General features: G+C 38.1%; 7 protein-coding genes and 2 long non-coding RNA genes across 14 annotated transcripts; 3 read left to right on the top strand and 6 right to left on the bottom strand.

The window, feature by feature from the left end:
* Positions 1–37,819: 37,819 nt before the first annotated feature.
* TAB2 (TGF-beta activated kinase 1 (MAP3K7) binding protein 2) lies at positions 37,820–83,378 on the top strand. The gene is made up of 7 exons (XM_026666236.2): positions 37,820–38,231; positions 66,132–66,322; positions 69,002–70,505; positions 77,989–78,149; positions 78,672–78,765; positions 80,165–80,245; positions 81,300–83,378. Exons 2-7 carry the CDS (start codon positions 66,221–66,223, stop codon positions 81,446–81,448), a joined length of 2,091 nt encoding a protein of 696 aa, XP_026522021.1. The 5' UTR covers positions 37,820–38,231; positions 66,132–66,220; the 3' UTR covers positions 81,449–83,378.
* A 1,209-nt stretch (positions 83,379–84,587) lies between these two features.
* On the bottom strand, positions 84,588–103,415 carry ZC3H12D (zinc finger CCCH-type containing 12D). The gene is made up of 5 exons (XM_026666237.2): positions 102,976–103,415; positions 92,483–92,622; positions 90,568–90,802; positions 88,265–88,371; positions 84,588–86,943 (listed from the first exon to the last, which is right to left on the bottom strand). Exons 1-5 carry the CDS (start codon positions 103,275–103,277, stop codon positions 85,943–85,945), a joined length of 1,785 nt encoding a protein of 594 aa, XP_026522022.2. The 5' UTR covers positions 103,278–103,415; the 3' UTR covers positions 84,588–85,942.
* A 7,121-nt stretch (positions 103,416–110,536) lies between these two features.
* PPIL4 (peptidylprolyl isomerase like 4) lies at positions 110,537–129,303 on the bottom strand. Of its 2 annotated transcripts, none has more exons than XM_026666238.2 (13): positions 129,161–129,303; positions 127,388–127,455; positions 127,052–127,116; positions 125,944–126,061; positions 124,388–124,530; positions 123,203–123,299; positions 121,961–122,077; positions 120,606–120,730; positions 118,403–118,469; positions 117,608–117,719; positions 116,624–116,720; positions 115,259–115,391; positions 110,537–111,766 (listed from the first exon to the last, which is right to left on the bottom strand). In XM_026666238.2, the coding sequence occupies exons 1-13, from the start codon at positions 129,228–129,230 to the stop codon at positions 111,548–111,550; spliced, it is 1,431 nt and encodes a 476-aa protein (XP_026522023.2). In that variant the 5' UTR covers positions 129,231–129,303; the 3' UTR covers positions 110,537–111,547. The 2 variants fall into 2 exon arrangements, with proteins under 2 accessions (XP_026522023.2, XP_087826371.1); XM_087970245.1 differs by having other exon boundaries at positions 111,595–111,758; positions 115,250–115,391.
* On the top strand, positions 112,669–115,296 carry LOC148132895 (uncharacterized). The gene is made up of 3 exons (XR_015750393.1): positions 112,669–112,749; positions 113,663–113,713; positions 115,208–115,296. It is a non-coding gene; the product is annotated as an uncharacterized LOC148132895 (long non-coding RNA).
* LOC148132894 (uncharacterized) lies at positions 115,428–116,494 on the bottom strand. Its single transcript, XR_015750394.1, has 3 exons — positions 116,399–116,494; positions 116,008–116,102; positions 115,428–115,441 (listed from the first exon to the last, which is right to left on the bottom strand). It is a non-coding gene; the product is annotated as an uncharacterized LOC148132894 (long non-coding RNA).
* A 2,991-nt stretch (positions 129,304–132,294) lies between the features above and the next one.
* GINM1 (glycosylated integral membrane protein 1) lies at positions 132,295–161,743 on the top strand. The gene is made up of 8 exons (XM_026666243.2): positions 132,295–132,423; positions 141,382–141,441; positions 143,567–143,663; positions 148,960–149,093; positions 153,475–153,631; positions 155,325–155,455; positions 157,289–157,452; positions 158,623–161,743. The coding sequence occupies exons 1-8, from the start codon at positions 132,307–132,309 to the stop codon at positions 158,723–158,725; spliced, it is 963 nt and encodes a 320-aa protein (XP_026522028.1). The 5' UTR covers positions 132,295–132,306; the 3' UTR covers positions 158,726–161,743.
* A 986-nt stretch (positions 161,744–162,729) lies between these two features.
* Positions 162,730–181,508, bottom strand: KATNA1 (katanin catalytic subunit A1). Its single transcript, XM_026666239.2, has 11 exons — positions 181,310–181,508; positions 177,320–177,494; positions 176,553–176,710; positions 176,046–176,229; positions 171,567–171,688; positions 169,135–169,240; positions 168,250–168,408; positions 166,773–166,899; positions 165,628–165,762; positions 165,163–165,289; positions 162,730–163,069 (listed from the first exon to the last, which is right to left on the bottom strand). The coding sequence occupies exons 2-11, from the start codon at positions 177,488–177,490 to the stop codon at positions 162,871–162,873; spliced, it is 1,488 nt and encodes a 495-aa protein (XP_026522024.1). The 5' UTR covers positions 177,491–177,494; positions 181,310–181,508; the 3' UTR covers positions 162,730–162,870.
* Positions 181,509–190,517: 9,009 nt separating this feature from the next.
* On the bottom strand, positions 190,518–207,985 carry LATS1 (large tumor suppressor kinase 1). Of its 5 annotated transcripts, XM_026666246.2 has the most exons (9): positions 207,617–207,709; positions 206,349–206,379; positions 204,797–205,259; positions 203,081–203,231; positions 200,256–201,739; positions 197,430–198,012; positions 193,840–194,022; positions 193,256–193,362; positions 190,518–191,610 (listed from the first exon to the last, which is right to left on the bottom strand). In XM_026666246.2, exons 3-9 carry the CDS (start codon positions 205,142–205,144, stop codon positions 191,104–191,106), a joined length of 3,363 nt encoding a protein of 1,120 aa, XP_026522031.1. In that variant the 5' UTR covers positions 205,145–205,259; positions 206,349–206,379; positions 207,617–207,709; the 3' UTR covers positions 190,518–191,103. The 5 variants fall into 5 exon arrangements, with proteins under 5 accessions (XP_026522031.1, XP_026522030.1, XP_026522029.1 ...); XM_026666245.2 differs by lacking the exon at positions 206,349–206,379 and having other exon boundaries at positions 207,617–207,985; XM_026666244.2 differs by lacking the exon at positions 206,349–206,379 and having other exon boundaries at positions 204,797–205,284; positions 207,617–207,877.
* A 2,223-nt stretch (positions 207,986–210,208) lies between these two features.
* On the bottom strand, positions 210,209–219,351 carry NUP43 (nucleoporin 43). Its single transcript, XM_026666250.2, has 8 exons — positions 219,013–219,351; positions 217,822–217,935; positions 217,508–217,585; positions 216,243–216,411; positions 215,215–215,350; positions 214,417–214,568; positions 212,407–212,529; positions 210,209–210,622 (listed from the first exon to the last, which is right to left on the bottom strand). The coding sequence occupies exons 1-8, from the start codon at positions 219,130–219,132 to the stop codon at positions 210,408–210,410; spliced, it is 1,107 nt and encodes a 368-aa protein (XP_026522035.1). The 5' UTR covers positions 219,133–219,351; the 3' UTR covers positions 210,209–210,407.
* Between the last annotated feature and the right edge of the window lie 1,068 nt (positions 219,352–220,419).

Here is a 220,419-nt window from a genome sequence, read left to right as displayed (position 1 = left end):
AAAATCATAGAAAACAAATTGTACAGGACTATATTGAAACATTGTCATAATGCTTTAATAGATAACAAAAACTAATATATCTTTATAATTTTAATCTTCATAGGAAATTTACAAATAAAAATACTGAGGGAATATCTGGATGGTATTATTATTATTAATTATGGCTATTTTCATTTTAAAATATTCATTCTCAGTTTTTCATAAAGCTGTGAAGATCTGGGTTTTTCCTGTGCATTGGATCCAGATTTTAGATATTTGCTACACCTGACTTCATCTCGGTGTTGGTTGTGTTTTACTATTTTGGCTCTGTATTGCATTTTTAAAATTATCTTTTTTTTTTCATCAAGTACCCCATTCAGAGTTGCAACTTGTGAAGAGTTTTTAAAATGGTTTTTAAAAATCATTTTAATAGATCAGTAAAGTCAACTTACTACAAGTGGCCTTGTGCTGAAGATGCTTGCTTCCCACTCGGAAGGTTGAGAATTCAATCCTAGCAGGGGTTTCTCTCTCAGGGCACAAACAAAAAATATCTGCTGCGAACTCCATGTGGCGTCAGGAAGGGAATCTGGCCAGTAAATGCTCAGCTCCATTCAGTCGCCTCAACTCTACCCCAAATTAAAGATTTATTGGATCATAAAAAGGGAGTTTTAGTAAAGTTTACTTACAATGAGTTTATAATATGAACTTGAAATGATAGATATAAAAAATGCTTTCTTTCCTAAAAATGTATCTTTGATATTTCAATCTTTTGATTAAGGGTAAGGATAGATAGCTTGTTGGCAAACACAACTTTTGAATTAATCACTCGTGATCACCAGAACTGTTATACATTGTGCCACTGTCACCAAAAAGCATTTAATAACTATGTAAGCTATATTATTTATTTAATAAATTTGTAAAAGCACAACAACAAAAAAACCCAGTGCCTGGCCATTTTATTGATGTAATGTTACTAAGCCTTCTTCCCCTGTGTGAAATGTCTATTCCCTTGGTTGAGAAATTATGTCAGCCCATTTGCATTAAGTTATTGATGTTTTAATGCAGTAACATAAGCCCCAATGGGCAGCCATTTTAAGCTAGAAGCTTTTTTGAAATGTTCAGAGCATGGGCACATTCACAAAATGACTGTCTTGAGAGATTTGCCTTTTCTGAAAACAGCTGTTACAATGAGCATAGTTTAATACCACAAACCCCATTTATCAAAATGCAAGCTATTAGGATGCTCTCAACAAGCCTAAAAATATTTTGTATAGTCCAAAACATTGCTGCAACTAAATATAATTCTGTGGCTTAATTTTATTTTATTTTACATTAACATAATGTTTTGAAAAGTTTAGTGGGATAGGGATCCCAGCTGGCATTGGGAGTGTAGCCCAGGTTCACACCCTGTGACAGCAGCTAAATTAGAATAGGGTAAGTTCCAGGTTTACATCTTCACCCTGACGCAATGTCATAGATTGACTTTTGAGGAATCACTAATCTCAGGCTAATCAGGATGTTAATGGACAACCATGTGAACGAACTGAAAATCTTGGAGAAAAATTGAATAGAAGGATAATGCATGCATGAGAAAGACAGTAGTTGTTGAAATATGTCCAATTGTTAGGATTTGTATAAAATAAGTTGAATGGAGGAGTCAGAGAAATAATATAACATTCATAAGTTTGCCACTTTCTAATAAACATGGCATATTAGTTTGTTCAAGGGTCTTTTCAGCCAAATGAACTTTGAATGGCCATTATCTTGAATCAATAGCTTTCTACTGAGAGGTAAACAACACAGACTCTTTTATTTATACCCATTTTCTTCTTTCTTATATCACTGTGGTCTGGTTTACTGTATATATAACATTAAGTCACAAATTGGCAAACATTTTTATACAGTAATATTCAACAATCCTTTAAGATTTCTGTGTCCTCCCAGAAATTTCACAATTCAGATGTTTAAATTTGAAAGTTAGATATTGAGTGATTGCCAAAAAGACACACCCAGTGCCTAATTTTTTTTCTCTACTGCTCTAAATTGTAATTGTTTCCTCACTTATGTGTGAACCAACCCTCTATGGCTTATCAATAAACCAGACTTTCATCAAGGGGAAAAAATGAGAACTCTTGACTTTAAACAATGTATAACAGCAATGATGTACAACATTCATCTATGGTATTCTTGTAATTTCTGATGTGTCAACAATTATCTGCTAATACATTTTTTGCTAAAAGAAACCCATCTTTTTTAAAACTTGCACATTTCCATCTTAGTCTACAGTATTCTGAGATTTAAGAGTCTGACTTTTTCTTCTCTGAAGATGTCTTCTAAGAGGTCAAGGAGAACAGTTTATATTACAATGTGGTGTTCCAAAATCCTGTTTAGGAAAAATAATATCCATAATGTAAGTCACAGAAGCTTTATTTATTACAAGGAAGCTATCATTTTCAGCAAAATGGCTAATGGAAAAAATATCTTTGTATGTGCATGTGAAGGGTTCACGGTTTTATTTTATTTTTTAAGTAGTTGGAGCAGAAAATACTGTTTCTGCAATAGAAACTCTGATTAAACTATTTATTAGACATCTCAGAACTCTTTGTTCAAAGTCAGCAATATGGGTTCCTGCTGAAGTACGTGCCGTTTGTTATCCATGAGACAGGATGTTGTTTCCTCAAAAAGTTTACACTCTTGCCATATTGCAATTGTTGGAACTATTTTCAAGCCATTCTTTGCTTGCTGGGCCCATCCATCTGTGCCTACAAATGTAATTATGTACCACCCCAATTATAATTATACAATGTTGCTTATATTTACTTTTAATAACCTACTATGTCCCCAAATTAATCTCTGGCAGTGCTAATATAAATTATATCAAGTATTCCTATATTTTTGCCCTCACTGACCAGAAATACGTATGTCACCCAAAGCTAAAGACATATGGACAGCAGCTGAAGTTAGGGTTTTCAGAAATTGGAAAAGCTACCGTTTCTTTCCTTCAGAATCCTAGATGTAACCTGATACCTGCTGCTTCTAGCAGCACTAATTCAGGCAGCCTTCATCTTGAGCAAATACAGATATTAGCTCAATGGAAGGCTCTTAAAACCTACTTCGTTTATTTGTTTACTGGTTTACAAAGATTGAAAACAGTGTTTCCCAACCTCAGCAACTTTATGATGGATGGACTGCACCTCCTAGAATTCCCCAGCTAGCATGGGTGAGGTTAAGAAACACTGATTTGAAGAACGCCCAGCCACATAATGGACAGTTTACATAATAAAAAAAAGAGAGAACAGTCAGATGAAGAAACAAATGATACTGTGTCCATAAAGAGGCGGGGGGCACAGGACAAACTCTTTCAGGCAGTGGTGGGATTCAATTTTTTTTACCACCGGTTCTGTGTGTGTGGCTTGGTGGGCGCGCTTTGCACTCACGCAGAGGGTTTGCTACTGACCACCTGCAATCCTGCACTCTCCCTGTATGTTAAACAGCTGGTGTGCGGCAATCCGCTGTGCCGCGGGAAGCAGCTGAGCTTCAAAACCAGAAAATAAAGGTCAGAATAGAGCCCGGGTGGCAGCTGATTGTTGGAGCGAATCAGTTTGCTCACAGAAGATCCTCGGAGCTACTAGTTTGGCCGAACCGGGCCGAACCGGTAGAATACCACCACTGCTTACAGGGGTTCACTAAGACTTGATAAGGACAGTTTTCTAATGCCTTTTAGAATATCATTGGGATGGGGGCCAAACAGATCTGGGGGGGGGATATTGATCCAGAGGTCAAGCCCTGTGACTGTTGGCTTTCCTAACACCTAGGGAAGGAAAGTGCCCATGAGCTTGCCCTGTATGTCCCCATCCAGCCCCAAGATCATTTCCTTTGTCTTTTTCTGGTTCAGGTCTGAGCAGCCATCTTCAGTGGTGAAACCCTGGGTAGAAGTTCTTTTAAATTAATGTGGCATCATAGTCACTTTCTGACTCTGATATTTTTTTAAAAAATTAGACATATTACACATGTTGTCCTTCTCGCCAGGAAGCCGTTGTTTCTCTGATTAGTGCAGTAATGTCCGTAAAATTTATCCATTTGTTAATATAATTAGCACAGGAGGAGAAACCATTTGTATGAATCTTTATAGACATAACAATACCAAAAACAGCAAATGGAAAAAATCATGACACAAGAGGGAGCCCTAGTTACCAGATAATTGAAAACTTGTTGCCAAAATCTGAAATCACTGCTTACTAATTAGTATCTTGCTGAATCCTTTAGAAAGTGACTCACACTGGGTTGTCAGATTGATATTTTAATACCTCTATCCTAGCCCATTCTTTCTATAGCCTGTAAGGGGGATTGGGTGATGTTGCTATAAGAGTGAGTTGCTATTGTTGTTGTTTTTTTCTCCCAGCTATTTTTACACTTCCCAATTAATTTAAGGTACTAACTATCCAATGGCCCAACCCTGGCTTAGTTTTCAGCCAGGGCTGCCAGCTGTTAAGAACTGGTCTGAATCCCTGCAATAAAAAAATAAAAATACAAGTTTCTGTATTAAAAATTCCCAATGATGTCCAAAATTATTTCCCGACATTGACATTTAGCACAAATCAAAAGGGCAAATAAGGCTTTAGTGGAAGTGATAAACTTGACATAAATTCATTTCTACAAACGTGCACTTTGGAAATTGCATGGTGTTCAATCAAGGATTTTGTTTTGATTTCCATTGGTGGTGAGGAGAACATTTCCTTTCTAGACAAGCCCTCCTATGTACACATATAGATGAAATAAAGAGATTTCTCTTTGATGTGACAAGCCCCACTTGTGCTTCAAAATCCTTGGATTCTGAAAACACAAAGGAGGCATGTAATAATCCACTCCATATAACATGTAAAACCATTGTTTAGCTCCTATGCTATATGTAATAGCTTTACTAGTCAATTTGCTATTCTTCTTGTTCCATATCCGTCATTGGACATTGGCGATCATGTTGGCGACCCTATTTTTATCAACAGCCACACAAAAAAGTGCTGTTGAGTTTTGTCTAAACCAGTTCCTTAGATTTTGACGCCATGATGCTCTTCTTCTGCCTGGACCTCGTTTGCCTTCAATCTTTCCCTAGATGATTAAGTGAAATACGCCATATTTTTCCAGGTGTCACATCACGTGTCCAAAATATTCTAACTTTCCCTTTTTAATAGTTTTGATGATTTCCCTTGGCTTTCCCAAGCGGCTTATCGCCTCCTCATTTTTTATTTTGTCAACCCAGCTTATACGTAACAGCCGTCTCTAAATCCACATTTCAAATGCTTCTAGTCTCTTCAAGTGGCTTTCTGTCAGAGACCAAGTCTGTATTCTGTAGAGCAGGATAGAAAAGATGTAAATGCTATAATCAGTGGAATTCTGGGAAAGAATCAGCATACATTTTAAACAGGGATTTTTTAAAGTGCACTATCACATTCATAACCCAAACCATTTTTATTGGATTGGATCTGGATTTCATAAATACTTCCAATTTTACACAAATTAAATTACATAAAGTTAAAAAGGAAAAGTTGTACATTTACGAGTGAATAAAAGAAATGACAGAATATGTAAGATTAGAAATGCATTTCATCTCTTGATTGTCAATAAAGTTTATAATAACCTAAACCTAGATACTAGATAAAAGCTCGTGCTTCTGATAATTTGGAAGAACTTTTGAAATAATTATACTATTCTTTTCTCAACAACTATTCCCTTTCCCAGACAAGAGGAATTGAAGAAAGCAAGACCTTTGTCTGCAAAGGATGATGGTTGCATTTCTTCTGGATCAGCTGGCTGGTAACAAAATAAGATCAAACAGCTGGATTAGCTTCAGTGAAGATAAAAGGCAATGTACAGTTGTATTCAACATCTGTCTCATTTCTCCTCAATGATTCACAGAACAGAACATGCATTTCTCTGATCCGTTCTTCAGCTGATAAGTGATAGCAAAGTTCTTTCTCAGATTGTGAATATAATGATAGGAAAAGGAGGCAATTCATTATGACCTTAAGAGCTTTCCAGCCACTACATCAGGCATGGCTCTCTAGCCCTTTTCTGTATAGCAAGTGAGGGCAGCCTTTTATCATCCATTTTATCATATTTTAGCCTGACAGCCCCAGTCCTGCACTGGATGAGGCTGTTTCAAAAGGGAAACCAGGCCAGGATTTTTTTTTCCCCTTAAAAAGTATACTAGCAAACTAAAAATTGCATAATACATGTTTCCCAAAAGATACAAAAGCACATTGTGTATCCTAAGTGACCTTGGACAAAAAATCAAGTGGGGCTTCCTCCTCCTACCAATGCCTTTTAGCTATCGCACATAATAATTTAACCTCCTCTCCCACCTTTTTATTTTGAAATCTGAGGTACCTAATGTTACTTTGTTCTGAATCAGCTGTATGAAAGAACTACAGTGGCTCCGGAAGCCACTCATCAAAGCTGCACATCTCTCTCTTAGATGCTACAGAGGAACTGTAGATAAATGCATCTTTGCTGACATTGGAAGGATCCACCAGTGCTGTAAAACTGGGGATTACTCAATGGAAGTGTCCAACAGACACTAAAAGCAGTTTTAATGTGCCGGGGATAGTTATTTGCAGGGTCACATGAGACTGAGTCAGAAGGAGAGAAATATTCAAACCCCCTTCTATCAAAAAGGAGTGCTGGAAAGAAAGAACTGTGAATCTTGTTTTATGCAATGCAGTGCAAGAAATCTTATAAGAATGGAGAATTGGTTATACAGTATATTATTAGCTTCTTGTTCAGTGAAGGAGGTAGAGGGTGTTTGTAAGTGTGTTTTTCAAAGAAAAGAGTTTGAAGCTAGGGAAGTGCTAAGAAAGAGAAGGAGGTGAAACAAAGCAGCAGGGATTAATTGTAGCTGAAGAAATCACAGGAACAATATATTTTGCTGGAAGGGACAAGAATGGAAAAAGTGTCTTGATGAGCATGTTTGTAATGTTACACCGCAGTTTATTTTTAAAAATATATAAAGTTTGGGAAACTAGAAAAGAATGTGAAAAACCTTTTCCACCGTGGAGTTCAGACTGTTGGCTGAGTCAGTTTAATATTTTTAAAAATGTTTTAATGGCAAAGCCTCTTCACAGTGACTCTGGAAATAATAGCAATTAGTCTGCACTCCCACTGCAGAAACTGTCTTTAAAGGGAAGTTCAAAAGAAGGGTTTCTGGATGATCCATATTGAGCTACTGCCTTCCAGGGTTGTTACCTTCAACTCTCAACCAGTATGGGATTTGCCAGAGTGCAGTAGATGGAAATAATTTCATTAAGTAGAATTAAAGTCATTAGAATGCATTGTTTGTTTCTGTTTTCTTTAAAGAGCATTAGTGCAGAAAGGTGATGCAATGCATTTTTCAGGCCCTTTTTCACAGTCCCTTCCAGTATTACGCATATTTTTGCCAAACCGGATCCCCTGGGAAGCCCAGGGGCTATTTTCAATCATCAGCCTTCCCCACTTGCTGTTACTAGAGTTTGCATTGCAGCTAGGATAACAGAGCACACAATACTGCCTTTCTTCCAGTTGTAGGGGTTTCCAGTGTAGTTTGCAACACAGTTCAAGGTCTGAGTTAAGAGCTTTAAAACTCAAAACAGTCTGCAACCAGTCGACTAGAATGACCACCTTTCTCCCTTGAATCTGCTTGGTTTGCAGGAAGAGCTACAGAAGTTTCCAATAGCACAAATATTTTGAAGATAGGGACCAATCAGCTTGAGAACCTATAGGATGCACACACACATCCGGCCACCCACTTCTTCAATAAATGTGATTGCATCTGGTGGATCTACGATATCTGGGCTACAGATCTCCAGGTGAACACTAGATGGCAGCAAACAGCCACTGTCTTCTGCATCTCTTTCCTGCTCAGTGGTATTCAGCAAGGTTTTTGTAGGCCAAGCATGGGTCACCAATTGGAACCGTAGCTAAAAAGCAGCTTGGTGGCAAAGAGGCAGCCAATGAGGGAAGAATTGCCATCACCAGCTCCTCTGATGCCATTTCCAATTCAGCTGTCATGGCAACAAAAGCACCATTAAAAGATTTTTCGTGAGAGGCCTGCTTCTTCATGCAAGTAGTCCTGAATTAGCAATTGATTTGTTTCGTGGTTGTTCACAGTTATGACCGTGATTTAAAAAGTAAGTTTGCAACCAGGCCTCACATTTATGACGTTGATAAGTCTGTAAAGCTGAAGCAAGATTATAAGTACAGTCATGGTTTTGCTATGTCACCTGTAATTACTAATTATGGGCACCAATTGTGGGTGCTAAACGAAGACTGCCTGTAGAGTTAAATATCATCCCATTTTTCCCAGTTTGCTTTTAGAATACCTAAGGAATATCTGAGGGTCTCTTTCAATCTTATAACCCTTTTTACCTGTATTTTCTTCTCTGTAATGTCTTTTTCTTGTTTCATTTCCATAGATGCTGGACAGTATCTTTTCCACTACTACTACCACCCATGTTTCCCTGAAAATAAGACCCTGTCTTATATTTCTTGCCAACAAAAAAGGCACCAGGTCTTACTTTTGGGGGGGGTTGTCGCCCACTAATTCACTTCACTTGTACGCGTCGCCCTGGCCTCCTTTTCGCTGTCAGAGGCCTTCAGGAACTTCTGCAGCCGATAATAGAGCTCTGGATTGATCTAGAATTCTGTTATCGGCCTTCAGAAAATCCTTGCAGGCAGCAGAAAACAATGGGCCAGTAAGGCAGGTGTTGGGGTGGGCAAGGCCTGGCTGCAACTGTGCAAAGGTAAGTAGTAGGGCAGTTCCAACCCCCCTATCCCCATCCTAGTTTAATTTTTACCCATGCACCCTGGAGTGGGCAGGGTCTTCATTAGGGCTTATTTTGGGGGTAGGGCTTACATTGGGCACATGTGTAAAAATCAAGCTAGGACTTACTTTCAGAGTAGATCGTATTTTCAGAAAAATGCAGTATGCTGCACAATTTGATATATATTTTATTTGACTTTCCATGTTTTTATTTCCAAATTTATATTATTACTATCATAAATAAATAGGCATGTAGTTGAGAATCTTGTGAATGCTACGCATCTGGAGGAAACCAGGTTAAAGAGAACTATTTTCAAGATATCTGTGTGTAGGCACGTGCAAACCTCTGAATCAGGGTTGACTCCTGGAGATTCGTCTTGGGAAGATTTTCAGAAGTGAGAATTAGATTGGTCTATTAGTTAAAGCAGGGATCCCCAACCTTTTCGACGCCGCGACCCGGTTCCGGCGTCAGCTGGGCGCCGCGGCCCGGTTCCGGCGTCCAGCTGGCGCCGCCATCTTTTTGACGAAAATCACTTCCGGTGACGTCACGAAGTGATTTTCGTCAAAAATGGCGGCGCTCAGCGCTCGGTGAGCTTTTTCGGTAGAAATGGCTTTCTACCCGGAAAAGCTCACGAGCACGGTGCCGCCATCTTTTTGACGAAAAATTGCTTTTTTACCAAAAGATGGCGGCGCCAGCAACCAGCGGCCCGGTAAGGCTTGTTCCGCGGCCCGGTACCGGTCCACGGACCGGCGGTTGGGGACCCCTGAGTTAAAGCACCAGGTTAGAAACTAGGAGGCTGTAAGTTCTAGTCCCACCTTAGGGCACAAAAGCCAGCTCGGTGACTTTGGTCAGTGACTTTTCTCTCAGTCCAACCCATCTCACAAGGTGCTTATTCTGGAGAAAATAAGAGGAAGGTCTATTATATATTTGTAAAATTTGTACTTTATTTGTAAAACAATCATAAAGGCAGGATAATATAAATAAGTGGTTTGTCATTGCCTGCAAAGACCCAGTTGGCTTTATGCCTGAAGTTGGATTAGAACTTATGATCTCCAAGTTCCTAGCCTTTAATGACTCTACCAAAATGGCTCTCATCAGTTACTAGGTAGAGTTCTCTAGCTGCTTTCTAAACCTGACAAGACTGATACAAAAGATGTGGCATCGCTTCAGGGAAAGCATGATGATCTGAAAGAAATCCTCCTGGTTACGAGCAAGATGACCCCAATGTTGCTTCCCAAGGCACTTTTTGCATTCAGAGAGATCCAGCTTTCTCAGTCAGAAATGGAAGTTCACAGGGATGAAAATCGTATCTAACGAGAGAGAGCTACACCGACTCAAACAATCAGTTAGTCAGCAAAACAGTACTATCATTTCTAGAACAGAAATTCCAGATTCTTTTTTGAATCTTGCATTAATGTAGCTGAGACACATGGATGAATGAACAATTCCAAATTGAACAATGGGACATTTGGCCTAGATAAAGTTTCCAAACCTGGTCTGCTATATGGAATGTACTAACCATATGGAATGTGCACTATTTCCTGGAAATCAAACCAAAGAGACAAATTAATGGAGAGATTACTTGCTTAGCTCTTTGTGCCTGTTGGGGACTGAACTGGTTTTGTTTTGGAAATAATGTTTCTTAAGACATTAATCGTCTCATTTGTCTATGAGTACAAAGTGTTCTAGATACTGTAAGAAAGGCAACGCTGACAAGTAAACATTGGCATGTAAATTTTTAGCCCCTGCAAATCAGATTTTTGTAAAGGCACATGATAATTGTTTCCAAAACAGTCTTTGCTAAAGTAAACCAGGACAAGGCATCTTTCTATTTAAGTAAGGGAAGAATACATTAGTGGGACAAGGTAGAATACAAACTAATGTGCATTCTTTGTCTTTTTTAAAGTTAGGTGATTGGCATGACTCACAGTTTATTTATTCCATTGATGGGTGCTTCATTTTATTGATTTTTACATCCATAAAATAAACAAATATGAGAGAGGAATAATTCCACTGGTACTGCAACTCTAATGCAGAAATGTGTCATGATTATTTTATTTGTATCCTGCCTCTATTATTTTTACCAATAGCTCAAAGGAGCGATGATATCTAACATACCTTCCTCCACCTATTTCCCCCACAACAACAACCCTGTAAGGCAGGGGTGCAAAACTTGGAGCCCATGGGCCAGATGCATCTGGTTTAGCGAAGGGGGGGGGGCGTTGCGATACATCACGTGACAACAAAGTGTCATCACAAGTCTAACAACCCTGAGAGAAGGTTGAGAGAAAGTGACTTTCCCAGACTTGCTCAGCTGGCTTTTATGGCTAAGGTGAGACTAGAACCACAATCTCTTGCTTTCTAGCCTGTTTCTATGCACATTTGCTTCCTACGCGCCTTTTTAGTCCCAAGCCATAGAAATGGACATAGAGTACAAGCCATAATCATTAGAACAATTTTGTATCCAGTCTGTTTCCAGTTAGAAGCTAAAGATTTTGTTTCATCTAGCAGTTGACTTTTATTAAAGCCATTGGTGACTGAAGGGGAGTCAACATTGTCAAGATGAGAGATTGTTCCATTGGAACCCCTGGCTGTTGTGTACATGTGACAATGTCACATGCATGTCAAAACTTGAATCATGGTAATTCTTCCATCTACCATCTTGTAGTTTTTGACACACTGTCCTGTGGACATCCTGGATTAAAGTTGATCATGTTTTACAAATTAAATAATCACTCTAGGGAAAAGCAACTGTGTTGATCCTAATAAGTTGAATGTTATCTATTTCTGCTCTTTGTGAAAGTCAGGTGTGTGAAAGTCAGGTGTGTGAATCATTGTACCTGGAAATTTAGCTCTTTGTGAAAGTTATGTGTGTGAATCATTGCACCTGGAAATTTAGCATTGTACTTTATGAATATACTGCAGTATTTGATGGAGAATGGCAGATATGTTGAACTTTTTGCATCCTATTGTTTCCTGAACCATTGGTCGCCAACAGATTCCTCGGAGACTACAGAAATCATGGAAGCTGACTTCTGAACTATTCATTTACAGATTGGTTGTTGTTAGGATTAATAAACCTCTGATTGAAAAGCCATTCCAAGGAAATGAATAGGCTCCTTTGAGCCAGCATAACTAAATGCCCTTTCGGCCAGCTTCTCTCTCTCTCTCTCCAGCCGTTATCCCCGAAACAGAAATGCATGGAATGTGCTTAAAATGTGAAATGCAACAGAGACTATTCTTATGGTTCCACATTTCTGCCCTAGCCTGCTCCCTTCATCAGAAATGGTTTGAGGTGTTTTTAAATTAATGCCAGGAGAGAGGGCAACTGTTTCAGGTTCTTAAGTGAGTAGTTTGGGGATAATTTAAAACATCATCAGTTGCCTTACTTACCCTACTTTGCAACTCAGAAATAAACACGCTGTTTGGTGCAATCAAATGACACATTTATCAAAAAGTTACTCAATTATCTGATTCAGAAATCTGTTTCCGATTTAGTTTGCTTCTTTTAGGTTGAGCATGACTGCTATATTTAATGTCCCTATGGCAATTTAATACACTGCTGTGTGAACCATTGGAAAATGCTAAACTAGAAAAATATGGTCAGGCTTAACCATATAAAGAAATTAATTCTTAAAGAAACAAAAAAAGAAGGAATGTAGAAGTACAGCTAAATATGAACCTCCGAACAGATAATATATCATACCAGTCTCAGAAACCTTGATTAAGGTGGATAAAATATAAGAAGCCAGAGGAATAGCTTAAAGGAAGAAAACCAATTAGGCTAAAAAACATACTGTAGATACAACAGAAGAACAACAAACTGTCTATTAATTTTAAATTTAACCCGGTTATCTAATGTTTAACCATTAGAAATACAGAAATGTTGGATAGTTTTCTTCAAACACACAGTAGGTTAACAATCCTCAGCTGAAGGTAGAGTTTCATAAGTACATTCACCAAAGCATCTTTACTTCTTGACTGTTAAAGAAAGTATCTTTCAAGTTGACCTTGACTTTTGTTGAAAACCATGTATATGACCATGTACTTTACTTAGTACCAATATGGAAGAGGTTTGCCACTATTACTTTGATGTTTATTCAACTTTTTAGTCTAACTAACTTACTACAGTAAGTTGTAGCCAATTGGGACAGGAAGGGTTTCATGTCTGTCCAATATTACCAACATTGAAAGAAAACAATAGGCTGTTTCTTCCTATTATGCTGACTGAGCATCATATTTGGAGAGAGAGATTATAGCATTCATTTCTAGATATGCATAATTAATAAACAAAAATGAGTCAGGATAGCAAGAGTTTTGGCCATTTAGCAATTTTAGCCATTTTGTTATTAAACGTAACATGAGCAAGTTGTAAGAATTTTTTTGCTAAATACAATAAGCAAACTGGAGAACAAAGAAATTAATTTTCTAGCTTTTAAATGCAAAGAAGCTTTGATCGCACTCTCACTTTCTTTTAGCCTGTCCACAGATGCTCCTGCAGGCAACAGATAACGCTAAGCCTAGCAAAAAGGATATCCCTGGAATTGTGTTCTCAGCAAAAAGGGAAATTTGAATCAATTTTTTTGAATTGTGATCCCTTCTTTTTGCCTACTGGTAATTTAATCTTGCCTTTTCTGTTTCTGCAGTTTTACTTTTAAAAAGTAACATAAATAGAAGAGGCAGTTCTTCTGTCACAGCCTGGGGTATCTATAATATTTGGGAAAGTGACTCCCAAATTGTACCTTTTTTTAGTTTTCAACAGCTCAAGGAACGTTGATCATAGAGCAGAGACTGGAAGTACCTTAGCAGTGATTTTCATAGATGAAAGTACATTTCAGAGAAGTTTTTTTTATTCTCACATATTGAGGAAAGTCTAACCAGTATAGACCCACATTTATAGACATGGAAGTCAGAGTATGAAAGAATATTTGCCTTCATTTATGAAAGTGTGTATGTGTGTGTGTGTGTGTGTGTGTGTGTGTATATATATATATATATATATATATATATATATATATATATATATATATATATATATATATATATATATATATATATATAGAGAGAGAGAGAGAGAGAGAGAGAGAGAGAGAGAGAGACACAACCAGAAGCCTGATGATGGCAGATGAGATTCTGCCGAAACGTTGCTACAACTTTAAAAGCACAACTACAATGACGTGGGAAAATACCCGAACAAAGCTGAATGCCATACGTGTAAGTACCTGCGAAAACTTAAGAAAAAAATATATATACACACACACACATACACACACACATAATATTAATATACATAAAATGTATATTATTTAAACATCATAAACTACCTGAGATAGGATATTTAACTAGACAGTGGTAATCTGTAGTGTTCTGTGCTGCTGTTAATAAAACAAAGTCTCTGCCAATATATAATAGACTAGACATACATTCAGATTAGTTTTAAGGACCATTAAATAAATATGCTTTTGGTTGGTGGATATAAGCATTAGATATGGAGTGGTTTTTAATGCATTTGCTAACTGAAACATGAGGTAGCATGTTTGTGTTTTACTCTCCTCTTCAACTTTCCTGTCTAAGCAATAAAAGGTCTAGCAAATAGAGAAAAATAATGTTGTAGGCCTCATGCTGAATGAGGCAGAACATAAAACAGAGTGGATCTTGCCACTCTCATTTCACAGCATCCAAATGGCATTTTGCAAGACAGCAGCACTAGGAAAGCAGTCCTTCCTTAAACAGCCTGCATATTTGTTTAATTTCCTGCCTGAATCTAGCCTGTCATCTTTGGAAAGAAAATTTATATATTCTGCCTAGTCTTTCTTTGTCTCTAGGGATTCTCAATGTAAATGTCATTAGTTTTTTTTTAACTTAGCAGAAATGTGGTTACTTAGTTCTGGGGATATCAGTTTATGTCCAACTGCATTTTACTCCCAGCCTGGGATGTGCAGGGTTACCATTAAAATTTTTAATATTATTTTGATATTGCCACTAAGATGACATGATACACAGGTGATGCCTGTAGCTTTCTTGCTGCTGCTTTTTATATGCATTCTGACACTTGTGTGTGGATTTCAGGAATTTGCTTTATTTTGCAGCCTGAAGCAAATCCATGTTGCCCTGCTCCAGTTACAAAAGAGAAATTGGACCAGTAGTTAAATGTTGTTTTAAGCCTGCTAATAAGAGAATGTCATCCACAGCATATCAAAGATTATTTTAGGAGCAGAACAGGCCACATGGCATACAAAATGATGTTTTTCTATAGTGAGAAATGTTGGGAAAGAGCAGGGATGTCAAAAGTGTGTCCTCATGGTGGCGTCGTGTGATGTATTGTGACTTTCCCCCCCTTCATTAAACGAGGGTGGGTGTAGCCAGCACGTGATGCATCCAGCCCGTGAGTTTGACACCCCTGGGAAAGAGGGATAGAATGACTCCCCTATCATTAAAACAATTGTCTTGGACTGCCTAATGACAACACCTGACCTTATTAGTTTCTTTCTTCTGCCTACATAGACTAATACAGTACTTCTATCATCCACTCATTGTTTCTATTTCAGTTGCACCTGGCCAAGCAGCCGCAAAATAGTGTCACTTGTTTAGATATTCATGAAGGTTGCACTGCCCAGCATGCTAGCCAAGTCCTCTGGCTCCATTCCATTTGTGACTGGTAAGGCAGGCAGTGCCATCTCCATACTTGTCTCCCAGCATTGACTTCAAATCATTTTTGATGCTGAAGAGCTTAATAATTTTGCAAAACCTCTCTGCACCTTTATCCAGTCCATTTTAATGTCCCGATGACATGTCTCTTTTGTTCATACTGCAATTAATTCAGCAGCAACAGGACAATCCCTGGTTGTTTTAACCATTATATCAGTGCCTGTCCATCTGTCATCCCTGAGGTAACGGGTATTTATTTTTAAGTCTGCAAACAAAGAAACGGGCTTCAGTCTTTCACCCTGTCTTCTGGTGTACCAGCTTACCACAGAAACAAAATGGCTGCAATTGCTGTTATTTCTTCCTCATACAGTGGTATCTTGTTACTTGTCTTTAATTGTTTCGAGGAGGCACAACAAATACCTAAGAGGACGAGTACCAAAGAAGTCATGTGACTTACTATGTGACCCTTTCTTTTGGCTGGGAAGGATTTCCTATCTGTCCCCTTTCTATGTTAGTAACTGTCTCAGCAAGGCCGACTTCCTGTCCACCCTCTGCAGCTGTCCCTTACTTCCTTTTACAACATGATGAGGACCAAATAAACAATGAATACCGGGATAACATTTTCACATCAAAATGCGTCGAGTACCAAATTTGGTGAGTTTTGAGAACAGATGTCAATGAGACAAATTTGTCAGGGGTTGATGCTGAAGGTCGCAGGGCAGTGGGGACAGAGCATCTCCCGAATGTCTTGAGTTTTCCTCTCTGTTGTAGGACAGAGGAGTGTGCTAAACAAAGGCTGCTCTCAAAGTATCCTGCTGTTTTTAGGTGCTACATTGCTTTTTTTTTGCTTTTGTGATGGAATTGAGGGTTTCTCCCTTGCCCTGTTATCTAGGCCCAGAGCAAAACTCCTTTTTTTGGTAATGCATTTGGGAAATGGGGGCTTCGGCAGATATCACTGGATTGATGGCACTCACAGACCTGGTGCTAGGCTTGCTCCTGTGGGCTGGTATTTTGAGCTAAGTACAGTGCATCAGAGCTAAGTTCTGGCAGCATTTGTGGCTGCATAGTAGCAAATTACCACAAAGTGCTGTCAAAGAACATATTTGGGAAATAGTATGATGGAAAATATCTATCTTCTACCACAAAAGGAAAAAATAGACCAAACTTAGTCCTCTGAAATAGCTCCTCCTGAATTAAATCACTATTTTATTAGTAATATGAAAAAGACCAGCTGGAATGGCAATATAATTCATTTTATTCTCTTCAGCAATTTTTTTTTTCTACAAGAGTGACACTGAGCTTTATTTCCACAGTTCAGAGAGCTACAGAAATAGGTGGCAGTAATTAAAATTTACTGATAATTTAGGAAAAGCCATTTGGACTCAAATGTCTTGCACAAAAGCTTTGCCTCCATTGTTTCCACATTCTTTTTTCAATCCATTCTCCCTTTGTGGCATCAGGTTGTGATTTTTGTTCTTGTTTTGTTTTGTGTTTTGCTTTCTTTTTTTTTTAAGTTGAGAGGAGATTCAAAATAGATGGTAATTTGCAGATAGTTCTGTCAGGAGGGAAATAGAAACATAAATCCAGATTCTGTCCTGAAGCATTTAAAAAAAAAGAAGTAAAGAGATATTTCAACACAAAAAGTTTTTTGCCACCCACTCACAGGCTTTTGTGATGGTTAATCTGAGTAATAAAGAATTAGTATTGTATGTGTTTCTTTGGACAAGAGGAACTTGTGGCTCTCCAAATGTTGCTGGATTATAATGACTATAAAATCCCTGACCATGATGACTGAAGTTTATGGGATCAGATTGGGAATTATGAGAGACATTTGGAGGACATGAGCAAAGGATTTCCCTATCATGCAATGCTCTCCATGATGTTCTCCAACTTTCCACAAGTCTGGGATATCCATTGCTCAATTACCCTATTATCAAGTGATGTCATTTGACAAAAATGTACCGATCTGCATGAACAAATTGCTACTGAAAAGGAAAAAAAAAGTTTGAACTCATTCAACAGAATATTAAAGTACTGATTCAGACATATTCATGTACTGAATCTACTGTGAAAGAGAATAAACACAACAGTTTCTGATCAATGCCAAGGTATAGAGTCCTTATATGATCACTTCAGATACTAGCACCATAATTTGCTTGTTAATGTTAGTGAGAGCCATCTGTAAAAACAGTGTTATCTGACCATGGTTTTCTGGAAATCAGTGTGGGCTGCTTCACACAAGTAGCTGCAAATGAAAAAATGTAATGTAATTTAACTTTTCAGCCACAACCACAAGACTGATCTCAGAATATATTTGCCCTAATTTCTCTGTATTTCCAAACTACTCAAAGGCAGTCCTCTCCTTCAACCCTGCTTTCATTAGATTGTTTAGCAGCCACTTTACTACAAAAGATAAATACAGGCAGCACTTGATTTCAGCAGAACACTTTAGATGATGTAAACATATGTTCTCTGCAGTTTTGCATGAGAACTATGCTTTATTTCGAAGAGTAATTGAAGAGACTTACATTTAATGGGTTGCTCTATAGGACTACATAGAGAAACACTTTCCGTTTTTCTACAAAAGTATTTAAGTGCATGAACACTGGTATATTAATCAAAAATGTATGACTGAAAATAAAGTCCTGTGATTACTCATAGGTGAACTCAAAGGTGAACTAATGATAAACATGTCTGAGAGTGGTGCTTTGGATAAGTTTGCTTTCCTTCTAAGCCCGGTAACATCCAGAAGATGTTATGATCTCTGCTGGATCATAGGCCTCTGGGGTTTATCAGTGCACACCATGTGGCATGTACACCCATTGCAGAAGTCTTGGTACACACCCAAACAATTCAATTTCAGCACTAGTTCAATGCTGATTAGGTCTGAGTTGATGTGTAATTTTAGGGAAGAATTTAGCAGGTATTGTCCCTCAAGAGTCAATCTATGCATTCAATAAAGTCAGGTGCTCAAGTTTCTTTTGGATTTTAATCATCAGATTATTGGAACAATAAGTTTGAATATTATTCCAGCACAATACAATGGTTATCTGCACACAGAAAGGTAGCACTTCAAGGAAAGGTCTCTTCTGGATATTTCTGCACGATGATGTGGTTCAGTATAGGGAATATCTGCAACTGTAGCACTACAGCAATTTAGGATAGAAGATTTGGGAGGGGGGGAACCCATAGAGATTCTCCTGCTGTCCATCTGGAGGTTCAGTTTCAGGGAAAGGTTGTCCTTCTTGATGTGCTGCATGTAGATATTCTCTGACCTGCTAACAGTATGGAGGAAAGGAATCCAGTATGGAGGGACAGAATCAATGCAACTTGAAGTAAATGATGTTTGTAAATTATGTGTATGATGTAAAGCAGGGCTGCCAAACTCGTGTCCTATGGATTGGATACATCACCCATTGGCCATGCTCACACCTGGTTTAGTTAAGGGGGAAAAGGTCATGATATGTCATGTGACGATGCTGTGATGACGTGAGTTTGATACCCCTGGCATAAGGTACTGAAAAAAATATCACCTTTTCCTTTCTCATTGATGCTGCTCTTATCCATGTCTCTTTCCTGTGCTTGCTGTTTTTTGCTTAACTGAATTTCATGATTTAAGGATGTTTATATATAAAAAACAAGCAATTGATTTTTCACCTATACAATCCCTAATACATTGGTTACAAGGTGCCGAATATTACAGTAGATACACTGGAGAGCAGATTGTGGAGCTCCTAGTTTTTAGAGTCTTGAAGTAGACAGTAGAAGAAATGAACAAGAATGTGCAGAAAGTTTTATAAGATTAAATATCTTGTTTCCTTACCATAGCCACTCCAATGCTTTTTTGAAGGCCACAAAGAAAACATTTAAAGTACAATTATTTCAATCTGTTTTACACACACACACACACACACACACAACAAACTGGTATTAAAAGGTAGCTATATACCTTTATGTATACATACTTTAATGTAATCATTATGACTAACAGGCATTGATAAATCTATAATCTTCCTCAATTTATTTGATGCCTTGACAAACATCAAAGCCCCTGGCCACCAACACATTGACAGTAGAAAAGTTTGAAAAGCATTGGGTGAATCAGTGCTTTTTCTATACCGAATCTACTCCAGAACTGGATGATCTAAACTGTAGAAATTCTTTATTACAGTAGAAAGAAAAAAATCTTTTTTCAATTAGTCCTTTTCTTTGTAAACACACCACAAGTTCCTACTCCCCCACCTCCCAAACAGCTTTCCTTCCAAGCTAAAACAAGATTAGTTTGCAATAGTGGTGAATATCTGCAGCTTGGGTATAGGGTGACGGTGAAGGTTTGTTCTCTGAGCTTGTGGGTTTGTTTCTGTACCTTTCATTACCAGGCTGGGTAACATCTTCAGATATCAGATTAGTTCTGATAATGTAGCTAAATATTTTACTTTTTCCTCCAAGGAACAATACACCAACTCCCAGGAACAAAGAAAACTGTATATTTGGAATAAAAAGTATGACTACATTGATTTATCATAGATAAAATCATATTATTGACTGTTCTGTTAGTCATCCTATCCTAATAATCCTCAGTAGAGAATTTTCCTTTTTCACACCTGCAGCACACTGATACCAAATCAATGTTTTAATTTTGCTAGCTGCAGGTTAAGGATCTTTTCTCCCAAGTGGCTCACATCTAGTTGGGTGCCTTTTGTAAAGGTTCTAACAATGTAGTAAAGAACAGTATCTGTTGTGGTTCGCCGGCAGCAGGTGCAGACGGCTGAGGGCTCAGAGAGGGAACACTCAGATGAGGGGCCTGCGTATGATGCAGGGATGAGGCCAGGACCATCAGGGAATGGAATGCTGCCTTTGGAGATTGTGGAGGCTGGCAGCAGCAATGAAGAGGACCCCGAGGAGCCCATGCCCAACGCACGTGCATGCAGGGCTGCTTGAAGGAAAGAGCAGCTGCAGCAGCACGGGTGACTCAGGAGTAAGGCTGCAAGGTAATGGCCTCTCCCTGAGAAGATAAAAGCCAGCTGAGAAACCACAGTTCTTTGCAGAAGGCAAAGAAGTTTTACACTCGAGCCTGTTAGGATGTTAGGAATACCTGGAGCACCGGAGAACTACCAGAGGACTGGAAAAGAGCTGATGTGGTTCCCATCTTCAAAAAAGGGGGGGGGGGAACAGACCCAGGAAACTATAAACCAATCAGCCTAACATCAATACCTGGAAGATACTGGAAAAGATAATAAAAAAACAGATCTGCTAACGTCTAGAAACAAGTAAAGTAATAACTAGCAGTCAGCACGGGTTTGTTAAAAACAGATCATGCCAAACCAATCTTATTTCATTCTTCAACACAGTGACTAAATTAGTAGACCAGCAAAATGCTGTGGACATAATATATTTAGATTTCAGCAAGGCATTCAACAAAGTAGACCACAACCTACTTCTTAGTAAGCTAGAAAAAAAATGGAATAGATAGCACCACCACTAGATGGACTCGCAACTGGCTGACAAACCGTACTCAATGAGTAGTCCTTAATGGGTCTAAGTCTACATGGAGGGAAGGAAGCAGTGGGGTGCCACAAGGTTCCGTCTTAGGCCCAGTACTCTTCAATATCTTCATTAACAACTTAGATGAGGCAATAGAAGGGGAACTTACCAAATTTGCAGACGATACTAAGCTGGTAGGAATAGCTAATACCCAAGAAGATAGGCTCAAGATCCAGATGGATCTTAACAGACTAGAACACTGGGTCATATCTAACAAAATGAAATTCAATGTAGAGAAAAGTAAAGTCCTTCACTTAGGCCTTAAGAAAAACCAAAAGTACACATATAGACTGGGTGAAACCAGGCTTAATAGCAGTAACTGTGAGAGGGATCTTGGAGTCTTAGTGGACAACTAGCTAAATATGAGCCAGCAGTGCACAGCAGCAGCCAAAAAAAGCTAATGCAATCCTAAGTTGTATTAACAGAGGGATACAATCAAGATCAAGGGCGGTACTAATACCACTCTATAAAGCCTTAGTAAGACCACACCTAGAGTACTGCATCCAGTTTTGTTCACCACATTACAAAAAAGATGTTGAGACTCTAGAAAGAGTACAGAGAAGAGCAACCAGGATGATTAGGGGACTGGAAACTAAAACATATGAAAAATGGTTACAGGAACTGGGCTTGGCTACTCTAGTAAAGAGAAGGACCAGGGGAGACATGATAGCAGTCTTCCAATATTTGAGGGGCTGCCATAGAGAAGAAGGGGTCAATCTATTTTCTAAAGCACCTGTAGGCCAGACAAGGAATAATGGATGGAAACTGAACAAGGAGAGATTTAACCTGGAAATAAGGAGAAACTTTCTGACAGTAAGAACAATCAGCCAATGGAACAGCTTGCCCTCGGAAGTTGTGGGAGCACCATCACTTGAGACTTTCAAGAAGAGATTGGACTCCCATTTGTCAGAAATGGTGTAGGGTCTCCCGCTTGGGTGGGGTGGGGGGTTGGACTAGATGACCTACAAGGTCCCTTCCAACTCTGATTATCTGTTATCTGTTATCTGAGTTGGTGTTTGGAGACTCTTTGTGTTTGAATTATTGCTTAATAAGTTTATCTGGTATTCTTTTTTTTAAAAAAAAACAAGTTTTATTAATTTCAAAAACAAACAAATCATCATCAACCATTACATATTTGAACCTTTTTCCATTATAGATTTAACAAGTCAGATAAAACCTTATCTTATACAATACATTTCTATATTATTTCATCTATTTCTTTCTGACTTGATTATCGTCACTCTCTTTCTATGTTTCTACAAGGTTTCACCAATACTCTCAAAGACATAAACAGACACAAACATACATATAAAAAATCTTTTAGTAAAGTAACTTGGCCCCAGGTACCTCTCTTTATATGGGCTTTAATTATATTCATGCTCATCTTACAGATCATTACGAAGTTTATCTGGTATTCTTGGCAGCCTTGCAAAACCTTGTCAAGGCTCTTTCTTATCAGAGCCAATTGGTTTGAAGCAGCCTTTTACCTGTGAAGGAACAGGATTCGTAAAGAAACATTAAAAGGTTGTGCTGTTACCTTTGTCTCATGTTTGCTTCCTTGGAACTAGGTTTGGGTCAGTGAGACAGTAGCTTGGAAGAGACTCCATGATGCTAAAGCCTGATATGCACAACCAGTTAGCCCCAGCACCAAGACAGCCACTAACCATTTCTCAAGTGGTTGTCTACATGCTCTCTCAGTCTACCCAAAAGGCAATCTCTGCCTGCTTTTTGCTGCACATTTGAAAACTATGTCGCATTTTGGCTTAAGCATTTCTGCCGTTTTCCCCTTCTTTGGTGTTTTCTTTTTGTTTTCTTTCTTCCAACCCACAATTCCAGCAGGAGCAAAAAAGCAAGGAAACCACCAATCAGGGATCCGGGTAAACACAGTCCAGATAGAACTTCTGGCCTTCATTATAGTCAAAATTGAGGAAGAGGTTGAAATCTGGGAAGAGATCTTTTTAAAAACCGACATCATTTTTCAGCCACTTTATGCACAGCAGTCAAACAGCTTAACTAACACTGTAGTGTGTACAATTCTTAACTCTTATTGTTACAGACCATTTGGAGGATGTAAGCTCTTTTTTTGTAAACAACAACATATAATCTATATAAATAATATAATCTATTTCTTCTCACCTAATTGTGGGATATGCTTTTGTTCATTTATCCTCAACCTATTCTTCCCTTATACTTAGTAACAGCTTTATCATCAGAATTAAGGTGTAGTGATAAATCACTTCTCCGATTTGCCAGAAATTCTCCAATTTACTGAAACTGAATTATGAGAGTTGATAGTTTACGCCTCTGAAATCTGATCACTCTCATGATTGGGCGAGGGAGTTTGGTCAGTTACATATTTTGGAGATTTGAAGACATGGGACAAGCCTAGTTGACTGAACTGAGATTGTATAGTTTCGTTGTGAAAGCTGAAATGGACTCATTAAGCATGTCTTTGCATTAAAATTCTCCATTATATCTCCATGTAGGCATCTGGAATTAGTCGATTTTTTAAAAGTTTGCCTGTCTGTGTCCAACTGCATCCAATGGCAGATTTATGTTTCATCCACCGTTCTTGTCTTTGTTGCTTCTGCTTCTGCCCCCAGTGTTTCATGAACTGCATCCAGCCTTGCTCAATTCATTTGTGGCCTGAGTGTTCTTCTTTGCCACTAGACTTGCACGTGTTAGAAAAGTGTCCTGTTTACTTAGAGTAAATATGGGAGAGCTGCATTGTAACCTTTTGCTAGGAGTTTCCTAATCAGTTTTTGCTAGACTCATCACTACCTAGCATTGTTTCCAAATGCGAAACAAAAGTTCACATCCATCAAAACAATTAATTGTGACAAAGCATAAAAAGGATACTCTTCTCACTTTCAGTACTTCTTTTATTGTGGACATTAGCAGCAAGACAAAGGAGCTCTTTAAATATTTGCTTGACATCAGGAGAAAAACACTAGACCAGAAAAAAAAAACCATGAATATTTCCAAGAATGTAATTTCGTGAGTACACAGGTAATGTTATTTTTTCTTAATGTAGTACTCCCTCTCCTCTTTTTTTTCCTTTCTTTTAAGTTGAAGGTACATTTACAGTATCTGTAAAACACAGTCATTCCTTGTAATTGTCCTCTTTTCTTGGATATTTTAATGGCCACCATACATGGGTATGAAATCTTAAAAAGTGCAGAATTGTTAGTTTGCACTGGGTAGCCAGAGCTTGCTGGGAAAGAAAAAAAAACCCCTCAAATAAATAACATTGTATTCCCATTGGAAATATAAAATCCAGCTGTTAAAATATAATCTATTTCTCTCCTTTACAGTAGATCCCTTGAAAAGTATAAAACTGAAAATAGGTGAACCAGATACTTGTTATAATAACAGAGCTGGAGATAATTTAATTTTTTAGTAGGTAAGGAAAGTCAATCAAAAATTAATTGATCAATATAACAATGATGGGAGGAGATGCACCTTCAGGCCATTGAATTGGTATGTGTGTGTGTACACATATGTCCAGTGGCCTTTCCCTGCTGGCACAATATGCCTTGGCCATATCTTTTTCCTTCCTGTACCCTTGATTTTATTTATTTATTCAGTCAGTCAATGGCGCTGCATGGCTTACAATTTATTTTGCCTCCAATTTCTCCTCAGTCCTTGTCTGAGTCATTGTTAATTGATTTGGCTGTATCAGGCTTATACTGACATTGAGATTGGACAATGTGTTTAAGAGTTTGCCATCCATTATCTCAGAGCAAATTTCAGCGACTTGAAACAAAGATAATAGAAGTGGGCTAGATGTCAGCAATGGTGGCACCAACTTTTATGCTTATTTAGGTTTGCACCTAATCAAGAAAACTCAAGAAAGGTCCTGCCTCTGTAGGCCTTAGAACTATTTGTTGCAATAATCATTGTGTAAAGAGAGCTAAAGAGCTGGTATGAGCTGTAGCAACTGAAGTCAGAGAGATGTACAGTTTCCAGTTAAAAAGGAAGTGGAAAGAAATGATCAGGTTGCATTTGTGTCATTAATATTAATTCAGCTGCATGCTCGGTCACCAGTTCAGCGTGGGGATAATTGTTTTCAGAAGGGAGTGAAAGTGAAAAACGGCGGGGGGGGGGGGAGGCACAGTTCAGAACTAGAAACAAGCTCAAAGCCTGTTCCTCAATTTCCTGCAATAGTGATGCTGAGACATATTCGTACCACCCAGGAAACGGCAGGCGTGGCGAAGGGGTGGGTTTGAGGCTGCTTAGCTTGCAACAAGATTTCATCTGGGCAGTGCAGGGTTTAGCACATTCTTTAGCTTAGCTGCCTCTTGTCTGTCTTGAATGAAAGCCAGAAGTATCTGATCTTATCTACAGTTATTGCAAAGACTCTGCAATCTGATTGCAGCCTAAGCAGCATTTACCATTTGCTTCCCCCCACACACTCCCCCCGCAGTGAGCTAGGGCTGCTTTTCTTCTCTTGATCTTAAGATACCCAAATAAAGTTCAAATCTCTTTAGAATTCTTTAATATGCTAATTCTTTTACTCCTGGCTGCTTTGGGACTTATGTAAAGGAGTAAATGTGAAATATCTTAGACTTTAGGGCAACCTTTACCTAAGTTGGTACTGCCAGATGAACTGGGACTGAAAAACCCATAATGCTGAGCTGGAACAACCCATTGCCAAGTTGACAGGAACTTGGGGGATTTTAGCCACAATATATCTGGAGGAGAGGAAATTGTGGGAAGGCTGCTTAAGGCTTACCAAAAGAATAAGCCTTCTCTGTAGAAAGTCATGATGTGCTTATATGAGTGGTTTTTACATAAGCAATTTGGAGATGAATCCATCTGATGTTCCTCAAGATCCAGACAAGGCACATCTCTAATTGAAGTATCCATGTGTGTGTGTGTGGTTTTTTTTTTTTTTCCCCAACCAATCTTTGGATACAAAGCTAGTTAAGCTGTTGAAAATAAATCCATATGGCTTGTTCTGATGTGAACCCTGGATAGCATCTTACAAGAGATGGGATATAAAGGTAAAGACACCTTGAAATTTAGCTTGTATCCTTCATCACATGGGTACATCACATTCGTTCATTTTCTCTGATAACGTTGCCTTCTTCTAGTATGGTGTGTATTTTTTCGTACTCAGGCTAGTGAACTGTGATGTCCTGAAGGTCTCATATCCAAGAACTGATATGATCAGGACTTGTTTAGCTTGCTCAAAGTCAGCTATGGCTGGCTAAGGATATTAGAATAAGTCCACAACTCCATGTTCAAATTACTGGTTTTCTCTTCTTACACTAACTTGGTTCAAATGCATTGCATGGAAACAAGAATCAAACATGTAGCCTACTATACGTAGGTTCTGTTTTCAGTGTTTTGCTCTGAGATTCCTATCTGCCCAGAGACTCTGAGGACCCGGTCAACATAGAAGCATTGGACTGCCATCTGGTGAGAAATGGTGTAGTAGGGTCTCCTGCTTGGCTGGGGTTGGACTAGATGACCTACAAGGTCCCTTCCAACTCTGTTAATTTGTTCATCTAGATGACCACAAGGTCCCTTCCAACTCTGTTAATTTGTTCATTTCATCATGTAAAATCCTCCTGAAAGGAAAAAAAAGGCAAAGCAAAGAATATATTTGAACATTTGCCGTATTCCTTTTCAGTGACCTTGGTACAGAATTGGACAAAATCCCAAAGCAGAACTCTTCATGCAGTCCTTGTTCAGATTCATTGCCTCTCTTTCTCTCTTTTCTGATGGGTAAAAAGAAGACGCTAAGCGAAATGCTCACATAAATACAGGCAAAGATGTTGGAAGCAACAGGAATTTTAAACAACTCAGATATAAAATAATTCTTTGTGGCATCATTTGAACTTGGAGGGAAATTCTAATCACTATGCTGCCTGGGATATTCTGGGAGTTGAAATCCACACATCTTAAAGTTGACAAGTTTGAGAAATACTCTGGTTGATTGGTGATATAAACATGCTACAGAATAGGATGTGCAAAATTTTTCTGATTGGGTAATTTGATTCCAATCAATTTTGGGTTAATTCTCCATAGTTATTTCTGTTCGAGTAGTTTATATTAACTTTTGCCTAACTCACAGCCAAATGCCTATTTATATACTTGTGCAAGATTCAGGAGGGAAAATAAATATTGTACAGTAAAGTAAAACAATCCTTTAATCTGCTACAGGAAGTCTGCTTGAAAGCTGTAGCTCCTTTTTCCTCTTAACTGATAAATTAATCAAGTAAACTAAAGATAATATGCATACAGTATATGCATATCCAAATCTCCATAAAAACCTGTTTTCCATTCTCCTGGTCATTTCTATTGCCCTATTCAAAATCTATTCCGATATATCTCCTGAAGTTTAATGCAGCATCAAGGAACTAGTCACTACGCTTCAGACAATATTGAAACAGTGAAGAATAACATGGAACAATTATGTCTTGAAATTTGGAAATTTTGATTCAACAAATACAGTATAAAACACATTTTCTCACCTCACGATAGTATTGGCAGATTCTGGGATAGGAAATTAAGCACAGATGGACCTGGTTACTACTTGGATGAAAAACTATCAGGGATTTTTAAAGCTGTAGATCTGACTGTAGTTAAACAACAATCCAACCAAGAGCTCGAAAGAAAGCAATGGTAACCCACTTGTGTGCTGTTGCCAAGGAACTATTAGGTATTACTGCCTGAAGTCACCATTCTTAAATTATTTATGCAAGGCTGAGTATAATTCCTGTCTTGGGAAAAGAGAGGCAAAATAAAAAGCAGTCCATTCTTGGTTTTTTCAGCTGTTAACATTTTATCCTTCTTACTGAACCACAGGGCTTCTTCATTCAAACATAGCTGAGAGAATCTTTTTTGCCATCTTAAAATCTTCAATGAATAGTGGCATCTTCCCAAAATGATTCTGAGGTTGAATATGAAGGGCAGAAAGGAGAATGGGTTACCTTGAACATAATTTCCTTTGATCTAAGGTAATAAAACTTAAAATGTAATACAGCAAAGGTGAAACAACCAGCTACAAAGTGTGTTCTTGCATGTAATTCTATAGGTCATGGTCTCCAATCCCTTCTTGCACTTTTCTTCACAGCATCTTCAGAATACATTGATTATAAAATAGTTATAAAACTGGTGAATTGATGGCACTATCTTCAAATTTGAAATCTATGTTGAATATTAACTCCCCCTCTCCTTGCACAAGCCTCTCCAAAAGATTAATTATACAGAGGTGTCACCATATTCCCTATGATCATCATAAAGAAATAGTCCAAAATGTTGTTAGAAGAATTATCCTTTTGGGTTCAGTTCCAAGTAGGGAAAAAGACACTGGAAACATGGCTGTTTGGAAAGATGGCTTAATGGTGGACAGGACCACATGGCTTGGAGCTCCAAAGTTAAAAGGATGATCACATGCTTCAAGGCGAAGTAAGCGATGATTATGCAGAGTGTGCCTGGGTTTTATACCCTCTGTTGAGATTTGAATTTGAGCTTGTATTCTGATTGGTTGTCAGACTCCCATGGGGCCATGCAGGGGCAACTCTGTAGGCTGTCCTGAGTTCCAGGCTTGGTTGAGCCTTGCTGGGTGATGTAATGAAAAGGGCTTTGGGCAATTCCTATAGCTCTACCTTTGTTATGTAAAATATTCTGGCCCATTAACAAAGGTGGGGGTGAGCTTCTTCTTCTGAGGTGAGTTTCTGCTTCTGAGTTTCTACTCTTTAGGGCAGTGATCCCCAACCTTTTTCGCCGCGCCCGGTACCGGCATCAGCTGGGCGCCGCGCCCGGACGCATCAGCTGGGCGCGCATCTTTTGATGAAAGCGTGCTTCGGTGAGCTTTCTACCTGGAAAAGCTCACCGGAAGCGCACGCCGCCATCTTTTTGATGAAAACGTGCTTCCGGTGAGCTTTCTACCCGGAAAAGATGGCGGCGCCCAGCAAGCCAGCGGCCCGGTAGGACTTGTTCCGCGGACGGTACGTCGCTGGACCGGTGGTTGGGGACCCCTGCTTTAGGGAAATATTCTGCCTTTTTAATATTTCCTAGGATATTTCAATTTTCTAGGAGAGGGGTGGGTGCTAACTTCATATAATGTGAACTCTGATTACAACAAGTTGCTCATCCCTTTTGTATACCATGACTTGAAAGATTTGCTGAGGAATGTCAATCTTGTCACAGATGACAAAGATACTGAGGATTCTGAACAGAAAAGGGACCTCTTTTAGGTAAACACTGATAATCAGTTGGATTGAATGAGACTGGAGATTGGTTATCAATATTCAATTAGTTTCAGTTATTGTTGACTACAGCAACCCAAAATGGGGATAAATAAATCAATTTCTAAAGTGAAAAATAAGGATGCAGTACATAGGCAACCTTTGAAAAAGATATTCAAATGTACATGTTTCATGTCAATAGCTATAATTATTAACATACTCCAGCAGCAGGATCAGTGATTTAAGTCTTAAGAGGCTCCATTCATATGCAAAGGAAATTTCAGCTTGCTTGGGAGGAGCCCAAGAAGTAGAATTAATAAATTTTCCAGGAAAATTCTTAAAACGGCAAACCCAGTGGTCTATTTTTCTGATTCCCACTGTAGATGTTGCTGAAGGTCCATGAAGATATGAGATGCAGAAAACAGTTGTCCAACAAGTGAGCTTTACAAAATGGAGACTATTTGAATAAAAAGGTAGATAAAGTAATCCAGGATCCCTTCTGAGTATGTATGTATGCTTATCTTGGTTATTTATGTACGTTTGCAGTATTACCACTATTTCTTTTTTATTTCTGATATTTTTAGATTGCCCCTCTAAACAAAAAAGTTGACAAAGAACCAAGGTTTTGAGATAGAGAGCAGTTGGTCATTATTCAGCGATGGGGTGCAAAGAATCTGGCATACAAATTGTTTGTCTTAATATCCACTCCTAAGGCAGTAAAATAAAATTCTGTTTATTTTATTTGCTAAGCTCAAATGTCTCACATAATGTTAAAAAAAACAACTTTCTGAACTGCTTATGGCAACACTGGGTTTATTTGGTCAGAAATGTCATGTTGACTTCTAGGTTTATATTGGGAAGAAATAAATCTTGCTGCTGCCACCCAAAATGATAAACTTAAGATTTTTTAAAAAATACTGATGTTATCTTCTCATTTCTTGGAGCTTTATGAGCAGTAGTGGCACAGTGGTTAAAATGCAGTATTGCAGGCTAATTCTGCCCACCTCCAGGAGTTCGATGGACACCACTGTGATCCTCAATTGTCTTACTTGGTAAAACAACATGTGCACTGTATTTTATATTAATAGATAACTGGAGTGATGTGTGACTATTCCTCAGGTTGATAACTAGTCATGCCTACAAATGAGTTGGTATGCCTGTATTATGCTACATACTATACAAAACATAATTGCATGTATGTTTGTACAGATAGTCCTCATTTAGTGACTGTCTAATTTAGCCACTTTTTCCATTATAATGGTGACTAAAAAATAATTTTGCAACTAATCCTTGCATTTGCAATCTTTGCAGATTTTTAAAGCAAAGGAAAACTGAAGTAAAAATTTAAGCATAGTGTGGTTCCACTGAGTGAGTACTTGGTTTAATGATCAAGTTGCTAGTCCCGTCATAAACAAGGACTACTTTTATTTATTTCATGATGAATAAAGTCATGTCTGCCACATGCATCATTTATTTGTTAGACTGGTATTCTGTCTTTCCTTCAGGAGCTCCAAGTAGTATATATAATGCTCCCTCCTCTCTTTTTTCCCATAGCAACAATCCTATGAGGAAGTTTGGGGTGAGAGGGCATGACTGGTTCAAAATAATCGAATGAGGTTTCATGGATGTGAGCCTGGGACATGACAGTGCCAGATCCTCCAATTTTTACAAGATCCGCTTTTTCTTTAGTGTACAGGTAACCTACACTTCAACTTCAAAGGCAATTTATTGAGAATTGGATCTAAAAAAAGAACAGCAAATAATCACTAGCTCAGTTCCATATACCCTTATGCAAACATGGCAGTGATCCTTTTTACTAGTTCTTATGCTTTTGCAATTACACATTTAACCAGCCTTGCCTTCCTAGCATTCCAAAATATTTAATTATCCAGTAAATTACAAGCTGTTCATTCCACAAACAGCTCTAGGTAGTTTACAAAATGCTATCAAAAACTGTCATAATTAAAAGACATAATTAAAATATATGGCAATAAAAAGTGGTACTGTAAATATTAAAACATTGGAAAAATAAAAGGTCTGGAAAAATGAGCAGACTTGCTTCAACCTGGTAGTAGTTTGTTCTATAATATGAGCCCTGCCCTGGAGAAAAGTGTCAGCTCTTCAAGAGCATATTAACAGAATCTTGAAAGCATAAGTTTTCTCTTCCCTTCTTATACCAGTCTGAGTTTTTCCCTAATGTTTACTTTGTTTTCCAGGCGTAAAGCATGTTTTTGTATAGTTTCTTTAACCTTCCCTGCATAGATTCTCCAAGGCCATCTCTGTAGTCCTCTACAAAAGCAGAATTCATCATCACTCTCAAAGGTATTCATAGAAAGACCAATAAAAGGACTCAATTAAAATAATAGTGTGGAGTAGGTTGTGCCGAAATACTGAAAGTAGTTATGTCACTAGGTAGGATGGAGTTGGTTCATCAGCCAACTAAAAGGCCCTCCTTCCCAACAAATTTAGTTGGTTCTCCTTTGTCAGTACCTGGCCCAGAAGAATCTGATTTTTATGGAAGAGTATAATTCCATCCAGAAAAGGTATCTGCCTGAAATCAGGAAAATCCATCAATCAGACTTCCCTTGTTTTCCATGTTGTTTCCATCTATGATGCCTCAACACAAGTCATTGTAATATTGATTCTCTTCTAATAATACTCTGAAATCTTTTGCTAAATTCCTTCTTCAGATCTTTGTCTTTCCTGGCTTTTGGCTTCTCTCCTCTTTTTGGCAAATTCTACCAGTTGGTTTTCTTCTGTTACTTTGACAATGGGAGTCCTTTTCGCATTCATCCCTGAAAATTCACTCCATGGTTTCTCTACTTCCCCATCAGTAAGATCCAGGACTTCAGACTGATTCTTGATGTTGTCCTTGAAAATGGGGAATATATGCTCAAAATCATATTGTGGAAACTGATTGGCTTTGTTCTTTTGCTTCAGCTTGATGTGAAACTTACACGAGCAGTTCATGATCCATTCCATAGTCAGCTCCTGGCCATGTCTTTGGTCTTATAACTGAGCTATTACTACTATATAATAATGATTTGATTTGATTAATTTGATTTCTGTAAAATGTTCATGTGTATAATATCATTTTGGTTGTTGGAAAAATGTGTTAGCCATGAAGAAATCAATGGACTGGCAGAAAGTAAGAAGCTGCCATTTCTGTTTCTAGGGAATGCATAATACTTTTCTTCTGTGTTAGCGGTTGGAGCATAAACTTAGGCAATTATCACATTAAAGTGTTGTCCATATAACTGAATTGATATTACTCAGTCATTGTCCTTGCAATATCCTTCCTAATTACGAGAGCAATGCCATTCCTTGTTTTTCATGTCCTGAGTCAGTATTTTACTGAAAATGACAATTCCAGTCCATTTCAGTTAGGTGCTGCCTATATCAATATGTACAAGTTGATTTATTTCATTTTTCACTGTGTTGCACTTCCCACGATCACACTTCCTGTATTCCATGTTCCCACTGTAATTTTGTCTTTGCAACTTCAATCCTGGAATATTGCATCCACCCATCCTCATAAGGAAGCACAACAAGACTCCAGGGTGCAAAGAGATATTGAGGAGCTATTATATCAAGCCTCCAGGAGATTCTGTTACTCTACCAAGTCAGTGGAGAAAACTCTTTTGGACTCTCAGTCACTCTATCCTACAGGATTGTTCAATGGCAATAACTTTGGGGGAGAAATAAGATTCAAACTAAGTAATCTTGGGTGGATGTCATCACTAGTCTGATTCTCACTGAACTTGATCTTTAATTCCCACAAGATGGGTGGGATAAAAATAAAATAAATTCATTTTTAATTGAATTTAGCCTAAGCAGAAATGTAAGTTACTTGCTCTGGATAGAATGCACTGACAGTCGTGCTCTGTGAGGACAGATTAAAATGTCCTGCCATTTCTAGTGTTGTTTTGAGAGCCACCTGAACAGTAACATAGGCTACATGTTTGTTCTGCAAGTTCAGAAAACCTGTTAACCCTACTATTTTTATTATTGTTGTTGCCTGCTTTCATTTTTCACAAAGAATGAATCTTCATAACCTGTAGTTTCAAAATCTTGAGGGTTTTTTCTCTCCCCCACCCCATCCCCAATTACTCTCATGTCAATTTGACATACAATACTTGGAATCCCTGTTTTTAAATCTCCATCACATTGCTTTGTGGTGGGGTGTCTGAGATTTTGGTCTGAGTGACTGGCTGTATTTTTAGACAATGATGTTGTTTCAGCTGCTTGTGTGAAAATATGAAACTTTCTCTTCATGAATGGACATAATTTACTGACTTCAAAATGGCAGAATTCCTTCTGTTTCCCCCCCTGAACAGATCACAAATTTGGTTTCAACTTCAGTTAATGTATTCCCAACTACTGTGTTAGTTGCCACTAGGAACAATTAGTCCTTTATTTTAGATTGAGACCTCACTTAAGAGCAGATTGAATACAGATAACTCCATATATTTAAAGCTGGAGCCTGTATGGGGATTGTCATAAATAATTTAGCTTAAGTGAATGCTGAAATTAGTTAAGGCTCCACGTTGCTTGGTTCCAAGTAGTCTATTTGCAGCCAAGTATGTAGAAGGGTCCTTTGGCGGAAGCTCAGTCTTTCTCATCATCTTTCACCCTCCCTCAACATAAAAACTCAAGTGGAAAACAATATAATCTTCTTTAAGCCACAAACATCTGTGATCCCTGGGAGTTTAGTTTTTTTAATTGCTGCAAGTAGAACAGATAAAAAGGGCCAAAAGCTCCAAAGTAACCTAATGAATGAGGGTGTTTGTGTACTCCAGGCAAGAATGGTAAATGGTAAGGAGGAAATTTAGCAGTGTAACTGTATTATCTTGCAAAACTGGGGGCTCATCATTCAGCAAAGTAAGTGCTTACTATATTTAGAGAAGCTAACATGGCCTGAACCTGTTTCAAGCACCAATTCAGTCAGGACAATATACAGATGCTTTTGATTTGGGGAGCAGGATTTGATTTTTCTATCTGCAGCTGCTCTTTTAAAGAAGGCAAAGAGAACCACAACAAAGGTAATGATGATGGCACCACAAAGCCCATCATGACTCTATCTTCTCTAACTTGGTACACTCTGTATGTTTGAAAATTAAGATCCTTTATTCTTGGCAACAATTGAGGGAAGGAAGGCAGGAAATAGGTGATCCCTATGCAAGAGGTGGTGATTTCTAATTGGCCTAGTGGACAACCACCTAAGTATGAGCCTGTAGTGTGCTACAGCTGCCAAAAAAGGCCAATAGTCCTAGTCTGTTATCAACAGAGAGATAGTATCAAGATCATGTGAAGTGATAATACTGCTTTATAGTGAGGTGATCAGACCACACTTGGAAAATTGTGTCCAATTCTGGTCACCACAATACAAAAACGATGTTGAAATTCTAGAGAGAATTTCAGAGAAGAGCAACAATGAGGATTAGGGGATTAGGAGCTAAGCCAGAAGTGGTATTCAGCAGGTTCTGACCAGTTCTGGAGAACCAGTAGCGGAAATTTCGAGTAGTTCGGAGAACTGGCAAATACTACCTCTGACTGACCCACCCCCATCTATTCTCTGCCTGACTCCCAGCTGATCGGCAGGGTCTTATTTTGTTGCCCTGCACAGGAGAACGTAGCTGGAAAGCAGGTTAGTGGGGTGGGGAGGGAATGGAATTTTGCAGTAAGCTTCCCCCAGGAGTGGAGAGGGAATGGGGATTTAACAGTATCCTTCCCCTGCCATGCCCACCAAGCCACACCCACAGAACCGATAATAAATTTTTTTGAATCCCACCACTGAGCTAAACCATATGATGAAAGGTTGTGGGACCTGGGAATGTCTAGTCTAACCAAGAACTAAGGACGACATGATAGCAGTTGTCCAATATTTGAAGGTCTGACACAAGAGAGGAGGGGGACAACCTATTCTCCAAACTAGCACCTGAGGGCAAGACAAGGAATAAAAAATGGAAGCTTAACAAAGAGAGATCCAACCTAGAACTAAGGAGAAATTTTCTGTTGGTAATGAATGGATTGGCTTGTTTTCAGAAGTTGTGAGTGCTCCATCACTGGACATTTTTAAGAAGGGACTGGGATGGCCTTTGTCCAGAATGGTATAAGGTCTCCTGCTTGAGCAGGTGGTTGGACTAGAAGGCCTCTAAGGTCCCTTCCTGCTATGTTATTCTGTATTCTTTATTATAGTCTGGATAAAGTATGGAAAAGCAGAGCTGTTGCAGTTTTCTCTAGCTCTACCTTCTGTCCACTACAGATAGTCAAGCCAGCCTCATTTTTCTACATCTTTAGACCTACCGTATTTGCCGGCGTATAAGACGACCCGGCGTATAAGACGACCCCCCACCACCACCGGAAACGCCCTCCAGAAATCCCCGGGGCTGCAGCGGCAGGGCAGAGTGCCAGGGGCCGTGGGAAGAGCAGGAAGGCTGCAGCCTCGGGCGGAGCGAGGCGGCGGGATGAAGCGGAAGCGGCGCAGGGGATCCGGGAAGCCAGAGGCGCCTTCGCTCGTCCAACAAGCATCCGAAAGCCGGCAGTGGATATACCGGCGTATAAGACGACCCCCCACTTGGAGGCATGTATTTCGGGGCAAAAAAGTCGTCCTTATACGCCGGCAAATACGGTATAACCACATTACCAATTGGATAATTGGACCACAAAAGATAAAGATGGCATTTTTGGGCATTCTTATTGTCCTAGCAAAGGATAAATGCCTTTTACATTCCATCCTAAGAATTGAAGATGAATTATTTTTTGCCATCCTAAAGTCTGGCAATGACCTGGCAAACCACTCAAAAGCCTCAGGATGAGTGATCCACGCAGAGTATGAATCAAATTTAATCTGCACATCAAGTGTTTTTTTTTTAATTGCATATGTGTTCATCACAAATTCAGCCTAAATTTAAAGGGTACCCCCCCACACTTGTTTTAAAAGTCATTTAAACATTTGCAGGTTTATCTATGCCCTCAGGATCACCTGAATTCTATAGTTTGCAGGCAGGAAGGAAGGGGGCTGTTCTGTTCTGGACAATCATGACCTGGACAACTGAGAATCTCCATAGGACATGGTTGTCCCAAGCCATACATTTAACTATGCTAAATGAACACCTTCTATTGGTGCGGGACTATGGACAGATTTCCAGAACAGCTTCCAAACTATAGGATTCAGGTGACCCTGAGGGCACAGATAAACCTCCAAGTGGCCTCAATGACTGTCAGAAAGAAGGCTAATGACCACATGACTGCAAGGAATATAAATCCTTCCATTCTCCACAATTCAGTCAGAACTGAAGAAGCTTCTTGGATGAGAAGTGAAACATCTTCAAGCAAAGCAAGAAAGTCCAGCTGGCTTTTGAAAGAAAACATCTTTGGGACAACCATGGCCTGGACAACTGAGAATCTCCATAGATATTTGTTTTAAAAGGATAATATAGGTTCTCTGCCTCTCACTCCCAGATCTGCAGATGCAAAAACCACTATGTTGTTCAAAGCATTTTCCTGGTCATTCAGTAAAATCATGCTTCCATTTCTTGGGAATAATCATAAAAATGTTTTAATCACTCAAAAATGCTCAGAGTCCATTAAATAAATGGTTAGGTTGTATTTATGGGATAACTTTGGGGACCTTTTAAACTGATTTTAATACTACACACACTGCCAAGCAATTCTACTGAAAGCAAGCTTTGAAAGATCTAAGAAATGTGTATATTGTGTCAGAGGGAAAAGGCCATGATAATGATAATAACCCAAAATAATTGCAGAGCTTTGTCTATGCATCTAATGAGACTTCCTAATATTTCATAAATATTATTGCTCACTCTGCATAACTATTGTAACTTACTGGTACTCTGCCTATTCCTATTTCTGCTGAAAAGGGCCATTATTTTCTAATGACCATGGTGTCATTTGTTTTTACTAGTTCCCAAACGTGAGTCTTGACATTGCAAATATATCCTCAGGCTAAGTCTAAATACCTGTTTTAAATTCTCCAATTACTCAGCAGAATAAAGGACTTGCTGCCCGGTTAAATTGTCTTGCTGGATCATAATTATTAACATCCGATATTATCCTATATTAAATAAGTGCGTCGAATGGCATTAAAAAAAAATCCACAATCAAGTCAAAGGTTTTCTCACGGGTTGTGGTACAGAAAACCTGCCCCCCTCGCCGCCGCCGCCGCCCGGTTCCGCGGCAATTTGGCTAATCTTTCTAAAAAGGTAACACCAGGCTGGAGATTTTCCGCAGCGATCCTCTTCTCGCTGCCCGTGTCAGTTTTATGGTGCCAATGTGAAGAAACGCATGGAAGTGGAGGTGGGTCCCTCCCTTATATGGGATACATTCCAGTTCCGCGGTCTGGACAGAGCGAGCTTCATGGAGGAGGAGCGGATTTTAACTTGAGCGCGGAAGCTTGAGAGGTATGTCCCATCTCGTGCCACTTTTCGGTTCTTTGGCATGCCGGCTGACTCCCTGGGAGAACTCGCGAAGAGAACCGCTTTGCATCCCAGCAGCAGACATCCCGCTCGCGCCGGGCAAATCGGCGGCAATACCCGTTACCGAGGCAACGCGGGAGCTCCTCCTCCTCCTCCTCTTCTTCTTCCTCCTCCTCCGCTCTCCCGTTAGCCTTCGGGGCCAGTTCTCGCGAGGCTTGCCAACTGGAGGGGCCGCCATATTGTGTGACACTATTTTGATTTGGACTTGGCTGACTGAGACACGCAGCGAGCGGAGGAGGAGGAGGAGGGACGGGAGCGACTAGGAAGCCGGAGCGGTTCCAGGCGAGGTCGGGAGAGGCGGTGACGGCGGCGGCGGCGGCGCCTGAAAGACCCTCCCCCCTCCCCGCCAGCCATCCCGCCTTCCCCCGCCGCCCCTTCCGCCCTGCCCGCCACAGCAGCAGCAGCAGCAGCCCAAGCACGGACACCCCCCCTTGCTCCCTCCCCCGGTGGCGGCGGGAGGCGGTGACGGCTCCGGAGTGGCTCGGAAGGGTCGCCTGTCCGGTTGGAGGCGGCGGTGGCGGCGAGTGCCGCTGCTGCGGGGACGGAGGAGGAGCCCGCGCGGAGGAAGGGTGAGCGAAGTCGGCTGCGGCGGGCCTGGCGGGACTCTGGCGGCCGCGTCCCCGAAGGGGCTGTCCGCCAGGCGGCCAGGAGGGAGCGCGGGGACCCCGCTGCCTGTCTGGGCCCGGCTGGCCGCGGTGCCCGGGAGCAGGAGGGGCGGAGGGGGGGGGGCGTGTGCAGGCAGGGCCGGGTGGCGGTGGCCCCGCTGGGGAGAGGAGGAGCCGGGCTGAGCTTCCGCGGTCTGCCGGGGAGCTCCGCCGTTCGGTCCGAAGGCTGGGAAGCGCCTGCCCATCCGCCGACCCGACTCCTCTTCGGAGCCCCTTCGGAGGCGTCCCGGGAGGCGACGGGCCTTTTTTGGCCTCCTTGACTTGGAAAGCTTTTCTTGCGCTTCTCCTTCTCCCCGAAGAAGAAGAAGAGGTCCTGCTCTTGACCCCCAATTTGATGGATATATAGGAAGTGTGGGCTAGTTATTTATTTATTAAAAATCACCTATTGTGCATCTTCTGCAAGAGTTCCTTAAGGGAAGAAACGTTAGCATCTGGACCGTGCTTGAGAGGCCATATTTTGTGGCATCCCCCGCCAGACTTCATGCTCCAGTTCAAATTGGATTTGCAAGAGTAGAATCACCTGTTCTAATTGTTATATTTTTACGACTGTTATTCAGGCGCTGAATATTCCAGGGGCTGCTCTGCATTCAGTGCAGTGTAATAACCCATCCTGAATATGACTAACTCATGTGTGACAGTGATCTGATCAGCTTTCTCCAGGAAACTCAAGTGAACAAAACACACACACACACACACACACACGCACACACATTCCAGTCATTGGGGGGCTACATCAGAATCCAGGAGCAAGCACTCTCAGATCATAAAACTGATTTTCGGTGGAAATGCAATGATGTTAAGATTCAACCCATAAAGTGTCATGATCTTTACCTGTGTCCAATAGCCTTTGGTTTTTAACATCACATCTTTTGCTGCTACCAATCAATTTCTGTTGTTACCTATGTTCAGATTTAAAGAGATAATTTAGTGAGATATCACCAGCATATTGGTATGGTAGTCCAGTTCCCTAGACAGTCTTTTCCAAAAATGTCTTGTAGATAACATGGGTAAATATTAACTCTTGTAAATAGAAAAATGACACTATATTAGATGACCTGGTGTTCTTGAATTTAAATGTCAATACGATGGTAATAAGGAATGCTATGAATTATCCAAATTATATGGAAGTTACTTTTTCTTGTATTAGGTTTAAAGAGATTTTCCCTTAATCCCATTACTTGTAATTCTCACACAGCAGTTGAACAGTCCCTTAATAATACACCACCCCCAAACTGTTATTTTGAAATGCATGGTAAGTTGTCACAAGAACAAATATGGATGCAATCACTCTGCACAATATTTCTTTTTTTAAAAAATCTAATTGTCTTAAGTTGCACACCAATCTTTATTTTAATACAGTTTTTGTTCAAGTGTACTATGTATCAAAAGAAAGCACACTTTCTGTAAGTACATGAGAAAAAAGCTACAAAACTCTATAAAATACTTAAAAATAATTCTTGGATCAGCACTTTCAACAACTGTCCTTTTAAATATTCAATAATGTTTAATAAAACAAACATTTCCTAGAATGTTCATTAATATATTTATTATGAAATGCTGCATTGTGTAAGTGCTAATCTTAGTGAAGTTACTTCTGGATAAAAATCTATGGTGCAGATATATATTGGGGTCATATATTTTTGGATGACAGTATTATCTATGTACAGGTTAATTTTAGTTAGCTGAAAGCAGTTTTTACAAATAAGTTTTACTTATTTGAACAGCTGGTTTGCTTCTTTTATCAAGTGTACTTTTTGGAGGAGTTATAGTTATAGAAAGCCCTATAACTTCTCAGCAATTCTGATAGATCAGAATTAAAATGTCACTTCAGCTTGATACAGGAGGATGGATAAAGCTGAGGCAATATCATTGACAGAGTGTGAATACTGTGGGATTTATAAAATGTTTGATCACAAAAGGGGGAATTCTATTTGGGGCAGAAATTGCTTACTCTAGATTTTTATTTGACTCACAAAAATGAGAACTTTTAAAATTGCAATTGTAAACTAAAGTTACATTTTACTAGGAAATTATACATTTAAAAGGAATCCATGATTCTTTTTTATATAAAGTTTTAGGTGTTAAGACTTTATGAAGCAATATTTAGGGCTTGGTTAGTCTGCAGATAGTGTTGTTTATGGTATGGGAACACTAGTTACTGTAAACATGTTTTTTCTTTTTTTTTTCTTTTGTAAATGTAAACACCAAAGTGATTTTTAAAGATATGTTTGCAACGGCTGTTCTAGTTCAAAGTAGTATTAAATGTAGAAAATAACCTAAGTATTGATACTTTAATAATTCTAATAGATTACCATATATTGCTATGTGGAATGCTTCAATTTAGAATGTCACACTTATTCAGTGAGATAAATGCTTTTCTTTTTCTTTTTATGTCTTAACTCAAGATAATTTGTCCCTCAAGTGATTGGAAATAGAGAGCAATGAATTTTTTATATCTCGTTAAACTAATGCAGAAATGGAATTTCAGGCTTGGACTTATGGAATATCTTTGTAGGAATTTTACTACATTCCTTATTGAATAGATGTTTATATACCATTGAAACTGAGACTTTATAGTTTGTTATGTAGCAAATTATTGCTAGTTCACATTAAGCCTGATATATGTATTAGTAGGAAATTTAATTATGCATTTGATCTAAATTCATTTTGGCCACAACATTGTGGAAAATATCCAAAACCAGGAGATATAACTAGGTTGAAAGAAATGACTTATCCTCAATTGAAACATTTAATGTAAATGTCTCTATGTATTAAAGTTAATGGATATTAAATTTATAAGAAGTATATTTTTTCATGTTTTCAAAAGAGTTTATTAAAGAAGGTATTTAAGAAAACACACAGAAACCATTTGTAGTCTTGTACAATTGTTAATTTTGTTGTGCAGCCTAGAAATTTGGTAGTGTATAAATCTATTTTGCCTGAATAACTGCCTGTTGAAAACATTTAAAAAAAAACTATTTTAAATTTTACAAAACTAAAACATTTTAGTTATTAAATATGCTGTTAAGTTCCAGGACCTCAAAGTGTTGTGCATCCCTCTTTCCCTGTACCAGTAATAACCTTGTGATATAGGTTGTGTTTGAGAGTGATTGGCCCAGAATAATCCGATGAGATTCATTGGTTGAGGTAGATTTGAACATGGATCTTCCTGATCCTAATCCTTGTATATGGTAACCATTGTATCATACTGCATGTTCTGAAGTACCTTTGAATAATTTATTTTGAAGCATTGCTAGCCATATAAAATAATCTACCTATACTGTTTTATAGGAAACAGTTAAAATAGTTCAGTTGATTCAGAATTTAAAGTTTAAACATATAAAAGTAAGCTATATCTAAGATTTTTATTATTCCTTTAGTACTATTTCTTTTTAAATGTCTCTAATATTTATTTTTCCAATAAATGCACTATAAAAGAAGCTAGCAAAAGGGTTTCAAGATTAGGGTAATCCTTAGTTAGTATTTTTCTGTTGATGATCCGAACAATATTTTTGCCAACTTCTCTTGATTAATATTAATTTTAGGTAACAATTTCATTAAGGCAAAGGTAATTGTGGCAAAATTTCAAACAATATGAAGAAACCAATAATTGAAACAATAATTAAAATTCCAAATTTCACACTCAGGAAATATTTTTTTGATCAGAACTAGTGAAGGTAATGAGTTGAATTTATTGTTGATTTTTACTTTCTTTGCCAGAAGGATTTAGATATTCCTGTCTTTCTGCTACATGTCAGTTATTTAAGTTTTGTTTCTTTGGAAGTAATTGACCAATAGCATGCACAGAAGTCATTCCTTGCAACAGTAGCTTTCACCCATTCTGAACTGTAGTTGGAAGAATTATTAAAAACCAGCATATCTTCTCCCTTCCTCTATTGTTAACTTGAAGTTTTTTTATGGCAATCTCAAGTTAACACACATAAACAACATATGGTACTTAATTTAAGCACCCATTTATTTTCTAAAACTGAACAAAGCTCTCACATGTATTTATTTGAAAAGTTATCTCATTTGATAATAGCTCAGTGGGCTAAGATTTATGATTAAACATATTTGTGAATGTGCTTTGTATTTGGCTGCATTGTTATTTTTAACTGTATTGTCATTGCATCTGTCTAGGATATCTGTCTTACTAATAAGGATTCAGTATCAGATCAAATGACAATATTTTATATACACATGTTAGCAATTTATGTATATGATCAATAATTGATTATTTGGCTGTTTTATGAATGTCTGCTGTACTGTACTGTGAAGCTAGATTTAGTAACTCTACAAATGTTAAAGCACAGTCTTAAGGTATATTGATTGTATAAATATGTGATTTTAAAAATACTTTTATGAAGATTGCATACAGAATTTCCCCCCTCAAAAGCCATAATTCAAATGCTGTAAGGAAATTACATTGCCTTGAAAATCAAACAGCATTGTAATGCATGTATCCATGGGCAATCTTAATAGCAATATGAAAAAAATTGTATTGATTCAAATCTAAGCAAAAATGTTGGTATATATTTGCTTGTTTCAATGATACACAATTTATAAATAATAACAAAGGTATGTGTGGAACTAGATGTTTTCCTGTTTTATTAGTACTCAATATGAATAAGTACTGCTTTAAATAATTGGAAGTAGAAAAGATGAAAGAACATACTTTATTTCTAATTTTTGCTTTAATTACCAATGTAAACTTAACTTTTGATAAATAATCAGCGTTGTTGTCTAGAAGTTTATTTAAAATATATACACCCCACAAATAAATCTGTTATTTGCCTGAAACCATCTAGAGCCAATAATTATGGGCAGAATCCATAAAAAGTATTTATACTGAATGTCTGAGTACAGCTGAGTTATTGTGAAGCTGTGTAATTTAATTTTGTATAATTTGAATAAAAGTTATTGTACTTCTATTTTTTTTTCTTGTTTTTCATCAATACGACGTCCAAACTGCGATAATATGAATACTTTTTAGGAAAAATATTTTTTTCTGTGTGAGAAGCTTTAGTATATGCATATTTGGAGTTGCTCACTAAATGTGTGATAGAAATGCCCAATTTCTCTTTCCTTGAGGGCTTTATGTAGCATATGGAGGCCTAAATTTAAAAAGTAGGCAGGAATAAGTCCCAAATTTGGAATGTATTCAGAATTCCCAAGGGATGAAACAGTGGCTTCACTATGACTGATCTATTTTTCAAAAACATTATAGCCTAAAAAAGGTTATGCACTTGGTCCAGGGCATATATTTATCATCATAGAGAGCTACCGTGTTTCTCATATAATAAGGCCGGGTCTTATTTTTTTTTGAGCCCCGAAAAAATGGCTAGGCCGTCTTTTCGGGTGACTTAATTCCCCCTTTGCATCTTTGGGCAGGCGGGCGGCGACGGCTTGGATGTTGACCTCGGCGTTGGGGGCACTTCGTATCGGGTCAACGCAGGCAGCACCATATCAGGGTGTGCAACAAAAGTACTTCCTTACGGTAAGCTCCCCCCACCATTCCCCCCCATTTCGCATGTTTTAATATAGGCCTTAATTTGGGGGGGAGGGGCTTAATTTCATTTCATGCCTATAAAACATGCCGGGACTTCCTATTGGGGGAGGCTGTATTGTTGGAGAAACAGGGTAGTTTGGTGTAGTAAAAGCATAAGGATATAAACCAGGAAAACATGAGTTCTATTCCCGCCCTTGGGCACAAAGCCAACTGGGGGATCTTAACCCAGTCACTTTCTCTCAGCCCTAGGAAGGAGTCAGTGGCAAACCACTTCTGAAAAATTGGGCAAAGAAAACTGCAGGGATCTATCCTGGCAGTCTCCAAAAACCAGATAATTATTAAGATGTCACATTAATGTATGTTTATAAAACGTGTTAATGGAGTGGGCTGTGCATATATGCTTTGGTAGTTTAAAATATGGTAGTAAAGTTAATAAAATGCTTCCATAAATGCTTTATCAAACAAATCTTGCAAATTTGTACGTTTATCATAAGGTGCTTATAGGACATTTTCTGCATGGAAGGCCCAAGAGAAAGAATAAATGTTATTTTTGCATACAATTTCAGGTGGGAGAGAAAGATTGCAACCCTATGATTGACAGCAATAAGAACAATTAAAACTAACTTGACAGAGGGATCAGGTTCCATACTAGAACTATGTGCTAGAGAAAGTTGCTTGAAAGATACTGTTTTAAGCATATGCTACAATGTCATGTTTGTCTAGACATGTAAATCAGCAAATTAGATACTTGAGGAGATTAGTGCAAGCAGCACTATTTAATAAAGTGCACCGAGCAATTATTTCAGAATATGCTTTGGGCTGTTTATAATAGAAATATTAAAACAGCATTTATTTTTTGTACCAAATATTGGGCGGGTCTTTATTACACGTCTGCTTAAGAAAAATATGTTATTGGGAGAACATTTACAACATGAAGAGTTTTCAGCAAATTTGGATGGGTTTTAGAATTCCATTTGATCATGGCTGTTGACATTGTAGCTTCAGTTGGTTGTAAATGATTCAACAGTGTGCATCAATGATTTTTCTTGTCAGAAATAATTGTGACTTATGTCTGAAACAGATGTTAACTTAAGTACATAAGAAGAGCCCTTCTAGATCAAAGCTCACCTATTTCAGCATTCTGTGTCATGCCAACTAAGTGCATTCAAAATATTCAGAAACATGCACGCAGGGATAAATCCTTTCAGTTTTGCCTTAATAGCAGTTGGTATTTAAGATATATTTCCTGTTATTCAGAAGGTAGTAAACTATCATTGACAGTAATAACCTTTGGTATCCAGTTCTTCCAGGTCCCTTTTAAAATTATCTGCATTAGTCTCTCCCATTACATCTGAAAATGGCAAATTTTAGTTTAATTGGATAGAAATAAATACCTATCCTAAATTTTTCTGTATTTATTTTCAAAGAATGTTTCAGATCTACAATATGTGTGTGTGTGTGTGTGCACATAAATACTTTGACATGTTGTCAATTATGTTTTATATGGGATAGGTTTATTTATGGAATCACTCTGTTAGCAATTTTATTTTTGTTTCCCTTAATGATTTCAAAGTTTAGGTTCCATTATCTTGGAAATTATCATTTTTTTAAAAAAATGTATGGAATGTTGATATATTTGTTGAGCTATGTGTTCTTTATTATCCTGTCCTGAGTAATCTCTGTGAACTATTAATCTTCAGGTTCTTGTTCCATTGTGCATCAAAATGTGATATGATTACTGTGAACTATTTTTATATCTATAAATTCTGGTGCTTAGCTTTGCCAGGAACATTTTGCAAGATAATTTGTTAAAATATTTTTGAAAATCAATGTACTCAATTAGTTGCCACTGTCTGCATGCTTGCTAACATTCTAGCAGTTAGTCAGGCAACGTGTAATTTTGCAAATGGCAAGTTGATTTGTTTTTAACAAACATGGGTTCTTACAGTTCAGTTGTTTTGAGTCAAAAGTAACATTTAATTCACTATGAAGATAGTTGTCTTTTTAGTGGTAATAGTATTGGATAGCATCACTATTGTGGGAAAACTGTTTAATGAATTTAGTGTCTTTTGCATTATTTCCAAGTATGGATCAACGTGTAGATATAGCTGGTAATATTGTTCTCATGCAAAAACGTCTGTTTACTGTTTTCAGTCTGTATAACCCACTCCAGCATGGCATATATTTGAGACTATGCAGGTGACTATTTGTGTATTGGATTTATGCCAGTTCTGGCTGATGAAAACTAACTGAGATAAATTGAGTTTTAGAATTGATAGGTTGGTCTATGTAGCTTAAAGCATAGCAGTGCTCGGTAACCTCAAATTAGATAAAAACTTGATAATAATTGCACAATCTTCTTAAAGTTTTATTTAATGGTTTATGGGGATGTGAAGGTGTTTGAATATCTTTTCTCCATAAATCAAGAGTAATCTCCTATGTACTTTTTATTATGATTTTACTGGTTGATTGTTCTGCAACATTCATATAAACTCTGAGACGATTTAGGAGCAGGAAACTTTAAAGCAATCTGTTCTGAATCACAAGGCCACTTATGGCAACTTGGCTGTTCAGTGTGTTAAATAAAGTACATGTAGTCCTCAACTTATTTGTAAATGACTCAGGGTCAGTTAATGGGCAGCGTAGAAATTTAATAAACTCACAACCACCATTGGGACCTGAATTTCAGTCAAAAAGTGATATGGTTGTAAAATGAGGTGTCATGTGACTGCATCACTTAACATCTGCAAACTGGCAATTTTGCTATCCTTAAGCAAATTTTACTGGTAGTTAACTAGGCACCCACTCCATCCGAACTATTCCAGTATGAAATGTTTAATATGCTATGTACTTTACCTAGGCATTACATTTAACACCCAGGCATTATGCACAATGACAAGAACTATTTCGGCAAAGTGTAAAAAGAGAGTCATGAAAAGGGTCAGAGTTAGGGTTAACCCTAACCCTAATCCTTCATTGAAAAGACATCTATGAAAATGAAAGATGCAAAATAAAGTACAGGATTTCTTCCTGGAGAAAAAAAAAACCAAGATGAAGACCAGTATTGAACTACTACTTGCAACAAGGAAGGCTAGACTAGAATTTTAGCAGGAGTAAATTATACTTTGCCAGTTTGCATTTTGGCATTGCATATAATGCCTAGGAGATGTGTGAAATATTTTGATGTCCCTTTTTTGGCATTCCATAGATTTCCTAGGCGTTCTATAAAATGCCTCATTTTACTCACTGATGGTAATATATAATTTCCTTCATCACCACAGTGTAAACAAGTTTAGTAACATTTTTTCTTAAAATACAACGAATGATTTCTTCCCACATCCCATCAAATCCTATTATTAAAAATGGCAGATGGTGCTCTCCTTACTGAAGCCAATGAACCACTGAAGCCATGCAATTTTTTCACTGAAAACAGTCTGTATATTTGAAAAGCATGGGTTCAGTATGAATTGTTCAATGATCAGGCATTTTTAAGCCCAGGACTTCCTGTACTAGTCTCAACATAGATCTTGGGGATCCTAATACCTGTTTTCTTCTATGGTACAAACTGCTCACTTTATTTTCTGGCTTCAGTCAACTGGGTGATTCAAACACATGATCCTTTTATCTTATTCCATCTGTACTTGTGTGAAATCCTATGTTTTTTCCTATGCATAGGCTACATAGTCTTAGCTAAAGAAATATAAATCAAACAAAAATAGTGGAAATTAGGTTGTTAAGTGAGACTTGATTAAGACAAGTTATATAACACAATATAAAATGAAACAGATGTAGTTATTTTTCCTAGTAGAGTATCTGCAGAATACTTTAATTTCAAAAATGTGTGACATCTGTTTTTTGCAGCACATAATGAAAGATTTATTCAGTTTTCTCAGCTTATATTTCAGTCACAAATTATCACATAATTTATACTTAGTGGGAAGTTAAAATATATAATTATAATAAAAAACAATGTAGTAAAATATTGTTTAATTATGTACCATTAAGTTGGTGTTAACTCTTAGCAATCACATAGATTTATTTTTCTCCAGAGTGATTTGTCGTAGTACGGTTCTTCAGTCTCCCAATAATGCATCCATTACTACTGAAATCAGTTGGATTTTCTTCTTGAATTAAGAATTGCATAGGATTGATTTATTGATGATGTGCCATTAATTTGTTGTCAACTCTTAGTTTTCTCTGTGTGATCTATTTCCAACCTAGTCCTTTAGGTCCTCTAAGGATACACTCATCACTGTCACTGAGTCCATTTTCTTTGCTACTGGTTTTCCTGTCTTCTCTTTTCTTCCAACTTTTCCAGTATTAGAGCCTTCTTCAGAAAGCTAGGTCTTCCAATAAGTCCACATTTCTGAAGTAGGATACTCTGAGCCTGGTTATATGCCTCATGTGGCAGTTCTGAGCTGATTTGCTTGGTGATCCATTTGTTTGTTTTGTTGGCTGTCCATGATTTTGTCAGGAGTCTTCTCCAGCATCAAAGTTCAAAAATATCAATACTCTTCTGCTGCTTCCAACTTTTATTTCTATAGAGTGTCACTGGGAATACTATGGCTTGCATGATTTTGATTTTTGTAGCTATAGACACACCACTGCATTTAAATCACTTCCAGTGGCTGCTCTACCAAGTGCTAGTAACTAGTTAGTGGTGTATCTGAATGCTTATTCCTTTACTGTTGAAGGTTGATCATAAAAGATTGAAGCTATTTATCACTTTGCTATCTTCATTGTTGATTCTAAGCCTGTTTGTTGTATCATCATTAGTTTGAACTTATTTATATTTAATTTTAGAACCTTTTTTCATTTCCTGTCTTGACTTTTAATATAGACCCTACAGATCATTTGTATTCTCAACTAAAAGGGTAGCATCATCAAAATAATATAGATTATTAATATTTTCTCCTGTTTTAAAACCTTGTTCATCACCTTCCAGTCTAGCCTCCCTTAATATATACAGTATACATATATTCAGCATATATTATAGAATGAATGAATAAGGAGAGAATATTCAGCCTTGTTGCATTCTTTTGCAAAGCTGGATCCAGGCTATTTTATTATGTTCTTTCCACATTGTGGTTTTCTGACTTGTCTACAGGGGTGGGATTCAATTTTTTTAACAATCTGTTCTGGGCATGGCTAGGTGGACGTGGCCATGTGACTGGGGGGCATGGCTTCTTTTTCTTTTCTTTTTTTGGCAGAACCCCCCACACTCTGTTTTGGGGCCTTCTGGGCCTCAGGGAAGCCTCCTGGGGAGTGTTTTTGCTCCCACAAGGCTTCCCTGGAGCTCAGGAAGGAAAAAACAGAGCTTGCGGGGGTGCAGCCCCCCCCCCAGGTTCCATTTTAGGGCCTTCTGGACCTCAGGGGAGCCTCCTGGGCAGCATTTTTGCTCCCAGAAGGCTTCCCTGGGGCCCAGGAAGGCAAAAATGGAGGGGGCATGAGGAGCTGTGCCCCCCCTTCCATTTTTTTGCCTTCCTGGGCCTCAGGAAAGCCTCCAGGGTGAAGCAGTAAGACAGTAAGAGGAATCCCAAAACAGCTGATCGTTGGGAGGGGAAAAATACCTTGGTGACTGGGCGGGAAGAATGCAGTCAGCAATGTTGGGCATACACGCGATGTTGCGCATGCCCGATACGGACTGACTTGGTGGGGAGGGGGGAGGGCGGAGAGAGATGGGGCCAGCCAGGGGCACGATTTGCCTGTTCTCCGAACTGTGCAGAATCATAACAACCAGTTCTATAGAACCAGTCTGAACCGGTAGAATCCCACCCCTGCTTGTATATAAGTTTCTTATGAGGACATTGAGAAATTCTGGGATTCCCATTTTTGAGTACATTCCACAGCTTGAAGTGACTAATACAAAGACCTTTCTATAATCAATGAAAAACATAATGACTTCTTTTGGGTATTTTGAAGGACTTTTTCTGCTACCTAGCATCCCTTAACAATTATATCTCACATAATGTGGCCTTTTCTAAAGCTCACTTGAACATCTGGCATCTTTATTTCTAGGGAAGGCTCTAATCTGTATTGGATGATCCTAAGCACTATTTTACTAGCATGTGAAATTAAGGATATTTTATGATAGTTTGCATAACCTATTGAATCTCCTTGGGATGTAGATTAACTTCTTCCAATCTGCTGACCACTGTGTTGTTTTCTAGATTTGCTGGCATACCTAGATTTGAACCTTCACTAATTCATCTTCTATTTCAGTGGGTATTTCTGTAGTCTTGGTAATAACTAGACTGCTATGTTAACAGTAATCTTCTAGAATTAAAGTTCGTTGTAAATAAAGAATATTTTCTAAGGGAAGTTGACATCACTATTGAATAGTATTTCAGTAAACTCTTCCTTTTTATGCTTTCATTGCATAGAAAGTAGATGGGTATTGCATTTCCTGCTACATTTGAGAAATCCTCAATTGGTTGAAAGACTTTCCTTATCTTGTTTGAACTAAACTTGCTTGAACCAAGTGTGAGAAGATTGATATAATTTAGAGTTGGACAATGAAACTTACTCATTTTACTCACTTAGTCACCAACATTCTTTTGTGATGATTACTACACTTACATCTCTTCTTCCTTTAGATAATTTGATGGTTTGCATATGATTCCCTGGCAGTTTCCTAGTATGGCAGTCAGATGTAGAATTGCATTATGTAATATTAATGTAGTTTCTCTGCTTGCAAATCAATATAGGTCTCTAGATTTTTGTTGAGTCAACCATTTGTTGTGTTTACATTTGTTCTTCCTAACTTGGATCAGGCACTTATAGGTATATTTCTTATCTTTGATATGTGGAGGAAACAGAAGCAGTTTGATTCTACCACCTCATGAAAGTTCTCTTGACCCCAGTTTGTTATAAAGCATAGAAAATTTAGGAGCATGTATGTCTCATATCACACTGACATTTGGGTTAAGCAGAAGTAGAATAAGACAAGTAATGTTGTTTTTGCTTACAGCAAAGTTCAATGCAGCCATAAAGAAAAAACGCTCTTCTCAAAAGAAGAACCAAGTGGGAGATCTCCTGTTGTGCCAAAATCTGTTGTAGGCAAAAAGAATCGGAATCCTCTCCAAGATTTCTTAAAGGTAGTACATAAACCAATTATCTAGTTCCTTCAGTATTGTGAGATAAAGCTTATTTGATTCTTGAGGTCTAAATATTAAAAGGAAGTAGACATTTCCTGGCCATTTTCTGTTTTAGTCCTGCTCCTTTATACTCTTTGCAATTTCCAAGTTGAAAATATACTATTTAAGAAGAAAAAACTGGCTTAAAATAGCAGTTGAGAACTTCTGTATTTTCTTGAACGGTTATTTTTCAGTGAGCAGCTGGTATATTTGTTTTTTTTCCTTCCTGTTCCTTACCTTATTTCTCCTAGAATTGGTACTTTTTAATTGGCTTATAAATGAAGGTATGCATTAACAGCCAAAATAGTCAGGTTTGCTGATGAAATCACATTTTTAATATTTTAGAAAAAACAGGAACAGACTGCATGAATGGATAGCAAAATATCAGTGAGTTCCATACAGTGTAAGGATGTGTAAAGTGCTAGCAGGAAAATCATAATTTCACAAATAATTTCTGTTGTCTCAATTTTTAGTGACTAATGGAGAGGAATTCGGGGTTTGCAGTAGGTAGTTTAGTGAAAATACCTAACAGTGCTGTTAAAATATTATGATAAAAGCTTGCAGGCATCCTAAGCATTTCACAAGTGATATGTTTTCAACAGTTTGGTAAGAGAAACATAGGTGTGAACTAAGGAAGAAGAGAGTAGCGTGCCTAAGGGAAACTGAGAATGAATTCCTTATTGAAATATAGTTCAGTTTGAGGGCTCTGTGGTGCCCTCTGAGCTTGGTTGTTTTCTTGAAGACATTTAATTACACAAACTAGGTAACATTGTTAGTGCTAGAAGGCAGAGGGATTGTCAGTGTTGGTGCAAGTGATCTTGGAGGTTCTTTGGGCTGTTTACTGCTAGCTTGTTTGGCAGGTCTTTGATTGGGGCATTGTTTTCTTCTTGAAGGTTGGGATGATGTTAATCTTGGAGTTAATTTATGCTCATCTGGGTGTTTGATTGCTGGTGGGAAGGTGTTTTGGTCTTTTTGTTTCCTTTTTGGTTTGTTGATTGTCTCTAACACAGTTTGTAGATATTGTTTATGTCTGTGTGTTCATTGGTGGATAATTAATTTGTCAGGGTGCCAGGCTTCTGTAAATTATCTTGCATTTTTGGAGTTGCCTTGCTCTAGGATGGTCTAGATCAGGGGTCTCCAACCTTGGCAATAAGCATCATATAAAAAATACACATTTGGACTTTTCCACAGAAACTGGCAAAATGAAATACTATAACTTTAAGATAACATTTTGAATGGCAAAATGTTATATGGGCTAAAATAGACTTAAATATATTTTTCAGAGTAAATAAATGGGTTTCTGTAATTTTCAACATGCAGACTTACACAACTGGAAGAAAGGCCTACCTCATTCAACCAGATAGTTCCAGAAAGCTCACAAGAAAATAGAAGCAATAGCTCTCTACTGTAGTTATTGTTCCATAGGAAGTGTTACTAAGAGATATACTGCCTCTAATCTGAAGGCATTAAGGAAGCGTATCTCTTATACAGCTGTTGCTACCTGTGACTTTCTATATTTACTCTTTCCCTTTAAAAGTCATCTAGGATAGTAGCTAACAACATAAATAATGAATGACAAAACCAAAGCAGTAACAGAACATTAAAAACCACAGCAGCAGCAGCATTATTAAAAGCTTTTGTCTGGTATGAAAAGATAATAAAGATTATACCAGGTGTATGTTGTTAAAGAGGAAACTCTAAAATTGGAGGTTCTAAGTGCCGGTTCTCAGCCCCCTCACCACACCTCCCCATGGAAGGATGCCCCAAGGCAGGCCTTCTGAAAATGATCTCAAGGTAAGCCTACAGGAAGAAGGATTCCTTCAGATTCAGAAGTATCTCAAGCTGTGAGAAGCTTTATAAACCAACACCAGGACCCAGAATTGAGAGAGCCAATGAATTAGATATCATTCATTAGTTACAGTTATGTTTTTTAAACAATAGAGAACTTTACTTCATTTTCTATGTTGTCATGTAATCTTTTAAAGCTAAAAATAGGTAACTTTTAAAATGATTTATCTCAGAACTTATTTTGTGAACCCTTGCAATCCTGATTCCTCTCTTAAAATGTGACACCCAGAACTGTGCACAGTATTCTGAATGTATGCTTGCTAAAACAGTAAGGAGTGGACAGAAGAGTAGCAGAACACATCCATGAACATCAACTAGCAGTCAAAAGTCATGGAGAAACTCATTCTTAACAATCTATTTCTGAATATTGCCTGTAATGTCTCACAGAAATTAAGTAGGTTTATATATGTTTATTTCTATATAGTGGAAATAAATTTAACCTGATTATTATTGCTTTTTAGGGAATTCGAAGAAATTTGAAAACTTATAATTTAGTATAAGTGGTAAATGGTAACGTTTTCTTAACATGATAAATAAATTCTTATCGGAGTGAAAATTTTGAAGGATCATACTTTTGCTAGTCATTTGGCTACTGTGCTATATAAGAACAAAGTCTGTGCAATTTTGTGTTTTGAATGTTGTTTGTTTTATCCTGGGTATATTTAGATATTTTGCTTCTCTGTATTTAATGTGTCATAATAGCAAAGGGTGTAGAGAGGTTTATGAATTCTGACAAAATATAATAAAGGTTATGTATTCATTTAAAGGTAATATCAATAACATTTGGATGTGAAAGAATGTGAACATTTTTAGGCCATAATATTAGTTGTTGGGTGTGTGTGTGTGTGCGTGTGTGTGTTATTGAATACCAAACAATAATAAAATTTGTTTACGTAATTTCTTTAACTTAGAATTTAAACAGAAATCAAGTAATGTCGAATTGAACAATTACGGCCCACTGCAACTAATATGGTAGCCAGTTCTGTGGAACTTCGTGTTTCTGATTGCACTTGTAAATAATTACTGTGTTTAAATCCTGGCACAGAAGACTAATGCTACTCATTTTCTGGAAAGCAGAGTGGATGTCTTGCCAAGAGTGTTGAGTGGGATAGAAGTGGTAAAATATTGTTTCTGGGGAAAAAAAAAAAAACAGCCATGCTGGTATAATTCAAATACAAATATTGTTTTTCTGAATCATTAAGAATTTGGGGGAGCTGTGAAATAATTCCCATTTGTTTCAATGAAATGTAGAAGTGGCTGGAATCTCACTATTTCCAACGGTTTCCATAATACAGAAATAAAAGATCTATGGTTTTCTGTGCTTGCCAAACAATTGGGAAGGAATTAGGGCAACCACAGATACTGCCTGGCAACTTTGACCAGCCAGAATTTTGCATCCAGTTATTTTATTACATTGTGTGTGTGTCTGTGTGTGTCCGTGTGTGTAACATGTTCACATTTGTTAACCCACAGTACTTTAAAAAAAAAAGCTGAATGTGCTTGCTCCTGTCCCTTGGCTTACATCCTTCAGCTAGTGCAGGAGCAAGGTTTTTTCAGGCATTTTGAGAAATATACCCAGCTTTTCCTTCCTAAGTTGTCTTTCTTTCCTGAACTCAGCTATAACCATTAGCTTAGTGATTCAAAGTTCCAACAGCAATGAAAAAAGTGACATGACAGTTTTCCCACATTTATGACAGTTGCAACATCTCCATGGTCATGTGATCAAACTTTGGATGCTTGGCGGCTGCCATATATTAATGATTGCAGTGTCCTGGGGTCATGTGATCACCTTTTGTGATCTTCTATTTAATAAGTAAAAACAATGGGGAAGCCAGATTCACTTAACAACCATGTTACTAACTTAACTCCAGCCATTCACTTTACAACTGTGGCAAGAAAGGTAAAAAAATGGCGACATTTAGCTGTCTCACTTAGCAACAGAAATGTTGGGCTCAATTGTGCTCATAACTTGAGGATTACCTATACACCAAAAGGAAATAGGTAAAACAGGACTCTTTGTAAAAGATTCCTAGACTGAGGAACATTGACCAATTTAATTGAATCCAATTAAAGGAAGATGAATTCTGTTTTCAGGTTTAGAAATGCTTATGTTTAAGGATTTGAAATAATCTGAAATATATAATATGAATGCTGGAATATTCAGATAATTATGATTTATCAGGATAAATTCTAATCCTTTTAAAAAATTCTCTGTATCCATTAGACCTACTATTTATTCACCTATTGTTCAAGTCCTTTTTGGTAGCTTAGATAGGTGAAGGGGCTAACATCTACTATTTAACATCATCTATGATCTCCATCTCCCCTTTTGAGTATATAAATGATATTATCTGGTAAACACAAAATTTATAATTACCATGGCTGAAAACTACAATAATGTATCAATAATGTATTCTTTCTGCTGTATTAGTCACTTGTAAAATCATTCAGTAGATTGGTGGTCAGTAGCATGTAGTTTTCTGATGAGTGCAAGTTATAAACCTTGGCCCTTCTACTGTACTTGATCAATAGTTATTTTTTGGATATTTCTCTAACTATAATGTATTCTATTACCAAAAATATTTACCAAACTGTACAAGAAAAATGAAGGGAAAAAAATCCCTTTCTCCCCATGCAACTAAACATTTAAAGCTAATAAATCTGGCAGGCAGTTAGAAATAAACATTTTTTTTTAAATATTAGGGTTGGGGTTAGAATTAATTTATATGTAGATGCTCTGGATGTGGGTTATAAATATTGGGAACCTTTGCTATATATGGAGGTACATAGTTAATGAAAGAAATAAAAATAGAATTCTGTTTAGAAATTTTGTCACAGTAGAACATTATTGGAAACATAATGGCTTTAAATTTTGGCTGGCAAGCTAAATTGATTTCAGTATTGTTTCTGACACCTAGTATTATTTAGGGAAGTAATGCCAAACTCTATCCTTCATAGGAAGTTTTTGTTCTACTTCCCATGAGATTGAATTCAGAATAAATATGTGTTCACAAAAGGCTTGCTTTGTTAAAGCATAAGGTGTTGAACTGGGGGGTGGGGTGATGGAGTCCCCCAAATAATTGATTTAATTAATGCTGCCCTACTGTAAAGAAGTTGTGCTTTATGGACAAATGTAACAAATACGCATTTGTTTCAAAAGATAAACTTCACAGTGGTATTAATCCATTTGTAATTACTGCATATTTATATTATATGATTTTTTACATGCTTTTCAGATTCACACATGCTTTAATTCTATTCTAGGTTATTCTTGCTGCATAACACTGGTGAGAAATTAATCTAGTTATTATTAGTGCCTTAGTTTTTTGGGAGGATGTTTTCACTAATTTTTCCTGGATTATAAACAACAGTAGAATTGATTGCAATAAAATATATTATTTATTATTTAACAATATAATTGATTGCAATAAAATATATTATTTGAAATTATACTCATAAATTTTATATGATACTGCTTTACTCATGAATATTATCCTTGGATTTTCTTTTTCTGTTTTTGAGGTCAATGACTTTTCAAACATATAAATCAGATAAAGGTTCTCTGTAATTTTGCTTGTGTTATATTTATGTAGAAGAAATAGTCAAGCCAGTGAAAAATAAGATTATAAAAGTAATTTCCTGGATGGATTTTTTTTCAGGACCTCTCAGTTTGAAGTTAGAGGTGTTAGTAGACATTTAAATTCATTTAATTGCTTGTTTTTGTTTTCAACATGACTCACTAGAGGTTCAATGCTTTGTTGGGAAAAGAAAACCACATTATTTAAATTAATTGAATATCTAAAAATAAAAAAATATACCACCTCATTTAATATAACCCATTTTTCATTTTCAATGTAATATATACTTATTTTGTGGAATAATAGCTGTTTTCATTTAAAAAGGGGGGGGAGGGATAGGGCATAAAACTTTGAAGTATCTTCACATGCTGCTGTTAAGAACAAACTTGGAGGTTTATTGTGCCCTCAGAGTTACCTGAATAGTGCCAATGCAAACTTCTTGGAACTGCTGAAAGTTTACAACACAGTCCTTTCAGCAGTTCCAAGAAGGTTCCACACCTTTCAGAAGTAACAATTTAAAAAGAAAAAACGAGGAAAATTCTAGCCATCCTTAAGAAGATTATTTCTTTAACTTGTGATTAAAGAGCATATAACTTTCTAATTCAAAAATATTCAAAGTCTTATGGCTTCTTGTACTGTATTGAGCCATCTGCATTTTGTATTCATTGCTTCTTTGGAAGCCAAATTACAAAGGGGTAATTTGATCTTTTAGCAGTGTTTGGTAAATACTATCAATAATGGGTACAATATGTTCTACTGCTAAAAGAAAAAATATGAGGGTTGTTTTGTCTACATTTTTTTCCTCTTCAAATTGTTGGCCTAAACAATTTCCCTTTAATAGATGTGTTTTCATTGATTAAAACAAATTGATTTAATTAATTGGTAGGTGAAATTGTTGATTAGATATAGAATCTTCTGTATAATGCTGGTCTTCAGGCGCACAAAATTAAAGCTAGTTGTTTTCTGTATTACAGGGTATAAACGGGTAGGATTCTACCGGTTCGGACCGGTTCTATAGAACCAGTTATTATGATTCTGCATAGTTCAGAGAACCAGCAAATCATGCCCCTGGCTGCCCCCACTCCTCTCCACCCTCCCCTCCCAGTCAGTCCTTACTGTGCATGCGTAACATCGCACACATGCGCGACATCACTGACTGTGTTCTCCCCGCCCAATCACTCCTTAAGGTGTTTCTTTTTTCTCCATCATGCTGCTTCGAGAGTCCAGCATTGGGATATCATTGAGTTGAGTCTGCTACTATAAAAAACCAGCCTCTGCTAAGAGCCCCAGCTTTTTGACTCGGCTCTTTGATATTAGAGCTGGTGTCTCTGGACTCTTTAGGGCTAGCTAATAGCAGCAGTTTGTAGATTGTCTTTTCAAAAAGCATCAGAATATCACCAGTGTAGCTCCCGGGGCTCCAGTAGAGCTATGCCTGCAAGGAGAGTGGGGATCCGCTCCTTCGCTACTCAGCGTCCATCAGGGCGCTGACAACAAAACTGTGAGTGTGGCCTGGGAGAACGCAGTGAAGAGCCTCCCACGCCAGCCCTTTGACAGCGCAGTTCATTTAAGAGTGATTTGGCCGGGAGACCTCCCACGCGGTTCTTTCTGCGGCACGCATCTCGCAGAGTGCAAATTTGAAGCCACAGAACTGGAAAGGGAAGCAGCAGCAGTAAATCGGCTGGCTTTTTCCAAGGCCCCTCAGCGACGCTAGACCGAGATAACGATCATGCCTCCCAGCTAGTGTTCGGCGCCATGCGCCTGGTGGGACCTCCCTCTGTACCAGAGAACATTACAAGGAGGTCCAGCTCTCAGCCTTACAGCCATTAGTCTGCACAAACATCCAGGCAGACTCCCAGAACAGGATTTGAGAAAAAGAGATGCCTGGGCTATAGGCCGTCCTCAAACACAACCTACAGCCTCGTGGCAGGTGGCCATTTTGGGATTGTGTTCTTTCGGGCGCCATTTTATTGAAGCCTCAAAGCAGTGATCCCACCCATATCTAGGGGGGCATGACTAGTGAGGAGCTGACAGCACCTCCAGTGTCCTTCCTAGTGAGATGGAGAGCAGCTGGGCCCAGCCAGGACCATCGAACATGGATGCCACACAGTGCTCTGAAGTATCAAGAAGGCCTTTCAAGAGAAGGTGACAGAAGGTCCTTTCAGCCAACAGGGAGGCAGCAGCGAAGATCAGGGCCAAGGCCCTGGCCCCCAAGAAGATCTCTAAGTCAAAACTGAGACCTGAAAGGAGGAGACATGCTGCATTAGAAAAATAGTTTGCCAAGAACTTCCAACACTTAAAGGAAGAGGGCCTTTCTCAGTCAAGGGTCTCGGGCCTACCCAGTTCAGGTCCCCAGAGAAGGAGGGTCAGAAGGTGGTTTAGAAAGCCACCTTCAGGCATAGTCCCGGAGAGGCCTGATGAGGCCTCCCTTCCCCAAGACCTAAGCAGGTCTGGGCCTCACTTTAGGCCAGCAAATTGGGATACTGGAATTTACAATCCTCAGGGATTTTTGCCCCAAGGGGGACATGGGCCCAGGACGGAGGCCTCTTTTATCCCCACTTGTGGCTAGGCTTCGTCCAGTGGTCACCACCCTAGACAATAGGCCCGAAGATATCCAAACCCTGGTCTCTGTGGCAGTTAGGCAGGGCATTGCTGAGGCGTTTCAGCAGCTCCTCCACCCCAGCCAGTGGGGCCCCTAGCGTTCTATCCTCCTCCTATCAGGGGAATCCGGTGCAGAGGGAGCTCTCCAAGCCCCACAAGTTTCATTACCCCTCCACTCACCCTGGCTGGGGAGAGTATGAGGACAGAGGTTCTTTCTATCCCTCAGAGCATAGCAGATCCTCGATGTCAGAGGAGGAGGAGGGGGAGCTCAGGGATTCCAACTACTCTGAAGAAGAGGAACCTAGGCTGGAGCAGCCTACCTCTGCGGCAGTCTTCAGACCTTCGTTATTCAGGCCCCTACTCCACAAGGCTTTAGTCACTGTGCAACTAAGCCCTGATGAGGTGGCACCGGAGCCACAGGTGGACCTTATGGCCCAAGGGGACTCATTATCAATGCACTGCTCCTTTGTCAGGGCCTCGTCCCTCATCCCAGGACAAGAGATTCTTTAATGTGGGGCCATCCCTGGCCAAGCCCTAACATGCTCCAGTGGTAGCTACCTTTGCATTCTCCAGAACCCCCACGGAACTGGAGGATGTCCTTAGGCCTGATGGTAAAAGATCGGAGCAAACCCTGAAATGCACGTATCAGGTTGCAGCTTGGGCAGTAAAGGCCTCCACCGCCACCTCGTTCTTTACGAGATTGGCAATATGTTGGTTACACCAACTCCAGGACCGATTGCCAAGCAGCAATGCCAGGTCTCACAAAGACCTAAACAAAATAATAGCCACAGCAGAATTCATGGTTGACGCTACACTCAGCTCCACCAGATTCGCATCAAAGGCAGTGGCGCAACTGGCAGATTGACTCCCGGTGCAAGTGGAAGCTGGCATCTGCTCCATGCTCCGGAGATAACCTCTTTGGAACGGCATTGGAACCATTCATGGTGGAGACCAGGAATAAAAGAAAAGTTCTGTCTACCAATAAAAGATCGGAATTCCGGCAGATGCCATACTCCAGGCCTCCCACTTACTGTCCTGAAGCCAACCCTCAGTTTCCTCAGGGCCAGAGACCGTTCTCTCCGTGCCAAGAACAACACCCTGACCGCACAGCCAGGCAACAGCAGTTCTCTGGTAAACTGCCCTTTCAAGGGGGACGAGGTCGTTCATTCCGACGCTCTTAAGTAACTACATCAACTCCCCTCCCATCGGAGGTCGTCTGTCCTTTTTCACCTCAAGATGGAAGGAGTCAACAATGGACACCTGGGTTCTCAGGACTGTATCATCTGGCCTTCGTTTCGAGTTTCTCTTCCCTTCTCTGAGTTTTTTTGTTTGCTGTACTATTTATTGGGACAGATCCAAGCGGGCTGTCATAGAATCGGCCATCCAACACCTGGTGGACATCAGAGCCATAGAAACGGTTCCTGTGGATCTGCGGAGGTTGGGATTCTACTCCCGCCTCTTCATAATTCCAAAGGCCTTGGGAGGGTGAAGAGCAATCCTCAATCTCAAATGTCCAGGAGGGCGATCTCCTCTTATCCATAGACCTCACGGAGGCTTACCTCCACATTCAGTCTGGCCCCCTCATTGCCTGTGCTTCTGTTATAACAGTAAGCACTATCAGTACCGGGCCCTTCTGTTTGGCCTTTCATCGGTCCCAAGGGTCTTTATGAAGGTCTTGGCAGTATTGGCAGTGTACCTCCGAGCTTTGCCGGTGAGGGTCTAATGCTACCTGAACGACATTCTGATCCAGTCTACCTCCATCCAGGTAGCCAACCATGACCTTCAGACCATGATGCATCTCTTGCAGGAGCATGGATTCTCCATAAACCTCGTCGAGAGCCATCTTCTTCCAATGACCTGTCTTCTACACCTCAGGGTGATCATCAACATGACTCACTGCGAGGTCTTCCTTTCCTCGGAGCGACAGGAGTGTCTACCAATGCCCCTTTTCCCCTTCCGATGATCAGCTGTTCTGATGAACAGCTGTGCCGGGATCCCCCTTGTTGTCTTGCTGTTTCACCCAGGAGGCTTCCCGAGGCCCAGGAGCAAAAAAAGGGGGGGGTGCAGGGAGAGTGCTGCGCCCCCCTGCACTCTTTTTTGCTTTCCTGGGCCCCATGGAAACCTGGGAGCAAAAACGACCCCCAAGAGGCTTCCCTGAGGCCCAGAAGGCCCCAAAACAGAGCTGCCACCCACCCAGGCTCCATTTTTTGCCTTTTTGGGCCCCAGGGAAGCCTTCTGGGAGCAAAAACACCCCCCCCAGGAGGCTTGCCTGAGGCCCAGGAGGCAAAAAGTACGGGGTGTGTGTGTTGCTGTTGCAAAAAAAGAAAGCCACACCCATCCAGTCACATGGCCATGTCCACCTAGCCATGCCCACAGAACTGGTTAAAAAATCTGAATCCCACCCCTGGGTATAAATATGATATGAATATCATATGACAAGCATATGATATGAGTATGTAGTAATTTGTTACAAAAATAACATTTAATTTAACACATAGATTGTCATTAAAATTATGTAAGAGTTGTTTAATAAATTACAAAACATTTAATACCATTATCATTCTTTTAAAATTTAACAGTATTAGTGAAGTTACCCCTAATACTGAAGTTATTAGTGACGTTTCTTACAGGTTTTCTTAAGGGATTAATACAGTAAAATGTCTTAAGAATCACATCTGAAAAATGTTGTGAATAGAACTGCAGGGAACAGAAATAAAAGGCATAAAAGTTTGTATATATTTAGTTTCTATATATTAATTAAGAAATATGTAAACATTATATGCTATTACATGCAGTTTACTCATGTACTCTTATTATAGTACATAAATATGAATTGAGAAAAGGTTCACAAAATAATTTTCCATATATGGCATGTCAGGAATTAGCAGCAACATTGGCAGAACAGCATTCCTCACCAACTAGAGGTGGTTATACCCTGTTAGTACTGTGATTCCCCCCTTTCTGGAATTTGAGTTATCCTAGAAGTTGATGGCCACCATGACAACTGTGAACTCATTTCAGTTCATCCTTGGCCTGACCCACGTGGCCTATTACACTCTTAGATCTAGCTTTTCCCTCAGAGAAGATGTATCATGATCTGATCATTTCCATTAGTCCACTATCATGGAAAAATAACTACAGGTAGTCCTTGAATTACAACAGTTCATTTAGTGACTGTTCAAAGTTACAACATCACAGAAAAAGTGACATGACCATTTTTCACACTTATGACCATTGCACCATCCCCATTGTCACATGAGCAAAATTCATACATTTGGCAACTGACTCATATTTATGACAGTTGCAGAGCCTTGGGGTCATGCGATCACATTTTATGACCTGACAAAGTCAGTGGTAAAATCACTTAACAACCATGTTACTACCTTAACAACTGCCATGATACACCTATAACAACTGTGACAAGAAAGGTCATAAAATGGGGCAAAATTCACTTAACAAATATCTCGGTTAGCAACATAAATTTTGGGCCCAATTGTGGTCATAAGTTGAGGACTACCTGTATTTTTATGACAGTGGGATTAACTAGATTTACTATCTCTGCTTAGTGAGGAGGATCCCATCCTACATATTTGGTGAATTCAGCAGGTTTCCTGGTAGCACTTGGGCAGTTTTCCAGTGATTGGGAGGGCACCTCTCATGAGCATCCTGTTGACCTCTAGAAAATAAAAAAAATAAAGTGCTTGACAAAATTGCCCTGAGCAACATCTTTCCACTGATCCTGTGTAGTCATGTTGTTTCAGAGTAATCGGGTAAGAAAGTCATAGGTTACGTGTGGATTTCTATAAAAGCTAGTTAGTATACAGTAGTACTTCATTTGCATGTGTATTTTGCATATGGTTTACCTTATTGATAGTGTATTGTTGGAATATATGAGCATCATAATCACTGTTTACAGTGGAGTTGGCGAAAATGGCAAAATTGACTATTCTCCATAAGACTGCTGCGAAAGTCTAGTGTGGGTTGTCCTCATCTCCTCATCAAGTGACTGGGTCTGCCAAATCATTGATCTTGCCACCGTTGCTATGGATACCCCAGCTTTTGGTGAAGGATTCTTGACAGACATCTTCATGTTCTGAAAAATATTAAAACATCCTTCTCCCCACCCGCCAGACCTCAGTGTGGGCCTATACTCTTCTCGCAGTCAAACAAGAAAGGACATTCACCAATAATTATACCTACGTCCCTTCTCCGTTAGACTGCTGCGAGAGTCTAGTGTGGGACTTACCAAAGTTGGCATGTCCCTGGGAGGCTTAGGTCTGGTCCTCATCTGTCTGCTCTGATGCAACTCGTTAGAGCACCCGTCTGCCAAAGGCCGCATCTGCAGAGGCAACAGAGTCCAGATGGTAATGACAGATAAACGGGGAAGGAGATGACTAGGTGGCAGCCCAGCAAATCTCCTCAATAAATGCTTGAGTAGCCCAAGCTGCTGTTGTGGCTGCACTCCTTGTGGAATGAGCCATAAGTCTACTGGGCACAGGATGTCCCCGAGTCTCTTAAGCCAGTGCTATGCAGGATCGAATTCATAGAAGGGGAAATCTTGTTTCCTAACGATGCTGGTTGAAAGGAAACAAAAACAGATTCCGTCTTTTGGAACAAAGAGGTCCTTTTAACATAAATCTTCAATGTCCTGCGAACATCCAGAGCATGCCATTTCTTCTCCAGTTCATGAGTCGGGTTAGGACAAAAATCGGGTAATACCAGTTCCTGCACTCTGTGTAACAAAGAGTTAACTTTCGGAACAAAGGTGGGACCACCCTGTTATGGTGAAAAATGCAAAGATCTGCCCCAACAGAGCACTGCTAGTTCCGAAACCCTTCTAGCTGTCGTGATGGCCACCAAGAAGGCCACCTTAATAGTCATGAAACGCAGGCCAATAGTTCTAAGTGGCTGGAAGGGAGTTCCTGTAAGAGTCCGCAGGACTTTGGACAGGTCCCAAGTAGGGTACCTGTGGTCTACCAGAGGACGTAGATTTGATGCCCCTCTGAGAAATCTGCGGACTAGAAGATGGTGAGAAATAGATTCCAATGACCCCATGGATAAGACAGAAGACAAAGCTGCTAGCTGTCTGCGAAGAGTATTGGACAAAATTTTATTAAAAGATTAAAAATCACTATTTACAAACTGTATGTATCTATCTAAATTCAGCTGCACTTTTGACAGTAGAGTGTTTGCGGATTAGTTATTGTAATTATAAGCATTTTAATAGCTGCAGTGAAATATGTATTCAGCACATTAGTTCTTGATATATTGTTGATTTTTGAAAGTTTAGCTTGTATAAGAACATTTTATAAATTTTCAAATAATGGCTCAACTGAAAATCTGTTTATACTATCATTTTATTGGTATATTGGATTTCTTAATTTTGGTGACTTTAGCAGTTAACATTAGAACAAGGTTTCTCAAATATGGTATTTATGGTCAGTGGAAAAAATGTCCTTTGAAATTGCAGATTATATGTTTTAAAGATTGCTGATTTATTTGAACAGGAGTTTGTCTAATAATAACTAATAATAATTGATATCTACTTGTTTACACTCCGAGGCACCCTTTGCTCCACTTCCCACCCAACTGGGTCTCACACCCTCCTCTTCCCAACACAACCTGCTCCAGTTACCTTTTCCAAGGATTGCCTTTGGGAAAGAGAACTGCCAGATCTGCGACACAGCCTAGTGCTGTCCCAGAAGCGGATGCCATTTTGTGAGCATTTACATTTTTTGCATTGTGAATGACACCTGATTCTGGCATGGCACCATGCTGCAGATTGGCTGGTTCTCCTTAGGAAAGATAATCTTTGGGAAAGGTACCTAAAGGAAGGCATGATGGGGTTGTGGGACCCAGTGGAGCGGAAAGCAGGCCCAAGGTCTGTAGGGAACTAACTGGGTAGGAGGTAGATCCAAGGGGTCCAGTGAGTGTGTTGGGGGAGAAGATAGACAGTGGGAGCAGCTGCAGAGTCCCTGCGGTCAATTGTAAGGATGGGCAAATTGCCAAGTGCCCAAATTTTGTTCATGTGACTGCACAGCGTTGGAATGGTCATAATTTCACGTACAGGTTGTAAGTTCCTTTGTTCATGCCATTGTAATTTTGAACAGTAGTTGAATGAATAATTATAAATTGAGGACTACCTGAAAGTAATAAAATATAAATAAATAAAATAAATAAAATATATTAATTCAATTAAACATGGTGGGAGAAAATGGTACTTTTCCCTATGAGCAATAGATTTATATCCTACCACACACTAATAACTCTCAAGGGCTTACATAACATAAAAATATGAAAATAGCCATGGCAGAATGCAAGTAACACAAATATAGTCTTTTCAGATTTAATGGACATTTGGATTAACAGTCTTTCTCCTCAAGTGACTGTTAAATTAAGAATGTACTATTTATTATCATATCTTTAGCTTCAACAAGAAGCATGTTAACAAAGAAAATAATTAAAGATGCTGTGTGAAGGAACTATTAAGTTCTTTAATTTCTTTGTGTCATATTTAGGTGGACATAAAAACTCTACACATCCGTTTTTAAATGCCAGGTTTCTGAAATGTAAAATAATCAGACCAAGATAAATCACTTCAGAATTTTTCCCACTTTTAATATAACAACATATAAGCTATACAATTCAATTGAAAAACAAATAAAAATCTTTTATAGAGAAAAATAAATAAATAGGTCATATACTTTGTCCCGTGCCTGATCCATTTTCCGTCATGGGGCGTCTTTCTACTTCTCATAGGGTGGAGAGATTGTTTAAGCATTGTATGTCTTCCTAAACTGCTTTTCTAAAAAGTGATTAACCCTAATTAACAAGCTCAGTTCTATTCCTGAATTCTGATTAGAACCCTTCTGTCAGCTGCAGTATGAAACTGACCGGACTTTAATAAGTTCAAATTGAAGACTTTTGTTGTTCTATATGAAGGCATTGGGAACAAAGTTACTTTTCATCACCTTGTAATTGGGAACAGTCTCTATCTGAATCAGTCGCTAAATGAGGAGGTTGTGACTAAGCAACTTGCTTTGTTCTTTATAGATCATAAAGCTTGCATTGAGAATGTTGTAATCAAATGCATGTGATGATTTATTTATTTAATTGTTTTTTGTTTTGGTTGCAGAAAATGCTAGGACAAAAGAGATGATTTTAATTTCACACTAAGGCCTGGAACTGCACATTGAACAAACGTCCTGATCAGGCAACATACGAATGGCCCAAGGAAGCCAGCAAATTGATTTTCAGGTTTTAAATGACCTGCGCCAAAAATTTCCTGAGGTACCTGAAGTTGTTGTGTCCAGATGCATGTTACAGGTCAGTGCTATGTTGTTACTACTTGGAGGCATTATAATATTGTGATATTAAAAATTAATTTTTTTTTAAAAAGGGCTAACTTATTAAATGTATAATTTCTTTGGTATACATTTTCCTATCCCAAATTTAATAGTATAATTTGTTTTCTTTTTGTATGCTTTTAATAGTTTTAGTTCTGCTTTTCTTGGTTTGTATTTTATTTAATTTATTCTGCTTTGTATTTCATTTTAAATTGTTGGGTATCAAATTATATATATATATATATATATATATGTTTTCTTAAGTTTTTCATTAGTTTTCAAGGCCCATTGCTGTGGCACAATCGTTGGAGTGGGTTGTTGTCGAGTTCTGGCAGGTTCTGCTTGATTATTTTACTTTGCCTTCAGGTTATCAGGGTTGCGATTGTTCGAATGGATCGTTGAGGTTGGCCCAGAGGTGGGGATGTTGCTTTTCCACGGTGGTGTGGAGATTTTTTCTCCACACCACAAGCCAGGCAAACACCTGGGCACAAACAGATCCCCCTGATACCTCCAGCTCAAACACACCCCAACCAGGCACCCAGATGAAACCCAGCTTCCTAACTAATGATAGCCGCCCATTTACCCTGGGCTAAGCTGCACTAAAGGCTCTCCATTAAAGCAACACAATGCTGCCAGCCAATCAAGATACAAAAAGAGCCAAAAACAGACAGAAGATATTAGAGACACCAATCAAGCAGAACACAGCAAACTCCGAGACCAATAAACACAGACCAAGACTCCCAACCAATCAGGATGAAGAAAAACCATTCTGGCACAGCAATAGGCTGCCCCAAATTCAAATCTGAAACTACTGTAAAAGTCTGACTCACAGACGGACACAATACAGAAGCCTGATGATGGCAGATGAGATTCTGCTGAAACGTTGCTACAACTTTAAAAGAACTACAATGACGTGGGAAAATACCCGAACCAAGCCGAACACCATATATATATATATAAATAAAATATATTAATTCAGTTAAACATGGTGGGAGATATATATATATATATATATATATATATATATATATATATATATCTCATAAAGATCTCATATAGCATTTATTTTTCTCACTTGGTTATATTATAGTTGTGTATCCCTTATAGCAGGGGTCGCCAACTTCCAGTTCACGGCCCAGTACTAGTGCAAGCGAAGGTCCGTTTGTGCAAGTGGCGTGCATGGCGAAAGCATTCTCTCTTGCCCCTCCTTCACCGCAGCCACCACTGCCAGTCCACACTGCCTTGTAGTACAGCATTCAATATGCTGATAGGTATTCCACAATAAGTATTCATTTTAAGACTGCAAAACAATAGTTCGTATACTATTTGATCCAATTAACCTCTTTTCCCAGTCTCAAATAATGTGATTACTCAAGACAAAAATAAAACACAACAAAAATCCAATATTTTATATAAGCCTCTCTATCCACTGCATAGCTTAAAACAAGCAATTACAAATTACTCCATTGCTCCTAGGATAGGCCCAAATTATCTAGTTTAAAAATCACTGATGTAGAGAGTGTTGATATTTTGATTTGGTGGCATTGCTAAACTATTTTTCTTTTTTAAATTTGATTCTTGATCATTGGCACATTGGAAATGGCTAGCCTTTTGGCCAAAAATGCTGTGGTTTTCGTGAAGTTTTGGAATAATATAAATTCTACTGAATTTATTTCTTCAGTTTTATGTTTGTATTAATTATATTGTAGTTACCAATAGGACATCTTTGTATCTATATTATTAGTAGATATTTATACAGAAAACAGTTTTCTAATAAAAATACTATTTGGGAGTTTTGTGTCTTTTTTCTATTTTTATTACTAGGTCATTCTATATTTAAAAATCAACACATTTAATTTTTCCTCAAATTAACTTACATCGTTAAATCTTTGTGGACTTATACACAAATACCCTGTAAATTTAAGACCTTTCAGGTACTGGTGCTAATTTCTCATTTTTACTTACATTAAAAAAAGTAGTGTAATACTTGATAAAAATACTTTCTATGTGAGAAAATATGGAGATAACTTTTGAAATGAAATTGAGATTAAACTCAAAATAAGTATGCATTTAATCCAAACCCAAATGCCATTAAGGATCTTTCTAGCAGTAAGATTTAATGAGAAGATTGGTGAACATAATTAGCTGCAATAAAGATATACTTTGTTATATTCATCCCTTTACTATAGTCTTCTCCCTAAACTACAGTTTAGTGTAGTGGTTAAGGCATCAGGCACAAACCAGGAGGCCATGAATTCTGGTCCTGCTTAGGTATGAAGCCAACTAAGGGACTTTGAGTAGCCATTCTCAGATTTAGGAAGAAGGCAAAGGCAAATCACTACTAAATGTTGCAAGACTACTGCAGGGAGTTGACACATGCATACACCCTCACATATACAGGAAGGAAAGAAGGCTAATTGAGTTCAATATTATTAATTCCCAAGACAGTACAATATTTGAAGCTATAGTATTTCAATCTTTCTTTAGCTGTAACCCAGATGCATACTATTTTATTGTTTCTCTTCTGAGCTTTCCTTAACCCTATTTTACCTATTTTCAAATAGATTTACATGTCAAAAAGCTTGTATTTTTTTAAGTTCTTGAATGACTGACAAAATTATAGGAGTTCTACTGATGCCTGTTTTTAAATTTGTTACAGAATAATAATAACTTGGATGCCTGTTGTGCAGTTCTCTCTAAAGAGAGCACAAAATATCTCTACGGTGAAGGAGACATTGGTTTTTCAGATGATTCTGGAATTTCTAATCTGCGAAATCACATGACATCCCTTAATTTGGATTTGCAATCACAGAATGTGAATCTCCATGGAAGAGAAGGAAGTAGAATGAATGGAAGTAGGACTTTAACTCATAGTATTAGTGATGGACACCTTCAGACCAGCTTGTCCAACAGCGAATTGTGTCATCCGGAACCACAGACTGCTCCAGTCCAAGTTCCACAGGGATTCTTTGGCATATCTAATACTCCTAGTACTTCCAATTCAGGACAACATTTTGGATTTCACTTGGGCAGTAAAGGATCTTCTGGTTTGGCTCAGCAAATACCTAGATTTAACCCCATTATGGTAACTTTAGCCCCAAATATTCAGCCTGGTCGGAACACCCCAACATCTTTGCACATACATGGTGTACCTCCAATAAACAGTCCACAAGGCAATTCTATCTACATTAGACCTTATATCACAAATCCAAGTGGTACAACTCGCCATAATCAGCAAAATCCAGCCTGGATGTCTCAGTTCAATCCTATGCATTCTCAACAAAACTATCAGCCTTCACATTCAAACCCCTGGTCAACTATGCCCACAACCAGTTCCTTGACACATACCTCATCACAACAGTCAACTCAGTCAAATCAGCAAGGCCATCAGACCTCTCATGTGTATATGCCTATAAGTTCTCCTACAACTCCCCAAGCACCCATAGTTCATTCATCTGGTGGCTCACAGTCATCTTCAACCCAGAGCCAATATAATATCCAAAATATATCAACAGGACCTCGTAAAAACCAAATTGAAATAAAACTTGAACCACCGCAAAGAAACAGTTCATCAAAACTTCGTCCTACAGGTCCCCGCTCATCCACAAATTCCTCTTCCAGCAACAGCCAGACTTTAAGCAGAAGTCAACCCACTGTTTACATAGCTGCCAGTCCACCAAATACTGATGAAATAATTACACGAAGTCAGCCAAAGGTCTACATTTCTGCCAATGCTGCTTCAGGTGATGAACAACTTGTACGGAATCAGCCCACACTCTTCATATCAACAAATCCAGGAGTGACGGGCACATCTAGGAATATGTCTGGTCAAGTTAGCATGGGACCTGCCTTTATTCACCACCACCCTCCCAAAAGCAGAACAATTGGAAACAATGCTTCTGCCACTTCTCCTCGAGTAGTGGTTACTCAGCCTAATACAAAATACACTTTTAAAATTACTGTTTCTCCAAATAAACCCCCTGCAGTTTCACCAGGTGTGGTATCCCCAACCTTTGAACCTACAAACCTTCTAAACCTTCCTGAACACTTTGCAGAAACAGAAAGTATCCAACACCTTAATGACCCTGTTTTAGCACATGTCGATAGGATTAATGAAGCACGAAAATTGAGCATGGGGTCTGACGATGCAGCCTATACACAAGGTAATGCTTTAGTGTGAATTATTGCCATTTCTGCCTTGCTGCTTTAGTCCATTATGTCCAACTTACTTATTCATTTATTTTAAGTCTTTATAACAAAGAGATTTAGAAAAAAAAACACTAGTATGTTGACACAGATGTATATTATCAGTTCAAGTACAGTAATCAAGAAATATAGAAATTATAACTTTAATACTCTAGAACTAAAAATGCTTTTGTTAATATTCTCAGAGAAAAACCTATAAATAATTAAAGAGGTTGGTGGGTAGAACAGATAACAGAGGAGAGCCTGTTCATAATTTCTGGAAAAGATAAATTGCATTTTTCATTATTTCTATTCCTATTCTATATTTATAGAACATTTATTTCCAATAAAATCAAATCAGACCAGATTAAGATTATGAAATTGATTTATCCACCCTAGTATATGTGAAGATTTTGATTTACAATATTGACTATCACCCACACACAGAGAGAAAGACTCAGACACAACTATATCCTAATAAATTTTATATTTGTTTAATCTAAATTTGCCAAATTGTGGCTCTGTTTTATGAATAAAACATAATGAAAAAAAATAAGATATATGTTATTTTCAATTTAAGCATCAATTTATATTTATTTACAAGCATCACTAGATGGAAGTTTATGTCATTGATTCCTTGGCATATTTTTATTTAAGCTTTTAAAAATATTATCATAGGCCCCACATATTTCATACATTGTGCCTGTTGTACCAGATGACTGAGATTCAGATGGCCAGGATAGATGCACCACCTCTGTCTTTCTCCTGCCACAGATTATCAATAAGGGCAGTCAATGCTACCTTAGTACTATATCCCAGTCAGGTTTATTTTTATTAGACCAATACTATACATGTTTGTTTAGAGAGTCTTACTTAACGTCTTTTTAAGTCCCTGTGCTTGAGTTCATTGGCAGCATTTTCATTTGATGTTCCCTCTCCATTTTCTTTTTCCTTGCTTTATTTCTGTGTATTTTTCATCTTTTTAAATATTGACATAGTCATCAATGTGTGAAGCAGTTCTGCAGATCCCTGCATGTAAATGCTATACAGGTGATCCTCATCTAATAAACGCTTGTTCAGTAACCCATTGATGGTGCTAAATGAGTGGTACTTACAACTCTGCTCAAAGTTCTGGCTGATGCAGCATCCCTGTGGTCATGTGATAGTGATTCAGATGCTTGGTGACCAACTCGCAATGACAATGTCACAGCATCATGTCATCACCACTTGGGACCTTCACTGCTAGCTTCTGACAAAGTCAGTAAGGAAGCTAAAAAGAGGTCAAAAATGGTGACCACATCATACTATGCTTAATGATGTTGCAGGACTGCTGTCACTAAGCTGCACATTCATGTGATGGCATGCTTTACTCTACCACATTACTTAGGGGTGGAAATTGGTCCGAATTATCATTTCTAACTGAGAACTACCTGTATTATGCTTTGGCTTGGGACCATTCCAAGGCAAATGCCTGTAGCCATTGGTCAGTTTTTAGAAAGGTCCCTCCTTCAATGTTAGCATGCCCAAAATTGTAAACCAAAAGTTTAAGCATCTGAAATGGCCAGGAAATTTCAGTTTTATCAGTTATTTAATTTATCACATTAAGTCTAGTGTGGTTTATTGATTTTGAGGGTAATAAGCTGTGGTAACTGCTGAAAAGTAATTTGCAGGATAATGAGTCAAGATGATTACCTTCAAAACAGTTTTTGAGAATATCAAAGGAAAGAAAAGGTGAAAAATTAGTGTGAATTATAATCAGAAATATATCCCCTTTTACCTCAGCTTTTCTTGAGATCCTAATTCACATCAACAGAATAGAAAAGCTCATCTGTTTAACTGAGAATCAATATGATACAGTCATCAATTGTTAGACCCAGATTCCAGGCCACCATAAATCATGGAAATTCATTGGGTGATTTTGGGCTAGTCATTCTTTCTCTAACAAGGTTTGGTTGCCAGAAAAACTGGAAGAGTTAGTGTTATATAAAAGCCAGTTTGTTTCTGAAAGAAGTGTGGGATATAATAAATTAATAATCTTTTGCAGGATTGCCTTCATTCACATTTTTTACATTTATTGGTCTCAGCCTAAAAATAAACAGGCACCTAGATTAAGATGAACAAGGCAGACAGCCTGGAGGTCATTGTAGTTTCTTTCACTCTTACAAAATTCCTTGGTATATTCAATTAAGGAAAAGAGGCTAGTCTTTATGTAGGTAGGCATTTCACTTAATCTACTTAGCAAGATTGTAATTGGCTTTGTTTATTTATTCTTTTGGTAAATTGCCTGTCAGGGATCAAATTCAGCAAATGCAAATTGCTGCTTTTTGCTGCACGTAAAGGTAGTTGCTGACTATGAAAAGTAGAGGAAAGAAAGATTTGTGGGAGTTTCTTGACTGCATAACATTTTTGTTGCACTAAGTGACAAGGACATGCACAGAGTACAGTCATCCACATTCTGAGTATTTTATCCTCAGAAGTTTAACTTCAATATTACAAATGACAACTATAGAGACAGTATATATCCATGCCAATCAACATTTTACTTGTTGAGTTTATACAACTTGGATTATCAGTCCTTCTCTGTGAGGTACAGTAGTTCATGCACTTATACCAATCTTACGAATGAAGGCAAATGTACATGTCCCAGGATAATGCTGCAGGATTACCAGGACCATAGATTTTGTCTTCTGAGCTTTTGGACTCATGCTGTAACCCTTCTTCAGGGAACTTCTCTCTGCTAGACTGACCCAGTTTGGATCCTGTACCAATCTTCTATCTGATCATGTGCTTAATTGCTGCTTTCCTAGGAATACTCTGATTCCATGTTACCTTATCCAGCCTAAATGTGCTGTTAATTGCTTAAATTGGAAGAAAAATTATACATACAAGTTTAACCCAATAATAAACAGTAAGACAGCAGCCCAATCAAAGTGTTTGGAATGCTGAGAACAATACTTCCTGACATGCATTTGTACTGCTTTGAACCTTGAATAGGTTTTCAGGATGTAAACCGTACCAAGGTCAAAGCATTTTGCACATAGAATGCAGAGATGTATAATAAAATGAATATTAAAGTTCAAAAACAGTGTATCATTATCTTTGCATGCAACTTCACTGTGATTTATAAAACGTATTCTCTGTTAGACAGCACTGACTATAAACATAATAGTTTTAATGAAAATTTCTCTTTTTCTCTTTGTTACGATCCCAATGTCTGAGGGATATAAATGACAATTGACTAGGACATTGGAATGTATTCTATTTCTGATGGTCCTCAAGTACATATTCTCTCAAAATATGTCACTTGGTGGAATTATCTGTGTTTGGCCATTGACTCTTGCTCTGGTAAGGACTGTCTTATGATACTGAATGAAATCCAGTGTCACATATTTTTCTATTTAGAAGGCCATTTTATTTTTTCACCAACCATTGCAACAACCTGGTGTTTGCAAGTGATTCAAAATCAGGGCCTTAATATCCAAAACTCTTTGTCTGAATATTGTCTTGGCCTTGTCTGACTGAGGATAGATAATAAGCCGTAATGCGAGATGATTTGGAGAAATTGATTGATCCATATGGTATGTTGTAGTAAGTCCATCTGTTCTGGCATATTTTTGATAGTTGTTGGGCTCCATTGAGAGAATTGTCAGCTAATAATTAAAGGCTTTAATTGCTGTTAGACCACAAATTAACTGAGTATCTGTTTCAGCTCTTACTGCTAAAGCAGGTGTATTCTTGTTGGTCCCTACAACCGTACTTAAAAAGTGTGCTTGCTCAAATAATAGAGGCACTCAATAGGCCCACAGATCTGTACCAATACCTGTTAATGTTGGTACAAGTTTTGTCTTGTGGACCTTTAAAATGAGGAGCAGAGAGCTTTGACGGTTGTGACCAAGTAATTTATTTAGTAGCTTTGAGATTGTTGTTGCTTTTATAAAAAAATGTTTGAAGTGGTTGGCCCAAGACCCTGTATTTATAAAAAATATTCCTATGTGTGAGAAGGAGTCTATTTGCTTTATAGGTTCTTCTTCTAAATGCCAATTGTGTTTGGGCCATCTTTTTCCAAAAACCATTACTTTGGGTTTATTAATATTAAAAAAAAAAAATAGAAGTGCAGTAGGAACCAAATTTCCCCATCAATCTTTTCAGGCATGCTTGGAACTATGCTATCAGAACCATGTCATCTGCATACAAAAGGATATTGATGTGCCTTTTAAAGTTCTTTGGCATGTGAACATCTGTAGAATGGAGGAATTCTGGGATGTTGTTAATATAAAGTTTTAAAAACTTTGTTGTTTAACTTGGGGCCAAAGTAGATTCTTGTCTAATACTTTTATAAGTGGATACTCTGGGTGAGAGAGCCATTTATTCCAGCATGGACTTTCAGGTATGTATTTGTAGAGGGCCTTCACCAGGTATAGAAATCTAGGTTCCATATGTAGCTTGGCAATAAGATGTCTCTATTTATGGAATCTAATGCAGCACTGAGATGTATGAAATATGTAAACATATTTGCAATTTGTTGTGCATTTGGTAATAATATGGTACAGAATATGGGTGTCTTAACTCGCCGCATCATGATGTGATGTTTCGTGACATTTTCCCCATTCACGGAGTTGGAGTGGGCATGGCCTGCGTGTGATACATCCGGCCTGCAGGCCGCCAGTTTGACACCCCTGGTATAGAATAAATCAATGATCTATTGTCGAGTCCCAACTCTGAATGTGGCCTATACTTCTGCTAATATATTCTTCTCACTTGCCATTCTTTTGCTTTCTTCAAGAGATGTTTTGCATTTTTGCTGTTATATCAGTAAGGCATTTCAGTCTGTAATGGATGGGAGGATCTTCCTTGTTTTCTTTTTCGTTTATGGAAAGTATAATGAAAAGTTGTTTGCCAGCCTAACTCTCTTAAACATAATCTCCTTGGGGCTCGCTCCTAAATTTGCATGCTGTTGTATGCCATGATTTGAAGCCTGGTAGGTGAATATCTTCATTAAAGGTAAAGTAAAAGTATCCCCTGTCCAGTTAATTCTGACTCTAGGGAACAATGCTCATCTCCGTTTCTTAGCCAAAAGACCCAGCATTGTCCGAAGACTCTTCTGTGATCATGTGGCCAACATGACTATATGCTGAGGTGCATGGAATGCTGTTACCTTCCCATTGAAGTGGTACCTATTTATCTACTTGCATTTGCATGCTTTTGAACTGCTAGGTGGGCAGGAGTTCTAGGGCAAATAACATGAGCTCACCCGCCTTCATGGCACTCCGGTTTCAAACTTGGGCTGTCAGCTTTTCAGCTGACAAACTCAGCATCTTTAACCACTGAGCCAATCGCACCCCCCTTGAATATCTTCATTACCAGTGGTTAACCATGTCTCTTGGAATGTTATGATGTTGAACTTGAAAAGGAATTCCAACAAATCTCCATTTGACATTTTATTGCATCCGGTTATATTCCCTGTCAGTAGCTGAATAAAACTTGTTTATTGTCAGAAGGGGTAGTTGGTGATGTAATTCAAGTCTGTGGTTGAATAGTATGACTCATGCTCTATAGGTGAGATGAGATCCAAAATTTCTTCAGTATGTAGGAAAGCAGATTGGTTGTAATTTGGCCCACCTCTGCCACTCTTTTGCTGCTGTATAGAATCAGGTAGGTTTTGTAATGTTTGCACACAGAATAATGAACATTAGAAAGTTATTGTTTCATGTTTATATCATTGGCCAGAGGAGTTGTCTCAGCCCTGGATGGTTATTCTTCCTGCCTCAGGGGATACCTTTGTCATTATTTTCTGTGGTTCATGGAGTAAAGGTTTGCTTGGAAAGCTGGAGTGTATGCTAGTTTGTGTTAGACTGCAGATATCCATCTCATGTTCCTGGTGAAGCCTGCCACCTTGTTCCCAGGATTTTAGACCATCAAAACCTTCCTGTTGTCTGTCAATAGCATCCAATTTTTCATTCTTTGAAATTTGGAGTTTGCATCCATTCTGAGGCACTCTTGTGTTGATGATCAGCTTATCTAGATTCCCCTAAGAGGAAGGGGTATCTAGTTAATAATCTGTTGGATTGCTTAAAATACATTTCATTCAATTGCATTTACATCAGTGCTGTTTCAGCATTTAGGCTAATCCAGTTTTCGGTCAATTTTCAAAAGACCTCATAGTGCTTTTAATTAAGATGTGGTTCCCAAAGCTTTACTTTCTTTGTTAAAATGTTGAGCTTTAAGCTACAAGCAGATTAAACTGAAGCAATTATTTGAAAATAATTAAACATAGATGTAAGAAATTTCTTTGTTTTTATGTTTCTTATAAAGAGGACTATAAATTTTCATTAAAAATTCACAAAAGTAGGGTGTTTTTTAATGTAATGAGGTAAAACAAGCTCTGAGAGATTCATCAGCACTATCCTATTTGTAGCTCTAACCACCTTTCTTACTACTACAATAATATGAAAGAATTTGAGATACAGTTAGGGTTTAGTTTTTGTTTCATTTTGTTGACATGATAAGGTCATAATCTACTTTGAGAAAGCTTAGGAGAAATTGATCACAAATGTTTGGATAACTAGGATAAGGTTCTAGTTGGTTCCTGCTGGCAGAGAGAAACTGATTGGGAAGAATAATCAGTTAGGATTTGTAATGGGCATTGGAGAGTGAAAACTGAAATGGTGGGTAGAAGATGTGGACTGTTTAGAGAGACAAGAGATGAAGAAACTTCATAGCATATATGTGGTTATCACCAAGACCACCTTCTCACAACTATTTTCATCTACAATAAGAAAAGCAGAAGGGGGCTCCCTTCAAGCCATTTCATCAATGTCCCCTCAGGTCTTCTCAATCACCTCTTCTCTTCTTTAGAACAGCTGAGATCCCACTGAGATACTCTTACTCCAATCCTGCTGGGTTTTAGGAAGTTTTAGGAAACAATTTTTTTTTTCAGCAAGCCTTAAGGGCAGATGTCCTATTCCTTTTGTAGTGTGATATTTATTTTCAACAGAATTTTTGATTTAGAATTATGATTCAGATTGTGGTTTATCATTATTTATGTATAATTCTTAATTGAGAAAATAGGAGATGTAAACCATCTGTAGTTGATAATAATTGAAATGACATATAAATTAATAAATAAAATAGGAAAGGGAGTGGGCTATAATTTGGTGAATAAGACTATATGGAAGCTTGTTCTTTATAGATTAGAAAATTAACTAAGGAAGCCAAAGCCAGCAAAGTTTAAATTTTATATATTGATTAATTTAATAATGCACTTTGAAATTATAATAATTAGATTGTTATAAGCTTGGTTTTTATGGTTTTTGTAAGTCATTATTTATGTGTCCCTATATTTCATATTGGACAAACTGGGAAATTATCATATAATTGTTTGTCCTAGGACTGCACTGGGTTAAAACAAATGCTGTGAAGAGAACATTAAATTGGTTAAGATGGTATCTTAATGTTCTTCAGCTTTACTAGTACATCAGAAGGCTAGGATGGAACGGCTTCAACGAGAACTTGAGATTCAAAAGAAAAAGCTGGATAAACTAAAATCAGAAGTCAATGAAATGGAGAATAATCTAACACGAAGGCGGCTGAAAAGATCAAATTCTGCTTCCCAAATTCCTTCAGTAAGTCATCATTTCTGAAGATACAGAATAATCCAGTATTACCATAAAATTAATATAAAACAAATCAAAAGAGCAGTTTTTAAGCATACAATCTGCAGGATACATGGTGAGCAACTACTAATTGAGAAATATGGTAATATTCAGAAAATAGATTCAAGAAAATTAAGTCATATGGAGCAGTTTTTCAGTCATTTTTGCTTAAACTGTCTTACCTCTGTCATTATCAAGCCTGTTCTTGATATAATTATTCCTAGGTAATATGTCTTTTATCTAGCTTTATTTTTTTCTGGAGCTTTCATTTATTAAAAACTAAAATTTATTTCGGTATATAAGATTATGATTATGTGATCTAGGTAGTCATTAATTTGATTTCCAAATATTTAATTGGTTTTCAGCATACCTGAAAGGTTGTCTAAACTGCTTAAAACTATTAAAATGATTATATAATTCTAATGATACCATCATCAACCAATAACTATGTCTTGTTATTATAGCCATGAAACTAATAATTGTGTTTTTCAGCTTGAAGAAATGCAACAGTTAAGAAGTTGTAACAGACAGCTTCAAATAGACATAGATTGCCTAACCAAAGAAATTGATCTTTTTCAAGCAAGAGGTATTGTATTAGAAATATGAGCAATCTTTTTAACTTTTAGTATGCAGGGTTCGAGGACTGTGCACACTTTGAAAATTACTATGCTTTTTGCTTCAAGAGAGCAAAGCTTTATCAAAATAACCAATTTTTTTCAGACCTCTACTGAAGAAAAAGCTGCTGCTGCTTTAAGAGTTGCATTAATTAACAAGTGGCTTCCTTAGAGCAGTGCTATAGTAGACTTCCTAATTGGAAGCACCAAAGCACTTCTGTAGTGAAAGGATTCAATTTGATGTAATTAACGGTGCTTTATAATAAAATGAAAATCCTTAGCTGTGTTACCTTTTATTTCCTCTGTTTCAGGTTTTTTTTCGGGGGGGTGGTAAAAATTTAAAATCACATTTATTTGAGGAGGGAGAAAAATAAACAACTTAGCACAACTTAACAAAAAGAAATTACTAATATGTGGCCATATTCTATTGTGCACAGAGATCTAATTCAGTCCCTGCACTTAGATGCAGTGCTGAGACTTAGCTTAGCCTTCATTTTGAAGCACCCTCAGAATTTGGGATGGAGGAGAAAGAGGATATATGTTCTAAAAAAAAGTCCTACTAAAAATCAGACGTTAATTAAATTGTGTCCGAATCAAATTAAAATTGGTCTTTTTACTATTTCAGAATAATGTACAGGATACCAGTTGGATACGCTTTGTAATTTCCTTGTTTCATAATCATAGATATATCCCTGGAAAAAATGGATCAAATATTTGCATTTTTCCAGTCTCTTTATCACTAAAAGAATTCCTCTTTTGGGTATATTAAAAGTGCAATAAAGTAAATTGAAATTAATACGTTGTAGTAATTGGAATGTGGCCAAGCAAAACTTAGTGTTACTGTATTTTGATTATTTCAAAATACAGTAATACCAAATATCAGTATAATTCTTTCTTAAATTCAAATAAGATAATACACTGACTAGATACTCAGGATGGGGTTACCCACTGTTGTGTCTATATTCTTAATTCTCAGTTTTAAATTTGCTCTGTTTTTATTAGAAATTCTACCACACTACAGCAAAATCCCAGAGGGGAAAAAATTAGGGTGAGGTTAATAATTAGGCTATTTTATCTATGAACAAATTTTTATACTTTTTAGTGAAAACTCTTAAAGTCACCTTGATTATCTTTCTCTTTGAAATAAATATTTTCTCCCCCATCCCCTTTGTATTATAATGTAGATGGTAGGTATGGGCTCATATATGAATATACAAAGCTGATTGATCTTATTAAATGGCCTCAGAACTTTCTTTTAAAACAAAGGAAAGCTATGCAATGTTACCAGTAATAACCATAAATACCCCACCGCTTCAGTTTTAATTGCCTTTTTTCTCCTAGCTCTGTATGATGTATGCTTCTTTTTTTCAGGACCACATTTTAATCCCAGTGCCATCCATAATTTTTATGACAATATTGGATTTCTAGGTCCTGTGGCACCAAAACCCAAAGGTAGTGCTAGTAATTTTTTTTCTTTTCAAATTATCACTGATATCAAACTTTATCATTTAACTTATTTTAGTTCATAATATTTGTAATCTATTGTTGGTAAAAAAACTGTTGGAGGTCTGTAGCATACAAATATTAACCCATCATATTCATTTACTGTGCTTGTTCTTGTTTGTTCTTTCTTTTTCTTGCATCATCCCATTTTTTAAAGACAGGAGCTATGCATTCACACATGCTGGGACATTTGATTTCTCTTTAATTTTAAATATAAGAACTGAAAAATTATCTTGGGATGCGCATACATACTCTTTTTCCCCAAAGACTGTATTTTGTTAGTATTTATGGTGCTATGTTCTCTTTCTGATCTATCTCTGTCTTTCTTGGAAGACTGAAAATGAGAGACAGATAGATCTTAACAGAAAACTCAACCCTCTTGAAAAAGCATTGCCTTTCCCCCAATTTCTCCAAACCAGGGGTACACCAGCATTTCTTTTGCACCTCTCCCCAAAGGAAGTGGGGACCTTTCATGTTTTTTCAGAATTTGGGATATAAAATCTTAAAGCATTTGATTTGGCACTTTTAAAACAACCATTAAAAAAAACAAATCCTTTAGCATGCTGCACAGTTTCATATGACTTTGAAGCTAGAAAAACTGGGAGGCAAATACCTAAAACCAAGAAAAGAAAGAGGGAAATATGTCAAGTACTAGCAATTTGTTTTACTACAAGAATGCCCAGTACATTTCAAACAAGATCCTTTGTCAAGGGCCCTACATACTCTTTTTTTTTCCCATGGCTCTTGAACTTGCATATTTCTCACCTTGCATATATAGTAATTTATTTGCTCTTGAATTATGAGTTGGACTTTAAAATCACAGTAGTGGAAATAATATTTGAAAGTTTTAACATGTAATCACTGCTGCTTACATAGAATCTGCTTGGGTCAGATGGGTGGTTATATAAATTTGTTTATTAAATAAAAATTGGAAAGGGGGGGACATACATTTATTTTCTTCAGCTATTCATATTTGACCATTCTTTTTTCCCTCCCACCTCAGCTGATCAAAAATCCGTGGTCAAAACACCAAAGACTGTTCCAGATACTGAAGAAGATGAGGGAGCTCAGTGGAATTGTACAGCTTGTACTTTTTTAAATCACCCAGCCTTAAATCGTTGCGAACAGTGTGAGATGCCCAGGCATTTCTGAGCCAGGGAGGCTCACTTATCTTCTGTAAACTATTGCTGACTATTGTGTCATTTCCTTGGGATAAATAATCATGTATGCATAGGATTTTGCAAAATTGAACACGTGACAAGGTTTATTAGTAATGTTAAATGTCATGACACAGAGATAATACCTCAGTCTTGTGCTGCAGGCAGCTGGAACTTCACCGGCTGGAAGGTGATCTCCTGAAAGAACTTGGTTGCCAGCTGCCTGACATGTACAGTATTACTAGATGCCCGTAAGAATAACTCTCACCAGGTTCAGTGCTTTGGTGTTCCCAACAGCCTTTCTCCACAGATGTCACTACTGAATTTTGACAGGGGAAGGAATTAGATTCATAGCTTTTTTTGTTTTTGTAAAGCTTTCAGTAAAACACTACATTCACAGAAGAAATGAAAAAGGAACAAATTGAAACTATTTGCTGCCACAGAGGGCCCAGGAATTATAGAAGAATTTCAGAAATGTAGAGGTACTCTTCATCTTGTCTTCTGGAAAGCAGTTCCACATTGTGAAGACAAAAAAAAATCCATCCAATCATCTGAAGATGAAAAAAGAAAACTGCATGCTCTGTCTGTACCATAGTCTCCGTGAAATACCCCCAAGGCTTTTCCTACTGTACATAGTTCTAGAATCTTCTTTAAATGACTTTTCTTCACCTTTTATTATTTCTTGTATTTCTTAATGTATAGTGTAATAGTTGTTGTTAACTTTCTTTCCCCCTTTAAGTGATTATGCACGATTGTGATCCCTTTGTGTTAAAAAAAAAAAAAGTTTTTGATCTGAGAGAAGCCGTGCCTTAAAACAGCGTTCTTGACAATGCACAAACTAGCTCTTGTCTGCCTCTTCTGTATGTTGCTCTTGTAAATGCTGGTAATCTGTGAAGACCTGCAGATGCAGCCTGTAAAAATGCAGGAAACGTCTGTGCTTCTAGTTCACTCAGGACACTGATTTTTACGGTGGGTGACACCTGGCGTAATATTCTGCATGGCAAACAAAAGCACAAGAGAAATTGAGTCCCACCCCCCAGCATACCTGCCTCTGATAGGCGTGCTTCATTTGCTGGGCATCTTTAAAACTCTCCAGAAATAAAAAATACTGGGACTGGGTGGGAGAGAAACATATTTGAGTACACAGAAATAGCAGAAAATATGAATATGCTCATTGTTGACAGCCAGTTCTTAAAACCCGATTTGGTGGAAAATAGCAATAATTGGAATCATTTGAAAGAGAGCCTGGAAAATAGAAAACAAGCAGACTTGAAGCCATGCCAAGCATCTCTCTCTTTTTTTTTTTTTATGTCCTTGTTTATGAGGAAATCTATTCAGGTGATTAGAAAACTTTGAATTGAAACCAAGATCATGTTTTTTTTATTTTTGCTCTCCTGCATAAATGATATGTCATCTCTCTGATTGAGGTGGGAAGAAGCAATGAACAGCAAAACTGTTATTATGTATCTGCTCAGAATTAAGTGCCGTTATGTTCAGTGAGACTTACTCCAAGGTAAGTGGATATACTATTTCAGCCTAAATGTAGCGAGAGACAAAGTAGACTGTCACCCACTGTAAACATTTGCCGGTGGACATCTTTAACAGCAATTTTACAAGTGGTTTATGAAAATATACAGATGCCTTTGTTTTAAAGGCTTTGCATTTTTTTAAACATGGGAATTAAATTAGTATCCCAAGTAATCAGTAAATCCAAAGTCCTTGAATTGAATGCATTATGTTATTAAAAAAAAAAGTGTTCTTTTTCAGCTTCATCTGCAGTTGTGAAGATTGATAAATGAATTTTTACCTGTTTTATTAATAAAACATAATTTGGATATCTTGAGTTGATGGTTTTGTGATTTAGGTGGGTTAACTGTCTTTGTAACAGATAAGTTATTTATAAAAATTAAAAAAATATATTGTAACATCCGTTTTGTGTCTTTTTAACTGGAGATAACATGGTTTGCTGTAGATATTCCTTAAATAATTGGTCAGTGCATGTCAGTCAATACATGATGATTCTGATTTCAAATTCAGACCCTGAAGGCTCTTTTTTAGGTCTAAAATCCAGAGCATAATTGCAAAATTAACCCTTGTTCAAATGTTACCACAGATACTTTTTAAGAAAATAATCTGTTTGGTATCTTATATTTACAGTTACTAAGATGTAACTTTAGTAAGCATTCTGGCACAATCTTTAATGCTTATTTTTATCTTTTATATATTAATATAGGTAGTTCTCAACTTACAACCATTCATTTAACAATGATTCAAAGTTGTTGAATCATCGGAAAAAGCATTTTACAACCTGTCCTTGCACTTACGATCATCATAACACTTCTGTGGTCACATGATTACAATTCATGGTCTTGGCAATCTGCTCACTTGCGACCAGTTGCAGCATCCTGCAGTTACATAATCACAATTTGTTACTTTCTCAACCAGTTTCTCACTAGCAAACTAAATTTTCTTAAATTAAAACTGCAAGGTTTGCTTGTCAACCATGTAATTCGCTTAATGACTGCAATAAAATTGGGTTTGGTCCCATGATAACCGACTTTACAACTGCACCAACTTATTGTGGAAGTTCTGGTCCCAATTGTGATGGTAAGCCAAGGGTTACTTGTATGGAAGTTATAAATGAATCACTTCCTTTGGTTAGTAAATCCTTATAAGAATCAGCACTGCCTGGGATAATGACAAATATAGAGAATTATAGAATGAAATTTCAAAATGAGCACTTTTGTTATAGGGAATATAAGAGCTCATGGACTCAGCCAATGATACTTTGCATTTTTCTATTATTTATGCAGTTGGTGTCACTTTCCAATAGTGGGTAAGTTTCTGTTAGTAACGATCAGGCTCCATTAAGTCATAAGCCAAAAACCACCTGTAAGATACAGGATCTAGAACTTGGGTGTAGGGTAGTACACCTTTTTCTAACAGCAGGGGGAAGAAATATGGCATGAAAAGAAAGGATCTACTATAATATTTTCCTCTTTGATGTACCTTGCCCCTTGACTAGCAATCTAAACACCACCCCACCAATACATTAGCATTCCCTTATATATCATAACTTGGTTTATTTGACAAAAGAGATACACTAGATGTAATTGTGTCAATTATTTTTATTTAAAAGAGCTGTCCTTCACTTTTCCACTAATAGGTCCTCATGGTAGCTTCCATACTTATTTTGAATTCAAAAATAATATATCAATATAATTTGTGCAATTCTCCCACAAGCAGACAATAGGTAAATTGGGAAGCAGTTGCAGAATAAGCCATTAACATACATTATATTCCATCCACAGCTTCAGCAATATAAGGAAAAGTTAACTGGTGCTTTCAAAAAAAAAATGTTATCAAGTAAAAAGATGTTGTGGGAGAATATAGTATCACCGTTGTTCCTAGCTGTTTATATTTGCCTCAGCACTGTGAACTAATCTTAAAAACATCATAGAAACCTGTGAAGGTTTTTTTAAAAACATTATTGAAATATATCAAAACGGAGGTTTTTGGATAACAATCCAGGTATCTCCCTGTACTAGTTCAGCTGCAATTTCTGAAAATACCATATTCAAGGATAGTCTAGTAAATAACAAACTAAGCCAGTCTGAGGGAAGTAGTATTTGTCCAGGATGAGTTTCAATTAATACACCAGCCAAAAAGTGGAGGAGGCATAGACTTGAACATATAGGCCATCTGAAGGCTTATTTTTCTCTGTTGGCTATTAAGAAAAGGAGGTATAAATGTCTGTATTCATAAGCCTAATACTTGGGAGTCCAACTTGTCATAATGACTGAAAATATATCCTTTGGTGACTGGGAGAACACTGTTGTCATTTGTACCTTTGCCTTTCTACTACAAGACTAGCATGTCAGAGCAGCTGGCAGTCCTTACTGAACTTGGCTGCTCTCTTAAGGACTCAGCAATGACAGCCCTGGATGGGAAACCACCAGGAAATCTCAGATCTGTTAGAAAAACATCCTGGAAAAAGGCAATTGAAAATAACTCATATTTTTGTTGTATTGTTGCCAAGAAAACTACACATAGGATAGTCCAGTAAATAACAAACTAAACTTACTGTACATGGTCATATCTAAATAGCCACTAGAGTTTGACTTAAGCCTAGAATACCTTTGTTAAACAGAAACCTTACCAAACAGATTGGAGAAAAAAAACCACCTTGCTCGTGGTTTGATAAAAGAATAAATTGTTGGGGAATGTTTAAATACGGTAGAAACATATGAAGCTAAAGCCATCTAAGAGGATGTTTATGGGAAGTGCATATAGGAAGGATCCAAATAAGAATATAAATTGGCTTAACGGATTGAAACTTAGGATATTTTTGAGGATGGCAAAATAGGACATAGATGTTTGAAACCAGAAAAACATAAATTTTGTGCGTGTGTGTGTGTGTGTGTGTGTTCTTACCAGTTGATTTACTGAAGTTGAATGTACCTTGTGTAAAGAAGACATGAGAAAACCTTTACCACGGTTTCCTATTAGGGAACCTACTATGCAGATTCCCATACTTCCTAGCTAATGGTATAAAATTTCTCATTATGTCTGTGTTGGATGACATTAAGGCTTGGTTTTCCTGAAAATATGGGAACCTTAGGGGTTGCTGGACATTTGCTTGCTCTTGAGAAAATGGAGTTTGAGCCAAATTCTGCTGAGACTCCACACCAGAAGGACAACTGTGCCTTGTGAGTGAGTTGGAATTTAACAAAAATAATTGGTCATAAGGTCTGGCTTGCAAATGTCCAATGTGACCCATCTCCCCATACTGGCTATATAAAAATACCTCAGCTGAAGAATCTATAGAATCCCGTTCTTCATTGGGCTGGGCCTTTGAGTTCTGTCTTGCTAAAAAGGAAGGTGCTTGTAAGGCTTGTATTGCTGATGCCTGTTTTCTACAACATCCCTGGATGTTACACATTTCTAAACATGGACAGTCCAGGCACCGGTTATGATGAGACAAAAGTGGACCCTGGCTGTACCTGAGGTAATGGCCCCTAGGAGGCTCACCTACTAAGGCTTCATATTTTACAGATCCTCCAAGTGTATTTCCAGAATAAGTCCTGGCAGTTAGAGAAGATGCTGTGAATTGTTCAGATACCGTTGCTGCATAAGCAGTTTGACCATGTTGTAATAAAGTTAATGGGACCTGATGGCTGTCCTGATACATGTTTATCCAATTGTTAGCTGAATCCACCTGGTACTCTCCTATCTGTTGTGGGATACTAGTGTGAACTACTTCTGAGCTGAATGCTGTGCTGCTCCTGTTAATAGCACTTTTATGAGTATATAGAGATGATGGATGTCCACTCTTCGTGGGGTTTGTTCCCTTCTTCTCTTCTTCAGTCTTCTGACTGGATGAGTAGGTTTTTGCTTTGACCCGGAGTTCATCAGCTACAGAGAGATAGTCCCAGTTCAGTCTTTCTGGGTGATAAAATTTGCATTTGATGCCATAGGTGCATTTTTTGCCTGTGGAAAGTAAAATGACTAGATCATTGGCTGGTATCAGTGGGCATGGAAGCAGATTGGAGCATCTTATACTTTTTAATTTTTGTAAAAATAATCTTTCGTAGACAGGTAGTCCTTGACTTACAACCATTTGTTTAGTGATCATTTGAAGTTACAGCTGGACTGGAAAAAGCCCTCTCACAGCCATCACAACATGCCTGTGGTCACATGATCAGATTTCAGGTGCTTGAAAACTGGCTTATAGTTTAGTTACCACAGTGGCAGAATTCCTGGTTCACCTGATTACCACCCGCGACCTTTCCATCTGTCTTCCAGTAAGCAAAAGCAATGGGGGAAGCTGGATTTACATAATAAATGCAGTGATTTGCTTAACAACTGTGGCCAAAAAGGTCATAAAATTGGGTGCAACTCACTTAACAACTGCCTTGTTTAACAATGGGAAATTCTGGCCCCAATTGTGGGTCACACATCAAGGATTACAGCACTTTGATTTTATACAAATACTGAGATAATATTGAGAACATTTCATACAGTTTTGGGGAAGATAAATTTCTGAATGTCTGGAGAATATAATTTTGCCACTGAGGAAGCAAAACACGCCGTCTATTCCTGTTAGTGCTGTAATAGCAAGTTTCTCTTATATAAGATTTTAATTGATGATAGGCAGCACATATACTAAAATTGGAACAATACAGAGATGATAGATGAAAGAATGTATACAGAGTGGGGCAGGGATATATATTTTTGCACTGTTTTATTAATTTTCACTGTGCAAAAGGGAGTGCAATGCACTGAAGTCTGAAATTCTACTACCATAATATTCCTTATATCCTTGCATTTGCATGAAGCACATAAAAATGCCTTGCCTAATAATTTCTATAACCAAATTCCTACCTCCATATGGTGACGTTTACTACATAGAAGAAAAAATGAAACCGGGGATAATTTTAAGATTTTCTTGAGAGGTTCACTTGGAGACTTCCTGGGAATTTCTAGAGGTGTGCATAAAATGAAAAATGTTTTTTGTTTCCTGCAGAAAACATTGTTTAGCCAAACCGTTCTGGATGGGTTATGGTTTGGTTTGGCCAAACTGAAATCTGGAACATTTGGGTTTTTCTGTGTCTGTAATGTCAGATAAGGTGGGTACTTGCTCTTTTGAAAGATGTGTGGGTTCCAGATGTAAATATCTGAATATGCAAATAATGTACAAATTATCATTAACTATTATTGAGAAAAGCCAGTGTTTTAGTCTTATTCTTTCTGTAACCACTTTCATGGTAAATCTTGCAAACAAATGGACTGAGCATTGAACAAAACTTACCATAAGGACAGAGCTGCCATTTTGATTCAGGGAAAAGAGGCTTTTTGCTTAGAAAATTGTTCAGAGAAGGTCCGTATCTGCCCAAAGGATCATCAGGTGGCATGAATCTAAAAATAAATAATAACAGAAATTACCGAATCAACATTCTCATGATTTTCTGATACATGCTGAAGTTCACAACATATCTTTATATCTTTAAATATTCAAACCAATCTCCTCATAGAAAAAAACACCTGCAAACATACATGAGAACTCTCAAACAAGTTTTGGATAGTTATATATTCCTAAAGCCATCATAAAAGTTGCTCAGTGGCTAAGATGCTAAGCTTGTCAATCAGAAAGGTTGGCAGTTCGGCGGTTCGAATCCCTAGCAACATGTAACGGAGTGAGCTCCCATTACTTCTCCTAGCTTCACCAACCTAGCAGTTTGAAAACATGTAAAAATGCAAGTAGAAAAATAGGGTCCACTTTGGTGGGAAGGTAACAGCGTTCCCTGCGTCTTTGGTGTTTAGTCATGCCGGCCACATGACCACGGAGACGTCTTCGGACAGCGCTGGCTCTTCGGCTTTGTAACAGAGATGAGTACCACCCCCTAGAGTCAAGAACGACTAGCACATATGTGCGAGGGGAACCTCTATCTTTACTTAAAGCTATCATAAATTAAAATATTGGAAACAGCAAATCTGCATTAGGTAAGCCCTTTGAAACTATAGATATAGATTATTTATTAAACCTAGTTAATGACCACTATCAGAATAAATGTGAGCTAATATCTGCCTAGTTTGCTGGTTGCCCATTTTTGCATTTCTACCTCAGCAGGCAAGTTAGAAACACCTCTGAAAACCAATACAGTACTGATAATATAATACACTGATTAAAGTATTGTTTAGCATAGGGGAAAGTCAATTCAAGCTTCTATTTAATCTTTGTGTTCCCAGTGTGATTTTAAGTGAGAAGGCCAGTTTTCTTAACCTAACTCACTTTATAAGGCTGCTATGTGGGTAAAAATGAGTACAGAACACATGTACAGCAGAAAAATATGTCCCAGCTGGGTGAAAAAGGAAACAAAAATTTGACTAAATATTTATTATAGCCACAGTCTCTATCAATTTTGCAAATTGTATTAATATTGATTCAGGGTAGCAAATAAAAATCTAAAAGTTTCTTCTTTCCTCTTATTCATGCCCTGTGTTGAATCCAGCAAAATAATGTGTCTCCATAAGATTGCAATTAAAAATATTTAAAAATGTATTTTTATTTATACACATTGACTATATTATATATTTTATAAATGGCCCAAGACAACTCCTCTTCGCTCAATGTAGCCTGGTCAAGCCAAAAGGTTGGACATGTCTGTGCTAGCTGATCTCAAACAGTGGACCATTTATTTAAAGTTGCAAGCAGACTTTCCAGTTCTATCCAGTAATACCTTCTTGAGCTAATCTGTACATCTTCTGCAATCGGCTAGATATCTTAGCTACATAATAATCCCAAAATTCAGAAGAGCTTTCTCTTTAACTAGATTAATTGCCCTCCCAAAATTATTTAAGGAAGATCTGAAGGATGATCCCCCTTTAAACAGAAACTGTCCATGCAGTAGAAGAATAATTGAAATGATGGAATACAATATTATGCATTGCCCTCTTGACGTTAAGTCCTTGACAGGAATTATTTCCATACCTAAATATCCAAGTTGTTCTGATTTGTTTTAAGTTTTTATTTTTAGATCAATCTGATTTTATTTCCTTGACCATATCCACGTATTGTTTTAAAGTTTGTACAGTACATCGTAATATTTACTCTTAATACTTTTTGGATATTTTACAGTGATTATGTTTTTCATTTTTTGTTCTAATTAATTGTGATTTTGTTCTTCATCTGCTGCTCTATGAGTGAAAAAATATTGATTGATTGATTGACATGCTCCTGCTTGCAAATTTTAAACTTTAAATCTTGCTCCTTGAAATCTGCACTTTGTAACCTTAGATCAGGGGTGTCAAACTCGATTTCATTGAGGGCCGCATCAAGGTTGTGTTTGACCTTGGAGGGCTGGAGTGGGTGTGGCCAGGGTGGGCATGGCCACCTCGATATCACTCATGGCGGGGGTGCCTGTGGCGGCCTGAGTGTTCTGCCAGTGAAAACGGGCTCCTGAGCTCTGTTTCCAGCTGCAATGGCCTCCTGCAACCCTCCTGCAGGCCAGATCTAAGAACCCCATGGGCTGGATCTGGCCCATGAACCTTGAGTTTGATACCCATGAGCTAGATCTTGATGAAACCTTGTTTGCACATATACCAGGCTCTTACTTGTCATTGACGAAAGAATACATGAGCAGTCGCTGCTCAATGAACCATTTCCACTCAGGGTTTTCATTCTGCAGATCTCGAAAGTTGTCGTTGGAAACAATGACCCCGTCTTGCTCATAGGCCAATTTAACAATGTAGCGATCATCATAGCACATCATTCTTTTGCCCTTTATTTTGCGGGATGGTGTGTAGATGAGAATTGCTTGCTTGGCCAAGCTTTCAAGGATATGTGGATCTAAAAGTAAAAACGGGGCAGGAAATGAACAAATACTACCACACACGCACACACATACAGAGAAGAGTTGCATGCAGAAGTGGAAGATGGGTTTCAAAATATCAGCCTTGCACAAGGAAACAAAAACAGCTTGCAGTGTTTTTCATTCAGAATACAGAATAATAGAGTTGGCAGGGTACCTTGCAGGTCTTCTTGTCCAACCCCCTGCTGATTGGTCAAGCTCATGTATTTATAAAACACCATTTTGGTGCCCATTTAATTTGAAATAAATCTGAACGCTTCCCATTTAATTAGAATATGAACTGTCTGGTTCATTGTGGTCTCCCAAATGATCCTGAATAGAAATTCTAGCTAACCTGGCCAATGCTGAGAGATGCTAGAAGTTCAGCAACACTTGAAGGATCACACATTCCCTGTTTAAACATTGCTTGTTATGTTTATTTTATAAACTGACTCAATAAACTATCCGTTACATGCTCAAAATTGGCTTGGAATCTAGGATAACTGAACAACTGATTCAGGTCTCACATCTGGGACCTGAGCAGCTTATACATTAAGTTGTCTGCCACTTCTTTGTACCGAAGTGCAGATATAGCTGAGGGTCATGAATATGGAAATTAAAAGGTAACTTGTCCACAAACAAGCACTTTAATGAGGTAGTAAGTGAAATACTGCCTGGTAGAACAATCTCTTGAGAAAATTATGTAAAATTGTACTATAAACAGACAAATACTAATAGAGCTTACAATAAGGAACATTGTACTATACTTCCTCTACAATGTAATATTTATAGCATATTCTAGATACATTGTCTGATACAGGTAGTCCTCGACTGATGACTACAATTGAGTCCAAAATTTCTATTGCTAAGCAAGACAGTTGTTAAATGAAGTATGCCCCATTTTACGACCTTTCCTGCTACAGTTGTTAGGTGAATCCCTGCAGTTGTTAAGTTAGTCACATGGTTGTTACGTGAATCTGGCTTCCTCACTGACTTTGCTTGTCTGAAGGTTGCAAAATGTGATCCCATGACCCCGGGACACTGCAACTTTCATAAATACGAGTTAATTTCCAAGTGTCTGAATTTTGATCACGTGACCATGGGAAAGCTGTGATGATCATAAGTTTGAAAAACAGTCACAAGTCATTTTTTTCAGTGCCGTAACTTTGAACAGCCATTGAATGAACTGTTGTAGGTCAAGAACTGCCTATACTTTGAAGTACACTGTTATTTTGGGCTTCAAAATAAAATGTATCTTATAAATAAGAGTTGTTAAATCTGTCTCTAACTTATGAGCATAAGTTGTCAGCTAATCGACTGACGTCAGAGTCTCTGATAGTCTGAATTCTAGGTATTACTGCTACTGGTGGAAAGGAAAAAGCATACTCTTGCTAGTTTTTTGAAGCTCTGGTTATTGGTAAAATAAACAAATAACCAAGCTAGCTGTTTCTTGGACAAAAATAAAAAGAACTTAAAGGTTGTTTAAATATTTGAAAACCAGTAGTTATAGCAAAACGGATTGGGAGTGGTTCTGATTGTGTTTTCTGCCTTACGCTTTTGTACTTCCACAGAAGCAGTGTTCTGATAAATGTTTAATCTCATTGACTGCAGTATGAATCATTTAACATATAACTGGGAACTAATACTTCATATTGAAAACCTGTTGGATCTGTTCATACCTGTAACAGGGGTATCAAATCGAGACTGTCCCTTTCTCCAAGATGGAACGAAAACTTTGATGTATTGGTGACCTCTTTGTTTGAACCAGTCTACCACCAACTGAATTCCTAAGCATGAAAATACTTCTTTGTTTCCATGACTGGAAAAAAGGAAAAGCGATTATTTTTGAATGTTACCAAGTTACAGTACTTTTTAATGGCTTCTGCCGTATATCATATGCTGGATTTAAATGACTTCTTGTGTCTGGCAGCTAACATTTCTGGCAAGTGGGAATGGCTTTTTTCCATTAAAAATGGATTTGTAGAATTTCATTCTATACTGAAAACCATTTCCTAGCTCAAAATTTGTCTAGAAGTATTTAGAGAAGAGCAACCAGGATGATTAGGGGACTAGAGACTAAAACATATGAAGAACGGTTACTAAAACATATGAAGAATGGTTACAGGAACTGGGCATGGCTAGTCTAGTGAAGAGAAGGACCATTTTTTACATTTTACATTTGATTTGATTTGTCAATCGCTTACAAGATACAGGTATAAGAATAAATATAGTTTTAAATACATGAGATAGATACTTATAAGAAAAACAAACAAACAATAGGACAGGGATGGTAGGCACGATTGGTGCACTTATGCATGCCCCCTACAGGCCTCTTAGGAAATGGGTGAGGTCAATAGTAGACAGTCTAAGGTTAAAGTTTTTGGGGTTTGGGGAAGAAACCACAGAGTTTCTTCCCCAAAGAACCAGGGGAGACATGATAGCAGTCTTCCAATATTTGAGGGGCTGCCACAGAGAGGAAGGGGTCAAGCTATATTCTAAAGCACCTGTAGGCCAGACAAGGAATAATGGATGGAAACTGAACAAGGAGAGATTTAACTTGGAAATAAGGAGAAACTTTCTGACAGTGAGAACAATCAACCATTGGCATTGGAAGTTGTGGGAGCGTCATCACTTGAGACTTTCAAGAAGAGATTGGACTGCCATTTGTCAGAAATGGTGTAGGGTCTCCCACTTGAGCAGGGGGTTCGACTAGATGACTTACAAGGTTCCTTCCAACTCTGATTGTCTGTTATCTGTTAACTATTGTGTAATTTCAGTTTTGATTTTGATGGAGAGACCATCAGTTCCCGAAAAGGCAAACTATATCTGATATACTAACATATCTGAATGTTCCTGCCCATAACACCATTTTGTAGATCTATCTTTTAAAAACAAGTCAAAGGGAGAAGACTGTTATCTTTGTCTATCTCCCACATCTTTTTGTTATGAACCTTTTGGGAAGAAGGATCCAAAGTTAGATATTAGTTCACATTCTACTGATTTAGAAATCTATCTGGATGCAGGACCAGGAGAAAAATAGGAAATATATTTAGCATTTCTTTCTCTCCATGTATCTTTTAAGTTTATTTCATCTACCATTTAAAAAAAAGATTTAGGGAGAGTCTTTCTATTTTGTTTTATTGTTTTTTGTGCTGTATAGTCCAGTTTCTTGTCTACAATTCCATTAAAATCTCCCATCATAACTATATTAACATAGTCCAGTTCAATTATTTTCATATGTAATTTTTTATAGAATTCTTCTTGATTGTCATTCGGGGCATAAATTGCAATCAGGAGTGTTTTCGTATTATTGTCCATTATTTCCACCATTAATATTCTTCCGTCGTCATCAGTATAAATCAATTTTGCTGGGATGGTCTCTTTAATATATAAAACCACTCCTCTTTTCTTACATTGTGTCAAGGAAGTAAATATTTTCCCTAATTTTGGCTGTATCAACAATTGTTCATATTGTTTTTAATATGTACTTCTTGTAGGCAGATTATATCAAATTTTAATTTCTCTAATTTATGAAAGGTTTTTCCTTCTTTTAATGGCTGAGTTAAGTCCATTTATATTAATTGTAATCAATTTTTTCTTTTCCATGGTTATATTTTGTAGTTAGGTTTGACAGCTCTCGTGGATCTTGGTTCACGTTGTTCTTTGGCTTCCTCCTTTCCACCTACTGCACCTTCTTCTTTTTCAGTCGTTGTTTGGGAGTCCTCTTGGAATTCAATTAAAATGAAATTTCTTTTTCTGCCTCTTCCTCCCCTCTGAAAAAATTTGTGTAAAATGATTCATCTTTCTCAATTGAGTCAATTCTATATCTCTGTTCTTGCCATGTGAACATTAAAACTTCTGTAATCAGCCATCTATAATTCACCTCTTTTTAAAGTAGCAATTTGGTCAAGAATCGTTATTCTCTTCTCATCTCTCTCACTCTTCTGGGTACTTGTTTCAAGACCACAATCTCCTTATCTTTGTATTTCAATGTTTTCTCTCTTGCCACTTGCAATATTTGCGTTTTAATGACTTTCTTTGTAAATCTGATGTGAACTTCTCTTGGTAGGCTATTTCTCATTGCGTATCTTGTGAAGACTCGATAGACCTCATCTATTCCATCCATCATCTTCTCTTCAGTTATTTCCAAAGCTTCAGCCAATATTTCTATCATTATCTCAGCTAGATTTTGTCCTTTTTCTTCCTCTATGTTTTGGAATCTAAGATAAAATTCTGATCTGTCCATCTCCCATCTCAGCATACCACTTTTATCTTGTTCAACCACAGTGAATCTGTTATCAGTGTCTCCAATCTTCTTGTCTCTTTGTTTATCTTCTTCTTCAATTTTTTGGAGTCTCTCATCATACTTCATCATCATTTATTGGATGTTCTCCACTTTTTCATCGGTTTTCCTTGTTCTTTGTTCAATGTTTCTATTCTCTTTTCAATATTCTCTGATCTTGTTTGTATATTTTGAATTCCTTGCATAATCATCTGCAGGGTCAATTTTTCTTGTTCTTTTTCTTGCCTTAACATTGTCTGTATTGAACGTTGTCCTCCAGATGGTGGAGAGGAAGTAGAAGTTGAAGAACCAGGAGCTGTTAATTTCCTACTCATTTTGAGCAATTCAAAATCTTCAGGTTCTTCTAAACCTTAATCCAATTGTGGAATAACCAATTGCAGTTCCAAATAAAAATAGTAGGAAAAAAGAAGCCAAATAGTAATAATAATAAAAAAGAAGAAAAAATTTCTTCAGGTTCTTCAGGTTCTTGTAACCTTAATCCAATCGGTTAGTTAGATGGCAGTAAAAATTCAAAAATGAAGAAAAAGACCATAAACACACCATAAACACACACAAAAAAGAGAAAGTTGTAAAATCCTAAAAAAGGCGAAAAAGTGAAGAAAAAGGCTAAAAAAAGAAAAGAAAAATTCTTCAGGTTCTTCAACAGGTCTCAATTCTTCAGGTCTCAGATATAAAAGGATGCATAAAAATAAACCAAACAAAAACCAATATGGAAGGTGGATGGAAAGACAAACATACCAGGAAGGGAGAGAGAGAAAAAAGGCTACTCCCTTAAAAAGAAAAGGAAGGGAAACATTAATACTAAAGCTTTTCCTTTAAAATAAAAAGCAGGCATAGAAATTTAACTTCCAAAGACAAGGAAAAAAAAAAAAAACAAGTTCCAAAGAGCTAAAAATCCAAATAGTTATTACAAAAAAAAAGTAAACTGATGAGGAGGGGTAGCACAGCTTAGAAAGAATAAAAAGAGCACACTGCACTTTAATTATCCAAGGCTCTTGTTATAACTCTCTTCTCCGGAGACTTATCACCTTTTCTCTTCCTAAACTTCAACACCAGACTCCAGCTGTTGATAGAAACCCAGAAGAGCACCTGCAATAATACTCTCCCATGCTCTTCCCCTCTATCTTATCAAACAGGCAATGTCCTTGAAAAAAAGTCTCAGTTCTTTCTCAGCTTTGTCTGGTCAAAAAAGAAATAGAATATTTCCAAGCCTCTAGTTGGCAGTGTTACAAAGTTTCTTTAGCTTTCACTTTCCCCCTCCTTTTCCAAGCAAAATATAATAAGAATTAATTTTTTAAAAAAAGAAAAAGATATTTTAAAAAAAATAACTAAAAGGGAGTCTCTGGCTTAGAATATTATAAAGTCAAAAAGGAGAAAAGAATAGATAAAAAGAAGAGAACAAAAACCAGTCCAGTTTCAAAATATAAGATCATGTGTAGAAAATCCAGCAATGAGAAAAAAAATAAAAGTATTACTTTGACATTCCTGTTTAAAATCGCCGCTTAATCACTTCTGTCAAAACTTTTACAGATTCTTTCTTTCCCTTAGGGTGTCCTTTCAAGTCTTAAAATAAAGAAAAAGTTCTCACCAAACTGGCACACTTTCTCTTTCCATTCTCTTTCGTTTCGGAGCTGTCCCAACTTCAGCAGCTTTAATGGCTGCCTCTTTGCCGCTGGCAAAAAGAGCTTCTCCTGGATCTACCAGGGACTTTGTGATATCCCTGGGATCGACAGGATGCGCTCTTTACATTCACCATCTCTTCGGGATGGTTTAGATCCACTTGGACCGTCCAGGAGCAAAGATATCGGCAGCGATCTCAGACCTCCGGGATCGCATGCCATATCGTCGCGACACCAGCTCCGCCCTCCCCAGAAAAATAGGAAATATATTAATCTAGCAATGCAATTATAATAAGATGTCTAATAGTCAGGACTAGATCTGATTTGAAAAATTCCAGTGAAGTTCTTAGATGTCTGGCAGACTTCTATAAAAAGAGTGGAGTGTTTTAACAGCCCAGGTATCATCTTATTAAAAAGGTGACACCTGGGTGGTTTGAATTTTGCCTAAAATCAAACTGTTAGCAGTAAAATTTCTTTCAGATTGAAGATGTTCACTTGAAATGTAACAGGGAATAGAACAGAACAGAATAAATGAGTTGGAAGGGACCTTGGAGGTCTTCTAGTCCAACCCCCTGCTTAGGCGGAAACCCAACACCACTTCAGACAGACAGTTGTCCAATCTCTTCTTGAAAACTTCCAGTGTTAGAGCACCCACAACTTCTGGAGGCAAGTTGTTCCACTGATTAATTGTTCTGTCAGGACATTTCTCCTTCATTCTAGGTTGCTTCTCTCCTTGAATACATAAGATAATTGTGTATTCTGCATGAAGTAGAGTTTCTACCCAGTTTTTAATTAATTAGATTCTATCAGAGACATGATTATTTCAAAATGCTGGATTTTGAATGCTATGCTATGGCAACACCTAGAATCCCATAAGAACAGAATCTCATACAATTGACTTAAAATTATGTTTAAATTAATTGCATATAATTAATGGGATTTTCCCCATATTCGTGGATTCCTTTCTTTTTTAAAAAGAAAACACAATGGGAATTTGCATGCTGGACACTAGAGGGAACCAGAAAGAAATAAAAATTACAATACAGATATAAAATAAATAACACCAGTTAAAAATGAAGTGCTTGGGAGGTTTTTCTCTCTCTCTCTCCTTCAGTTAATAGCTCCAAGAACCACTTAACAGTTGCAGCTGGAATGCAGCCAATACAACTGAATCAAGTCAATAAACAACAGAAACTGACAGGATTAGGGAAGGGAAATCCATCAATCACCCGTCTAGGGATGGGATTAACCTCTTCCCTCCAGGAAGAAGGAGAAGATTACAAACATTTTCATTATAAAGAGTATTAAGTAACACTTCTGTGATCAGCTGATACTCCTTGGAGTTCCCCAAGACCTTTTATAGCTGCTGCAGTGTTGGCTACTGTTTCTTCCTGGGGGAAAAGATACAGGAGGGGACAATGATGCAGCTTGATCATACAGGCTGTGAATTTAATGCACGTGTGGTCCAGCCAGCTGTATTGCTTCTGCTGTGAAGCACTCAATTTAGAACATAGAGAACATAGAATAATAGAGTTGGAAGGGTTAATGGCTTTTGGCAGCATGCCCAGGCTTTCAATTAGCATGAGCAGCTGCTCTCAGCTGCTGCATTTACTTTGGGGCTGACTTTTTTTAAAAAAGGGGGAATGGCTGTTTTAAGTTTTCTGCATTGTTTTAGTGGTTCCTGGCACTGTTCTTTTGGGGTGTACTTCCCTCACTCTTCTTGAAAGCCTCTAGTGATGGAGCACCCACAACTTCTGAAGACAAGCTAGTCCATTAGTTGATAGGTCTCACCCTTAGGAAATTTCTCCTTCGTCCTAGGTTGCTTCTCTCTTTGGTTAGTTTCCATCCATTGCTTCTTGTTGTGCCTTTTGGTGCTTTGGAAAATAGATTGACTCCCTCATTTTTGTAGGAGCTCCTCAAATTTCCTGACAGAACAATTAATCAGTGGAACAACTTTCCTCCAGAAGTTATAAATGCTCCAACACTGGAAGTTTTTAAGAAGAGATTCAATAACCATTTGTCTGAAATGGTGTAGGGTTTCCTGTCTAAGTAGGGGGTTGGACTAGAAGACCTCCAGGGCCCTTTCCAACTCTGTTATTCTATTCTTTTCTAAATATTGGAACGGTGCTATTTTATTGTGCTATTTTATTGTGAGTTGGACTAAGAAGAAATTTCCTAAGGGTGAGACCAATCCAGTTGGCCACACCCACCCAGTCACATGACCACCCAGCCACGCACACCCAGACAGGTTGTTAAATTATTTGATTCCCACCACTGATCTACTCCCTGGACTCCAGGTAGTTTCATATAAAACAAAAAAAATTGAGCAAAACACAGATTGTGAACTTGTAACAAAAAGAAATGTGGGATTTTTTTTTCTTGGAGTTTTTCTTGTCTTCATGGAATCTAACCAAGTAGGCAATAATTTTAGCAGTATCGCACAATTACATAGTAAAGCTATTTAATTTCTTCTATGTTGTAAAAGTATCTGTTCAAAAATCCTAGAGTAAGCTAATGATGACTCTACATTGAATATTCTGATTAGTTACTGCTTCTATTATATTTTATAGAGTAAAATTCACTTCAAGTCAAGTTTGATTAGTGATAACTTAAAGGACATTTTAGTGTAGTTTTCTTGGCAAAAATATGAAAGTCATTTGCCATTGCTGGCTTCTGAGGTGTTTTTAGGGCTAGGGCTTCCAAACAGAAACTAAATTGAACCCTGTTTAGCTGCTGCCACCTAGCTGAACATCATATATTATACATATTTTCCCCCCAATTGTGCAGCAATTTCCTGTTGTTTACCTATTTGCATGTACATCTTTCCAGTCTAGAAAAAGATCTTTTCTGCAGCCAGCTGGAACTCCAGTTCCTATGACATGGACCAAGGGGAGATGCACATAGATTTGTGATGGATTAAATCCATTGTCAGGTTATCAGAAAGCGTTGGTATCTTTCTTGGATTTAATTGTACTGAGACTTTATGTCGATTTTGGTATGCAAAGTAACTAGATGTCTGCTATTTGCTTAGGAAGACAAGCTCATTATCTTAAGACAACTTGCCAATATAGAGCAGTATAGTCATTATTTGAGTAGTAAGCTAACCATAACTGGCTAGAGAAGGCTGGTATTGAACAAAGTGGTTTACATTTCCTTTAGTTTTACCAACTGGGTTTTTGCACATTCATTAAGCAAATTCACAAAGCTTTTTCATTCCTAAACATAAGAGCTTATTTACATTAGCATTGTTGTAAGTGCCCTGTTAGATACATTCTGTTTGATATTTACAGACCCCTCATATCCTGACATAAACTGTTTCAACTCCTAACCTCAAAATGACGCTATAGAGCACTGCACACCAGAACAACTAAACACAAGAACAGTTTTCCCCCGAATGCCATCACTCTGCTAAATAAATAATTCCCTCAACACTGTCAAACTATTTACTAAATCTGCATTACTACTACTATTAAACTTCTCATCCTTCCTATTACCCATCTTCTCCCACTTATGATTGTATGACTGTAACTTGTATCCTTACAATTTATATTGATTGTTTCCTAGTATGATTTGATTGCTTATTTGTATCCTATGACTATCATTAAGTGTTGTACCTTATGATTCTTGACAAATGTATTTTTTCTTTTTATGTATACTGAGAGCATATATGTTTTGACCCAAGCCTTGTTCAAATTAAACAAACACAAACTGTGTATAAAAGCAAATCTTTTTTAATACGGCGCTGGGAATTCTTTGCATTCCCAGCCAAGAGTCATTTAAACCTAATTGTCCAAGATAAAAACAAGCCCTTTCAAGGTTGTAAAAGGCTGCCAAGAACAGAAGTCTAATTACTGATAAATATCAACCAACAGAAGTTTCAAAAACAAACCGGAGTTCACAGGCTTCAATGAGGACTCAGAATCTAAAGAACTTCTTTGATTCCTGCAAAGAGCACATCCCCGAGGGCTGGTTTTTATCCCTTATGGGAGGGGTAATCACCTTCCAGCCTTAATCCTGAGTCGCCCTTGCTGCTTCAGCTGCCCTCACCTTCTAGCAGTTCTGTGCACATGTGCACTGGGCACAGGTTCCCCAGGGTCCCCTACTTCACTGCTTCCGGGCTCCAAAAGCTCCAAAGGCACTACCCCACTCCATTAGTCCTGGCCCCATCCCTGCATCAGATGCAGGACCCTCGTCCAAGTCCTCGCCAGACTCCCTGATTGGTTCCCTTTTCGTCCTCACTGTCAGAGATCTCTGCCATCTGCACCTGCTGCTGGCGAATCACAACAATATGCACCAAGACAAATTCCTTGTGTGTCCAATCACACCTGGCAAATAAATAATTCTATTCTATTCTATTCTATTCTATTCTATTCTATTCTATTCTATTCTATTCTATTCTATTCTATTCTATTCTCTATTCTCTATTCTCTATTCTATTTTCTATTCTATTTTCTATTCTATTCTATTCTATTCTATTCTATTTTCTATTGTATTAATATCCCCTCCAGGGGTTGCTTGTTCTGGGTTATTTCAGACAAATTGTAAAATTCTTGTTGACTCTCACACACAGGTTACTGCATTTTCCTGAGAAACTGTGGACTCCACTCTGAAGGAAGAGCAACTTATTTGTATGGTCACCTATGCTGGTTAAAGAGGTGAGTCAGGAGTCACTTACTCCAACTTTTAAGCAATGTCTTTGTTCTATCTCGGAGGGTAGGCGCGATAACAGAGACGAGACATCGAATAGTGCCTCCAACCCTTTATTAGTGACTTCAGGAAAACAGAGCGAAAGGAATAACAACAGCAGCTCCTTTTATAGAGCTGGCTGCTGTCAAAGCGTCCAATGGTTTAAGTTTGCCGCGCTTGGAGCGTCCAATCGCGGCAGCCTGTTAACTAGCCAATCAAATCAGTCCCAAATGACCAATCGCGACTCGCTGTCAACGGACCAATCAAAAGTGCAGGATTACGAGCCTGCTTGAGGAACGGCTAGTCCTGTTTGCAGGCTTATGAGCCTGCTTAGTTCGGAACAGTCTTGATTAGGTTAACAGCATTACTCATTCTGAGGCCATTAGATGTGCTGGATTACCACTCACATCATTCTCAGCAGATGGGGTCTTGCCTGTTGGGGATTATAAGACACGTAGTCTAGCAGGTGCCAGTTGTTATTACTACAACAATTCATAAAAGCTGCATAATTGCAAAACAACTCAAGGCAATGTACAATTTTTTTAAAAAAATCATAAAAGCAAACAGAAAAATTAAAAGCCAATAATGTTATAAACAAAAAAAAGTTAATCTAGCAGTGTTGTTAACTTTTAAGTTGTGTGGATTTCAACTCCAGCATACAGTAGCTGGCTGGGAAATTCTGGGAGTTGGAGATCCACGGATCTTAAAGTTGCCAAGTTTGCTCGAAGGTACACTAAGAACACACAAAACTGTCATGCCTATCTGAGAAAGGAGCCTGGCATACTGCCTACACAATCCAGGAACTAATGTAGCAGATAGATGGAAGTTTCACCTTTGAAGATTCCAGTTTTGTGAAACTCTTCCTTCAATGTACCATGGTAAGAAAACTTAACAAAAATTGTTAGTGCCAGAGCTTGCAATTCAGTACAGCTGGAGGGCACCTGATTCTGAAATCAGTGATGTGTACATGTATGCAATTTTTTGTTCTTTCTCCACCCTCAATTTAAACCTAAGATCAGAGACTCTGCAGCCTCTTTCCTGAACCACTTACCACACTTTGTTTTTTGTCATCAGAAAGTCTACAAAAAAACCCAAAAAACCCAGTGAAATCTGTTGTTATGAAAGGGCTTTTATTTTCTCTTGGATTTTGTAATAAAACAGGGAACAGCACTTTAATTGGCCTTGGGTGCAAATCTCCCTTAGATAGGATGCCTGTCAGTTTAGGAAATGTCCATAAGTAGATTTTGAAAAGAGAGCTTGTTTGCATGTGTGGTTATTTAATCTCCTCAGCTATAATTTAGATAAGATCAATTCACACAGGAAATGTCCTTCCTGGGTTCCCTATTTGAATGAGGCTCATCTTCATGCTGTCATAGCTCAAATACGTTAGAGAAGAACTTCATGTCATAAATGTTCAAATGCAACACAATCATAACGTTAATATTATGCCTTCCTGAAAAGACCCCACAGTTGCATTCAGTATATTTTAAATCTTGACCTATAACATTCTAGGACTGCAGAGCAAATAGAAGCCCTTGTGACAAGAAAATGGAAAGATGCTTGCCTCATTGCAACGTTGCTCCCATCGATTACAATAGGCCTCAAATCATCAGACACCTCACTTGGTTCCTCAGTAGAGCCCTGGGGAAATGGAAGGGGAAGGACCCCCGGTACTCCTCGAGCAGCAAGATTGGACTGAAAATATTGGGTCCCACTCTCTGGAGGTCTTTTCCCCATGAGAATCAATTCTTGCAGCAAATCATTCTCCGAAGCCTCTTGACCTAATTTCTCCAGCACTTCGCACACCTCCTTCTTGCTATAGCCCAGCTTATAGAAGAATTCAAGCTTGTTCTGTTGGGCTTCCATGTTTGCACAAAGATAGGAAATCCTGCAGGAATAGTACTTTCTAAATTGGAGAATCAGATGGTATAGCTGGGTGCAGGGAATATTTGTGCTGCTTTTAGTCAGTAATGATCATCCACTGTAGCAAACTGACAATATGTCCTTTAGAGAGAGAGAAAACAAAAACAAAAATAACTATTTGGCTACAATGATAAATCAAAGAAGTGCCAATTAGATGATAAAAAAAAACTTCAGGATTAAGCAGTTTTTGCAGTATAAAATTATTAATTGTGACAGACAATTGAAAAATTCCAAAAATACAATTGAAAAAGTCCAGAAATATTTCACAAGAAGAGTTCTCCGCTCCTCTACTCATTGCAGAATACCTTATGCCACCAGACTTGAAACTCTAGACCTAGAAAGCCTGGAACTATACCGCCTCCGGTCTGATCTAAATATAGTATATAAAATCATACATTGTAATGTCCTACCTGCAAATGAATACTTCAGCTTCAACCATAACAACACAAGAGCAAACAATAGATACAAACTCAAGGTTAACCGCACCAAACTTGACTGCAGAAAATACGACTTCAGCAACAGAGTGGTCAATGTTTGGAATACTCTACCTGACTCTGTGGTTTCTTCCCCAAACCCCAAAAACTTTAACCTTAGACTGTCTACTATTGATCTTACCCCCTTCCTAAGAGGCCTGTAGGGGGCGTGCATAAGTGCTCCAACGTCCCTGTCCTATTGTTTTTTTTAATTTTTCTTATAAGTATCTATCTCATGTATTCAAAACTATATTTATTCTTATACCTGTATCTTGCAAGCGACTGACAAATCAAATAAATACTAAAATACTAAATACAGAATCCACTTTTAAAGAAAATTATAAAAATGAAGTATTTACAAAATAATCAATATGTCTCTATTATTTATTTATATCCCACCTTTATTATTTCTTTTATAAACACTCAAGATGGCAAACATATCCGACACAACTTCCTCCTCCTATTTTTCTTACAACAACCCTGTGAGGTGGGTTGGCTGAGAGAGAGTGACTGACCCAAAAATCACCCAGTTGGCTATTATATTGCAAAGATATTTATTAAAATATCTATATAATTTTAATAAACATAATAAAAGTTTGTTTTCTATCCTTGAAGTGCATTGTTAAGCAAACCCTAACACTTCCCAGTTTTATATTCATATATATCAACAATATTCATATAATATTGCCAGGTGTTCAGAGACAAAAAGCTCTTGGAAGATACCTACTCATATGAACCTCCTCCTTTTTCAAACTGATGATCACTGTCAGAATGTGTAGCTCGCCTGAAGAACCTGGAAAAAATAATCCTAAATCATTTGTGAAAGGCTGATGCAGAGTTTTTGCTGCATAGGATTAAGTCTCCTCAAGTGACAATTTATCATACATCAATATAATGCTTTGTAAATATTAGATAAAACAAAACACCACTTCTATTCAGATTTCTCTTGAGTTAAAAAAAGCTCATGAGGATAAAATAGTCTTTACTTTACCTATCTCAGATTGTGTTAGCCTCTTTGACTTACCAGATGTGTGCTGCCTGTCTTGAGATGTTCTGAGCATCAGTAATTCTCTCTTATTAAATATAACCTCGAGGAAACCAAAATCCATCAGAACATCAGGTAATGTGCCTAAGATAGGTGTGCAAGAGTGACGTAGGCCAAATCCTGTGCATGTACATTCGCACGCAGATGCTTGACTTCAGCCTTATCTCTGATTACAACAAAGAAAAACAACTTCACCAGGGAGTTGCACTGTGGTTAGCAGAGGACAGATACCATCTCTTTTGCTGGTGAAGTAACAAATAACAAATGGTTAGCAATAAACAAACATTGTCCAGCGCTACTGAAAAAGAACTTGAGGCCCGATTATGAGGTAGGTGGGAGACGTTGCTTGTTTGATGGCTTGTTTAAGAACCGTTATGTAAAGAGAACCCACATCCTCTAAAGATTTTGAGCTCCAGCTTCTAGTGGTCCCTGTGAGGGGAGGGAAATTCAGCGTTGTTGTCGTTCTGCACATCCTCTTTTTCAAGGCAGAACTGCACTAAACTTCTAAATTTAGCTCATTATCATGTTGCATACCCTTTGAATTCGGCTAAATCCTGGACGCATTGAACAAACATCGCCCCCTCCATATTTTTTATTCACTTGTGTTACTTTTCTCCTTGTAAAGGGAAAAAAGACATTTTTTTTTCAGTTATTAGACATAGATGCAGGCCTCATATTCATTAAACAACTTATAAGCAAACTAAAGTTATAATACTTTCAAATAGTTACTTCAACTAACATACATGTTTTAACATATGCATAGCATTTATGGCTGCAACCATTTTTGTGGGGCCCTTGGTGCTCTGGAATCTTGGTTGTATGCTTGGAGATGTTGGAGTAGGTAATCTCTTCAGTGCTAGAAGGGAGTGGGGTTTGCTCTCTGTTTATATATAGTAACTTTCCCTGTCAGTGTTGAAGGGGGGTGTTATTTTTCTCCCTGGTACAGGTGAAACTCGAAAAATTAGAATATCGTGCAAAAGTTCATTTATTTCAGTAATGCAACTTAAAAGGTGAACCTAATACATGAGATAGACTCATTACATGCAAAGCAAGATAGTTCAAGCCGTGATTTGTCATAATTGAGATGATTATGGTTTACAGCTCATGAAAACCCCAAATCCACAATCTCAGAAAATTAGAATATTACATGCAATCAATAAAACAAAGATTGTACATAGAACAATATCGGACCTCTGAAAAGTATAAGCATGCATGTACTCAGTACTTGGTTTGGGCCCCTTTTGTAGCAATTACTGCCTCAATGCGGCTTGGCATGGAAGCTATCAGCCTGTGGCACTGCTGAGGTGTTATGGAAGACCAGGATGCTTCAATAGCGGCTTTCAGCTCTTCTGTATTGTTCGGTCTCATGTCTCTCATCTTTCTCTTGGCAATACCCCATAGATTCTCTGTGAGGTCCAGGTCAGGCGAGTTTGCTGGCCAATCAAGCACAGTAATCCCATGGTCATTGAACCAGGTTTTGGTGCTTTTGGCAGTGTGGGCAGGTGCCAAGTCCTGCTGGAAAATGAAGTCAGCATCCCCATAAAGCTCGTCTGCAGAAGGAAGCATGAAGTGCTCCCAAATCTCCTGGTAGACGGCTGCGTTGACCCTGGACTTAATGAAGCACAGTGGACCAACACCAGCAGATGACATGGCTCCCTAAATCAACACAGACTGTGGAAACTTCACACTGGACTTCAAGCATCTTGCAGTGTGTGTCTCTCCATTCTTCCTCCAGACTCTGGGTCCTTGGTTTCCAAATGAGATGCAGAAGTTGCTCTCATCAGAAAAGAGGACTTTGGACCACTGAGCAACAGACCAGTTCTGTTTTTCTTTAGCCCAGGTAAGACGCTTCTGATGTTATTTGTTGTTCAGGAGCGGCTTGACAAGAGAAATACGACATTTGAAGTCCATGTCCAGGATCTGTCTGTGTGTGGTGGCTCTTGATGCATTGATTCCAGCCTCAGTCCACTCCTTGTGAAAGTCCCCAACACTTTTGAATGGCCTTTTCCTGACAATTCTCTTCAGGCTGCGGTCATCCCTGCCGCTTGTGCACCTTTTTCTTCCACCCTTTTCCCTTCCACATAACTTTCTTTTAATATGCTTTGATACAGCACTTTGGAAACATCCAACTTCATTTGCAATTACCTTTTGAGGCTTTCCCTCCTTATGGAGGGTATCAATGATGGCTTTCTGCACAACTGTCAGGTCAGCAGTCTATCCCATGATTGTGATTCCTACTGAACCTGACTGAGAGACCATTTAAAGGCTCAGGAACCCTTTGCAGGTGTTATGGCTTAATTAGCTGATTAGAGTGGGACACTTTGAGCCTAGAATATTGAACCTTTTCACAATATTCTAATTTTCTGAGATTGTGGATTTGGGGTTTTCGTGAGCTGTAAGCCATAATCATCACAATTATTACAAATCATGGCTTGAACTATCTTGCTTTGCATGTAATGAGTCTATCTCATATATTAGTTTCACCTTTTAATTTGAATTACTGAAATAAATGAACTTTTGGACGATATTCTAATTTTTTGAGTTTCTCCTGTAGTTCCTTGATAATGGTAACATTTATTGTTTGTTTGCCTGTTATACAGCTATAACATTACAGTATAAATATATGTAAATAAGTTATGGCACTCAGGTATTGGTATAATTTGCTGTCACTGGCATAGAAATATACAAAAACGGTGCTAGGATTTACTAAAATATTGTGTCCTGGAAGATTACATTATAGGGCAAAACCTGGAGTGGGCAATGTTCATTTTCACAAATTGAAGAAAAAAACCCTTGAGGAATGAGATTGATCTATGTATAACTAGGTCCAGGTATACTGTCATAAGGACATCTTATTCTGTGAGTTTTTAAAATTCCAGGTTGCTATGGGCTGCTAACTAGACATCTCACCTGTGATTTTGGAGGGATCAACCCTTGCCTCTAATTTGCCAAGGAATGAATTTATACTTGATCATTTTATTTCTGAATGTATGATCTGCCAAATATTGCAGTACATTTGAAAAAGTGTTTATTTAGTCAAACCTATTTGCCTGCTTCCTTGTTTGAGAAGCATTTTATAAAAATTTGCAACCCTCACCCCACTCCATCTCCACCTCCTACTAATTTTCTGTATTAATTCTCTCTTATCCTACAATGAACATGTTCCAATCATCACTTTTCCATAGTTGGTCAGATTGAGTGGCTGTTTCTCAACCTGCAGCTTTGGCACACAGGAAAGGAGAGATATGGTTGTTTTCCTTTGGTCGTGGCTGCTTAATTTTATTCCCCTGGAGTCTGTCAACATTCGGTGCCATTATAGTCTCACACTCTGAAAGCAGGGAGGGAGGTATTTCCTATGCTTACATTTTTTATTCTTAAAATACTTTGCCTGCAAACTTAATGTTTCTCAGGTCTACTGACCTCCCCCTTGGATTATTTGATTCTAAAGATATATTAAATAACCTGGGCCCCAAAAGCTAGCTCTGGGTACTCCCTTGTATATGTGTTCCTGATGTTTTGGTCCAGTGTGAACCCCAAAAATGATCGTTCTAGGCAGAAGTGATTCAGAGAAGGGGAAAAGAGAGACATTAATAGTGGTAATAAGGTAGTAACAGGAAGAGAAGGAAGGACAAGTGTTGGGAATATCACAGATGGACTGGCCAGTAGGATATGCCACGTTAGGGCCCTATTCCTGTTGAGACCTTTGTTAAGCTAGTTAGTACATCAGTGGTGAATGAGGGGAGAGAGGGCAAGGGCTAAGAATATTGGGAGGGTGGTAGAGTGTTGGGATAGGTTTTACACGGAACCATGCAGGGAAGAGAAAGGGCAATGGACACTAATCTTGACTTCTAAAATTACTCTAGTTTTTCCCCCCAGATTCTGTTTCTCACTAAAAGGGTTTGGGTTATCTTTGCTCAGCCATAAGCTAAAATGACTGAGAAGTTGGTAATACAATAGTTTGTATCAGGCTCAAGAAAAAAAACACCTAATGTTTTCCATTCTGTGCCCACCTGTTTAATTTCCTTTAAGACTGCAGAGATAACTCTACTCTCCAAATAGATGGACTCTATGCCAGTTCCTTGCTAGTACTCAGGAGGGTTTCTCAGAGCAGGATAGAAGCATACAAGACTACACATTAAGCAAAGACTTAAAGGTGCTGCTTGGTTCAAATTCGGTCCTGCTTCCACTCCTCCACCGAATGCTTTGGCAGAACTAGGTCAAAAGAAAATGGTCTGTACTCACAGGAAGCGAAGTGCCTTTGCTTTAAGAGACCTAGGTTGGCTGTGCCTTCACCGTACCCCAAGGAGATGCAGAAGGTTACACTGCATTTGCAAGCCTCAAGGAAGTTCAGATATTTTTTTAAGGCATACTGTTATTGATTTTGACAAAGTGCAATGTGCAGATTGTAACTCATTTCATGGGAACATTTCTACTTCCTTAATGGGCAACTCCTCATTTTACTTACTACAATACACATACTTCGACTTAGCAAAACAGGGAGGGATAGCAGGATTACAACACAAAGGTCATTGCCCATGTGAGAGAAAGAAATCATATCAGCAGGGTTTTTAGCTTCATTAGAATGTTTAAAACCGACATATTAATCTTATCAACAAATGTGTTTTGTTCTCTCTCTTGCTTTTTGCTGCATTGTGCATTGCAAATTTATTAAACTTTCCTTTGTTTCCCTTCTCAGCACACAAGCCTTGGTGGAACTGCCATGAGAAACACATATGGAAATAGGCTGGGTGCTTTTACTGCTCGTTATTTTAACACAGGGCTCTTAAACCGTTTAGTAAAGAAGGTAGAAATTGCTGAAGTGATCTGATAGATCAGGCCTAACACGAAGGGTTCCAGCATTGGTTTAAAATGCATATTCCTCTAAGAAAACCTGAAAATTTATAATGTTTATTTTCTGTCTTGTAGCTTCTGAAAGAAAATTTTCTACCCTGCAATCATGGTTAACATGAGAGATCTTAAAGCAATCCAGTTTGTCAGATCATGGATAACCAGGGGAGGATTTTGGTGGGATTTAAAACAGAGATGTAAGCCTTCTTCAGCCAAGGGCCGTTCTTGATCAGCAGGGTAGGGCAGCAATTAGTAGGTCAAAATATATTAGCTTTATAACTTAATGAAATTAATGATGCCTCACTGTACAAAGTATGCTTTTCCTTTTCTTTCATGCTAATAAAATTACAATTTGCTAGGATCTAGGAGCTCCATGTACCTCATTTGTCCATTCTGATTTAGAATCATTGTGATGATTAATAATCAAGTTCTTTCACTGCACTGTTTAATGAACAAATAGTCCATAGAAAATGGCATGCATTTGTGATGAAAGTTTTAAGGGAGATCAAATCACTTGCTTTAAAAAAAAGCATAGTTGCTCATGAAAAGGTCTAATTAAAAAAAACGTAAAAGACAGAAAAAATTCTGTTACAGATTATAGCTATAGTTTAACCGGCATGTTTGTTGATACTGTTTGCTTATACGAACAAGGTGTCTTCCAGAACAAATCATCTATGTCTTTCTCATTGGCATTTAGGGCTTGCCAAATTTTTCAACTTTTAATTTCCAAACATTAGGGGTGCTCGAAAGTTATGACATGCCTTGGGGATCGTAAAGATATATTGGTTACTTTAATATAATCGAGATGTGCTTGGTAAGTAACTACATAAGTATCATAACTTTTTAAAACATTTTGTTTATTTCATTTGAATATTATCATTTGCTTTCATAAAATGAATCCAGTTAGAAGGAAAAATAAAACCTACCACATACGTATATGGGGGCTGATAGCTTTTTAAAATTAAGAATGTACAATTTTACATTACCAAACAAAGCTACATTTTAAAACCCAAATACAAACCCACAGGATTTGCTACAGCTTCTTAACTGACATAGATTTACTAATATATTTGCTGAAATAGATTAATGTCGCTATATTAGATGGAAGTGAAACTAACGGTTTGCATGGAGATATTGCAGTTAGTACAAAATGTGCACAGTCGCTCTTTTGTGGCAATCTAGATATATCAGTATTGTATATACTGTTACAGTGCAGAGTGAGGCTTCTCACTTTCTCTCTGAAACAACAGGTATTTAGAGCCACTTCGATGCAATGAAGTCTTAGAAGTACCAACTGCATGGGCTAGTACCATACCAATAATGAACTGTGTATTGTACTAGTATATATTTCCACATTTTTGTATATAAAACTTCAATATTATCTATTTGTATAAATACAACAGGGAAGCCTCAACTGGCAATAAAAATAGATCTCCCTCATTCGTGTAATTGTACAAGCTTCACTCATTAAGAGTTTCCTATGAGAAAAAAGGAAGTAAATTCATCCAGTCTTGAATAAAGTCCTTCATGTTCCTTTTAGAGTTAAAAGAGATTTGGAATTCCTTTCTGGCAGTAGCAGCAGCAGGCCGCTAACAGTAATAACGGGAATGCCGCAGCTTCCTTGTTACTGTACTACAGCACGAATTTCTCTAATCTCTGCAATCTGCCAGTTTTCAAAGGCAACAAAAACAACAGAAGAATCCACCTGATGAAGATATCCTCCCACAGAACTCTTATGAGGCAAAAATCAGAGGGCGCTTAAAGATCTTCTGGAAGAGAAGGGAAGACACTGGCAGTTTCTAAGGCAGATAAATGCCAAGAAACAGTTGCTTTACATTAATCCGTCCTTATTTATATTTGGACTTTTCCTTATCTTTGGACTTTTTGGGGTTCCTGCCAGACTTTTTCTCTTCATAATAGTCTCTTTCCCAGGCTTCCTCGGAATGCTTGTCTTTAGACTTTTTGTGATGGCTTTCTCTCTCCCGAGAATGGCTCCGACATCTCTCTCGCTTGTCACTTTTTCTTTTCTCCCTATTGAATTCTTCTTTGTGCTTTCGGCTGGGCTCCTGAGAGGAGGAGGAGGAGGAGGAAAATGCAGTTATTTGAATTGAGGGAACAGAAGAGTGGAGAAGAGGAGCAGGTAGAGTGCTAACAGTTTTCAAAGTCTGCCTGCTGATTTTCGTGCTAGTCCTACAGGATGAATAGTAACATACCAATTAATTGTAAGTAAATAATGCCTAAATAGACCTTTAAAGGAAACCTCTGGGAAGAACAAAATAATCTATCCTACATAGGAACCAAAATAAGTGGGGTTTTCTAAATTTGTGTTTTGAAGCTTGTAAAACATTTTTTTTCCCAAATATTAAAATAACATTTTAAGCTACTGTATTTTCTATTATGATTCAGTTTACATAATTTGGGATAATTTCAATTTATTTTTGTTAAAGATAGGAAATATAAAATTTTTAAAAATGAGAAATTGCTGTGCTTCATGATTTAAAATACAGCATTAGTCAATATACCTAATATATGATTGCTGACTTAAACATAACAATCTGTCTCTATCTTATCAAATGAAGGCAGTGATTGTCAATTTTAGAGCCCATTGCAGAGCTTTTTGAGTACCTCCACAGAAAATTAACTATGAGGGGTCTATAGCAGGAGGTAAGGTAAAAAGGCCACTGCATTTATTATGGACTAGAACACCTGTAATTCCTGACCACTCGGCGTGCTGACATGGGTGGCAAAAACTGTAATCCAAGGTATCTGGAAAGAAAATTGCTTTCCCCTGCAGATGCTATTGAGATCAATAAATCTGTAATGACTTAAAAATAATAACTAGATTTGAACTTTGACATGTTGTAAAAGGATGTTATGTGCTCTGGAAACAAGCATAATAGCTCTGTGGGGATTCCTTTTTTCTTGCTGCTATTGTATGTTCCCTCCCACCCTTTCTTCCCCGGATAAGATCAAGCCACAGAGAAGAAAGAAGGAAGGAAAGGAACAGAACATCAGATTTATCTATGAAACTTTGAAAGAGCCAACTAAGGTAATTTAAGCTGTTAGAGTGTTATTACACTTTATTTTTCTTGGCCAATATCAGATATTTCACTCTTGTTTACTAACTAGAGTCTGTTAGGATGAAAAGAATATGAAGACAAAGATGTGTCTTTGTATGTATATTCCTATGTTCCCATATTTCACAAGTTATTGAAACTATTGACCATATGATTAAGTGGGAAACACCCTACACAAAATCATTAAAACAAGGCATAGCACATTTGAAAATAAATCCACCTAAACCTACAAATGTATTATACATAGTGAAACAAAAAGTGTTGCGAAGGCTGTTTATAAAACAGTTTAACAAATGCTCTGTTTGTGAATCCCAAGGTTTAATGACCTGCATTACAACATTACAACTACTTGGGAATGGTATCTGATTTGATTTTCAGCTAAGCTTTTCTCTTGCTGATTTCACTTTACAGTTCCTCGTGCAGCAGCTCTGATGACCTGTAAGAATATGGTTCCGTGTGTATTTCCTCAAAAGTTTTTCCCAATCTGTTATCATTAGCAAAATGTCTCTTTGTTTTTCAGTGTTGAATCAGATTTGTTGCCGTGGCCAACAGCATACATCTTAATAAATTGTAATTTTTTAAAAAAACATGTTCTAGGATAATTCCTAGCAAAACAAAACCAAAGGTTTCAATTCAGACTTTGTTTTTGAGAATATTTCTTTCTTTCTAGCACTTCAGGGTTTGGTTTTGTTTTCATAACAATCACATACGATAAAGTATTCCAGCACTTTTTTGTTGTATGATTTGCCTATTTTTGTGATTATTAACAGTTATTTATTTTTCTGATCCTGTAATCCCTTTTGTCGGGGCAACTGAATGGAGCTGAGCATTTCCTCGCTGGATGCCCCTCCTGATGCTTACTATTTATTCTTTGCATCTTGACAGAGAAACATCTGGTGCTGCCTAGGATCAAACTCTCAACCTCCAGAGTATGAGGTAAATATCTTCACCTCTAGGCCACCGCACTGCTCCTTATTAACAGTGTTTTATATACCATCTGTAAAATATTTATGCCAATTTTCTCTTAAATTATACTCAAAAGATTGGAACCCATCATTTTGTCTACTAAAGGCAACTCATTTACTCATGCCTATTTACTAGCAGAAGACATTTTTAAAAATACCCTTTTCTTTCACTATGAAAGGTATTCCAGTTTATTGATGTTTTTAGGTCGCACTTTAGAACAATATTAATAGGTTTTGGTTTCAAGGAGTTTGCATTTTACAATGTATCAGGAAAAGACTATTTGCTATCCAAAGGAAATCAAATTTCAGGTAAAAAAGACATCCAAGCAGAAATGCACAATTAAACTAGAAAAAAAAAACCACTGGACTGGATAAAAAGGGTACACTCAAGGGTAAAGAGAGAGTAGATCATAACTAGAAAAAACAGTTCTGAAAAGCCTGAAATTCGATGAATTATTTAGAATGCCCAGGGAATATTTAATATCCAAAAACAGATATCTGATGAAACTATGTTGGAGATAAAGTCAAAGTAAATTTCTTCTTATTTACAAATGAATAAATAAGATGGCAAGATAAAACAGGAACAGTGCATGAAATGGCAGGACAGAGAAAGAAATTGGGCACATTAAGGAAACAGAACATGCAAGGAGTATCACAACAGGCAAAATAACTTTTAAGGTTTAGCAGTGAATCTGGTGAGGACAAGGTAGAAACTTCTTCCAAATAGAAAACAGCAATGCAAAAAGTGAGGCTACAATAGTAAGTGGCTTGTTCTAAGAATATGGAAAATAAAGGACGTGGGAGATGGCTCTTCCCTTTATTCTCCTTTCATTCATATAAATAAGTTAATCAGCTCAGTAAAAGTTTTTTGCATTGCAGCAGCCTTCATTTAATAGCTGTGCTATCACTGCATTGCAAACTTTTGCCCTGAATTTGTGTTTGTAACGCTACAGAGCAGCTAAGCAACAATAAGAAGAATCTCTAATCTTTTCCTATCTGTCACAAGGTAGGGGGGACGACGACGAAGGGGATGAGATTAATTTTTGATAGTAACTAAGAACGTTTTCCTGCATCATAAAAAACCACACACAGAAGCTAACAGATCACAACTACTTTTTCAAAAGGTCACTTGTGTCAGATTCTTAGCTTAAGAGCAGCCTTCCCCACCCCCCTGCCTATTGGCAAAGTTGAATTTCCTGTCTTTTAGTGAGGTCATATTTAATTTAGTTTTTCTAAAAAAACTAAGGGGCTGCAAAGCTGAGGGGATTTCCAGTAGAGTGCAGAAGCCAAAAGAAGTGGTTAAGAGTGGTTAACAGTGAGCAAGTTCTGTATTTGAAAATGGGAAAGTAGGGAGTAAACTTTTCATCTGTGTTAAGGCAGCAAATAGGACAATACTGGAGTAGAATATAAAGGAATGGACATCTTTAAAGGCAGGGAAAACCCTAAGCCTGATTTCTTTTTACAGGAATGAACCATTTAAAACCATCATTCCAAGAAAAGGACAAACATTTAATACCTTGGATTTTTTGCTCCTCTTCTCATCCTCATCAGTGTCGTCTGAATGGTAATGTTTCTTCTTTTTATCAGAGTGCCTGTGGCTGGTTTTGGCTTCCTCCTCTTCGTTCTCCAGCAAAAGATCGTATTTGGAGCTACAGATGTCAGTTAAGGAAAACATAACCAATAGTGCTGCCAGAGGGAGCTGGGAAGGAGAGAAAATCCATAAATGCAGACACCAGCAAACCATCCCTTTCAGTATTTCTTTGCAATAATTTTGCCAAGCTTTGAAACACACAAACAATTTTGAATGGAAATTTTAAATCATCCAGTTCTTATGTGCAGCTATCAGAATTAATCCCAGATTTTCTATTTTGTAACTGTTCTGAGACACAACTTGGTAGTTGCTGAGAGATGTCTGTGTGGTAAACTGATGGCAGCCCTCCACTTCGCAGCTTTAATAATTAGTTTTCCTGTACATCCCAGCCAGAATGCAAAGCAACATTAATATAAGCAACATTAGGTCTTTGAAAAATGGAACTGAGAGTGACACTTAATACACAATCTCCCAAATTCACAAGAAAGTGAAATTAAACCAGGAGAATCTATAGCAAATACATTCAAGACATGGAAACATTTTTTTACAACTGTTAAAACACTTTGATTCTTGTCACAATTAAACACTGCTTATTTCCTACAGAGCAAAATTATCATAAAGCCTAAACAGGCATTTAACTGAGATTTTTCAGAGACACATAAAAGAAGACGTACTTGCCAGTGACTCTTGATTTCCTAAATCCAACTTGGCTCTTCACTAAATATTACATGTACGATAGTTATATAACAAGAGAGTTTACATAAAAGCCCTAAGAAAATAAGGTTTGAAATTAAATGTGAGAATGCAAATCTATCCATTAATAGTCAACGTATTAGATCTAGAGATATTCAGCAATCTCTGCAAATACTTTAATATTGGTGAATAAAGAAGAAGCATATTCTATCAGCTCTGAATAGTTTCATATTCTTATTGAATGTTATATATGTTAATGTTCTATTTATTAGAATAGAATAGGACAGAATTGGAAGGGACCTTGGAGGTCTTCTAGTCCAACCCCCTGCTTAGACAGGAAACCCTATACCACTTCAGACAAATTTTCAATACCAGAATGCTGTAGTTAAGGTGCTGGATTAGGAGCAGGGAGCAGACTTGAGTTCTAGTCCTTCCTTAGGCATGGAAGCCAGTTGGGTCATTTTGGACCAGCTGCACCCTCTCAGCCCTGGATTGGGAAGTCAAGAAACTATTCTATCAACCCACAATAGACCAGCATGATGACACTGCTTTTAACAACTATGATACTTCACTCAATAATATAATTGATCAGGATACTCTTGCTTGGGTTTTGCTTTCTCTTTCAGGCTTAATTTAGAAGATTTGCTGTGATCTTTTTCATATTCTTTGAAATCATCCTTGGTGTATTTCCCACCTGTTTATAAAAAGAGAGATAAGTTGATATTTTGAATACAGGGCCCGTATGGAAATAGCTGTTAACTATTGCTGTGCTGAATAAACTGGTTTATGGAGATCCTATTGAAATGGGTTCCAAACAGAAATGTTTCAGAAATAGTTAAGGCCTCTAGGGTGTGCCTGTCACGAGATCCCCTGCAGAAATCTAAACAAATACTTTGTGCTAAGCTTTGTGCTAAGCTTTCTTATAATCAGATTAGAAATAGTCTGGTTCACAAAGGAAGCCCTTCACAAACAGTGCTCTTCAGCAAAAAAAATGATGCCAATTCTAATGGGCTCATACACGTTTTGATCAAATTCAAATAGTTTGAGCTACTTCCTTTCAGTCTACCAGCTACAACATTAATCCTTTTAATACTGATACTTAATACTGATAAAGCCAGAGTCAAACTTCACCATTCCCACATGCATTTATTAAGCAAATTTAGCTTTTTCCATCTGTATAATTACAAAATTGAAAAACAGAATATGCACCTTTGTAAATGGCTAACTGATGGTCAACAAATCTATACCTGACAAATAGTTTCACTGAAAATAAATTTGTGTCCCTCCCAAAACAGATTTGATAATGTCTATAACAGGAGTGTCAAACTGGATTTCTTGGAGGGCCCGTTTTGGCTGGCAGGGTGCTGCAGGAAGCTGTCCAGGCTGAAAACAGGCCAGAAACGTTTTTGCTAGCAGAGGCACCGTGGGCTGGTCCTTTGCTATTTTCAGGCCGGCCCTGCAGTCCGGATCTAAGCCCCCACAGACCAAATCTGGCCCCCGGGCCTTGAGTTTGATACCCCTTGATCTATAAGGAATTTACAACGGGTGAAATTAATAGAAATAATTTATATATCTTGTTACCTTTTCCTTTCCATTTAACCTTTGCAACAGATTGGCTAAAATCAACATGTATTCGCCTGTCATCTATTAAGACATTGTCCATCTTAAAGTAAGCTTTCTCGCAATCTTCTTCCTGGTATAGGTTTCAAGAAAAAGTATAATTAAATTTAGAAAATTGTTAACCACTCTTTGATACCATCATAAAAGTGGAAAACGTAATTATTGCCATAAAAAGTTCTGACAGAATTAATGCTACCTACCTTTCAGAGTCAGCTTAGAATGCACAATACCAATGCCATATTGTTAAGTAGAATCTGACTTTAATATAGAAGTCTAGTGTTAAGGCACTAGAAGTTTCAGTATTTTATAAGTTCTTACAAAACTGGAATCACAACTGCTTCTGCAGGGTAGTCTGTGGCCGTGTTCACATAACAGACTGAGCTGCAAACTTGTCTACATTTTAAATTAGCATGTTATGTGACCTTGGTCCATGAAGTTAATTAATTGTTAATGAGAAGTTGCCTCATGCCCTTTGAAACATTCTCCTCACAGAGGCGAGGTGGGGCCTCAGTTTCCTGGTTTTCCAAAAATATCTATCTTGCTTGGGATTCAAAGAGCAGCACCCAGTTATGGGGCTGGTTAGTGCTCTGAAGCCCTTCCCCCCTGTCTTTTAATATGCTTGGAACTGAAGTGTTCTGAATGTTAACTTTTTTTTTTTTTAAAATAAAGTTGTATATAAAGCATTCTGTTTGGAAACAATACCATTTATATGGTTACACTGTACAGTTAAACACTTATATACGTATGGCCACATACCTTCTCAAATTCAATGAAGGCATAGCAAAGAGATTCACCAGTTTTCCAATCTCGAATCACTTCACAACTGAAAAACCAACACATTTTATTCAGGAAACAAATACATATGGTTAACATATGACAAGCAATGATGGTATTTTTTCATACATTATTTTTATTGCACTTTTTTCTCTTTACACATCTTAAATCCCAAGCAAGATAGATATTCTTTAACAGTACTGAGGCATCTTTGTTACAAATACACATTTCCATACAATACTGATTATTCATATACATTTCTATACTTTCTTTTTATCTCTACAATTCTTATTCCTATTGTCCATCCATTCATACCAATTTTCCCATACCGCATAATACTCCAAATCTTCTTTACCTTTTAATTCTAGGGTGAATTTATCCATTTCTGCACATTCTAAGATCTTTTGGATTACTAAACCTTCTGACGGTATGCTATCTTTTTCCCAGCATTGTGTGAGTGCGATTCTCACTGCCGTAGTTATATGCAAGATCATGTATTTTATCTTTTTATTATATTTCCCATTGATTATCCCTAGAAGGAACAATTCCGGCTTCAGTACTATTTGATAGTTTGTTATTTCGTACAGCCATTTTTGTATTTTAATCCAATACTTTTTTACTTCGGGGCATAAGCCACCATGAGTGTAAGAAGGTACCTTGTCCCTGTTTGCATTCCAACTACTTGGGTTCAGATTTGGGTACATTTTTGCCAACCTTATATTGATTTTTTTTATATGCAGCGGGAGATTTTTTTGTTTTAAACTCATCCCACAGCTTTCACAGCCATCATTTGTGGAGGTCCTTGTAAACCACTATGGTATCAGAAGTTGCAGTATAGATGATAAGAATAATATGTGAGTTTAGTAAAACTACAGACGAAGTCTCGCTTTTCACTTTCTATCCTAAAGGGCTACCTTTAGACCCATGGATGAGTTTCAGGGTTGGTCCAAATTCTAATTCAGTTAATGGGGTCAGTAAGGATCACTGGGTTCAGCATCAATATACTAAACACTACACTAAGCTTTAAACATACATTCAGGTTAGCCCTCACAATTGAATTAGACCAGGGGTCTCCAACCTTGGTAACTTTAAGCCTGGTGGACTTCAACTCCCAGAATTCTCCAGCTGGCTGGGGAATTCTGGGAATTGAAGTCCGCCAGGCTTAAATTGCCAAAATTGGAGACCCCTGAATTAGACAACTGCACTTTCTTACATAACATTGATTTCAGATACAGAAAAGCCACATAAAAAACCCCTAAAGGTAGACATACATTTATTACAATACAGAAGGAAAAAGTCCTGGAACAGTCTACAGTAATTGTTTTTCTAATACTTAATATTAAATGGCTTTGTAAGAGTTGGTTCTCAGACTAAAAATTCAAACAACCATAATTCACAGCAATTCCTTTAGCCTGACTCCTCCCCAATGTATAATATAGTTAGTCCTCAACTTATGACAGTTCGTTTAGTGACCTTTTGAAGTTACAACAGCACTGAAAAAAATGACTTATGACCATGTTTCACATTTGTGACTGTTGTAGTATTCCCTGTGATTATGTGATTAAAATTCGGATGCTTGGCAACTGACTCACATTTATGACAGTTGCAGTGTCCTGGGGTCATGCGATTCCCCTTTTGTGACCTTCTGACAAGCAAAGTCAATGGGGAAACCAGATTCACTTAACAACCATATTACTAATTTAACAAGTGCAGTGATTCACTTAACAAATGTGGCAAGAAAAGTTGTAAAATGGTGGCAAAACTCACTTAAAAAATTTCTCACTTAACAACATAAATTTTGGGCTCAATTGTGGTCATAAGTTGAGGACTAGTTATACTACGAGTCAAAGACTCAAAATCCTCACCCTAAGACACACATAAATATATTGATTTTAAATCAAAAACAGTTCGCCTGCTGAACTTCCTTGTTTTCATCTTTTTAAAGTCTGCTAAAGAGAACTTTGTTGAGACTCCCACTTAGGAAAAAACACTTTCAGTTTAGGCAGTCACCAAAAGTCTGAAAAGTATTTGTCAATAAAATGATCTAATTAATATCTATGCAAAGTCTCTTGCTAGGCCACTGTGACTAAAAAATGCTCCTTGTGCATTTTTCATGAGCAAAAACTACATTTTGCACTTTTTATAAAAGTCTGCTAATGTAGTCTTTGCAATGTTTGACACTTACCTTTTTATTAGACCAAATCGGGAAAATATAATTTCAAGGTCTTCATCGGTTGTCACAGGATTAAGTTTGCAGACAAAAAGAACATTTTCAGGTGGCTTGATATTTGCATCAGGTAAGTCTCCAACCTGGAGGGACAAAGCAAGACAGATTTTGTTACTCCAAAACTCCTACAATTTACACTTATATACATATCAAAACGACTCCATTTTAAGATGCTGAGAATGACTCAATCTGAATGTGCTACTCAAGATTGTTCTGAAGCCTTAATTTGCCCATTTTCGGGAAAAAGCGGCCATAGACCTTTCAGTTCAATGATGAGCTGCTATAACTGAAATAGCAATTTGTGAAGAAGATTCATTCATCTCTACTTTTTCATGTTTGTGACTTTACCTGTAAAGATTTTACAAAGATTAAGGACTGATTTATAAGCAATAATTGTGGTGTCAATTTGTAACCTGACTTACCAACGCATCATATGTTTACTTTCATGGACCATCACAGAAAAAAAAAACAATTAAAGAGAGTTATCAATTTAAATGCTTTTTTAATATACCTGATTCATATACTTTATTTTTAAAAAGTTCCAAATTACAGTAGATGATATTAAACAATCCTTATTCATGTCTTGCAATGAGTAGGGATTACTAAAGTTTTAATGGTAAAATACTAAAATATACATTGTTATTACATGCTGGGTGCTCTTACATAAAATCTGGTTCCACATATTTGTCACACTAGAGCAGGGGTGTCAAACTGGCAGCACGCAGGCTGGATGCGTCACGCACAGGCCACGCCCACCCCAGCTGTGTGAATGGGAAAAATGTGAAACTTCACGTGATGGCAATGTGACACGGCGAGTATGACACGGCAAAGAGGGATGGAGGAAATAATGGCCAAGGTCTGGGACTTGCCATCAGCCCTTCCTTCAGTTTGGAAAAATAGTAGTTGGAATTTAGCTTATGACTTATGTCTACCTAGGAGGAAACTAGTTGCTGACCACAAGTCAAATTCATCTGTCTACATTTTATAAATGTTTACATGAGTTTAGTACAATAGCTTTAAAACTCAAATGTAAGCACAGATGCACATTTAATCTGCATTCAAGTTCTTTAACAGAGAGTGATTCTGCATATGGATTGATTTAACCAAATTTATTATACAGTATTTTAAATCCTTTAGATTTCACTATAAAACAAGTTTTAAATTTAAGAGGCAAAATTTGCCAAAGAACACAGAGCATACCACTTTTAATGTGGTAATCATTTGGTATGTGGTATCATTTCTATAAAACTAAGCATCTGCTAAGCATCTGCATTTCTACAGCTTAACAATCAGACCAGGTACAGTGTTTTTACCATTTCCAAGAGAATAGCCTGTGTTTTTGCTTCTTTCTCTGCCAGAATTTCTTCTACTTCATTGGTAGATCTTCCTTTGAAGTCATCAATTTCTTCATCAGCACCTATTCGCCCACTCTGTCTTATATAAAAACAAAGAGACAGATATTGAATACAATTTAGAACGAACACTCCATCTTTTTAGAACATCCTGCAGCAGCTATCTGAAACTTCACCATGTGTATCTTGTACTGGCTCTCCCACACCTTGCAGCGGCCACTTACCTGCCCACTGGTGTCCTTGTAAGCCACCTGGAACTTGCAAGTTTCTGCCAGCTTCTCCACTAACTTTGTTTCTGGAAGCCAGCAGGAAATTGCCATGAGGTCCTTGCCTAACAACCCATGATTCCTGCTCAATGAGAGCAATGAGAAGTGTTGGAATTGCTGTCACTAAATGATGAAGTCATGTGAGATCACACATTACAATTCCGTCAGTTAGCAATGGAAATTCCAGACCCTATTACCATTGTTAACCAAGGACTAGCTGTATTGAAATTACACTTCTACAGAATGCAGTTATAGAATTTCATTCATTCTTCCCTCTTCCTTATTGCCCTCTTATCACCTGATGATTAGGTGATAATTTTGTTCACTGCCCAAAGTGAACAAGTGAGTTGGTGAGATGGGCAACTACACAAATTAAACGAATTAAAAAAATAAAATTAATGGGCACTCCTATATAGTTGCTATATAAATTTTTGGAAGCATAATTGTGCACCTCACTGCTAATGATACTTCCATAATGCTTAGCACACTTTCTGGTTTCCCACAGAATGGCGAGAGATCAGCAATCAGTAAAGACAAAGATATGTCTTCTCGGCAGGAATGTGCATGAATTACACTTCTAATGTTCATTATTTTGCAGACATAGTGGTGTGCAGTCAAATATTCCCAAAAAAACAATATATACTTAGAAAACAATACTTGCAACTGTTGCCATTGATGTTTTTCCTATCTTGAAGCTGAAACTAACATTCTATTGAAACTGAAGAACTTGTATTATTGCCAATGAAAAGGATACAGGTTCAAAACACAGTTGCTTTTATTGAACAATATGTCTCCTAACTAAAGTCAAACTTGACTCTGGGCCTCTGTGAAAACATAACCACAAAGTTCTATACACCTGCAAAATCAGCAGGTAGATTAGGAGAATGTAAACATGTTTCTTGATCTACTCAACACTCAAGTTAAAAGCAATACTCACATCCAATTGTTCTTTTGTAGGTTCTGGTGAACGGTCTGGTATTGCCAAACCAGAAGGATCATCAAATGGATCATCTAAGATCACTGTATGATTTATCCTAAATTAAAAGAAATGTATTTAAAGAGTAAGTTCAAGATTCTATTTCACAATAATTTTGAGTATTAATTCACTGCTGCATCAAAAAACACCTACACAACAAAACTCATTTATCTGAAAACAAAATCTGTAAATTAAGCTTTCTTTCAAGTTTCACACTGACAGGATACACGTGTTATTATAAAACTCAGAACTATTACACACACAATTGAAAGCCTTCATCTGGTTTATGCTGAAAGGAGATTCAACAATTATCCTCCAATACCAACAACCGCCTTCCAATTATATAAAATTTAGTTCATATAATTGTTCTCATCTACTACCAAATATAGTTAAGAACTAATGTCATACATGAAAAATATGACAGCAAAAGATTTAGAGGAAACTAAAGAAACTCTTTTACTTCATGGCACATAATTAATTTATGTAATTCACTTCCACAGCAAATTGTGACAACACTTGCTTAAAGAGTTTTGAAGTCATAGCAAATAGATCTACCAGAACTTTAGTGGTGATAGCACAACAGAAAAATTACAGCTACCTTTGATTTGGGTTTCAGAAGCAGAGGTAGTATTCAGCAGGCTCTGACCAGTTATGGAGAACCAGTAGCGGAAATTTTGAGTAGTTTGGAGAACCAGCAAATACCATCTCTAACTGGAGATTTTACAGTATCTTTCCCCTGCCACGCCCACCAAGCCACGCCCACCAAGCCACGCCCAAAGAACCAGTAGTAAAAAATTTTTAATCCCATCACTGTTCAGAAGACTCAACTTGCTGATTTTTAGCAATAGCACTTAGACTTATATTCTGCTTTATACTGCTTTACAGCCCTAAGCAGTTTTACAGCGTCAGCATATTGCCCCCAACAATCTGGCTCCTCATTTTATCCACCTCGGAAGGATGGAAGGCTTAGTCAACCTTGAGCCTGGTGGGATTTGAACTGCCAAATTGCAGGCAGCCGGTAGTCAGCAGAAATGGCCTGCAGTACTGCTCTCTAACCACTGCACCACTGAGGCTCTTTTGTTTAATTCAGCAGAATTTTGCTTACACATTGCACTTTTATCAAATGTAGAAGTAAAATAGTGAAACCTGATGTCTTGATATGGAACAAAATCCTTGTCGACAAAGGACTCATTAATTTTCATCAATACATCCATGCCTTCTGTTACTTCACCAAACACTGTATGCACACCATTCAGATAATCTAAATTTTCTCCTGTAGTAATAAGAAACTAAAAAAAAAAAAATCAAGAAAAATAATGAATTGGAGTTGACAAATTAATGAAAATCTTCATCTACTCATTTCAGTCTATTGGTACTTTAGCTGATTTTGGTCTCATTCATCAGAAAATCTTCTGATATCACAAACTTTCTGTGATTTTAGGCACTGAAGATATCATATTGTGATGATTTCAGTCTTTCCTGGAGATTATTTCTGAGGATAAAACAGATGACTGATTGTTCTCTACAGGAATTTTATTAGAGTTCCTCCAGATTAAGTGCTAAATCTAGGTCCGTGTTGGCAAACCTATGCCACACGTGCCTGAAGTGGCACGCAGAACCATTTCCCTGGCACATGAGAGGTCGCCCGGAAGAGCCCCACTGCACATATGCGCGCTGCCACCCGACAGCTGATTGTTGGGTATCTGGCGTGCATGCACAGGGGCAGAAGGGGGTGCGTGGAAGACATGAGCGCATACGCAGGGATGAGCGCAGGGGGAATCGTGCGCGCATGCACAGACATGTTGCGCCCGAGGGGGAATCACGCACATGCGCAAAGATGTGCGGCGTACGAGGGGGGAACTGCATGTGCATGCACAGATGCACAGCACGCAAAGGGGAATCACACGCGCATGCGCAGGGGGCATGGGGAGGCCCCAGCATGCATTGTCTTCTGGGTGCTGGCATGCAAGTGTGCGCGCAATTATCGGCACGGGAGCCAAAAAACTTTAGCCACCACTGGCCTAGGTTATTTAACTTGTCATAGTCAACTATGTTGAGATTTTGTTCCACTAAGGTTTTCAAAAAACCCAGAAAACGATGTCATCTTACGATAAATCTACCATCAACATAACTGAAATGGTTGAATAAGCTGAAGTTCAGTTTGGATGATATCAAAAGAATTCACCCAATAGTGCGACTTCACCCAATAGTGGAATAGCGAAGGAGTGGTCCATCTGCCAGAAGAACAAATTCTTTCTCTCAGTTCTCCTTCCATAATGTTTAAATTTGTTTCAGAAAGTGGAAGGTTTATCCAGAGCCATCAAGCAGAAGAAGAGAAGAGTGGAAATAAAGTCATGAAAAATCTACATGAAATGGAATTCTACCTGAATTATGTTGGCTCTGGTTCAAAGCTGATAACCAAATTTCTTGCTTTAAGTGAGATCAATTATGCCTCCTCTGTCAGTCAAAATTGTTTTTATGCCTAATTCTATGTTTACGAACAGTCTTGTTTGATAACTGTCCACTTAAAATATGAAAGCATCTGGTATGCTAGTACTGCAGAATAAACACAGATTTTTTCCAATGCCAGTTTTTTTCCATTTTCAGTTTTTTAAATAATGTCACATCTGTGCTCTGCACTACCTGTCAACTTCCATATGTCCTAATATGTTGACATGACTTTTTCACATCTGTGGACATACCTGAGATCCATGCTGATCACTCCCATTGTTTACCATTGACACAGTTCCCTTTTTCTTGTGTTTAATTCTTGGCACTTTCTCTGCTTCAAAAAATCTAGCTTGATCACCATACAATTTGCTGAAACATGTACAAATAAATTATCTATTGGAATAAATTGCAAAACTTTTAAGTACTATCCACATGAGAGAGAAAAAAAAACTGCAGCACAGTGCATGGAGAAGTACAAATTGACAGTTCTATTCATTGTTAACTTAATTTTATATAACTGAGACTACTTATTTATTTTTCATATCACCCCAATCATAAGACACTTGATACTACACAAAAAACTTTAAAAATCTTAATGGTAATATACTGCATTAATCTAAAACCAGAATAATATGCCATACACATACAATTGCATTATGTTACACACAAACACACACACAAACACACACACATCCATCTTAAGTTACTTCTGAAATGTCAATCTGTGTTGGAGCAAATGTAATTTCCAGGGAAAGATTATTTCATAACAGTGACTACTGTATAATTGAGGCAATTCCTTATGCCTGAATTTAGCAATAGCAATAGCACTTAAGACTTATATACTGCTTCACAATGCTTTTCAGCCCTCTCTAAGTGGTTTACAGAATCAGCATATTATCCCCAACAATCTAGGTCTTCATTTTACTGACCCCAGAAGGATGGAAGATTGAGTCAACCTTGAGCCGGTCAGGATTGAACTGCTGTCTTGCAACACTGCATTCTAACCACTGTGTCATCACAGCTCTTCAAGGAAATGAAGAACCACTAAATTATTTTCCCTCAGAAGTTCATATTAGATGCTTATATTAAGCAATTCTAAGCATAAGCTGTCTTTGGTGCCAAGCCATTTAAGGCTTTTTAGGTTAAAACCACTTTAAATTTTTCCTGCATCATATATTGACCAAAGTGATTGATCAAGTGCATGAAGACTTTCACTATCATATTTTATTATTTATTCTTGTTCCAACTATAATTATCCAATAGGTAATCTAAATGAATGCCTATGCAAGAAATAGTAAATTTGCTGCATCCAAAAAGTTTTATGGACAACTATGTAAATAAAAACTAAACAATGTTTACCAAAATATGGATTCACCTCCACGACCAGTCCCCAGGGGGTCTCCAGTTTGTATGATAAAATCTCTCTGAAACACATATAACTTATTATCATCATTTTTAAAATTCTCATGTTATTAAGAATATTCTGTGTGCCAATAATTACATAAGGCAGGCTATGCTATTATTTCTGTTTTACAACTGAAGAAATTTAAACATACACATGCATGCATGATTAGGAAGAGGACAATTAGCATATATATCTCTTAGATTTAAATTCTATATCTACTATGTAAGATTCACAATTAAATTGTCTAATATATGAGAGAAAAGCAATGGAAAAAAACCAGATATGCTTACTTGTACATTATGTATAAGGCAGTAATTGTAGTATTTGGTCTTGCAAAGCTTCAAGAAATTTAGACAAGCTAGAGGGAATAAAGATAAGACAATTGAAACAGACTACAGCCTTTGCCTAATAAAAGAAACAAGCTATTCTTTCATGCAAATTCAATAAACAATCCCCAGCAACAATCCCCAACAAGTTGCATGAAACAAAATGGCATGCCGTGAATAAATGTTCAGATTAAAATGACAGTGAAATATTATCTATTGTTTTTATCAAATCTTATACAAAAAGTATATTGGAAAAAGGACTTATTTTCAACTCAGCAATCTACTTTTTTCTAAATGTGGACCATAGACCAGCAATGCATGTCATAATCTTTGAAGTACATCTATGTTAACATGCAGAGTGTCTTCTGTTCATATTAAGCAATCAATCACTGCATGTTCTGATACATGGGTGTTCAACCTTTTGGTTTACCTGGGTTGCAATGAGTGAACAGGAATCATCTGGGCAATATAAAATATATAATTAATGTATATAAATCACACAATGTTAAAAGTTTATGATCTTGGGGGGGCACATTACTAGCTGTATTAGATCACATGCTGGACATGCCTGTTCTAATATGACCTGAATTATAGTGTCATGAATGCATACTGTGCTTTACAAAGTGAGAAAAAGCAGGTCCTTGTCCTAATTAATTTCCAATCAAAGTTCAATAAGGTAAGAAGTACAAAGTAAGGTTAAAAAAATGGTGATGCAGTGGCAAACAGTATAAAATATATAGTAATTGAGTTAGACAAGGACAGGATGCACAAGAGTGGACTATTCACCGATGCAACATTTAGAAACATGAAAGCTTGTTAGAAAGCATAGAAGCAATGAGTTCTTTTCCTTTTTATACAGACTTTGTTTCTATGCTTTAATAACATCTTGATGGATAAGAAGTTTATTTCTGAAGCTTTTCCTGCTATCTATGGGTAAAGAAGGGTAAGGAAGGGTCTTGTGGTGTAATCTATGGGAATCAAGCTGCTATAAAAGTTGAATAGGAGTTTCAGTGGAAATTGGGCAGAAAAAGTTCTGCTTTGCATCTCAGAAAAAAAAAAAAAAGAAATTGAGAACCCATTAGTCAAGTTCATAAAGCCAAGCTGGAAAGTGAGAATTAGCTGCGTTTTACTGTGAAGTCACAGTAAAGCAAGACAGAGGAAAAATCCCATGTACTCAATGTATGCGGTTGTTTTTTGCCCTACAACCAATGCTTTTTCTTAAATTTCAGATAAAATACAACTCCGGAGTACTGATAAAACTGTCAAAAATCATCTTCAAAATAAATACTGCATAAAGTTATTTTAAAAAATGGAGCCATCCCAAAATTAAAAAAAAAAAAATCTAAAAGAGCTTTTGCACAAATCCGTCCAGGTTCTCCCTGGAAAAAAACGATACAAGACTGAGACCTTTGGATTTCTTGTGGAAAAAAACGGGCATTAATTTCAATCTATCTCCCATCACCTATAGCCCCACCTCCTGAGACCACCACTATCTCTGGGACCTTCCCAATCTGCATTTTTGGGTGCTTCAGATTCCGAGGCATCCCCAAAAACTATAACCCCCCCCCCTCCTTTTTTTGTTTGGGTTTTTGCACAATGCGCAAAGGTTATACTAGGTTACCCAAGCGCAGCAAAACCCTGCTGGAGAAGGATCGTTACATCGGAGTTTTTCTGCAGTTGCCCAAAGGTTTCTGGACCACAATTTGTCCCACGCGATACCCGCTGCAACGCCACTACCTCTCGGTCTCTCCTCCGTGTACAAATCAATCACTAGGTCTCCCAGCGTGGTCTCCAGGAGAACAGCCATGGCGCCTCCTCCAGCCGCCTTTCCGCCACTGTTTCTTACTCCTCCGCGATCCCAGCATGCCTTGCGCTACCCCACTTCCTCCCTGGGTTTGACAGCTCTAGTCTAGGCAAGCGGCGCCCTTTTCCAAGGCACGGGGACCGTAGACTTACGCGACTGTAGAGTAGCCCTTCAAGGTTAGTTTGGTCGGAAATCCCGGAGGCCGGAAATGAGCGTGATTCGGAGAAGACGGGGAAAGTTGTTTTTTTTTTTTTTAAAGAGATGAGCTTTGGCAGCGACAGGGCTACTCAGGTCCGGCTGTGGGAAGGCAGCCGGCCTCGAACCAGCTGGTTTTCAGACGAATCCACTTTCTAATTTGCTTTCTTAGGTAGTGTAATTGCTCCAGATACAGGGGGCCCACATTTTAATTTTTTTATCTTGCCTTTATTATTTTTATAAATAATTCCAGGTAGCTAATATACCTAACATACCTTCCTCCTCCTGTTTTCCCCACAAGTTACGCTGTGCGGTGAGTTGGGTTGAGAGAAAAAGAGAGAGGGAAGGAGGGAGAGAGGAAGGAAGGAAGGTGACTTAGCCACCTTTCATGTCTAAGGTGGGCTAGAACTTACAATCTCCTAGTTTCTAGCCTTGTGCCTTAAACACTCCACCAAACAGATGCTATTTGGCAGTTTGACGATACAAACACCTCAAGATTTACTTGCTTGCTTGGATGCTATCTCGATTTCTGTCCACTAGTCCAGGGGTCTCCAACCTTAGTAACTTTAAGCCTGGAGGAGCTTTGCTGGCTGGGGAATTCTGGAAGTTGAAGTCCTCCAGGCTTAAAGTTGCTAAGGTTGGAGACCCCTGGACTAATCAGTTGTGCTTTTACCAAGAAGGCAGGCAAACTTCCTGTCTGAAATCTCTGAGGATCAGCTTGTTTTGCAATCCCAAAGACAGCTGACTTCAGAAATCCTCTTTCTTTTCTTCCAAACAATTGGCTTTCTGTGTCAATTAATACAGAATTTTTGTGGGCTTTTTAAAGGCTGTAGATGTTGACTTTTTTTACATAGATAAACCTAAGAAACAAATTTAGAAAGAATATTATGTTGAGATCATACTACAGTGTTCTTTCCTGAGAACATGTAGTTTTCTTTCATGTGCAGAGAATCTTAAACAAGCAAAACAGTAAATAAAATGGGGTGAAACTATGTATGCTTTGTCAGCCTTGATAAACCTCTTGATTTAGTGATTATGAAAACTGGTTCAGAATTAATGTTCTACTCAAGATACTTCTTCATTGCCTAAGGATCTATATTTAAGAAAATAGCCTACCTTTGAGTATGATTCACTAAGGATAAACAGATAAAAGACATTATGCTGCCGTTCAAATCCTAGTAGTAGAATGCTGATCTTTTTACACATTATTTTCTTAGGATCAATTTTATTCTTCATAGCCTTTTGGTTATTCTTTTTACTAACTATGTAAATTGGGAGGTAAAAGTTCATTGATTTGCAAAATTCTAGATATGTTTAAATAAAATATGGTTTAAATATTCATTTAGCATTTGGTATGCCATAGTATTATCTCTCTATAAAACCAACAAACAAAAATCCAGTGTTTGAATACCAGTGGCACAGCAACATTTCCCACCAAGCAGAAAGGCTGTGCCTTATACAAAGCCAACCAATTATGGTTTATTGAATAAGCCATGATCAAACCACAGCTTCTTCTTATATGTATCATACATTAAAATAGTTCCATTTCCTCTCTTTTGGAGAGCCTAAAAGCTTCCATATATTGTGTCAGACCAATCTTCCATTTATTCAGTAGTGACTCAGTGACTTCAAGGATTTAGACTCCTTTTTTTATAGCCCACAAGTCATTTCATATGCTTGGAACTGAACATCATCAGCCCTAGGAAATATTCTCCTGAATTAAAGGCTATAGTGGTAGATGTGAAAGGCAATTCGTATCTCAAGAGGATGTAAATCTTCCCCCTCTCATGTTTGCTTTTTATCATTCCTTCCTCTTGAGCTGCCAGGTAAACAGAGGGTTTGCCTCTGTCTATCTTGACAGATTTAATTACTTCTGAGGGGGAGAAATATACATATGGTAGATGCTCTGCCAGTTTATTTGCAAATTGGTGCCTACAGTCCTCCCTCAAGATGTCCCAGCCATCTTGCAGTGGCCAATCTGATATTTTTTTAAAAAAACTAAGCAAAACCACATTTACTGTATATAATTGAGGTTGGCCTCACTACACCAAATGGGAAGGTCAAGGTTTTTTATGAGCACCTATACAGTATTTTGAACCAAACATACAGATGAAAACTACGTGAATGGGAACAGGAGGGAGCATGTTAATAATTAATTTATGATAAACAAGATCTTGAGTTTCAAGAAATTTTTTATCAGGCTAATTGATTAAAGAAAAAATATTTTAAAAAAGGGGGCGGGGTGGGGCGAATCTGGTGAGGCTCAATTGCAGTTGGGGAGCAAACAGTGCCCAGTGCTGAATTCTTGGGAAAGTTGTAAAACCCAAAGGTGTTTTTTCAAGAAGCAACTTCAAGGAAAAGCATCTTTGGAATAACCATGACCTGGATGACTGAGAATCACCATAGAAAGTTGTAAAAGTATTTTGTTAATCATGGATTGGCCTTAATACGAATTTTGTTTATTTTTTAAAATTACCACCAAGTTTTTCTTTAGTCTCTCTGACCTGCTACTGGTTCATCACGTCCAACTAAATTAAAGGGGTCTTATTGTGATGCGCTCTGCCAATCCTCGTTTTAAAGCCAGAAAGCTTTTGCATTTGATCGGAGCGGGGCCGGGATGCGGAGGACGCTTGCCCTCCCGCCTTGATTTCCTTGTCTTCACTTCTTCAGAGGCATCCACCGAAGGGAAATCACTGCTACGCCGCCTTTTCCGTGCCCCGACCTTGGAAGCGCCTCGCCCCCGCTCGCCATCTCGGCTTGTATTGCATCCTTCCCGGCTATTTCCTTCTCCTGGGCCCGCCGGACTCCTCCCAGCTTCTGCTCGGCGCGTCGCCGCCTTTTGCTTTGTTGATGTTTCACTTAGTTTTAATGCGCAGTTCCCAAGATGGAGGCAGCGCTGGGGCCACGGGAGTTGCTCGGGCTGATGGCAGGGCTCCTTCTGCTGCCTCCGAGCCTTTTCGCCCCGAATCCGACAGCCGCCTTCTCCCGGGTGGTAAGCCAGGTAGGCAAGGGAAAGTTTCCTGGGAAGCCTCGGCTTCTGGCCCCGAAAACGTGTTTGTGTGCGTATGCGTGTTGTAGGGCAGGGGAGAAGAGAAAAGATCAGGTCTCCCTTCAGAGCCCTAAGTGGGGGAGCGGAAGGTGTGATTCGGCCCCCCGCTTTGTATGAGTATCGGCTCATGGTGGTTTAGAAGAGAGATCTACTAAAGTAGGGACGCGCAATGTTGCCATGCTGGTGGCTTGTCTGCCAAGTCCATTTGCAAAACTGAGTTCTGTAGTACGTGTCGGGATAACTAAGATTTATGCAGTTTGTATATGGGAATTCTTCTTTTCCCGACTGTTTGGAAGGAGTGCTTTGTGAATTAATGATTTTACAAAAAGGTGTGATACAGGCCTTGTGTATCTGTGTGTGTGTATGTGTGTCTTGAATACAATACCCAGCATCTTGTCCTTTTAGATATATAACTTGCTACCATATTAGATTTTAATCTTTGTAGTAATGCAATTTGATTTGGGGGATTGAGTACTTTGTGTAATAAAACTGCTCTTTATGGAAAGAACAGTATGTTCTAAGAAGTCTGTTTCGGTATTTCTGTCTTTGTCAAACATGAATGAAATATTTCAGGCATTGTGATGCATTTGTTATCCTGTTGCCCTGGCTAAAGCAGTCACCTGTTATATATGTCTTAGTTTGAAGTTTAAACATCACAGACTAGTGGTTTTAGACATCATTTCTAAATATTTGATGTGGTTAACTGTCATGATAATTGATTAAAGAACCCACAAACTCTATTGCACACATATAAAACATTTGCTTAGTTTTACTTCTGGTTTACCATGGAGTATTTTAATAAATAATTGACTTTATGGAGAGCTGTCAAAACAAAGATTACAAGTCTATATTTACTTAGCTGAGGTAGACCTTGATTCTCAGCCCTACTTTAATATCTGTAGGTTGTTTTTCAAAGCCATATGGGAGATCCCCTCTGTATTTTACAGCAGGGCAGGAATATGAATTTGAGGATCATTCTTTAAAAGCAGAGAATCTCCCTACATCCTTAGTCCTGACCCCGTTTTTTGCCTAGGGTGATTCTTCACTATAGAGAAGATGATTACATGCAAGAAAGATGATAATTACATGCAAAAAAGATGATTATGTACAAGAAATGAAATAGCAGACCATGTTGGGATTCTTCTGCCTCCCTCCCTCCCTTAACCTTCAACCTCAGAGAATGAAGATGTAGAAGATACTCAGCATAAAAATAGAATATGCTGAAGGAAGACAATGAAAACCTGCTTCCAGACTATTGCCAAGAAAAACTACATGGATGTGTTTTGAAGGCATCAGGAGTCAAGCTTCATGCTGAAGAGTTTTTCCTTACTTCACTGCTCCACTCAGCCAACAAACCAAAAACCTTTGTTCTCAGTCTAAACAAAATATGGAAATACTTTATTATTTAAAAAATACTATTCATTGGTGTAAAATGAAGAGATATCAACTTTACCTCAGACTTCAACGGTGGCAGCATAGTACTTGGATGGGAAATGTCCAGGAAATACCAGATTGGGATGTTCAAAAATATGCTAAAGAAAGACAATGAAAACCTCTTTCAGACTGTTGCCAAGAAAATAATATGGATATGTTCTGAAGGCATCCAGAGTCAAGCTCATGCTGAAGGATTTCCTTACTTCCACTTCTTCCAATGTATTTGCTTCTTTTCCTGATTGTTTTACTCGTTTATTCTAAGCAGGTAGTTTATCCGAAGATTTGAAAAGTGGCTGAAGAATAGATTAGATTAAGCTCTCCCTAAAAAGACTGCCAGCGAATTCTCTCTTTCCATCTACCATATTATATCTTCAAGGTATTGTATTCATTTCATGCCTGAGTTATTCATTTTGTAGCAAATGAGAATAAGATCTCTTGTTTCAGTCAGATGTGGATGCTTCTGCTGACGAATGACAAATGTATCTAATTTCCTTTCCCAAATGTGAAGGCTCCAAATATCTGATTGATTAGTTTGATCACAAAACCTCCTGGTATAATTTCTTTTCAGAAGGCAATTTTTTTAGAATAGAACTTCAAGCAGTTGTTAATAGGACAAGTTAAAAATATGAAAAGATAAACAAATATGTGCGGTAAATTGGTTCATGCAATTGTCATGCAAGTCCACTGTTACACAATTCCTGTGCCTTTCCAAATATTTATGCAATAATGTACTTTCCCCCCTCTCCGATTTTTCTAAGATGAAATGTTCACAGCTGCCACATCTTCTTTGGTCTGATGAAATGAGTTGGTCATTTTTTGTATTCGAGTCAGAGAAATCACAGTGTAATCTAATACTCAGAATTATTGTGGAAAAGCCTGGAGAGTTTTCAAATAGAAGATGATTAAATGCACTAAGGAAGTACTTCCACTATGTCATACAATATAGATATTTGGCAACACGAGGGATGCTGGGAAGCCACAAGGGAAAAGAATTTAGTAGTCATTGTTCCGTAACTATAATGTATAAAAAAGAAGATAATGTGGTATTTACTGATTAAGGCAAGAAACTTTCAGATCCAAATTAATTTATTTGATGGTTATGTTTTGTCTCGTGTATACCGTAGGCTTTTTAACTTTTTTGAGAGAAATGTGTTTAAATTAATAAGATTGCAAGCTGAAATTTTAATAAGAGTAACTACCTATTTAGCAAGTAAGATTGTGTTGCCCTGATACAGGGATGTTAAACTCAAGGCCCGGGGGCCAGATCTAGCCTGCAGGGTGCTTAGATGTGGCTCACGGGGCCACCCTGGAAACAGCAAAGGACCAACCTGAGGTGCCTCTGCCAGTGAAAACAGAGCTCAGGAGGGCCACGTGTGGCAGAAGTTTGCAGAATGCCACTGCAGCTGAAAATGGAGCTTGGGAGCCTGTTTTCGCTGGTAGAGTGCTCGGGCCACCATAGGTGCCCCCGACACAAGTGATGTCGAGCTGGTCATGCCCACCCTGGCCACGCCCATCGCAACCCCTCCCCAAGGTCAAACACAACCCTGGTGCGGCTCTCAATGAAACCAAGTGACACTCCTGCCCTAATACATGCAGCCACTTTACAAGTGTTGTTCATGTTAGAAATTACTTAGAACATTTATTTTCATACCAAATAAAGCAGAGTAGAAAAATATACACGTATAAACTAGAAAATCTACATAAAATTGCTCATTTAAATTTGATTTCTAGGAATGGAAAACTAAATGTATCAGTGCCAATTATGAAACAATATGCACAACCCTTCTTAAAAATAGATACATTGATTTGAGGAAGAGTTTGGTCTAGTGGTTAAGGCATCAAACCAGAAACCAGGTAACCAGGCGTTCTAGGCACCAAGCCAGCTAGATGATCTGGAGCCAGTTACTTTCTCTCCGTTCTAGAAGGCAATGACAAACCACTTTTGAAAAACCATGTCAAGAGAACTGCAGGGACTTGTTCAAGAATAAAACACAACTGAATGCAAAAAGGAAAAAGGAAAAAAAGAATGTCTTATTTTATGGTTTGGTCCCAGTAGTAAAAGCATAGCCTGATTGGAGCTTTGTTCTGAATGTTACCTTTGGCAGGATTGAGTGTGTACTGTGGCTGGTTGTGCTTTGTCTTCCCAGCTTCTAGCACTTTCTTAATTAGTTTTATCTTCAAAATAATACTTTATTTCCCTTGGAATGACAATTCACACAGAATGAATGGTCCCATGACTCAGCGCACACACAAACGCTACTAGACACAAGCATTTCTCCCTAAAAGGTGATGATCAAAAGTCATGTATGTAAAATGTAGCCGGTTGGTTGGGAATCATTGTAGTGAAGGCTGTGGAGAAAGTCGTGCTTTACCTTTTCTTATGGAATTACATTGTGCTCAGAATTGTCTCCCAAACTACTTTCCATCTTCTGGCTATTGTTTCTTTTCTTTTTTTCTCTTTTCATTATGGTGGAAACGGAGTCTAGAGATTTTTGTTTGCAGAAATGGTTTATATAGAAAGGATGAAGCAACCCTTTTTCTTAAGATTGCTGCTGCAAGAGTCTCAGTGTTCAATTGTTGGGGGGAGATATTGCCAATTTGGGCCATTAAAAGGTGGAGAGACAGGATGAAGAAAGATGGAGAGAGATAGTCTGTGTCACGCTGAACATTGAGATAATAAGTGTCTTTGGAGTCACTGTGTGAGAAGTTGATAGCTGGAGAGAGATGTACTGTTATGTGCTGGAACATTGGAAATGGGCAGTTTCTATTTTCTGACCCCAGAAGAATGAAGATGTTGGTTATAGGTGAAAGAGAGAAGAAATGTAAAACCAGAAAGAGGAATGTGCTTTATTCCAAACCCAAAGTAGATGGAGGCACAGCCAGATGGATCGTTTCCTGCAAAAGGACACCTGGAGGAACTCTCAGACCAGGATAGGTTGGTCAGAAGACCTAGAGGGAGATGTATCATGCAACATTAATGCAGGGTGATGACTGTCAAGGTCTGAGAAAGCTGGAAGAAACACTTTAAGTGCACCGCAAAGTAACCCAGCTAATTCCCTCTCTCTTTCTCTCTCACTCTCCTTGAAAAGCTGTGGGAGAAGGAGAAGGGAAAAAAGGGAGTTGGCAGCTAAGCAGTGAAGTGAATGTTTGTTGGCAAATACTTGTGGAAAGCAGAAAGAGAAAATTTTTAAGATTTGTGAGAAACGGGAGAGAGGAAGAAACTGGCAAGTTTGGACACAGTGCTATAAATAGTTCCGCTTTTTCCCCAATTCCTGTAAATATTTGCACATAGTTAAAAAAAAAATACAAAAAAAAATCTTCCATGGTCTTGGTCTTTGGGCTGGGATTCTACTGGTTCGGACAAACTGGATGTTAAATTTGCATCTGGTTCACCGAACCGGTATTTGAACCGACTGGCTGGCCCCGCCCACCCCTCCCCTCCCCTCCCCTCCCAGGAGTCTCCACGCAGCCCATTTTTGATGCAGGTAAGTGCAGGGTCCACATGGAGGCTCTGGGAGGGGGAAAAATGGGCCTGTTTCTGGCTTCCAGAGGGCCTCCAGAGCTTGGGGCAGACTGTTTTCGCCCTCCCAGAGGCCTGAGGGAAGCTTCCGGACCCTTGGGAAGATGAAAAACAGCCCTCCTGGAAGTTCCAATAGGCCACCCCCACCATGGACATGCCCACCCAGCAACTGGGCAGCGAACTGGTTGTTGGGATTTTTGAATCCCACCCCTGGGTAGGAGCTGTTCTATTTTATTGTGCACACACAAAATCATAAAACATAAAAGTACATAAAAGTACAGTCAGTCACACTATGGCAGCCGTCCCCCCCCCCCCCAAATATAAACCTGTACATTTCCCTTGCTTATCCACTGTATTCTTGGGAGTCTCCTCCGTGCATCAGTATTCAAGTATCTATTCTTGCTAGCCTGCTTCCTCAACAGTCCAAGTTCCATAGAATATCGTAGAGAAAACTATTGACTGCATGATTGTTTTTCTTACGATCCAGTATGCATCAGCAATAATTTTTCTTGTTCCTTGGCCTGTCTAAAGTGAGGTGGAATATCTTGTATCTCCCTTTCCATGTAAGGTTGTAACCTGTGTTGAATGATGCTAGGTATTATTTTGCTAGCATGTGAAATTAAAGATATAATAGTTTGCACACCCAGTTAAGTTTTGTTGTTGTTGTAGGTTTATAGATTGACTTCTTCCAATCTGTTGGCCATTATGAGTTATTGGCATAATTGGTTTCAGTTTTTATTGAATCTTCCTCTTTTGCTTGCTTTATTTCTGTAGCTGTTCCATCAATACCTCTTGCATTCTGACTTAGTACAGGTAGTCCTTGACTTACGACCACAATTAGGCCCAAAATGTCTGTTGCTAAATGAGACACTTGTTCAATTTTGAATTTTGCCCCATTTTAAAACCTTGTCTCAGTTATTAAGTGAATCACTGCAATTATTAAGTTAGTAACATGGTTGTTAAGTGAATCTGGCTTCCCCATCGACTTTGCTGGTTAGAAGGTCACAAAAAGTGATCTCCTGATCCTGGGACACTGCAACCGTTATAAATGTGAGTCGGTTATCAAGCATGTGAATTTTGATCACATGTCCATGAGGATGCAGCAATGGTTGTAAGTGTGAAAAGCAGTGATGACACTTTTTTCAGTTCCATTGTAACTTTGAACAGTCACTAAATGAACTGTTGTAAGTCAAGGACTACCTGTAATGACTTATTAATGATTACCGTGCTAAACTAACTTCATCCTCTAATACAGGGGTCTTCAAACTTGACAGCTTTAAGACTTGTGGACTCCAACTCCCAGAATTCCTCCTCCAATCTTGTTAGCTCAGGAATTCTGGGAGTTGAAATCCACAAGTCTTAAACTTTCCAAGTTTGAAGTTTCTTGCTCTAATACTAAAGGTTTTTATAAATACAGTATTTTTTCTAAGATATCTTGGATGTTGATATCTCTATTGTACAGAATTTCAATATACTCATTTCTTATTTGTTTGATCCTATTTTAATCACTTACTATCTGTCCCTTGACATACATTTACCAATTGTAGGAACTTTCTTCTGTAACCCAGAATATGGTTCCTACAATGGAGATCTTTTGGAAGACCTTGTTTTTCTGTGTTTATGTTCATATTTGATATCTTTACAGATAACATCTTAATTCTGCTTCTTGTCTCTTCTAACAGCTCTCCAAAATTCTTTGTTAAATTCCTTTCTGAATTCTTTGTCTTCCTTTGCTTTTGCTCCTCTTCTTTTCTTGGCATATCTGCTGATTGTTATCTGGTTGTTTTCTTCTGATTTTTAGTCCTTTTAACTTTTCAGGGTTAGCAACTTGTTTGATTTCATTTGATAGTCCCTCTGGTTCTTGATCAATGAGGTTGAGAACTTCAGGGTGACTTCTGATGTTCTCTTTAAAAATGATCCGGCTATTTATTCATTTGCTTAATAAATATATGTGGTAACCCATCTTGTATTCATAACCCTGGATAAAACTGGATAAAACATAATAAAAAACAATCCAATTTTAAAACAACAGAAATAACATAAAATAACATTGCAGGGAAGAACATTTAGTTAACATATCTGAGTTCATGCAATATACTAAAGAGCATGTTAGGAAACTAGCCGGTCGTAAGTGTGAAAAAAGAGCCATAAGATCTTTTTTTCAGTGCTGTTGTAACTTCGAACAGTCACTAAACAAACTGTTGTATGTTGAGGACTACCTGTAGTTGGAGGGTACACTGGGATAATTGTCATGTTGAAGGGTTGTCTGTGAAGTCTAATTGATATTATTTAGTCCCTGATTGTGCTATATCCAAGTACAGGCCTTGCTATATTTTGTTCCTGACTAAGAAGGACGACCATTCCTTCTTAGTCCCAAGACTGTAGATGATTAATTTCATCTTCCACTGTTTTGAGCTTTCCATGTTCATCATTCTTACGTTCCATGTTCCTATTGTAATTCTGTCTCTGCAATTTTGGATTTTCTTTTCCTGCGTGTTGGGTTGACAACTAGGCACCCTACATTTCTTAATTTAGTCACGTCATAAACAGATTGGTATTCTAAAAGATTCTCAGTGGTTTCTCTAGCATGACCTAAATGGCTTATCATCTGGCATTATAGTGTCAATCAGTTTTTATTATATATCTATATGGTTCTCTTGGTAATACAGGAATTATTTTCCATTTGTCCTCCAGCACAAAATGAAACAATGGCTTTGACATTGTCACTAAAGCAATTATCCGTGTTTAGTATCTTCCAATATTGCTGCTGTCCAATATAGGTACCTACGCAGAACCTCTGGTCATGACTATAGTTCATTCCATAACTTTGGTTGGAACCCGATTTGGTCGTGACCCGAACCTAATTTTGGTATTTAGCGCTTACAAAATTTGGCGCTTACAAAATAATGGCGTAAAAGAGGAAATCGGCTACACACAAAAAAAATGTGCATTTTTTGGTCGGAACCCGATTTGGTCGTAGTCAGAAGTGTTTGTGACCAGAGGTTCTACTGTATAAGTTTTTGGCATTCTCTCCTGGCAATCTTTGCTCATTCCTTATAGGAACATGCCTCCTCCCTCCATAATAAAGCAGCACAGCAAGACTTCAGAGAAACCCATTAATAACCTACCAAATTTCAATCCTGTTGATTTCAGTAGGTCTCTTTTAGAAAGTAAGGTAGCTCAGTCAAATATGCATAGTAAAATGTTTGGTTGCTCATATTGCAATTATTGTGAGGATTATGCCACTAATTAGGGTGAGTCTATGTTGAATCACATAAGATTTACATGAACATAGCTTCTCATTATTTAGAGTTCAATCCAGAATGTATGGACAATTTGACTGCACACGTCAAGCCTTTAGTGATAGGCAAACACAATAAATAAAAAACACTTTGGTTTTGGAATATTCTTTATTGATAGCAAAGTATTATAATAGAAAGCATATGAAAACAATTCTTCAGCTAATGTAATTAAGGCAAAGTTATTCTGAACCTATTTCTCACATTTTCCCCTTCCCCTGTGTTTAGATTTTCTGTAGTAGTCCTGTTTCCATCTATAACTATTACATCTGACCTGTACTTTTCCAGGATCTGTTAGACGTTTCATTACAGAAAATCATCTGATTGTTTAATTTGTATTTATGGACAGCATAGTATGCACGATTAGGTATAAAAGGCACTTTGGGATCTTATAGTTATATGCACCATACTGGCCCCTATTACTCTGTGGTCACTGAACCTGTTTATGGCATTTTGTTTCTCCTTCAGTTTTTCGACTCTGGTTACTTAGACACAGACTTTAGAAATGCTAGATCTTGACAGACCACATTGTGGATTGAAACATAAATTTGTCTCACAAACTAAAAATTGAATGAAGCACCTTATTCAGTTTATAACCTCTACTGAATATTTCTTTCTTTTTCTCTTCTTTCTTTTTCTGTCATTCCATTATTTCAGGAAAACATCAAGATTAAAGTAAATATACTGGAAACCACCGGGGATATTCAGGAAAGACAGGTATTGTATTGTATGTTCAAATTTAGCAAAGTCTTTTCTTTTTTCTATTGTGATTCATCAGGAAAAAAATCAGCTTAAGGGTCTTTTTAGTTACTACAATACTGTGACTGAAACATATGAAGAACGGTTACAGGAACTGGGCATGGCTAGTCTAGTGAAGAGAAGGACCAGGGGAGACATGGTAGCAGACTTCCAATATTTGAGGGGCTGCCACAGAGAGGAAGGGGTCAAGTTATTTTCTAAAGCGCCTGTACGCCAGACAAGGAATAATGGATGGAAACTAAACAAGGAGAGATTCAACCTGGAAATAATGAGAAACTTTCTGACAGTGAGAACAATCAACCAATAGAACAGCTTTCCCTTGGAAGTTGTGGGAGCGCCATCACTTGAGACTTTCAAGAAGAGATTGGACTGCCATTTGTCAGAAATGTTGTAGAGTCTCCCGCTTGGGGGTTGGACTAGATGACCTACAAGGTCCCTTCCAACTCTGATTATCCGTTATCTTTCATCTGTGTTTTCCCAAAAATAAGATCCAACCGGAAAATAACTCCTAGCATGATTTTTCAGGATGCTCGTAATATAAGCCCTATCCCAAAAATAAATCTCAGTTAAGATCGTCAGCCAGTCGGATGCATTTAGTGCCATATTTTCCTGTAAATAAGACCTAACCAGTAATGCATCTTTTTGAGCAAATTAATATAAGATCCAGTCTTATTTTGGGGGGAAACATGGTAGTACAGTAAATATACCGAGTTGTTCATTAACATTTTAGGAATACTCAATAATTCCTTCCAATAATTTGTTATATTTGTACTACCTTCTATGTGTTTATAAAAGTTAGAAGGTTATTTGTTGGGTTCCAAATTTGGTGCTTAATTGGTATTATTATTATATATATATATATAGCAATGTGCCTGGATGTATGCATTTTGTATGTGTACTTCTTTCAGCCATAATAGTTGTCAGTAGTACATAGTTTTATACCATGAACTGACAGATTATGATATCCTGTGGATAACATGTGGACCCTTGCTCAGCTTCTCTCAGTTGACGGTGACAACTGGCCTAGCTGTTTTTCACTGGCTGTTCCTGAGATAATACTGTTCATGTTCCCAACTCTTAGCTTCCCAACACTTAGCTTGGAGAAACTGAGGACATGGTTTTCCACTGCTGGTTAGAAGTCCAAGGTACCAGTCTGAGTTAAAGGACTGGTTTAACTTAACAGAATAATCAATAAAGTGAGAGTCCTTGGTGCTCTCTCAGCTTGGTTGTTTCCTTGCAGAAGTTTTATTACCCAAGCGAGGCAACTGTTCTGTTAATCGTGGTAAGCAAAACTGAGAAGCAGTGGCATGAGTATCTAAGTTACAGCCAGAAATTAGATGGCTTCCTATCAAACAGTGTTACATTCTGCTTCTTGCTCCTCTTGCAAGACCTCAGTTTTTCCACACAGAGACACTTCACTGGTTATATTTTTAGGATACAGTCCAAAATCATTAAAATCAGTGGCAATATACTGTAGTAAGAGATCAAGCCAGTTTGGTGGAGTCTTACCTTAGGCACAAAGCCAGCTGGATCTATTTCAGTCCTAAGAAGAAGATAATGACAAGCTGCATCTGAAATCTTACCAAGAAGAACACAACAGGATAATAGAGTTGGAGGGGGGGTTCATCTAGTCTAACCCTCTGCTCCATTTCAGATAAATGACTGCCCAGTCTCTTCTTAAGAGCCTCTAGCGATAGAGCACTCACAACTTCTGAAGGCAAAGCCATTCCACTGATCGATTGTTCTCACAGTTATGACTGTGCAGGAATTTGCCTAGACAGTCACCAGGAATCCATATTGACTCAGGGGGAACACACACAAAAAAGAACAACTAGTGAGGGATCAGTATGTGGTGATCTTTCATTCTTTTAAAGGATGAAAGCATAACGATGGCAAATTTATCAACACATTTGGATGGTAACTGATTTTGAATCTCTTATATTTATGTCTTACTGTGATAATTGCTCTCATGATTATGTAAATTAAACAAAACTTGGTCAACCTTGTATCTTGAAATGTATAAAGCTCCCTTTTTATGATCCTGTACATTCAATCTATGTTATTCTATGGATTTTTGTTTTAGGTTGTCCTTAATATTACTTATGTGAACGGTCAGGTGTATGTAAATGACTTTCCACTGAAGAGCGGAGTCACACGGATAAAATGTCAAACTTTAATCTGTGAGTAATTCTTAATTCCCTATCTGGATTGTATGTTCCTCTATAACTCTATAGAGGTAGTCCTCGGCTTATGACTTTGATTGGGACTGGGTCTTCAGTTGCTAAGTGATGTAGTCACTGAGTCACGCCAATTTTATGACATTTTTTCTGCATTTGTTGAGAGAATCATTATGGTCATTAAACAAATCTGGCTTCCCTTTTGGCTTTGCTTCTCTGAAGCCCCCTGGAAGGTCACCGATGGCAATCATGCAACCCCAGGATGCCCCAGTCATCATAAATGTATGCTAGTTGCCAAGCACCCAAATTCTGATCATATGACTGCGAAGAGGTTATGACAGTGCTAAGTGTAAGGACTGGACATGAATCAATTTTTTAATTACCATTGTAACTCTGAATGGTCGTTAAACTAATAATTGTAAGTTGAGGAATACCTTTAACTGTTGTTTGCGTCCCCAAAGTTACTTTTCGTGAGTTGGGCAGGCATATAGCAATAGCACTTAGACTTATATACCACTTCCCAATGCTTTACAACCGCCTCTAAGCGGCATATTGCCCCCAACCATCTGGGTCCTCATTTTACCAACCTCAGAAGGATGGAAGGCTGAGTCAACCTTGAGCCAGTCAGGATCGAACCGCTGGCAGTCAGCAGAATTAGCCTGTAATACAGCATTCTATCCGCTGTGCCACCACGGCTCTTACATTTGAGGAATAAATAACTCCCCATCACTAAAAAAAAAACCCTCTGCATATAAATTAGTAACAATAGATTATTTTCATTTCTAAAGAATTCAAGATTATTTATTGGTGATTATTTCTAGTTTTGAATTAATTCAGGGTAAGTTCATTATTGTGTCTATAATCAAATACAAATGGAGATTAAAAGCTGATTTTAGGAAAGCCCTCAGCAAGTTCCTGTTTGGTTAATTTAATTGTGCCGCAGGCTGAGCTGTAGAAATTCAAGGATGTGACTCCACCCTGATAAGTCCTGTCCGTCTCCTCTCCCACCCAGCCCACATCCAGCCGAGTTGGTGAAGGAGAAAAACAGCCTGGTTTCAGATAATCTTAGCAAAACACTTTTTAATGAGACTTTCCTATCATATTTTCTGCAAATAAACAATAGGGATTTTTCTTGAAAGGATAAAAGAATTACCCAGCACATACAAATTTAAAATGATACTTATTAGAGGAAGCAAAAATTCTGGTTTGTTTACTTTTTTGCCATTATGTGCCTTACATTGAAAATAAAGATCCTGATTGGATACATAAGCGTAATTTATGAAGCCACCGCAATTATGTGCTATTTACAATTTTTTAATATACTATTTACTTGATATACTGGTTGGGGCGAGTTTCAAGATTAGCTACTAATCTACTCAGTACTCAAGGACTTGCTAATACACTTTAAAACTGGTTCTTAACAGTTTAGGGCAGGGATGTCAAACTCAAGGCTCCCAGGGTGCTTAGATCTGGCCAGTGGGGTTGCCCTGGAAATAGTGAAGTACCGGCCTGGGTGCCTCTGCCACCAAAATCAGAGCTCGGGAGGGCTGCGCACGACCCTCCCAGGCTCTGCTTTCACTGGCAGAGGGCTGCAGGAGGATTTCCCCCCCCCCCCAGCCCCTCCTGGGACACCGCAGGTGCCCCTTGACATGAGTGACGTCAAGCTGGCTATGCCCACTCCGGCCACCCGCCACCCTGGCCATGGCCATCGGGCCCCCCGAGATCAAACACAACCCTGATGTGGCCCTCAGTGAAATCGAGTTTTGACACCCCTGGTTTTGAGCAATTGCATAAAAAGATGCTGCAGAAGTAGTGAATCCCAATAGTGGATCATTGTGGCCTTTTAAAGGGAACTGTGTTTTCCAGTGTTAAACTAGATCTAATACAGGTAATCCTCAACTTACAACCATTCATTTAACGACTGTTCATAGTTACAGTTCCATTGAAAAATGTGATTTACCACCAGGGGTGGGATTCAAATTTCTTAACAACTGGTTCTGTGGGTGTGGCCTAATTTGTGGGTGTAGCTTGGTGGTCATGTGACTAGCTGGGCGTGGCTTGCTGGCTAGGCATGGCTTGTATGTAAATATTATAAATATTTATGTAAATATTGAATTTTTTATTAAAAAAAGAGCAACTTTTACCCCAAATCAGGCAAAGCAGGCAGGCAGATTGAATTGCTCACAGAATCACAGATTCATTCAGAGATCTATCTTTCTGCCATCGGCTCATCTGATTCTGTCACATAAAATTTGCTTGCAAGCAAACTCATAAAATTAACTCAGAACACACCATGTATGTAAATATTGATTTTTTTTTTAATTAAAAAAAGCAACTTTTACCCAAAATCAGGCAAAGCAGGCAGGCAGATTGAGTTGCTCACAGAATCACAGATTCACTTAGAGCTCTGTGTTTCGGCCATCTTCTAGCTGAATCTGCACTGAATAATAGAAGCTTCAGGCTCAGCTCTGTTTTTAGATTAACTAGAAAGTAAGAAATCCAACAATTTTCTGCTTTCTAGCTAATCTAAATCTCCCAGCACAGCAAAACAGCTGATGGTTGGGGGGGGGGGGGAGGAAAAATAGCAACTTAGCAGGCAAGTTGGATGGCCCGCATGCCAGGTAAGGAGTGAGTGGGCGGAGCGGGGCGATTTGCCAATTCTCCAGCAGGTAGAATCCCACCCCTGGTGAGAGTGCGTTTTGCACGCGTGTGTAGACCATTTCCTAAAAACCATCAGCTGTGCCACCTGGACAGCTGATAAGTGCTGCACATGGGTGCGCAGCGTTTGAAAATCCTCTTCTTTCTTGCTTTTTCAACCTCAGCTGTGCCGCGCAGCTGTGGCAGGCAGGTAGGCCAAACAGCTTCAGAGCTACCGGTTCTATAGAACCGGTCCGAACCGTAGCATCCCACCCCTGTTTACAACTGGTCCTCACACTTAACTGTTGTAGCACCCCTAGGGTTACATGATCAAAATTTGGGTGCTTAGTAACTGCTATGTATTTACAATGCTTGCAGCATCCTGGTATCATGTAAATTGCCATTTGCAACCTTCCTAGCTGGCTTCTGACAAGTAAAGTCAATGGAGGAAACTGAATTCACATTATGATTGCATGGTTCATTTAATAACTGCAGTGATTCACTTAACCATGGCAAAAAGGGTCATAAAATTGGGTGTGACTGACTTAACTTGCTTAGCAACAGAAATTCTGGTCCCAACTGTGATCATAAATCAAGGACTTCCTGAATAGGCATAATCTAAAGAGACAAAGTCCTTCTCGATTAATGGGGTTTTACTGTGGAAAAGTATACATTTCATTTAGTTCTCAAACAAAATTTCATTTGATGTAATATAGTAACTATTTTTATTTCTCTGAATTTCTATTCAATTCTGAAGAGAATCATGTGAGTTTGAGAACTCCTGATCCAATGCGTTATGTTTTTCTCCAGATATAGGAAGCTGAGTGTTTGCCTACAAATCATCACAGATTTTACTGGATGGAATGGAATGGGAGGAAGTTTGATTAGGGAAATTCAGGACTCATAATACAGAAAGCCATGAAAAGAAGTCCTTGACACTACAAAACTGGATCTCAGTTCAGTGGTGCATAATAAATCCCAAGGCTTCTGTGCCACACAAACATCTTGAATGATAGTTGTATTCTATGGAAATTTAATTTAATACAGTGGCAGCAATAATTACTATTCTTCTACTGAAACCAATGTAAGTGCAGTGATGGTATTCTACGGGTTCGGCCCAACTGGTAGCTCCGAGGATAATCTGTGAACGAACTGGTTCGCTCCGACATTCAGCTGCTGGGCCCTCCCACCCACCCTAGCTCTACACTGACCTTTTCAACCTCAGCTGCTTTGCGCGGCACAACCGATTGCCGCGCGTCAGCTGTTTTACACACAGGGCTTGCAGCAGAAGGTGAGCTGAAAATGCTGCGCGTGCGCAGAGCACGCATTTGGTGTGCAACGCGCGCACTCACGCCAAACCGGTAGGAAAATGTTTTGAAACCCACCGTTGTGTAAGTGTACATGGCTGGAGAGGAAAAGAAGTTTGGTTGTTAGCATAGTAGTAGTGAGCTATATAATCGAGAGAAACCTACATTATATACAGGGGGAAAGTTTCCATTTGAAAATGAGGAGAAAATAGTCCAAGAGTTTGTCACTTTATGTGCTATTCCATATGTTGTATAGTGGCTTGGATTATGGATGCTTTAGTTTGGATTGAACATGTTAAATGTAAATCTAAATACCTTCTGTCAACTCTTTTGTTCAGTGATTTCTGGGGCCCATATAGGAGAAGGAAAACTGCTGGATTTTCTAATTTTTCCTTTAGGCCAGTGGTCTTTAGGGCCGGTATAGTGGGGGCCGCCATCTGTTTGTGTTATCAGTGGTGCCGGATCTCGACCAAGACTTTTTCATCAAAACAAGTGGCGTCACCAGGGGGCGGGGGGATTTGTTCCGGGTGTCGCGGACGGGTGGTGGGGACCTGGCTATATGAAGAGTGGTTATCAGTGGTGGGATTCAAATTTTTTTACAACCAGTTCTGTGGGTGTGGCTTGGTGGACATGGTGTGGCTTGGTGGGCATGGCAGGGGAAGGATACTGTAAAATCTTCATTCCCATCCCACTCCAGGGGAAGGATACTGCAAAATCCTATTCCCTCCCCACCCCACTAACCTGCTTTCCAGCTCCGTTCTCCTGTGCAGGGCAACAAAAGAAGATCCAGCCAATCAACTGGGACTCGGGAGGCAGAGAATAGATGGGGGCGGGGCCAGTCAGAGGTGGTATTTGCCAGTTCTCTGAACTATTCAAAATTTCTGCTACCGGTTCTCCAGAACTGGTCAGAACCTGCTGAATACCATCTCAGGTGGTTATATAAAGTTAGTTTATCCTAGTAATTCAGTAGCTTCCACCAAATAGTATGGAGAGGGACATTCGACTTGACTCAGTGGAAGAACTTACAGAGCAGATTTGGGAAAAAGAAACTTCCTTCAGGCGGGGGGAAGAAAAGAGAGTGGGAAAGTGTAATTGTGCAAAAGATGATCTTTGTAGAAGACAATCTACAATCTACAAAGTAGAAAATATTCCTGTTTCCATTTTAATAGTCTAGCCCTCTGTCATTTCTCCTAAAAATGCAGTAACTGTGAAATCTAGTCAGTTAGTGATATTCCACACTGAATTGCAATATGGCGTCCAATCCAGTTTGCAATACTATTTTAATGTGTAACTTGTTTCTAGAGATTTTGTTTCTCTGCCTGGCCACTGTATGACACACAGTTATTTCTTGATAGTGAAGAGTGGAAACCATGATACCTTAGGAATTGTCAGTGTTCGCATTATGATCCATGAGTGGCCATTGGCATCCAGCTCAAACTTGCAATTAATTGTTGTTCAAGAAGAAGTGACAGATATAGATGAAAAGCAGGTAAGTATCCTTTTTCTAAATCATTGTATTTACTAGCTTAGATATAAATCCACAGTGGAAGATTGTTTTTGCAGAACGATTACACATTTTAGTTCTGTGGTTTATCTTTTGCCAACAAACTAAGAATACTGCTGTCTGATGTTATACGGTTCTGTGTCCTCTTTTGTATCAGAATATGTACTTTTTTAAAATTAAAAAGCCCTAAAAGGCAAAACCCTTTATATATTTTTGTGATTTTACAGGAATTTTGACAGTATTTATATAATCACATTTTAAGAATGTTTATATATATTATGTATCTCCAGGAAATGGAGGAAAGGAAATGGCTAACTTTTTAAAAGCAGCTACTTTGTACAGTATGTGAGTTATTTTGTTGTATAAGGGTAAAGGGTAAAATAGCCATACACTGAGCTCAATTCTTGGTGACTTCATGGATATATCCTTGCAGTTTTCTTGTGGACAATATAGAGTGGGATTTTTTTTCCAACTTCCCAATCTAATATACAGTGATGATCTTTCATGATGATCTCTCTCATCTGATTATTAACCAGGACTGCCCGTAAAGCTTCCAAATCCAGACAAGATCTGGCTAGTGCCAGATGCTCAGACTTCATTGGCGTAGACATCCTCAGAATTATTTTTAAGATCAAAGATGATTCTAAGATTTGCTGCTGGTTATTATTTATTTGTTTTCACTTATGAAATGTGGGCGAGAGTAAAGATCTGGATAGTTAAATTTGAAAATACTAATAGCACACATTTATCTTTGGAGTTAGCACACATTCTGCCAGCATTGAATAGGATCAGTCAAGACCTCCATCTGATATTCCTAGTATTAACAATATCCAATACTTTTTGTCTTGTCATATATTTCCTCTTTGTTGTTCAGAATCTGGAACAAATATGCTTTCATACAACTTCCTTTTGAAGCAAACCCTCTCCATAATTTAGACCGGTTCTACTTAAAATTCCTATGTATAATTAGACCATGAATCATTTTCATTGCAAAGCTTATGGAAAAGCCTTCCTGTGGAACACAAATCCTTAAAAATAGTACAGGAGAATTCCAAATAACATACCTGTTTCAGGTTGATTTTATTTTGAATTCGACCACAAACGTCCACCACATATCATAGAAAGGAGCTAGGAAAATAGCAACTTTCTTACAGTTGGCATATGAGTTGGAGGAACGCACGCCCTGCTAACTAGCTTCAAGAACTTGACCACTTGTTTAGAATATACTTTTTAAATTCTAGAGGAGAAAACTTACCTTGTCCAATTACATTGTACAGTTCTAGGATGTTGGATTATTTTTAGTACCGTGTTTCTCCAACAATACGCCCCCCCAATAGGAAGCCAGCATGTTCTCTAGGCATAAAATGAAATTAAGCCCCTCCCCCAAAATGTAGGCCGAGTTTAAAACATGCGAAATTGGGGGGGGAGAAGGCGGGGAGGGAACTTGCCATTAGGAGTGCTAAAAACAGCTAGGACGTCTTTTCAGGGGTGAATTAATTTCTCCACCCCCGCGCACCTTCGCCTAGGGTGCCCCACCGGCAGCTATGCCTCACCACCAGCCACTCCTAACGGCCAATCATGGTGGAGCACGGAGGGCTCCCTTACCCCCACCAAGCGCTGAAGACCCGGGTCAGCGGGCGGGCGGGGATGTCTGCCGGCAGCGTTTCAGCCGCTTCTCAGGCCTCCGTAGCTTCCATGGTTCCCACCGGTGCTGGCGCCTCTCTCACCAGTGCCGTCTCCAACAACAGCGTCTGAGTCGCTCCCGCTTTCCCCCTGTCCCCGTAACAACAGGGGAAAAAATACATTTTGAGGTACCTGGGAGCGCCGCATGCTGCATTTTGGTTTAATCCCGAGCGGCTGGGTGGGCGTGAAAAGAGCCGAGCGAGCGTCTCTGCTGCTGCTACCCTTGGTGCTCCAGCCTCGGGCTCGGCAAGTTTGCAAAAGTCCTGGTGCGGTGCCCGTTCCTGCATTCTAAGCGCGCCCAGGCCGAGCTGCAGCTGTCCCTCTCTCGCCAGTGCTGTCTCCAACAACAGCGGCAGTAGCGGCGGGAACTGTGGAAGTTACGGAGGCGGCTCCCCCACCCAAGAAGCGGCTGAAATGCTTCCACGGTTCCCGCCGCTGCTGCCGCTGTTGTTGGAGACGGTGCTGGCGAGAGAGGGACAGCTGCAGCTTGGCCTGGGAGCTTGGAATGCAGGAACGGGCTGTGCGCCAGGACTTTTGCAAACTTGCAGAGCTAAAATGCTGTTAGAATTGAATATTGAGTACAGGTGGTCTTCAAATTATGACCACAATTGAACCCAACATTTATGTTGCTACGTGGAACATTAGTTAAGGGAGTGTGCTCCATTTTACGACTTTTCTTGTCACTGTTGTTAAATGAATCATTGCACTTGTTAAGTTAGTAACATGGTTGTTAAGTGAATCTGGCTTCCCCATTGACTTTGCTTGTCAGAAGGTCGCAAGAGCGGATCACCTGAGCCCGGGACACTGTAAGTGTCATAAACATGAACCAGTTGCCAAGTATCTGAATTTGGTCATGTGATCATGGGAATGCTGCAGTGGTCATAAGTGTAAAATGGTCATAAGTCATTTTTTTCAGTGCTGTTGTAACTTTGAACGGTCACTAAATGAACTGTTGTAAGTTGAAGACTACCTGTATTTCTTGTCTGAGTTAAGGAGAGTTATCTTGAAGTACTCATCTCTAATGATCTAAGTGCTAGAGCCCACTGTAACTACATAGCCAAAAAGGCATTAAGAGTTGTTGACCTAATCTTACGTAGCTTTTTCTCTGGTAATATTACACTAATAACTAGAGCATAGAAAACATTTGCTAGACCAATATTCGAATACAGCTCATCAGTCTGGAACCCACATTACGTATCTGATATTAACACAGTTGAGAAAGTCCAGAAATATTTCACAAGAAGAGTTCTCCACTCCTCTACTCATTGCAGAATACCTGATGCCACCAGACTCGAAATTCTAGACCTAGAAAACCTAGAACTACGCCATCTTCGATCCGATCTAAGTATAATATATAAAATCATACATTGCAATGTCCTACCTCTCAATGAATACTTCAGCTTCAACCATAACAACACAAGAGCAAACAATAGACACAAACTCAAGGTTAATCGCACCAAACTTGACTGCAGGAAATACAACTTCAGCAACAGAGTGGTCAATGTCTGGAATACTCTACCAGACTCTGTGGTTTCTTCCCCAAACCCCAAAAACGTTAACCATAGACTGTCTACTATTGACCTCACCCCTTTCCTAAGAGGTCTGTAGGGGGCGTGTATAAGCGCACCGACGTGCCTACTGTCCCTGTCCTATTGTTCCTTTCATTTTTTTATTTTTCTCATATGTATCCATGTATTCATAACTATGTTTTTTACTTATGCCTATTATCTTGTAAGCAATTGACAAAAATAAATAAAAAAAATAATCATCCCTTTGAGGTGATAGAGTAGGAGTAGGAAGATCCAGGTGCCAGTGAATCCTTCACAGGAAAAAAAATCACTAGATGCCTTAGGGTCAGTTCTTCTTTTCAGATGAACTGATCTGACATGAGATTTTTGCTGTGAAGGAAAAAAAAATAAAGGGAGAAAAAATTATTTCCACCTCTTACGATGAAGATGAAATATTTATCTACATAATTGGTATGCTGCCCATTCCCAAAGTTATAAAATTATCATAAAATAAATAGCCCCCAAATAAAAAGAAGGCCTCCAAATATGAACAAAAATTAACACTGTTAAATATTGTAAACTGGGGAATACGAATTTACGTGTCTTCTGGAGTCCCATCTTTAGTCACAATTTACTTATAAATTTCTAAGTAAATAATACAATAGTAACTCTTGGGTTATAGATTATTTTGCCTCGAAAAATATTCAGAAATCAGATCATTCACTCAAACAGTGCAAGTGTAGAAATTAATTTTGGGGTTCAGAATTCATTTGTAATTCTCTTGATCAATTATTTTGAAAGGCAGCATCCTACTTTTTTCTTACATTGTTTCTCACTGAGAAAATATAATCCATATTGATGCTAGAAATGGTGCCATTTGCCTTCCCTCTTGATATTATACACAATATACATGATATGAGTATGATGTTGATGATGAATAACTAACGGAGGGCATTTCCTTCTAGTATTTCACGTACTTCATGAGGTGAGGGGGAAAGAAAGGATAGGAACACATTTAGCTGTCACTTAAGCAAAAGCAACTTTCCATCTTGAAATCACTTCTTGCAATACTTGCTCTTTTCTGTCCAACTTTAAAAAAAGCTTGACTGTTTTCGACATCGTTCCCAACATGTGTAGATAAGAAAGTGGCTCCCATTGTTACACTTCTTTTGCAGGTTAAACAAGACGAAGTGATAGAAATAGACCTATTGGTAAAGGATCAGCAAGTCCTGAGACATACAAACTACACCGTTCCTCTGGAGGAAAGTATGCTGTATTCCAGCCCAAGGAACAATGATATTTTGTTTACACTTCCAAACTTTGCAGGAAAAGGTACTCAGTCTTATTGAGCTGCAAGAATTGGATTTTGTTTTATTTATTTATTCATTGAGTTCTTAATACCCACCCATCTCATGTAAGTGATTCTTAGTTTTTTTTTTCTTTAAAAGATGCTATTGAGTTTATTTCTTGCCATTTCACTAAGGGTTCTGACTTTTTTTTAAAGAGTTCTTCATAAGAAAGGGAGTTGATTAAATTCATTGTTAACTGTATCTGAACTCTTTCAGTGTTCATGGACTTTTTAAATATGAACCTTTAAAGAATATCATAGCCTGGTAAACATACAAAATAATGCAAACAATGATTAAAAAGTTCTCAACCTCATATTTAATGACTCTACCACTCAAAAAAAGGCCACACCAACAGCCATAAACTGGCCTTTCTTTTATAGGCAGGTCAAATTAATATGGTTTCTACTGGCTTATGTTTATTTATTTGTATTCTCTCATAATGTTCTTATGAAAAATTAAAACATGAGCCAGATCTATGTTTCTTTATTAGCAAGTTTCAGATTTGTGTGGACTTCAATTCCTAGGGGAATTGTGATAATCGAAATCCACACATCTGAAAGTTGCTGAGGTTGAGAAACCTTGGACTAGAACTAGATGATAGCACAGTTGGCTCAACCAGCCTACACAAAGAGTGCTCATTAAGAGTGCTTCCACTTTAGCTTGGAGGGAAACATCAAGCCAAAGACCAGAAGGGTCTGTCCTAGCCTCTGTGTTGTTCAACACTTTTATCAATGACTTGGATGGTGGATCCTTAGCAAATTTTCAGATATCATAAAACTACCAGTAGGAGATCTGGTTAAAACTTTAGATGAAAGATTTAAAAAAATGATCTAGGCAACTTAGGCAGTGGGCTGAAATGAATAGAATGGAAATACGTAAAATTCTACATCTTGATAGGAAAAATGTAAAGCCTTAGCATGGGATGGAGGAAACCTGGCTTAGCCTGTCTTGTGAAAAACTCCCTTGTCAATCGGAAGTTAAACATGAAGCAGCATTTATACAATTGCTTGGGATATTTTAAGAAGAGCACCAAGTCCAGATCACAAGAAGTAATTGTTCTATTTCATTCCTCTGTGGTCAGACCCCATTTGGAGTAGCGGGCAGCAGAATCCAAACAAGACAAATGGGAGCAAGTTCAAAGGAGGGTTTGCAAAATAGTGCTGGGTTCTGGAAAGGATATGGGGAAGAGTTAGCAAATCTGGATATGCTTAGCATACAGAAGAGAAAATGGAGAGAGATGAGATAGTCTTCAATAAGAGTGATTGGACTTGGACGTATTCTCTTAGACTTTGTGCCCCAGAGAGCAGGCCAGAACCAAAGAGTTAAAACTACAAGGAAGTAGCTTCAGACTTGATGTTAGGAGGAACATCACCTCTATGCAAGCTGTCAGCCAGTGCAACAGGCTGCCACATAAAACAATGACTTTTATTTTGCCGGAGGACTTCAAACAATGGCCAGTTAATTTCTATCAGAGATTTTCCAAGAAGGGGGTTAGAATAAATGACCAAAAATCTATACCAACTCCATAATTCTATAAAAGTTTTAAATAAGTTTTGTACTTTTTGAACTGTTATTTCTTGTCCTTACTCTGCTTCTTTTTACTGGCTCACAGTATGATTTTTTTTAAAAATAACCAACAAACCAATGAACCTGTCTTTTTGACTTTTGTGAAATAGATGTTGAAAGTCCTCTACAAACAACCAGTCACTATCTTCTCAGGCAAGTAGAAACCACTGTGGATGAACAGACAATGCCTGGCAAATTGCCAGAGACTCCACTCCGAACAGAGCCACCGTCATCTTATAAGGTAAATGTTTTGTCACAATGATTGTGAAAGGCAATTATCAACGGTCACCTAATTTGAGTTAACGGATGTGTAAGGAAATTATTGGTGCCTCGTGTATCTGGTATCCCCTCAGTCACTCTATCAAAGAAACTAAGTCCCACAAAAATAAAAAAAGGCACGAACACAAGGTGGTAATTAGAAGGGAACTAAAAAAAGTGCAGATAGGGTTGCAACTGTGCTTGAAATCCTCCTCCTTTCTCTATGCATATGGTACACATACTAAGGAGGGCAGCTTCAATCATACAGACGTGACCCTCATGTCATAGTTCCGAGTAATGAACCCAGGGAAGTCAGGACTCTTGACGCCTTGTGCAGGTTCAAGAAACCCTTTATTGAGTACATCATATCGGCACATAGAAGGTCAAAGCTAGCTCTAAATAGTTCCCATGCATGGGGATAGTTAAAAGAATAGGATTTTTCCACCTACCCCTGTGTCTTTTAGGTCACATGGACCAATCAAGTCAGCCACAGTATTCCTTCTCAGCTCCGACTGGTGTCCATTGACATGACCCTGGTTCACATGTTGGCTGGTCGATGTTTTGACTAGCGGCTGAGGCACCACTTTCCTAAGCTCCCCAATCCCTGCCCCCCATGAATGGCAACCAACAAACGAAGGAGCAAGCCTGAAAAAGAATGGCTTCAGCTGAATTATTTTGCAGATTTGACAGGCATCTCCCCCAATTTCCCCTTCACCTGATGCTCCCATGTGTATATGTTGTCCCTTTGAGTCAGTGTTGACTCCTTGTGACTATCTCAACTAGTGAGGTGTTCTCTGAACTTGGTTGGTTTTTCTTGAAGACGTTTCATTACCCAACTAGGTAACATCATCACTGCAACAGCTGATGATGTTACCATCTGCAAGAAAACAACCAAACTCAGAGAGCATCCAGAACCCCTCATTTCAAACCTGACATACAGATATTCTCATTGATTGGTATCTGAACTAATCCCTACAAGTTTTCTTGACAAGATTATAGAAATCTTCCTTCCTTCCTTCCTTCCTTCCTTCCTTCCTTCCTTCCTTCCTTCCTTCCTTCCTTCCTTCCTTCCTTCCTTCCTTCCTTCCCTCCCTCCCTCCCTCCCTCCCTCCCTCCCTCCCTCCCTCCCTCCCGCTTGAGAGGGAGCGACTGGCCCAAGGTTACTTATCTAGCTTTGTGCCTCAAGCATTACAACTGAAAGTTTCCCAATTTTCGTGATGCCCATGGAGGTGGCTGACATTGTACTAGCTTGATTTTCTCCTGATAGGCTAGTACAAATGGTACTATCCCTGATGATAATTGGGACCAGGAACTCCCTCACTAAGCAACCAAGTCATAAGGCATGATGTCACATCACTGTGCTGATGGCACTTCCAGCTGTCCTAGTTGCCATAGTCACACAGTGCTGTAGTCATGTGATTGCCATTGGTAACCTCCTGTCAGCTTCCCCATCAATTTTACTTGTTAGAAGTCAGCAGTAAAAGTTGCAAGTGACAGTCACATGACTGTAGGATGCCACAATGTTGTAATTGTGAGCTTATCACTGAGCACTTGAATTACGATCACATGGGGCGGTTGTAGTTAAGAGGACCTGGCATAAGTACCCCTCATTTCATTGCTCTTGTAGCTTCAAACATGCCAAGGAATTTTCAAGGGGGGAAAGAGTAATATTTGAAAAGATATATATGTGCAACATATATGTGAAGTTCCCACATCATGACAGAAGTGTAAATTAGATGCAACAAACAACCAAACAAAAATTGGCTTTTGCGGTGTCCTTACTGGATTTCAGTGGCTGTGTTATTATTTTTTGCAGGTGATGTGCCAGTGGGTAGAAGATTTGAGAAAGGAGCTTTGTACATTTTGGCTCAATTCTTTTCCTGTATTTTTTAATTTTATGGAGGTCATTGTGGTTGGAGTTGTAGGAGCAACTTTAATAATAAAAGTACTAAAAGTGTTTTGTCCCTCATGTGAAGCCAGGTAAGCACCTCTTATTTTTTTTATCCTTAAAACAAAATTTCCTTTGGTGATAAGAGGTTTCATATAATTTATTTGTTCAGGCTAGGCTAGTTAAATTGATAAACAAAACTAACCCACAAGGTTTGTAGTCTGTTAAAGAACTAATGTACCTCACCTGAGGTCTTGATTTGACGACCTTATAAAAGCAATCAATTAAATTATAAATATTAATGGGAAATGATCCCCAGAGGATTCAAAAAGTGAGGATGCTAAATGGATTTCTCTCGTATCTCCCCGCCCCCCTCCAGCAAGGGCTCTGCTTAGAGCAGGCCCGTTAAGTGGGAAGGGAAAGAAGGGCACGCCTGTTTGGTTCCTCCCCATCCCTCCATGGCCCTACAAAAGCATCATCAGATAAAGACTGAAATGCTTTAGTGGACAGAATTGATTTTGATCTTCCAATAATTATAAACAGGAGCCATATACACAGCAACAGCCCATGCTCCATCGGTCTCATTTCTGCCTTTTCATACACATTTCAACATAATTGGCATTGGAAGAAATGAGGCTCAAAGTCAGACAGGTCAGGTTATGGAGCCTCAGAAAAGCTCTGAAAGATTTATGGTAAATCATCCTGAAAGCTTATCTGTATCTCCTGCTTGCTCAGACTTTGGGGTCAATTAGTCTTGCCCTCATGGTTTTGAAACCTCTAAGGAGTCCTATCTGTGGAAGGCACATTCACAATCCCACCCACTCATATATTATCATAGATGGGTGGGTCATGACTGCTTTCTTTAAAAAATACTTTGTGGCACGTACCAGATGGTTTGAAGTACTAATTTCTCATTGCACACTAGAAAAAAAGATGAGGAAATAAATGAAGAAAAGGAAAATCCTAGCACCAGTTCTCATAAATCATTTAGATGAAAATGCTAGTTCTCTGAGAGTACTGATACTGGAAGAGACAGGTGAATGAAAATGTTTTTTTCTAGATAGCATTCATCCTGAGAATTCTTTGAAACAAGATTTGATTACATTTTAATATTTGCAGTATATATAAGCCATTTTCAGAAACCAATGATCTGGTTTGAGAGGCTGAAACACTTTTCCTTAGTTGTTTTAACTGTGAAGTTAAAATGTTTATATATGATCGCATTTCCGAAGTTGGTATTTAACTCATTTTTTCCTCCCTAGGGGAATCCTTCAACTTGATGCCAATGTCATACCTGTGGCTGCAATAAGTTTACTTCCAGCTACTCCAGAGAAGATAAACAACATAGAGGAGAAATGTATTTAAAAACACGAGTACTGTAATTATTTGAGTTTGTTGACCTAATGAACCTGGCACTTGGATCTTAATATATTACTTAATTCAGCCTTCCGAATGTACTGTCCTCTAGACTTTGGGACTACAACTCCCAGTATTCATAAATAATTGCAGTTCTGACATAATCTAGAGGACTCTAGTTTGGGAACTGCTGATGTCACAGCAATTCTCAGCCTGCTATTTTTATTAAATTTATGAATGATTCATATTTAAAGGGCAGTTAAGGCTGACGTCCAGAATAATTTTTGGATTTTTTTTCGTTTCAACCATTATAATTATTCTTGACTGGGAAAAAAAGCAGTTTCCTTACCTAAGGACTTCAATAAGATCTGAGTTCTGTGAAGTAATTTCCTGATCCCTGAAATGATATCTTCCTTGTATCTTCCCAATATTGGCTGCAGGACACACAAGGCTAATCCAGGAAATTTGACTCAGACTAGTGGAACTGATTAAGTAGCAGCAACAGGAGCATAGACCTGTGATAATACTAAAAGCTATTTTAGGCCTTTAAGCGTGCCTTATGGGGGAAGTCAAAATCAAAACAATTTTCATACTGCTCTGACAGTAAACGGTGTGATTTTTGTTTGGATTTTTCAAAAAATAATCTTCATATTGTAAGCACTTTCAGGGTCTTTCCTACTGAATTTATGAACATTTGTGAAAATGTACTTCTTAAACAGTTACAATACACACTACAAATGTCTTTTATCCAGGAGTACAAAATGTCTAAAAGTACTGTATAAATCCAGAGCATTTTTATATACCAATTTGTCAGATCATCAGATCTTATTGCAAATTTACATCTTGAGATAAACTGGAGACCATCTTTTTTCAAGTTTGAACAGGGAGCAAATATGGATCTAGTCCATTGCATTGGCCAAGTATTCTTGTGTTCTAGTTGTAGATAAATATTAGGTAGGATCTTGTGGCTTCAACTGTCCATGTTTGGGTATGACTATATTACAAACAGTTTGTTTGAACTGAGTTTAAGTCACTGTTTCTCGTTTATCAAAATCCATAATTGGTGTTTGAAAATGCTGCTGATCAGGAAATACTGTAGAGCTCATGTTTCCTTTCCTGTGTGTATGAACACTATGATAATTGATGTTTGGTGAATGCTGAAATAAGGTGTTTCAAGTTGTTAGCACATTTGCTAAATGAGAGGGTTCATTGAAGTTCATCACTCCAAAATGAAATTTACCTGGGACATTTTTTTCAGTTTTGCTGATTGTTACCAACACAGGCATTTATTTCATCAGCAATCAATAATATTGAAATAACATTGTAGGAGAACTCAAAGAAGCTGCACATCACCAAGAATAATGCAGTTGCTGCATCATACTATGCTGCCTTAGTGGTACATTTCAGTGGAAGACACCCCAAAAAGGCAAATGGCACTATTGTGCGCTTTGGAATTGAATGACTGAATTGTGGAAGCAATTATATCCAACTGCTTTAAAATTGTTATAGAAGACATCTCAGTTCAACCAATTGTTGATAGTCCCAATGGCAATATTGAAAAAGGTGAGCACAGAATGTCCAATAAAGGCTGTCATCCCTTCAGTTAAAAAAATGTGAAAGCTACTCAAACAGTTGATGTCACTGTTTGAACCACTACAGCCAGGCGGTGGTGATACATTAGATTGTATCTAATACTGAAATAGGAAATAATGGTGCCATATTTTTTTAAAAAGAGCCCTTTTCCTAGGGCTGAGAGAGATTGGCTCAGTCAACAGCTGGCTTTGCATCTAAGGCAGAACTAGAATCAATGGTTTCAAGCCCAGTGCCTTTAACCACTATATGAACCTCTGTGGCTTACCTATATATGTTCTGACAAGACCAAAATATTCACAACTAATGATTCTTGGGCAACCATCAACTTTGACAGAGCTCAGCTTGAGCAACATCATAATTTAAATATCTAAGTTGTCAAAAAAAATTGTTTCCCACAGTTGGCATCAGTCATCAAATCAGCCAGACTGTCTCAGCCTTCAGTGTGCAGATATGTTGTCCTGGTGAAAAAGCCAAAATGCAATTCATGTAATAGTGACAATGTTGCTGTAAATGGTGCAGAATCCTGCTTCAAACTAATTTCAATTTTTTTTGAAATTTTCCAAATGCGGTGCCTACCATTTCTATTATTGTATATTAGGGACTTCAGTCTATTGACAAAAAGGTTACATGAAACAAATGCTGCAATCAGCCTATAATAGCAGATGAGGTTCTGGAGCATTGCATGTAATCATTTGGGCACATCTGTGTAAGTTAATACCCACTTTCTTATTGACTACTCTGGAAATGATGCTGTTTATTGATTACTCTGGAAATGATCAAATACATGATCAGCTCTTAAAGAAACTTGGCTGGAACGTGGAAGTTCTAACAAAACTCAGACTCAATAAAAGTGAAACAGCTGGGCCAGAGCAAACAAATATGGAGGAATGTGCTGTGATCTCAATAGATACTGATTACTTAAGCTAAGTACTGATTAAGCTATAAATTACCAGATGGGAGTTCAGGACTTGAAGCAAGCAAGATGAGTAGTATAAAACTTTCAAGTGAACATTCTGAGAAATTGAAAACTTCCAAAGCATTTAAAAAAAAAAAAAATTAGTTGGGCAGATGGTAGATCTACAGCTGGGGTTCACAACCTCTGGGCCATGGACTGTTACCAGTCTGTGGTCTGTTAGGAACTGCACTGCATAGCTGGAGGTGAGTGGTGGGCAAACGAGTACAACCAAAACCACCACTGCCACTCCAGCCCATGGAAAAACTGTTTTCTCTGAAACTGGTCCCTAGTGCCAAAAAGGTTGGGGACTGCTGATCTACAGTACTTACTTCAAATGTCTTATTTTCTGTATGGGACATCTAGTTGCCCTTTAAGCAGTTTAAGTTTGAAAACAGCAGCTGTCACTGTACTCTTGTGCAATTCCTGTTCAAATAAACCTATCACTCTTTGTCAAAGTCCCATTGATGGACTGACTTGCATATATTTGTTTGTTCTCTTTTTCAAGTCATATACATTCTGGCAGTAATTTTTTCCTAGTTTATACTTCCAACCTCTACTCCTGTTTCTCTGAATGATTCCCAGTTTTAAGTTTTATGAGGTAAAGCTTACTTCTTTTCATTATAAAGAAAACAAACCTCCAAGGTATGTGAGGACTTCCCAGTGTTAGTCATTTAGATCATGTTTCTGTTTTTGCAGCTGTACATATTTGAAACGGAGTAGAATATATAAGCTTCAAGTGACATAGTGCCATTTTACTGAAAAATGACTTTTATCATTTTCTTGCCTCTGCCTTTTAGCCATGCTGGCACTCTTTTCATCTAGCTAATGCCTCTACCAAGCTGTGGTATTCTTTCTGTCCAAGTTCTCATTACTGGAAGATTAATGAAAAACAGTAATCTCAAAGAGATTTAAAATTCCTGCTTCTCCTGGTACAATTTTCCCTTAACAAATCTCTTGGAAACTTAATGGAATTTATTTTTTGCCAGTATTTTATTTACATTGGATCTAAGAATGCTTTTCTTAAATGATTGAACACTTAGGTTTCACTAAGAGTTAAATCTAGTGCCCTCTCCTTTCTGTTCAGTTCCACCCCATTAAATGTGAGATATGTATTGAATCAGTGTTAAGTTCTAATTGGGAATTAGCTTTAAAATACTTGCTTTGTGATCTCTAAATATGACAAAGTGAAGCATTTACCTTTATAGAAAAAGAGGGGCAACTTTTTCCATGATAAAAGGACTGTAAAAAAATTTTTTTGCGGAGATAGCTATGTGTACTAATTGCCTGAAAAATGGAATTGTATATTTTAACAGTGACTACTTTTAAAACTATAACCAACAAAATGGAAATATGTATTATATGTGGAAATGTTGCAAGTAATAATCTAATGTGCTAAGAAACAACAAGTATGGGTGCAAGAACCTATTCTCATCTGGACAGCTGGACTAAGAGAGAAAAAATGAGCTGCACTTTAAAAAACCAACTTTACTATATATGGTTGTTACAAAAAGTTAAAAAATAGCACTGAGCACCCAGGAGTACTACTTTTTCATTACTTTTGGAACTCTTTACAATACTTAAGGCAGATTTCTCAAGGTAGAAAGGCTTAACATGATCCAAATTCAAAAATCCATTTCTCATATTTCTCAATGTCCGCAGCAGAGACTGATTTTGAAACTTTTTTTAAGGCCATTTCAAAATCTTCCATTGTTGTTGGCATGTGCATTTCATCTCTGGAAAGATTTCTGATTTCTTCTGGCGTCAAGCCTTCAATACGCCTTCTCATAGCCATCAGTGAAGCATCTCTGTTGATTAAAAAAAAGTGTGCCTTTAATGAGAATGCAGAAATGCCAAATAACACTAAAAAAACTTGATTGCTTATTTATTTCTACTTAAAATCTACCCAGTTCAGAGTGGCTTACAGCATAAAAACAAGACAACGAACTCACAGTTCAGATAACAACTTAGCAATAAACAGATGGCAGGGCCAGGAAACACAATATCACATACATGACAAAGGCTTCCAATCACTTATCCCAAAGCCTGGGAAATTAAAACAGAAACAAAACAGATCCTTAAGCCTTCTGAAATGCCATAAAGGTAGAAACCTCTCAAGTTTCAGGGAACTTCATTCCCTTCATGGCAGGTACCATGAGAGTTTAAAAGACAAATCAACTAAATTGTGAGTGGTTACTTTGACTTTTAGTAATACCATTGGAAATATTTGGATAACATGGTATGTAATAATGAGAAGATCCAGCTCTTTACACAAATCAAGTTCTTTAATGGCAAACATAAAGCATAGCTTCATCTTTTCAAATGCTGATTTTTGGCAAAAACATCAAATGACCACAGGATGCTGCAAATAGCCGTAAATGTGGGTCGGTTGCTAAGCACCAAAATGCAGTTATGGGTGCTTTGGGTTCTAAATACGTGGGTGGGGGGAGGGTTTCTGTTCTAAATCTGAATGGTTGCTATGCATCTGGCCATACCCGTATTTGAATCCAAAGCAAAGAAAGTGCACTGTAGGAAGTATGGATGTACCCTCAAAATTCTTGAACTAAAACACTTATTTTCCCGGGGACTACATGGCTGCTGTATGAGTGTAGAAAAAATTAACTGGTTCTCTAAGAAGGCACCAACAAGCATACCTGTGATCCCTCTGCTTGAGTTACTGCCCCAAGCAACAAATAGAAAGTTTAAGGAAGATGAAGATACAGCAATTTGAAGATACAATGAAAGTAATGGTATATTTTCAATATACAGAGTTGGATTTCTTGGCCCCTATTTCTCTGTTCACCTTGATAAGAGTCACAAAGTGAAAAGAGCTGAATTGTAGAAGTTTGGATATGTAGAATCTATGATGAACTAGATGTTTTTCTCCAACCCTCATCATCATTAACCATTGATTGTATTACTAGCTGTTGTAAACAGCATCTAGGGGAGTCAAAGATTTCTCATCCCAAAATAAAAATAAGGCAGTAAATCGAACAAGTTAGCAAAAATTGAGAGAAGCAGGAAGCAAAGTGAGAAAATGACTGAAATGGATAAGGAGATGAAATAATGATTCTGCAAGGGAAAAGGAGGAAATAGAAGGGATAGAGAATTATAAATAATAAAATAGGCAATGTGGTTGCGTTTTTTTAAAGTTAACCAGAATATAATTTGTAGTGTGTAGAATGATGGGCTATCAAAAAAGATTAAAGAGTATATAAGTATCTTGAAAAAATGGGCAAAAAAAGTAAAAAGAGACACAAAATGAGCAGCAATAACCCAAGGAGAAAGGAGGAGGAGTGGGAACACAAGCACTGAACCAAAGCCAGCCAGTATAGCAATCTTTAGGATCAGCTTCAAAACTTACATTGACATAAGAATAGGATGCTTTTCTTAGATGATTTCCTTGCCAGGCAGCAAAATACCTTTATTGGTCCTGGCATATCATTTTACTACTCGGGATTAAGCCAATCTGTCCATACTAATGAAACTATAATAGCTTGAAGTAGAAAAACGATCTCTAATTTGGCCTGTCCAATATCATCACATTAAGTCATAATGTTATTTGATCACACTGGCTGGGAAATTCTGGGATTTAAAGTCGATACATTTTAAAGTTGTCAGAATTGAGAAACACTGGCTTAGTATAACCTACACATAAACTGTTTCAGTATGGCTTTATCAATCAAAATCAAACAAGTTTTTTTTAAAAAAAAAAATCTTATCCTTCTCTCTTTTTTTTGACTGCTTTCTTTAAATCTTTTACAGAACCAGTATTTGTACTGTAATGGGAGTCCTTTTCCATGGTATAAGATTAGAGCTAGTTCCTTCAAAATAAAATATTAATAAAACAATAAAATAAAAATAATAAAAATAAAATAAAAGCTGTGCAGTTTTCACATACCTGCACACATTGGTAATGTCAGCTCCAGAATAACCTTCCATATTCTGTGCAATAGTGACAAGGTCAACATCAGCAGCAAGTTCCAACTCCTGTAGATTTATTCTGAGTAGCTCCTCTCTGCCTTTGGCTTAACAAAAAAAAAAGTAACCAAAATGAAGCATCCTTTAACCCTTGAATAACATGGTTAAAATTGTTTCAATTATATAATTCCTAATTTTAATTAAAGTACCAACATCTTTAAACAGAACCACTTAGTTTGTTATCCTAGGATCTTAACCTGCTACTTAAGACTATGCAGTTGAATGTAAGGGTAAGGACATTTTTTCTAAACACCTCCTGGAAATATTCATCATCAAAATCACTGTTCCTGCCTCCTAGAAATGGCAATGATCAAATATGCATTTGATATTAAAAATTCAGGATGTGCCAACTATATTGGATTTTTTTTTAAATGGAAGTTTATACCTGATGGCAAAGGAATATAAATTCTTTTTTCAAGGCGACGTCGTAATGCTTCATCAATATCCCATGGAAAATTAGTAGCAGCAAGTACCATCACCATTTTGGAAGGATCATCATTTTCAGAAGCACCTCCCACTCCTATTATTAGAAGATAGGAAAAAAATTAGAAAGCAGAACAAAATAATATATGTTCAAGTTTGCAAGTCAGAAAGTTATCATTACATTGAAGCTGAATTTTAATTACCCACTTTCATGGAAACAGGCTTGAATTTTAATTCAAATGCTTTATACTAACGAGTATTCAATTGCTGATAATTTGCAACATTTGATATCTAGGTAATTACAGATACCATCCCACTATTCAAGTGCAAATAAAAATACAAAGCTATTGCAAATTAAATCATCTAGGCAGACTAATGTCAAAATATCTGAGACATTCTGGTTTGTGGATTGGTTTTGTTTTTTGCTGGACAGATATCTCAATATATGCCTCTTACACATTTTATTTGCTCATACAATTTCTACCGCTGCCCATGTCAATCCAGTTGACTCTTGTTTCCAACTTTCTGCAAGTGTGATTTTACAAGAGAGAATTTGAAAAATCCATGTGTAGATTCTAATACGAGTGTCAACCAAGTTGCAGGTATTATTTCAAACATTTTTTTAAAAGGCAACCAAATTTGTTTACACAATCTGAAGAGTTCTAATTTAACAAATTAAATTAGAATTTGGGATTTGTAAAATATATGTGCCATTTCCAAGAACCAATTTCCTTGTTAAGCCTTTCTCCTTTCATTTTTGCTCATGAATTCTTGTACTGTATTTGTATTTGTCTACTCTGTTTTACTAATCTATGTTCTGATGCAAGAATTTTTTTTAAATTCTAAATAATGAAAATTAAAGTACAAAAATAGGCCATTTATCCATAAATGCAACCAAACTAGAATTGGAGTTGTGGCCTTGAGTAGCAGCATCTCAGACTGACTGAAAGTTGAAATCATCACTGAGTTTGGAAAAACACCAAAGCATACATTTGAATGGATTTTAGTGTCTTAGTGAGCAGGTCATAATTTCTAATGCTCAACTGCTACTATAATATTGAAGGGTCCTACTTTTTTCTTAATACACTTTCAACTAAGCTTGTTTACCATCCATCTGAACAAGTAATTCTGCCTTCACCCTTCGGCTGGCTTCGTGTTCCTCAGAAGTTCCTCGACGGCTACAGATGGAGTCAATTTCATCAATAAATATTGTTGTTGGTGCATAGAACCGAGCCTGGAAATATAAAATGGTAAAGGAACATTTAACTAAAAATTATTCCAACAAACTACTCCTGTTCTAAAACAGTATTATCTACAGTAATGTTACCAAGTAAATCAATTCTGGAATGATTTTCAGTAGGAAAGGCTGATCTTTTTTATCCACTACAGTCCCAACCTAGATTACACTATCCCACTGACACATTTTGACTTCAAACAAGCAGTAAGACAGGGCAAATGCACCTTGTAAAAACTACAATTAGAGTTATGTGTAATTTGGCTTGGCATCTTCTAAGTAACAGACTACACTATTATAATAATAGCTGTGTATGATGGATATAAATACACTGTCATACACTATCCCAATGGAATAAATTAGTACAGCATAAATTGCCAAAATGTTAACTTCTACCGCAGGTAGTGTCAAATTACAATTGGGATCGGAATCTTGGTCTTGGAATTAAGTGGTCATTAAGTGAGATCTCATGTGACTTTGCTCAGTGTCTGGAACTTCTAGTTGTGGTGGTTAATAATCAGCTGGGTTATTAGGTGGATGGAGTCAAGAGCTGCCTGCCAGAGAGAGCTGAAACCCTCTGGAAGGCAGCTCTTTCAATCATCCCCCAGAGGCAAGACGGAGTCTTATTGGCAAGCAGCAGCTATAATGTTTCGGATTTGTTTGGGAAGAAGACCTTGAAAACACACAGGAATGCAAATACAGCATTTTATTAAATCAGCTACCCACTGAGCTGGAATAGCATAGTACAAAACTATTTAACTTCTGGTAAATCTGTATTTTATAACTGATCACACTCAATCTGATGGCTATTTTTGAATAATTTCCCCATAACAGTCAGTTTGTGAGCACAACATGAATTTAAAATTCCAAATGTTCCCTAGTCCATAAACTGCCTATTCTATTTTGTGCTAGCATCCTCTCCAAAGGCTCAGTGACTTTGAGCCAATCACTTTTTGTCAGCCCAACCCACCACACAGGATTGTTGTTGTGGGTAAAGCATGAGGAGGAAGTCCCAAAGGTGCTTTTTCAAGAGGCAACTGAACTTCCTGGTTTGAAGATTTTTAGCTTCTCCCCTAAGTAGCTTCAGTCAGAGCTGAAGAAGCTGCTTGGATGAGAAGCAAAACATCTTCAAAGATAAAACAGAAAGTCCTGTTGCCTCTTGAAAAAGCACCTTTGGGACAACCATGACCTGGATGACTGAGAATCTCCATAGAGTAGACATTTAGGAGGAGGAAGGCATATTAGGCAGGCTCAGTGCCCTGAGTTATATATTAAAGAGCCAGAATAAAAATACATTAACACGAATAATAATATTCCTGTATCAAATCTTAAGACAAATCAGTAAATCACCATTTCAAATAATAGGCGAACAAGCTTTTCAGATTCTCCTCTGTATTTTGAAGTGAGTGTTGCTGATGATATGTTGAAAAAGGTAGTTTTGCATTCAGTAGCTACAGCTTTTGCAAGCAGTGTTTTTCCAGTGCCAGGAGGACCAACCATCAATACACCCTGTTTATAAAGATATCAAGAAAACAGCACTGATAAGAATATTTGTTTAAAAATATCTACTATTCATTTTCCATCACAATATAAGAAATACGATATAATTTCATTAATAAGCATTTCAAATATATATATAATTTCATAATTATATATATTATAATTTCATAATAAGCATTTTAAATAAAAGCAAAAGAAACTAGTGTGCATTTAGTAACTTTTAGCAAATAGCAACTCTTGTTTAATTATCCATGTTACACTAACTTAAATAGATTTTATTCTATTGTGGACCAATGTTACAATTCCAGAACCAACAGGTTGTCAGAACATAATCATGTTTCCAAAATGAAAGGAATTTTAATTGTTAAAGGGCATTGTATCACCAGACACTGTTTTACTTACATAGCAAATGACAAGTGAAAAACTTTAGCGATAGTGTAATGGCTTTGCGCCTTAGATTATATGAATTTATTTTAATACTATATAAGCAAAATGCTTTATATGGTTTGTATTATTATTCTGCTGTAAAACCCTTGCATTATTTATTTGTACAGGTGTCAAGATTCCATAGTTGGAATCCACTCTGGCTTATGTTATTTGCATTGTTTCCACCTAGTGCTTGAGAAATCATTAATGGGACTGCATATCCTTGATTTTTTTTCACCCTGGCCTAACATTGAATACAACCCAATGAAAACTATTTTGATGTTCCAGCAATAATTGGGTTGACTTTACCTTCCAGGGCCTTCTGATTCCTTTAAAAAATTCTGGCATCCACATGGGTAAAACTACTGCCTCCTTGAGTAATTTTTTAGCATCCACTAAATCAGCTATATCATCCCTGATGAAAAAAGAAATGAGCAGATTATGACTTGCCACAAGCACTGTATCCCTATTAAATTTCATTGTAATCTTGGCTGAATGCATGATATTTCAGCGTAGAATATTAATATTTTCTATTCAAATTCACTCCACACGAAAGATTTAACATTCAGTTCATTTACATTTTTAAATTTTAGAATTCCATCCTTTTCAGGTGTTACAAAAACCAGAATGTTCATAACTTGAATGCTCATTTCCATCCCAACATTGTTCACTGCTGACATTTTTTTCCTGTAGACATTCATGAATTGAATGTGTGTGTGTGTGTATGTATATACATAAAGGATCATTTTCTGCAGATATCATCTGAACGATGACAGAAGGCGGGCCTATTAATACACCCACAAAGTAAGCTGCCATTTGTTCACTGAAAATTGATCACTTCAGTATTTTATTATAGTCATGAGATGGAAGTGAATAAAATAGTACAGTTTACAACTAGCTCATCAATGCAATCGAAGTGTATCTACAAACAGTAGACTTTGTCTTTACAAATAGTACAGTAAAATTTGGCTCATAGAAACTGAATCATTTTGGTATGACAGCAATACATGTGCACAGAATAAATTGCTTGTTGTGCTTGCAGTACTTTGCCAAATAAGTAATAGTAAACCGACTCTTACGTTCTTGTAAAAATGCAATATAAAATGACATTGACTATGGAAACAATAGATCCTTCTTCATAACAGCACAATCTTAGTTCATAAGGGATTATTTCTCTTTTTTTGTAGCTGCCCTCTACCGGTAGAACTTGGGTAGGGAGGACATTAAGGCATGCTAATGTTATTGTAATTTTTGCAACCTATCCTATGCCATATTGAAAGTGATTTATGTAATCCTTTGAAAAAAACTGACATAATTCATTTTCTGTTTCTAGAAAATGAATGTAAAGTGAATGTCACTTGTTATATAATAACTATAATGACCAATTTCCAAGAAAACGTTAGTATTCTTGGCGAAGGTTTTTGAAATAAAAAGGTCTTATAAATCTTTGCTTATAGTTACAGATTGTCCTAAGCACATACAAGACTGCAGCCATCTTTACTTTTCCATTTGCCAGATAAAAAGATGATGGTGTCTTTCCATTAAAACAGGGGTCCCCAACCACCGGGCCGCGGACCGGTACCGGGCCGTGGAGCACTCTCTACCGGGCCGCAAAGATTTTTTTTTTTTTAAAAATGGCGGCTTTCTTCACCTTCGGTGAATGCTGCTGGGATCGGGGATCAAGGACACAAATGAAAGAAGGGGAGGGAGGAAGCAACCGAAGCCTGTCCTTCTCTCTGGGTCAGCTCTCTCAGTCGCTCTCTCGCTCCTCCACCAGCCCAGGAAGAAACTGCTTCAAAGAAGCGGGGGCTTTTCCTGTCGCCAAAGCGCCCATTTCTCCCCACCCCGTCCACCCGCCCGCCCCGCGCGCGGGGTTCAACCCAGTGCTCTGTTCTGCCTGCCTGCCTGCCTTCGTTAATGGTTGAATCGGAACAGCTTCGGCTGAGTAAAAGAGGCGAATAGTTATTATTCTCAGCCGAAGCTGCTCCCAAACAACCAGAAACTAAGGCAGGCAGGCAGGCAGGCAGAACGGGACACTGTGGATTGAAGCGCGCGCACGGGCGGGCGGGCGGGGTGGGGGTGAAACGGGCGCTTCAGAATAGCTGCGGCGACAGGAAAAGCCCCCTCCTTCTCTCCCCCGGTCCTTGCAAAAATTTTCTGCTTGAAACCAGTCCCTGGTACAAAAAAGGTTGGGGACCACTGCATTAAAACACATCCAATTCTGATAATGAACTTTATCTCTTAACAAAAAAATAACTAAGTGTAGGCAAGCGGACTGATAAATGTTTTTTTCCCCTCAACAGTAGATTATTATGAATAATAATGCTGTTATGTTCCTTGTAAGCTGTAGCTGTAGCTGTAGCTCTATCATTATGTTGCTATTTTTGGTTTCAGGATAAACTGCTCAAACTGCTGTCTCTATTGTCTGCCAATTAAAAGGTTTTTGCTTAACTCAGTTTAATACTAGAGAGATTTGTAAAATCCCAGTGAGTTAAGATGTCTCAGTAAGCAAAGTGTACTTCATCATTTTCATAAATTACTGCCTCAATCAATTATAGCCAGATTTAATTTTCTCTAGAGGCAGCATTATGTATTTCAAGTTATAATTGATATTTCAATTGTAAGAATCATTGATTGTCATGTGGCTATAGAAACTGAATGAATGCATGAATTTATCTAAAAATTATGAAGCTTAAACACAGACCTCACAACTTAAAAGAATAGAGATGGTTTATACTTACCATCGAACATTGGGATTTTGGGAAATGATATCTCTTTCTAGAGCTTCTACTAAGTCTTTATCATATCCAGTGCCATCAAATTTCTTTGGCTCAGGTTCTGAAATATCAGTTGAGGACTTATTCTGCATTACATAAAAATGCTTATCAAACATATTAATATTCCTCATAATTATTCCAGTAACTTGTTTAACATAAGTTACACAACAATAAAAGGATAAAATTTCAAAGACATAATTATATAAAACATATATTTAAAACCTCTGGTGTTTACAACCTTTTGTATAATTGCTTTTAATTTTAATTGCTAAAATGTTTTTGATAAGCAAATATTAGTAAAATACACAACCTTTCGAAAGTCAACATTGTCAGCTTTTCTCCCACCATGGGAAAGCAGTACAAGTTTCCCAGCAAGTCTTCAGGAATCAGAAACAGGCAAAATACCTTTTTACAGGCATCTAAAAATAAGGATAAGCAGCTTGCATTTCTCCAAACTGCTCTAACACTGCACAAAAGCCAGAATTGTTCTACTATAAATATATCATTGTTGCGATCCAATCACAGGTCATACAGATCATCATTTTTCTTTTTGTCTTGGGTCAGTGGTAATATGATCTGGTGTTGGAAGATCACTTTCTGGGCATGGTATATTTCTGAGGATTGGGAGTACCGTATATACTCGAGTATAAGCCGAGTTTTTCAGCCCATTTTTTGTGCTGAAAAAACCCCCTCGGCTTATACTCGAGTCAGATTCCCCTCTGAAAAAAAAATGGTGTGGAGCTCCGGAGCTGGGCAGGCGCTTCCCTGCTTCCGTGTTTCCTTTGCAACTTTTAAGCATGGGGGTAATCGGAAGCAGAAAAGTTCTTGCATGAGGATGTATTTTTTCTTTTTTTAACTGTTTTTAGGGGGGGGAAAAGACCCACCGTCATGTGAGAATGCTCAGACACGAAATCTATCCGCCCGAAAATAAGTGTGTGTGTGTGGGGGGAATTTTAACAGAGAAAAGATGTAGGGAGAAGGCAAAAGCGACGGAAGATCCTTCAGGGGAAACTGAGGGGAGACTCACCCTTGGTCCAGATGAGCCCCCTTCCCGCCCCTAAGGAAGCAGAGGCAGCCAGCAAGGGCAGGCAAGCCCCACTTCACGGACTCTGTCCGTCCTCGCTCCCACCCAAAGCCACGAAGTCCCCCAATCGCGCAGCCCAGAATCGCCCTCCCCTCAGGGGCAGCAACGACGCCCGGTTTTCCCGAGACAAGAAGCTCCGCCGTGCAATGAAAGCACCCTGGCTCTAGGCTCGCGGGCTCAGAAAACAACGCGAGCCGAGGTGGCTTGGCTCCGCTCGGCTTCTCAACATCCGGCGCCGCCCTGTTCTATGTGCCGGGCCCGGCAAGTCCGAGCAGCCAGCACACAGAACAGGCGGCGCCGGAGATCATTACCGCCTCTTTCACAGCACAAGAAGAACAGGGTGGTGCCGGACCATTGGAGAAGCGGAGCAAAGCCGGAGATTAGTAGCTGCCTTTCGGCGAAGAAGCTTCCCCAACCAGCTGGCTGGTCGTCTCCCCCTCGGCCATACAGAACAAGCAGGCAGAGAAGGAGGAGAGCAGCTGGCCAGTTGGGGAGGCTTCTGTGCTGTGAAAGAGGCGGCTAATGATCCCGGCTCCGCTCGGCTTCTCCAACATCCGGCGCCGCCCTGTTCTATGTGCCAGGCCCGGCAAGTCCGAGCAGCCAGCGCGTGGAGCAGGGTGGCGCCGGAGATCGTTGGCTGCCTCTTTCGCAGCACGGGGAGGCCTCCCCGGCTGGCCAGCTGCTCTCCTCCTTCTCTGCCTGTTTGTTCTGTGTGGCCGAGGAGGAGGAGACCGCCGGCTGGTTGGGGAGGCTTTCTTTGCCCGAAGAGGCGGCTGCTGGTCTCCGGCTTTGCTCCGCTTCTCCGATGGTCAGCGCCGCCCTGTTCTATGTGCCGGGCCCAGCAAGTCCGAGCAGCCAGCACATAGAACAGGGCGGCGCCGGAGATCATTAGCCGCCTCTTCGCAGCACAAGAACAGGGTGGTGCCGGACCATTGGAGAAGCGGAGCAAAGCCGGAGATTAGTAGCTGCCTTTCGGCGAAGAAGCTTCCCCCAACCAGCTGGCTGGTCGTCTCCTCCTCGGCCATACAGAACAAGCAGGCAGAGAAGTAGGAGAGCAGCTGGCCAGTTGGAGGAGGCTTCTTGTGCTGCGAAAGAGGCGGCTAATGATCCCCGGCTCTGCTCGGCTTCTCCAACATCCGGCGCCGCCCTGTTCTATGTGCCAGGCCCGGCAAGTCCGAGCAGCCAGCGCGTGGAGCAGGGCGGCGCCGGAGATCATTGGCTGCCTCTTTCGCAGCACGGGAGGCCTCCCGGCTGGCCAGCTGCTCTCCTCCTTCTCTGCCTGTTACTTCTGTGTGGCCGAGGAGGAGGAGACCGGCGGCTGGTTGGGGAGAGCTTTGCTCCGAGGGCGGCTGCTGGTCTCCGGCTTTGCTCCGCTTCTCCGATGGTCGGCCCGCCCTGTTCTTTACTTGGGCAGCCGGGCTCCCGCGCGGCAACAGGCAGTTCCGCCCGGGCTCTGCTCAGGTGTCCGGCTGGGGCTGTCAGGAGTTGCTGCCGCCGGTGCGGCTCCGGTCCCGCGTTGCCTTGGGAAGGGTGGGGCAAAACCAGGAGCCGCTGAGCCTGAGCTCTTCCTTTTTGCCTTTCCCTTCCGAGGCGATGCGGGACTGGGGCCGCGCCCGGCGGTAGCGACTCCTGACGCAGGGGGCCTCCGAGGGGAGGGGAAGAGAGTGACTCCTGCCTCCCTGTCATCATCATCTTCTTCTTTTGGGTTAGTGAATCAATTAAACCTTTCATGATAGTGAGATCGTTTCCCAAATTAATTATTTTTATTTTTGAAATTTACCAGTAGCTGCTGCATTTCCCACCCTCGGCTTATACTCGAGTCAATAAGTTTTCCCAGTTTTTTGTGGTAAAATTAGGTGCCTCGACTTATATTCGGGTCAACTTATACTCGAGTATATACGCTATCTCTCTTTTCTGGTAGTTCTCTTTTATCCATGGCTAGTTCCAGTTAAGGTTGGTAGTTGGCGAGAAGCCTAGGCTCAAATTCCTGTATAGTTCTGATGGCTCATATCTCTAACTTTTTAAATATCTACCTGAAGCTACTAGGTAAACAGATGGCATGAGGAACAGTATCATCAGCATGCAATGGTATTCCTTTATATCTCTCTACTCCACATCAGACAGTTGGTCCTGTTTCAAGTGCTTGCCCAGTCACTTGAGGCCATAAAGGTCTGGATGGGAAGAAACTGGCTTGGACTCAACCTCAGGAAGATGGAGTGGCTTTGGGTTTTTGCCCCTACTGCAAATTGTCATTTTTGACTCTTGACAGGATAGTATTCTCCTAGAGAAAATTGATTTGCAGTTTGGGGGTGTTCCTGGATAATGGGTCCTGCCCAAGAAGCAGGTGTCAATCACTGCTAAAAGGCTCTTTGTGAAGTGGAATCATCTTCTGCACTGGACTGCAAGGACTTGCCCACAGTCTCTCATGTTTCACTAGATTGCTCAATGTGCTCTACAATTGATCCAGAATGCAGCAGTATGCACTAGATTGCTTCTCCACTAGATTACTCATTGTGCTCTACAACTGATCCAGAATGCAGCAGTATGCACAGTCCTGTACACTCCACAATTTGTCCATGTTACATTGCTTTGTGAGCTACACTGCTTCCACTTTCTTTCCATGTGGAATTCAAAATGTTGGTTGTCGTTTTTAAAAACCTGAATGATACAAGGTAAGATTATTTGCATGACTGTCTCTTACTGAGGGTATCTGCCTATCCCACTGGGTTTGATAGGGTGAGCATGCTCCAGACCCGCCTTCTCTGTATCTTCCTCAACAATTTAAAACAGTTTCCTCACTGACATCTGAAGAGCTGCTACCATCTTAACTTTCTGGAAAGCCATAAAGACCTAGCTCATCCCTCATGCATTGATTGGGATGGCAACAAGCTAGCAAATGCAGTGTTTGCGTAGTAATATCATAACTTCTTCCATCTCATGGACTTCCTCCATTTCACATGGACTGGAAGAAGTGCAACTCATACTGTAGTATGAGACTTATTTTTTCCTCTATGTTTTAGTGTTAACTTAATTATCTAGGTGAGATGTATGGTGTAGAAATGAGATAGCTAGATGATAAATAAATGTTTTATTGTTGTGAAATGTCAAGGGTTATTGTATATATGATGGGTAACTATATAAATCTCTTAAGTAAAAATAAGTAAGATATACCCTAATCTGAATAAGCAGTACATTACACTATTATTTGTGGTTTCTCTTCTAAAACATCTTCATCAAACTTCTACACAGGTTCTTTCCACTAGAAATGCTGGTAGGTGAAAGACCAAAAAGAGGCTCAAATGATAAGAGGGATACTTTATAAGATTTGGAGGTGTTGGTTTCACATTCAAGAAACTTACTTTTTCCTCTTTTCCTTTATTTAATGGATCTTTCTTTTCCCGACCACGAACAACTTTGCCTTTATCATTAGTACTTCGGGAAGAAGGTCGATGAAGGACTCTAGCAGCTGCTCCAACCCGGTTATTTTGATTTCTGCAATCACTGCACTGAGCTGACTGACGTTTCCTAGGCCCTGGTGAAGATCTGAATGAATACAAAATGGGGAAAACTGTAAGATATTCTTATCCTAGAATATTTAAATATATTCAAGATTACACCTCCCCCCAATCTCTCAGAATCTATGTTTTGTACAAATGTGTTATAATTCCATAACATTGTTTTTGCACATACTAATTGTTTCTAGAAAACAGATTCAATCATTCATTGGAGTCCTGTTACTGGTAGGAGATAGCACTGAATGCTTCTGGAGTTACAGGTTAGAGGCTCAAAAACAACATGTAACATACTTTTTAAAACATTTTATATTTGAACCCCGTAATCTGCTTTCCCCTCATGGTGTCTCTTACCTACGATCAGCAGGTACAGGCAACGACCAAACTTCTCCATCATGAGCTGGTAATTCCTGATGTGCCGCTTTTAAAGGAGTGCTGTCTAATTTAAAACTTTCCAGTGTCTTCATGATATCCTTCACATGCTTAGCTTCTATACTTATCTCCTGCCTAACCTGATTAAAAACATAAAATACAAAGAAGCATAAAGTTAGCTTGTAGAAACTTGTCAACTTTAAGTACCTAATGAAATGTTGGTGGCTCAGATACATGAACAAATTGTTAACTCTGTAAGACATTATAGAAAACTGATGAGGCCTATTACAGAGAAGCAATTCTGCTGACTATTCTTGCGGGAAACCTTTTAGAAAAAAAGTATAATGTATGAATGCTTTTAAAAATAACACAATTTGAAGTGGGACAATCTAAGAAATGCTCACACATGTACATGGCATATTTCCAAATTAATTACACCAGCTCAAGATAGCAGGTAGCTTTAGATTAACCAAGTAACACTTTTAATCAAACAGGATGCAGAAGGTTGGAGGTGTTTTTGAAGCCAGTTTTATTTTATCTTTTTCAAAGAGTTCTTTCCAACCACAAATAGAAACTTCTGTTAATTATTATTTTTGTATTCACCCTTGTAATTCACTAGTGTTCAGCAATAGGCATGTTTATTCAATTTAGCTCATTGTTTAAAGTGGGGACCAATTGAAATGTTTTTGATTGATCATCCTATTTAATACATGAAGGTAAAGGAACAAAAGCAGAAAATGAAAGCTCACCTGTTGCCATTTCTGTTGAAGATATGTATCTTTGACAGAAGAGTGGTATTTGCTCATTTGGTCAAGCACTCCCTGATAGTAAACCATTGCAGAATCATAATTCCCAAGCAATGCATATTCACGTGCTAGCTTCACATTCTCACTTATCATCACAAGACTCATAGTCAACATAAAGCTAGAAAAAAACAAACATGAAGACCTTCTGTAACTTCGAGATAAAAAGTCGTCAGGGTATAAAATTCAAAAGAAGAGTTATCTATCACTTTAAAAAATAGAAGGGAGAAATTTGCTTATTGTTAATCCACTTTGATACATATTCTATTGAGAAACAATAATTTTAATACTTTAGAATAGTTACATTCTGCCACAAAGTCCTATCTCCAAAGACAAGGCATTCTAAGATAGCAAAGTCATTTGGAATGGTTAAGTAAAAGGAAAATTCATTTATATTGAACACAACTAGTGGAGATTACATGGCCTATATCTATGTAGCCTTCTGGGCAGTGGAGATTACATGGCCTATATCTACGTAGCCTTCTGGGCAGCAATATATGATTGTCATTACTTTCTTCCAGGATATTTTCTGACTTTCAAGTCTAATAAATAGCATAGCAGTTTTATACAAGTGGTTACCAGCCTTGATGCCACTTGGGATCAAACTCAACACATGTTCTAAAAATGTCTCTAACCCCAGACTTTTTGGGGGTGGTAATAAAAATGATGGCCTGACTCCAAAGTATGTTCATTTACCCAGAAAAAGAAAACAGATAATACAGATATCCTGTAGGACAAGAAGTGAGAGAGGGTGACAGGCAATATTTTAGTAAAATGGTGCTTTCTGATGTGACTCAATAGACAATTCATAAATGGTTAAACTCCTAGCAGATATTTTGAATGTGCAGTATATATTTCAAATGTCAAATATGCCCACCAAAAGGCTGGAGAACCCTTGTCTGTTACTTTATATTATTTTGAGATACACAGAATATCTCACCCCTTGCTGATTTATGTTAAACATTCTCCTATGTAAATGAGTCCAGAGCTTTTGCATATTATTTAACGAAAATCAAATTTCACACTTCACCACGAGTGCTATGTCAATATTAATGTCAATATTAATTGTTGGGAATTTTAATTTACAAGGCTCTCAACAAGCACAACATACTGGGCACAAACCTTTATTTTAACAACATAATAAAAAAATCATGTGTTTATACAAATAAAAATCACTTTTAGCTAGATAAAATTAAATCAACTAATCACCCCAAAAATGTAAGAATGAAATGAAAGTCTGTACCAGGGTATGGACACCAGGGCTGTCAAACTCGTGATCTGCAGGCTGGATGCATCACATGCTGGCCATGCCCACCCCCAGTTTAGCAAAAGGGAAAGTCGTGATACATCATGTGAAAACCTGACGTGGCGAGTTTGACACCCGTGGCCTATTCAGTGTTTAGTTAACAACTATTGGGATGAGGAACTGAGTGAATAAGTGTCATGGTTGTAAAGTGTGATGTAACGTGACTGTGCTGACTTACAATGGCAGTTCTAATTATTTCAGTTGCAGGTAGGTGAATCCCATGTGGTGGTTAGGCATGAAGACATGTGCTCACCATTTGTGACCTCCTGCTAGCTTCCCCACTGACATTGCTTATTAGAAACTGGCAATGGTGATCATGGGACCATGGGATGCTGTAACTATCAAAATTGTGAGCTGGCTGCTAAATGCCCCAACTGCAATCAGGCAACCACAGGGGCACTAGGATGATCGCAACTTTGAGGACTGGCCATAATCTGTTCATAAATGCCACTGTAATTTTGAACAATGAATAAAGGCTGGTAAACCGAGGACGAGTAAGAATTTCATCTATAAGTAACTGTACTAACCAGAACACACCTACAAAGGAAAATCTGATAAAATATAATTAACTGTTAAAATAAATCATAAACTTTTCTAATTGGAAATTTAATAATGATGAAGAGATGAGCAACATTTTTTTACACTTTACTTGAGTCCAATCAAAAGAAAGTTTAAAGCATTATAGTGGAAAAAAAAACCCACTGGTATGTATCTCAAAAGAACACTTATTACATTTTGCTGAAAATAAACCTTAATATGTTCATATTGATTTTTAAAATCAGGATCATCATTTTTCAGACAGCTACATTGTGATCAAGTGAGATATTAGCAATAGTATTTGTGATTCTTTCAAGAAAGTTATACTGCAAGAAACAGCAACAAAAACAGCTCCTGAAATTTCTTTCTACAAAAGTAGAAAGAAAACTTTTTCCATCCACATTTTTGGATCTGAGATCATGCTGGCTGAACCTGACTTGAGCACAAAACCTTTGGAAGACATCCCATAATCTTTGCCCACATTAATTCTTATTATCACTATCACTGAAGATCAGAAACCCCAGAGATGTTCTCAACTGGTAATTGAGAAGAAAAGCCTCTTAAATTTGGGAATGAACTATATTGCTCAGCAGAAATGCAGACACAAAATGTATGTATAGCCTTGACAAAGCTGTGCTCTTATTGAAAATTAGCCTCAAGATCTAATCTAAGAGTACTTTGCTTCTGACGCTGATGTAACGATTATGCACAGGGATGTTTTCATTCAGCTTAGATTTTTGGAGATTTAGTCATCATCACGTACACCTTACTCACATCCAGGAGCATTAGTACTCAAATAAAATAAGCAATTTCTAAAACTTTAGTAGGTGAATATTGCTTGAACCAAATTTTGAAATTAGGGGACAGGGTATATATTAAGACAAGGATACACCTGTGCTCAATCTCTCCCAGATGTCCCAACTAATCTCTAGGATCTAACATATCCTGCCTGATAGATTGCTGATTAAACATGGCCTTCTCAGCTAAAATTTTGGAATTTCCTGCTTCAATAACCTGCCTTTCCACTCATCCCAGCACCTGAAAGCTTTATTTTGTTCTGTAGAGTTTTTAGACCACAGATCTGAACAGATAGTATCTTATAGTGATTAAGCTGCTGAGACTAACACTGGGAAGACCCTGCTTCAGTTCCCTCATTCAGCCAAGGAAGCTCAGCAGGTGACTTGATCCAGTCATTCTCTTTTCCAATCCCAATCTATCCCAGAGGGGTTGAGATGGTGAAAAAGAATGTGATGACTGAGTGCTATGTGCATCAACACAAGCTCCTTAAAAAATGCAGGATATCAATCCAACGCAGAGGTCTTCAAACTTGACAGCTTTAAAGACTTTGTGGACTTGAACTCCCAGGATTCCTCAGCTAACATGACTGGAGGAGGAATTCTGGGAGTTCAAGTCCACAAGTCTTAAACTGGCCAAGTTTGAAGATCCTTGATCTAACAAGTAAAATATTCCTTTATCTCCCTTTACAAAGGAGCTTTTGCTCAGGCTATGTTTAAATCTTAAAAATGGCACATTTTAGGTATTTATCATAAGCACTCGGGATAGCCTAAATATTTCTTAAATAGAACAAAACACAACGTAAGAACACCTACACGTATACATACAATCAGTGCCACATTCCCTACATCCATTAAATTGGGGACAGTTGGGGGTCAAGAGCAGGACCTCTTCTTCGGGGAGAAGGAGAAGCGCAAGCAGATCCGACGCCCAAGAGAAAACTGAACCAGCGCAAGAAAAGCTTTCCAAGTCAAGGAGGCCAAAAAAGGCCCGTCGCCTCCCGGGACGCCTCCGAAGGGGCTCCGAATCCGGTCGGCGGATGGGCAGGCGCTTCCTAGCCTTCGGACCGAACGGCGGAGCTCCCCGGCAGACCGCGGAAGCTCAGCCCGGCTCCTCCTCTCCCCAGCGGGGCCTGCACACGCCCCCCCCTCCGCCCCTCCTGCTCCCGGGCACCGCGGCCAGCCGGGCCCAGACAGGCAGCGGGTCCCCGCGCTCCCTCCTGGCCGCCTGGCGGACAGCCCCTTCGGGGACGCGGCCGCCAGAGTCCCGCCAGGCCCGCCGCAGCCGACTTCGCTCACCCTTCCTCCGCGCGGGCTCCTCCTCCGTCCCCCGCAGCAGCGGCACTCGCCGCCACCGCCGCCTCCAACCGGACAGGCGACCCTTCCGAGCCACTCCGGAGCCGTCGCCGCCTCCCGCCGCCACCGGGGAAGGGAGCAAGGGGGGGTGTCCGTGCTTGGGCTGCTGCTGCTGCTGCTGCTGCTGTGGCGGGCAGGGCGGGGAAAGGCGGGATGGCTGGTGAGGATGGGAGGATCTTCCAGGCACCGCCTTCTCCGAACTCGCCTGGAACGGCTCCGGTCCCTCCTCCTCCTCCGCTCGCTGCCAAGCCAAGTCCAAATCAAAATAGTGTCACACAATATGGCGGCCCCTCCAGTTGGCAAGCCTCGCGAGAACTGGCCCCGAAGGCTAACGGGAGTGCGGAGGAGGAGGAGGAGGAGGCGGAGCTCCCGCGTTGCCTCGGTGACGGGTATTGGCGCCGATTTGCCCGGCGCGAGCGGATTGACGGCGGCTGGGATGCAAAGCGGTTCTCTTCGCGAGTTCTCCCAGGGAGTCAACCGGCATGCCGGGCTCAGCGTCCGGGGAAAAGAAAAATGGCAAGAGATACTTCCTCACTGAAGCTGTCGCCCGCTTCTCCTCCGTTAAGCTCTGGTTCGCTTTGCGGATTTTTACCGAAACCGAGAAATGAGGCGGATAGATCACGGAATGCACGTTAAGGGTGCTGCATGCCCGCTAACCGTGGAACTGAGATGCGGGTGTGCAGAACCAGATCGCGGGGAAGGGGAACAGATAGCATACATCGTATCTTTGGTTGAAGGAATGTTAGCACCCACCCCGTCCTAGAAAATTGAAATATCCTAGTAAATATTAAAAAGGCAGAATATTTCCCCTAAAAAGAGTAGAAACTCAGAAGCAGAAACTCACCCCCACCTTTGTTAATGGCTGGGCTATTAAGGCCTGGGCCAGAATACTTTACCTAACAAAGATCTCCAGGTAATTGCAGGAAATACGACTTCAGCAATAGAGTGGTCAATGTCTGGAATACTCTACCTGACTCTGTAGTTTCTTCCCCAAAGCCCAAAAACTTTAACCTTTGGCAGGTTGACTGTCTACTATTGACCTCACCCCTTTCCTAAGAGGTTTGTAGGGGGCGTACATAAGCACACCAACGTGCCTACCGTCCCTGTCTTATTGTTTCTTTTTATTTTTCTTCTATGTATCCATTTCATGTATTCAAAACTATATACTTATACCTATTATCTTGTAAGCAATTGACAAATCAAATAAATAAATAAAAAATAAATAAAAGTAAAGCTATAGCAATTGCCAAAAGCCCTTCTCAGTGCATCATCATCCAGCAAGGCTTAACCATGCCTGGAACTCAGGACAGCCTACAGAGTTGCTCCTGCATGGCCTCATGGGAGTCTGCACCAAGTGAGAAATCAAATAAGTTCCTAACCAACCTAGCTGACAACTTTGTTGTCCAAAAGGTAGAGGGCAAAACTAGAGGGACAGCCATACTGGACTTAATTCTTACAAACAGAAGAAGTGATAGAGGGAGTTGAAACTGCAGGAACCTTGGGTGAGAGTGACCATGTTATACTAGAATTCAACTTAACACAAGCAACAGAACATAATGACACCAGAGTCTTGGATTGTAAAAGAGCTGATTTCAATAAACTCAGAGAGAACTTGGGAAAATCCTAAAGGGGAAAACAACTCAAGAATCTTGGGAAACTCTAAAAAGTATGATCATAGAAGCCCAGACCAGCACAATAGCACTGAGAAAGATAAAAAAGAAATCCAAGAAGAAACCAGCATGGCTGCACAAAGATCTCTGGCAAATTGAAAGAAAAAAAGGACAAGTACAAAAAATGGAAAGAAGGACATACAATTAAGGCAGAATATCAGCAGATAGCCAGAATCTGCAAAGACGAAGTCAGGATAGCAAAGGCTCAGAATGAACAAAGACTTGCAACAAAAGTCAAAGATAATAAAAAAAAGTTTCTTCCAACATATAAATAACAAGAAAAAAATCAAGGAAACAGTCGGTCCACTAAAGAGAGAAGATGGCAAGGAATAACAGGCAACAGAGAGAAAGCAGAACTGCTTAACTCATTCTTTGCATCCGTCTTCACGCAAAAAGAAACTATAGCTCAACCCACCAAAAACATAACTGTAAAAGACAGACCAGAAATAAAAGTTAAAATAAGCAAAAAAAAAAAAAAAATAGTAAGAGAACACCTGTCTGATCTTGATGAAAACAAATCACCGGGCCCTGATGGATTACATCCCAGAGTTTTAAAGGAGCTGGCAGAGGTCATCTCAGAACCACTGCACCATATCTTTCAAAAATCCTGGAGCACCGGGGAACTACCAGAGGACTGGAAAAGAGCTGATGTGGTTCCCATCTTCAAAAAAGGAAAAAAAACACCCAGGAAACTATAGACCAATCAGCCTAACATCAATACCTGGAAGATACTGGAAAAGATAATAAAAACACAGATCTGCCAACATCTAGAAACAAGTAAAGTAATAACTAGCAATCAGCACGGGTTTGTTAAAAACAGATCATGCCAAACCAATCTTATTTCAATCTTCAATACAGTGACTAAATTAGTAGACCAGCAAAATACTGTGGACATAATATATTTAGATTTCAGCAAGGCATTCGACAAAGTAGACCACAACCTACTTCTTAGTAAGCTAGAAAAAAGTGGAATAGGTAGCACCACCACTAGATGGATTTGCAACTGGCTGGCAAACCGTACTCAACGAGTAGTCCTTAATGGGTCTAAATCTACATGGAGGGAAGTAAGCAGTGGGGTGCCATAAAGTTCCGTCTTAGGCCCAGTACTCTTCAATATCTTCATTAATGACTTAAATGAGGGAATAGAAGGGGAACTTACCAAATTTGCAGATGATACTAAGCTGGCAGGAATAGCTAACACCCAAGAAGATAGGCTCAAGATCCAGATGGATCTTGACCGACTAGAACACTGGGCCATATCTAATAAAATGAAATTCAATGTAGAAAAAAGTAAAGTCCTACACTTAGGCAAGAAAAACCAAAAGTACACATATAGACTGGGTGAAACCAGGCTCAATAGCAGTAACTGTGAGGGATCTTGGAGTCTTAGTGGACAACTAGCTAAATATGAGCCAGCAGTGTGCAGCAGCAGCCAAAAAAGCTAATGCAATCCTAAGTTGTATTAACAGAGGGATACAATCAAGATCAAGGGAAGTACTAATACCACTCTATAAAGCCTTAGTAAGACCACACCTAGAGTACTGCATCCAGTTTTGTTCAACACATTATAAAAAAGATGTTGAGACTCTAGAAAAAGTACAGAGAAGAGCAACCAGGATGATTAGGGGATTGGAGGCTAAAAGATACAACGAATGGTTGCAGGAACTGGGCTTGGCTCGTCTAGTAAAGAGAAGGACCAGGGGAGACATGATACTGTCTTCCAATATTTGAGGGGCTGCCACAGGGAGGAAGGGGTCAAGCTATTTTCTAAAGCGCTTGGCCAGACAAGGAATAATGGATGGAAACTGAACAAGGAGAGATTTAACCTGGAAATAAGGAGAAACTTTCTGACAGAACAATCAACCAATGGAACAGCATGCCCTGGGAAGTTGTGGGAGTGCCATCATTTGAGACTTTCAAGAAGAGATTGGACTGCCATTTGTCAGAAATGGTGTAGGGTCTCCTGCTTGGGCGGAGGGGTTGGACTAGATGACCTACAAGGTCCCTTCCAACTCTGATTATCTGTATCTGTATCTGACAACCAATTAGAAACAAGCTTCAATTCAAATCCCAACAAAGGTTATAAAACCCAGGCACTCTCAGCCCCAGCCCCTTTCTTGATCTCTTCCTTCACCTTGAAGCATGTGATCATCCTTCCTTTTCACTCTGGAGCTCCAGGCCATGTGGTCCTGTCCACCATTAAATCTTCCAACCAGCCTCCATGTTTCCAGCGTCTTTTTCCCCACTTGGAACTGAACCCAGAAGGATTTTTCTTCCAACATGGTAAAACCAGATGGACTCAAGAGGAGAGTAAAACAGGGCCCGAGGTTTCTATCCAATTGTTTTGGAATGAGATTTATCCAGTTTTGGATTTGTGGATAGTATTTATTTTACAACAATAGATTATTCTTTCCTTTTTATTCCAAATTAACATTTTCTCACTCTCTGAGCTATCCCTTAACCATACACAAATCCATGATTCACTGAGACTGGAAACTACAGAAAATACATTGAAGCAATAAATAGCTAGCCTTCTGCTATGGTATCAACTGACAAAAGCACAACCAAATATCCTGGCTTGGAAAAGGGACTTAGAAAATTATTTTGATTGAAATAGAAATCCTTGATACAGGAACAATAAATTTTAGGAGTTTAATGCAATACAACAAAACAGCGTATAATTAAAGAGGGCCAGAGGAAGTTATATTCAAATTCTGTTGAGTAATTCAGGTATTTTTATCCTTGTATTTTTCCATAATCATTAATTTTACATGGACTCTGTATTCCAGTATTGCTGGGAATTAACCAATGTTGCTGGGAGTTGGGCAGTATATAATTATTTTACCCAACCTCATTTGCTGGCTACACACAATCATAAATCACAGGGGCACAGCTTGTAGAACATTCTAGGCTAAATGATTGCTTACATTGTGATTGTCATTCACATTCATAAGCAATGTGAAAGTAGATAACTCATCACTAACTCAACCTTTTTTAAAAACTTGAATACTTGTTTATTTACCTCTTTATTAAATTTTCTGGCTTTGCATACAAGACCAAGCCAAAATTAACATATTGTTTGGGTTTACACAACATACTGAGGGATAATCAACCATATTTCACTGTGGTATGTTAAGTGAACCTAAATGCCAATTCCATGGGATAAAACTAGTGATATTCCAAATGGCCATTAGAGTACACAGATTCTTCAAAATATTCAGATGTAAGTTTTCCAGGTTTACTTTGTTTTTAAAATTTACAAAGAACATTTCAAAAATAGTGAGAAGCAATTAATAAAGATGAAGAAAAAACATTAAAATAGAAAGAAAACATGCATCTGTTGCAGAATAGTGATGTAATAACAGTTGCATTTTATACAGGACTTCAGTAAGCAAAAGCTGCAGACATATGTAGTTATTGGGTACTAGATAGACAGGGTCTACTTGTATCAAAATATCTTTGCCATTTAACCCTATTTGCTTTATCAAAAGTGGTCAAATGGCTGTGCCCCAAAAGATCAATCCACTTCCATTTTTACAGTCTCAGTTCTGAGGAGGAAATAGTTGTAACCTAAATCAGAAATACCTAAAGTAAATCTGCACTTATGAAGAGCTTATGATATTCTGGCACAACTCAACATTATTAATGTAAGAGAAAGCGATGATTGGTACCATTGTAGTTGATTAGCCCACATGGCAGTAATTGGGAGAGTCCCCTTTCTTTTTTGTACTGAACTTAAGAGCATTTTTAAGAACATGTTCTTCACCGCAGACATATGGAATGTCTGACCTACATAAGTTACTTGAACCTATTAAATTTGTAACAATCTATTACACTGAAAATACTTAGCTAAAACAACTTCAGGATCCAAACAGGAAATTGAGACCAGTATGATATGAAAAAAAAAATCAGTCATCCTATTATGCCCAATCATGTCTGGCAGTAGGTAAAGAATGAGAAAACTGCAAAATAAACAAATGACTTTTGGTGGGAATGCTACCTTTTAGAGAAATGTGTCAGGCTAATTTATTTGTAGAATCTGAGCAGTTAAATGAAATACCTACTTTTGAGATTACAAGCTGAATAGAAAGAAGCAAGATACAATAAGTCAAAAAGCAGTTAGGATCAAAATTCTTACATTATTCTTACAGTAACTGAAAAGTAATTTAAGCAGCAATCATGACATTTTTACATGTGTGTTGAAGATAGAGGGGCAGATTCCTATTGTTTAATCTGTACTCGTAAATTACATGTATATGTTCTGCAGATTATAAAAAACATTTCTATTAATACCACAAATCTGTCTTTATCCAGTTTATCCAAATTTAGTTAATTTTTAGGAAAAAAAGATGAAAATTTCTTACAGCAGATGAAGGAACCAACATTGTTGAGAACTGTTCATGTAACCAGACCATGATTTATTATGCCTAAATTTTGCCAGTCCACAGCGAAATAAATAAAAAACTCCTAGGATTTTTTCAGTCTGAAGTATTCATATGCTATACAGAAATACTATATTGGTTTATGGAAATGTGATCATAAAATTGCCAACTAAAACAAGTTTTGAATGGAAACTCCATTAAAATTATATCCGTTACACTATTCTATTTTTCTGAGTTTACTGAGTTGTTTATAATATATCACCTTGTGAATTTCCTCTTGATGTAATTAGAAAATATGAGTCAGGCAATAATGAAAAAGTAGCATACCATGAAATGAATAGGAATTTTGTATTCCATTCTTACAGATCAATCAATCATATTTTTCAACATTACAAATTATATCAACTTAAGTCACTGATTTTAAATTTTATTATCCTAACGTATGGTACACTAAAGAAAACTGATTTCAAAACATAAATATATCTGTACAACACTCCAGAAACTTAATCTACTATCAGGTATTACAAGCAGAAATTTGCAAAGTTGATGCATGTATACAGTATGTAAAGACACTACTTTTCTAAAAATAAAAATTTTGTTTATCAGCGGAGTATTTATAATATAAAAAGCATATATAAAATGCAATATAAAAGTTAATTTTGAACAGCACCTTTAAGAAGGCACTCTACTATTAGATTCAAATATTACGTTACAACAAATGTTTCATTTCAAAAAACATATATTGCAGAGAATTTAATAGTACTTTGGGATAACAGCAGTATCTATTATTCCACTCACATTGCATTTTCTAGATGTATCAACAATGTCCCAAGAACATATTTTCCATCACAGCTTTGCACACTGGAAATGAAGATTTGCTTTTAAGTTTCAAATTAACTTTAATCATATGTTCTACTGCTTCTGCTCAAATATGGTAGAAAAGCTCCAGTAAAAGGGCCTGCCCTAAGATGGAATGTAAGAGAACAGTATGCCAATATTTACAGTACAATGATATCATAATAGAATATTTTATAAATACAGTGCTTATGTATATATATATAAAAAAGCAAAGCATTGACATGTTTAATTGAAGACATTTTATTCAAAACCAAAATGTGGAGTTATTTGTGTTTTGTTGAATTCAAATGCAAAAATGAATTTGGACATACTGAAAAACTGAAATGTGAAAAAAGCCAGAACTGAAATATATGCAAAGATAAATGTGGCAAGACACACTACCCTGGATTCATACTAGAGATAACTCTAAAACAAAGTGTAAGAAATCCTGCACAAGAAATCCTAGAAATACAAAAAATGAATTATCATAGGCAAGAATAATAGTAATGTCACAATTCATAGGGAATATTTTTGTTTTCCAAAACAATTTATAGGTGTGTTAGAATATAGTAGTGTTTACATTCAATGAAATAGTATTATTCTAAAAAAGGCTTGAAATACATTAAATTCACGTCAACATGTTACATGAAGCTTTTCATGATATGAATTTTAGCTGTTCTAATTTAACATTGTCCTTCATTAAAATTGAATAATTTTAATCTTGAGATGGCCTGTAAGGCAGAATTTTATTGTTATGTTTCAAATCATTATAATTATACATGTATTTTTCAGCATACAAATACTAACAAGCTTAATTAAAACAATTAATGTAAAATACACATTGTGCTATTACTCCTTAGCGGAAAATAGCAACATATCCCAAAGATCACTTTCTTCAATTTCCATGAAAATGAATGTGTCTTTGATGTTTATCTGTGTAGTTAAATACCTATCAATTTCAGTATAGTATATGCTTAACTTTTGATTGTATTCAATAAGTTAATCAATGAAAATTCTGTTTTCAAATTTACAAAGTAGTTTCCCAATAGCAGATTTATCTGGTTTTAACCAGGAATATATTATATTTCATTGAAAGACAATAATAATAATTTGCCAGTTTAACTGGAAATCCAAAATATTAAACCAAGGTCAATCCTCTTTATATTATGAATTATTTTACAAAGCAAACAAATCTCAAAAATTATAAACTGTACACTGCATTGTCTAGACTCTGGCTCCATATATAGAACCTATTGTTTTGGTGGTAGCTTGGCGCAGGATTATGTGATTGTCTGCAGAATGGTGTGTGAATAGGAGGGCTGAGTATACTAATCGAAAAAAAGTACATTAACATGTTTATTATGCTCACTCATATAAGAAGTACAAGGCTGAAGTGTGGATCGGAATTGAAACAGTATATATGTTAGAAAACATTTTCAGAAGATGGGCCTTTTCCATTTGTCTAAACTCTAATGAAGTTTTAATAGATCTGCTCAAAAGGTAAGTAACAGACATTGCTGCAAAAAGACAAGTTGTACTATTGCTGAAACTAAATGTGTTTGGCCTGAAAAACAGGCCAGATAAAACGTTATTGAGTAGTTACTTGTTAACTACTCTTCTTTTAAATGAAATATTCAGCTTAAATATAATAAACAATAAATAACTGGCTGGAAAAAGAGAGAACTATTTTCTAATTTTTTTATTTAAAAAAAGACCCAGTACATACATATTTTAATGTATGACATTAGAAAGCACAAAATGTGGTGCTTGGAGATTCTTCAGATACAGGAATACAGTACTAGCACAGGGAGCTTGAAATATTTACACAGTGCTATGGTATTTATCTGTAGATTAAAAAAATATTTTGTATTGCCAGGAGAAGGAAAAAAAGCTGCAATAGCAAAAGATGCAGCTTTTTTCTTTAATTTCAGAGTGTTGATTCAGAATAGAGCAATAATGTAAATTATATTTAATCCTTGTTAATCATGGACTGGATTTATTCCAACCTGGTAACTTGGGAATGCTAGACCGTGCAAAATAAAGTTATTAAAACAGATTTTGCAATTAGATATCATGGGGGTTCAAACATTTTTAATTTTTTTGTCAAAATTTGCAGGATAAGAATTACAAAAAACTAAAATCAAACTTCTAACATTAATTTTGTGATAAACTGTCTCTGTAAGCTATCAACAGCCGACACTGAGTTGCTGCATAGGATCACCAATTACAATCTGTTATGCAAAACTGAAAATAATTACAAACCCGATATAAACTTTGTTTATTGTAAGAATACAGATAGTTTGAAATGCAATCTTTTTTTTATTTAATAAAGATACTATTTTTAATGGACTTAATCATTTCATGAATGTTAGATTGCAGCTTTGTTCTTCGCCAGAGCTCATAATAACTAATGACCTTATACTTTGCTTTATATATATTGTATTTGATTGATAATATGTCTAACTAGACATAGTGTCTGTGAGTTTACTAAGAATTAGCTAACGCAAGATAGGCAATGACTGCAAAAGTCTGGAAGAAAATAATGGTTGTGGTTTATAAAAAAAAAATAGGCATCTCATTTCCTAAAAGAAATCTATTTTCTGTTTACAAAAAGCTTAAATTTATAATTTATTTTTCCTAATATTACTACTTTCTATATTAAGCACTAACAATAATGAAATAAATTAAAGATGAAAAAGGGCTAGTTATGAGAAAAACTTAATGTGAAAAAATGGGAATAATTACCATTCCCCAATCCAAGAGGGTACAAAAGTCAGCTTTCAAACAGCATCTCAGTTTTTCCCCCCACATGATTTGAGAAATTCAGAAACACGGTTTATTTTCTCTATTAAATGTAAACTAGATCACGATTTTGGACCTCTCTACTGGACCTCTCATCATCTTCATCAGACTGCGATTCTAATCTACAAGAATTAGTGTATTCATATTCAATAGGCTTTGGATAGCTATATGGATACCCATTGTCATCAAAAAACCTTCGAAACGTGAATTCATAAAAAGCATGCTCAGGATGTTTACCATTTTTATACCACCCATTAAGTGTGTCATTTACATTCCCCTCTTTATCTTCACTCCATAATTTATCTGGATCAATTGGATCAAAATTTGATGTATCAGTGGGATGTGTAATTTTGGGAATATAAAAAGCAGGTTGCTGCCGTAGATCACTTGAAAAATCAATAGATTTAAAAAAGGGGTGTGCTTTTATTTCATCTGTGCCATTCTTGCCTAAGCGATCATCTGGTCCTCGGCAGAGCTTAATAATAAGATCTGATGCCTCTGGAGTTAGTTTTGCTTGTAGTGGGATGTGCAGTGATGTTTTCCAATTGATAACCTTATTTAAACACAAAGTTAAAGTTTCAAATTAAATACACATTTGTACACATTTTTCTTCAGGAACTAACATGTTCAAAAAACTAAAAGCAAATATTTCTGAACCACTACTGCCCTGTTCAGGGGAAGAGCCTAAAAACTTGCACCATATCAAAGATTTATGTTGGGGCAGTTTGCATAAGGAATAAAAAAAATCGGGATGGTGGCTTTGCCCCTTTTTCATGTTGTGTTTGTCACGCATGTAAAAAAGGGGTGGGTCATTGATTGCATAATTGCCATCTTGACATTTTTGATTCCTACTGATGACCCTGGATTAATACTTAGTAGAAGGCAAAATCTAAGTTAGCATTTTGCCCTTAATAGATAGGATAACTTCCTCTTGATTCTATGTATAAATATTTTAATAGAAGAACAGAATTATTTTGTTACCTTTGAGGATATGTTTTGCTTCATAATTAAATGTAAAATAAAATTATTTCAATTTTAGTGAACTCTATATCATAGAAATTCATTATTATGAACTCTACACATCAAATATTTTTGTTCTATCTTCAGTGTGTTTTAAAATTCTAATTGAGGCTTTCACTGAAAGACTGGAGCAAAATGATTTCTGGGGAAGAAATTGCAAACTGAAGAATGGAGCCAACATCTGTGATAGAATGAAAACCAAGCAAGTAAACCAGCTTCAATTCCTATCCAGACAAGGAGAGGAATTAAAATTGCCCACAAGTGCTCCAGACAGTTGTTCCTTATGAGGAATCTACAAGACAGCAGTCTATGTGAGACAAAGGAATAGCCATCTTAAACCATGACTGGTGCTCAGGGACACTAAAATTACATTTCTTATCAGTTTCAGAAATGTTTGTCTGTCTGACTGTCTAGAATGAAGCAAAATATTTTAGTACTGGACATATTGAAGAATATGGAATAAGGAAAGAATAAAAAGTTGATTTATTTAATAAAATAAATATATTTTTATCTCTATATTTTTTATCTTAATGCTGATCAGACTTTAATGACAAGACTTTAAGGTTTTGTTTATAGAGATGGAACATTCTATTTTTTTCTATTTTTTCCTGCATTTTCTGTTTTTCTTTTTCTTTTCTCTTTTGGTTTGTATTAGTTTTAATTTTTTTAATAAAATTACAATTAAAAAAGACTGGAGAAAACCATTACTACACTATTCTTCATTTACTATGACTTCTATTTCTAAAGAGTGACAAAATACATAAAGAAATCAATAAAAACATGTTTTGCAGATGAAACAAGATAACAATAGTAGTCTACTTATAGTGTCTTATAGTGAAAACTATAGTGAAATAGTAGTCCACTTATAGGTCTTACAGTGAAAACATATTACGGTACCTCCTCTCATTGATTAGGATAATTTCACATTTCTATATTAGAATAATTTCACGCTTCTATAAAATGAAACAAAGTAGGTTGGTAACCCATTCTATTAAAATTTTGGGAAGAAACAGTATCAAACTATAATTTCTAGTGACAACTAAAATCGTGTAAAAGCATTTTGAAATACAGGGAAAACATATTATGTATGCATTGTTCTAAGTTAAATGCAGCCCAAAGCTTATCTAGCTTCTACACATATGCACAGAGGCAACTGATATCATTTTTTTTCCAAATACCTTCATTTGTGTTTCCAATGGTGTTTGTGCTAAGAAGGGAGGTTGACCTACTAGCATTTCAAAAAGAATCACCCCAACACTCCACCAGTCACATAGTTGTGTATATCCTGAAGCAAAAGAAAATCCAGTAATTATACAGACCAATAATAATTCTAAATTTCTTTCTAACAATGTACTAGCTATTATGTTAGTATAGTATTTCCCAAACATCTAGCACAGGGGTGTTTAACTAGTGGCCAGTGGGCTGGATGAGTCACATGCAGCTCCACCCCAGCTCTGTGAAGGGAGAAAACTTTGTGAAACATCATGTGATGGCAACATGACGTGATGAGTTTGACACCCCTGATCTAGCACATCTGACTTTTAAGCCTTACGATTGACCTTGTTATATATTAATATATTATTTTCTGTTTCTTAGAAATTAATTTATAATTTTTGTGCTCAACGTTATTAAGAGTTATTGGCAACAATCCTGTAGCATCAGGGAACTTCCTTGTAGTTAGAGTAATTGTTTTCAGGAGCAATTTTCAAAAACTAGCCATCAATTTAGCAACCCCAGCTACAGGAAAAAAGGAAAGCTTTACCTGTCCGTAATAATACTTCTGGTGCAATGTAATTTGGTGTCCCAACAAGTGAATGAGCTAGACAGCGTTGATGTTGACGTGCTGCTCTACGTTCAAGAGGCTTTAGTCTATCTCCGCATCTACAGCTTGCTGGATCTCCCCATTCATTACTGAAATCCATGCTGTCCTGACGGGGATGGTCACCTAGCATGCAAAAGCCCAAACATTACCATTATGTTTAAACTCCAGTCATCAATCAAGTGTCACAGAATCTATTTTAAAAAGTATGATTTTTTTAAAAAGCATCTGATTACAGTATAGCATTTCAAGATATCAAATTACAGCACTTTGATTAAAAGCAAGTAGGGATTTATGAGGATTTTTACTTTGATAAACAATTATTGGGAGCTATCCAAGAAGAATATAATGAATTGGAAGGACTCTTGAATAAAATGTCATGCTGTGAGCATGTAGCCTCAATAATTAAAAATATTGTAATTTATTATTTATTTGTACAAACATGCAGAACTGACAACAGGATTTCGGCAGGGAGGATTTTCAGGCCCTGAATGGAACCTCCCAGAGTCTATCCCAACCCATAACTTAATGCTTAACAATCACAACCAGGAGTGCCAGGATTGCAGTCAAATGAAGCAGTCATGTGATGTCTCACTTAACAACTGCTCTGCTTAATGATCAAGATTTTGGGCTCAACAGTGATCATAAAGTGAGGACTTGCTGTATACATGGTGAGCAGAACTGCTAAGTTTATAGTTAAGACAGCTCAGCTAACAACCCATTATAATGAACAAGACTGGATTGTCACATAAAGGTGGTATATTAATCTGAACGCTGATTCCCTGTATTTGTCACATATTTTTTAATTATTTTATTATTGTATTTTCTTTATTTTATCCTGGAATTACATCCTATATTTTACTATTATTTTATTTTCTCTGATATGATCATAAGTCTAATCAATTAAATATTACAGTTTTATCATTTAGCATATATTCTAACCTCAATTCCTTTATGAAATGTCAATGATCAAGCAAAAAAAAAATATTGTGAGTACAATTAGAAAATCATTATGAGACCCTTCTGATACTAGGAGATTGGATTTATTTTTTAGCAAAAAGTCTATTGTATTTTAGGCATTAAAGATTGCAAGGCACATATAGAAGATATTGGGATGGAAGTACGATGATCTGTATTTACATGATATACTTTGGGACAAGCCTGAAAATAGCTGATAATGGAGACCAGCTATTTACCAATTGTAGAGCATTTTATTGCCAATCAAAATTTTAAACCGTCTGAATTATTTTAGTAGTATTTCAATTGCCTAATATTCCAAAATGGCACTATATCTAATGAAACCTTTGACTGAATCGATTTATATTAGATTTAGTATCTAAACGTTCCTAATTACTATCAGTACTAGAACATGCTTTGGATTATTCTAGCTGTCTTTTAATCAACTGAAAATTATTGGTGGTGGTAACTTTTTTACAAGAACTCTGGAATAAAAATATTACATATTAATAAATCAATAGCTAACTTAAGATGACAGAAAATTTAAAAGAACATTTTCTTATCATTTTAAAGTGGGACTATTTTCTATTTATTGGCAATCCAGTGAATGTTTAAAAAGTGGTGGCTATTAGTTTCATTAGGTTGTAAGGGTAAAATGGGTAAAGGAACATGAACTAATACTGTGATACTGTAGATTATTGTTCTTCTTTTCTTTACATTAAAGCAATGTAAAAAAGAAAGAAGCAAGATGAAAAGAGAAATTGCCTTTTAAGCAGAAACTTCCCATAAGTAGAAAGCCTCCTCCAACTCTCAGGCAATATTAGATTTTTTTTAGTTTATTAAATATCATCTGGATCCCTTTTTTTCCTCACCTTAATGTCAAAGAAATAACTACCTAACAAGGAAAAGGCAAGATTATTATTATTATTATTATTATTATTAATAATAATAATAATAATAATAATAATAATAATAATAATAATAATAATAATAATAAATATAACAAAAACAATAACTACACAAGAGTATTTGTAACTGACTAAATAAAAGACATTCAGCAATCCTTACATTTCTGTTTATAATCTCCAACATAAACCTGGAAGTTTACTCTTAATATACTTAAAAAAATCCCTGTAATTTTCTTAATTCTACCTTCGACTTTTTGGAAGTTGTGAGCTCACAGGCTGTCAATGCCTGATTTAGTTAGCTGTTTCAAATTATTTTAATTCTATGATGTAGACACCAATCAGGTCTAGGACTACCAGCTGTAAAATGGCAAGCAGATTGAAACAAAAATTAGAATTTTCTGTTTCTTTTTCCTGTTATCTAGGGGCTGTCTGGATCTTTTTGCAATCCAGATCTGATAACCATGAGTGAGTGCCCAGTAGATGTAGAAATCACATCCTTATTTTTTTTTCATAACCTTGGTTTTCTTCCGGACTGAGAAAAAATTAATTTTAATGTTCTGTATAACATAAAGAGACACTGAAAGACAAAATATGAGGCTATATATCCGTATTGGCGAGCCTATGGCACGCGTGCTGGAAGTGGCACACAGGGCCACTTCTGCCGGCATGCGAGAGGTCGCCCGGAAGAGCCCCACTGCGCATGCGTGCGCCGCTGCCCGACAGCTGATTGTTGGGTATCTGGGAGTGCATGCGTGTGGCAGATACACGAAGCATATAAGCAGATGCATGGCGCATGGGGGGTCACAGTGCATCCACAGGGGGCATGGCCCCCCCAGCATGCATTGCCTTCTGGGTGCTGGCACACAGTGCGCACACACAATTTTTGGCACAGGAGCCGAAAAAGGTTAGCCACTACTGCTATATATGCTTTTCCACCTTTCTATTCCCTACTTTCGACAAAACAATTTCTCCATTAGATTTTGCAACTTTTAAAAACAGGAAAAGAAGTTCTCTGTTTTCTTATTCAGACTTTCAGTATTGCACTCCAAATTAAGAATTAAGTAGATGAAATCATATAACTGATAATAAGAGAATAATTTTTAAGTTTCAAAGGATAGTTACTAATACTTTAATTTTGATTGGAAAGCAAAAAACAACAACCCACTTGTACTATTATAATTCTAGTTATTGTTGGCAAAAAGCCTGAAATTGAAACATGTGCTAAACAACTAATTTTCAGAAATTATAACATTTTAAAATATGATACAGACAAATACACACTATTTTCCTGTTCTCAGTGTAATATTCTTTTGATTTTATTTTTCTATGAAGTTCACAATGGAATGTTCTGTGGAAGTTAAGATGTTAAGAAGTTAAGATTTACTATTCTGTACTAGAGATTTTTGATCTGATTTTTTAAAAAAAGCTGTATTCAATATGTTTTGAAAAAGGATTTTATCATGCTGCTGCTGCTCTGGAAGATTCTAATTCCAAATTCACTTTCCTATGTTCTGGAATAAATGACTACATTGATAATTACTCAGCAGCATGTTATGATATCCAGCCAAATCATCTGGTAGAAAATATAATACAAACCAATATCTAGTTGTTCTGTGTGATAATAATCTAACACATAAAGACAATTTTGGGACAAACTGCTTGCCTTACCACTCTGATAGTATTTGGAATCGTGTGTCCACCGAAAGCCAGTACAAAGTCCAAAGTCTGTCAATTTGATATGGCCGTCACGATCAATCAAAATGTTATCAGGTTTTATGTCTCTATGAATGAAGCCCATCTTATGAACACTTTCAACAGCACAGGTCAGTTCTGCTATGTAGAATCGGGCCATATTTTCCGGAAAGACTCCCATTCGAATTAACAAGCTCATCATGTCTCCTCCTGGAATATAGTCCATTATAAAGTATAAATTGTCCTTATCTTGGAACGAATAGTACAGACGAACTACCCATTCATTATCAGCCTCCGCAAGAATATCCCGTTCAGCTTTAACATGAGCAACCTGGTTTCGAAGTAGTACATCCTTTTTTCGAAGAGTTTTTTTTGCATATAAGGCATTTGTATCTACCTTTCTTGCCAAACAGACTTCTCCAAATGCCCCAATTCCAAGAGTCTTAATTTTAACAAACATTGATTTATCCATTTTAGCTCTTTTGAGACGGATGTAGTTGGACTCCTTTTGGCATAGCATTTTCCTCATTTGATCTTGGGCCTCTTGGGATAACCCAACCTATGCAATAAATGTAAAAAAAAAAAAAGTGGAAAAAAAAAGAATTTAAGAAAAGTAAACAATATCGGTCCTTAGGGAATAATACTCCCATTTTTATTATTTCAGTTTATTTTATTGCAACATATTAGGAAACAATCAAAACACTTCAGAACAATATACAACAAAATGTTAAAATGACATATTATAGACAATCATACACAAGAGCCATGCACAATAAGGCTCAAGATTCAAAGACAACGTTTTAGCAAGAAACTCCACTGATGAAACCAGATAAACTAATTAGAAGATTCTATTATTCTTAAAAGTCACATATTTTAAGAAAAGTGATGATTGACTGACATTCCAACAAATACTTTTACGTTGTCAGTTAGGCTAGACATATAGGACATATACTATCTATTTACTAGAAAAATGCACTTAAATTGCTTCCAAATGACTTTCCAGCTTCTAGCTTTCATTCAAAAATTTTATTTTTAATTACATTTAATACAATCTTAAAATAAACATCTACATAAATATCTGGCAGTATGAGTACAGTACTAACAATTCAGCCACTTTGAACAATGTAAACGAAATAAAATAGTGTATTTGTATTATTGTTCTTGTGCAACTGTAGAACATAAAAATAAATATGGTATACAATATTAGTGATCTAATATAAATACATCCAAGTACAGTGAAACAAAGCATGCTTAATTTAAATGCATGTAAGCATGCAGAGTCCCATAAGAAAGGATCCATGCTATTCTTTAAATAGAATACTTGTCTCCAAAATATTACTTGCCTACCCAGTAACGAAGGCTACAGATGTCAGGAAAGCTTCCAACACCTTAATAGTTTAAACCAGCTGTTAGTGAAAGTGAAAAGGAAAGAGACTAAGGATGAACATGTAGAAAGAACAAGAAATTTAACTGACTCAGACATCAGCTAGCTTCCTACTCAAAAGGATGAAATTTACCAAAGAATTTTTGAAAATACTGTAATTAAAATGATACTTCTACAGATGACATGAGAACTTCAAACCAAGCACATATATAATATAAAGTAGAAATTAAAAATAATTGAGGTTGAAATGTCTATATTCTAGTGCAATCAAAAAATAGAGGCAATGTCACTACTTTTCCAACATGTAAAAAGTAAGAATTTTAAAGAAGCTTATTTTTATTGGAAAATCAATTGTTAGATCTTTTTAAAAAATATCCAACAAGTCATTCTATTATAACAAACAACACTAAACATACCCTTATTTATAGTGAGATCAAGCAAAATATATTTTCTATTCAACTGCCCAATATGTACAAGGTTCCACAAACCCCCAAATTTATGAAGCTTTATCTATAACTAAATTATAGAATGCACTGGTTCATAGCAGTTTCTATTTGAATCATGACAACTTATGTGCACAGACAATTAGTTGTAAGTATCAGATTTGGGAAGCACTTTCTGGTAGTGCCAAGCCCATGGCAGTGCTTGGATATTAAATCCTTAATCTTCTTGTCCCAGTTTTATGGAAGCAGCCAGTATTCTGATGCACTTCTGTTCTAGGTTCTTGGCGGATATCTAAATATTATCTATCTCCCCATCCACACTCCCTTAAGCACTTTCTGTTATGAGCAATAAAATAAAAATGAAATGCATTTGATGATTTTTTTTTTCATGGCTGATTTATTTGTTTCCTGTTAGCCTATTTTTTCTTTACAATTTCTCGGACTATAATGCAATCAATCACACAGCCAGAAAGATATTTAATAACTTAATCTGACTGATGTCAATAGGATTGCACTATAAAAATTGGTAAACTATTACCATTTTAGTAAGGGTAAAAATGTCCCCTATCCAGTCATGTTCAACTCTAGGATGCAATGCTCATCTTCATTTCTTAACTCAGGGATCCAGCATTGTCCAAAGACATTTCCGTGGTCATGTGGCCAGCATGACTATATGCCAAGGTGCATGGAGTGCTGTTACCTTCCCACCAAAGTGGTACCTATTTATCTATTTACATTTGTATCCTTTTGGACTGCTAGGATGGGAGGAGCTGCGGCACCTAATGAGAGTTCACCCTGTCACACTGCGCTTGGGTCTCGAACCTGGGCTTTCCAGTCTTTAACCTGCTGAGCTATCATGTCTGTTACTGATAGCTCTTTAAGTCTAATTACTGTTTAAGTCTAACGCAATGGTAATATTACAATTTCAAAGTATATTCCATGCAAAACTTAAAGAGAAATAATTTAAAAAATTACCCTCATCATTTCATTTTCAAGCTGTTTCTTACGATGCAGTCGTTGTTGATGAGACTTGAGTATATTTTCAACATGCTGCTCCATAAAGAATTTAAAGGCTTGAGGAGAATAGATTTGAATGCGGGATTCCCTCCGTTCTTCATCTCTTTTATTCTTCCTGACAGGAACAGGGGAAGTTGTTATCTGCTTCTTTTCTCTATCGATTGTCTCACTGTTTTCATTCTTTTCAGCATCCTCTTCTTTAGGAAACCCAGGCTGATCTTCTTTTCCAGGCTTTGTTATAGCTTCATATGGGGTGGCAGATAGATTTGGATGTAATAAATGCTTTGGATAAGGAGGGGGTGGTCCTTGATAATTTCCACCTTCTGCTGCAGGTGAAATAACTGGCACAACTGTACATGGTCCCTCAGAAAAGGAGGCGGGCTGGACTGTTTGCATTGGTTGCGAAATCCAAGAAGGGTGAGTAGGAGCTAAGGCAGTTTGCAGTTCTGGTTTTAATACACGCATACTTTTTACTGGCTGCTGTATAGGAGCTGGAGTAACGGCTGTAACTGTTGTAGCAGAAGATTGTGAATTTGCAGCATGGTTTTGTCTGTTTCCAGCATGATTATTGAAAGAATTTGACCTTACTGGAATATTGGATTGCCATACTGGGATGTCATGTCCATTTCCAGAGGATGATTGTGACCAGGTTGTTGGAATTCCCGGAACATTTATATTATATAAATCCATATTATGGCTGTTTCTGTTTGGCACCATCATAGATTGAGAAATATTCCCATTAGGATATGCTGAAAGGGGAGCAGGACCTCCTGTTTGCATCTGCAAAAGTGTAGGACTTTGTCGGCTTGTTGGAGATATTGGATAAGGAGGAGGTGGTTGGCGACTTGCTGAGTTACCAGGCACAATATTTTGATGAATAATATATTCAGTCTGACAATTGCCGTTTTGTATTCCACTCCTTCCCGATGAAAAACTAAATTTGCTATTAACTGAACTTTGCATGATTATTGGTTGTCTACCAACAGGAACGGAACTCATACCTCTTTGTCCTTGCACAGAAGGATTCATAGATGAAGAATTCATAGTCTGGGGAGGATAACCATCCTGCCATGATCCTGGAGGCACCGGAGAAATACGAGATATCATATATTCCATGTTCCCCGAATACCGTTTTGTTTGAGAATTTGCTTCCCAGGAAGGAGGAGGTGTTCCTCTGGGAGGGGGAGGGGGTGGAGTAACACTTCTGACTTGCGGTGGAGGTGGTGGGTTCACTCTTTGTCCATTACCAGGATGAGCCTGAGCGAATGCAGCTATTCCAGACCCAGATAATGGTCTTCCTACTTCACCCTGAGAAATAGGGCTTTCTGAATGGAAAGTAAGGCCATCTCCCAGTGCAGAAGCATGTCTCTGGGGTACCAAAGATTCTTTAGAACCTTTCCAGCTCTGTCTACGGATAACTGACTGCTGTACTGCTCCTCCTGCTTTTTTTAAAAAAAGTAAAAAGACAGGGTTTTTTTACTACTCATTTTCAAATTCTGGAATAGTAATTATATAAAAGGTTAGAAGCAAGCATTTCTGACATAAAAACACACTAGAATGAACTGATATAAAAATGAGATGAGAAATAATTTAAATCAAATTTCATATGAATTTATTAAAAAAAAAGGATACAGACTAATTTTTGAAACAATTAATCTAAGTGCATACAGATAGTCCTTCACTGATAACCATTTGTTTAGTGTTGGCTTGAAATTACAACAGCACTGAAAAAAGTGATTTATGACCATTTTTACATTTACGATTGTTGCAGCATTCTCATCATGTGATCAAAATTTGGACACTTGGCAACTGGCTTGTGTTTATGATGGTTGCAGTGTCCTCAATTCATGTGATCACCTTTTGTAGCCTTCTGACAAGCAAAATCAATGCTTGTCAGCACAGATTAAGCAAAATTAAGTTTCACTTAACCATATTACTAACTTAATAACTACAATGATTTACATAACAGCTGTGGCACAAAAGTTCGTAAAAGGGGCAAAACTCACTTAACAAGTGTCTTGCTTAACAACAGAAATTTTGAGCCCAACTCTGGTCATAAGTCAAAGTACTCATATGATAATGTACTCATATGATAATGCAAAGTCCCTGGACCCAGACTTCACGTGGCACTCCTAAATGATCTGCATAGAGGACTGTAACATTGACCCTAAATAATTTTTGCAATAAAAAAGCTCCAAAAGAATTTTGTTAATTGTCTTCTTCCTATTAATTCTTTGTTGCAAGTTGGCCCTTTTCAAATTGTTTTTTTTAATTCATTAGTACATTTACTACAATGAGCATGTTTTTGAACATGCTTGAATAAAGTGCCTCTTTTCCCTTCTATTTTAGGTTCTTTTCCATAAGTAGTTTTTTTAATTAGGAAAGGAAAATAACAGGCCTTACTTTCATGTTAATATATATGCGCCACTGGCCTTTAATTGTGGAGCTTGCCCACACAATATCTTTGGCAACCTTCTCACCTTACTCCTTCCTTCTATTTCTTTTACATAAATAATGAGAGAGGTTACATGAAGAGTAAAGAACAAGGCAGAGGAGTACCTTTATATCTTTATGCTACTGTATCCTATTGGTGTTCTCCCTTCAATATACTATACTTGCCAATGAAGTTGTAACTAAAAATTTCATTTTAACTACAAATGTTAAAAACACAGTTTATTTTTCAGTCAGTATCTCTGACTTCAAGTTATTTCTCTCTTGTCATTAGTTTTGAAAACATACACATTCGATTTCTCTTTCTGAGGAGTATATATGGAGGTGCATACCTGGGGGCTTGGGGCCAGCAGTAAGGGGTCTAGATGCAGCTGCTGCCATTTGTTCTCGACGAGAATCTTGATAACTCATTTTACTTATAAATTCAATGGCTGCTTCTATGCTGCGGCTATTGGTTTGTCTTAGAGCTTGCACAACCATATCCTATTGATGGGAAGAGAATAAAAAAAAAACCAATTTCCCAATAAGATAGTTAATCATTGATAATAAAAAAGTCAGAAACACTGTATTTAATATTAGATTGAAAAAAGTAAAGACTTAGTGCTATTATTCCTAACAATGCAATATTGGTGCAATCTAAGCATCAATGGCATTGGAAATATGGTTATTACAAAACAAGATGACATTAGCATGCCAGGAGTGAATCTCAAATTATACAGAAAAACATTTTTCTAAACTCCAAAATCAGGTACTTCACCTCCACCTTGCACCCCCAAAAGCAAATCCCATTAACATATTTGAGGCAGTTTCCCCCCCACAATTTTTATTAAATGCCAACTAACAATATCAGGTAACTACGTTAACATAAATCCAAGATGGAAATAAAATAGATATAGAAAACACAAAACTACTACAATATGTATTCTATTACTATATGTATTCTATTTCTTTATCTATTTACAATATAAATAAATAGATACTGCACATGTAGAAATTTACCATATATCTAAACTATACCATATTATAATCTATTGTTATGGTATTTGCATAAAATCTATTCAAATTTGATAAAACTGATTCCTACTTCTGATGTCTCATTATTTTAATTTTATGTGATTTTTCCCCCTTATGTCGCAATTGAATAACCTTTTTTAATCCACATAAGTAATTTTAAAATAAGGAGAGAATACCAATCTGTTCAACTAATTGATCTCTAAGTGATTTTCAATACTTTTTACCATGGTATCCTTCTGGACTGACTGAGAGGATTGGAGGTGTTTTGCTGGTTTGCCTTTTATTGTGTGTGATCAATTCCAGCTGGTCATGACTGGGGGTGGGGGTGAGATCCTGCCTTTGACCCTCCTACTATATTGAGGGATTGGAGCTCACTCCCCCCCCCATTCAACATCTACCCAAGACTGCTAGGTGAACTCATCCATCACCACGAGGTGAGATCTCATCATTAATTGGGTACAATCAGTACACTGATGATACCCAATTTATACATCTCCGTTGCTGTTGAATTAAGCAATCCTATGGACATCTTATTTTAGTGAATAGAGGCTGTAAGCATCTTGATGGGAAACAGTAGACTTTAAATGAATTCTAGCAAGACTGAGTGACTTGGAGTTTTGGGCCCGCAGGTTCTAAGACTCTATCTTCTTTGGTACTGGATGGGGGTCACGCTACCCCAAACAGGTCCTGTGTGCAATCTGGGGATTTTTCTAAACTCACAATTCCTGCTCAAGGAGCAGGTAGTGGTTAGGAAGGCTTTTGCTCAACTTTGTATTATGCATCAGTTGCATTTATTCTTCAAGAGGGTCTACTCAGAGTTTATCGTATGCTATCCAGTTACTTGCCTGTGAGATGGGTGTCTATATAAATATGGCAAACAAAGAAAACTTGGGATTAATAAGCAAATTCAAATAATGTGCACAGGAAACAACAGAATCATAATCAAAACACATTTTTGAATGTACTTCCCCAAATAAATCACAACAATTTTTTGCTATTACCAATTTGATATCCCACTAGGAATTATATTTTACCTCATCAAATCCAGCAGCTTGCAGATCTTGCAACATCTGACGATTAACTTCTGAGGTTCCTCTGGTTGAACTTGTTTCATTTGCAAAAGGAAGTAGAGAATTTCTAATTTCTTGCAAAGCTTTATGGTAGGTAACAAACTTGGGGGGATTTCGACCTTGCCTGGGATCTTCAGTTGGAATTTTACCCATATTTTGTTCAACTTTTGCAGCATCCGAAGGCTTCGGCAAATTTCTAAGGCTCTCTCGTATTTCTTGTAACATCTGCCGGCTGCTGCTAGTGTAATTACTGGCAGGAAATGTTTTAGGCCTCATTTGTCTATATCCCTCTGGTTTCTCGCTTCTCTTCATGAACTCGTATAACTTTTAACCAAGATTTTCAATATGCTTAACACTTTAATCAGTTGGATGGCAATCTCAAAACACAGTTGATCTTGATTCCAGTAGTACATACATCCATTCAAGTCTAAGAGAATAGAATAATAGTCATTCTAAATAGAAAAATAAAACACTGTTACATTATTGGAAAATGTTTTATTCAACTCTTATTTTATCACATTCTTATGAATATTTGGTATGAAAACAAATTTCCTTCTACTTAATATTTGGTGTTTACAATCTGAAGAAAATAACCCAAAATAGCTCTCTCTAAACGGTTTACAGAGTCAGCATATTACCCCCAACAATTTGAGTCCTCGTTTTACAGACCTCAGAAGGATGGAAGGCTGAATCAACCTTGAGTCAGTGAGATTTGAACTGCCAAACTTCTGGCAGTCAACAGAAGTAGTCTGCAGTACTGCATTCTAACCACTGTGCCACCACGGTTCTGAATGTACCTTATGTTATTATAATGCAAATTTTTTAAGATAAATGGTGTTATCTTAAATGGTTACATAAATAAATGATAAGATAAATTTCTCATGAAGATTATTTTGATCTCTATTTTTTTCCACAAAACATACGTAGTACCTTTTAAAGTTATTTTATTCTTACCTGAAATTGGCTATACTCTTATGGAAGGTTACTAATTAAAAACATGATTAAAATGATAGAATAATGAAACAGGCAGAATATCAAATACTATCTAGTTCACACCCCAGATATCAGGTGTACTGAGACCTTCCTCTCTATTGCATCACACTGTTATAATTAAATTATTGTATTTTTAAGCTACACCTCTGTACCATACATTGTAAATCTTTTAAAAGCTGCTTAGTAAAACGTGTTTTTCTCTATTTTACAAAAATGGGATACTCTGCTGTTTCTTTTCCTTTGTCAATATATATTCATTTATCTTCAGAGTGAACAAATAGTGACTGGAATGAGTAGTAGTGACAAGAAGAAAGAAGATAGGATCCCCCCACCCCTTTCAGTATGCATACTTGCCACATAAAAAGAGAGCAAATAAATAAGAAACAAGGAAGAAAGTCACAGCTGCTTCCAAATTTGTAGCCAATATACAAAATACAACTTAGTGCTTCCTACACTGAACCAAGCTGGAATAAGATAAACGATTCACACTGTGCCTGTCCAGAGTTATTAATGTATTATTTACCTGCACTGAAAATCACCCAGAGTCAGTTGGACTTCGGCAGCATTAAAATCAAAATGTTAATAATGAAACATCTACAGAATAGTTCAGTCAACGATCCCATAAACATAATTTGATAGAAAATCACACATAATTTTATGCATTTATTTATTTATTCACAAGACTTATATGGCTGCCTAACTCATACAATGATTATCATTTAATTTTCTGTAACCAAACAGCTGATGAAGTGAATCATAAATATATTACTATGCATTAATCTGTTAGTTTTTAAAAACTATTTGTGTTCTCAGTCTATTTGTAGTTAACACAATGAGACACTTATAAATAAATAAGCCGAAGACTGCATTGTTAAAAAGAAAATATGAAGCAATGACATAAGTTGAAAAACTTATGTCAGTGGTTATTATGAATCTGGAGGACAAAATTAAAACTGTTAGTTTGCTTTTGCAAGTTGTTAAAACCTGTTCTAAAACAATCATTATGTTCTTTAAAGCTATAGTTTTATATAGACATATTTAAGTAACCAGAAAAAACATGAACTAAAACAACTGAGGACCACATTATGTAAATGTTACTTTTTAAAAATAGAGCTGATATACCTTAATTCATTTTATTTCCCCTTTTCTTTCACATCCTTTTTCTATAAGCAATACAATGGTCTATTTTATTATAAAGATAAGAATTGAACCTTTATAATATTCAAAGCACATGCTATTAATTATGAAATCTGGTAAAATTCTTAACTAAGCAAGCAGATGAGAAGCCTTATATAAACAATAAACACTTTTCACGTTATCTTTACTACGCTAAGGACAACTATACAAAAAACATAAAACTCTAAAACAATTCACAGTGAGAACGTCAGATGATTCCCCTCCCCTAAATTGGGATATGCCTCCGTTGTTTAATAATCAAATGAACAGCAATAACCAAATAAAGAAAAACGGCGTACATTTTTTTTAAAAAAGCTCACTTAAAACCCTACAAGAGATGCGATTTAGGCTTAAGGGGCAGTAAAAGGGAAAGCGTAAGACACGCAAAGGCCAGGCGCTCGACGTTAACCGGGGAGCTTGCAACGAAGCAATCTTAGGCGACCCGAGCGATGGGCGGGTGGGAAACACAAAGGAGTCGGGGCAATTCCCGTCAAAGCGGCGGAGTGTCACGAAACCTTAGGCCAAGGCGTGCCTCGTCTCCGAGGCCTTCCTCGTTAACTAGCCACCCAATTTTCCTTTCCCTGAGGCGGAGCCCAAGCAAACCCATCTACCCACCTGCCTGGGGGAAAGGCGGCGGTGACAGCGCCTCAAGCCCAGCAAACAGGAGGAAGGTGACGACGACGACCACGGGGATTCTCAGCGACAGCTACACAGTTTACCATAAAACGTTCCGGCTCTTCGTCCCCTCCCCCCTCAATTTCTATCCCCCCCCTTAATTTTTGAGGGGGGGTTTCAATTCCGGGCCGCCATTTTGTCGGTGGGTTTGTCGCCCAAGATTCCCGGATATAAAACCTTTTCCCGACTTCCTTTGCGTGTTCCGCCGGCTTGTTCTTTCTCCTCCTTCTTGCCGCCCCCCCTCCCAACCAAGGCCAGAATGTGAGAAGCCGGGAGCGCTTCGCGAGGGTTTCCTCCCCCACCTCTTCTGGCGGCCACCGGGCTTGCAGGCTTTTTCCTCCCCCTGGATTCACTTCGTGGGAGAGTCGCGTCTGCACGGTCGGACAGAAAAGAGCTGCGGGAATAGCAGTTTAAGAAATGTTTGTAAAATGCGGAGAAAGGCCGGGGTTGTGCTTTGGCTTAATGCAGAGGTCTCCAAACTGGGCAACTTGAAGACTTGTGGACTTCAACTCCCAGAATTCCCCAGCTATGCTGGCTGGAGAATTCTGGGAGTTGAAGTCCACAAGTCTTCAAGTTGCCCAGTTTGGGGACCCCTGGCTTATTGCGATAAACGCGACGGGTACAGTCTCCCGCATCGGTACTGTGTCCTAATCTACTCTGGCTAATGAAACCTACCACGTCTCAGGACAATGTGCGGCGTGTGGTCCCCCCACCCCCAAAAAGATACGTTGAGGGGAAAACGGCCTCTCCTTTCTTGTTGCTTTTTCACCGTGTTGTAAAGTAGGCTTTTTAAATGTCCACCTGCGACTGCCGCCCGTGTATGCGTCAGGTACGGGAATAAGCGAAGAGGACCGGAGGTTGAACGTTGCTTGTGGTTACGCTTGGGAGAGGTTGGCTGGTTGTCATGTCGAAATGAGTCATATTTACTGTTTCGGGCCAAACGTGGCTAGCTCTAAGAACCTTCCCTTTTCCCCCCTGCTGCATATTTGTTCTTCGAATGAATCCCCAAGGTTTCAACAAGGAAATTACACCTTAGAACCAGGACACGCTTTTTGTGTGTGTGCCTGCAGTGTATTTTTAAGGAATCTTCCCCATCCCCCCTTTTGTACCATTTCACTCCTAGGGGGAAAACTCTCCCTTTGTCACTCCCAAAAGCATGCCTGTATCTGTAAGTAATCCTTGGCTTATGTCCATTCAAAGTTCTCCTGATGCTGAAAAAGATGGTCTTACAACTGGTTCTTGCAAAGTTAATCAAATGTATATGGCCCATCATACAGAAAGCAACTTTTGATGGCGCATACAAGTTGACTACTGCAGCACTCCCATGATCACATTAACTCGGGTTCCTGTCTTCTGTTATAGTGAGCCATAGTTACATGATCTTACCTGCCAGTTTCCCACAAGCAAAGTCAATAGGGGAAGCTGGCAGGGAAGCTTTCAGGTCACCCAAGTAAGTCTAAAGAAGCTGCTATGAAGTAGACACAATGAGCTTGTATTCTGTAGCAAGCAATCCTCCATTGCAGGGGTGTCAAACTCGCATCGTCATGGCTGTGTTGTATCAGGACTTTCCCCCCCTTTGCTAAACCGGGCAGGAGCGGGGCCCAGCACGTGATGCACCCAGCCAGCGGGCCGTGAGTCTGACACCCCTGCTCTATTGTGTCCAACTGCAGCAGCCTGTGTGCAGCCACTGCCAGCTCTCCCCCCTGTGGCATCTGCCTGTCCACGTTGCTCCATAGCACCTACCTGCAGCACCCCAAATGCACCCACAGTATTTCCCATCTGTTCCCATTTAACAACCCACACAATCTTGGGCATTGATAATAATCAGAACTGCCATCAGTAAGCTATGCTGCCACATGATGTTATTCTTTACAACGAGGGTCCCCAACCGCCGGTCCAGCGGACCGATTGCCGAACCAGCGGACAAGCCTTACCGGGCCGCTGGTTGCACAAAGGCGCCGCCATCTTTTTGGTAAAAAGCGCTGGTGAGCTTTTTCCAGGTAGAAAGCTCACCGGAGAGCGCTCTTTAACGTCATAAAGATGGCGGCGCCAGCACTTTCGGTGAGCTTTCCGGGTAAAAGCCATTTCTACCCGAAAAAGCTCACCAAAGCGCTCAAGCGCCGCCATCTTTTATATTGGCTGCTCGATGACGTCACCGAACGCCTTTTAAGTCATAAAAGATGGCGGCGCCCAGTTAGCGGCTAATTGCCGGGCCGCGGCGCCAGCTGATGTCGGAACCGGACGCTTGGCGTCGAAAAGGTTGGGGATCCCTGCTTTACTAACATCGCTTAGTGACTGTATACAGCAAAACAGAGCATGACAATTGAAAGGGTTTTTTTGTTGCTTAAGTTTATTCTAGTATCAACGGGAAATATTTCAAATAAAAATGTAGTCTTAAGCGTCACCCCAAAAATCCCTTCTACAACCTAGTTTGGTAATACCATACTTAGTATGAGTACTACAGTACTTGCAATTAATTCATCTGTATTGGAGAAGAGTTGAAATAATATTTAAAAAATAAAGACAACGTAATTAAGTAAACAATGCATAAATGGAAATTTTTTAATATAAACATGAACCACAGAAATGTACTGTTAAAAAGCTTAAGCTGTAACATGAATTATGTTCAGTTGTACTCTAAATTATGACCCTAGTTTAACTATGATTCTAGAGATTGGTTAGAAAAAGAATTCTAAATTTACACAACAGCACTGTTTTGGGAAAACTAAGGTTATACAAAGAGATCCTTCTTAACATAAATAGATTCTGTGTCAGTTCCATACACAAGAAATGATCCTAACACATCTAAACTGTTTATTGATAAAGTTGAATTTGAACTTAAATTTGTAATCTCAATGCGATCTTTAGTAGGATCATTGTTCAACCAAGCACTAATTATGGACTGATTAGCTGTAGAATGAGGTAGAAATGAAGTATTTCTTCCACCTAAAATAAAATACAGAAATATTGTTTTGTTATCTTCAGGTAAAAAATGAGAATTATTTAAATGTAATGCAAATATCAACATAAAGTATACATAATATTTTTAAAGAACTTGGGTTTGCCATTTATAAAAAAAACAGTTTACAGTTTGCTGCTCAAGAATAACTTTAATGTTTTGCTGCCTTTTCATTTCAAGTTAGGCTATTATTAAAACTATGTAGATATCTGGAATTGAAGGCTAAAATAGAAATAGCACTTAGATGTATATACCACTCCATAGTGCTTTACACCAGTGGTCCCCAACCTTTTTGTACCAGGGACCGGTTTCAAGCAGAAACATTTTTTCAAGGACCGGGGGAGGGGGGAGAGAGAGAATCGAGTTTGGTAGTTTGCTTGCAGGCGTTTCATTACCTGACTAGGTAACATCTGATGTTGTTACCTAGTCGGGTAATCTGGCGTCTGCCAAGCTCACCAAGTTCGGGAGCGCCTCGGCCCTGCCTCCCTCAGCCCCATCCCTCAGGTGTCTCCCTCCCTCCCTCCCTCAGGTGTCTGCCTCGTTCCTCTCAGTCACTCTATCGCTCCTCCAGCAGCCCAGAGCCGGGGTGGCTTTTCCTGTCGCCACAGCTTCCCAGCGCCCGTTTCACCCCACCCCACCCGCCCGCCCGCTCGCAGTTCAATCCACAGTGCTCCGTTCTACCTGCCTGCCTGCCTGCCTTCTTCGTTTCGGAGCAGCTCGGCTGATAAAAAGAGGCGAATAGTTATTATTCTCAGCGAAGCTGCTCCTAAACAACCAGACAGGCAGGCAGGCAGAGCGGAGCACTGTGGATTGAACCGCGAGCGGGCGGGCGGGCGGGTGGGGGTGAAACGGGCGCTTCGGGAAGCTGCAGCGACAGGAAAAGCCACCCCCCGGCTTCTTTGAAGCAGTTTCTTCCTGTGCTGGTGGAGGAGCGAGAGAGCGACTGAGAGAGCTGAGCCAGAGAGCAGGACAGGCTTGGTTGCTTCCTCCCTCCCCTTCTTTCATTTGTGTCCTTGATCCCGATCCCAGCAGCATTCACGGCGAAGAAAGCCGCCATTTTTTTTTTTTTCTTTGCGGCCCGGTAAAGAGTGCTCCACGGCCCGGTACCGGTCCGCGCCCGGTGGTTGGGGACCCCTGCTTTACACCATGCTGGGTGGTTTATATTCAAGTCAACCTATTGTTCCCAACAATATGGCTCATTTTACCAATCTTGGAAAGATGGAATGCTGAGTCAACCTTGAGCCCTGTCAGGATTGAACTCCAGGCTGTGGGCAGAATTTGCCTGCAATACTACATTTAACTACTGCATCGCCAGGGCTCCTTCCAAAACGTGAGTGATTTGGCACATGTGGGTGTGCATATAGCATTTTCAAGCAGCCTCATCTTGGTTCGCGCAATTGCAGGAGAAGATACATAAGATGTTCCCAAAAGATGCAAATTTCAAATTACATTTGCCCTTTGAATCTGAATCTCTGCAATTTCTGTGCATAAAATGCACAGCCATACTAATTATTAATCTAAAAGCAATTATTCTAATATTTTTTTGCATTTCCTCTATTCTCCACTTGCAGAAATCTGAAGTGAATGTGGGCAGCATGGAAAAATACTATACAGTACAGGAAAGCATTTTATATTAGAAATACAAGAGATGTTTAAGTTAACTATAGCAATACTGGGCAACAATGGACCTAGAAATGTTGCTATTTCTATGCTAGTCTGTAAGTAGCATGAAATACTTATTTGGTTAATCAAAAGTTTGAATAAATCTTACTTGTATGAAGAAAAGATTTCCTGTCAGTCACATCAGAGGAAGCATCCCAATGCCACAGAGATCCATCTTCTGAACAAGTGAACAAATGATCAGGATTGGAAGGATGAAAGTGTACTTCCCATACTGTAAAAGTAAATATATGGCAAATATAATATGAAAGGTAGAAAGTTCTAAAAATGTTATTTATATTTCAACAATCTGGTACCAAATGTTTAAAAATAATTTTGTATAGAAAGGTGAAACTAGCAATACGTGAAAGAAACACCCAAGAAGTTAGGAGTCAGTGCCTTCTATTAGCATACTTCTACATCCTATGTTAGCATAGGTCCAGTGGTGGCTAATCTTTTTGGCACTGAGTGCTGAAACGGGAGCGCAGGAAACCAGAAGAGCAACTTCCTGGTGTGGACATGCGTGCTGGCCATCTGGTCTTCTAGTTTCTAACACGCATGTGCGTGCGAAGACCATCTGGCTGGCGCATGCATGTGCTCTGGGGAGCCCCTCTTTTCGTTTCCAGCGCTCCAGCAAAGATCATCTGGCGCACTGGGGGAGCTACTCTTCTGGTTTCCGGCGCTCCTGCAAAGACCAGCTGGAGCGTTGGGGGAGCCGTTCTTCTGGTTTCCGGCGCTCCTGCGAAGACCAGTTGGTATGCTGGGGGAACTGCTCTTCCAGTTTCTGGCGCTCCTGCAAAGACCAGCTGGCCAGTGTACATGCGCACGCCAGAAACCAGAAGTGATGGGCGACGGCTGGTGTGCCCAGAGAGATGGCTGTGTGCCACTTCCGGCCTGTATGGCATAGGTTTGCTTCATGGGCATAGGACATCTTGAAATTGTTTAATGCTTATATTACTTCTTTCTTAAGAGTCCTGTAGACCAACAGTCCCTAACCTTACTGGCACAAGGGATTGGTTTTGAAAGGAAAATTGGCTTCCACAGATTGGGAGCGTGGGATGGTTTCACGCACAACCTAGATCCTGCACATGTGCAGATGAAACTTGGCTTGCTCACCCGCTGCTTGCAGGGACCAGTTCCTAACAAGCCACGGGCCAGTACTGATCTGTGGCCAGGGAGTTGGGGACCCCAGCTTTAGACTAAGAATAAGAATCACTTCCAGATATGGTACTGATCGTTTGGTTTAGTCCTTAGCAGATTGTTAAATAAGCCACATTTAGATAGTCCCAGATAGACTGTTTGCCACTTGAGGGTTCTCCTGTACTCACAACTCCTGTTTCAAAGAGCAGATGGCAGTCACAGCTAGGAGAGCCTTTGTACAACTTTGTTGTGGACTTTCCTGGATCAGGAGTTACTGCACTCATTGAAGCCCTGATCATCTAACTCTTGGCAATGTGCTTCACATAGGGCTTCCCTTGAAGAGCATTCTGAAGCTTTAACTTGTGCAAAGTGCAACAGCATGGACAGTGTTTGGGGCCCCTAGAGTGGCCCTTGTTACATCACTGTTTGTGAACTGCACTGACTGCCAGTTTGCTCCCAGGTGCAATACAAGTTTAAAGCCCTGCATGGCATGGGTCCAAGTTACTCGGGAAACCATTTCACCCCAATGTGACAAACCCACCCCTCATAACAGCAGAGGAGGCATGCTATTGGTCCCGTCTGTCAATGATTTCTGGCTGGCAGTCCAGAAGAGTCCTCTCTGTTATAGCACCAGCTCTTTGGAACATCTTGCCCCAAGTCTATATTCACCCTCTTAATCTTCCGTAAGAGCCTGAAAACCAGGCTCTGCCAGTTGGCCTGGGCCTCAATGAACTAAAAGTAGATTCCATGTACCCATTGTGCATCCTTCTCCCTCCCCCCATTTTGTATTCTTAGTGTGTGTGCATGTGCATACACACAGTTTTATTGCTTTTAATGTAAGCGCTCCGCAGTTGCCTTGCAGTGAGAAGTGCAGTAAATAAGATATTTTTTTCAAGCACTGATGATGTGTCAATGTGATGAAAGATTGTTCCCCTAGTTGTTACTACATTAGAATTGTTATCCTGTTTGTTTAGGCACTTACATTCTGCTTGATGAGCATTTAGTAAGGAAACTGGCATGCTGCCTTGTCTTACATCCCAAATACTCAACATTCCATCTTGACTACCTGTAGCAACAATATGTTGTTGATTGGGATGCCTATCGACACAATGTAGTGGTACTCTTTCCCCTGTCCTACATAGAAAAAAACATTAAGAAATCACAAAGGTTGTTGTCAAACACTATTTAAAACCCTGGAAGTATATACAAACTGTCATGCCCTCAAAATTTCTGCTGAAAAGTATCAGACTGCCTTATTTTGGTAAAAATAAAACGAGAAGATTTTGGGTGTTCTGAGTTTTAGCTGAAGTAAAATCCAGAAGGATCCCAGAGTAGTTTTAAACAGGCAAAAGTGGTCTGTACCACCTCTCTCCCTTGAGAGCTTTCAATCAGGGATATCTCCAACCTGTAGGTTTTCCCAATGTTTTGCTCTGCTCGTCTCCAGGCTGTCACTGGCGTGGTTTGTACCCCTTTTCCTTATGGTGACAACAAGGAGCAGGGTTGCAGTCTGATCTGCCTGATCTTACCAGTGTCTTTCTTTCTCTCCTTCACTTCCCCATAGACAAATCTGATGTCCTTGTCTTTTTCTCACACTCATCTAAGTAAGTGTAACCCAGATTAAAACAGTCTTATTTCATTTTGCATCTGGAACAAAACATCCAAAACACATATTTTAATTTAAATAGATTGCCTAATATCAGCTGTGCAGGCATTTTGCACATCCCTATCATATAACAATTTGGCTTCATCAGAACTTTTTATATGAAAGCAAAATGCTTACAATGAAAATATTTGTGAAGGTTCATTTCCTTGCTGTCTGAAGTCCCATATTTTTAGCTGACCAATGGAATTGACAGTCAGAATCTCTGTTGTACGAAGTTGAGTCACTGCTTGGAGTGTACTGCTATCAGCATTATCTATGAGAAATTAAAAGAAACATTCATACTTAATGCTTCTTTAAAAAAATTATCAAGATCTGGTGACATAGCCATATTATAGAATGAAATTGCTTAGCAAGTACAGCATTGTCACATATTCTCTCAAATTTGAGCATTCTCCATTTCTCGTGTACCAACTCTACATGTGAATCTAAATGCAATGAAGGATTGAGGCAGAAATCAATTACCCTAAACTAAGGGCAAAGATTCTTATGTAGCACTCTTTCCAATAAATCACAATATTGCAGATATTGCTCAGTTGAGAAAACAATGCTACCTTCAAAATTTCTGCATACTAGAAATAATAGCTTTACAATGCCAATAAGGGCAATTCACAAAATTTTAAAGTATTGGTATATTCTTTTCATATAATCTTTGTGAATGCAACTATACAGCATTCTTTAGCATGAAGATTTGAGATACAATATTGTCTGTCCAATCAGAATATAATACTGAAAAATAGAAAGCTACCTTCCACAGGAAAATACTTCCCCTTATGCACAGGACACCCTACTAAGTGGATTTAGAATCTGGTGGGCACCAGTACAGAATTATTTAAAATTTAGGTGGAAGCAGCTACCGCAATTGAAATTATATTCATGGAAGCTGTCATCTAATTTTCTTGGGAATGTGCCACAAATCATTCCATTTAGTAAAGTCCTCTAGTATTTTAAAATGCGATGACAATTATTATCCCAATAAAATAACTCTGGTTTCCAAATGTATATAGTGAAAATTGAATTCCTGCTAAAAGAGGAAAATAAGTAAGCAAACTGATACTTTTACTATTCTGAGCCTTTTGGAAAAATCTGTAAGATACCTTATATGCTGGCATATATTTACATCTTCATTATTAATCTTATCTGCCTACCTATAGTACGTACAGCTTCCTTACGGTCAGTGGTGAACATGTTTATTCTACCATCTTCTCCAATACTAAAAATTTCAGGGCTATTGCAAATGATCCCAGTGCATGATGCACTTCCCCAGGAGTGATCATAATAATGTGCTTGTTCCCATTTCTGATTTAAGGAAAGAGTCTAAAATATAAGAAAAAAGAATCAAACTATCCATTAACTGCATAAAAAATTCAATTACTAAGTTGCTTCAGGCAAAATACTACTTCAGACTAGACTTAAGCACAGTGATTATTATATACAAATTAATATAAAATTATGCAATATTTGAAATGATAGAAGATTCATAAAAATACAATCTGTATATTATATGAAAATATATATATGGGAGATTTATTGCATTTTCACAACTACAATAATGATTTTCACTATGTAGCTCTCAATTATTCTGCTTGGGTCAATAAACTTACGCAAAACCAGAATTCCCTTTTTCTAATAACTAAGTATTTCAGACTGTTCACTTAAGATTCAGATTTATATTGTGAAAATATCTTGGCAACCTACTATCAGTAAAATCTTAAGTGTTGCACAATTCAATTCTAGGCATCAGCAATACACTTTGAAATCCCAAGGCAGCGGGCAAGACAAGGAATTAAAAAAAACCCACAAAGCACGGACACAAAATACTGTAAAACAATTAACTGTAATTCACTTTCTATCAGTGGTAGAAAATTTGTCTATATAGTCAACTCAACAGACTTACCTCTGCTGACGAAGCCTTTTGTTTACAGTGGGACCAACTGTAAGAGTTTATATTCACCCTTGCATTTTTAGAGTTATATTAAGATGGCCCTATTAAAAATTTATATGTCTGTATTATTCTTTAAGGATTCAGAACAACTTGGCTACGGATTTAAGTAAATAAATACTTTATACAGCAAATTTCAAAGATAGGAAAACTTTATTTTAGAAAAAAATAGCTCTAGGGCAGTGTACAAGATAATAATAATACCAGACTACCCAATTTTTCTAGACAGAAATTCAGCTTTGCTTCCATAAGGCTTTAGATGAACTAATTAACTGCAAAATAAATAATGAATATACAAAATAAAGCTGTGAAAGACAGGATTACTTAACAATTTTGAACGAAGTATTTTGCCAAAGAGGAAAGATCTAGGTTTCACAGTACAGATAGTGCTTATCTAGTTTAAATTCAAGTTTCCTTGTATTGGTAGCTTTTGTGCCATTTATCTGATAATTAAAAACAAATACCATTTACCTGATTATTTTGATGATGCCGGAAAATGGCCACACTCCCAGTAGATGAAGCAGCAACAATTCTCTCCTGATCCAAAAACTAGGGGGGGAAATCTAACATGTTAACACAATAAATATTTCATCTTTTGTGTAAAAACATTTAGCATGGTAATACATGTTTGTACTTTTATGTGAGAGTGTATATATTAATTATAATGGCAAAAAAGAATTTGGAAACCTACTTTTATAAGCATGGAACTGTAATATCTTGAAGCTTCTAAAGCAAAGATAATGCATATCTTGAGGCCTCCTAAAAAGTATTTAAACTATTTTTACCTGCATATCCATAACATCACCACTATGTTGGATATCACAAAGCAAATGTGGTTCTCCATGATATTCACCGTTTGGGACCAAATCTCCAACAGACCAAATGGAAATCTTATTTTCCTGTAAAATTATAAGAAATATATATTTTTGTTCAATGTTAATGAAACAATATGTGTTTATCATTTACCAAATTACTATTTTGTAATTTATTAAATTTGTATACCTTTTGTACAAGATCTCAAAGTATCCTATTTTTCTTCCTATTTTCTATTTTTCTCATAACAATCCAGGGAAGTAAGTTGGGCTAGGAGAAAGGAGGACAGTACCAAAGCCACCAAATGAGTTTCTGTGGCTATAGGTACTATCAGAAAATAGTAGCTACAATATCAACAATATAACTAATGACTTCTGCTTCTAGGTATAGATTATGTCCATAAAATGTTATTGAAGAAAAGTCAGATGTAGAACAGAGAAGATAGGATCTCCCCACTCTCAGTCCAGTGCTTTAACTACTATTCTACAGTGGTCTTGCTATTTTCTCATTTTCAAATAATCTAGAAAAGTACCTAAGATAATTATGTATACAAAGTACTATATATTTTATTGTATATTTAAATATATAATTACTGAAATATTTTGTTATGTTGCATAGATTGTCAATTAAGATTGTCAATTAAGCATGTTCAGAATTAATATATATGTAGCTCTGAAAAAAGGTTGTTTTGTGCTCCATTTCCAAAGCAAAGGCAGATACCGGTATTAATTACTATTAATACACTGCTCCGTTATCTCCAGTATATTCCTATTTAAGTTTCAGTAAAATGGGAGTAATTTAGTTCAGTTGACAATTATTGAACCCTGAGGCAAAATTTAAAAAGAACGCAACAGCATTTAAGCTTAAAATGACTAAACATTCTTAATTCTTAGCCACGAAAGGAAAATATGGGTCTATTCACCGACGACAAAACAAGTAGCGCACGAACTAATAGGGATTAGCTTTGGGATTAAACTCTCCACAACTAAGGGGAAGTCACGACCGTGGCTCAGGAAGACTCCACACCGAGAAAAGCAAGCGCATCAAGTTTTCGCGAGCATGACAGTTGGAGGGACTGGGGGAAAAGTCGAAAAGGTGGTTAGGGAGGAAAATCGAAAGACCTGAGGCAGGAGGAACGCCGGTCACGCAGGCGTCCGATTTACCTCATTATCCCACGAGCCGGTGGCGAAAATCTCGGGAGGCTGCAAGGCAGTGGCAGATACGGGCCGCCAGCGGGTCTTGCTGATTTTCTGAGATACATACTTGCCCACTACGTCCTCCATATTCGGGGAGAGACTCTCGCTCCCGCTCAGCAAGATCACGCCGTAGGCTTTCAAACCCACACTCTTGATTGGCTCGCAAACGTCACGAGAGACGGAATGCGAAGAAGGACAAAAAGCGCTGTACCTGCGCCTTAAACTAAAGGACTGAGAATTCCGATGCTGTCGCGAGTAGGATGCGTCTTCCCTTGAATGTCTAGGTTTTTGCTTTCCGAAAGTTGGAGTATCTAACTCAGAGATTAAATATTTGCCTGGATTTAGGATGAGTGGCACTCTGCACTATATCTCACAATGTCGCTATGCACGAGTAATTGAAAAGATATAGAAAAGCCGATGTCATTAAGCTGCAAGTCCTAAACTAATTTATTAAGGAGTAAGCCTTACTGAATGCACAGGATTTTACATCTACAGTATATGACAATATGTACATTGTATATACAATGTACATATTTGTTTTCTTAAGTTTTGCGGTACCCATGTATGGTGTTCGGCTTGGTTCGGGTATTCTCCACGTCATTGTAGTTCTTTTAAAGTTGTAGCAACGTTTCAGCAGAATCTCATCTGCCATCATCAGGCTTCTGTATACAGAAGCCTGATGATGGCAGATGAGATTCTGCTGAAACGTTGCTACAACTTTAAAAGAACTACAATGACGTGGGAGAATACCCGAACCAAGCAACACCATAAATGTACATATTGTATATACATTGCATGATTGGAGCCTACAGTAGTATCAATGCATTTTCCAACTTGGCAGAATGGAGACTACTACAGCGCCCAGAATCCCTAAACAACAGATTTAAAATGCCTGGATGAGAATTTTGGGAATTGAAGCCTTTCAGTACAGATGGCAAGGAGGCTAGAAGACAACAGGAGCCTTACTTAATTTAATACATCTTGCTGAATCAAGAAGACATGCTTCTGCTGATTAAATTTCAATGTTTCCCTATAATTCCTTTTAAAAGATAAAATCTCCCTTGAGTCTAGCTCAGTTCCTGGAGAATTCGTGAGCATATTCAAAAACTATTCCAGGTTATTTTTGAAACTGTTTTTGTCATTTAGCTTTCAATTTGTATTGATGTACACCTGGCTGTCTTTGCCTGATCTCAAAAAGATGAGCAGGATTGAACCCGGTTAATAATTGGAGGGGAACCCACTGGGGAATCTCAGTACTGTATATTTAATAGGAAAATGTTAAACATTCTCCAAAAGCAACAATGATGATTTCCATACTACTGCTAAGAAATTTACACAGACACATCCATGAAACTATAGGAATGGAGTTTAACT

This window comes from Notechis scutatus, chromosome 1 (genome assembly GCF_049901735.1).
Source record: "Notechis scutatus isolate UNSWTSFEM ecotype Mainland chromosome 1, rNotScu1.2, whole genome shotgun sequence".
NCBI lineage: Eukaryota > Metazoa > Chordata > Lepidosauria > Squamata > Elapidae > Notechis > Notechis scutatus.
Note: the sequence above shows the minus strand (reverse complement) of the source record. Positions and strands in the feature narration are given on the sequence as shown.

Excerpts from the sequence above, each read along its gene's own strand:
- TAB2 (XM_026666236.2), top strand. The coding sequence starts at position 66,221 with ATGGCCCAAGGAAGCCAGCAAATTGATTTTCAGGTTTTAAATGACCTG. Across the intron at positions 78,150-78,671 it reads CTGCTTCCCAAATTCCTTCA|CTTGAAGAAATGCAACAGTT; the intron begins GTAAGTCATCAT and ends TGTGTTTTTCAG. Across the intron at positions 80,246-81,299 it reads TGTGGCACCAAAACCCAAAG|CTGATCAAAAATCCGTGGTC; the intron begins GTAGTGCTAGTA and ends CTCCCACCTCAG.
- ZC3H12D (XM_026666237.2), bottom strand. The coding sequence starts at position 103,277 with ATGGAAGCCCAACAGAACAAGCTTGAATTCTTCTATAAGCTGGGCTAT. Across the intron at positions 92,623-102,975 it reads GGGAGCAACGTTGCAATGAG|TCATGGAAACAAAGAAGTAT; the intron begins GCAAGCATCTTT and ends CCTTTTTTCCAG. Across the intron at positions 88,372-90,567 it reads TATTCTTTCGTCAATGACAA|ATTCATGCCACCTGATGATC; the intron begins GTAAGAGCCTGG and ends ATTTATTTTTAG.
- PPIL4 (XM_026666238.2), bottom strand. The coding sequence starts at position 129,230 with ATGGCTGTTCTCCTGGAGACCACGCTGGGAGACCTAGTGATTGATTTG. Across the intron at positions 127,117-127,387 it reads GCCTTATACATAATGTACAA|AGAGATTTTATCATACAAAC; the intron begins GTAAGCATATCT and ends TATGTGTTTCAG. Across the intron at positions 126,062-127,051 it reads GGAGGTGAATCCATATTTTG|CAAATTGTATGGTGATCAAG; the intron begins GTAAACATTGTT and ends TACATGTTTCAG.
- GINM1 (XM_026666243.2), top strand. The coding sequence starts at position 132,307 with ATGGAGGCAGCGCTGGGGCCACGGGAGTTGCTCGGGCTGATGGCAGGG. Across the intron at positions 149,094-153,474 it reads CAGATATAGATGAAAAGCAG|GTTAAACAAGACGAAGTGAT; the intron begins GTAAGTATCCTT and ends CTTCTTTTGCAG. Across the intron at positions 155,456-157,288 it reads AGCCACCGTCATCTTATAAG|GTGATGTGCCAGTGGGTAGA; the intron begins GTAAATGTTTTG and ends TATTTTTTGCAG.
- KATNA1 (XM_026666239.2), bottom strand. The coding sequence starts at position 177,490 with ATGTTGACTATGAGTCTTGTGATGATAAGTGAGAATGTGAAGCTAGCA. Across the intron at positions 166,900-168,249 it reads TTCGCCTATTATTTGAAATG|GCTCGGTTCTATGCACCAAC; the intron begins GTGATTTACTGA and ends TTATATTTCCAG. Across the intron at positions 165,763-166,772 it reads ATTACTTGTTCAGATGGATG|GAGTGGGAGGTGCTTCTGAA; the intron begins GTAAACAAGCTT and ends TTCTAATAATAG.
- LATS1 (XM_026666245.2), bottom strand. The coding sequence starts at position 205,144 with ATGAAGAGAAGCGAGAAACCAGAGGGATATAGACAAATGAGGCCTAAA. Across the intron at positions 201,740-203,080 it reads TGCTGGCCCCAAGCCCCCAG|CAGGAGGAGCAGTACAGCAG; the intron begins GTATGCACCTCC and ends TTTTAAAAAAAG. Across the intron at positions 191,611-193,255 it reads CATTGGAAACACAAATGAAG|GTTATCAATTGGAAAACATC; the intron begins GTATTTGGAAAA and ends TGTTTAAATAAG.
- NUP43 (XM_026666250.2), bottom strand. The coding sequence starts at position 219,132 with ATGGAGGACGTAGTGGGCAAGTATGTATCTCAGAAAATCAGCAAGACC. Across the intron at positions 217,936-219,012 it reads CCGGCTCGTGGGATAATGAG|GAAAATAAGATTTCCATTTG; the intron begins GTAAATCGGACG and ends ATAATTTTACAG. Across the intron at positions 216,412-217,507 it reads GGCATCATCAAAATAATCAG|ACTCTTTCCTTAAATCAGAA; the intron begins GTAAATGGTATT and ends CTTATATTTTAG.